General features: G+C 41.3%; 25 protein-coding genes, 2 long non-coding RNA genes, 2 other non-coding genes and 1 pseudogene across 45 annotated transcripts; 15 read left to right on the forward strand and 15 right to left on the reverse strand.

The window, feature by feature from the left end:
- Positions 1 to 8,255: 8,255 nt before the first annotated feature.
- Positions 8,256 to 10,432, forward strand: LOC115664827 (putative zinc finger protein CONSTANS-LIKE 11). Its single transcript, XM_030586711.2, has 3 exons — positions 8,256 to 8,742; positions 9,241 to 9,414; positions 9,859 to 10,432. Exons 1-3 carry the CDS (start codon positions 8,323 to 8,325, stop codon positions 10,042 to 10,044), a joined length of 780 nt encoding a protein of 259 aa, XP_030442571.2. The 5' UTR covers positions 8,256 to 8,322; the 3' UTR covers positions 10,045 to 10,432.
- A 22,534-nt stretch (positions 10,433 to 32,966) lies between these two features.
- Positions 32,967 to 39,284, forward strand: LOC115670464 (probable NOT transcription complex subunit VIP2). Of its 2 annotated transcripts, none has more exons than XM_030591750.2 (14): positions 32,967 to 33,030; positions 34,114 to 34,260; positions 34,607 to 34,715; positions 34,794 to 34,972; positions 35,092 to 35,473; positions 36,117 to 36,329; positions 36,440 to 36,535; positions 37,132 to 37,220; positions 37,322 to 37,516; positions 37,792 to 38,229; positions 38,338 to 38,390; positions 38,475 to 38,516; positions 38,678 to 38,822; positions 38,932 to 39,284. In XM_030591750.2, the coding sequence occupies exons 2-14, from the start codon at positions 34,243 to 34,245 to the stop codon at positions 38,989 to 38,991; spliced, it is 2,019 nt and encodes a 672-aa protein (XP_030447610.1). In that variant the 5' UTR covers positions 32,967 to 33,030; positions 34,114 to 34,242; the 3' UTR covers positions 38,992 to 39,284. The 2 variants fall into 2 exon arrangements, with proteins under 2 accessions (XP_030447610.1, XP_030447609.1); XM_030591749.2 differs by lacking the exon at positions 32,967 to 33,030 and adding an exon at positions 33,074 to 33,229.
- LOC115670576 (small nucleolar RNA snoR35) lies at positions 34,635 to 34,715 on the reverse strand. The gene has a single exon (XR_004004520.1). It is a non-coding gene; the product is annotated as a small nucleolar RNA snoR35 (small nucleolar RNA).
- Positions 39,285 to 40,306: 1,022 nt separating the features above from the next.
- LOC115670463 (E3 UFM1-protein ligase 1 homolog) lies at positions 40,307 to 49,913 on the reverse strand. Of its 2 annotated transcripts, none has more exons than XM_056319988.1 (20): positions 49,541 to 49,913; positions 48,749 to 49,060; positions 48,402 to 48,668; positions 47,642 to 47,689; positions 46,554 to 46,619; positions 46,348 to 46,451; positions 45,448 to 45,541; positions 45,310 to 45,366; positions 44,165 to 44,609; positions 43,917 to 44,071; positions 43,754 to 43,819; positions 43,601 to 43,669; positions 43,419 to 43,511; positions 43,246 to 43,311; positions 42,764 to 42,810; positions 42,611 to 42,674; positions 42,181 to 42,258; positions 42,035 to 42,097; positions 41,264 to 41,356; positions 40,307 to 41,057 (listed from the first exon to the last, which is right to left on the reverse strand). In XM_056319988.1, the coding sequence occupies exons 1-20, from the start codon at positions 49,712 to 49,714 to the stop codon at positions 41,046 to 41,048; spliced, it is 2,373 nt and encodes a 790-aa protein (XP_056175963.1). In that variant the 5' UTR covers positions 49,715 to 49,913; the 3' UTR covers positions 40,307 to 41,045. The 2 variants fall into 2 exon arrangements, with proteins under 2 accessions (XP_056175963.1, XP_030447608.1); XM_030591748.2 differs by having other exon boundaries at positions 40,307 to 41,080.
- Positions 49,914 to 51,272: 1,359 nt separating this feature from the next.
- LOC115670467 (nudix hydrolase 9) lies at positions 51,273 to 55,542 on the reverse strand. 2 transcript variants are annotated; one of them, XM_030591753.2, is made up of 9 exons: positions 55,360 to 55,542; positions 55,142 to 55,216; positions 54,699 to 54,755; positions 54,114 to 54,199; positions 53,353 to 53,411; positions 52,857 to 53,005; positions 52,433 to 52,576; positions 52,077 to 52,235; positions 51,273 to 51,661 (listed from the first exon to the last, which is right to left on the reverse strand). In XM_030591753.2, the coding sequence occupies exons 1-9, from the start codon at positions 55,468 to 55,470 to the stop codon at positions 51,563 to 51,565; spliced, it is 939 nt and encodes a 312-aa protein (XP_030447613.1). In that variant the 5' UTR covers positions 55,471 to 55,542; the 3' UTR covers positions 51,273 to 51,562. The 2 variants fall into 2 exon arrangements, with proteins under 2 accessions (XP_030447613.1, XP_056175827.1); XM_056319852.1 differs by having other exon boundaries at positions 54,114 to 54,207; positions 55,360 to 55,426.
- Positions 55,543 to 57,600: 2,058 nt separating this feature from the next.
- Positions 57,601 to 59,660, reverse strand: LOC115670466 (3-ketoacyl-CoA synthase 12-like). The gene has a single exon (XM_030591752.2). The coding sequence runs from the start codon at positions 59,348 to 59,350 to the stop codon at positions 57,941 to 57,943; it is 1,410 nt and encodes a 469-aa protein (XP_030447612.1). The 5' UTR covers positions 59,351 to 59,660; the 3' UTR covers positions 57,601 to 57,940.
- On the forward strand, positions 58,615 to 135,528 carry LOC115670507 (60S ribosomal protein L23a). Its single transcript, XM_056319909.1, has 4 exons — positions 58,615 to 58,626; positions 133,207 to 133,284; positions 134,051 to 134,414; positions 135,128 to 135,528. Exons 2-4 carry the CDS (start codon positions 133,269 to 133,271, stop codon positions 135,210 to 135,212), a joined length of 465 nt encoding a protein of 154 aa, XP_056175884.1. The 5' UTR covers positions 58,615 to 58,626; positions 133,207 to 133,268; the 3' UTR covers positions 135,213 to 135,528.
- On the reverse strand, positions 72,435 to 81,065 carry LOC115670219 (wall-associated receptor kinase-like 1). The gene is made up of 4 exons (XM_030591434.2): positions 80,932 to 81,065; positions 74,647 to 75,825; positions 74,417 to 74,521; positions 72,435 to 73,806 (listed from the first exon to the last, which is right to left on the reverse strand). The coding sequence occupies exons 2-4, from the start codon at positions 75,569 to 75,571 to the stop codon at positions 72,596 to 72,598; spliced, it is 2,241 nt and encodes a 746-aa protein (XP_030447294.1). The 5' UTR covers positions 75,572 to 75,825; positions 80,932 to 81,065; the 3' UTR covers positions 72,435 to 72,595.
- On the forward strand, positions 87,311 to 89,502 carry LOC115670456 (exocyst complex component EXO70H1-like). The gene has a single exon (XM_030591739.2). It carries the CDS (start codon positions 87,445 to 87,447, stop codon positions 89,416 to 89,418), a length of 1,974 nt encoding a protein of 657 aa, XP_030447599.1. The 5' UTR covers positions 87,311 to 87,444; the 3' UTR covers positions 89,419 to 89,502.
- Positions 94,055 to 96,037, forward strand: LOC115670454 (exocyst complex component EXO70H1-like). Its single transcript, XM_030591738.2, has one exon. It carries the CDS (start codon positions 94,055 to 94,057, stop codon positions 96,035 to 96,037), a length of 1,983 nt encoding a protein of 660 aa, XP_030447598.1.
- On the forward strand, positions 97,006 to 97,079 carry TRNAR-UCG (transfer RNA arginine (anticodon UCG)). The gene has a single exon. It is a non-coding gene; the product is annotated as a tRNA-Arg (tRNA).
- On the reverse strand, positions 97,580 to 98,817 carry LOC115670370 (dirigent protein 25-like; annotated as a pseudogene).
- LOC115670369 (dirigent protein 25-like) lies at positions 100,074 to 101,481 on the reverse strand. Its single transcript, XM_030591620.2, has one exon. The coding sequence runs from the start codon at positions 101,138 to 101,140 to the stop codon at positions 100,226 to 100,228; it is 915 nt and encodes a 304-aa protein (XP_030447480.1). The 5' UTR covers positions 101,141 to 101,481; the 3' UTR covers positions 100,074 to 100,225.
- LOC115670457 (DNA repair protein RAD51 homolog 4) lies at positions 101,610 to 106,100 on the reverse strand. 2 transcript variants are annotated; one of them, XM_056319907.1, is made up of 10 exons: positions 105,856 to 106,100; positions 105,581 to 105,660; positions 105,111 to 105,214; positions 104,935 to 105,016; positions 104,518 to 104,652; positions 103,956 to 104,069; positions 103,781 to 103,862; positions 102,850 to 102,920; positions 102,174 to 102,323; positions 101,610 to 101,939 (listed from the first exon to the last, which is right to left on the reverse strand). In XM_056319907.1, the coding sequence occupies exons 1-10, from the start codon at positions 105,941 to 105,943 to the stop codon at positions 101,901 to 101,903; spliced, it is 945 nt and encodes a 314-aa protein (XP_056175882.1). In that variant the 5' UTR covers positions 105,944 to 106,100; the 3' UTR covers positions 101,610 to 101,900. The 2 variants fall into 2 exon arrangements, with proteins under 2 accessions (XP_056175882.1, XP_030447600.1); XM_030591740.2 differs by having other exon boundaries at positions 105,111 to 105,226; positions 105,856 to 106,098.
- Positions 108,993 to 114,861, forward strand: LOC115670166 (ethylene receptor). Of its 6 annotated transcripts, none has more exons than XM_056319904.1 (7): positions 108,993 to 109,239; positions 111,035 to 111,989; positions 112,242 to 112,610; positions 112,702 to 112,968; positions 113,072 to 113,199; positions 113,376 to 113,573; positions 114,228 to 114,376. In XM_056319904.1, the coding sequence occupies exons 2-7, from the start codon at positions 111,078 to 111,080 to the stop codon at positions 114,304 to 114,306; spliced, it is 1,953 nt and encodes a 650-aa protein (XP_056175879.1). In that variant the 5' UTR covers positions 108,993 to 109,239; positions 111,035 to 111,077; the 3' UTR covers positions 114,307 to 114,376. The 6 variants fall into 6 exon arrangements, with proteins under 6 accessions (XP_056175879.1, XP_056175877.1, XP_056175878.1 ...); XM_056319902.1 differs by lacking the exon at positions 114,228 to 114,376 and adding an exon at positions 113,663 to 114,190; XM_056319903.1 differs by lacking the exon at positions 114,228 to 114,376 and adding an exon at positions 113,677 to 114,190.
- LOC115670167 (glutelin type-D 1-like) lies at positions 115,404 to 117,960 on the reverse strand. Its single transcript, XM_030591373.2, has 3 exons — positions 117,544 to 117,960; positions 116,082 to 116,802; positions 115,404 to 115,781 (listed from the first exon to the last, which is right to left on the reverse strand). The coding sequence occupies exons 1-3, from the start codon at positions 117,737 to 117,739 to the stop codon at positions 115,631 to 115,633; spliced, it is 1,068 nt and encodes a 355-aa protein (XP_030447233.1). The 5' UTR covers positions 117,740 to 117,960; the 3' UTR covers positions 115,404 to 115,630.
- Positions 121,535 to 127,577, reverse strand: LOC115670503 (UDP-galactose/UDP-glucose transporter 5). Of its 2 annotated transcripts, none has more exons than XM_030591805.2 (11): positions 127,109 to 127,577; positions 126,067 to 126,186; positions 125,715 to 125,807; positions 125,484 to 125,549; positions 124,750 to 124,848; positions 123,216 to 123,295; positions 122,880 to 122,992; positions 122,476 to 122,564; positions 122,290 to 122,376; positions 122,149 to 122,217; positions 121,535 to 122,065 (listed from the first exon to the last, which is right to left on the reverse strand). In XM_030591805.2, the coding sequence occupies exons 1-11, from the start codon at positions 127,235 to 127,237 to the stop codon at positions 121,955 to 121,957; spliced, it is 1,056 nt and encodes a 351-aa protein (XP_030447665.1). In that variant the 5' UTR covers positions 127,238 to 127,577; the 3' UTR covers positions 121,535 to 121,954. The 2 variants fall into 2 exon arrangements, with proteins under 2 accessions (XP_030447665.1, XP_056175881.1); XM_056319906.1 differs by having other exon boundaries at positions 126,067 to 126,199; positions 127,109 to 127,246.
- On the forward strand, positions 128,506 to 132,221 carry LOC115670547 (monofunctional riboflavin biosynthesis protein RIBA 3, chloroplastic). The gene is made up of 7 exons (XM_056319905.1): positions 128,506 to 128,701; positions 128,781 to 129,096; positions 129,401 to 129,622; positions 129,753 to 130,078; positions 130,481 to 130,610; positions 130,714 to 131,010; positions 131,607 to 132,221. Exons 1-7 carry the CDS (start codon positions 128,646 to 128,648, stop codon positions 131,859 to 131,861), a joined length of 1,602 nt encoding a protein of 533 aa, XP_056175880.1. The 5' UTR covers positions 128,506 to 128,645; the 3' UTR covers positions 131,862 to 132,221.
- Positions 135,529 to 135,884: 356 nt separating the features above from the next.
- On the reverse strand, positions 135,885 to 138,170 carry LOC115670470 (uncharacterized). Of its 2 annotated transcripts, none has more exons than XM_030591758.2 (2): positions 138,032 to 138,170; positions 135,885 to 136,977 (listed from the first exon to the last, which is right to left on the reverse strand). In XM_030591758.2, the coding sequence occupies exons 1-2, from the start codon at positions 138,065 to 138,067 to the stop codon at positions 136,096 to 136,098; spliced, it is 918 nt and encodes a 305-aa protein (XP_030447618.1). In that variant the 5' UTR covers positions 138,068 to 138,170; the 3' UTR covers positions 135,885 to 136,095. The 2 variants fall into 2 exon arrangements, with proteins under 2 accessions (XP_030447618.1, XP_056175883.1); XM_056319908.1 differs by having other exon boundaries at positions 137,971 to 138,113.
- A 9,444-nt stretch (positions 138,171 to 147,614) lies between these two features.
- On the forward strand, positions 147,615 to 149,152 carry LOC115670165 (aquaporin TIP1-2-like). Its single transcript, XM_030591368.2, has 3 exons — positions 147,615 to 147,843; positions 148,168 to 148,418; positions 148,649 to 149,152. Exons 1-3 carry the CDS (start codon positions 147,711 to 147,713, stop codon positions 149,018 to 149,020), a joined length of 756 nt encoding a protein of 251 aa, XP_030447228.1. The 5' UTR covers positions 147,615 to 147,710; the 3' UTR covers positions 149,021 to 149,152.
- A 9,548-nt stretch (positions 149,153 to 158,700) lies between these two features.
- LOC115670247 (transcription factor MYB59-like) lies at positions 158,701 to 160,018 on the reverse strand. Of its 2 annotated transcripts, none has more exons than XM_030591473.2 (3): positions 159,891 to 160,018; positions 159,667 to 159,796; positions 158,701 to 159,524 (listed from the first exon to the last, which is right to left on the reverse strand). In XM_030591473.2, exons 1-3 carry the CDS (start codon positions 160,003 to 160,005, stop codon positions 159,032 to 159,034), a joined length of 738 nt encoding a protein of 245 aa, XP_030447333.1. In that variant the 5' UTR covers positions 160,006 to 160,018; the 3' UTR covers positions 158,701 to 159,031. The 2 variants fall into 2 exon arrangements, with proteins under 2 accessions (XP_030447333.1, XP_056175810.1); XM_056319835.1 differs by having other exon boundaries at positions 159,667 to 159,786; positions 159,863 to 160,005.
- Positions 160,019 to 160,214: 196 nt separating this feature from the next.
- On the forward strand, positions 160,215 to 162,916 carry LOC130140455 (uncharacterized). Its single transcript, XR_008818440.1, has 2 exons — positions 160,215 to 160,789; positions 162,641 to 162,916. It is a non-coding gene; the product is annotated as an uncharacterized LOC130140455 (long non-coding RNA).
- Positions 162,917 to 178,316: 15,400 nt separating this feature from the next.
- On the forward strand, positions 178,317 to 182,578 carry LOC115670246 (protein ALP1-like). 2 transcript variants are annotated; one of them, XM_030591472.2, is made up of 3 exons: positions 178,317 to 178,644; positions 178,749 to 178,896; positions 181,386 to 182,578. In XM_030591472.2, exons 2-3 carry the CDS (start codon positions 178,752 to 178,754, stop codon positions 182,432 to 182,434), a joined length of 1,194 nt encoding a protein of 397 aa, XP_030447332.1. In that variant the 5' UTR covers positions 178,317 to 178,644; positions 178,749 to 178,751; the 3' UTR covers positions 182,435 to 182,578. The 2 variants fall into 2 exon arrangements, with proteins under 2 accessions (XP_030447332.1, XP_056176171.1); XM_056320196.1 differs by having other exon boundaries at positions 178,318 to 178,604.
- Positions 182,579 to 184,258: 1,680 nt separating this feature from the next.
- On the forward strand, positions 184,259 to 187,895 carry LOC115670245 (uncharacterized). The gene is made up of 6 exons (XM_056320113.1): positions 184,259 to 184,401; positions 184,628 to 184,841; positions 185,537 to 186,574; positions 186,655 to 186,720; positions 186,802 to 187,000; positions 187,449 to 187,895. Exons 2-6 carry the CDS (start codon positions 184,839 to 184,841, stop codon positions 187,511 to 187,513), a joined length of 1,371 nt encoding a protein of 456 aa, XP_056176088.1. The 5' UTR covers positions 184,259 to 184,401; positions 184,628 to 184,838; the 3' UTR covers positions 187,514 to 187,895.
- Positions 187,896 to 188,954: 1,059 nt separating this feature from the next.
- Positions 188,955 to 193,003, reverse strand: LOC115670437 (ras-related protein RABE1c). Its single transcript, XM_056319991.1, has 9 exons — positions 192,907 to 193,003; positions 192,523 to 192,612; positions 191,421 to 191,493; positions 191,242 to 191,342; positions 190,187 to 190,252; positions 189,893 to 189,990; positions 189,537 to 189,599; positions 189,371 to 189,463; positions 188,955 to 189,274 (listed from the first exon to the last, which is right to left on the reverse strand). The coding sequence occupies exons 2-9, from the start codon at positions 192,593 to 192,595 to the stop codon at positions 189,188 to 189,190; spliced, it is 654 nt and encodes a 217-aa protein (XP_056175966.1). The 5' UTR covers positions 192,596 to 192,612; positions 192,907 to 193,003; the 3' UTR covers positions 188,955 to 189,187.
- Positions 193,004 to 197,553: 4,550 nt separating this feature from the next.
- Positions 197,554 to 198,170, forward strand: LOC115670539 (uncharacterized). Its single transcript, XR_004004507.2, has 2 exons — positions 197,554 to 197,916; positions 198,015 to 198,170. It is a non-coding gene; the product is annotated as an uncharacterized LOC115670539 (long non-coding RNA).
- Positions 198,171 to 200,914: 2,744 nt separating this feature from the next.
- Positions 200,915 to 206,468, forward strand: LOC115670239 (histone H2B-like). Its single transcript, XM_030591461.2, has 2 exons — positions 200,915 to 201,437; positions 205,830 to 206,468. The coding sequence occupies exons 1-2, from the start codon at positions 200,998 to 201,000 to the stop codon at positions 206,260 to 206,262; spliced, it is 873 nt and encodes a 290-aa protein (XP_030447321.1). The 5' UTR covers positions 200,915 to 200,997; the 3' UTR covers positions 206,263 to 206,468.
- Positions 206,469 to 207,524: 1,056 nt separating this feature from the next.
- Positions 207,525 to 209,742, forward strand: LOC115670238 (organelle RRM domain-containing protein 6, chloroplastic-like). The gene is made up of 4 exons (XM_030591460.2): positions 207,525 to 207,850; positions 207,955 to 208,023; positions 208,118 to 208,224; positions 209,361 to 209,742. Exons 1-4 carry the CDS (start codon positions 207,814 to 207,816, stop codon positions 209,448 to 209,450), a joined length of 303 nt encoding a protein of 100 aa, XP_030447320.1. The 5' UTR covers positions 207,525 to 207,813; the 3' UTR covers positions 209,451 to 209,742.
- Positions 209,743 to 210,691: 949 nt separating this feature from the next.
- On the reverse strand, positions 210,692 to 213,446 carry LOC115670236 (glycine-rich RNA-binding protein 2, mitochondrial-like). 4 transcript variants are annotated; one of them, XM_056319994.1, is made up of 5 exons: positions 213,199 to 213,350; positions 212,380 to 212,448; positions 212,182 to 212,288; positions 211,999 to 212,078; positions 210,692 to 211,129 (listed from the first exon to the last, which is right to left on the reverse strand). In XM_056319994.1, exons 1-4 carry the CDS (start codon positions 213,296 to 213,298, stop codon positions 212,019 to 212,021), a joined length of 336 nt encoding a protein of 111 aa, XP_056175969.1. In that variant the 5' UTR covers positions 213,299 to 213,350; the 3' UTR covers positions 210,692 to 211,129; positions 211,999 to 212,018. The 4 variants fall into 4 exon arrangements, with proteins under 4 accessions (XP_056175969.1, XP_056175967.1, XP_056175968.1 ...); XM_056319992.1 differs by lacking the exon at positions 210,692 to 211,129 and adding an exon at positions 213,389 to 213,446 and having other exon boundaries at positions 211,687 to 212,078; positions 213,199 to 213,312; XM_056319993.1 differs by lacking the exon at positions 210,692 to 211,129 and adding an exon at positions 211,687 to 211,876.
- A 989-nt stretch (positions 213,447 to 214,435) lies between these two features.
- LOC115663594 (putative pentatricopeptide repeat-containing protein At5g59900) lies at positions 214,436 to 220,261 on the reverse strand. The gene is made up of 3 exons (XM_056319990.1): positions 216,868 to 220,261; positions 216,455 to 216,662; positions 214,436 to 214,944 (listed from the first exon to the last, which is right to left on the reverse strand). The coding sequence occupies exon 1, from the start codon at positions 220,193 to 220,195 to the stop codon at positions 217,472 to 217,474; it is 2,724 nt and encodes a 907-aa protein (XP_056175965.1). The 5' UTR covers positions 220,196 to 220,261; the 3' UTR covers positions 214,436 to 214,944; positions 216,455 to 216,662; positions 216,868 to 217,471.
- Positions 220,262 to 224,082: the final 3,821 nt, after the last annotated feature.

The following is a 224,082-nucleotide window of genomic DNA, read 5'->3' on the forward strand; positions in this document are numbered from 1 at the left end:
CATTCATTGTAAGATTCTCTCTCATATTCTTGATTTAGCCTCGGTCCTGCCTTTTGAGATCATGACTTCTCTTAATTTCTTTATTACCTAATAACCTATCAATAGACTCTGAAATTAAAATACCTAACACGGGTGTTCATTAATCTCATATTTTCCCGGACGAAAAGTTAGATTTGACTTTCTCGTCAAATCTTAACACTTTCGAACTTTACATGGGTAGAAGATTAGTACGATTTTGCAGGTCATATTCGTACATTTTGAAAGAATTCACGTATTCCATGTTGAATATGCAAGAACGACAATAATTAAAAAAATAATTGTTCAAAGTAAATTTTAATCTAAGCTGGTCTTTCATACTTATAGATATGATACATGCACACGTGAATTTTGTTAGAACTCGTTCGACATATTTCACATCAAATTTATACAAATAAGCATGATATTTTCAAATAGCTAGCTTTGATTTCTCGCTAGATAGTAATCAAGTAGTAACAAAATTCAATAGTCGCATATTTGGAATTCGACAAACTAATTTAATTTGCACTATTGTTTTTAATCATTACATAAACTCATTTGTTCACTACAACATCTTTGGGATACATGACGTCATCTTTAAATGTTATGTCTCGTTTTTATGCTGGCTTTTTCCTCAACATTTTTTACAGGAGAGACTATATATCTACCCACTTCTATGGCACACCTCCAATAATATGAATCTCTGATTACATAATGAATAGGGCTATTCTCTTTCTAATCAATCCTCCGCGAGTGATGCCAAATTATTTTTTTTGGCCGGACACATGCTACGCCAATTTAACAATGCATGTATAATTACTAGAGAATTACCAAAAAAAAACCTATTATAATTATACCAATTCAATCTTAAATCATTTTTTTGGTCAATTGAGTCATTAACCTTTCGTGTTTGTGTCAATTTAATTCATTCGACCAATTTTGGACAGGAATCATTGATATAGAAGCCAATTGTCCTACGTGTACATCGAAAAAATATTAAAATATTATTAAAAATGTCAATGTCAGTGTTGGCCATGCCACGTCGGCTGGCGTCCATGTCAATGATTTTAGGCCAAAATTGATCGGATGAACTGAATTGGCATGAAGCAAAAGATTTAGGACTTAATTGGTACAATTGCAATAGGTTTATGACTTTTCTGATAATTTTCCCTATAATTATCAAATTAAAAATCGTTATCTCAATTTAAAAATACTCGCACCAACCGATTGATTATGTTCACAAAAATCATAAATTACGTGGACAATATAATATTTAGGAAAATATGTCTTTTACTTTCTTATAAGTATGGAAAAACAATACGTTAGTCAATCAGCCTTAGCCCCCACCTCCACGTTTCCATATTGGATCCACGTTCCGCACACCACAGAAAAAAACAGGACATCATTACTTAGGTATGTAGGACGACGCATAGGCATGCATTATTCCTCATAGTCTTCGAGAGAAGTTGGATCTCGAAGATTCCTTTCTCATAACCTTTATCCTACAAATCCAGAGTCATATGCATAGTGGCATGAAATGCCAATTTCCTGTTTTTTTTATATAGCATGGGAGTTTTAAAATTCCAAATTAGGGCTAATTTTTTTTCTATCATGCATACAAACTGCATTGCTCACGGATATCTGATAAGGTCGCACGTCATGTGAAGCTACATTTTCCTTCATCTTTGATTGAAGGAAATTTTCTCCAATTATGCTTATGATTAGTGAGTGATGAGTTCTGACATCCCCATATGTGATCCACCAATCAAAATACTTGGTTGGAGGAGGGACGGAGGAATACGGGGCCCAGGGATGTGCTATTTTTTTTTTTTTTGGTAACCCAGGGAACCCCCGCACGGCCGACAGCCGGGGAGTAAACCCTGGGGGCGACACGTGCCACCACACACGTGCCACCGGTTAAGTCACCCTGCGGCGCCCGGGATTCGAACACTCAACCTTTTGCGAGAGGAAGAGTGCGCGCTCCAGCAGCGCCACCCAGGTGGGTGGTGGGATGTGCTATTTGGTTTAGTCTATATGAAAGAATTGGAATGAATGAAGAGGGATCGGATTGAATATTGGGGTTAATTAGAATGGTAGATAAAAGGTTGATTGCCATGTTTGGTAACACCTTGGAATTGGAATATGAGGTTTTCATAATTTGAACATGATTAAAATTTACCATACCAACGACCGGATTAAATTTAAAGAAAAAAAATATTTTAAAAAAAATGAAAACTAAAGCATGCACTGCTAGAGGAAATAGAACTTCACACGGGCGATCCTATCCACAACTCCTTCGATGATTCTGATTATCCATTCTCGTACTAACCATCAAATAAATCGACAAGGCCGCCCAAGGAAAATTGACCAAGACACATTTACAAGAGGAAACAATTCGAAATTATCAATCTAGATATAAAGCTGTGCTTCAATGTATATTTGATGAAAACCGTATTATTTCTCACCAACATACTTGAGGCTGCTTGAGTCTCACTATGCTCCAAGCATAGGTAAACAGTACAGCAACAAGTCTTACTTCTCACTTTCTTTTTGTGCTTTTACTACACGATAATTGCAACGTTAAAGGCTAAAAGCAATGCCTATTGCCTAACAGCAACAAAATCAACATCCTCCAAGTAGACTCTAGTTCATATCATGCGGTCATTCTACTATTTAGACCACCCTTTATACTAAAGCAAAACACATTATCGACCAACACTGTTATAAGGCTTAAATTATTATATTGCATCCTTTTCTCACCGTTTAGAAATTCCGAAATCTAGTGGCATAAAAATCTCTTTTTGAATAACTAAATTTCGCAAAATGCATAACGTTGGAATATATTCTACATTGTAGTTATAGATCACCAAGAGAAAGCTGGAGTCATGAATGAAAACCTATTTAATATATCTAGTTGGACATACCTTTACTTAAACATTTAAGTGCCTATTTGTTTTAGCTTAAGGAAAAGCAAAAGGCACTTTTTTTGCGCTTACCCGTTAAAATTCAGATATTATTCAAATTTCAGAAAATGAGGAAAAAATTATTATGTGAATTTACATTCCAACATTTACATTTTACGAAAGTTTTAAGTCTTCGGATTTAAAAAAAAGGTCAAAATTGTGTCAATCGCAATATTTTGACTAAGCAAAAAATAAAGCGAAAGCAAATCCAAATAAAAAAGTCAATACATTGTGAGCCAACTAGAATATCAGTTGCTCCGAATCACATCAATTCTTCGTTATATAATTTTATCTTACCATTACACATATATCTTGACACTCGACGAAGATTAGTGTGCATTTGCTTGGATTATACAGCTCGTGTTCTCTTCTATTTTGTGAAATCTTTAGTCTATCTCAATAATCCAACGCCTACGCACTCGCTTTTGTTTTTGCTGCCCTTTTTTTTTTTTTTTGGTCAAGATTGTTTTTGCTGCCTTTCACTCGTCATTGAATAACATGTATCGTACCGTATGAGCAGGGTAGTCCAATTATAAAGGGCCACTAAGCAATGTCGTGAATGAACATCTAGCCAGCTTGTCCATTAGGTATCACCTACATCTCAATCGTGCAGAAAGACTTCCTGAATTCTAACATGTGGGCGGTTGCAGCAATGGGCTCGTCCGTGTTGTACTTTTGGGTTGCCGGTATACACTAAGTAATTAGGGTTCAAACACTAAGGCTGCGCATGACAACGATTTGTGCTTAATGATTCTGCTTTCGAAATGATTCTTTTTGATTCTGCGGAATTGATTCCGAGCATTTTAAGGCGTTTGTTAACGGCCCAAAATTCCATCCCCTGGAATAGAAAAAGAATGTAAATGCGTTTGATAACGCCACAAAATTTCTTTTTATTAATAATATTTTTAAATATTTTGATATTTTTTTCTTTTTTTCTTTTCTTTTTTTCTTTTCCTCCTTCTTGGCCATAGCCTGCTCGCTTGACCATGACCGGTAAAATATTTTTTTATTAATAATATTTTTATTAAAAGTATTTTTTTTTTTTTTGGCTATGGCCTAGTCGCGGCCATGACCGTAAAATATTTTTTATTAATAAATATTTTTATTAAAAATATACATTTTTATTTTTTTGGGCCATGGCCTAGTACGGCCATGACCGGTAAAATATTTTTTTATTAATAAATATTTTTATTAAAAATATACATTTTTATTTTGTTTGGCCATGGCCTGGTCGCCGGCCATGGCTGGTAAAATATTTTTTTATTAAAATATATTTTTTTTTTTTTTTGCCATGGTTCGATCGCTGGCCATGGCCGGTAAAATATTTTTTTTTATTAATAATTTTTTTATTAAAATATTTTATTTAAAAATATACATTTTTATTTTTTTTGGCATGGCCTGGTCGCTGGCCATGGCCGGTAAAATATTTTTTTTATTAATAAATTTTTTTATTAAAATTTTTTTATTAAAAATATATATTTTTTCTTTTTTTGCCATGGCCTGGTCACAGGCCATGGCAGTAAAATATTTTTTTATTAATAATTTTTTTATTAAAAATATATATTTTTCTTTTTTTATGGCTATGGCACTTGTGTCCATGGCCGATAAAATATTTTTATTAAAATATTTTATTCTCGACGATCCGGAGAGGTGGTTCGGCCGGACATTAGAAGCTAAATTAAAAACCAATAAAAGGAAGAAGAAAAAAATTGATTCTCAAAATTGTTCCCGAGAATCAAGAAGCTACTTTTTTTATTCTTGATTCTGCTCAAAATCGATTCGGGAACAATTTTTGACAAAATTGTGCCCAGAATCAAAAAATTAAACAAACGCATTTGCTCCCAAACCGGATTCAGGAACAAAAGAACAGAATCAAACACTTTGTTTGGCAGTTGTCATCGCTGCCTCAAATATTCCATATGTAACGGGTTTCATACTCTTTGTGATGAGGCTCAAATCGAGTGGCTTCGCTGATTGTCCGTCCCTACCCTTTTTGTCAATCAAAGATAATTGCATGCACTGTATGGGAGTAAATCCTCTCGAAAGGGCACATCACCAAACAGTGCTCCTGGAGACAAGGGGTACATCAAGTTGGTAAATCGGCACTGTGTAACATCTGCGTCCATGGTTCAAGTCCAAGTACTAAACAGAACGTGAAAACTTAAAAGATGGTGACCCATTGGCTCGCACCCGTCAACGCAAGCCAATGACCAACCGACGACCGAAACGTCTGAGCTTCGTCGAGAGTTCAGTTGCTCTGTGCACATAGTCTTCCTCACCATCGATTGAGTCCCAGTGTGTGGAGAGAGAGAGAAGGAGAGAGAGATTTGTAGTTTATGAAATCGAGAGATCCTCTTCTTTTTGAGTGATGCAGACGATTCTTGGGAGACCCACTTGGGAGGTGTCTTTGCTCTTGGGGTCCCCTCACACTTTACTCCTTCGCTTCTTCATGGGGAGGCTTCATCCTGTAATGGCATCGTGCAACGCATCGATCAAGTCAAGATCATATAAAAAGTAATTCAAGGAGCTCATTATCATGAAAAAGATTGGAGGCGGGCAATTCACTTCGTTATTCCCCTTTAATGCTTGTACTAGCCATGTAGCTAGTCCCTTTCGGATATATAAATCCACCAAAGAGAAATTGTTGAGAGAAGTCAATAATGTTCCGTGTGGAACACTTATGTCATCCCATGTTCGTCATCAAAGGGCTGCCGGCAGTATAGATCGGTCGCGACTCATTAGTTTTCGATAAAAAGCTAGCCAAAAGTCCTAAAAATTATATACATGATGCGGTCGAGTCATAACATTTTCGATTGAAGTGATCCAATCTAAAAAATTTATTTGATAAACGCAATTAAATTTGTGCACATCGATGAACAAATACCAAAATATATATTAAGATGCAATCATGCAATATAATGGGTTACTCCTAACACAAAACGAATATCTCGATCTTTCTCGAGGAGTATAGTTCGTTGGTCTTATCCATTTTTTCAAAAAAATTATTTGAGGGCTTTTCCCGTATCCATCGTGAATTATAATTTTCAAAAGAGGCTATACATTTGCCTATCGTACGTTCCTCTGTAGGGATTAACCAAGTCGCTATAGGATCATGATTAGGGTTACTAATCTTGCTCCTTTTCTACACAAATGATTGGGAAAAACATATGCTCTTCACATGGGCATTGGCATCAAGCAACATACCTTTTAGTCCCTCCCTCCCTCTCTCTCTCTCTCTCTCTCTCTCTCTCTCTCTCTCTCTCTCTCTCACTCTCTAACACACGAATTTGAGTAAGTGGTGGGGCTTTTGTTTTTCATATTGTTGTCGAATGCAAGTTGGGCACGATTCGGTATCTTTGCTGCAATAATTCTTTTCAGCAGAGGAAAAAATTGCAAAAAGAAAAGAGAGAGAGAGAGAGAGAGATTCATAGAAACACGTTGGAAAAGCGCCATGTCTTGTTACTTCAACTTTGACTATTGTGCCTGCTACTGAAACTTGCCCAATTGGTTCGTCAGTGCTCATCAAGACAAGTCTCCTGTTCACGAATATTTTATGGGGCCTTTTATCCCAATGCCGTGAAATCAGAAACAATTCAAGTGAACGTCGTTGTACGAAGAAAAAAAAAAGGAAATGAGATGAAATATGTAAATCAAAACACATTGAGCAAGGAATATGGTCACTTGAATATGGCATCATTCCATAGATTTGTTGTGGAAAAGTATTTCAATGTTTATTTTTCATGTTTTTTCTTATGCCGCTTTATTTAGAAAGCTTCAATTTATTAATGGGTGCTTTTTTTTTCAGCTTGATAATAACAAGAAAAATGTGTTGGTGTTGTGCTCACCAGCTTGGTCTAAACAAAGTGTAAAGTCGAATTTCACCTGCCTCTGCGTTTAGTTTGACGAGCAAAATCAAATCTCCCTATCTTTAAAACCTCTTATTTTCATATTTTTGGATGGACAAACTAGCTGTTAGAATTTTGATTACCTAGCCATTGGTACATTCAGTCACAGTCGAACTAAGTATTGTGAGATTTAATCTGCTAGCTCGCCGGCTCGCCTTTGAATTCTCATAATCTTGTTCATTATTGCAGATACATGAAAATGGTCCACGAAATACTTCCTCCCTCTCTTCTATGTGGGTTTCTTACGATTTCGCAATTCCTATTACGAATAAAAATTGAAGTGTAATTATCTGGAGAATTTGTTGAATTCCGGAGAGTAATCACGCCTTACCTTCTGCGAAATCCGTAGGGTGAAAACCATCTTTGAGTACAACACTTGAACACCCAAGACATTCTGGATTTTGCATTTTGCATTCGATGGTTCTCTCAAAAATTTACCACAAGATTTTAATCATTTGTCATCGTCACCTTCCAATGAGATAAACTAAGTTAGTTTAATCAAGTTCATAGTGTTCTTTAGGCCATATATGACATCTCTATAGGAACCTAGGTAGTGAACTAATCTCTTTGGTGCATTTTCACATGAATATTTATTGGTTGTACCACCACTTTATGGTAATCTACTGGCTTGTTGTAAACCAAAAAAAAAAAAAATCGATTGTTAGAGCACATTGTGTTGCTAAATGCTAAATATATAGTACATTGATTAGTCTTGACACATGATGATGTTCTCGTTCAACATGACCAATCGTTGCCTGCCCATCATTCACCTCAATAGGAAAAAAAACCCTAGCCTCACTCCTCCTCCTTCTCCTAATTGCCTTTCTCCCCCGCCATTTGCCACCACTGGTTGGCGATGCTCTCGCCGCGATCGCGGTCGATTTCCCTCTAGATGTCGTCGCCGTGCCTCCACCTTTGAAGAAATGATGATGCGATGGCGAGGATGATAACTTGAGATGTTATTTTGATAGTAATTATGTGTATATGTTTTCATTACGAACATGTCGCACTCAACTGAAATTATATGAAATGGTGTCGACGGATGGTATCGAATGATGGGAGTACGCCCTCATCTTCTCTAAACGCGACACAACATAACCCGCCACGATACAACACAACAAGACCATAATCATCGAACCTACGCAGCATCCTAGTTATCGTCGTAGGATGTTCGGGGTCGTTCGACATGTGGAGGGCGTCGGAGTGGAGCGGAGGGCCCAACTCACATGGACAGTGGGCCATCCGATCCGCTCCCGAAAAATTAGGTCAACGCTCCTCCCAGCCACGTGACGTCATCACCCACGTCACTCGCTCCAAAGTAACAATGTGCTTATATAAGCAGCCCTCCCTTGCTCTTTCCCATTCAATCCCATCACCTGCTCGCTTCAATCCAACGACAAAATTTACAGGCGAGCGACCGCAAAAAACGACGTCGCGCCATGTACAGCGGCACGTACGCACACGCCGACACTCAATGCCCCTACTCGACGTCCGACGTGGCTGCCAGGTCGTCTTTCCCGTCGCTGCTCCCCCTGCCCCTCTTGACCATCCCCAACCCCGACCCGCTAGCCGCGATCGCCGAGTTCGACTCGGTGAAGCCGCCGTGCCACTACCCAGACGTCTCGCACAGCGGCACCAGCAGCAGCGGGGGCAGCAGCTGTTACAGCTCGCCGAGCTCGTTCCCGAGCGCCGAGACGCGGTCGGGACCGAGCTTGTTCCAGAGGAGCATCAGCAGCGTGTCGCTGCAGAGAAAAGACGGGGGTTACTATCATTACAGTCCGCTCGCCGTGAGTGCTCTCGAGTTGGCCGAGTCAGAAACGAGTCCGGTGAGGCGAGTTTACAGTACCGGCGATTTGCAGGTAAGGCGTTGAGTTTTCAAGCCATTAAGCCCGCGCTGTGTCCTTTTAGTGGGCTCGTCATCAAACGGGTCGACGACTATGTTCCTTTGGACAAATACAGCATAAATATCTGTCTAGGGTTGAATATTTAAATTTGTCCCATCAATTTCTAAATTATTTCTCTTCAACTTGCATCAAAATTTTAACCCATCATGATTGTGTTAACGGGTGCTTCCGAGATATTTGTTAGTCATACTTTATGGGAAAATATTCTCATTTCCAACGCACTGATTTCGCATAACACGAGCAAGACAAAAAATCTATCTTTCATCATGTCTCAATAGGAAGACGACACACAAGATCTTCGTCCATCAATTGACACTATCTTTCGGCGAATCTAGCGATATTGTTTCTTGATTCATGAATGCGGCGCGACAGATCTTGGCTTCTTCCCCTTTTTCTTCTTGTTTCGAGATCTCTGTTTCGTTCATTTATATCTTTTGGGGTTGGTGGCGACAGAGAGTTAATGGGCTGCAACACAAGCAGAGATCAGAGAGCCCATTAATGAGCGAGAGCAACATGATCATTGAAGGGATGAGCAGGGCTTGCCGATACAGCCCCGAGGAGAAGAAAGAGAGGATCGAGAGATACAGGAGCAAGAGGAACCAGAGGAACTTCAACAAGAAGATCAAGGTCTTTGCTTGCTTGCTTTTTTTCTTTGAAGCCCTCGATTTCATTTTGATAATCTTTTGTTCTCTTGACTAAGACATGTGGTGATGAGTTAATGGCAGTGGCGTAGTTATTGCTGCTTAATTGCTGTATTGAATCTTTCTGCGTTGCATCATGTGATGTATATAATAAGGTTTCAAAGTGATAATCGATATCATTTTGAATTATGTACTGAGAAATGAGAGGAAATTTTGATGGAAAGTCTTTGAACTGTTTAACATGCCTGCATGATAGCATTTCTGGGCCTACTAGAAAAGACGGGACGAACCCATGTTTGCTTTATTTTCTTTTTTCTTTGAACGTGATTTGATTAATCTTGTTTAGCATTAGATATCTCGAATACTTAAAACGTAAATGAATCTCAGCATACTAATGATAATTTTAGTTTAACACTCTCTGTGCAATCAGTATGCCTGCAGGAAAACCCTAGCGGACAGCCGGCCGCGTATCCGGGGGCGGTTCGCGAGGAATGATGAGATCGACAAGTGCGATCAGCTCCCGTGGAGCCACGAAGCTGGCGGGGAGGACGAAGAAGAAGATGAGGACGATAATTGGGTCAACTTTCTTGACTCCTTCGCGTCGGGGAATCTATAGCTATCCTGAACATTTAAATAAGATTTTTATTTTTTTAGAAGGCATTTGTTGCAAGGAAAATCAACGATTTGGGAAATGTTTTCCTAAAAATGATTGCTTGTATTGCTTACAGAATTAGATGAACGAAAATTCTTTTTTCGTTGACTGATTCTTTTAAACAATACAAACAATGATCTCGAAAAACAAAAACATTATCCCGGATGGTTGATTTCTCTATAAACAATTGCACAGCATCATCAGTTTCTATCTTTAGCTTGGAGTTTTGGGCTATCCTTGATTTGACTGGTTTTTAAGTCATCTTAGTCCCCTAGTTTGTGCACCTAAAAAGACGGGTGATGTATATTGATAGCGTGATCATAAGGGAATTAAGAGATTTCGTTCCCGCAAAGTTGAGTTTTTCATTCTTTGGCCTAATCAGCTATCGCTGTAGGTCATCACTTGTGCTCTAGTGACCCTATTACATAGCATCGTAAGTGAGCAAAAAAATATACCTTCTTAAAGACAAAAACTTGTATTTGTTCGCATTTCCGGCGAGCCGGATCAATCGGGTTAAAGGGAATAACATGACGATGATTCACTATAATAATTTGCACGCACCGTTCCATGTCCCTTAAAAATTCAATTAAGTACTTCCGATAAAGGGGGATAATCGAGCGATTTTCGTTGCGAAGCCGCCCGCTTATTTTTCGAAGTCAGGTGCGAAGATCTCGAGAGTCTAGATTGAGGCGAATACAAATGAACTCCGATCCTTATGAAGTATCACAAATGGAAAGGATTCAATTTCCACGGTCTTCATGTTGCTGCTACGGGGGGAATCAAGAGCTTGATAAGCCTTTTTGACAGTTGAACTCGATTTGACTGGACTGTACTAGACTTGCTGGTATGAAGGGATGAAGTCCAACTTGTGGTTACTATTGATGATGACTGTTGACTAGTGTAAACTCCATTTTGAGTAGACAAAGAGTACGCTAGAGAAAAGGAAGGAGCATGTATGTATATATACGTATGTATGTATTTATAAACTCTATATGGACCGTTAGAGTCGGTAGGTCTCATGTGGGTCATACGTGGATTTCATAAAATCTAAAGATCGGAATACAACTTGCTACACAAAGCACGCTCGTCAAAAAGTTTCCCAAAAGGAAGAAACCGAGAAACAACACGGGAAGCAACACAAGCGAAATTCAACTCATTAATAATTATAGGAGAGGCCGGCGCTCGTGGCTTCAATATCAGCCTAATCTTAGGATTGTTATAGGCCGATGCTTTCGTTACGCTTGTTAAGTATATTTAATACGAAATATTCCATATTTTAAAGAATTCAATGCATGTACTGCAAAAAGAATAATTATTTAACAAACGTTTTCGAAGATACTCATTAATAAAATACTATTTATTGACTCGGAGAGTGTCCTACAAGAAAAGTATCTCACACTGCGAAGAAAGTTAATCGCATTTAGTTAAAGTAATCTCACATTGCTAAAAGAAAATTAATTTTTTATTGTGAAATATAAAAAAAATCCTCAACACCGAGAGCGTTTTAAAATTTAGAAAATTTACCAGTTGATCATGGAATCTAGCTTTTACAGCAATCATTTGGCCGCTCATGTTACTGAATGATTAGTAGAAGACCAGCCCAACATGATGATCGTTTGAATATGCTTATGAAATATTTATTTATATAGCTTGAATCCGAGTGTTTCTTTCTTTTTAACAGACAAGAGCTTAAGCTATGTTTAAAGAACCAACCCTACAACGTAGTAGGACGGCTGTGTGTTGGTTTTTGTCTGCCGGCGGTGCGTTTCCCACTAAGTGTGGCTTCTGGATGGCTTTCTTCTTTTTTTTGCAAGAGATTTGTGTATAATTTGCGAAAAGAAAGTATTTCGGAGAGTTTATTCGGTAATCAAATAAAGAAATGTTGTAATTTTCAATATGTTAACTGTTTTCAAGATATGCGTAATTAATATTTTGAAAATCGAATAATTTCTTATTTAGTATGTTTAACGAGTACTCTGATGATATTTTTGAAAAAAGCTTATCGGAAAAGTTATAAAAAGAGCAAGTTCATTAGTTGGTGCCCTTGCAGCGACCATTGACTGCAAACCACTTAGGTGCCAGTCATTCTCTATACTTTTCCAATCGACCACATGCAAATTATGTTACCTATTGACCTTAACCATGAAAAAACCCGAACCTCATTAGTATCTTTCTATTCTATTGTCTATCTATTTTTATCACGGCTACCGCCAACAAATTGTATGCACCCATTGTAAGAATGTCATAATGTGGGCTTCATTAATTGAAATTAATTGAATTAGTTTGGTCTAATAAAGGTGAAATATGTGGGTTCTTAATAAGTCTAATATGGGGCTGGCTAGTGTGGGTCGAGTACGGCCCGGCCCGTAATGAGAAGGCCCGTGGTCGAAGACTCTATAAATAGCGCTCAAGTTCCTCCCCTAACCAGATGATGCACAATCTGACTCACATACGGATCTAGAGAGAACTTTCTTCTCGTGAGTGGCAATCTCATTAGGCCAGTGTTCTAACGAAGGGTATAAGGGAGAAGCACTTGAGTTCGTGTTCGAAAATCGTCGCAAATTTTGCGTCAAATTCGATGGATTCCAAATCAGGTACGCAAATCGATAATTTCTCCATTAACGTGTTTCTGTTTCTGATTATGGTGATCCTGGGCGTGCCATTTTCGTGGCCAACATGTGGTATCAGAGCCTGCCATAGATTAGAACTGAAACATGCGGATTATGACTGTTTTCGTTATGTCCGAGAGGTTTTTACCTATTTTAGGAATTTTTTGTCCGATGAATGTAAAATTTTAGGGAAAATTTCAATTAAGGACCCCAAGTGGGGTTAAATTTTCAAAAGAGGGCCCAAAGTGAATATAGTGTCAAATAAGGGTATGAAGTACCCAATCAGTCTCAAATAAGGACCCGGAGTGCCCAAAAAGTCTCAAATAAGGGCCTGGGTCGCCGGCAGACCAAAATACCCACCGGCCGGCGAGAATGTTACTATTCCGTCACCGGAACAATAACTTATTTATTTTTATTATTATTTTTTCCTTTATGTTTTTCCTTTTATGTTTTTTTTTCTTTTCCTTTTCCTTTTCCTTTTCTTTTTTTTCTTCTCTTCCGTGGGTCGGGAAGCGAGTGCCCTCGCCGGCGGCCGGGCGAGGGGCCGCCTCGTCGAGGCCGGGCGAGGTCCGCCTCGCCCGGGAATCGGGCGAGGTCGGCCTCGCCCGGTTGCCGGCGAGGGCTCGGCCCCCGCCGGCAAGGCTCGACCTCAGCCGGCCGCCGGCGAGGCCCCGACCTCTTGCGTCGCGGCGAGGGCGTGTCTCGCACTGACGGCAAGGCCGGCCTCGCCGACAGCCGGCGAGGTCGAGCCTCGCCGAGGACCTGGCGAGGCTCGACCTCGACGGCGGCGTCGCGGCGAGGGCCTGTCCCGTCTGCAACGGCAAGGCCGGCCTCGCCCGACGCCTGCGAGGTCGAGCCCTCGCCAGATCTGGTGAGGCTCGACCTCGCCCAGCAATGGCGAGGTCGAGCCTCGCCCGACTCCGGCGAGGTCGAGCTCTCACCGGCAACCTGGCGAGGGCGACCTCGCCCGTGGGCGAGGGCGGCCTCGCCCGACGCCGGCGAGGCGGCCCTCGCCCGACGCCGGCGAGGCGGCCTCGCCCGACGCCGGCGGGCGGCGGCCGACGCCGCGAGGGCGGCGCCTCGCCGACGCCGGGCGTAGGCGGCCCTCGCCGACGCCGGGCGAGGGCGGCCTCGCCGACGCCGGCGAGGGCGGCCCTCGCCCGGACGCCGGGCGGGGCGGCCTCGCCCGACGCCGGCGTGGCGGCCCTCGCCCGACGCCGGCGAGGGCGGCCCTCGCCCGACGCCGGCGCGAGGGCGGCCCTCGACGCCGGCCGGGCGGCCTCGCCCGACGCCGGCGAGGGCGGCCTCGCCCGACGCCGGCGAGGGCGCGCTCGCCCGGCGCGGCGAGGCGGCCTCGCTCGACGCCGGCGAGGCGGCTCGCCCGACGCGGCGAGGCGGCCTCGCTCGACGCCGGCGAGTGGCGGCCTCGCCCGGACCGGCGACTACTGGCCCGGCTATGGCCGGCGGAGGAAAAGAAGAAAAAAAAAAGAAAAGGAAAAGGAAAAGAAAAAAAACAGAAAAGGAAAAACAGAAAGGAAAAAATAATAAAAAAAATTAAAAAGTTAATGTTCCGATCTTGGAACTGAAAGAACATTCTTGCCGACCGGCAGCATTTTGGCCTACGGCGACCCAGTGCCCTTATTTGAGACTTTTTGGGCACTGCGTGTCCTTATTTGAGACTGATTGGACACTTTAGGCCTTTATTTGACACTATGTTCACTTTGGGCCATCTTTTGAGAATTTGACCCCACTTGGGGTCCTTAATTGAAATTTTCCCAAAATTTTATTACATATTTGGAATCTACTCATATAGATGAGAAGATTGATGGGTGGCACGTCACCGGAGGAGGCCGCATGCGCCCTCACGCGTCAACACGCGCCGTGGGGGCGGCGGCGCGTGACGGCCACACGCGGCCATGCTGAACCGGCGCGTTTTCTGCCGGTAACCGACGGTAACCATCGGTAACCGCTGGATGACGTCAGCGGGGCGGATCCGGCTTGACCCGGATCCTGACCCGACCCGATCGTCGACCAGACCCGATCGGTCAACCAGTCGAATCGGTACGTTGACTGTGGACCGGTTGGACCGGTCAACCGGTCGGACCGGCTATTCAGACTGGTTTGACCGGCTGAACACGTGCGCACGAGCCGCGCTTCCGGCGGCGCGTGAGGGAGCGTCCGACGTCCGTTTGGGACGTTCTTCGTACCGACTCGCTCGTATCGAGATTCTCTATATTGTGGTGTATTTATTTTACATGTTTGAAGCTTTTACAGATGTGAAAATACGTATAGAACCCTATATATGCATATTTTTAGGGTATTGTTGCGTATTTTCTTGTATTTCTCTATGGTTTCAGAAATGCATATGGTAGCTCACATGTATATCACCACATAAGGACTGTGTAGAGTGTAATTCATTGTCTATCATTGAATGGAGCAATATAATTAGCATGACATGTAATTTCAAAGATATACGCCCCTGTGTTTACGTCTGGCATAACATGTATATAGTAAATGTGATACATAAAGCTCATATCCCTGGTATGAGAGATTTTCAAGGATTCAGTTGGGTAGTGACCGCCAAAGCGGCACATTTGACTGGGTTTGAGAAATATCGGTCTCATATTATGGTGGGATGTCTTCTGTTCTATTGCGTGATCATACTCCCAAAGGAGATGATCTTGTATTGGTTCATGGAGGGGTACATGTATAGCATGTACTTGAGAAATGACTGATCTTAGTGGTTCATATACCCAAAGGTGGTGATTTCACGAAAGATTGGAATATGTTCTCATGGCCGCTGTCATGTGGAGAGTGTACAACTGCATGTCATATTTTCTGCCCAAAGGTGATTATGTGATGATGTATGTAACTCTCTGGATAAATATTCACATGATGCTGATTGTATTGTTTGTTTATTTTCCAGTCACCTTTTCTGTAAATGGCAATTCCATTTTCCATTGAGGTCCTTACTGGGTTGAACTTTAAGAAATGGAAAGAGGATTTTCTATTTAGAATGGAGCTGGCGGATGTTCACATTGCTCTTGCAAAGGATAAGCTAGCAGATATCACGGCTACCGATACTGAAGCTGAGAAAACGGACTATGCTGCCTGGGAAAAGAGCAATCGGATTTGCTTATTGACAATGAAGAAATCCATTCAAGAACACTTGAAAAGTGGTTTGCTAGTTGACTGTACTGCTAAGGAAATGATGGCAGCCTTAGAGGCTAGAAACCGCATTTCATCTAATGCTGAGATTGGTACACTTCTTCAAAAGCTCTTCAATATGAAGTATGATAGTACTGCTGGGGTTAGATTATGTCCTTAGGATGGTAGACCTAAAGACGAAGCTTCAAGCTTTTAATGTTTCCATTCCTGATGCTTGCATTGTGCATCAAGCCCTGAACACTCTTCCACCTGATTTTGGGATTATAAAGACAAATTACAATTCCCAAGATGAGACTTGGTCAGTGAATGACTTGATAGCAAGGGTGGTGGCAGAGGAAGAGAAACTTAAGAAGGAAAAAGGGCATCTAGCCTTATATGTTTCTGGTTCCCATAAAAAGAAGGATAAGAAGTCCAGAAATCGTACTCATAAAGGTACTCATGACACTACTGGTCAATCTGACAATATAGGTCCAAAGAAAACATCCTTCAAAAGGGATGGTGACCGCTGCTTTTTTTGTAAGAAGAAAGGTCACATAAAGAAGGACTGTGGAAAATTCAAAGTTTGGTTATCCAAACGTGAGCCTACAGGTAATGATTATTTGACACTTGTTTATGAATCCAACCTATCAGAAGCACCATCTAGTTCTTGGTGGCTCGATAGCGGTGCAACTAATCATGTTGCATTTACCATCCAAGGATTCATAAACCGGAGGAAGCCAAATCAGGATAAGTTAAGACTCACTGTGGGAAACAACGAGAAAGCCGATGTTGTGTTTGTGGGAGATGTTATATTGATTCTAGACTCTGGTTTTAGATTAATGTTGAAAGACACTTTTTATGTACCTTCTTTTAGACGGAACTTAGTTTCCGTATCGTGTTTGGACATGTATGGCTACTCTTTTGAAATCAAGAACAATGTTATTTCTTTGTTTCTTAATTCAAATAAGGTTGGGTGCTGTAATATGTCCAACGGATTGTATAGATTGTGTTTGTCTCCTAATGACATATACGTCGCTTATACGGCTGAAAAGATTGTTTCCAAGAGACCACTACCTAAGGAACAATCTTATGTATTGTGGCATAAACGGCTTGGTCATATCTCTAAGGATAGAATAGAAAGGCTGATAAAGACTAACAACCTGCCTGCTCTTAAAGATGACCTAGAGACATGCGTAGACTGTTGTAGAGGTAAAATGACCAAGATAAGGAAGAAAACTGCAGTCCGAAGTTCTGACCTGTTGGAGGTCATTCACACTGACATAAGTGGACCCTATACGGCAACCTTGTGTAGAAATTTTTATTTCATCACATTTATTGATGATTATTCTCGATATGGCTATCTGTACTTAATTAAAGAAAAGTTTGAGTCTCTTGACAAGTTCAAGATTTTTCGGACTGAAGTCGAGAAACAGTTGGGAAAAGTCATAAAAGTTGTTAGATCTGACCGAGGTGGAGAGTATTATGGCAAGCATGGCGATGTCGGACAGCTTAAGGGGCCATTTGGCAAATACTTAGAGGATTCTGGTATAGTGGCTCAGTTTACTATGCCTGGGAGTCCTGAGCAAAATGGTGTAGCCGAAAGGCGCAATCGCACCCTTATGAAAATGGTGAGGAGTATGATTAGTAGGACAAATTTACCTGGTTTTTTGTGGGGTAAAGCTTTGAAAACAGCTTTGTACATTCTGAATCGTGTACCTACAAAAGCTGTTCCATTGACTCATTTTGAGTTATGGACTGGATGTAAGCCTAGCTTAAACCATCTTAAGGTTTGGGGATGTCCTGCAGAAGTGAAGTTATATAATCCAACATTAAGTAAGTTGGACTCCAGAACCACTCCGTGTTATTTTGTATCTTACCCGGATCATTCGAAGGGATATCGGTTTCTATAATCCCAATAGACGCACAAGAATTGTGGAATCACAGACAGCCAAGTTTCTGGAGTTTGATGTGGCCGAAGAAAGTAGCTGCTCACTGACTATTGAGGATAATACTACGGTGGGTAATGTTGTATCTTTATCTCCTCCCATACAGATAATTGTGGAGACTCCCACACCACAGACTGAACCTGTTGAGGCTTAGGATCGTGTTGTCGAGACAGCTCCTAATGAAGTTCCTCAAGGCTCTCAGGTGCGGGATGAGGCTGTTGCTGCTCCAGTAAGGAGATCCATTAGGGAGAGATGATGAGCTATACCACCGGACTATTTAGTCTATATAGGAGAGCAAGACTATGATATCGGTTCTGTGGCTGATCCAGTGACTTATGCGGAAGCTGTTTCTTGTCCTCAGTCTGAACTGTGGTTGGATGCAATGAGAGATGAAATGCAGTTTATGAAGCATAATGGAGTTTGGGAACTTGTTGAATTACCTGAAGGTCATGGACCCATTGGCTGCAAATGGGTGTATAAGACTAAAAGGGACTCCAAAGGAAAAATTGAGAAGTTTAAAGCCAGACTGGTAGCTAATGGTTTCACTTAAAGAGAAGGAGTAGACTATGAAGCAACTTTTTCTCCAGTCTCTTCTAAAGATTCTTTCAGAGTGATCATGGCATTGATAGCTCATTTCGATATGGAGTTACATTAGATGGATGTTAAAACTGCCTTTCTCAATGGAGACCTTAATGAAGAAGTCTATATGATGCAACCCGAAGGCTTTGCGGCAGATGATTCAGGTACGCTTGTATGTAAACTGAAAAAGTCTATTTATGGTCTCAAGCAAGCTTCTAGACAATGGTACTTGAAGTTTCATAGTGTTGTCGCTTTATTTGGTTTTGTTGAGAACAAAGTATATCAGTGTATATATTGCAAGGTCAGTGGGAGGAAATTCGTTTTCCTTATACTCTATGCGGATGATATTCTGCTTGCGAGCAGTGACCTTGGTTTACTGCATGAGACAAAGCAGATGTTGTCAAAGAACTTTGATATGAAGGACCTTGGTGAGGTGTCTTTTGTCCTTGGCATTGAGATTCATAGGAATCGTTCTCGCCGACTATTAGGTTTATCTCAGAGGGCATATGTTGATCGTATCTTAGAAAGATTCAACATGCAGCAACGCAAGCCAGGAATTGCTCCTGTCATTAAGGGTGATAAGTTGAGTCTGTCACAATGTCCTCATTCAAATTTTGAGAAAGCCCAAATGAAGAATGTATCTTATGCTAGTGCACTTGGGAGTATTATGTATGCTCAAGTATGTACTAGACCAGATATTGTTTTTGCAACAGAAATTCTAGGCAGATATTAGTCAAATCCATGACACGATCATTGGGTTGCTGCCAAGAAGGTTTTGAGGTACTTAAAGAGGACAAAAGATTATATGCTGATTTATAAACATGTTTAGGACCTACAGCTGGTCGGGTATTCGGATTCAGACTTTGCTGGCTATCAGGATGAAAAGAAGTCGACAACGGGTTACATCTTTAAGTTAGCAAGAGGTGCAGTATCATGGAAAAGTGAGAAACAGAAATCAATGACATCCTCTACCATGCAAGCGGAGTTTGTAGCATACTTTTCGGCCGTTACTCAGGCAATTTGGCTCCGAAACCTCATTAAGGAGTTGATCGTATTTGATTTTGTGGATAGGCCCATACAATTGTATTGTGACAATAACTCTGCAGTGTTGTTCGTTAACAACAACAGAGGTCTCAAGGGGTCTAAGCATATAGAGGTCAAGTACCTGACTATAAAGGAAAAAGTTCAGACTGGTGACATTACAGTAGAGCACATTTCAACAGATGATATGATTGCAGATCCGCTAACTAAAGGCCTTCGCCCTTGTGTATTTGATCGACATGTCATGAACATGGGCTTAGGAGTATCATGGGATACTGTTAATTAGTGGGAGCTGTTTAGTTTTATGTTGCTCTTATGAAGTTTTTTTTTTTTGGTAACCAAGCTCTTATGAAGTTTGTATCTGATTTTGTTACATTTTGTAATATTTGAATATGTATCAACTCTTTTGCATTTAATGAGGTATTTGTAAATGTAGATTTATCAAGTTGAGTACACATATTTGATGAAAATCTCGAGGCATTGTGTAAACCTTGAGTACAGGCTATGGGGCATTCTTGGTATTAGCCTTAACGATATGTCTTGTTACACATAAAGTACAGTTAACTATCAAGGTAAGACATATGCAGGTTCGTTGGAACCATGAAGGATATTCTCTGGTGACACACTAAGTTTTGTGACACTTAAGGAAAGAGAATTTGGACCAACAAAATGGACAACACATGAAGTATCACTCATTGTGAGGTATTATCCATTTGACACACTACCATATTGAATCCATATCAGTAAAGTTGAAAGCACTCGTGACCGTGAAAGGCTCTGCGTGAGTACATGCAGTTACCGCCATGATTCAGTGTTCGAGATTTTATGGGATCCGATTGACTATTAAGAATAATTTCTAGACCAACATAAGGGTGCGCACACAGTTCTATTTCAATTAATATCGCTCAAGTGGGAGAATGTAAGAATTTCTTAATGTGGGCTTCATTAATTGAAATTAATTGAATTAGTTTGGTCTAATAAAGGTGAAATATGTGGGTTCTTAATAAGTCTAATATGGAGCTGGCTAGTGTGGGCCGAGTACGGCCCGGCCCGTAATGAAAGGGCCCGTGGTCGAAGACTCTATAAATAGCGCTCAAGTCCCTCCCCTAACCAGAGGATGCACAATCTGACTCACATACGGATCTAGAGAGAACTTTCTTCTCGTGAGTGGCAATCTCATTAGGCCAGTGTTCTAACGAAGGGTATAGGGAATAAGCACTTGAGTTCGTGTTCGAAAACCGTCGCAAATTCCGCGTCAAGTTCAATGGATTCCAAATCAGGTACGCGAATTGATAATTTCTCCATTAACGTGTTTTGGTTTCTGATTATGGTGATCCTGGGCGTGCCATTTTCGTGGCCAACACCCACCGCATTCGTTGTTTCCCGTCATTGCAATCACCGCCACCCATCACCAGCATAGCCACTCCCCTAAGGTCACAAACATCTCCCTCTCTCTCCTCATAAATCAGCTAGTTGTCGTCGTTAATGAGTGAATTTTGTGAGTTTGATATCGACTAGCTCACCAAATGTCGAGCTCGATTGCATAACTGAAAGCTATTGACTTCATTGTCGTTGACGAGATATAGCTCATCAATTGCCACTGCGTAGAGCTCCCGCAGCATCGAACTCTATCAAGGGAGGAGCTTGACGCCAAGTTGAGCTTCATTGCGTGACAAATCAATGAAGTAGCGAGACTGAGAGCAAGGCGAGAAGCACAAGCGAGGCGAGCCGAGTGAGGAAGGAGTTTATGCACACACATAGAGGCCGACAATTCTGGTGATCATAATAGTATTGATGCTAGTGGTGTTGGGGAGGGGCGACAACAAATCACTGAGAACTTAAACCTATTCAGGTGTATCTTCTCCAAAACTCAACTAACCAATATCAAACCAACCTTAGCAGTAAACGGTTACAATAGTCCAGCCATACCAAACCCAAACCAGTTGAAAAACGAAGCAGAAAGATATCTTCCACAAATTTTACGTTGAAAACCCAATACAGGAAAAATCACATGGCCTTCCAAAAACTTCTTCTAATCACCAAGAATAACAGGATACATAATAGTTCATCTCCAGTCACATATTTAGAGACTCAACACATCAACAATAAAGTAATATATATCCTCACTGCAACGTGAATTAACAAAGAAGCAATAAAACTCAAACCACTACCAGAGAAATTAAGAGACAATTTGGTGAAGGATTTCAACAAATAAGACCGAGCAACTTGTGGATCTTAATCTCACGAACAACATACCAAAATCTTAGCCAATTCCGACAGTACTTCACTATCGAATCTGAACTCTCTTCTCCTCTGAACCATCGTCTTTCTCCCTCTTTCTTTTTTGTGGCTTAGCCATCTTTTTCTTTCCCTTTTTTGACTTTTCTTCTTTTAATTTTTAAAAATGGGTTGGGCCTCATGAGGTGAACCTATCCCATCAAATCTCCCCCTCTGCCTCACGAGACAAGCTCACATCCGCTTTACCTCTACAAGAATCAAGTTTCACCCCATCCCCAAAAGAGCTCTTGTGAGGTGAGGGTAACCCCGAAGGTTATATTCAGAGTGGGTTGCCTTCTCCCAAGCGATGTGAGATTCCCTTCTGGAGGGACTTAACGTACACCCGGATTCACCAAACCTGGCTCTGATACCAACTAAGGTTCTCACCCATTGCATCTTCTTTAATTTCTCTCGGATCCAATGATATTTCACATCAATGTGCTACGGTCTTGATTGCAACATTGGATTTTTGCTAAGGTACAAATCACTCATGCTATTACAATACAAAGCAAATTTCTCTTGCATCAAACCCAACTTTTGTAGAAATTTCTTCATCCACAAGAGTTCTTTACCTCTTTCGATAGTAACAGTGTACTCTATTTCGATCGTAAACAAAGTAACACATTTTTGCAATATTAATTGTCACAAAACTGCTCCCCTCGCAAAAGTCATCATGCAACCCGGTAAGGACTTTAGAGAGTTAATGCCATCGGCATAATTTGCGTTTGAGTAGCCACTAAACTCAGACTTCCTGTTTCCATAGCACAAGCGAGATTTGAAAGTGCCTTTGAGATACCTCAATATCCATTTTATAGCAGCTCAAGCTCTTTACCTGGATTTGGGAGAAACCGGTTAACAACACCAACTGTGTGACCAACATTTGATCTTATACAAACCAAGACATATCACAAACTATCTACGACTGATGCATAAGAAATTTTGATCATCTCTTTCTCACTTGTGGAACACTCTTTACTGCTTAACTTGAAGTGGCCAGCAAGTGGAGTATAAACCAGTTTGCATTTGCTCATGTTGAATCTCTCCAGCACCTTTTCAATGTACTTCTCTTAAGACTTTCAAAGTTTCATGTTCTTCCTATCACAAGTAATCTCATGTCGAGGATTTGCTTAGCCGGCCTTAAATCTTTCTTTGCAAAAACTTTACTCAACTCGTTTTTCAAGCTTTTAATTTTCTCGGGATCATGGTCAACTATCAACATGTCATCTGCGTAGAGTTGGAGAATAATAAAATCACTATATGAGAATATTTTCATAAAGGCACAAGGATCATAATTAGTCTTACCATATCCATTAGCTTCAATGAATGATTCAAACTTCTTTGTCTTGGTGCTTGCTTGAGAGCATATAAGCTTTTCCTCAACCTACATACAAGATGCTCCTTACCTTTAGGTTTGCAATCTTGCGACTGCTCCATATATTTATTTTGTTCTAAGTATCTATGAAGAAAAGTGTCTTTATATCAAGTTGTTCAATTTCTTAATCCAAGCTAGCGGTCAAGCCAAGAACAACTCGAATAGAGGGACTGGTGGAAAAATCTCTTCAAAATCAATTCTTTTATTCTATCAAAAGCCGTTCACAACAAGTCTGTCCTTGTATCATGATTGCAAACTATTTTCTTTCGTCTTTACTTGTACACCCATTTGTTTTTTAGTGCTCTTTTGCTCTTATGTAGTTTCACCAGTTCAAATGTGTGGCTCTCGTGCGAGGATTTGAGATCCTCTTGCATGGCTTCATACCACCTATTCTTTTGGTAATATAATATACCCTCTTGACAAGTTTCTGACTCTCCTGCTTATGTGAGTAATACATACTCATGTAGTAAATATCTTTGTGAAGGTTTACTTTCTTTTATTGATCTCACTTGAGGTATGACTGGGTGTTCTTGCTTGATGGGGTGTTCTTGCTCAACTATTTCACCTATCTCACTTGAAGAATCAACATTCTTTATAAACTTAACAACTTAATGATTACTATGAGTTCCTTGCACTTCTCCCCCATGATTTCCACCCAAACGGTAGGAGAATTTAGGTTGAAAGTAATAGAGTACTAAGCTACATTCTTTGACCTCCCTAGCTTGTCGATGTCTTCAATGGTCTGATGCCAAAAACAAACCACATCTTGGCTTCTGATGATTTTGTTTGCAGCTGGATCCCGTAACCTATAACCAAACTCTTCATGTCTATAACCTAAGAAGACACATTGATTAGACTTGTCGTCAAGTTTGGATCTTTCATCTCTTGAAACATGCATGAATGCCCTGCAATTGAACACTTTCAAATGATTGTATGAAACATGTTTCCCACTTCAAACTCATCGTGGAATGTCACCCTTAAGAGAAACTGATGGGGAAAGGTTTATAGAGTCCACTATTATTTTCATCGATTCACCCCATAATGACTTGGGCAACTTCGCATTAAAAAGCATATACCGAATTCAATCATTAATTGTCTGGTTCATTCTCTCTGCTACTCCATTATGTTGTGGTGTTTTTGAAACAATCTTCTCTAGCTTGATACCATGATCTTTGCAATATTGTTCAAGCGAGCATTTACATTTACCGTCGTTGTCAGCTTGAACACATTTTAGCTTCTTCCTAGTTTCTCATTCCACGTTGACATAAAAATGTTTGAAAGCTTCAAGCACATGTTCTTTAGATTTCCAAGCAATAACCAAATTTTTCTAGAGCAATCATCAATAATATCACATAATATAATGTACCACCAAGTGTTCTAGCATCCATGCAATAAGTATCAATGAAACTAAATCACGTATATTTGATTTCTGTGCAGAGAGGAACTATGAAATGAAAATTTATGTTACTTATATGCAAGGCAATGAATACATTATTTCGCATTCCTCTCTTTCAATAGTAGAAGGTTATTTCTAGAAAGAATTTCAAGCTCCTTCTCGCTGAGATGACTAAGTTTCATATGCCTTCATTCAATGGGGGAGTCGTCCACTACATTTACCTCCTCCTTGATCAACTTCGCTTGCAAGGTGTATAGAGTAAAAGTCCCTTAGCTATCCACCGTTGAACCTTTGGTCAATTTCCATTTACTATCGTAAAAGGAATTGCTATAACCATTATCATTTAAGGCACATGTGGAGATAAGATGAAGGCAAATGCCTAGAACATATTTCACATTTTTCAGAAGTGAATTACATCCAACATCGGTTTCCAAAATGAATATCTCTCATGCCAATAATCTTAGAAACACCATTGTTGCCCATTCAAATACAACCAAAATCATCACTGCGATAGGATGTGAAGTAGTCACATCTTGAGGTGAAATAAATTGAGGTTGCGGAATCAACAACCTAACTAGAGTCTCGACATATGAGGTTCACATGAGCATCAACACAGATGAACACAATATCTCTATCAGATGCAACTCCGTTGTATCTTGCAGCTCTTCTTTTTTTCTATCTCCATTTCTATCTAGGGATTTATCTCTCTTTGTGAACCTACATTCTTTGGGATAATCTCCAATCTTGCTGCAATTGTAGCACTTCACGTTCCTCCTCAACCTTAATTTCGATATTCCTCTTGACTTGCCTCTTTAATCATAATTCTGAAAGTTTTTTTTTAATTGATTTCTCCCCCTGTTTTCTATGACAAGAGCCATTGAATGGGAAGCATAATACATACCTTTTCTTCTTGTTTCTTCATTGAACAAACTTTCTTTATCCATACTCAATGAAAGCACACCGTATGAAACAAAGTTGTTTAATTCCACAACCAATATATTCCAACCGTCAGGGAGAGTATCAAGCTATAAACATGCCTGCAACTCATCACCGAGATCAATTTTTAGATTTGTCAACTAATTTACAACATCTTGAAATTGACTCAAGTGCTCAAACATGCTGCTCCCTCCTTTATGTCTCAAATTTAGAAGTCTCTTAACTAAAACTGCTTTATATTGTGAGGGTTTTTCTATCGTAAAGATCTCGTAATTTCTTTCACGGTGTTTCAACATTTGTTTTTTGAGCAATATGATGAAAATAACTATCATCAATCCATTGTCGAGTAAAGCCAATTGTTCCCATTCTTTATCTTCCTCGTCTCCTTTAGCCTCATCCCCATTGATGATATCATGCAAATTTTTACCGTACAATATGTCTCCCATCCGAGACTTGCAAATAGAATAATTTGAGACATTTAACGTAAGCATGGTGCCGCTGGTTTCATCCATTTAATGCTAGTTCTAATGCCACTTTGTAAGGAGAGACGACAACAATTCACTAAGAACTTAAACCTATGAAGGATTAATATTTCTTCAAAACTCAACCAAATAATTCAAATTAACCTTAGCAGCAACCGATTATAATATTCCAGCAATATCAATCCCAAACCAGTAAATATAATGTCAAAAATTAAAGACAAAGCGGAAAAATAACACTCACAAATTTTACATGAAAAACTCAATGCGGAAAAAACCATGATCATTGCAATCTACCAAATATTTCATCTCTAGTCGCCAAGAATAGTAAGATACCAAATAGTTCATCTCTAGTTGCACAGATAGAGGTTCAACACATCAACAATAAAGCAATACTGCAAAGATTAATTGACAAAGGAGCAAGAAAACCCTGACTACCGCCGGAGATATTAAAAAACAATTTGAAGAAGGATTTCGACGAACAAGACGGATCAACTTGTAGATCTTGATCTCACATACAACATGCCAAAATTTTAGTTGATTTTGACAATATTTCACCACCAAATTTGAATTGCGTCTTCTCTTCTGAGCCGCCGTCTCTGTCCCACTTTTCTTTTTGTGCGAACACTCATTTTTCTCTCTTTACTGTCAAGAAAGTTCAGCCCTCTTTTTACTTTTCTTTTTTGACTTTTCTTCTTCTTCTTCTTTTTTCTGGTCGGACTTCCTTTTTAAAGATGCGTTGGGCCCCATGAGGCGGACCCAGCCCATCAGGTGGCTATTGTGTTGGCCCAATCAACGTTCAGATTTTTCCAATTAGAGAGAAAGGGGAGAGGTTTAGATTTCAGATGAGTATTTTATTTTATGGTTAAAACTTATGTGAGTCAACAAAATGTAAATCACCTACTCATCAGGTTGCTAGCAGCCAATGACTGTAATCATTATTTCATAGATTATCCTGTTCAAGAGGTCCACATTTATTTTGCATAGACATCTAGGCAATTAATAAATCTTATGTCTCAAAAAATTCCATCGACGCCAGTCACACAGATTATGTGGGTCCTATGTAGTCTCCACCGAATCTAATGGCCGACATTTATTGAGCTCGTATGAATGAGGAGCATGCAAAGGTGAGGCCATGTATTAAGCCTCCTATAAGTCTTTTGCATCAATGTGAAAATGTCACATAAAAGTACCATTTCCTTGTGAAAAAAGGACCATTCTTCTCACATCAAACCAAAAAAGAAAAAGAGAATCACAGCAGCAAAAGGAACCCCCAAAAGAAAAGAAGAAGAAGAACATAGAGAGGTTTTCAAGGGTTCAAAGAGAGATGATCTCGGTCAGCCGGTGATTCCTGACGATTATGCGCTCCATGTTCCGCTGCTTCCCCTTGACCCGTTCCCATCATCCCAATTGCTCCTCCTCCCTGAGCCACCCTGCCCTCTGCTGCTATATTGTTTGCTATGCCTCCTTGTTTCCCTGCATTTTGTTTTTCATGATCATGCCATCAATTAGTTTTAAAGACCGTGTGGAAAAATAGATATGTTTTCGCCGGCGAAGTTTAGATGGCTAGTGAAGGGGCATGTGCCCGTGGAACAGTTTGCTAACACGGGTTTGATTTCCCGCACCATCAGGTGTGAACAATTCCATGCAAGGTCCATGCAATTGCAATTTGTTCTTGCTCATGTCTCATCTTGGCCTAAGGGATTAAGGGGGTATTTTGCGGGCTCGGGTTTACAGATGGCTTTATTGTTACGCCAAAAACGGAAAAGTCGTTGTGTAAAGAAACGAAAGTCTTTATTGTTAATCCTATAATGAGCTCAACCAAAGTTTTAATTTGATTTGATCACAAACCTGCTCCGGCACCAGCAATGGCTTGTGACTTCTGCCTGTGTTGCATAATGACAATGACTCCCACCACAACCCAAAGCGCACGGAAAGCCGCAGATGCAAATCCCAGTATGATTTTCAACTTGTCATTACTCTTTTTGCTACTTCTCGAAGAGGCTGAGTCGCCTGAGCCGGCATCAGACGAGGGCAAGGTGCTACTCGTTGTGGAACAAGAATTGCTGGAGCTGCAGAGCCTCGGGTTTCCTGACACACTTTAAGATAACAAGTTTGAGCGCGAATCAGCATGTTGTCCATGCCAATGATTAGTTAAAGCATAAAAGGTGATGATGAACATAAAAGTACAAAATAGAAAGCAATTTATTAATGTAAGCATATGCCATATATGCATATGCGAGTAAAATTTGTTTGGCTTACACTAGATTAATTTTGGTGTTGTCCGATATTGATACTGGGACGGTTCTGCTGAAATCGTTGTTGGACAGGTCCCTTGTTGGCAATATAGTTCAACATCAATCGTTGTTGGAGAAAGCAATTTAGTTCAACATCAATAAGATTGCATACAGGTTAACCAGAGAGAAAAATTCGAGAACTTATAGTTCTTTCAAGTTGGGCAATTTGCCAAGGAATTCAGGAATGGACCCATATAAGCTGTTATTGTGCAAATCTCTGGCAATCTCAAAGCCAAAAAGAAAGAGGGGAGAAAAAATAAAGGAGGCCACAGAGTCAGATTGTTACAAGAGAAAGCTACTGCTAAATTCTTTGACTCACTGACATTGTTTCTAGAGCATCCATGCCTCTAAAATCTGGGAGTTTGCCATAGAGTCCATAGCCTCTGATATCTCTGAAATTAAAGAACGCAATTGATCTCAGACAGAAGTTCAAATACGAAGATAGTGGCAACAATAGAATGTTTGCTCTAACTTACAGAGCCGTTATGCGAGGCGGGTCGTCCGAACTGCACTCAACCCAGTCCCATATACAGACATCAACCATGGATTTCCATACCACAGGTTCAGTATGAGAAATATATCAATCAAAGCACTCAAACCCACCTCTGGACAGTGTGATGAAGCCACACGAGAAGAGAAACATGATCACTTTGTGACATTACTTCCAAGCGGATAGTAACATAGGGTGTGATATACTTAGGCTAAGGTATTATTTCTCTAAGAGCAGTCAAGTGTTCACGTTTCCAAGCGAATCGCCAGGCTAATCCATCGCATGACCCGTTCCAGTTTCAATGTGGCACTCCCGGACCAAGAGGGTGTTCAACAAACAGACGGAACTTGAGAACTAAACATAATACAGGACGTATAAACGAAACTCGAAATGTAGGAGGCATCAAGGAGCGAGATGTTAAGGGTGCTAACCGTCGTAGCTATCTACTCCGTAGACAAAGGCTGCGCGCACGAGAACGTTCTCGAGATTGCGAGACAAGGAGAGCAGAAAGACGAGACCCAAAAGAAGGGTGCGATGAACTGATCTTCCCATTCCGGTATACAGAACAGGAAACAGAAGTTCTTTCGCCTATCTCTTGTACGGCATTGGACTTCGATGAAAGACCTGGTTCTTCTTATAAGGATTTCGACAAACTATTGATTATGCAAGTTGCAACTTGCTAATGCTACGACAACACGTCTAGTAACGAATTGTTTTATGCGAGCATTAGTTGTCTGTTATGCCATGTCGTTTCATTCATGCGCAAGTCCCTTGTTTGTTATGCACGATGATCTGAGTCATTGGTGGTAATTGGATTCGGATGAAACGAGGAGTCAATGTCAACGGCTTCAACTCCTTATCAAAGACCTGAACGAATTCATCATCTTATCTGTTCTTGGGAGTTACAGTGACTCTCGTTCTATCAGTTTGTGCATGGTGCATTGCAAAAAGAACGAGTCAGGTCTCTTTTCCCTTATGCTGAATTTGGAAAGGAATAGTTGACTTCTGATTAATTAAGCCAAGTTAACGAGCAGTTTGAGCTGGAATTGGGAAAGTCCTTGGTATTATTTTGGCACGAAGAACTTGGATTTTAATTCTATTTTTATCGTATGCATAAGTAGGTGAAGAATTTGGATGACTTCACATTTGTACGATTGTCTTAATCTACATGAACATCTTCAGTTTAATAGACTTTTATTTCATAAGTGGGTAATAAAGAAATAAAAAAAATTCACGAACAAGGTCAAATAGGGACATCTACATGGTTTTTTTATATTTTAAAATTTTGGATCATGCGCTACTTTTGTTGGTATAGGGACATTTTACTATAAGACTACTAGACACATGCCTTCGCGTTACGTAGGTTTCGTGAAATATATGAAGTGGCAAAAAGATAATCAACCACTTATGACTATATTGTATTAGGAGAAACTAATATGTACATAAATATCGAGGACCATACAAATTATGAACACACATCTTTTGGTAGAAAATATTTGAATATCTTCTGTCTACGTCTAAACTATATTGAGATTCTACTTTTGCTGTTATAGATGTCATTTACTTAAATGAAACTTTTGTAATATTTGCAAAGACCAAAAAGGTAAAAAGGTAATAAACGTATAGCGTATTTTGTTAATTCGGAAAATGCATTGAAATGAAAAGATATTTCAAAATATGGGCGATAGTGTGGTTACGATGATTTGTGAATTGTAACGAATGACTGGTTTGACTTTGTTGGAAAGTTACGGGACTTTATTAAATGGATTAAAAGTGTAGATATTAGATTGGACATTTAAATATAGTTCAAAACCCACATTGAATAGATTAAAATTCCTATGATGACATTGCACATTGGCCAAAGTTTAGAGATAAGTGTTAATTTCTCTCATTTTAACTTTGTGTAGCATTTCTATATACAAAAAAAAAATTCTTAAATGAGAAGGAAAACTATGAGTATTGAATTTCTCTTATTACTTGTTGTTTTTCTGAATAGTTTGCAAAAATAAAGTTATTTCTCTTTTCCATTTGATATATATTTATATTATTTGCGGATGTCTATTTTGATGTAGGTTTAATAGATATGGATTGAAAAAAAACATGTGGGACTCTTGAAAGGTCTTTTTGTGAAGTAAGTCTATCCATTTGGCAAAAAGGGTTAATATATCCACAGAGAACCATTCAAATGTATTTCTTCAGGAGCAAAGTAATGCAAATTAATCTGTGACTCATTAACAAAGCAACCTATTAGCTTAAATTAAATTAAATAACCAAACATTGAGAGAAATTTTTTTTTTAATTTAATAATAGTTCATTGAACTGAATTGATCTATAGGCTGCAGTGTGTATATATCATCGCAAAAATCCAATAGAGGGGTTAAAAGTATATGTGATTATCAAATATTAACATTACAAAGAAGAAATTGAACACTATCATTTGCCATTAAAGCTTTGCCTCAAAATTGGATTCCAGAAGAATATTAGCAACCTTGATGTCAAGACGACTAATCTTGGGATTAACTGAGAAGTGAATACAATAAAGATAAACTGAGAAACATATCAAGGTAATAAGGTTTTAAAGAGCAATCTTACATTCCTCGTGTAGATACGCCAACCCTCTTTTAGAACCTAAAGCAACCTTCATCCTTGTAAGCCAAGCCATAGTTGATTGATCCTTTCTTGCAATGATATTTGCCAGTCATAACAACTATAATGTTCTCAATCAGCCTTTAAGCTCCAAAATAACTATGCATCATATTGTTTTGGGAAAATTTCAAATAAGGACCTGAAGTATTCTCGTTTTTTTAAATAAAGGTCTAGAGTGGACATTATCTCAAACAATGGCCTGAAGTGAATCTTGTATCAAATAAAGGCCCGAAATGGTCATATTAGTCTAAAAAAAGGGCCTCACCTTGCTGGTTGAAGGGCTTTTTGTCCTTTACATTTTTTTGAATTTTTTCCTTTTCCTTTTCTTTTTCATTTCTTTTTTCTTTTCCCTCTTTCCTTCGTCGGCGGCGAAAGTCTCCGGACACCGGCGAGAGCCGCCCTCGCGGGTCACCCTCACTAGCCCAGGTGAGGGCGGCCATTGCTCAATGCCGGCAAGGAACGCCCTCGCCAGATTAGGCCAAGGTCGCCTTCACCTGACGTCATCAAGGGTGGCCCTTGCTTGAAGCTGGAGGAGGTCACTGGCGATGGCCAGGGGAGGGAAGAGGGAAAAAAAAAGAAAAAAAAAAAGAAAAAGAAAATTTTAAAAAATATGCTTACATTTTTTTGACTAAAATACCTCTTCTCCGGTGGTCGGAATAGTCATCGGCCGGCCACATTCCTTATTTGAGACGATTTGATCACTTCATGCCCTTATTTGAGACGATTTCCATTTTAGACCATTATTTGAAAAAATGAGGACACTCCATGCCTTTGTTTTGAATTTTCAGTATTTTTTTAATAGAAGAATTGACACCTAAAGGTTCAAAGATAAGATATGTACTATATGAAAGTATGCGACTTGTTTAGTAATTGCTCAATGAAAATTTGATACAAAGATAAGAATTTTTTAACTAGATAAAAGGTGGAAACCGAATTTGAAAGTTGGCTTTCTATATAGTATAAATTGATAGACAGAAAGGAAGCCATGACATTGCAAACAATTAAAAGGCATAAGCGAAGTCATGCGATAGTAAAAGATTCGAACCATAATCTTGTGCGTAATGAGCAATTATTACGAAAAATTTGAATCATCAAAATATTAAAAAGAAATTATATTTTTTTTACACGAGACAATAAAGATAATTAAAAACCCAAAATTATCTTATCATAAATTTCTTCTTTCCTTTGTTTTATGAACTTCCTAAACATATTTCGAAAACCCTACCTGTCTTATTTTGGATTTACAGATAAAAAAAAACTCAAGATTTCCGAACTTTTGAAAAAGAAAGTCAAATAAATATATTTCTTTACTTCCCAATACACTTTTACATGGTCCAAGCATATATAGATAGATTATTATTATTTAATTCGAGAATCAAATAAGAGTCAAATAAAACAAGGTTTGACCCGTTTTGGGGCATCAAAACGCAGCCTCCTCCCCCGTCCCTTCGTTTCGGTAAAAACGCAGAGACTAAAGGGGAGACGAGAAAAATAAAACATAAAAATAAAAATGACGAAGCCCCGTCTCTGTCTCGCTCACTTCCGCGTCTCCATTTTCCCCTCTCTCTCCTTCCGCTTCGCAATCCGATTTAGGGCGCAGGCAAAAACCACCGCTCGCCTCCGTCGTCCAAACCCCGCCTCCGGCTGCCCTCCTCCTCCGATCGATCGCTCCCTCCTCCTCCTCCTCCGATCGCTCCCTCCTCCTCCTCTCCGCCGCTCCCTCTCGCTCTCGAAGGTATACTCTCTCGGCGCGTCCCAGTCGGCGCGCGCTCTGCTCGCCGCCGGAGGGTTCCCCGGTGCTTGCTTCGGTCGTCCCCGAGTTCAGATTCGCCGCCGTCCGGTCGAATCCGCTCCTCCGCGCTCTGCCGGTCGGGTTTGAGTAGTTTTCCCGGAGAGTGGAGTCGGTTTCGGCGGCGGATTGATCTCTGCGCTTCGTAAGCGGATTTAGTCGAGTCGTTGTTGACTGGTGGGGAAACGATGCGAAATGGAGTCTGTGATTTTTTTCTCCTTTTATTTTTTTTTGGCTGCGGTTGCCAATGTTCACGAGGCACGGCAGTGGTAATGCGGAGGAGCTGATTTGTTTGCGAAATTCAAGACGAGTTTTTGATGGAATTAGGAGCATCGTCGATAGAACTAGTGGTGGAGTTGAATTGAAGAGATTGGACTGAGATGTGTTGTGTTGTTCCGGGTGTAGCCAGGTCCTTTCAGAGTAAATTTAGGGAGTAAAGCTAACGAAGAGTCACGCCCGTGGGATATAGGGCAGTCAAATAGATGTTTACTTCTACTCCGGTGGCTTTGCAGCCAATGAGGTTTTGCTTTTCGCGGAAAGCATGCTGTGCAGTTATAAGCATTTAGGGTTCATTTTGGCAAGCAATTGCCTTTCTGTGTGGGATTTCGAGAAATCTTTTTCTGTTTACTTGTGTAGTATATCTTGTTTTTGGTAGCTTGCCATTTACAATGAATTTTCTGTTCTATCTCTGACCTTATCAGTCTTCGTTCTCTTTTCCGCCTATTGTTCTGGAAGAATTAGAATGTGTGCTGTGAATTAGAAAGAAAAATCATTGAATGCCTCTGCAATTTAAGCTTTTGACATGATACCGTAGTAGTCAAATGTTGGCTTACTTAAACGGAATGGATATGGATGGAGGACAAATAATTAGTAGAGGAGGGTCTCTTCTTAATCATGGACAATAAAAACCTGTATATCTATATCCCAGTTTACACTATGGCTGCTGAGTGAGTATTATGGAATATGTTGTGTATCTGTGTACTTGGTTTGAATTTTGAGTAATTTCTCACTGTTATGTGTCCTTTTCAGGCTATAGATTGAATAAACTGGAGAAAAGCTTGTTAAATCCGTGTAGTTCTCTCTATTGACTGTCAAGAGAAGGAACGGCTGCTTTTCTGCAAGGAATGATTTTTCACTGATACTTTTGACACATATGCAATGTCCGGGTTGATAAATGTACTACACTAACCTTGATCCCTATTTTTTTTAGTTGAGCTTGTAAGTGCCATGATTTTATGAACATAATGAATCAATGGTCTCTAGCTGCTCAGTCAGGAAATTTTGAAAATATTAAAGTATTAAGAGAATTTATGAAGTTATAAAGCATAATCATAAGCTCTGCTATACGAGTTATCCCATGCTGGATTCTTTGTGTGTTTTTTTATTTATTTGGTGAACTTCATTCACATATATGTTGCGTTTCTTATGCCAGATTAAGGACCGGAACTTCCTGCTTATATTAATTTGTATGGTTTAGTGAGTCAATCAGTATTTAAAACAATTACCTCCCTTGTGGTTGCAGTCGTCTCTTAACAACTCAACGTCAAATCTCCCAGACAGCACTGGACGATCTTTTGCAACATCCTTCTCTGGTCAGTCTGGTGCTGTTTCACCCGTTTTTCATCATACCGGTGGGTAAATATGCTTAAACGTTGCTTTCATCAATACTACTTGAACTTCTCATGATCTTGAGGCTAAATGTGTTTCAGGAGCTATTCAAGGGTTGCATAACATGCATGGGGGCTTTAATGTTCCCAATATGTCAGGCACAATTCCATCGAGAAGCTCCACAATTAATAATCTACCATCAGGCGGCGTCCAACAACCAGCCGGAAACCTTTCTGGTGGCCGATTTGCCACAAATAATCTTCCTGTCGCACTTTCTCAGGTACTCTAAGGGTTTGCATGATGTTGAAGTTTGATGTGATGAACAATTGTTGGTTCTGAATTTGACCGCTGTGCGAGCTGTCAACTGCTAAATGATCACTGTCTCAATGCAATTTGCAGCTATCTCATGGAAGTTCTCATGGACATTCAGGAGTCACAAGCAGAGGGGGTCTCAACGTTGTAGGAAATCCCGGATTTAGTAGTAATGCAAATGGAATTGGAGGCTCCATCCCAGGTATCCTGCCCACGTCTGCGACAATTGGAAATCGGAATGCCGTTCCCGGATTGGGGGTGTCCCCAATTTTGGGAAATGCAAGTTCTCGCATTTCAAGCTCTATTGGTAACATGGTTGGAGGTGGCAGTATTGGGAAGAATTTAAATGCTGCTGGAGGAGTATCTGTGTCTGGTCTTGCTTCTCGTCTTAATTTGAGTTCTAATGCTGGATCTGGAAATTTGGGTGTGCAGGGCCAGAATAGATTATTGGGCGGTGTACTTTCCCAGGGTACGTGGTCTTGCTGGTTATTTTGATTTTATTTTTATTTCTAATTAGCTCACCTCAAAGGGATAAGCAGTAAACATGTCTTGAAATCGCCCCTATTAGACTTGATTGCTAATGTTTCTTTCTTTTCCTCTTGAACTAAATCTTTTTTACTATTGATGTTACATGAAGTGGGTTTCCTTTCTCTGAACAATTAATCCTGTTTGCACGGTTTGTCAATTTTGTATCTGTCTGTTGTTATCTAGAATGCTTCATTGCCCCTCTGGATACTGATTGTAGTTGTCCACCAGTGCAATGTGGACACTTTCAGTCGGTTAACACTAGAGGATACTATATTCAGTTTCCAAGTGACCTTTTCTGGTAATGTTGGATCATTCACTTACACAGATGGATTAGCATTATGGTCTGCTCTTGTCAGAAGGGTTTTTTTGTCATGTCAGAAAAAAATAGAATCAAGACCGAGTATTTTTGTTTAACTTGATAGATGTGACCCCTTGCACATCTTATAATTTTCGGACTTTAAGTCTGGCTCTTATTGCCAATCTATAGTGTATGTATTCAATTAGGAATTAAGAAAAGTAATGGGAAGATTGATGTGCTGATGAACTGAACTCTGGGCTGCTTTATGTCACATTTTTGTTTTCAGGATCTCCTCAGGTGTTTTCAATGTTAAGCAATTCTTATCCTTCAGCAGCAAATCCTCTTTCACAAAGTCATGTGCAACAAGTGAATAATCTTAGCTCTATGGGAATGTTGAATGAGTTGAACTCAAGTGACAGTACCCCATTTGACATAAACTTAGATTTTCCTCAGCTGACCAGTCGTCCTAGTTCTGCTGGAGGGCCTCAAGGGCAAATAGGTAAATAGGAACATTTGAATCTTTAGTTGATGATAACTCTTACTTTCTATGTTGTAGTTAATATTTTTTTTTAGAAGATGATAGAATTATGATAAATGCTGAAATTTTAGGTTCTCTTCGGAAACAAAATCTTAGCCCGATTGTTCAACAGAATCAAGAATTCAGCATCCAGAACGAGGATTTTCCAGCCTTACCAGGATTTAAAGGTAAATAATCTCAGCTGTGTAGGTCTTTTTATTATAATTTTTCATTCCCTCCCTAAGAGTGTTTGGTTCATTTCTTCATATGGTTCTTTTGCTCAACATTTTCAGATCTGATTAGTTGAATTCGTGTTCTCTTGCTCATCATTCTCTGTGAATGAGTGTTTTGTCCTTTTAATGCCACTATGCATGGTTGGGTATTAATCAAAGGGATTTGTTAGGGTGGGCTGTTGTTTCAACATGTTTAAATTACAAAATGTTGTGCTTCCTGTGGAATTAAGTCCAACTTATGATATATCTAGCATGTTTTACCAATTCCAATGGATTAATATGCTATATAATTTTAGCTGATGCAGTGCACACATGTTGGATGTGTCTGCTGACGGTGACAGTAATTTTTTCATAACCCTGCAACTTCTCAAAATGATTTTTCGTGATATTTGTTGCTCACCATATCTTTGCAATAAGAAAAAAATCATATCCTCCGAGGCTCTACTTGGTTGATTTTATGATTGTGGAATGTATTATGCATTGCATCCCTGCATCCTGCATGTAATTATGTTCCTCAATTACTACTGATCACACTGTTAGATTTTTTACAGGTGGTAATTCAGATTATTCTATTGATTTGCACCAGAAGGAGCAACTTCATGACAATGCTATGTCAATGATGCAATCCCAGCATTTCTCGGTCAGTCTTAATGTCTTGGGAGAATTTTCTTTCCCTTTTACTAGTTGCTTTAGTTGCACACAAGTCTGCTGTGAGATTGATGACAATACATTCATTTGCAGATGGGAAGGTCTGCTGGATTTAATTTGGGGGGAGCATACTCATCTCATCGGCCTCAGCAGCAGCAGCAACAACAGCAACCTGTTCCCTCAGTCACTGGTGGTGGGGTTTCCTTTTCACCAGGGAACAGTCAGGATCTTCTACACTTGCAAGGATCAGATATATTTCCATCTTCCCATTCAACATATCACTCTCAGGTTTGGTAATTTTGCTATGCGTCAATTTAATTAAAAGATTTGGAAAGATTCTCTTTCATGTTGGATACAGGGGGTAGGGGGTTGGATACAGACTGGCAGATGGGACATCTTTTTCCGTGGAAGAAAAGATTTCAAATTCTTTCTTAATGATTGGAACTGAAATGTATCGCTCGCGTGTTATGGGAGATGCGATCCCTTTTAACATTGTCTTGTTTTTGCTTAGTTAGCTTGTCCTAGCGATTGTTGTCTTTGACAAGGACATTTTGTTTTGATAGGGTTTTCAAACAAGCGGACCTCCTCCTGGTGTTGGGCTTAGACCTCTAAATTCACAAAGTACTATATCTGGAATGGGTTCTTATGACCAGCTTATCCAGCAATATCAGCAGCAGCAGAACCAATCTCAATTTCGCTTGCAGCAGATGTCTGCAGTTAATCAGTCGTTTAGGGAGCAGGGTATGAGACCTATACAAACATCACAATCTACTCCTGATCCCTATGGGTTGCTTGGCTTGCTTAGTGTTATAAGGACAAGTGATCCTGATCTGGCATCTCTCGCCCTTGGCATCGACTTGACTACACTTGGGCTAAATTTAAATTCTTCTGAGGATCTTCACAAGACTTTTGGTTCCCCATGGTCCGATGAGCCAGCAAAGGGTGACCCAGAGTTTAGTGTTCCACAATGTTATTATTCTAAACAGCCACCAACTTTACATGTAAGCCTATCTTCTTTTAGTTCCTCCAATTTTGTTCCCATTTTCAGTGTATCAGCTTTTATGGCTGCACTTATCAATCTGTAAGTAATATGTTATGGTTGGTTGCAGCAAGGTTATTTTGCGAAGTTCTCTGTGGAGACATTATTTTACATATTTTACAGGTGCTCACTGTAGATTCATTTAGTGCTCCTGCAAATTGCGTTACTCATGATTCACTAACACGCAATTTTTTGGGTCTTCTGCAGCATGCCCAAAGATGAAGCCCAATTATATGCTGCAAACGAACTGTATGCTCTTTCACTCGAGGGATGTTTTTTCCTTCTTGCCAAGAAAAGAAACTATGTTTTGTGCTTTTATGTGCACTTGGTCCCTCCATATCTTATCATTGTAAGTTAGAAAGTCTCTTGAGTTTAGGGTTCTAAGAGAATTGGAAACATTTTTTTGGCAGTTACAACAGAGGTTGGGTTTATCACAAAGAGCACCGGGTGTGGTTTTTGAGGGCCCCTAACATGGAACCACTCGTGAAGACACAATTGTATGAGAGAGGATCTTATCACTGTTTCGATCCGAACACATTTGAGATAATTCGCAAGGTTGGGTTGCTCAATACCTCTTTCAAACTTTTCTCTCTTCTATATGATCTGCATTTATCATTGTTCACCTGGGCCACTTCCAAAGCTCAAGATGTAAACTCCTTTGCAGGATAATATGGTGCTTTACTTCGAGATGCTGGAAAAGAGACCGGCCCTACCCCAGCACTAACCAGTCATGAAAACAACTGATGTAAAGCAAGTCCTCAATGTTCTTTTTTTTGTCTGAACATACATTTAGTCCTTGCATTCGCAGTTCTTGTGCAAGAGGCTGGCGATTTTTTTCTCAAATTTGGTAATGGGCAGTGGAAGGTTTTCGCTCTTTTATTCATCTACTGACTGGGTGGATGCGATGAAAGTGATGCCTTGTTTCGAGTATCATGAGCAGCTATTGCACCCTTGCTTTGTTTTTAGAGAGCTTAGTATTGTCATCCCACCGCTTTTATGTGATCACCCGTTTTGTTATTTTTCCTCATTCATATTCGGACATCTTGTGGTGTTTTGCATGGGTCTCGCTTTGTGGAAGGACTTACTTAGGGTTCAGATCTCGCGTCCCTGAAATTCAGTTTTGTTTCTTGTCAAAGAGGCTGAAAATATATTTAGTCTGCATCCTAATCTTAGATTTTCTTTCTTACGTCATGCTTGGGGCCGAGAAAAAAGGCCGATGTACCTCCCTACTAAAACTGATTTTTGATTGGAGGGGTGATCAGTTGACCTGTTTGTTCTGTAGGTAACACGATATGGCATGGAAAACCCTTCAACAAAAGTATGGTGGTTAGGTTCTGACCGAAAAAACTGATTAGAAATCAATCTGAATGTGAAGCAATTTGTTATTGTGAAAATCTTGATTAGTTTGTAATCTTATCTGGTACGCTCGATTAGTCTCGTGCGGGCTGGTCCAGGCCCGTCCAGGCCCGTATCCCGGCCAGTTGTGGCCCGTCCAGTCTGGGTCGTGACGGGCTGGCCCAGCCTACATATCTTCAATTTTTAGAACGAAGGTCCTATTGTAGGTCCAGCACTCTTTGGCCCTTTAAACAGTTTTGGGCTTAAAGATCATTTCTGGCCTTTAGTAGCCCAATCGGAGCCGCTTCCTGGCAGGTCCAGCTCCAATTCCGTGGGCGGTGTCTGGTCGGCCCACCCCATTCGTGTTGGCCTTTGTTTTAATTTTAGATTCCCAAAAGACCATTTGGCCATTTTTGCCTCAATGAATTTTTGGGCCTTTGCGCCCATGAACAGTAGTCCTAAGATAGCCTTTGGGCCACTGATTGCATCTGTCAAATGGGCAGGTCGGGTCGAATCGAAAATGATTCGGTTCAAATTGACCCATTTAACCCGTTTTGACACAATTTTATGTAATACAAATCTGGTAACCCGTACTTGACCCGATTCACATTGCTAGAAAAACTCGTACCCAAATTAAAATAAAAGCACAGGGTGAATAAGCCTAAGACCAAATAAATAAGAGAAAAAAGAGTTATAAATGAGAATTGAATATAAATAAATTATAAATCCATTTAACACCCATAGTAAACTTATTTATGACACATCCCATTTACTTAACATAATTAATTCATATAACAATTTAGCTCATTAAATATGAGTTAAGAACTGAGTTTATGATCCATTTTAACAAATCTATCTGATCCACTTATTAGTAGCCCAACTGGTGTTGCACCGTTCGAAAGGGATAAGGATCGGCCTGTCAACTGATGAGCCGTGAGGCCCAAAGCACGATGCAAGCCCATGCCCAAGCAAGGCCTTATACAGTGGCCAGCCAGATAATCAAATGACACAGTTCGATTCTTGATCATCAATATAGCAAGGGCAGTTCTGCTCCAAAAGGAAGTCGGGCGTTCCATCTTCCGCCCTGATTGATGAAGAAGAAAGAAATCACAGATAATGATCCAAGAATAAATTAAATAGTTTCATATTATTCTAGGACCTCCTTTTGCTCCCCTCAGATCACACATGAATTTCCACATTGGATCTCTCTCTCTCTCTCCCCTGCACAAGATAACTCCCCCATTACCAACGTGGTTGCCTGCGTCGTAAGATCATTTGATTGTCTAAAGAATTGCCGTAACATAAACTCTACAAGTCAATAGACTAAATGAGCTGAGTGTGATATATATCATACGACGGCACAATTCTGGCTATTCTCAAGATTGAGGCTTGCTGAGCACTAGGTTCTTCAGTGCTGGCATTAGGCTCTCCAGAAGCTCCCTCTTACTGGAAATTCTGTCAGATGTGCAATCCTCTTCCTGAGGAAGAGGAGAGAGAGAACAATAAACAACAGATCCATGAAGGTAATCTTTTCAAGGAAATTTTCGAAAAACGCAGCCAAAACGGTAAATGAAAGGTTCAGACCAATTGTGAACAAAGACACAAACTTCAATGATACCATATATGTTATGTATATTATCTAACACGGATTTTTTGCTTACATCACCGGTGGAGGCAGAAATCAGTGACAGGAGGGTGACCGTAGCCGCTTGGTATTCTGTCAAAATCTTGTAAGCTGATTCCTGTAGCTTATCCTGACAAAAAGACATACGAAGGTAACAAAACTAACAGAGCAGAAAATATCAACAAAAAGTGCGAATAGTTGCTAAACGAGGAGAGTTTCTAGACCTATAAGAACAAATCAGTCCACCAGATTTACAAGCATCAACGCTCCACCAATTTAATGAGGCAATTCTCAACATACCAAGCTTATTTTCACTTGAGTTCTGCCAATTTTAGGTGTAAGCAACTGCTAGGATCACAAAAATCGCATTTAGTGCTTAGGTGGCGGAAGTTGGAGCATTTTAAATGGCTAATTTTAACGCAATCAGAACTTGCAACCCCCACACCCACCAAAACCACACGATATCTTTGCATTAAAAAAAAGGTTGGTTTGTCAAATGAACAAAGCCAAGATCACAATGGAGATCACGCTTCATGATATTGGCTACCCATCTCATAAATTCATTGTTCTGAAACATCAGGACATTATTGTCTTAGTAATTTGCTTGGATTTAACAATGAAAAACAGAACTGCAATCTAAATGGTATTACGTTCTCACACTTCCTAGGTTATCCAATGCAATAACAAGACCTACATGCCAACAAAATCTTTTAAAAAAATGATTCTAGTAGCAAGACAACTTTCTTGCTGGACAGATTTACATAAAGGAGTTTTTGGTTTCACAAGCAGTATCCCACAGATACAATACCTTCAATCTGGTAATGGCAATAGAAATGGCCCTCCCAGGAGCTTGAAGAGCCTTACTATGAACCTACACGATGGGGATGTTTTAATTACCAAAACAAACAAAGTGAACCAGACAAAATACAGAGACAAGCAATGGCTACTACTGACCTGAACATACAGCAGCGACACTACTTTTGGCAGCAGAGAGATAGGATCCTCTTCCATCGACACTTGAGAGGTCAAATCCTGCATTGACACTCTGAACTTAATATGCAACTAGAGTATCAAGTGCAAAGGCCAAATAAAATGATTTTCTCTTGGCTTCTTCATTTGCATGTAAGAAAAACAGCAAAACTCAAGACTATTTGTAGACAACAGTGCTCCAATTGCAAGAATGCTTGAGGATTATAGGATGACCATTAGAAGGTTCGAGATTGTAAACTTTACAGTCAATAGCAAAGACCGAATGTGAGATAACAAACCAGTATTATCAAAATATCAGTAGATAAAGATGACAAAAATGTCGTGAACAATAACAATCACTTACAAAATAATGTTCTTATATCTGACATTAAGTAAAGGCATGAAGCAGGCTTACCTTGCGGTAAGAATGGAGAAGTGCCCTTTCCAGTTTCTTGTCAAGCTTTTTCACTACCAATCCACTGAAAAAAGCATTCAGCTAGGAATAGTAAATACAGAGTTTTATGCTAACCCATACTAAAGAAGTACAAATAACAAACATCATAAATACCTCTCCTCTGCAAAATCTGTCAGTGCAGTCATGAAAGTTTCCACCCTCTGTCATTGGTAATTTTTATAGTCATTTAAGCATATACACAAAGTGACAAGAGTTACTATATAACATGCAAATTCCATTGCCCACAATATCACAAAATGAGATCTATCTGTTAAAAAAACCACCGCAACATCCACAAAATTTCTGCAGATCTCAATCTGTTTCTGAATGAAAACTATTCAACTATGATGTCTGTCAACAAAAGGAAAACCGAAACAACTGAGAAAGGATAGCTACAACATTGAAAAATGAAAATAGTCGAAAGGTATATCTGCCAATAAGCAGAACAAAAATTACTGAAAAGTACCTAACCGAGTTCAACGACAAGGACCTGAAATTAGACAATTCACGCACAATATTTATCTGGAGGGAAGTCTCCTTAGTTTATTATCAAACATCAAAACCAAAACATTATTTAACTAAATTCAAACACAGACCTTTCCCTCCAAAGCGTCAACCACTGCAAGAGCCTTCTTTGAAAGGCTTCCAGGGAATGTCTTTGCCTACACCAGAAGAAAGGTGTAGTTAAGACTCAACTGTCAATACCCCATCCAAAAATTATCATTGCTCAGTTTATGAAAAGGTAGATCAAGGGATTTAATTGACATACAAGAGCAGTTCTTTCTACAGAACTAAGCGAGACACATTGTGAGTTCTCAGGATTTTCTGTTTCAGCTCCAGTCTTTAATTTGTTGTAAGCATCCTGCAAATCACGAATCTATCACATACTCCTTCATATAAGTCATATTTCATGCAATAAACAGAATTATGAAGCAGCAAATAAACAGCTACCAGATCAACAAATAGTGTATCTACAATAGAAGCAGCTGTTGTTCTCAAGAGATGCCTGTGCAAAACCACCTGCAAAACACATGAAACTGCCCTTTAATATATTTAATCAGAAACAGCTTCCTATTTTAATTAATAATAGATAAAGAGACATACTGAAGTGGATGAATCATCTTCAAACAAATCTAACGCCTTTTCATATAGCTGTATATTTAACAAAGCCTGCAAATGGAAATATACGAGAAAAGATAACTCATTTAGCCGAATATAGCCATGGTATAGGGCAAACAAGACCAAAGAAGCAAATCATCTTGCTCACTTCATCTATTTTCTTTTGCAAATCATCAAGCAACCGTTTCATTCTCTCTGCATTTTCTGTAAACACTGCCTTTCTTTTTTCCTTCCAAGAATTTATTAGCATAGGTCTCAAGTGGTTGGCTAGAGACGTAATTATACTAGATGGATCATCAACACCTGCCAAAATTAATGACCGGTTACGTCAAAATCAGACCATGTCCATCATGTACTATATTCAGAATTAAAACACTGTATTATAAATCATCCCACCTTGCTCTTCAAAATCAGGAAACAATGTAGTAATCATTTGCACCATCCATTCTTCTGAAGGAATACCCTGGTTTTCTTCTTGGGATTTGGCATCTTTCTTAGTGCTTGATTTCACTTCTGACGTATGCACAGAAGACACATCTTTGCTCTTCTTCTGGTTTTTCTTAGATTTTGCCGGCACAAAATCCTGATTGTCTGGACCACTCTCAGATGCACCAGATTTAGCATTTCCAGCAGATTTTCCCTTCTTTTTCCTCCCCCCTTTATCCACAGCATGTTTAATAAACGTACTCTCACTAGAAGTTTCATTTAACTCGGAGGAAAAGCCAGAATCATGCGCTCCTTTAGCATCCTTGGCTGAATATCGATCATCAGAAAGATTAACACTAGCAGATCCTGAGAGATTAGCTACAATCATCTCTTTCTCCAGGCGATCATATACATCCTACCATAATTATAAAATGTTAGTGAGTAATCACTTGGAACATGACTAGCTCAAACAATTGGGCATGTCCCTAGTACTAAAAGGAACTCAAAACCTATCAAGTAAATTGTATGAACAGAAAGGGAAAAAAGTTCTAAATCCTTCATTTGGCAACTAATTAGCTAAAAATGAGAAACGAAAAAATTTGGAGCTACATGGTAACTGGTAAGCGAGGTAACGTACAAGAATGGAAGACATGTAAATTAAATGTAAAAACCCAGAAGAGAAGTGAAAACAATCATTCAAATTATTAAAGGAAAATAAACCTCAATACAAACTGTCATATACAGTGTCAAAGACAGACTGCATCTTTCTAGTGTGATTTGGAAATATTGGCTTTTGGCCACCCAGACTACCCAAATTGTGGCCGAGAAAGAAAACCCATAGAGAAAACTTAAAGCCATAAAAATGCAAGATACTTTCAGGGAATAGAAACATTGGACATCTAGAACATCCATCAACCTCTATCAAGCAACTCGGTTCATCGTTCCCATGTAAGAGGAGATGACGAGGTATCAAGCGCCGGAAAACACTTTCATAGCTAAGATAGACATATCGAGCACCTATTTTAAAAATAGAACAGAGTGAATAGGCCCTCTGTTTAGATTCCTAAGGAAAATCGTTTGTGATATGAAGGAACACTAATTACAGAAAGACTTACCTTGATAAAGGCATTGCCAAAGACAAAGGACTCCCCAAGGATTAGAGCTTTATTAGACTGCAGAAATCATTTCATTTATAATTATCAAACAACTTATTAAATCTTTAGGTATCATAAACAGATGTGACAAACTGTTACCTTGAGAGCAGACTGAACAGATGGACAATGTGATAAAATCTCGGATGCATCTTGAGAACCAAAGGACGCAGGTAATACAGAGAGTGAGTCAATCCTGCATGAACAAGCAATATCAAACACGGGCAACGGGAAAGTCTTTACAATATCGTGATAAAAATAATCAACTAAATGACCATATAATTCTTGCATTGTAATGTGTACAAATTTCATTAGAACTAGTGCAATGTACAATAAATGAAAATACAGCAATAATGCCTGTTGCAGTGTCTTTGTCCCCAGGAAAACTGATACAGAACTTATGATATCAGAGTTATATATACTAAGGTAAAATCATTCAGAAAACATGAAACTTGATCTCCAGGTGAAGAAGACTAAAAAGAACTAAACAAAAGCATTCAAAAACAGGTGACTATGAGTTTATAACGTTTAAGATGTACTCATTAACACATGAACCCTACTGTACAGACTAAAGGGAGGAGACTAAACGAATTTCAATGTGAACATAACGTCCAAATCAGAAAAACCAATACGCTCTCCCAGTACCCAAAATCATGAGACAAATTTATCACAGATCATCAAAAAATAAAATAAGCTCACATCACATTTGAAGACTCATTCAATATCTAAATAGGAGAAAATATTAACAAAGACACTTGGAGAGCTTTACGAAATTCCTATTGCAAAGATTTCAAAAAAATTCAAAAGTGCAAGTAGCTTATGAAGGTCCGACCAAAAAAAAAAGGTAGCCCGTGAAGGCATTCACCATTATCGTCCAAGAAACAATGTCATGGGATATTCAAATGAGTACACACACAAAAGAATTTAGTCAATAATGCTCCCTACTGATGAGAAACATATACGAGTGCATTATATATATTGAGAATCTTCTGTAGCCATTACCAGCTAGAACGTTCAACAGCATCTTCAATAGCAGCATCCACCATTTCTGTCAAGGAGGGGTGCACAAAAGCATTTGCCAACGGGAATCCATGAGGATACCTGGACTAATTAAAGTAAATGGCCAAAATCTGATTAGAGAACAAACAAATAAGCAAATAGATGCAGAATGAGCTATTTATCAATATTAATTATACAGCCAAAAATACCTGTAAGAATTGAACAGGTTGCGATATCCCTAGTCTGCTAAGCGTTTCATATATGACGAAGGAATTCTGCCACACAGAAACAAACAGTAAACTAAGCACTCCAGGAAACTCGATAAAACAGGAAAATTAAGAGCCAGCACCTCAAAACCCAAAAGGTTAAGTACATACGTCATATGCCAGTTCTACTACCATACTTTTGGGATAAATTCCACCTGTGGTTATTGAAATTTAGTAGATTTTGCAATTACTGTCATTGAACTATGACTTCGATCTCCAAACTAACTAAATTTTCAAATATTTGCAAATTGATTCGCTTTAACCAAAATCTGGCCAATTTCCCCACAAAATGCCGAAGTGCCAGACACGTGGATGCTACCGTCATTGCCACGTGGGCACAGCGTTAGCATCTTGCTACAAGATTGGTCGGATTCCAGTCAAAGTGCACCAATTGCAAATAATTGAAAATAAGTGCAATGAGTGATTCCAACCGAAATTCAGCAACCTGATTGAAAAATCACTAAAGTTTAGTGGCTGTCAATTAAATTTACCCATAGTTTTGTCTAATTTATGGAGATATAGTGCTAATATTGCCCCTACTTTGGCGAAACCTAGTAAGATAAACCATTAACCAGTAAAAATTTCATAATTTTCTGTTAAAGAAACAATTGGTTTTATAATTTATGTTTTAGGCTTTCAGCTTGTAATAGCTGTTCAAAGGTAATTAAATCAAAATTTCTCGCTCTTGCTAGAGAACCACATCTCATCTCAATAAAATAGTCTGCAGGAGGCAGTGAGTGCGTATAGAGCGATTCGGTTCTAAACATCCTGCTTATTCCTACAAATCAGCATGATTTGTACTACACAAACAAAGGTCTTGGAGTGATGCCTTTGAAATCATGCCAATAAATCTTCAATTTGATCCTATAGTTGATTTTATTGACCCTCCTAACTATCCTAAGTAGCATCTTCCTTTTCACCAGGCCAAGAACACTGTACTGCGCGACTAAACCGAGAGAGAGAGAGAGAGAGAGAGAGAGAGAGAGAGAGAGGAGGAGGAGGAGGAGGAGTGGGAGCATAAAACCACAAACCTGCGAGAAAAAAGAATCAACACATTCCTTCTGAGCAATGGCAAAGACCTGTAGCATATTGACATGGTAAGTGAAAGAGACAAAGTGGAGATCATAATAAATAAAAACGATACTTTTTCATTTGGAAAAACATATATTTGCGAGAGCACACAAAATGAACCTGCACCTACACTTTGACTACGTATATCTTGGACAACCACAACATTTTTACCCTCCAGCCATTTCTAACGATATAGCAGAACACAAACAAATATTATCTAAGTACATTCTCATCATGGAACTTGAAGGTAACAATTTTCTCCGTAAGCAATATAGTGCTGCTTAAAACGCAAGTCGTTTGAAGAAAATAGTACGCTACAATGTATAAAAGCACTATTATTGATCCCTTGTGCCTCTTACACTCAAGGTCGACACTACTTGCCAATCAATCTTCCAGTTCCCCTTGCATAAATCAGAAACTAAACATTTTCGCCCCTATAGTGAAAACAGCAGATGCACCCGATTTAATATGAAATTGACAATTCTTGAGGAAAAGAGCAAAAAAAAAAACAGTTGAAGTCCTTAACAAAAAAAAAAAACAGTTGAAGCCCTTACCAAAAAAAAAAAACAGTTGAAGTTATTGACGACAATTCCACTAGGGACAAATTTTGGCAGCCACACACAACGATGCTACTATAATGGATGTTTTAGAATCTCATTAGTCCTATTGGACAATCCTATAGTCTTTCGAAGGAAAGAATGAGTTAGGCAAATCACATACAGTTGGAGTCCAATACACTCCTGCACGGAGTGAACCCAGAATCTCTCCTCCCTTCAATAGCTCGTTGAATAGGGATTGGAAGAATGATGCCTCAACGGACACCCCAGTAGCTCCATCCATTTCCTGCAGGAGTTGCTGTAGAGAACTCCACAATGCAGACAGATTTGTAGGGACAGAAATACCTCTCGCAGCACCACGAACCATAGCACTGACTCTAGCAACATATGCCGGAGTATACAACTGCCCACCTTCAAGCCTTCCTTTCACCTAAAAACAAGGGCAAAGTAATTGTCGATAGGGTACACTCTCGTCATGCTACGTCTGTGAGACTTGGAAAATCATAATACCATGCTCCCAAGTCGAGGCTCCAACACTGATGTCAATAACTCCGAGCCAACATGTAATTGCGTGGCCAGCTCTGCTAAAGCTATCTGACTACATTCTTGAAGCCGCTCATTGATCTCTTCAGCTACGGAGTCCCAGTAATGTTGCGATATGATTTCCCCCTGAATAAACGTCAGGCCTGGATTACCAGCCACCATGACTTGAGCTTGCTTCTCGACATGGTACAAATCAACCCCGGTAGTGTCGGCAAGGTCAATTAGAGAAACACGCCCCGATTTTTGTACCTCCGACAGCATTTCATGCCTCAGTTGATCCTATAAAGATAACATAAAATTCGGAAAATTCTCTAGCATTTAAACAATATTTGAGATGGAAGAACGATCAGAATTAAAAGGACACCACAAAAAATATTTGCACACAGCATAATTTTTACTGGTTTCTCAACTCTACAAGCGCAAGATTGACCATTAGTAAACTCAACCAAGCCAAATTTCCTATTCTACGGGTCCTCGACAAAAACAAGGAAAGAAAAAAACCTGCACTCGAGAAACGCAAAACACGACGCAAGCCCTAATTCGAGTTCGCCCTAACTTGGTGGAAAATTTGGGGGGACACTGCAACAGGCTTGCGCCATTCTTAAAGTACACGAGTTAGCTGCTATGAATTCACGAATCGTCTCCATCACAAATCACCCCAAAAACTGTAGAACGATCGAACGAGGCGTTCCCTTTTCGTCTTCTCTCGAGAGGCAAACCAGACTCGATATCAATTGGGAAAGAGAGAGAGGGGCGTACGGGAGTGATGTATTCCTTGCCGGAAACGGTGTGGAGGAGATCGAAGTCGATGATGTGGAGCTCCTGGAGCTTCTGGACCAACTCGACGACGTTGCGGTCGGAGAGACGGACGCTGGATTTGGCCTGCTGAGCGAACTCGAATTGCCTCTGCAACTCCAGCAGCTCGTCGTCCATGGCTTCTTTTCTGCAGGGGATCGAAGCGCTGTTCCTTCCCGGCGAAGACGACGACGGCGCAGGGTTTCCGATCGCGAAATCCCTCTCCTCGAGACCCCGAAACCACACGCCCTCGTCGGAGCTTCCCGCTCTGCTGCCGTCCCGAGTGCGATCGCGTCAGTTACCAAACCGATGAATCATCGAAGCCTCTGAAGAGAGGATTACGGGCCGTTTGGTTCCGCCTTTCGAATGCTATCACGGAAATATTTTTAGGTGAAAGTCACTTGAAAAAATATAAGTGATATTTGGTAAAAAGAATTTATAAAGTTACTTTGGTCTAAGTAATATTTGATAAATTTTTTTTTGCAAAGAGCTTTGATAATTTTTATTTTTAATATTTCGATTTTGTCCATATTACTTTTTATCTTCTTCACCGTGAAGGTGGCCGGCGAAGGGCCGACGAGAGCGAATCTGGCCGGCGAAGGGCCGGCGAGGTCGCCTGACCCAGGCGATGGCCGCCTGGGGTCGGACGACCGCCCAGGCGCCGTCGCCTGGGTCACTCGACCTCAGACGACGTTGGCCTGGGTTGCAACCCAGGCGACGACACCTAGGCGGTCGCCCAACACCAGGCGATCGTCGCTTGGGTCGGGCGACCTCGCCTGGGTTGAGCGACCTCGCCGGCCCTTCGCCGGCCAGATCCGCCCTCACCGGCCCTTCACCGACCACCCTCGTGGTGAAGAAGATGAACAGTAACAGGGGCAAAATCGGAATATTTAAATTTGAGTAGGGCAATTTGAGAAGGGAAAAATAGTCTTCAGCATTCCAAATACTAGCTTTCGGCTTTCCGGACTCAAAAAACTGAACCAAACGGTTTAGCATTTTGGGAAGAGGCTTTCGAGACAGCTGAACCAAACGGGACTGTCCAATTTTATGCTTTCCAGTAAATTCTTGAATTTGGAATTTCACCACTCCGTTAATATCTTCAACAATCAATTTCTTTTTAGGTCTCTTCTCGATTTCCACATTTAAATTCATCTTGTAATCGTCCCTCACGCATTTTAACGAAATATTGACCGAAATGCTCACAAACAGTAAATTTAGTTTCGGGATACCGGTTTAAATTTATTTTTTAAAATAATAAAATTCATTTGGAATAAGTATGTCGTGATTAAGAAGACAAAAAAAAAATGCTTTTTTTAGTAGCACGCATTCATTATTCAGGACGTTCTACAAAAAACAATCAATGCTCGTATGGTAGGTAATTCTTCCTGGAAACCAATATGCCTCTGTACGGAATCAAATTCAACTGCCTGCCTTTCATGGAAGATGTCCCCCCCAGCTAAATTCCATATAGGGAGCTTTTTCTACTGACCCATTTTTTTACAAGCTAGTACTGTAATAAAAATTACCGGTCAGTGTAAACGACAACAGAAAACTGCATTAAAAAATTTGAGATGGAGGTCCGATGATCATTCGGAAACAGCATTAGGAGATTAACCTTTGTTGACAGGATAATGGAGTCAGAACAGACACAGGCCAAATGATCTATGCAGATTGTTACAGGGAAGGTGACAGAATGTTGAATCAGAACTTTGTGGTTCCTACATATTGAATATTTATCCTCTGTGAGGGTTATAATCGAATTAACAAAGTGACAGTTTTACATTTATGTTTGGCAGATCATGACCCGGCCATTCGATCGCATGGTCACGAAGCCCGTGTGGGTCTCACCATTTCGATGGCATTAAGTACGTATGTGATTCTAGATTTTTAAGCAAAAGAATAACATATCAATCGCAGGAGGGAAGTTATGGGAATTCTCGTTGTCGATGCATCGACGATTTTCCTCCAAGTCCAAGTCCAGAGCTTTCATCTCGCATCCTTCGCAGCTTCCAACATCAATTTATAGAGAGCAAAGCCACCTTGATGGCAGCCAGGCATTTTAGAAGTCAAGTTCTCCAAATCAATCTGACAGCAGAAGAAGAATAGATAACAGATTAGATCGAAGTAGAAGGGCTGAAAAGGCATGCGGATTTTCTAATCATGCTTTCAACACTTGGCTTAGAAGTAACGCGTAAGAACTATAGCTTCTTTTGAAAGTTGATTCTGGACCAACTATCCAACATCATGATTTAAATGTCCAGAGGTTACTTCATAGGTTACATAAGAACCACCAATGTCAATTCCTACGGGCTCCAACACTAAAGATACAACTCCGTTGTATAAGCTGGTCTATACAACATCTATATTTTCTCATGCTTTTTTCCTTGACTGAATAATTTTGCTCATGCTTAAATGTAATTCATGACAAATAGGCGAAATTTGCATGTTACACGTCAAGGATTACTGTGGCAACTCAAATAAAACACTAGTTTGGACTCACCAGTGTCACTGCATAAAGTTGAGTTGATTCAAAGCCATCTTGTGCACTAGAATAGCATTTTTGAATTTCATCCGAGTGAAGAGTGCATGTCATGAAGTAAAAGGCAGCTGGTCTAACATTCATCTCCCGACGAGATATACCAATGAAAAGTGGATTGCCCTGCATGAATGTCAAGTTGTCAACATAAGTAGTGCATCAAGCTAGGTAGGTCTGCCTAGCCTGCAATGCCATTTTTAGTCTACACGGTCTGTGAATAATTTCATAGCGAGTTGACTAAATTGAAGCACAGACCATATGCTCAGGAAGCAAGTAAAACACAGACGATTTGGTTATACTCAAACTTGAAACCAACTCACGAGGGATGAGCCAGGTACTCCAATTTCTTCAATCACTTCTCGGACAATGCTGTCAAACATCTCTTCAGAAACTCTCTTGTTGAGCAGCTCAGACTCCCTCAAACTGTTGCCGGGCTGATGGGACTCTATTCCAATTTCTTGGGGCTGTAATCAAGAAAAAAAGGAGTGAATAACCATAAGGGCCTAGAAAACCCAAATTCCAGCAGAAGCTAAAAGACAAAATACATTACTGCATGTAATTTTTAAATAGATCTGGTCAAGTGACAGTATGGAATGCTGTCATGATGGTGTTGCCAATTTTTCTCTTGCAGCATTAACCATCCAACACACGTTCTACTATTCGAAACAAATAGTACTGTGCTAATTTATTTCCATTTTTGGGTTGGGAAAAGCCAAAAAGCTCTTATAATCTTGTGTTTAGTACCTCTGGATGGCCTCCTGGGAATACAAAGTGACCAGGAAATTCCCCAACATTATTGCTTCTTCGCAGTACCAGTATTTTCTTGTCTAATGTCTCCACAATTGCACCATTGCCTAACGGACTGGAGGTGTGTTGACAGCAAATGGTGTCCTCTGTACAAAGGCAACAAACAGCATAGAGACAGTATGAACATCAATGGGGACTGAAGAAGATGCAAGCAACCCCAAGACATCTGAACCTCTGTAGGCTATGTCTTGTAATGCCTAACCATCTAATTACAGAAAATGAATCATTAAAAACTATTGCATGCTTGTCTCCACTTAATTTTCTTCTCAGAAGCAAAACAACCTAACTACATCTAACATTAGCAGATTAATAATAATAGTACGTTTTCAAGCCGTGAGAGCAGTTCATCCATGTAAGTGCGCATGCGAGAGAGAGAGAGAGAGAGAGAGAGAGAGAGAGCACAGTTCAAGATTTCAACAAGAAGGGAAGATACCTTTTGATGGAACCAGGAACCTTTCCCACAGAGGATTCAAGTTTGTCCCAACAAAAGTCCTGAAACAAAGTATATGGCATCATAACAGCGGCAGACCATAGACATTCATTAATGAGAACATAAGGTCACATTATAACCAAATGCTGTGAAATTAACAACGTTTGCCAATATTGGTGACTAAAATATTGCAAAAAACAAAGTTTCTCCTTAAAGCAAGTTCAGAATAGTAATCTTGACTTGAGTGAATCAGAAGCAGTAAGAAGGTGAGGTAATGCCATTCATAATTTAGAATTAGTACATCAGTTAGACAATAGGGTTCTAAAGCTAGAAAGAATTAGCTTGGTTCCAGGTATCTGCAATCCTTAAAGTATTCCTATTCAAAACAGAGTGCTTGGTGGAATAAGAAATTGGAACGGTAAGTCTTGACTGATCCTTCAAGGGATTTTGAGTTTCACATGCACAACAAGTATAAGGATCCAACTTACTCCTCTAAATAGCTATCACCTGGTTTTATTTTCTCTCTATATTAATGTTTGTCAATGGATTGACATTTCATGTAATGCTCCCATTGGACTACTTATGCTCATGACATGGATCAAATAATAATTATCCATTGGATTTTGTTAGCGAGGGACACTAACTTGCTAAGCAACCAAATAAGGAAAGTTTGCAGTCGTCGTTGCACTGTTTTTCTTGTGTTATGTATAATCTATGCTTTGAAAATCAAAACATTCCTCATTGAGGTAAAGAGAGAGACAGACCTGTAGTCCGTTAGGCCAAGGTGGAGTGATACCCAAGAAATTTTCTCAGATCCACTTCCTTCCTTATGTGTGATGAATCCTGCATACTGTGAATCTATAATTAGCTCAAAACGCAGTTCATCTTAGTATGCATGAGTAAGCATGCGCATCTACAGCCTCGCAAGTTTCACATTGATTCTTCTGATTTTGGCTGTTGAACAATTTGAACTGCGATTTCACCAAGAAATGGGTCAGCAAGAGAGTGGGATCACGCCTCTCATGTCATTAGGTATCGAGGTGCACATGGAAACTAATAATACAAGGATATCGTAGAAAGTCCATTGTATAAGATCAAAAGTGAGTGATGTGATCCCAAATATCCAGAGACACCAGTTCAACGCAAAAGTCCATTTGGCTGTCACGGCCAAAGCCTGTAGCTTATTTGGAACTTCACCACCCTATTCCTTCATTGAGCATTACCACAAGAAACCATAGGCTTTCAAATCATGGTGCTACAATAACAACTGTCACAGTTGATCAAGCACACAGCTAACTGCAAGTTCTTGTATTCAAGGCACCCAGAGAATAAAAGAAGAATCGACATACCCTGAACTTCGTCCCATTGTACAGAGATGCATTTCTCTGAATTCTTTGGTCCCATATCTGAACAAGAGAGACAAAGTGATTAAAAAAAAAAAAACAGCCGATTCACGGAGATTGGAAGGGGCGTCTTAGAACATATCCCACTAATCCAGTCAATAAGCCGCTTCATGCAGCAATCAAAGCTCAGTCACTGCTTTGACCACGGATCACGGAATCAAATGCCAAAGCAATTACCCAAAGTACTGTAATAGAAAGTGAAGTTTGATCGAGTCCAATTTGCCTGTAATTTCTCACGCCAATCTGGCAAGTATGTCAACTCAAAGCAATGGCCAGAAGGCCCAGAACCATGAGACCAAAACTTCAACGCCATCCGAGATCCCAAAGGCAAAGCTATTCGCGACACAGCGAAAGATGATCTAACATCGAAAGCGCAACAAAAATCTCACCTCAGAAATGGAATTCTCCAAGTCGATGTCGGGGTGCGGGACCCTATCGTGCGATCCATCGAACTCGGCAGAAACCTTAAAAAGAGAAACCACGAACCCGGTTACTGTAAACAGACGCGATCGTATGTGACGGTGCATTCGAGCGGCGAATCAGATGGTGGTGCGCCGGTTTCGGCGCGACCGGCGGAAAAGCAGAGAGCGAGGGGGAAAAGGGGCACCTGCGACGGAGAGAGGCCGAGAGGACATGAGAGGAGGAGCTCGTAAGGGGCGGAGGCACCCCCGTCTCCGGCCGCGGAGCGCCCCGCCGCCGCCGTCGCCTGCGGATCCATCGACGCCGGGGGCTCGAGTTCTTGGCGGGATATTCCGATGAGGGGGAAGAGCCTCCTTTTTGATCGCTTGCCATCGTGGACTAACGAGTCCCGCGCGCTAATATTCCACGTGATTGGGTGTGGATCCGGCGGGTTCAGATGGGCCGGGCCTTAATTCGGGCGTAAGTTTCTGCCGAAGCCGGCCCGTCTTACAATTGCTGTGCGCAGATTTTCGGGCCGAGCTTTCGATCTAAAGGTTCTTGCCTAAGCCCGCCCCGAAAATGTCAAGAGCCCTACGGCTCACATCGGGCTTAGGCAGGTCAATCAACGACACTTACCAACACTTATCGACATTTACATGTATGAGGAAAAAATTCTTGTTTCGGTGCGTTTGTCTGGTGAAAAATGAAGGATCTGAAAAATATTTTTTTTGAAAATGATCGGTTGCATCGCTTACAAAAAAGAATGAACAAAAAATATCTGAAATCATTCATAAAAATACTTAGACATAAATCATTATTGATAACGAAAGTATATTTGATCGACTAATTATTTTAATCGTTACGAGTGATCATTTTTAGGAAAATGTATGCTACGTTTGTTTTGCAAAAAAAACGCATGATTTGGAAAACATACTCCCGAACAAAAAATGTCTTTATTGAACACGAAAATATTTAGATATAAATTATTGTCGATAATGAAAATATCTTTTTATGGACTTATTTCAAGCGATATGAGCGATTGGTTTTAGGAAAATATATATTCCAGATTATTTATTTTCCAAGAAAGAAACGCAACCCCTTACAGATAGAGAACAATTGAATTAATATCGGTAGAAAAAGGGTGAACAAGAGAGATGAGTTTTAATTTTTCAAAAATGTCCATATCAACCTCCTTCTCTTCCTCACAAGAATTCTATTTTCCCATTGTCCATCTAACAACTTTCATTTCCCTTTTTCCCATAACTTTCCCAAATACGGCAACGTAGTGGTAGTCGGGATGGACCTTTCGGCCGGGTGACGCTCGAAGTTGGCATTTTGACGTGTGGGCCAAGCAAACTGTGGACCCACGACCAAATTGTGTTTTGGCACTGCAGTCACAAAACGGCAACTCCGAATCGGGTGCGATGCATTTCATTAAATGAGGATCGACCCGAAAAAAGAAAGAAAGAAAGAGAGCTCTGTGCTTTCGCGCTCTCTATACTTTCACCATCAAAGCGATTCGGCCATTCCAGCTCAATCTGAACTGTACTTGGCAATAGGGGGACCATATTTCCATATTAGGATCATTGAACGTGTGTGTATATATATATATGTACTAAATGCAGTATGTAACTGAAAACGGTAGGTCGTCTGCATTGCTTCTTGCATAACAGTTTTTTGGCCATTCTAAGAGTAACGGCATGTTGTGGGCCACAAATTCTTGCAGGAGTGGACTCCGCAACAAATTCTAATTATTTGTTATTTGTTAATCTCATGGTGGATTAAGGATGGTCACGTAAGCATTTTTCTTTCTTTCCTAATTCCTGAGTTTCCATGTATACAAAATGCTCCCTCCGGATTTAGTGTTTTTTGCTAGTGTGCGGATGTCTTTTTCTCTTCCCTTTTCTGGTACGTGCTCTTTGTTAGCCCGTCTTCAAGTGACTCCCATCATGCACTGAAACTGGAACTCTCTTATTCCCACAGATATGTCCCGTACCCCATCCTTAAACCCATGGAAGTACATTCCCAACATGTTCCCAGTGACCTTCTCTGCACGTCTGTGTGTTCTCTGCCCAGCAGCTCAAGTCTTTTGGATATAGTTTCCGATGCGGTACCAAGGTCTCGATTTGATCTCTTTTGGGTTTAGGAGTTCCTAAATAAAATCTAGAGATTGTACCTTCGCGCAGCTTCCTATCCTACACGGGCTCGGATCGTGCACCAAGTTGTTTGAGCGACGTGGTCCACCGAGTCGGGGCCCCCGCGGCCCGCTCATGCGGTTAGGGTTCGAGCTTTGTACGACGCGCGTGTTCACCGCCATCGTCCATCCTGGATGCAACTTCGAGATGAGGGACAGAATTGTTGTCCCCATCACAAAACTGGAAGTAAAAGCATGAAAAGGATATCGTACATGAGACATTTATTCCTTTCGGAAACAACACTAATAAACATGTAACGCAATTACAGCTCTAAGATTGGGCAAATCAAAGTGTACATGCAAACTACAAAAGGAGCGACTAAAGCCCAAATAAAAAGTTGTACATGGAGAAGATGGTTATTTCTCCTCATCATATGGTGAACTAAGCAGTTTAAGCTTATTGGGCAGTGTTATCCACCAATCGGACTGAACAATACTACTGTAAAAAGATACAGAATAAGACTAAGTATGATGGAGGAGCTAATAATCATCTAAAGGACAAAGGTGACACTAAAGAGAGAGAGACTTCATCTTTCGAGAATGCAAAACCAAACTAAGCTTCTTCTTCTTCTTCTTCTTCTTTTTCTTCTTCAATTCAATTATATCTTACTAAGGAGTCTGGGTTGAAGGTGCATGGATCCTCCTGGTTGATCCAACCGTACTTCTCCATGAAAGGGTTGACCATGTTCTTTGAGGGGTAGCTCTCGATGCAGTCCTCCCAAACGTTGCCTTTGCCTTTCTCATTTCCCAAGTCCCTGACCACCTCCCACAAGCAACTGTTGCACTTGAACCCAGCGCCAAAACTGATCATGAACACCCTGTTACCTCTCTTGAGCCTCCTCTTTGCCTCCATGTATGCCAGCACATACCACAGGCTGCTCGCAGATGTGTTCCCGAAGCGGTGCAGCGTCATCCTCGCGGGCTCAAGGTCGTGCTCGCTCAGCTGGAGGTTCGCCCCGATCCCATCGATCACTGCCTTCCCGCCCGTGTGGATGCAGAAGTGGTCCACCCCCGTCCTGAAGTTGATCACGGGCCTCGGCCCGGCTAATTTCGCCGAGCGCTGCCCCATTTTCCGGACTAGAGTCATCACCCCAAAGCGGAGCAGTTCTCTGGCCGGCAAGATCTTGGGGCCTATCTCCTGGAGATTGTCGATGAACGCCCGGGTGGCCGCCTTTGGTAGGCTTTTGCCGAGGTGGAAGCCAAGCAGGCCCTGGTCGTCCTCTTTCTGGAGACAGCACCCATAGGACTCGTCCCGCGCCCCGTGGTGGGTCCGAACCAGGCACTTCAGTTTGAACATGGCGCGCCCCTTCAAGGCCCGGTTGTTGGTCAGCAGCATGGCGCACCCGCCCGACCGGAACAGGCAGTTAGACAGGATCATAGACCGGTCATTGCCCGAGTACCAGTTCGAGCTCAGCGACTCCGATGTCACAAGGAGGGCGTTCGCATTCTTGCAGGACTTGAAGACATTCCTCACGATGTCCATCGATATGAGGCTCGCGCTGCACCCCATGCCAGTGAGATTGAACACCTTCACGTTGTGCCTAAGCTTGTAGTGGTTGATGATCCGGGCCGATAGGGACGGGACGCAAGCGAGCATCGAGACGTTCACAACAAGCACGTCGATCTGCGAAGGAGCAATTCCTGACTTGTCCAGAAGCTTCTGGATGCTGTCGTGGAAGAACTCATCCATTTCGACAAGCCCGTCTTCTAATGCGGGATTGTCTTCGCGGCCGGCGAAGACCATCCTTGGGCCGTAGGTCTGCTCTCCGATGCCAGAGCTGACAATGGCCTTGAGCAGGAACTTGTACTCCAGGAGACCAAGTTTCTTGGTCCTCTTAATTAGTTCTCCACATAACCCAGTGTCAAGCATCCTGTCATCTGTTGGCTTGTAGCACTGGTAGTCCAAGATGTAACAGTGCTTGTCTCTCCTCTCATCAATCTTTTTCCATATGATGAAAATGAGGTACAAGATGGATGAAGCATACATTAACATGAGAAGCTCCATGAGTGTGTGTGTCTGTGTCTGTCTGTGAGAGAGAGCGAAAGAGAGACAGGCCAAAAGAGATGATTCGAGGGAATTTTTCGAATCTGTTAATGAATCGCTTAAGAGTAAGGGGATGGGTGCACAACTAGGCAGAACAAGCTTTTGGAAGATCTCAAATCATCAAATGAAGCACATATATGCAAAGAGGAGCGAATATGATGAGTCGGACATGGGAATATGCTAAAAGACTCTCTCACTTTGCTTTAAGTTCACCCTCACCCAACTTTCACGAGAGATGCTTAGACAAAGCCACCCCTTAAATGCCATTGTGAGAAACAACTCTTTATCTACAAGTCCCATAAACATCGTGCACCTCCCCAGAAAATTATCGCTACCCTTTTTGGCCGAGGGGTCGCTAGCTCTACTGCCCACTGCACGTCCATGAAAAAGTCTTTACTAATCGAAATAATTGATTCCGAACCCCACGAGGCATGAGTTCTTCCAACTTGAGAGAGAGATTCAAAAAGAAAGAATTCTCAGGGCATTAAAATAGAGAGGAGTCATTATAGTTCACAGTTAGGGGCTTATTCGAAGGTGGTTACCAACATTTAAGAACGAAGCGGGTGGTGGATAGAATCGCCTATGCGATCTACGTACGCAGCATATTTACTGGAATGAGAGAAAGTTAACAGTGATGTGTTTGTGTGCATGCATGTCATGGCCGTACCCAATGACAGAAGAGAATTAAAGATGACACGCCAAGTTGCACGTACAACTTCCAAGAGAGAAAATTTACTATTATCCGATACATCTGATGTACATCAGACTGCGACTTGCAATGCATGCATCTGCTGTGCCTCCAAGAAGATACGGTTTGAGTTTCATGTAGGCTCTCACTTCGCGCAAGGATTGTGCGAGCCAGCGTGTGCTGCGATCTCGGCACCAACTTCGATCTTTCCCCGAGACAAAGCGAAAATATTTACTTGTAACTCCGTTTCCCGGTAGGTTTTCATCTAGACTTACATCATAGATATGCAAGACGATTACAAAGACCGATATACAAAAACCCACGCGACAACAGAACATCTATGTCTCTGCATATTGTTCTTCCAAGATTATATATGACTGATCATCCTGCATAAGCTTTTGGTCTACTGAGTCTTTATTGGTGTGTCGTGAGCATTACAACAGGATCACGAAACTGCAAGTCGTTTTTTTGGAAAAGGTTAAAGACATGGGGAAAAGTGCCAAAAAAGTCCTAAACCTTTTGCATTTGTGCCAATTTAGTCTTAAACCTTTTTTTTGTGCCAATTCAGTCTTAAACCTTTTGCATTTGTGCCAATTTAGTCCTAAACATTTTTTCGGTGCCAATTGAGTCCTAAACATTTTGCATTGGTGCCAATTCAGTCCTAAGCCTTTTGTCTTTATGCCAATTCAGTCCTTCCGGTCAATTTTGGCGGGATTTTGCTAACGTGGACAACTTTAATAATATTTTTTTGAATTTTTTCTTTTTTTTTTCTCTCCCCTCCTCCAGCCGGTCGCCGGATCGGCGACCGACCGATGGCCGAAGCCGAGGCCGGCGCCGGCGAGGCTCGCCCACGCCGGCCGCCGGCGAGGCTCGCCCACGCCGGCCGCCGGCGAGGGCGGCCTCTCGGCAGGCGAGGCCCGACCTCGCCGGATCCGACGAGGTCGTGCCTAGCCCGGTCGCCGGCGAGGCTCGCCCGCGGCCGACGGCGAAGGCGAGCCTCGCCATGGCTAGGCGAGGCCCGACCTCGCCAGATCTGGTGAGGTCGTGCCTCGCCTAGCCGCCGGCGAGGTCGGGCCTCGCCCGGCCATGGCGAGGCTCGAGCCCTCGCCCGGCGGCCTCCGGCGAGGTCGAGCCTCGCCCGGTGCCGGCAAGGTCGAGCCCCGCCCGCGCGAGGCCGCCCTTGCCAGTGGCCGGCGAGGGCGAGCCTCGCCAATGGCCGGCGTGGGTGAGCCTCGCCGGTGCCGGCCTCTGGCTTCTGGCCACCGGCCGGTCGCCGGTCCGGCGACCGGGTGGCGGAGGAGAGAAAAAAAAAAGAAAAGAAAAGAATTCAAAAAAATATTAAAATATTGTTAAAGTTGTCCACGTCAGCGCCAGTGACCGGCCGTTGGCCGGTTGGCGTCCACGTCAGCAAAATTCGGCCAAAATTGACCGGAAAGACTGAATTGGCACAAAGACAAAAGGTTTAGGACTGAATTGGCACCAATGCAAAAGGTTTAGGACTCAATTAGCACCAAAAAAAGGTTTAGGACTGAATTGGTACCAAAAAAATGTTGAAGACTAAATTGGCACAAATGCAAAAGGTTTAGGACTTTTTTGGCACTTTTCCCTAAAGACATGAGATTGCAAGGCATTCAAAGGAACTAGCAAGCTGAAGAATACTGCCTCAAAGGTAGGCAAAATTACACATTATGTAACTCTGATCGATCCCTCACGTTTAACGTAGGCTCTACACGTTCGTGGGCTCATATGCAACAATTTGGGAATCTAGCTGGTTTCTCCTTGTGGGGCTAGAACCATATAATCCCTCCATTATTTGTTTGTGCACGAGAAAAAAAATGTATCATATGTGTCTGCATTGTGGGTCTTATTTGATCCCTCATGGAGGAGGAAGTGTTGAGGTGCACGTGTAAGTTATATAAGAAAAAAAGTCCAATGTCGAAGAATCAGTGTGGTGAGGAGTAGTTAATATATCCGAATTAGCCCATAACTCATCAGAGCTCTTGGCGATTCCCCAGGTGAAGGTAATTGAATCTATTTCCCGAAATTTGATCGAGCATGTAGCTGAAAATAAGTGAATTGAAAAATCTTTTTTTCTTGAATTGATTATATCTATGACTAAGAAAAAATGGTCAATGGAAGATATTTTCATTATCAATAACAAATCGTGCCTAAACATTATCATTAATGATGAGAATATTTTTTTGTCCATTCATTTTTCCGAGCAATGCAAGCAATCATTTTCTAGAAAATGTATTCCAAATTGTTGATTTTCTACAAAAAAAAATGCGTCAAATATAAAATAGTTTCATCGCAAAGATGGAGAATGAGAAATTTATCGGTGGGCAAAGTAACCTTTTATAAAGTTTTGAGATCGAACAAACCGGGATTGCTCACTTGTAAGACTAACATGATTAAGGGTGCATTTGTTTTACGGAAAATAAATGGTTTGGAAAACAATTTTACTGAAAAATAATCACTTATATCGCTTACAAAAATGAATGAACGAATAATATTTTCGTTGTCCACGAAAATGTTTAGTCATAAATTGTTGTCAATAATGAAAATGTTTTCAAAAAAAGGTTTTCCAAATTATTCATTTTCCGTTAAACAAACGGAGCCTAAGTTGAACTCGAACACGGCAATCATGTGTTGAAAGTTATATTGTCGTGCCACAATAAATGAACCAATTAGAACGCTACAAAGAGATCATTTGGATGAAATTGGGTAAAACTTCTTTATAAGAATAGCAATTTTATCTCTTTTAGTGTCATCACTTTTTAAAATTTTATTCTATTACACCTTGTTGGGTATTCTTGAACTCAAGTGGGACAAATTTGTGATGTCCAAAATTTGTGTGGGGGTCAAAACTACTAAAAGAATGGGGTCGAGTTTATATTGAAGTGGAAAATATTTATACATAATTGGAATATTTAAAAATGTTAGGTGGGGAAACCCCCGCTTAATTGCTTTACTCGTTGTCCTGTCCTTAACGATTGACATGCTTCCCCAGGTCAACCAACATAATGACACGATCCACATGAGATTAAATAAAGTTGTTATTAGTCAAGACATCTCATATCCCTCATTAGATAAGACATCTCAAACCGGAAATTTCAATTTGCCGGGATATAGTTCTAAATTTATCCATGTCATTTGAACCGTGTATATATGTGTGTATCGGCACGTGAGTAAGGTTAATAATGGCTCTTTGTTTATAGATGTGCGCATTGTACATCCTTCTAATAGCTTAAATCCCGACTCAGATTTTCCAGCACCATATCCTCCCCATGTTTCAATTTTTCCACGTTGCATGTGCTTTTATGACTAATAACTTTCAATAACACACTAAAGGTGCCTAAAAGTTTAGTAGAGTTGTAGGGTATCTTATGCTTCAGGTAATTGAGTCTCCAAGTCTGTTCACAAACTCATGCTTAATTAAGCTTGATCTTTTAGTTCGAGCTGTAGATCGTACATAAAAGCACTCGATAGGCTCAAATACTCAATTCTATCTCCAAAATTATATGATGATATAATCAATATGTGAATAGAAACTAGAGTAGGTTTCAGGACTACATTGGCAAAAATCACCAGCCAAATTAGACACGCTCGAGTTGGCATTTACAAAGTTTACAGCCTCTCGGTTCAATTTCAAATCACTCGACTTGGGTCAAGCTAAACAAAGAATGTACGATTGATGTGTCGAGTTAGCATAACGATAGACAAGTGATTATACGCAGATTAGCTAAAATGGATTGGCAGTTTCCCTTTCAAGTATCAGCACACAGGTCGACATGAGCAAGCAATCCAATCCTAGCATAGCAAGCTCGACGAGACGAACGAGAAAGGACATGAGTTCGAGCCTATCAATTCATCGTTCACAAAACTGTTTGGGACAAAAATAGAAGACAGGTTGTCTTGTCCCTCTTGAGTTCAGTCTAGACAGGAGTCAAGGGGGCTGAGCTGGGAAGAGAAAGAAAGGGCACATGTGATTGGGCAGTCGGGTGCAATTTAATGGAATTTTTTGAGTGACGACTGCATTTAATGAGGAGACGATCCAAGCATTTAAGTTAGCTCGGCAAGAAAAAAATTAAAACATCGAGGACAGATTTGGGTAAGTGAGACCCGGGGGTCAACTGGTGTCCGGTTTCCGCGTTACGGACTCAAATCCTCTCTCTCTCTCTCTCTCTCTCTCTCTCTCTCTCTCTCTCTCTCTCTCTCTCTCTCTCTCTCTCTCTCTCCTTCTTATCATCAATTAGAGAAGAATTCCTCCAAAGCAAGCAATAAAACTGCTTCGTCTGAGATTATGTGTAGATCTGGACATCTCTTGGACGTAAAACACCAAAAAGGTATTCCCACTCTCTGGGGAAGACAAAGATACATGAAGATTTGTGAAAGCAGAGAGTGCAGACACCAGTATGTTAAAATAAAGAACGCAGTTTGATAACTCGCCACTTTTGTGGACAGGTGCAGACGATTCCTATTGATTAGAAACAACTCATGATTTGATGAGATTACAGTGTAACCACCAACCAAGTATCCAAATCCAGTCTCTCTCCCTCTCTAGTTCATTCTTATCACCAATTAGAGAAGAATGATCTGATGCACTTAGATTGGCGAGCTTGGAATGGGCTAAAATTTTGTATCGTTTAGATGGGTTTTCAGGCTTTTGGATTTTAGGCAGTTTTTGTTATTTTAATGTTATTTTAATGGCGTTTTCGTAATTTTCGCGTTTCCAATTGTAATTATGTTTAACACCATATAAAAGGGTGTTTAGGGTTTCGTCATAAGCAGAATTTTGGGAGATTTGAATTTCTTATAATCACACTTGAGAGGACGAATTGTTCCTTTATCAAATATTCATGTTTAGTCAATTTTCTATCGCGATTCGGCATCATGATCGACCAAAAGATTCAATTGCATCAATTCAAGGTTGAAAGGTTCTTACCGTTTTTCCCATTTTTTTATAATTAAAGGTGTGTTTGTTTCACTAAAAATTTCATGATAAAGAAAAATAATTTTTCATGTATATAATTTTCAAGAAAAATGGTTAATTTTTCATTTGATTTGTGGTTTAGGGAAGATGATTTCTTTCTTATCAGAAGGGAAAGTCGTTTTTCCCTGAATCTAAACTTATTATTTTCAGTTTGTAATCGATTAGTTTTCCGTCATCCGAATATCGAAAAGTCGGAAAAAAACTTGGGGTAACAGTTTTCTTTTAAACAAACGGACTCTCAATATGTACAATAAAGCTGTTGTTATGATTCACGCTTAAACTAGAAAGTCACCGATTACAAGACACTTATCCTTCAAAGTCGTAATAATTTGAAATTGAAAGGGCAAACTTACTTCCGTCTTATAACCCCCAGTTGTGATAACATGAAGGTTGAAATGTCTTTGAAAAACATTTTGAAATTCACACTACCTAGAAATCTTTCTATTATTCAAAAGATATCGATCAATTTAACAGGCACGCGGCCAGGTGCGCCCAACTTGGCCTTGGGGTCTCCAGAATAGACATGGCCACGGGCCGATTTTGGCCCGGAACCGGCCCGGGTCAAACCCAGGACCGGCCCGTGGCCTACGGGCCCGGTTCCGATTCCAAAAAAAAAAAAGAAAAAACTACTGCTGCAGGCTGCAGCGATTCCTCCTCTCCAGAATCTTCCCCTCCTCCCCCGCCGCAACCTATGGCCCACGCGCTCCCCCTGCAGACCAGCAACATCGCCAACACCGTCGCCGCATCGGCGGCGACGGCGGCGGCGGCGCGCAAGGGCAGGACCGTGGAGGAGACCTACCAGAAGAAGTCCCAGCTCGAGCACATCCTCCTCCGCCCCGACACCTACATCAGCTCCGTCGATAAGCACACCCAGTCGCTGTGGGTCTACGAGGGCGACGAGGTGGTCGACCGCCCCGTCGCCTACGTCCCCGATCTCTACAAGATCTTCGACGAGATCCTCGTCAACGCCGCCGACAACAAGCAGCGGGAGCCTGCAGCCCCACGTTCCAACCCCACCCACGCCCACCTCCTCCAGTCCTCCTCCAAATCCCTCCTTCTCCCCTCTCCCTTGCGCCTCCTCCGGTCCTCCCCCCTTTTCTCCTCCACCCGCCCCCCGTCTTCCCAGATCTGACCCCCGCCGCCGTCGCCCCCGCCCATGGCCGTAGCCGCCGACGCCGACGCCCCCTCCTCCTCCCCCCTCGCTACCCTGCACCTCCTCCCCCCTCGCTACCCTGCACCTCCTCCCCTTTTCTCCTCCTCCCCCCTCAAACCGGAACCGGCCGGAACCGGAACCGGCCCGGAACCGCCGGTTCATACATGGCCACGAACCGGAACCGCCGATTCCGAACCGTGGCCATGTCTACTCCAGAAGCCTATCCCCCTCTCCCAAGAGCAGCCAAAAACCAAGCACGAGCAGAATAATAACCCCACGACCACCTTTCGACAAGTTGACATTACTTCGATGGCTCAGTTACATCCATACAATTGAACCCTTAAGGAACAAAAACAGTAAAAAAAAAAAAAACGTTGGGCTTATCTATCATGTGTATATTTTATGTATAGCTTGTGCAATTCATTACATGGGCGGCTCTGAAAAAAGCAAAGTCAACCTGGCGATGTTTGGCGAAAATTGATCGAAAGAGCTATGTTTGAATTTTGCGCAAAAGAATTGGGGCTAAATTGATAAAATTAAAAAATTTAGAATTGAGTGGATAATTTCTCCGTACTTATGGGTGGTTTCTGGTTGAGAAGAGACAAGAGGAAACGCATCGTATAGGTCAATTAGGAAGAAGAAGAAGAAGAAGACCATTTATTGCAATTGGTTGACTAAATTAGAGTTCTTCATCTCTATCTTGAAGGCTGTTCTTTTGAGTTAGACTATCGAATTGTGTAAGACATGCATTGAAGGCTGCCAGATCGCGTCAACCGAGATGGAAAGCGTACGCAATTGACCTGAAACAGTTGAAGTATTTATGATATTCTTCGTTGTCATTTCATAATTTTCATACCTTTACGGTATACCTAACTTCATGCCAAGAATTATACCGAGCAGGAATACATATATACAGCGAAGAAAAATAGCGGATTTTATGTATGAGACTTGGATAGCACACTGAAAACTTAGGTCGATTCGAAAATAAAAATTGGACCTACCACTGACAAATATTAATATGGTGGTTCCTTATTGGTTATATATATTGAAATCCCAAAAAATCCCAGTCTTGAATTTGCTAAAGCCCTGGAAGATAGGAGAAAACTCCTCAAAGGAAAAACAGTTTTAATTCCTAAAAATCCCATAATTTTTTATACTCCTTTAATACAGAACTTGAGTGTCAAAGACACTCCCGATCGTGTTGAACCTTCCAATCAGATCAACCTTTTGGATAAATCTGATACTGAATCCGTTCCTGAGGTAAATCGTATTACCTGGAAGGACCCCAAAAAATTATATTATTCCCGTGCCACTCCTCCTGATATTCTCACAGAAGAAACGTTTTCAAAAGTTCAAAATAAATATTCTTCTGATGCTATTTATGAGTGGAATATAGATGGTGTTTCTGAACAAAAATGTTTTTCGATGGATGTAGAAAATATTAAAACATCATCGATGTAGACTATAATGATATCAAAACATGGATTAAAAATGTCATTCATTATCCTTTGGAATTCAGAAGGGACATTTTTTAATCCAAAAGGCATGACATTCCATTCATATTAGCCAAAAGGAACGGTAAAAGCTGTTTTGTACCTATCCTTTTCGCTAATTTGGATTTGCCAGAAGCCTGATTTCATATCAAATTTCGAAAAGATTTTTGCACTATGAAGTCTATTTAACAAATCTTTCTTATTGGGTATCGGATATCTTATCCATTTTAAGGCTGTATTTAAAGGTTTATAATTTATTACCAATCTTGGAACTCCTCTTTCTAGTTCAGCATTTTTGTTGACATAAAAAGCTGAGCAACTCCAAGGGGATTGACTTTTCCTAATAAGCTTCTTCTCAAGAAGTTCTTGTATTTCTTTTTGACAGAAATTTAGAACTTCATGGTTCATTTGAGAAGGTCTAGCTTTAGTAGGAATATCCTTTTCTGAAAATCCTGATTCATAGGGCAAATCTACTATATGGCACTTTCAAGACCAAAAAGCATTAGGAATGTTTGAACATATGGAATCTTTGATTTGATTTTCAAGACTGAAAATCTTCTTCTGAAGACTTGTTTCAGAAAGATTCTTGTCAATGTTCTTGTATTCAAGATCTTCTTTAAGAAATTGAAGGTGAGTTTCTTTATCTTGGATTATACAATTAATCTCAGAAATGGAATGTTCTTGAAGAGTATTCAAATTTCTGGTTTGGAGTTTTGAAATGAAATCAAAGCATATTGTTTTGCCTAGAGTTTTAGTTTCAATTCCTTTTTCGGAAACCTTAAAGGGCTGAAGTAAATTGATAAAAGGTGATCCCAAAATAACATTTTGTTTGATATTTTTGACAAGAAGAAAAGGGGTTTTATAAGAAATTTGGTCTTTCACAACTTCGGCTTCGGGGATCTTAAAGCTTATATTTAGCTTATTCCCTGATGCTGATTTGAGGGACTGAGAAGTTTTTTCAAAATATTTGGTTGGAATAAGACCTTCTTTTATGCAATTGAGGTCTGCACCGGTATAAAAAAGGGCTGTTGTTTCTAAGATAAAGTCATTCTGGATTATTATAGAATTGTTTCTAAGATAAAGTCATTCTGGATTATTATAGAAATATTGATAATCCATTTTCGGGTGGTTATCTCAGAAAGCATTAAAAGGAAGCTTGTATCAGAAGAAGAAGGAGGTTGAGGAATATCATTTTCTTCAAAATCTTCTTCTTTTGTTTTCCTTTTAAATTTTTCATTTTAATATCTAAAATGTCATTTTGCATAATAATCTAGGCAACTTTGAGATCCTGTATTTCTTGCTTTTGTTTATTGATTTCGTGAGTAAGATCACTTATAGAAATGGGTTTAAAATTCGCTTTCCTAGCCTTGCTGAGGATGGTAGAAATATTATAAGGATTATCGGATTGAATAACTGGCTTAGGTTTTTGGAAATTATTCAAATATTTTATTTTTATTTCAGGATCAGTGATTTGATCAATTGTTTGCAAAAGAATTTCTTCTTCTTTTGTCAAAACGTTTATTTCAAAACTGGTTGCTTCTTCATCTTCACTTTCTGAAGCAGAAGATGAAGAGGTTTCTAAATCACAAATCTGTAAACCTTTTTCAAAACTAGATTCATCAGAAGAACTACTATCAGTCTCAGCCATCAATTGGTTGAGTTGATTAATAGTTTCTTCATTCAAATCTAACTCATTAATTTTTTTGCTGATCTTGCAAAATCGAGTAGTGTGGCCTTTTTACCACAATTATAGCAAGTAATGTTTTTAAAATTTTTCCTTGGTTTCTTGGTTTTATCAAAATCGCCATTTTCTTTCTTTTTTGAAAACTTTTTATTAAAATTTTTCTTATAAGGTTTATTATAAGATTTCTTTTGATCTTTTTGTTTAGAAAGACATTTTCCTGAACACTTGGATTTTTCGAGAGATTCAAAAGATGGATCATATTGGGCACAAAAATCTCCCAATCCTTTTTTGGAAAGTTTTTGTTCTTTTTTGATCTGTTTTTGAAGGCGTATATTGGTACACATTTGTGTTCCTATTTTATAAACATAAGAGGTTAATTCGCCGTAAGAAAGATGGTCTTATGGTATTTGATTTCAATATTCTTCTCTTATCTTATTGCGAACTTGCTCTCCTATGAGTTTTGGTAAACCAGCAAGAAATTTTTCTTTCCAAAAGGGTTGGTTACAATCCGTTCTTTGGAAAACTCTTTGTAAAAATATTTCTTTGTATTCTCTAAATTCTCCTAGAGATCTACATTTCATATTTGATAAAAGGTCCTGATTTTTATCAAGAATATGAGAAGAGTCTCCTAGAAAATGTTGGGATATAGAGAATATTAAAGTATTAATAGCATCTTGGATGGGCCGGTCGTCTTCATCAAGAATATTTTGGCCAAAAGGGTCAAGTTTATAAGCATTTAAAATTTGAGACCTTTGCTCTTCATTCAGGTAGTTATCCCACCATCCTTTGAGCTGGCCTGTAAATCCGGCTATTAAAAGATATGCAACAGAATGATCTGAAGTATCAGGAATGGTTTTATAAGTATTAGCAAGTATGACCATTTGAGTCAAAATGTTTATGAGGTTTTATATATAGTTTAAGTTAGTTAGAGTTTGATGACATCCGTATTCATGCAGCACCCAAATACCGTTCATCATTTAGTGAATTCATCGGTGTTCATCATCTAACTAACGCTTGGTTCCGAGTCCTTGTGGCCCGAACTTCGGGACACCGACACCCATACCTAACTCCTTTGCAGCCGGGATGAGACCTAAAACTGGACTCGGGTCCCAAGGGCTATACCCATTTTGTTTTTCCCCTTTTCTCAAAAGTGTGCTCTACAGTTTTTTTTGTAGCGAATGTTAGAGAACGGCTTTTATCTTATTTGAAATAGGCAACGGAATACAGGAAATCAAATCATTTTTCCATACGTGAAATTTCATGGGATCTCAATCACTTGTTCTAAGGGTGTAAATTATTAGGTGAATGCGCGGTTTAATATGTAAAAATCCTAACACTCTCCTTCAAACTTAGGTTGAATTTTAGCCTAAAATCAAAGCATGGAATCAATAGAAGGAAATAGAGGCTCAGAAAAATTTAAACTCAAGAGCTCTTACTCAGTATAAAAATCTTGAAGTCCAGTCTCTTACTCATTTGGGTACACTTTCAGTTAAGCCTTAACAGTACTTGTTGCAAAATGATGCTCCCGACCTTGAATATCTTAAGTAGATCCAAATTATTTGGAGTGACTTTTATTTTTATTATTTTCTATAATTTTTTCCGCTCGTATATCTCGACTTTTTCTAGCACGAAAAATCCAAAATGTATTCCGATGTAAATATATTAACGTGTAAAATTGTATGTTTTTTTCATCATTTTTCAAGACACGACGTAATTTTTCTCTTTCCACGGTTAGATTTGGGACCATTTTAAAGTCTAAATTGAACATGCTTTAGTATTTTTGTAAAAGCTCTTCCCATGTAGTAGAGAAAGGTGTGCAATCTGCGATAATTTCGACCATTACGACTATTAGGCCCAATGGCCCAAATGGTTTGGGCTTTGAACATATTGAGCCATTAATCAATCAATTGGATGAAAACCAATCCATGTCGCCGCTCCCGATCGCTGCCGTTGTCGCCACCACCGTCCCGAGTCGCCATTTGCTGACTGCCGCCGACTGTGAGAAGTATTGTTTTTTGTAAGGCCAAAATTCTTACAATCCAAACAATTGAAAAAGGATTCCCACGATTTTTGTTTGATAAAGAATTTGGATGACATAATGAAATTTCTTGTTATATTATCAATTCGGACATTCATTTTCAAAATTGCTTTGAAATTTTAGAATTCTGAATGTATTTATCCATGAATTAGAAAGTTACAAATTTTCTTGCTCTCACTTTTTTCTCTACACTTGGAAAAAAAAACAAAAAAGAAATTAAATAATATTTCACTACATATCATGAGTCTCGCTGAGGTCCGCAGCCTCTGTTGGGGCACCACTGTCGAGTCACTTGTCGCCTGGATCTACATTTTGTCAGGCCAAATCGAGCCAAGGCTACGGAACTTAGGAATTTGCCCAAGTAGATTTTAACTTACAACGACCCGATAATATTTCACCGCGTATCATAACTTCTTAGGAAAAGTCACAAAAGAATCCTAATATATGCTTATCGTAACGCAATTATTCTGAACTTTTTTTGTGACATCAAAAACCCCAAATTATGCATGCCGTGACACATTTACCCTAAACTAAACCCCAAACTTGTATCTATATGACACATTTACTCTCCCTCGTCAGCTGATTTTTCAGTCAAAATAACGTTTTTAATTCACTTAAGCAAAGTGGGCGTCATGTCAACACTAGATTTTTAACAGTACTTACTGACGGGACCTTGACGAAGGGTAAATGTGTCATACAGGTACAACTTTAGGATTTTTGGTGTTACAGAAAAAAGTTTAAGGTAAATGTATTTCAGTGGGTATAGGTTAGGATTTTTGGTGGATTTTGCTTTTAACTTTTATGGACTTTAAATGGTCAAATCTACTTGTGAAGCGTTTGAATGCACCTGATGAGTATAACATAACGCGAAATTAAAAAGATTAAAAATCCAAAAAGTTACTTTCCGTCCTTGATATGTGCAACAAAAAACATGCACTTGGGTAAAACTTCTGATATATCTACGACACTAAACCCTAGTGAAAAGCTAAATTAGACTAACAAGAAATCAAAAAGAGATAATATAGTCTTCAACAACATCATATATACAAAGAGTATATCAAAATGGTGCATGCATTTAGTATGTCATTTCTGTGCACCTCCTAGTATAATCAACATCACTCCATAACAAAATTGGACACAAACAACGAAACGCATCTTTATCTCGGCAAATCATATAAGAGGGATTGATCCTCCTCCCACCAAGTCAGCTCTACATCTCCTTTCGATAGCATCAATGTGGAGACCGCACCCGAAGCACGGATAGATCCATTTCTAATGCGATCGATCTCTTTGTCTTTCTGCTGAACGACCACGGGATTCTGTAGTGATCGCACTCGCTCCAATTCCATCGCCACTTCCTTCATCGTAGGCCGGTACCTTCCGTGAAGGTTTAAACATCTTTTCGCCAAGTTGGACACTGCAATGATTTCTCCTTTCTCGCTGTGGTCTAATACTTCTTTATCAAGAACATCGAATAAGCGGTTCTCCTCCATCGAAATGACGAAGTACATGGCTAGATTTCTACCCTCTTCCGCCCTCCCTTGAGAAATTGGCTTTTCTCCGGTTAGTAACTCAACAAGGACAACCCCAAAGCTATAGACATCACTCTTGTCTGAAAATTGACTTGTTTGGTAGTACTCCGGGTCCAAGTATCCAAAGGTTCCTCTCACCATTGTGGTCAAGTGAGTTTGGTTGATGGTAATTGATCTGGAAGCTCCAAAATCTGCGACTTTGGCTCCATATTTTTCGTCCAAAAGTATATTCGATGACTTGATATCACGATGATAAACCGGTATGGCAGCAGCAAAGTGCAAATATGAAAGAGCCCCGGCAACTTCATTGGCAATTCGTAACCGCATCTCCCACGAGATGGGAAATTCTTGGTTTGGATCATGAAGACATTGGTAGAGAGTTCCATTAGGGACAAATTCATATACCAGTAGAGGGGCTTCGTTTTCTAGACAAAATCCTAATAACTTAACAACATTTCTGTGATTGATTTCAGAGAGAATTACGACCTCATTGACAAACTGTTGGACTTGTCTTGCATCGACAACTCTGGATTTCTTGACCGCAATGATCGTTCCGTCTATCAACATTCCCTTGTAAACAGTTCCTTGACCACCCTTACCCAGTATTCGGTTCTCGTTAAAATGGTCTGTGGCTGCGTCTAACTCCGTTGAGGTGAATAGCTTGCCTTTCTCCGTGTGATTGTCTTCGATAGAAGAGAGGCGTTGTTGCAACACAAGTCCTCCATTACGTTTGAAGAATTTTTGCCTGAGCTTTGCCTCGCGCCTTCTTTTGATGAATTTGTACAACCACAAAAAAAGAAAAAATAATAGTATGTCTCCAACACCCGTGCCCATACCTGTGTGAGAAAAAGTCGACAGAGATTGCTTTAGAAACCAACTCCTAGACTTAAGTACTCTGCAAAATAGTTCGTGTGAGATTTTGTGAGACCACTGCCAACTATTCTAAAAATTTAAACTGTTAGATGAAGACGTGATTTATTATTTAAACAGTCTAATACTTCCTCTCATGCTTAGTCTGGTCTTTATACCTAGTACTAAGCGTGGACATATTTAATTGGGGAGACAAATTGGCCTGAAAAATTCAAACTCAAAATCTCCAACTTTGATATCATGTGAGATTTTGTGGAACCACTGCCAGTTGTTCTAAAAACTTAAGCTGTTAAATGAAGGCGTAGTTTGTTATTTAAAAATTCTAATATTTCGAAAGATCCTCGAAAAATATGCATAAGTTATAGATGAGAAATGAAAATACAAGCAAATTGTTACATGCATAGACTAGGAACACACAATTAAGTTAAAAGCATTGTTGAATCCACGGATTATGAGAGCACAAGCAAATTTAGCAGATGTGGCAATATTTTTCGCCCTCCTGCAAATGAAATTGGGTGTATATAGAAACAATCACATTCCGCGACCAGGAAAAAAAGGGAGCAAGGAGTGACGTACCTATCATGGCCATGATCTTGTTGTCGACGCAGTTGTATGACCCTGGTCGATTCACACACCTCCCTCGGCAGTTGAGGTCAGGTTTTTCTTTGCACTCATCGATGTCTGATGGACGGGACCAAAGAAAGAAGCAAAAAGATACAATATGTTAGGTTAGCATAACGTCCTACATGACTTTGGATATAGATAAAGGCTACGATACAAAATATAAGTGAACCATCCAATCTCACCTTGGCATCCCTGGGGAAGAAAATAATTCCCTCTGTAGCCTTGGTTGCATGAACAATATGTTAGGCTAGGAACCCCGGGCGTCGAGTACGTACGGCAGGAGGCGGAGTTGTCATTGCCGTGCTTATTTTCTTGGTTGCTCAGCAGCTCATCCTCATAGTTAGTGATTGCCCATTCGAGGACCACTGGAACGTCTAGCGGTAAATTGTTCAAATTGGCTTTATACCACCAAGTTCTCTCTACCAAAAAGGCATACCTGCATTCTGCATCCCCTGGCCCTATGGCTTGGCCATCAAGAGTTTTGAATTCCATGCTGTATTCGCTGATTTCATCGGGGATCGAAGTCATACAGCAACCGATACCACTAGAGCACTGGTCAAATCCGAGAGTCTCATTTCTGCCGCATGATGACTTGCATCCTACAACTGCCCATGGGGTATTGGCGCCAGCCATCAAGGCCAAGCTGTCACAACCTCCGGCAACAAGATAGTTTTGACTCTGGGAGTACTTGAAAACGCTATTACTGGCCCTTAAGTCCACCGGGGCGTCGTTTTGTAGTTTGGTCGTGCAATTGAGATGCGAGTACGATATTGGCTGGCTGACCTTAATGAGGCCTGGGGATTCTGAACTACTCGGTAACGAAATATCTAACACCGCCACGCTCAAATTCTTAAGTACCGGACTACGGGTTTGCTGGCAATCGATCTCGTACCTGGGATCCAAGAAGCAGCCGGGTCCAATTCCAAAAGGATACGGAATGTTTGTCAGATTGCCACATGTGTCCGAACAGCCAGGCCAAGCCAGACTTTGAAGAGGTGATTCTTCTGCACTGGCTAACCAATTCGCTGTGAAGAGAAGCACAAGAATAACGAAGGCCATCTCAAATGTCAATTTCAGTATCGCCGGGATCATCTTCTCCCGATTCATCCTCCGCAGCCTGTTGCTAGAAAAGAAGTAGATGAATCAGATTTGATGCACACCACTGCTATTGAATTGTCAAGCACCTCTTCATGAAACCAATAAACTAATGCAAAGTGTCACACCCCGAAACCTACCAGGACGAGGGATGACACGGCCGTCCTTCCACCTGAAGGACGCAATCTGAAACCACAATCAAAGAACAAACTCCAAAAGATCCCCGTTGATAATGCTCTCGCTCTAATGGCTACTAACCAAAAAACCTGAAAAGATTGGAGAAAGAGAGGGGTGAGCAACCACAGCTCAGTAAGTAGTGCGTATCTCTTCTAAGGAGATCGAGCAACCATTATGCATATAGTTGTAAGACCAAACCAAAGCTTATTAACCCAACTCCAGCATATAATAAACGTAAAGTCAAAATACATTATATACTACTTTAACATAACATTTTCACAATAGAAATGCTCATTTTAAATCAATAATATCAAAGCAGACACCAATGGTCCATTTCGTTGGCCAATCTCGTCAAAAACACACGTCAATGGTCCATTCTATTGACCAATCTCATCGAAAAACACATGCCAATAGTCCATTCCATTGGCCAATCTCATGCTCAGAAATCTAACTATGATCACGGATAACGCCCCGTAAAAGGGCGACCAAGATTTCCTCCTTGACAAGGTCTCCAACTAGTATAAGCCAATGGTTCGCTCGGCCCACAAGGACATCCTAGACTAGTATGTGCATACCCATAACCCATCATTGGGTTTACAAAGATATTGAGCATCAAATACTTATCCACGACAATATCATCCACAACCCACAAAGCCAAATCTAGAAATCATTTCATAAACCATTTCATAAATCACAATATGGTTTTAAAACCATTTCATAATCAATTTCATAAATCACAATACGTTTCCCAAACTAATCACGTGATCTTTCGTAACTCAGTTCATCCAATAGAAATACTTTTTCTTAAAGAGTTTCTTATATCATTTCATAAACATAATTCACAAATCGATATGTATAATCTTTAATAACATCTTCCATAAAACGTTTCTCAAATATTTTTTTTTGGTAAGGATTGTTTCTAAAATATTAAAATGTAGTAATTGCCTGATTCAGGATTTTATGCAACAAGCATGCTTTAGTAACTCGTACGATACTCAAATCCTTATTACTTTCAAAACATGAGTTTATAAATTCAAAAAAAAGATTAACTTGAAAATGCCTACGATCAAACTGTCACGCCCCGAACCCGGCGACCACGTGAACATCCCACGACGGTCGTTAAGAGTGCGATGTCCCAGGACGCATCGCCGACCCGATCGATTGTCTAGCGATCATACGCATGCGGAAGCGAACTATAACACCCTATCAACATCACATATAACTTGAGGCAGCCAAGGAGACAGCAGGAATACACATCAACAAAACAACTTTCATAAACACACTGTTAACCCAAGTTCGGTACAATTTATAAGGCCAACCTGAGGGCGACTTGCCACCAACCGCACATACAGACGTCTATTTGTCACCCCAAACCTGAAAATGTTTAACCACGGGGGGTGAGATAACTCAGCAAGTAAGCTCCCTAAACCTCGTTTAGGAGAATACGTTGCCTCCAGATCGTCCTAAACATACAAGTCTACTGAAATAAACGTGCCATAATACAATCACAGGCATTCTTACCTGGCTTAGACACACATATATGCCACAATGATGCATTAACCATATCACATAACCAAAGCATGTAATAAGAATTCACATGCATCAATGCATCACAGTCGCGCATGCATGTAATAAGAATTCACATGCATCAATGCATCACAGTCGCTCGTGCCTCGATTATAAGGCAAAACCTACTTGGGCACATTCCATACCATGCCTAGCAGTTTTTACCCCATAATCAAGCACTATGCATCACACGTACCCAGATTATTCATGACTCGCGTAAACACGCCTCAGGTCCAACAACACTTCTTCAGCCCGCGTCAAAACGCCTCAGGCTCAATGTCTCTAGCTTGAGTAAACGAATACGCCTCAGGCGCAACACCATCTCCCTTTTTACAACACAATTCGCGTAACACGCATCAGGTTGAACAACACTTCTATAGCCCACGTCAAAACAACTCAGGCTCAGTGTCTCTAGCCCGCGTAAACGAACACGCCTCAGGCGCAACACCATCTCCTTTTTACGGCACAACCCGCGTAAAACGCATCGGGTTGGCGGTCTTCCGGTAAAACCGAGCATCGTCTCGCGTAACACGCCTCAGGACGGGTTCAATTCCCCGCGTAAAACGCATTAGGGATTAGGTGATCACACGAGCACACCATCACACCACTTTTTATCTTTACCCCTCAGGGCTTTTAGTGATCACTCATGTCATGCAATGCATTCACTTCGCGTGTTAGTCACATCACATGCTCACATAATGCATGTCAACTCAATCACAACACATAATCACCACCAAATCATCCTCGATCTCAACAACATCAATCAACATGGACACCGAGTATTCAATATCAAGTCACACGTGCATAAGCACCATTTAAGTCGTCAATCAAGCACCATCCAGCCACGAAACTGATCAATCCACACGCACATGCCGAATAAGCCACTTCCTCTCAATTAAATCCACAAGCCCTTCCACGCACACGGTCACAATTAGGTAATCACCAACCACCCTCAAATCAACGCATACAACACACGTTAAGCATCAATTCCAGTCACGAGGGCAGCAACTATTCAACCTCGACACCCCCACCATTCCGCTCATAAAAATAAATATCCATAGAATCGGGGTAAATCTAGGCAGTTTACACAGTGACCGAAATCCCATCAAAATAAATAGTAAATGAACTCCAAAAATTCTAAATTTTGGATATATCATAAAAAAAACATCTTGATAAACATTTCTTATGAAGAACACGAAATCCGGTTCAATCTGCAACCATGCCTTTTCGTCCCTCGAAACCAGACCAGAATCAGTTCGCTCTAACAGACTGTTTTGTCCTCAAAATACATTTCTTTCAACACCCAAATCACCTTGAAAAGATTTGAAATTTTTATATGTCATAGAAAGGAAAGTCGCCAACAACTTTTGCGAGGAAGTTTATTGAAAATAGATCTGGAAAATATTATAAAAATTCGGAAAGACAAGAAGGTCAGGATGAACAGTGTTCCGGGCAATTTTAAGACGGTCTGAAAATGGGTTTTCGTGCAACTCAAATGGCCTCCAAAAATTTCAAATTTAAAATATGTTATACCTCAGGATGTGAGGAAAAACTTTCGTGGAGGACACCACCCCTGATTCGGCCTCCAAAAATCTCCACAAAAATAGTAAACTGGGAGGGTACAGAAAACACAATTTCGAGATTCAACCCAAACTTCAAGGATCCGAGTCCTAGTTGATAACCACCGAACTTCAACCCTCAAAATTCATTCCACAAGGTTCAAACTACCATGCCACAGCCATTTGAACATCCAAGAACACAATGAAAGATCAAGCTCTCCTCTAATCTACCTATAATCACCTCAATCAACCCCTAAACCAATCCATCGACAACCCATCACCCTAATCAAAGTTTAGAGAGAAACTTGCCTTAAACCTAAGCAAAAAAAGCCCAACAAGCAGCAGCAAAGGCTTCGGCAAGGCAACAACTCCGGTGAGCGGCGGCGGCGGCAACGCACGACGGCTGAACGGCGGCAATGGCGGGCTTGGCCGGATGGCCACGGTCATGAGAGGAGGGGGAGGGGGAATCAGCCGAGAGAGGTAGAGAGGAAGAGAGGTGAGGCGTGAGAATGGAGGGGAGAGAGAAAGAAAGAGAGAGAAAAGAAAGACTAAATCAAGTCAATAATTGGTGTCTACCCCCAAGCAAAATTACCATTCTACCCTCCTCTCAACTTTCCATCCGACGGCCACGATTCAACCTTATCTTAAAATCGACGGCCAAGATCAACTCTCACAAAAAATATCCAAGGGTAAAACGAGAATTAAACAAAAAGGGTAGGGGCAAAATTGTCCAAAAATTGTGGCTTCTAAAGTGAGGGTGAAATGTCCAATATGCCCTTCCACTTTTATACTTAGCCTTCACAAAGTCCCAGGGGCAAAATGGTAATTTTCCACTCCCAGTCCAATTTCAATCTTTCCCGACAAATCCAACAAATTCTAAGATTAACTACGCTAATGACGACGTCGTCCAATTAATTGTCATGACATTCGAGGAATCTGAAACCCAAACTTGGATTCTAATTATGGCTAAATCCAAACAAACGCGACTTGAGCGTATCTCAAACTAACGGGCGGCTTTCGGGAAAAATTCGTATATTCGACCCGTGGTCGATACTCAATCGAGTCACGTTTAAGTTGACTTGAACCAGGGCGACCTCGATTGTCATGTAATTGCGAGGATCAATCACTAGTTCCTAAGAACGCGATCGTTCGGAATAAGTTTAGGATCGTTCACTAATATCATATTATGGCGAGACGGAATCACCCGCGTTCCAATTATATGATATTAGTAAATCGATCCGTGACCATCCTTGGATCGATCTATACTGGTCCAAAATATCACCTCGACAATCCTTATGGTCGAAAGTCAGTCCATGATCAAGTACTTTGGTCGCGCGAATCTAATTCCCTAATTAGCCTTTCCCTAATGATTAGTATCCCAAGAATGATCAGTTCTGGGCGAGATTTACTACAAGTGCATTAATGAAATCATGCATTTCACAGATCCCAAGTGGGTCGAAATTCGGAATGTCACACAAACGACAAAGATTACTCGATCTGTCGAACTCGCAATCCTAACAAATAAGAGAGAAATAACGTTAAAATCGAGTAAAACAATACCTCAACTACGACTCAGCTAAACTAGGCTTAGACGCTAACATAACGACTAAAAGGTGCCCACAAATCGCTCACCCAAAGCGATTACTCAAATCCGTCCGCAACGAGGAACTTGAACGCGAAACTTGGTTGTGCCATAACTTTCTCCACCAAACTCCGTTTCAAGCGAGCTTATAGTCAAAAGAAAGCTCATTCGGAGTAATAGAAGAACCCCAGCTTGGCTGACCCAAAAGCGGGCCAAAGGCGACAAAAATAGGCATGGAAAGATGCTGTCGCGCACTGTTCACCCCTCACGGCCAACTTAGAAAATTCATATCGAGCAAACCGGAAGTTCAAATCTAATTCCGTAAAATCCCACGGCCCCACAATACCCTAAGCTACCAATTTTATATATATACGCCACTCAATAACTAAAAAATCAGACTACATGACTTGAATTTCACCAAACTTCGAAATTTGAGCCCTAACCCAAAAAATACTCCAATTGGATGAACGAGAGGCACGACTACTTACCAAGCATTGTGATACGAAGTCGAATCGGCTTAGTGAGGCGTCCATGGCATCATCGCGCAAGGCCCTCTCTCTCTTCCTTCTTCTTCTTTTTTCCCTTTTTTCCTTTTCTTCTATCCTCTCTTTTCTTTTCTTCCTATGCGTGCTCTCGGCTTTTTATAACAGAAGGCGTCCACTTTTTGCTCGTTATTCTCCTTTTCCTTTTTTTTGTTGTGGGTCCCACCATTTATATTTTGACTTGGTCAAAAATCTCAGAGGGCAGAAAAAACCCATTAGACTGTGACTATGTTGGACTTATCAGAAGCCAAACTTTCCTTTTTCAACATTGGCAACGCGAAGATTGAGTTCAAGATTGGCGGCTCTGCAGATGTTGCCGAATCTGGAGATGTCTATTGTCTAGGTACTTAAAATTATAAAATTTTTGCCTCATGCATTTTAAGTCTTTAATCGACTTAATATATAAATTTCATGAGCCAACATCATGAACTATTAATTATGTGAACTTTGTTTTAAGATACAAATAATAAATGATCCGACTACACTTGCTTTACTTGATCTATAAACCATATGATAATCCTTGATATTCGCCTACCCAGCTCTACGTGGTACTTCCATGTCACCCATTAAAGATTGCGCCGCTTAATTTTACCATAGTCCTTACCACACCCAACCAAATAAGAATATGCAGAAGAGGATTTAATTTTTTTTTTTTTGTATTACAAGATGGCTATCTAAGGTAACAAGATATTAGAATATGAATTACAATCAATTACGATGAGTCGAAAATTATGCACAGTCAGTAGAGATATGTGCACAATCATGAAAGACAAGAAGAATCAAAAGAAAAATGAAAGAATTCCTATTTATAAATACGTCAGGCATGATCATAGCCTATTTTACAAGTAATTCGAGATGGGTTTACGCCAACACTCGGATTTAGAGATTATAATGTGGATGAAGTCATGGAAATTTCCCAATAACTTCATGGACCCCCACAATAATTGTGCCAAGATGTTCCTAGAAAGTCATCCTCCCGCAGAATGCCAAAGCTCTTGTATTATTGTATTTGTACAAGTGATTTGACATATGGTTGAATCGCTACATATATAGTTCCCTGATTATTACTTGTTCTTCACGAATTCACTAAATGTCATTTTGCCCCGACTCAACTTTTATTACTCCTCTAAAGAATTGCCTCTAATTGCTGATTTTAAAATATTTCATGGATGTGACAAAATCACCCCACTACCTCTAGCATTAATGTACAAAAAAATTCAAAAAAAAGAGGGAAAAAATTACCCCTCAGCTCTTGCTATAGCGTATTTAACATATGGTTTTCCAACATTAATATCCAATTTTATTATCATTTTTTAGGTGAAAAATCTCTCTCTCTCTCTCTCTCTCTCTCTCTCTCTCTCTCTCTCTCTCTCTCTCTCTCTCTCTAAAAGGTCAAAACATTCCTCGTTTCGTGGAAATGTTTGGTCTGGCCAAACCAATCAAGAAGAGGCAAGGCCCCCAGTGAGAAATCTCAGTCTATTGAGAGGTCCACCAACATATTTGATTTGGACCCACTAATGGGAAACATAGACAAACCTAGAGAGGGACAACGGAGAGTGATTTATGACGTCATCCATGAGTCAGCTCTTGATGTTCACATGAATAATTACGCGGAAATTTCTCTGCCTTTCTTCACCTGCGGCGCTTTGCTCTTTCTCCACATTAGAAAAGCATGTTGCATAGATGCATCCTATCCGGAGCATGGAGTTCAGACTTTACATGCTTTTCAAAAGGAGGTTTATTTAGGGCCAAAGTCCCCTTTTTTTGGCCCGCGCTTTTTATCCGGTTGTTTAAAAAGACTCGATGGTGAACGGTAAAGAAAAGTCGATTCTTACTTTTGAATTCTAAAGTATTTCCACTCTAATCGACTTAAAAGAGTTTGAGAGAGTCTCAAAATTCTTGAGACATTAGGTGGCCATGATTGGTTTTAGAAAGAAAATTATGAATATAACGATTGATTTGTGAAATCAATTTATAAAGGCGCCTAAATATAGCAAATTCTTATGTATATGATCCATTTATATAAATACTTGTTGGGAAAAATGTTCACGTGAAACGGAACGGGAAGAAAATGGAATCAGACTTTGAGGCGTGATAACACTCTCTTTAAGGAATTATTTACCTCACAACGTTGCTAATGGTTACTAGGAAAAATCCTCCAGGATACAACAAAGTCTCGAATGAAAATACCATACAGCAATTATGGTATTTCTCAAGGGTTTCTCAAGGGAAACAATTGGAACAGATAGCTGTATTGTTTTGAGAAAGTAGTATCAAAAGTAAGTAAAAATAGACTGAAAAATATGAATATAGATTGCAGTCTTTTTGAACTGAATGCGATCTTTGAACAAATACAACCTTTCAAAGATGAAGGAGTTATATCCGAAAAGATAAAATCTTCCAAAGGTGAAGTAGTTATGTCCGAAGGAACACAATTCTTCCAAATGTTGTTAGAATGCCTAATTCGCGCACCCGCACGTGGGTATTATGTGATCTAGCCGCAGCCCATCGTCTTCAATTGAACAAGTTAGAAGACATCCACACTAATATAGTGGCCCACACGGTCAAAACTTTCCTATATTGGACAAGGAAAAGCACTATTTTGTTTGTTTTACAAACAAACAACCAAGAATACTCGCTTATAATATGACACATTAGTTTATATACGAATTCTTAAGTCGATATTATCTCCCTAATCTTATGCTTTATTTGAATAGAGACAGGCACCTCACAATCGCGTCGTACGAATGACATAAGTTAAGTAAAATTATGGGAAACTTTACTGAACAAAATGGTGAACTTTTGCTACGCTATGTACATATGAAAGTTTGATTTTTAAGAGAGCAATTTTGCTGGAAAGGATATTCAGCCAGCAGAAGTCAAAAGAGTGTGCACTCTCGCTCAAGTCATAACTTAGATACTGTTGATTTAGTATGATCCATTGCTGATTTGAAGGAAAGCAATGTAGAAGGGTGAGATGGTGCATTTTACATATGTCCAACACTTAGGATTTTGTCTCTGATGTGACAATAACTGTAAATTCTTCGTATATATGCCTGAAAAATATGACTCTCATAGTTCATATCCATGTAAATAAAGATCATATTTTCATGATTTTTCATATGAATCGATAAACAAACTTCGATAATAAGATACGATCTTTCTATAAAACCTCGTAATTCAAATAGCCCTTTTCACAATTTATAAATTTTTCTTATCTATAATGTGGTCGATAATCAATATGAAGTTGTGGTCACATCATTTTAGTCCTTCTATGATATGGTAACGCCGAACTTCTTCCACGTGCATTACTCATCCGTATCTCATCCGTATATTACTCGTATGTATCTCAAACCGTATAATTTCCGTCCCGGACATTACTCGCAAAGGTCCAAACCTTTTCAAGCCCTTTGACTTCTCTCTCCATAAAAAGGTTCCACAGAAATTTTACAAATGAGTATTGGTTTAACTTTCTCTTACGCGGACTTTGTTGTCTTCATTCAAAAAATTACTTAGTCGACATCATACCCGTCATCACGAGTCTTCATCAGCGAAGTCAACTAATCAACAAACAGGTTTCTCACTTGAGAACAAAAGCACGAATCTTTCTGGGTACATTAAGCCCGCGGGTCGTGAAGAGTCGGTCCCAGCTACAGAGAAACTAAGGAAAAGATCAGGAGACTATTAGCTGTAGATTCCGCAAGTCGGGCTTTCACCTTGTATTGCTCCGACCCATAACGATGTATATATATGTGCAATACTCATGGAGATCAAATCCTGGACCCGGTACTCTTCGACCCTAACCCCAATCCCTTTATCAGCAAAGCGGCATGCCTGTTAGCTGCGGACTCTTTGTCGACGACCACTTGTCCCTTTCCTCTCGGTTTTAATGCTTAATGGACTTTCTTAATTTCAACAGAGATGGGCACCTCGCAACGATGTCGAATGAATTGCATGAGTTCAATTAAATTACAGGAAACTCGTTGGAGTGTACGGGAAGCACTTAAAAGATAATGGTGTTTGTAACAAAATTTAACTTTTTGCTACGTTATATATATATATATATATATATATATATATATATATATATATATATATATATATATAAATATATATATACACATCTACATTTACATATATATATAGACAAATACATATGTATGCATGTAAATTTGAATTTTAAGAGTGCACTTTTCATGGTAAGAATATTCAGCTAGCAGGATTCAATCTAATCTGCACTCCGCAGGAGTCAATAATTCAGATAATGTTGACTTAGTGTGATCCATTCCTGATTTCAAGGAACGCAAAAAAAAGAATATGTCCAACAATAGGATGTTGTCTCCGACGTGACAAATACAAATAATTTCTTGTTTTGAGCCACTTCCCTGTGTTATGACCTGCTTTTCACCTAATCTATGAAGGTTAAAAGAGTATTTGTTGAGTGTTGAACCATCTAAATTGCAAACCACGTCTTCGTGTACCAACTTAAACTTTTATAACAGTTAGCAGTGACTGCATAAATTTTTCACATGGTATCAATTATCATAATAGGGGTTCTTGAGTTCAATTCTCCGTTAGTAGACTATTTCACAAACGTCAATGATTTAAATAAAAAAACTTCCGTCTCCCACACGTTTTCTGAATATACGGAAAAAATTCACGTACTTTTGGAGCGAGGTAAATACACACTTTTTTTCATATCTTTTCTTTAATCAATTAACGATGTAAGATGTGAAGAATCGTATGCATGCCTAAAAACATCACCGTTGTGTTTCATATACTCATAAATGTAGTTAATACCGTTATGATTTTTCATTGAATAGTAGGAATTAGGAATTAGCGTCGAAATTCGTTTTACAATAGGTAAGCTTTTCTTGTTTATTTTACAATCGATATAAAGATCAGAACCACATCATTTCCCGATTCTATTATACCAAAGCCGCACTTTTAAGGAAAACGACGGTATGTACCGATCCATATTCCGGACCCTATAATTTCCTTCTCGTATATTATTAACAGAAATTGAAAATTTTCCAAGTCCCTTAATTTGTCTCTTAATAAGAATGGTCCCACAAATTTACTTTCGTTTATGCGGCCTTTGTCGTCACGCAAAAAGTACATACATCAAGAGGGCTTGATCGTGCTTCCAGCTTCCAGCCACAGTCGTCATCATGACCGTCATCACGGGCCTTTTATTAATTAAGAGTGTATTTAGTAACTTGTCAAATAATCACTGATTTTATTATTTTGTTCTCGAAAATAAAATAAAAAATAGAAATTCGTTTGATAAATTTTTTGTTCCCGGGCACAAATATGTTCCTAGAATCAATTTTGGCATAAAATCAAGAATCGATGGAACAAGAATCAGAAATAGAAGAGATTTTCTTTTTCTTTTTCTTCTTTCATGTTCTTCTTCTTTCCTAGCCGGTGGCCAGCGACCGACGACCTCGTTGGCCACAGGCGAGGGTCCCCGACGACCAGGCCATTAGCGACGAGTGCGGCCCTCGCCCAGGCTACCAGCGGCTAGGATCCAGCCCTCGCCCGATCCCGCGAGGGTCACATGCCTCGACGACGGCCCTCGTCGGCTTGGGCGAGGGCTGGAAAAGGCCGGCGAGGACCACCGTCGTCAGCATGGCCAAGAAGGAGAAGAAGAAGAAGAAAAATAGAAAAATAGAAAAAAAGAAATATTAAAATATTTAAAAATATTAATAAAAAGAAATTTTATACTGTTATCAAATTTATTTCTATTTTTTTTCTATTTTAAGAATGAAAATTTTGGATCATTATTAAATACTTTAAAATATTTATAAATTATTTTCGAAAACAGAACGATTACAAAAGGCATCCCAAGTCTACTGGAAACTTCACAGCTACAGAGAAAATGGAAGGAAAAAGAAGAGAGGAGATCGTTAACAGTAAGATTACTCGGGTCGTCCTTTCCGTGTCACCTCGTGTTGCTCCTCCGCAGAGTCTTCGTCGACCCCACTCGTCCTCTTTCCCCACTTGGTTTGACTGCAGATCGCGCGCTGTTGTAAAAATTTCAAGGGCAAACAGTCGTGTGGCGTTGCTTCCATGGCGGGTCCTTTCGGTGGGCGCCGCGTAAGTCCATGTGAAAGCAAGACACAGTTACGTAGCCGTTAAACCGCGTTCCAGCCCTCTTCTCCACACGATCCCCACACACACAGACGACACATCCCTCAAGTCACGAGATTCACTCGATAATGCCTCCAATTTCCTCCCACAGTGTCTCCGCCTTCCTCACCCGTACACAATCCTCCCTTTCTGTCTCCCTTCCCCTCTCTCTATATATCCCCCTTCCAAGCCCTCTTCACCATTCAAATCAACCCTCACAGCAACACAACTCTCTTCCTCTCTCTCCCTCCCTCTCTGAAATCTGCAGAGTTCAGAGAAGCTGATACGAAGACGCAGATTTTCACACATTGAAAGAAAACACCAGACATGCCGAGAAAAGGAATGAGGACCATCTTCTTCAAGCCATCTCCCTCCGACTCTGCCGTGAGACCCGCTACATCGATGCGCGGCGGCGACCCTTTCGCCGACACGTTAATGGCGGAGCGAATTGCGAGCGCGGAGTCCTTGATTGAAAAGTGGGCGGTCGACTCCGAGCCCTCACCATCCTCGTCCACCTCCAGATACGCCGGTGCAGCTTATCTCTTCCGTGAGGGCCGCCACGAAGCCGAGCTCTACCTCAGCAGTGTCAAGGACCTGCATTCCGCGATGCTCCACTGCATCGGTGAAGACTCGAACTCGGGCGTGATCACGCGGGCTCATGAACTGCTGCAGATTGCAGTGAGACGGCTCTCCAAAGAATTCCACCAGATCCTGTCGTCGCATCTCCCATATCCTGACCACGCCGAATCGGTCTCAAGCCGGTCTTCGCAAACCTCTAACCTTTCTAGCGTCTCGGATTTTGAATCTGAGTCGGAGGACGAGTTACCTACGAAGCAGTCCGCTGCTGAGCCAGTAATGCAGGAAGAGGAGAGAGTTCCTAATGCAGTGGTTTCCGATCTAAAGGCCATTGCGGACTGCATGATCGATTGTGGGTATGGAAAAGAGTGCATCGAAGTCTACAAAATCGTGCGAAAATCAGTCGTTGACGAGGAACTGTATCATCTAGGGTTTGAGAGGCCAATTGACCCATGGAAAATGCAGAAGATGGATTGGGAGGTTTTGAAAGTGAAGGTCACGAGCTGGCTGAGCGCTGCGAAGCCAGCGGTCCAGACGCTCTTCTATGGTGAGAAAATACTCTGCGACCAGGTGTTCATTGCTGCTTCCGCCTCGTTCAGGGAGTCCGTCTTCTCCCACGTTGCCCATGATGCCGCGCTTGCGCTGTTTGGGTTTGCAGAGGGGGCCGCGAAGGCTATCAAGAGGTCTCCTGAGAGAATATTCCACCTGCTCGACCTCTACCAGGCCGTCGCAAACCTCTGGCCAGACATCAATTCCATCTTCTCCTCCACTGTGACGTCCGCCGTCCGATCGCATGCAATCAATTCACTGATCAAGCTTGGTGAGGCGGTCCGCGTGACGCTCGGCAACTTTGAGTCGGCCATGCAGAAAGACTCCTCCAAGCAGTCAGCAGTCCCCAGTGGTGGCATCCACCCGCTGACGCGCTACGTCATGAGCTACCTTGCCTTGCTCGCCGACTATGGTGGTGTCCTCACAGACATACTCGCCGACTGGCCCGTCGGTGGCAGCCCCAAGCACCGGGGGTTCCCAGGCTCCTACTTTGCCGGCTGCGACTCCGCCGCCTCCGTCACTGCCGGAGACAGCAATGCGTCAGCGATATTCGCGTGGCTCGTTCTCGTCCTGCTGTGTAAGCTCGACGTGAAGGCCGAGAGGTACAAGGACGTGGCACTCTCTTACCTCTTCCTCGCCAACAACCTCCAGTACGTTGTCGACAAGGTGGCTCGGTCCAACTTGAGGCACCTCCTCGGCGAGCACTGGGTGGAGAAGCACGAGTCGAAGGTGAAGCTCTATGCGAGCAACTACGAGCGGATGGGATGGAGCAAGGTCTTCTCATTATTGGCCGATCTCACCGTCAAGATATCTTCCGGCCAGGCGAAGGAATCGCTGAGGAAGTTCAACGCGGCGCTGGAGGAGGTTCAGGCCAAGCAGGCGGGATGGACCATGCCCGACCAGAAGCTGAGGGACGAGATCGCGTCTTCGCTGGCGGAGAAGCTCGTGCCCGCTTATCGGCGACTCTACGACAGCTGTCCGAGGGGAGATTCGGTGGTCAAATTCGCCCCTGATGATTTGGATAATTACTTGGCCGGCATGTTGCGTGCGGCCGGTGCCGGTGGTGGCTCTGCGAGCGTGTGGACCGCGGCGTCTAGGTCGTCCAGTCACTGGCCGTCCCCGGTTGGGCAGGGCAAAGGGGGGTCGTTGAGAAAAGCAAGAGCCGGCCGTGTGTAATTTTTGCTAGAACAATATATAAAATAAAATAAAAAGACCACAATTTTTCTGTGGAGAATATAAATAATTCGCAACATTATTTGAGATTTTTTCTTTCTTTTTCTTAAACGGAATAAAACATTCTTTAATTTAAAGGAAATAAACTACGGTACACTTGTATGCTTTGGAGATTCAAAGATGTTTGCAAAGATTCCGTGTTGCTTTCGGATTTTTGCGGTAGATCACTCTATTCACTGATCGACACGTGGCAAGGTGGGTCTCCCTCGTCAAGAGTGTGAACATCCTCGTTTCGTGGAAATGTTTGGTCCAACCAAACCAATCAAGAAGAGCCAAGGCCCCAGTGAGATTTCTCGGTCTATTGAGAGGTCCACCAACATTAGATTTGGACCCACTAATGGGAAACATGGAGGAACTCGAGAGGAAAAACGAGAGTAATTTATGACGTCATCCATGAGTTCAGTTCTTTGATGTTCACATGAATAATTGCGTGGAAAATTCTCTGCCTTTCTTCACATGCGGTGCTCTGCCCTTCCTCCGTTGAAGAACATCGACATCAAGCTTTTGCCAGATATCTTTAGTCTGTTTATAGGCGGCGCGACTTTCAGACCTTTTTGACAACAGTTATTAACGAGAATGTCACAGTCAATGTTGACCGAAATGGGAAGGAATTTCTACGTCTAACCTTTTTGAAGCATTTGTTTATCATTTTGTTTTACCAAACGATTAGGAAAGTATATTGCGTAGGCGCTTTCTGTTTAGGGTAGAGAATCTGCAATCTTTCAAAACGAGGTTTATTTAGAGCCAAGTCTCAATTTAAAAGATATATATATATATATAATTTATCCAATCTATTAAAAAGACTCAATAAGTTGTTACAAAGGTCGATTTTTACTTAAAAGAGTCCGACAAAGTCTCAAAATCCTAGAGATATAAAGGGCATTGGTTTTTTTAAAGAATAGCATATGATGGTTTTATTTGAGAAATCAACATGGCAAGCTCTTATAAATATGATTTGTTGATGTAAATGCTCGCTTAAAAACCCGTTGCATCCCTTTTATGTGAATTTGGTAAGTCGATTCTGTCTCCCTAATCTTACTCTCAATTGCAACAGAGATGGGCGCCCTCACAATCACGTCGAATGAATAACATCAGTCGAATCAACTCGTCTAAGTGCACGGCAATCGCTTAAATTTGATTTTAAAAGAGAACATATTTCTTGGCAAGAATATTGAGCTAGCAGAAGTTCATATAGCCGGCACTCCAACATAAGTCAACGATTTAGATAATCTTGACCTACTAGTACGACCCATTGCCGATCCAAAGGAAAGCAAAAACAGAAGAGTGCGATGGGACATATGTCCAACAATGGGATGTTGTCTCCGACGTGATAATAAAGGTTAACTCCTCGTTGCCTTTTAGGGCTTCTGCTGTCAACTGCTGAAAGAGGGGGGGATGATCTTTTCTTTTCCCAATTTGGTGGATGACGACGATACTGCATGCGCTAGCAAAATACTAAAACAAAATGATCATCGTGTGCTCCAACTGCTGCATCATTGGCCACCGTTGGTGGTCAAGGAGCAGACGTCTTTATATTTATATATGCCCAAAGGGTATGGCCCGTTGTATTTCATATTCTCATTGGATAGTACGAATTAATAGTGAAATTCGGTTACAAGATACGATTTTTCTATGAATTCTTGTAATTCTAAATAGTCCTGACGGAGGTTCAAACCTTTCCAAACCTTCCAAACCCCCCAATTTGTCTCTCCATAGAAAGATGCCCAGTGAGCTCTCATTTACTTCGTGTCTACGCGGGACTTTGTCGTCACAAAACAAACTGCCTATAACAATAAGGCTTTGGTTGTCCTGATAGTAATTATACCAAATTCATAAATGTCTAACATGCACGCATCTTGACTGTTCGTGTTTCTATGTTTAGTTTAATGTTTTGTAAATTCCCAATAATCTATCTCTATGTAATGCTAGATGTATTTACAAGTCATATAATAGTAAGAGTCACGCAACAAGTCTATAGAAAGGCAAGTCTTGTGATCATTCCTGATAAGATCTAATAAGGTGATATAAAAAAAAAAAGAAGCTTATTTGTCTCCTTCTCTTCATTGAATTGCGAGAGTTGCGAGTGTTTTCACCTTCAAATTGTCCTATCGCGTCCTCCCGACATGGTTGTCATCACAACCGTCATCACGGGTCATCATCATCAACTAGCTCAGCCAATCTACAAACGGGTTGCTCACTCGAGAACAAACAAAGCACGGGGCTTCCTCGTACGCTAAGGGCCTATTTGGTAACCAGCCAAACAATTACCGATTCTATTCTTTTGTTCCATAGAACAAAAAAAGAACAGAAATCCGTTTAGTAAATTTTTTGTTCACGGGCACAAATTTGTTCTCAGAATCAGTTTTGGAACAAAATCAAGAATATAAAAAAAAAAGTTGATTCTTGATTCTAGGAACAAGAATCAGAAATAGAAGAGAATTTTTTTTTTCTTTTTCTTCTTTCTTGGCCTGTGGCCGGTGGCCGGCAAGGGCGAGGGTTGGACCCTCTCCGGCCTCTTCCAGCATTCACCCGAGCCGGCGGGGGCCACCCTCACGGCTCGCAGCTTGGGCGAGGGCGGCGGCATTGGTCCAGCCCTCGCTAGATTCTGCGAGGGCGGCCCTCGCCCGGGCCGTAAGGGTCCAGCCCTCGCCTGTGGCAGGCGAGTGCCACGACACCCTCGCCAGCCCAAGCCTGTGGCCGGTCGCCGGCCATGGGCCAAGGAAGGAGAAGAAGAAAAAAAGAAAAGGAAAAAAAAGAAAGAAATATTAAAAAATTCAAAATATTATTAATAAAAAAAATTGTGCAATTACCAAACGCATTTCTGTTCTTTTTCTATTCCAGGAATAGAAATTTTGGGCCGTTACCAAACGCCTTCAAATGCTCAGAAATTATTTCCGGGAACAGAATAAAAAAAAATCATTTCTGAGCAGAAATTATTTTCGGGAACAGAATGATTACCAAATGCACCCTAAACCCCGCGAGAGGTCGTGGAGAGTTGGCTACAGCTACGAAGAAGAAACGGAAGGAAAAGATGAGGACATCATTAGCTGTAAGATTTACGCGGGCCGGGCTCTCGTGTTTGCTTGTGTTCGTCATTTTTACGTCTCTCGTGTCTTGGCTTCTGTTCTTGTCACCTCGTATTGCTCCGACCCGCAACGATGCCTGTCCGCGGAGTCTTTTTGTTGACCCGCTCGTCCCTTTCCTCTTGGTCTGACTGCCGGACAAGAAGCTGCCCGGCGGCTGACTTTGGGTTGTTCAAAGGAAGTCGGTATTTACTTGGCCGCCGGTCGCTCGAAAAACCAAAAGAGGATGTTTCCAAGCACGTCCTTAGAACGGAATGTTTACGAAATATCTCTCCTGCATGAGACAAGAGAAAATATTGAATTTTTTCTTTTACAGCGTTTATAGTGTGAATTAGGTTTTGGAGACTCGCCTCCCTTGCCTTGCACGCAAAGACGATATTTTGTATTAAGAAGACCCAATACCAAGAAAACTGATTTAGACGCCATACTTTCATTTCAAAGGAAAAAGGTTCTTCAAAGCATATTAATACATGCATGGTTCGTCATTCACAAAGAAGACCCAATACCAAGAAAACAGATTTTAACTACAGTGACTTGTATATGACCGCCGTACTTCTCCGTCCCTAATTCGGGGTAATTCTCTCCCATCATAGTTCTAATTAGTGGGTTATAAACATGGACATCTTGCATTTTTAGTGAGATGTCAATTTTTACGCGTGGGCGATTTGCGCAACATGTAACCAACCAATAAGAGGTATAGTTGACAAGAACGGAGTAAAATACGGCTCTCTGTTGATTTCAGTACTGTCCAAGATTTATTTGGTCTTGAAGAGTCTTATAAAGTTACTTCTTCGTCCCACTCACAGTAACAAAAGAAGTGCGAGACTTACTAATATGGGTTTATCAAGTGATGTGTCGGATCGTTATTAACTGCATGCCGAGAGAAAGAATTTCAAGCACAACATATTTATCGTCACGATTGACATGCATAATTGATCGATTTTTCAAACTATAGCTATCGAATTAACCGCGATAAAAATGGGTTGTGTGAAAAATAAAAATGCACAAACCTTGTACTATAAAGAACTCCTGAAAATGAAGGTGGTGGTTCGCTTTCTTTAGGGGATCACCTCTCTCTCGCCACCTGGTGAAATTATTCAAGGGCAAACTGTCATCGATCTTTCTTACGTAGCTTTCATGGCGGGGCCTTTTGGGTGGCGTAACCCCATGCGACAGCAAACATAGTTACGTAGCCGCTTACCGCGTTCCGGCCCCCCGCACGATCCCCACCCACACATTTCACAAGTCAAACTTCACTCGCTAATGCCTCCAATTTCCTCCCACAATCACTCCGCCTACCTAACCTGCACGCAATCCTCCCTTTCTGTCTCCCTTCCCCTCTCTATATATCCCCCTTCCAAGCCTTCTTCAACATTCAAATCAACCCTCGCGGCAACATAACTCTCTCTCTCTATCTATCATCTCTCAAATCTGCAGAGTTCAGGGAAGCTGATACAGAGACACAGATTTACACACTTTGAAAGCAAACGCAAGCCATGCCGAGAAAAGGAATGAGGACCATCTTCTTCAAGCCATCGCCCTCCGGCTCTCCCGCGAGACCCGGTGCCCCAACACGCGGCGGCGACCCTTTCGCCGACACGTTAATGGCGGAGCGAATCGCGAGGGCGGAGCCTTTGATCAAAAAGTGGGCCGTCGACTCCTCCAACCCCGAGTCTTCACCATCCTCTTCCACTACCTCGGGATATGCCGGTGCCGTTCGTCTCTTCCGTGAGGGCCGCCATGAAGCCAAGCTCTACCTCAGCAAGGTCAAGGACCTGCACTCCGCGATGCTGCACTGCATCGGTGGAGACTCGAACTCGGGCGCGATCGTGCGGGCTCATGAGCTGTTGCAGACCGCAGTGAGGCGGCTGTCCCAGGAGTTCCACCAGATCCTGTCGTCGCAACTCCCGTATCCCGATCACCCAGAATCAGTCTCGAGCCGGTCTTCGCGAGCCTCTACCCGGTCGAGCTTCTCGGATTTTGAATATGAGTCGGAGGACGAGTTATCAGCGAAGCAGTTTGCTGCTGAGCCAGTGATGCAGGAAGACGAGCGAGTTCCTAATGCAGCGGTTTCCGATCTAAAGGCCATCGCAGACTGCATGATCGCTTGCGGGTGCGGTAAAGAGTGCATGGACATCTACAAAATCGTGCGAAGATCAGTCGTCGATGAGGAACTGTATCATCTAGGGTTCGAGAGGCTGATTGGACCTTCGCAGATGCAAAAGATGGATTGGGAGGTTCTGGAAGTGAAGGTCAAGAGCTGGCTGAGTGCCGTGAAGCCGGCGGTCCAGAGGCTTTTCTCTGGAGAGAGGATCCTTTGCGACAAGGTCTTCACCGCGGCGTCGGTCAGGGATTCCATCTTCTCCAACATTGCACAGGACGCCGCGGTTGCACTGTTTGGGTTCGCAGAGGGGGTAGCGAAGTCTATCAAGAGGTCTCCAGAGAGAATCTTCCGCCTACTCGACCTCTACCAGGCCATTGCCAACCTCTGGCCGGACATTGAGTCCACCTTCTCCTCCACCGCAACAACCGCTGTCCGATCCCAAGCAATCAATTCACTGATCAAGCTCGGAGAGGCGGTCCGTGCGACGCTTGGCAACTTCGAGGCAGCCATCCAGAAGGATTCTGCCAAGCAGTCCGCTATCCCCAACGGCGGCATCCACCCGCTGACGCGCTTCGTCGTGAACTACCTCGCCTTCCTCGCCGACTATGACAGTGTCCTTGCCGACATACTCGCCGACTGGCCGGTCAACAGTAGCCCTGAGCACCCGCAGTTCCCGGATTCCTACTTTGCCGGCTGCGAGTCCGCCGCATCCGTCGCCGCCGGAGACGGCGATGCGTCAGCGATGTTCACGTGGTTTTCGTGGCTCGTTCTTGTCCTGCTGTGCAAGCTCGACGTGAAGGCCGAGCAGTACAAGGGCGTGGCTCTCTCTTACCTCTTCCTCGCCAACAACCTCCGGTACGTCATCGACAAGGTGGCTCGGTCCAACTTGAGGCACCTCCTCGGCGAGCACTGGGTGGAGAAGCACGAGTCGAAGGTGAAACTCTATGCGAGCAACTACGAGCGGACGGGATGGAGCAAGGTCTTCTCATCATTGCCCGATCTCACCGTCAAGATATCTTCCGGCCAGGCGAAGGAATCGCTGAGGAAGTTCAACGCGGCACTGGAGGAGGTTCGGGCCAAACAGGCGGGATGGGCCGTGCCCGACTCGAAGCTGAGGGACGAGATCGCGCGGTCGCTGGCGGAGAAGCTCGTGCCGGCTTATCGGCGGCTCCACGACAGCTGTCCGAGGGGAGATTCGGCGGTCAAATACTCCCCTGATGATTTGGATAATTACTTGGCCGGCATGTTGCGTGCCACCGGTGGTGACTCTGAGAGCTTGTCGACGGCGTCGCCGCGGTCGTCCAGTCACTGGCCGTCCCCGTTTCGTCTGTTCAGAGGGCGTCGTGGAGAAAAGTCGAGAGCCGGCGATGTGTAATTTTTTTGTTAGAACAATAAATAAATAAAAAAGACAGAAATATTTGTGGACAATATTATTTGATTCTTTCTTCCTTTTTCTTAAATGGAAAAGAGCATCCTTCGATATTTTAAGGAAACGCATATACTACAGAACAGTTACATGCTTTGGAGATCGAAGATGTTTCCAAACATTCCGTGTTCCTTTTTAGATTTTTGCGGCTGGATACTTGGACACCTATTGCTGCCACGATCCCTTCGAAACACTCAATTTGATATTAAGGTTAACGGTCGTATACGATGTTCGAGCATTCGAGATGCTACGCAGGGTAAGCTAAACACCGCGTGACGAGCTCCTGCTTCATTCGAGATGCTACATAGGACCCACGGCGCTTACCGTCGGCGAACGGAGCTCGTTTTAGGGGCGGAGGAATGCGTTGTGAGAGAGGCAGCGATGGCTTCCGGGGACGAGAGGGGGCATTGGCAGCTGGAAATTAGTTAAAATTGAGGGTCTCCAAATTAGATTAAGTGGAAAGAATAGTAACATTAGACTAATCATCGCAAGAAGGGCTAGCTCAGCAATGTGAAAATTACACATTCACATGGACTCGTGTCGCGGTATAAACACGCTCCGCAGCGAGAACTCGGAAGGATTGCAATACGAACACATGAGGGGAAAAAAGGGATACGAACGCACCCCAATTGGCTAAAGCCACACCCTCACCAACCCCTCATGTCGTTTTTTTAATCTTTCCTTCTTCTTTTTCGGACTTTTTCCCATGGGAAAACCCTACAGAAGGGAGAGAAGCCTGGGAGATATGACCACGAAGCAGCATCATGGCTATTTGGAATGTCAAAATGCGAAACACGCTTCTATTTAATCTAGCGACACAGCTTTAATTTTGGAAGTAGTCGATTGCCTGTTGGACCCAGAAATGAAGGATCAAAAAATATTATATTATAAATTTCTGTGCGAACGAGTGATACGAAGACCGCATAGCGCAGTGGATTAGCGCGTTTGACTTCGGATCAAAAGGTCGTGGGTTCGACTCCCACTGTGGTCGGTTCTACTTTTTTTCTCTCTCTCCTTTTCGCTTTTGAATTTCTTTTTCTTACTAAACTTTTTTTTATTCTGCTTATTGGCCCAAAACATAGTGACGATTTGTCCCCCCCGTGCATTTGTTATAACCATCGAATGCATTATCCTAATTTATGTGGATTAATATGCAGCCCCATTAGCCATTACTTAACTCGATAATAACACATGGTATTAGTAAGCTATTAGTATATGAATGATCCCGTGTAATTGCCCGTGATGATAATCTTTTCATGGCATGCCCATTTGCAAATGCATCTATGTATGTGGATTCAGAGAGATTGCTGTTTCTCTGCCTTAAGATATGCAGAGTTCTTCACAGCAAAAAGACTAATAGAGAAGGACAATGAAAACATCACCAGACGATCTTCAATTGAAAATTTGTTCAGATTGAAGTTGCTGCAATCACAACAAGCACAAGAACACCTCCAGCAGGAGGAAAGAGTTTCTTTACTCGGAGAGAAGTGTTCAGCAAAGGTATACAGTGAACTCGAGCACAGTCTCCATTCCATCGGTGATTTGCTGGTTCGGAGGAACTGGGAATGTCTTCAGCGTGGCGTACCCTCGGGAGTTCACGTACTTCCCGGTCCCTTCCATGATGGCAAGCTGCGACTCCGACACGGCAGTCCGATGCACCCCGAAGAAGCTGAGGCTGTCAACGTAGCCCCCGCCCTCGAACATGGCGGTCAGGGCGATGGTTTGGCTGTTCCCGTCCTCGGAGCTCGCTATGTAGAACCCCTGTGCCTTGCCGACCAGGCCGGAACTGAGTTCATGGCCCTCGGTCAGTTCGTCATTGAAGACAGTGAGCGTCCCAAACATCAGCTTCTGAAGGGTCATTCCCTGGGGGAGCTAGCCTCCGTTCAGTACCGGGAACCCGACCCCACCATTGATCAGGTTGACTCCGTTGTTTTGAATGACGTTACCTGGAACACGAATCGCTTTTTAACACTGAGCTAAACGAAGCGCAATCATGTTTTAGTCGGAAGACATTTGAGCAGATGGGAGGTCCTACAATATGCATAGAGCACGTCTTTGTCTGGTGAAGAAACGCTAACACAATATGCTATTTTTATCTTTGTATGGATTTTTATAACCATGATTTGTTCAGGTTGTAACTTGATCAAATTGATCCAAATGCATAGAAGTCCCTAATTTGGAATAAATGTTACCAAATGCGGATTGCTTGGAACATAAGTTTCCCGGTGAATGTTATGATTCTAAATCACGTTACCTGTATTTCCGCTCAATCCAGTCAGGAACGGAACTTTGTTGTTGTTGATGAGTCCGTTATTAGCGCTGTTCTGTGGAATTCCATTATTGATAGGGAGGTTTGCGCCATTAGGCTTGGCAAAGGGGACTTGCGCGCTGAGGGCTGGATTGGCCACAATGCCAGTCACAGCCCGAGCTGATGGATTTGAGCCGCCGAGTATGTCGTGCATGTAGAAGGTCAGCGGATGAAGCTCGGTGCCGCCCACCGTGGTGCTCATGGTGGGGGTTGTAGTCGCAGGCGGTGCCACAGGAGCAGCGGGATTGAGCGGCGCCGTCTGAGCTGGATTTGCTAATGATGGCACGGCATTATTGGGAGCGGACAAAGTTGCATCCTCGGTGAGAGATCTAGAACACGTTGCGCATTGGATGGCGAGAGCCAACAGAAGGAAAGAAGCTGTGGATTTTAGTTGAGCGGGCGCAGACTTGCGAGTAGTCATTGAGCAAAATCAAGAGGGATTAAGCGAAATGGCTCTTGAGAAGTTTTCTTCTTCTTTCCTTTGTGAGGGAGATATTGGCGAATTGATGATGATTGTGAAGATGATGATAGTAGGAAGAAATAGTTGGGTTTATATAATGATGTCCATCTCATATGCCTAAATGGAGTGGCTGAGTTGGGTTTGGTGCTGGCAATGCATTAATCTTTCCTTTGTGTTTCTGCTGGTGCTTTCGTTTCAAAAATAATTGCTAAGAAGACCACCTAATCCTCACACCAGACCATTATTAATTCCCTGACTGGTCTGGAGCTAGCTTCTCCTTTCCTCCATTTAGCCATTCTCTGTGTCTTGGGTACGTCCCCAGTGAAGTTTCTCCGAACAAGAACGGATCAGAAAAAAGTTACTAACTGCAGTTCGGTAAGACAGAAATGGTATTTGATGTATCATCCTAACATGGATAATCTGCCAACCTAATCAGCTCTGTCGACTACCAGGAATACTTGGTCGATAGAACTATGCTTCCGTGTACTTTGTGTTCATACACACGTATGCCGATAGATCCATTCGATTTTGTTCATCATGTACAGCCCTTTGAACTAGTTCGGACATTCCGAAGCCAGTTTATTTGTTGATTATGTTCTGCAAGATTTGCATAGGGAAGGCATGCACTGCAGTCCCATCGCAATTTGGAAAGAGATCAACCATTTGACAAGCTATGGTAAAAAATTTGACATCTTGAACCAAAAGACTCTCTTCAGAGCGATCTGAGAACGAATTTAGACAAGCTTTCAATTAGTTAGGTCTTCTTCAAACCTTTCAGGATTTCATCCCTGTCAATCAATACAAGTGTGAAGTATGCTTTTTGCTTGTAGTCATGCCAACCATTTCTCATAGTTCCTCCTCGTGGCATATTCAGCCAGATTTACAGATTTAACCTTTGGTTTCTTCTTGTGCCTGGATTGATTGATCTCAAACAAACTGCCTTGAACAATATTGATGTTGGGTGAAATTAGAAGTTTATCTATACGAGAAACATTGAAGGAATTGGAATGTTGATTTCCTCCTCATCTTAAACAACCAGCATCCATCTATTTTAAGAAAATTTCTCCTAGCAGTAAATGTCCGCAGATACCATTGACGATTTGAAAGAAGCATTATGACAATTCATTAGCAAATATGCAAGTGAATCAGAGAATTCTACTATATATGATGCGGTTAGTCGAAATGATATTGTCCAGAACCGATACCATTTTCTTTTTTAACAATCGACCAACTTCATGAATAAAGATGCTAATACAAGGTTAAACCCATTTCTTTGAACGGCCTTTTCAATCGAATTGCCGAATTAGAACCACGACGACTCAAGCAAACACACAGAATTTCAAATACAATCCACTCTCTCAGACAGATATTAGTATGCCAGATATACAGTGAACTCGATAATAGTCTCCATCCCATCGGTGTTATGCTGGTTCGAGGCCGGGAAGGTCTTGATTGTGGTGTATCCCCGAGCATTCACATACTTCCCAGTGCCTCCCATAATCGCGAGCTGCGATTCTGAAACGGCGGTCCGGTGGACACCGAAGAAGCTGAGGCTGTCGATGTAGCCGCCGCTCTCGAACATGGCGGTGAATACGATGGTTTGGCTATTCCCGTCCTCGGAGCTCGCTACATAGAACCCTTGTGCCTTGCCAACCAATCCGGAACCGAGCTCGTGTCCTTCGGTCAGCTCATCATCGAAAACAGTGAGTGTCCCGAACATCATCTTCTGGAGGGTCATTCCCTGAGGAAGCTGACCGCCATTCAGGATCGGGAACCCGGCTCCACCGTTGATCAAGTTTACTCCATTGTTCTGAATCACATTGCCTGTGTTTCCGCTCAGTCCAGTTAGGAACGGGACATTGTTGTTGTTGATGAGTCCGTTGTTGGCAGTGTTTTGCGGAACCCCGCTGTTAATGGGGAGGTTAGCTCCATTCGGCTTAGCGAATGGGACTTGTGCACTCAGTGCTGGGTTTGCTACGATGCCAGTCACTGCTCGAGCCGAGGGGTTCGAGCCGCCAAGTATGTCATGCATGTAGAAGACCATCGGATGAAGGTCGGCGTTGCCTCCTGTGGAAGCGGCAACTGTGGCCGATGATGCAGCCACCGGAACTGACGGGTTGGTCAGTGTTTGAGCCGGATTGGGTAATGGCTGTGCAAATGCAGGGACGGAGGTTGAGTCCTCACCAAGAGCCCGAGAACAAGTTACGCACTGAATGGCGAGAACCCAGAGAAGCAAGAATGCCACGCATTTATGTTGGACGAACACAATCTTCCACGACGCCATCGCTTCGATGGTCTGTAAGAGAAATTTGCTAGCACAAACAGCTGCCAGATGGTTTTCGTCTGCTTGGGATTGAGGTTATGTGGAGGACTAGAAGGTTTATATAGCATGAAGAGACGAGTGAGGACTGAAAGAATTGTGGAGTTGATGAATTGGAGGAGTAGTTGCTCGTGTTGGAATCTCTCAGTGTTTCGGTTCAGAAACAAAAAGGAAACCTGAACCACCTCTTGTTTTTTAATTCCTCTATTCTGATGAAAGCTTAGCTCATCAAATTAGCTAAGCATACGTCCCAAAACTTATCTAGTCCGCATAATTTCTCAACGTCCCAAAACTTAACTTCGGCTGCAATGTGCATAAGAATATCAAAATCGATAGACTTGGGTGAATTCCTTTCAGTTATTTTTCAGCTACAAGCACATCTGAACCGATACTGAACAACCATGCATGCAGTTGGTTTATTTAATCTAGCCGAGCAACAAAAGCACCGAGTGCATCTTGAATACAAATTGGCGATCAGTTGAAGTTCACTTCTTCAAAGGCTGGCACCCAGAAGTACACTCTCAATGAACACAAACATGAATAGCTTCTACACAAACTGCATTGGCGTCACTGAATAAATTTACAAGATTGGTCTATTTTAAGGGGTTTGATCATTACACATTCTTCCGAATGGTCAATAAATCATATAACAAGAAGATACATTTCATGAAATGCATCTCCACAACTCACACTTCTTTGCTCCTCCGTAAATTTGAACGGGTGTTTAGTCGTTGATGATAAACTTTGCTGCCTCGCCAGAAGACTGAAAGAGAGTGCAACGCCTTAGACTTCATGAGGATCATGCCCAAAATACAGAGGAAAGCAATCTATTTCTATCAATTGATGGGGCCAGAACAAAATCACTCTACTCTGGTCGAGGGCTATCTTTGCCACAGATCACAGTAATTCTTGATTACTAAATGAATGAGATGCAAATAGAGGGGAGGATGCATAGACATATATCTAGGCTTTTAATTGATGGCACAGATGAACTTACAATGGATGGATGTTTGAGTAGAGACACGTGATATGTATCGCTCCCACAATCACGGGAAAGCAGAAGCCTCACGTGAGGGAGGGTTTTCCAGCTCTCCCCAAGAGCCGGTTTAGGAATACCTCCATCTCCTCCAACAGTGTGGTTTATTACCTGAAAAGAATGCTTCCAATTTCAGCCAATATGATGATAAAACCTACGAATTCAATCTTCCATTATTATCACAAGCAAATTTCTAAATTTCATTCATCTTTATGCAACATTACTTTATTGGAAAAAGTGAAATTAAGACAGAGAGTTGGATTCAGGACGAGAGACAAGATGGGGAAAATAAAATCAAGGATGCATCATTAAATGAGAACTTCTATGAATAAGCAACCGTCAAAATTAATCACCATGAAAATGAGTCAAAATAGTGCATCATTCATCATCCTCCCTCTTTTCATGCTTCCTAATGCTTAGTGGTTCTATGCAAAAATATCCAGGCCAGCTGCAGCCATTTTAAGTAACAGAAACATAAGCTACCGAACCCTGCGAAGATATGGAAAATAAAATATCATGCAATTCGCAGTTAGACATTAATGCGCTTTATTCTTGACTTTTCCTCTTCCAAAATTATAACATTGGGGGATGAGTATTTTGAAAAATGAACATGCAATGATTTACTGGAAAAACTCACCAGAACTGCAAGATTGTATTCATGGGCCAACTTCTTCAGAAGAGACATAGCAGACACCATCAAAGCACGTCCTGGAGTCGTCCTATATATCAATATAAACAAGTACAAACGGATAATGCGAAAAGCAAAACCCAACTGCCAACAGAGATTATTTAGACCAGAAAATGGGTGATCAAACAACAGAAGTAGGCTCAAAAACTGGGAACCAGTTTGAATAGCCGCCTAATAACCCATTCAGTGTCAAACAATATATAGTAGTAGTTACTCTTTCCAAAAGTATCAACGCAGATGGGCAGGCAATGGAATCCTCCACTAGTCAGTTTACTGATCAACTAAAAGTGATCTGATTCAGATTAGCAGACTATCTTTCTTCTGCATGAGATTTTTTCTGAGCTTCCTTTGCGAAGCATGCACAGTGAACATAATAGTGAAATACAATTGGAACATATTCTTAAAGCTAAACAGCATACAGATACAGTTCCATACAAGTTCTTCCATTCTCAACTGTTCTAAACGTAATTAAAAAAATAATCCTAAACAAATAGCAATTATTTGCTCTTGTCAAGCAAAGAAGTTGATTCTATATGAAGCACACAGAGCCAACCAATAAACATTCAACATCATTATTCTTTCTGAAAATAATGGAAGAAAAAAGATGAAAATTTGCCTAATTATACTAAGGGAGCATAAGCCAGCCCAAAAAATGGCATTTTATTCATCTAATGGATTTTGCTTCCTAAAAACTTGCCTAATCTTAAAATTAGAAGGTTCAATTGACATTATTATCTTCTGGTTGACAAATTAGAAGAACATAGATGAGTAATAGTCAAATATCTCAGAGCATATATTTTAGAGCATAGCAATACATAAAACATATCAATCCAGTGCTTTAGGAGACATGGAAACTGCGCATATATACAAGAGTGTGTACCCTGTGAACCACTGCTGCCAAGAATTGGCGTGATCAGGGATGAAATTGAGTCAATGATTATTAATCTTTCATCATGTCTCCTCTGCACATCTGCAGCAGATTAACTTTACAATTTACATAAACTAAAGTGTTCTACCATTGTCAAGCAATTAAACTGCTTCATTTTCACAACAACCTGAGACTTCAGTTTGGACTCCAAACAGTGTAGCACATCAAACATCGAAAATATGTCAAATACAGAGTGGCACAATATGCTGTTCATTACTTGCTGAAGAACTCTTGGTTGCATCTGCAAACAGAAATAACCAAAATATTAAAGGACAGAAAATTTTCAATGAACAGGTAGATGGAAATGCAGCACTCTGTTAAAAAAAGTTGGCTATTATTGGCTTCTAAGACAGACCAAAGCTCTATTTTCCCTGTGATCAATGTTAATGAAATATCATTTACTTGCATAATTTGAGTTAATCTGTGCTAACAAGTGCTGGCTTATGAATAAAACATGATGATACTTAATCCAAAACTGAAAAGGTGGATGCTCTAAGTTGTGAAACAGACTAAGAGAAAGGCATCGCTGTGCTCAAAATATCATATGGGCACAACTGATGTCACGAACAGCACTTCCATTCTGGATATAGAACCCTAAAATCCCGACAGGTGACCTCAAATGAAAACATTTAGGGAAGAAAGAAAGCACGAAAAAGCATGGGGCTTTGCGACAGCACATTGATATGCACCTCCTCAGAAGCAGGACCAGAAATCTGATTCAGAAAGCGTGCAATGCGCTTTGCAGAGAAAGAATTTCCTGTATCTATATATATAACACCACCCATATGCTTGTAGGCAACAGTTGATGCGGCCAGTAGACAAAACTGACAAAAAAGAGTAAAAACGTGTCAGCACGTTGAAAACAGTGGTTAATGGTAACATAAGGTTGATACAGCAAATCAAACCAATGTTTTGTGATTAACATTTCTACATCATACATGGTTGAAATGGACTCATGATGGTTGCGATAGGTGGTTAAGAAGTAAGTCCTCAAGCATTTTGATAAGAGTCAACAGCAAAATGCCAATTAGATAGAAAGCAACAAGATTCAAGGGCATTCGGTATAGTCTTCGTCCTGATAGTGTCCTACAAGAGTTAATCCATACCTGTGTTTTACCAGAAGAAGATGGCCCTGCTAGCTCGGTCACTAGCCCCTCGTGAAGTCCACCTCTAAGTAGAAAGTCCATCCTGATTCAAACAGCCAAAAAGGATGAGTAAGTTCATAAATAGCATCCCTCCCAAAATTTGAAGGAACTGAAAGGTATTCTTTGCCGGCGATCACCCTTCGCATCCAGTCGACAATACATGCTTATTCTTTTGAGCATCTTCCATTAGCTCCACTCCATTCGACCAAGGCTGGTGCAGGCCATCTATGACATAGAGGACCTGGTTTATTGCCTTCCTAGGCAAAAAAAGCTATTTAAGTGAATAGACAAGAAGACCCAGATAATCTTTTTCTCATAACAAAGACGAATCCCATCTCGAAACTCGGCCTACAAAATTCCCCATTCTCTTAGAGACCATGTAAAACCTGAGTAAAAACCCGGGAACGCCTGAGCATGGAACTATTTGCTCGACCGGAGAATCCAAACCGTGCTATACCCTTAACACATACAAGTCCACTCCTTAACCACTAATCCAACACGGGCAATTAAAAGACCTCACTAATATCAATCCGGAGATAACAACAAACAGTTCCCGGCATCCCATTGCAAAACAACTAGGAAAGGAAGAATCTCCGAGAAAGCTGACCTCCATAAATCTCTCCGATGAGGGTTGTTGCTCCGCGTCCGCCGCTAAAGACTGGAGGTCGTGAATGAGAAAATCTTGTACTGAGGCAACAAAAAAATGAAAGAACAAACAAACACCACAGAAAGGAAGTCAAAATTCGCTCTTCCACTCTCACCACTTCCATTTCCAGCAAAACCAACACCCCTCCTGAGATTCTCCCGATCTTGGGGCGTTTTCTTTCTTGCTCTTCCTCTGCAGCCAAACGAGAAAGGACAGAGGGAGGGGGGTCGACGAACCAGTGAAGATGCCGCGAAGGGCGCAGAAGCTCCGGAAATCCTGGTCCAGGATGGGGAATTCCGTCTCCAGTCGCTTCAAGGACGCCATCTTCTTGCACGGTCGTCGCCTTCCCGGAGCTGATGGCGAGCAGAAGCAGAGCAGCAGAAGCGCGATCGTTTGCGACTGTGAGCTCGTCGCTCGCTTTCCTTTCGATTGGCTCTTGCGGTAAAGCGGGCGCGTCTCCGATTTCGCTCCATGCTTTTGAATCGCCACATTTATTTTATTATTATTGCTTTTTTTTAATAATCCCAAGCCGTATATTGTGTAACTCAGGGCGTGCGTTTGTTTGAAGGAGACATTTTTGGGGAATCCATTTTTCAGACTTTCGCCCGTTTGATTTCGTCGAAAATGATATGTCAACTGAAAATGCTTTTCAGTCAAAGAAAATATTCATATATAAAATTAGGAAAGTGAATTCCTTATTCTAAGAAGGTGAAAACACTTTTCGAAATTTCTCGTCTTTAATTTATTAATGTTTTTTCTTTTCTTTTTTGAATTTCTCGTTTTGAATTTGTTAATTATCTTTTCGGTTCTAAATGGACGTTAATATAAAAAAAAACATCGCGTAAATCCTTTAGTCTAGTGAAATTTGATGGGGCCAATAGAAAGACTCAATAAGTTTTGAGATTAAAATACACGAATTGGATGTTTAAAAATTCAAGTGTACTGTTGTGACGAGTTGTGACGATTATCAGTGTCACTTTTCCAATAAAAATGCAGTAAGTAAATGAGGATCTTCTCCCGACCCAAAAAAAAAAATGAGGATCTTCTGACAAAAGCTTTCCGTTTGTTTCACGAAAAATAACTTCTGGATTTTCTGGATTTTCAGAAATTTGGTTCACAGAAAATGAACTAATCGAGGAAAACATTTTCGATTAATTGGAAAAACACATTCAAAAGTGGAAATCATTTTCCCTCTCTATATTTTCGCTCGACCTAACACAGCTTTGCATGTGAGAAGAAGAGCTGCAGCTTCCACTTCCACTGGCGAGTTCCATCTTTCTCGTCTTGTCCACGCTTGGACAACTGAGCCTCTATACGATTGTGCAAAGTGCGAATTTCCCCAAAAGCCACCCGTTAGTCTGAGATACGCTCAAGTTACGTTATTTAGAACTTAATCATTAAATTGAGATCAAGTTGGGCATTGAAAATTTAGAAAGTTACGATAGATCATTTGGACAACGTTGCCATTAGCCTGATCAACCTTAGAATTGTCCGAATCCTTCAGAAAAATCTTTTCAGATATTTGGTTCACAGAAAATGAACTAATCGAGGAAAACATTTTCGATTAATTGGAAAAACACATTCAAAGTGGAAAATCATTTTCCCTCTCTATATTTTCGCTCGACCTAACACGTTCTCCTTCGTGTCTACTCATTCACCTTTATCTTTTTGCCTGTGCTCTCCTCATCTCTCTAGAGATTTCGAACCCTCGCTCACGCTCAACGAAGGTCGCCTTACCCTTGACGGTATTTGGGCGAGGCGGGGCAGTCGCGACCAGCCTCGAACTACCCCTTCAACGTTTTTCTAATTCTAATATATTGTTTTATATTTGCAGGAAAATGATACAAATAGTCCTTAAACTTTTGCTCACTGTGCAATGCCATCTCTATACTTTTAATCTGCTGAACGTGATTTCCGAACTATTAATAAATATTCAATGTAGTCCCTCTACTTTGCTTGAACAACAAATTTGCCGTTTTCTATGACATGGATTACTATATATATGCCGAGTGAATTTTAAAAAATGATGAATTAACATGACAATCTTTTTATTCATCTACTTTATAAAAGGAAAGATGTAGGGTATTAATATGTCCATAGTCATTTGATGACGTCGATTATTATATCCCGATTTGGTGTGAGTATCTTAGTTGGATGATCCATGCGTAAATTTTGTGTTGTCATTCGCCGTTCAAACTTAATGGGTTGGTTCCGACTGAAAAAAAAAAATTTAATGGATTGAAAATCATATCAACAAATTCCGTGAACTTGAATCAACGAAAGGACAACCTTAAACATCTTCATACAATTTATGGATTACATTGGACATTTACCAATAGTTTAAGGATCGCATTGAACAAATCATGAAAGAGTCTATGTTCAGAACAAGAATTTAGCAAATACAGATATTCAGTCCCGTCACGGTGCTTGTCCTAGGCCTTATCCTGTCGGGACCGACTTTTAACATCCAGCTAAATCCTTATCCTAAACATAAGGGCTTATCGCCCCAGTTTCCGACGCACAGGATCCTTACAAAGGCGAGTGCAGAGCATACTATTAGGATAAGATGCTCTCTTACCATTCTAAAATCTCTAATACCAATAAATTCCGTGAACTCAAATCAACGGGAGGACAATATTAGATATTTTCATATAATTTATGGACTACACTGAACAAAAGTCCTGATACGCCATTGCACGTTATACCTGAGTGCATAAGCCATCTAAGTCCTTTCTCTTTACTTGCTGATTTGAAGTCACGGGTCAAAATTTTGGGCGCATCTACAAAAGCAATCGAATAGAACAATATCATCCAGCGCACCAACAAACATATCTCGCAATAAAATGTAAATTTATCTCTTGAAAAAATGGAAATATTGGGTATCAAAATACAGTGCAGGCGGCTAACCCCCAGCATCACGCATCATATGCTCGATCAAAGTCCAATTTGGGGTTTCTCCGAGAGCGCGTTTGGCAACTTGTCAAGCTCTAAGGGCACGTTTCGCCGCCGCCCTCGTCAGATCTGGCCAGGGCAGCTTGCGGCCTGGGCGAGAATCCAGCCCTCGCCGGAGCCGGTTAGGGCTGTGACGCCCTCGCCGGCGACCGGTCATGACCAAGGAAGGAGAAAGGGAAAGAAAAAAAAATTAAAAAATTCAAAATATAATTAAAATATTATTAATAAAAAAAAATTTGTGTCGTTATCAAATACACTTCTGTTTTTTTATTTATTTCAAGAATCAAAATTTTCAGGCACGAAATTAAAATAAATTATTTTTAAACGGAATCAGGTTCCGAGAATAGAATGGTCTGGCAAACGCGTCCTGATAATCCAAAAATTGCCTGTCACGTCCAGTTGGCCAAAAGAGTAAAGTAAAAAGCAGAGAAGAGCAGTAGTGGGATTCGAGGGTTTCTATGCTTGGACTTTTTGACAGAGGCCGAGATGGAGGAGGAGGAAGAAGAGATGCATGGACGAACGAAATGAAATGATGCGAATCCAGAGTCGAAGCAGCAGCAGCAGCAGCGGCGGCGGCGGTGCAGGCCTCGATGGCTTGTTGACTTCTTCTCGGTCCGCCTCCGTCGCTCTTCTTCCCTTCGGGCCCGGGCTCGGCGGGCTTGATTCAGGTGCTTTCTCTTGCTGCTTCAGTTGCTGCCTCCTCTTCGGCAGTCGGTGTGCGCAGATCTTGATTCCGTGCTGCTTGTTTCGTAAATTTATGGGATTCCGACCTCATGGGCTGCTTGTTCGACGCGTTTCGGATTGCACTAGATTTCTGTCTCTGGGTCTGGGCCTAGGTCACGCTGCTCTGCTCTTGCTGTTTTTCTGCAGTATTTCCGTTTCCTTCTCTCCACGCTGCACTGGTCTTGTTAAAATATTCCGTTTCCGCTGGAAGCTGCTCTGTGGGTTTTTTTTTTCTTTTTATGTTGTTTTGTTTGAATTTTCGCTTTGTCGATTCGGTTCATTGTGTCTGGGTGGATGGCTTCACTTGGGTCAGACTGGGCAGTGGCTTATCTCTCCGCTTCGGTTTATTTTGATGAGGTAGGTAGATATGGGTTTTGCCTTTGTCTTGTTCTGTTCCATGTCGGGATTTTTCATCAGATTTTACATGATGGGTATGTATGTATTTGTCAAACTTAAAGGGAAAGAGAGCTCGCGAGAACGGCCTTGTGGATTGTGGCGGGGATAAATAGTGGGAATGGAGTGTGATCCCCGCCGGCATGATTAGAACCCATGGGGCTCGGAGCTGGGATGGGGGATGTGCATAGATTGCGGAGTGGGGAAGTTTTAGGTTGTTTCCTTCGGAGTGTAACATGTGAGTTGTAAGAACTCCAAGGTTACTCTGTTTTACAGAATTCCCAGTTTCCAGAAGCTATTTTTTTATTTGAGTTTCTGAAGGCGGCAATTTGTGCTCATCATATTTGCTAGGTCCAGCAACGGATGGCTTTGATTGATTAGGGTAGAATAAGAGATGGGATCTTAGTAATGGTTATCAGTAGGAGGAAGAATTACAAAGCATCCTCTCTTCTTTTAGGCTTTTTTTTTTGGAGTGAATGGAGGGGAAGAAAGTTAAAGGCGGGGGGTGATAATTTGGAAGAATTTGAATTTTTCGTGAGAAGGATTTTTGAAGGGAAATTTCTCCCGAATTAAGGCTTAGAGAGCTTTTTGTCAGGTGCAATATGCATCAGAAGACTGACATTCTTAAGTACTTTATCATAACGTTGGAGAAGCTTAGCCTAAGAGACTTATATTTTTTGATTGCTTAGAGACTTCTTTGTCTTTGTTTATACATAGTATTCTGAGATTGATGAGCTGGAAACTTCTCTTTGGGGGAGGGGGTAAATTCAATGCTTTGTAGTTACTGTTGGTATGACCGTCTTTTGTTGAAAGGAGGCATGCATGCAAACACGTCTGTAAAGTATGCGTAACTAAAGATGAGCTTGTCACGAAGAATCAAGCAAAGCTTTTGTACTTTACATTTTTGGTTCATCCCTAACAATAGAGACCGCAATGTGCAAGTAAATTGTGTTTCCAAATTCCTTTGTCAATTTTGATGCTTTTGGCTGTCTCCAGCAACTTCACAAATCTATCACGTAGTCCTAGATAGACTAGCTTTTCAGAGTGTATGATTTATGACGCTATAAGGATACTGCACATTCCCTATATTTGGTTATGCCTTCATTTTATCTTTTATCTATAGCTGATGATTGAGTTGTAATACTTGCCGGGTGTAATGTATGGATTTTTTGCTAGAGATTGCAAGTTTACTTCTGATCTTCATTACACCTTTTCTCTGTGCGTCGTCCATCGATCACTGAATGGTTATTGTTCGCCAATTCCTTTCCTTGTATAAAGTGATTAATCGTGATACGGATGTTCTTCAGGAAATCATGGCACTTAGAAGGTGAAACTTTTTGGTTGCAGGCATGTGAAAAAGAATCTTTGACTGCTCCAGTTGCTCAACCATATGATGGAATCCTGCAACTGCATTGAGCCACAGTGGCCAGCTGATGAGCTTTTGATGAAATACCAGTACATCTCAGATTTCTTTATTGCTCTGGCTTACTTTTCCATCCCTCTAGAACTCATCTACTTTGTGAAGAAATCTTCTGTATTTCCCTATAGATGGGTTCTTGTTCAGTTTGGTGCTTTCATAGTTCTGTGTGGAGCAACCCACCTGATCAACTTATGGACATTTACCATGCACACAAGAACTGTAGCAGTGGTCATGACCACTGCAAAGGTTTTAACTGCTGCGGTATCATGTGCTACGGCTCTCATGCTTGTACATATCATCCCCGATCTACTTAGTGTGAAAACCAGGGAACTATTTCTGAAAAACAAAGCTGCAGAACTTGACAGGGAAATGGGCTTAATTCGTACTCAGGAGGAAACTGGCAGACATGTCAGGATGCTAACACATGAAATCAGAAGCACTCTTGATAGACATACTATTTTGAAAACTACTCTGGTTGAACTGGGCAGAACTTTGGCGTTGGAAGAGTGTGCTCTATGGATGCCAACACGAAGTGGCTTGGAGCTTCAGCTATCCTACACTCTCCGTCAGCAGCAGAATCCAGTTGGATACACTGTACCCATTCATCTTCCTGTGATCAATCAAGTGTTTAGTAGCAATTGTGCGGTGAAGATTTCACCAAATTCACCCGTCGCAAGAATTCGTCCACTTGCCGGGAAATACATTCCCGGTGAGGTTGTCGCTGTGCGGGTTCCTCTGCTGCATCTCTCTAATTTCCAGATCAATGACTGGCCTGAGCTTTCAACGAAACGTTATGCTTTGATGGTGTTGATGCTTCCATCAGACAGTGCTAGACAGTGGCATGTCCATGAGCTGGAGCTTGTTGAAGTGGTAGCTGATCAGGCATGATACTTGATCTTCTCCTGATGTTGTCAGTTATTACTCAGTCCAATGTATTTGCAAGAAATGTTGCCTCTCTTCAGACGCATTGATATCCAACTTAGGACATATGCATTAGCCAGTAAAGTACTTGTGGAAACTTTTGGAATTTGGCCGGTAGCAAATTATTATTTGCATATTGTCTCGGAAAAATTCACTTCGCTTCTTTATGTGGATACACATGTAGAGTATTTACCAAATTTATTGTGAATCCAGGTTGCAGTTGCTCTCTCCCATGCTGCAATACTGGAAGAGTCTATGCGGGCAAGGGATCTTCTCATGGAGCAAAATGTTGCACTTGATCTGGCCAGAAGAGAAGCGGAAACAGCTATTCGTGCTCGCAATGATTTTTTGGCTGTCATGAACCATGAAATGAGAACTCCCATGCATGCAATTATTGCCCTTTCTTCCTTACTGCAGGAAACCGAACTGACCCCTGAGCAGCGTCTAATGGTTGAAACGATAATGAAGAGCAGTAATCTTTTGGCTACACTGATAAATGATGTATTAGATCTTTCAAGGCTTGAAGATGGAAGCTTTCAACTTAACATCGTCACTTTTAATCTTCATGCTGTGTTTAGAGAGGTATGATTTGCATTTATTGGGAATTGAGTTTGATTGCTTATGACTGCTTCGTGATCTTTGTGAACTTGCACACTTTTCCTCCCTTCTGCAGGTCCTTAATTTGATTAAACCAGTGGCATCTGTGAAGAAACTGCTCATCACATTAAATTTAGCCCCAGATTTGCCTGAGTATGCTGTTGGGGATGAAAAACGCCTCATGCAAGTCATCTTAAATGTTGTTGGTAATGCAGTTAAATTTTCTAAAGAGGGTGGCATTTCTATAACTGCTTTTGTGGCTAAAGCAGAGTATCTAAGAGATGTCAGGACTCCCGAATTTTTTCCAGTGCCAAGTGATACTCACTTCTATTTACGTGTACAGGTGTAGTTTTCTTCTACGCTTGCTTGAAATGCTCATGCTTTCCTATGCCCGATCGTTTGCTGTTAGGTATTCTCTACTATACAATGGTTTCTTCCTTGTGCAGGTGAAAGATTCAGGATCAGGTATTAACCATCAAGATATTCCCAAGTTATTCACCAAATTTGCACATAACCAATCATTAGCAACCAGAAATTCTGGTGGGAGCGGACTAGGTCTTGCCATTTGTAAAAGGTACTCTTGGTCGTTAGTTATCCACCTCTTCAGGTCTCATCACAAGTTCAGCATGTTTTTGTACTTGTTCTATACAATTGCTTGCATATTCCGATACAGAGTCAGATGGACTCGAGAGTTGTTAATAAAACCCTGGGGGACTGTACTAAGATCTACTTTTATGGATGGGTGTTCAGGTTTGTAGCTCTCATGGATGGACACATTTGGATTGAAAGTGAAGGCCTTGGAAAAGGGTGTACTGCCACTTTTATTGTAAAGCTGGGAATCCCAGAGAAGTTAAATGAATCTAAGTTCCCTGCATTACCCAAAGTGCCAGCAAATCATATCCAGGCCAATTTTTCTGGGCTCAAAGTGCTTGTTATGGATGACAACGGGTCAGTCACATTTCCATTTATTTTTTGCATGCATACATGAGTACTTGATGTTAAGGCTAAGTTCTATATTAGCATGTTATTGTGACCAGTGGCTGCTATACAGCGTTTACTTGCTTGGAAATCGTCAATATAGAGAGCTCACAATCCAATGTACCGTCCAATGGAGAATTGAAGTTTTCTCTTCCATATGAATTGGTAAAAATCTGACTAGTGATAACATTGCAAGGATGCTGAATGATTCTGGAATATGTGAGATCACATTTTTCCTCGGTATTCTAGCATGCTTTGAAAGCAACACAAAATCTTCCGTGTTCCTTGTACGTGTTAATTATTTTGATAGTAGTTAATGATCGATCGCGGACATAGGTTATAAAAAGGTGAATATTTATTTAATGAGGATATTGATGTAGAGGCAGTCACTTAGTTAGGTCGAGTGAGCAAATAATTTCAAAATGCAATTTTTAGAGCTGAACTATCTAGTCTCAAGTTCTAGGGGATAGTGTAATTACGGAGTTAAAGTTCTGCGTAAAAACTACAGGCGAGATTACTCAATTTGTTTTTTCACCTGGATATATAGTGATGTTTTGCTGTTTGATGATAACAACTCGTCCTTGCCATTTGACTCGCTCAATCTCTTTCTTCATATCCATGCAGTTGGATGGTTTATCCAGTGATGTTGTGGCATAAAACACACTTATTCATGTCATGCTTACTGTTGTCGACTTTTTTATGATGCTCCAGTGTTAGCAGGGCAGTGACCAAGGGACTTCTCGTACATCTGGGATGTGATGTGACAACCGTAAGCTCGGGGGACGAGTTGTTGCGTGTTGTCTCTCAGGAACACAAGGTAGTCCTCATGGATGTTTGCACGCCTGATATAGACAGTTACGAAGTTGCCGTCCAGATACACAGGCTGTGTTCGAAACATCATGAGAGGCCACTCTTGGTGGCACTTACTGGAAGCACTGACAAGTTAACCAAAGAGAATTGCATGAGGGTTGGGATGGATGGTGTTATCCAGAAACCTGTGTCACTTGATAAAATGAGAAATGTACTGTCTGAGCTACTGGAACGCTGACTTTAAATGTCTAGTTTGGCCCCGTCTTTGAGAAGAATGGAGGAAAATAAGACTGTACGATAAAAGCTTCTTGCAGCAAATGATGTGTAAATACCGCGTGCAGTGGAACAATGGAGGGATATCGAGCAATGCTACAGATACCCCCATGTGAAACGAGACTCGTACCAATTTTTATCCAAGAATGGACATGGTCATCAAATGACTCAACAACCCGGAGCACAATAGTGAAGCTGCTAGCAACTTAACGGGATGATGGCAAGTCTTACGTGTCTTCGACAAAGTTGTGATGTCCTTGCAAAGTTGTGATGTCGTTGCAATCGTAAGATACTATGGTCCCATCAATGACATCTCTTTGTCTGAATCAACTACTTTTTGGGTTGGCAGCTCCTGTAGGCTTTTATAGGCAACGTAGTTTGTACCCACTGTAAGTTTTTATACTGTGTAGGGTGTTGGGGCACGGATGTGGGACTTAGCCTGTGCATTGGACACGCCAGTTTTCGTTCATTAAGGCAAATAACTAATGGTTATCTCAAGAAGCATACCCATTTAGGAGCAATTTGGTTGAATGCAAATGCGGGAGACATGAAGATAATCCTTAGTTCAAAGAATCCTAGGTAATAATTGGCCCGTTCATACCATACAATGTAGTGGGCAGTAGTGTCGACGAATTAAGATTTTGCCTGCTGTCGTTTTCTTACACTCGATTTTGGGAAGTGAAATTCACCATCGAGCGCGTCAAAGAGTCCCGAGAATGAAACATCGAAAACGTGGTGATATATTGAAAACAGAGAGCAATTAGCACTTAGCATGTCCCAGTATTTACCTCATAAAGACCTTACAAAAGACACCCCAACCCCCCAATCTTACTGACTTCGACGGGGAAAAAACACGACACGAAAGAGAGACATCCTCGAACCGTGGGGGGTGGGTTTTATTATTAGACCCTTAAAACCAAAACAAAAGAGTATGTTCACTTGGCTCAGTTGGGAGGGAAAAAGATCTCGGAATCCATCCTTTTGGAGCTGAAAGCCTCCTCCACGTCCTGGGGAACGTTGAAAGATGCTCGGAGCACTTCAGGCGATAAGGCCTTCCAAACCGAAGTTCTCCCAGCAAGATGAGTGAATATAGGACTGCAATACCACCACATACAAAGTATTATGAGTTTGATATTTATGTATGTCAATCAGGTATATATATATATATATATCTTGTGATTTTTCTAGGCTTCAAGCGCACACTAATCCTGTCTCGCAGGATAAACCTTTTCTGGCGACGGTCCAATTTAGGTTATTCAACATGAGGATTAGCAACCTTTCCTTAAGAGAGTCCTGTGTAACTTTAATATTAATATCCAGTAGCAAAAGAGAATATGAGGGCGAAAACACTGACAGTATACAGAGGTGACAACATTTGTTGAGACAGACACTTACTTGGGAGTTGTAATAATAGAGAACCAGGCCATCCCATCCGGATCCGCAATCTTCGAGACAACAAAGAACCTGGGCACGATGAACAAGTTCCCAGCCTTCACAGTGGTCTCCAGGACCCTCTTGCCATCGACACCAACAACCTGGGCGCGGCCACTGCCCCTAACAATGTAGGTCACCTGCAGTGCCGAATCACAAGAAAAGCCCGGAGAGCACATTGCACTTCCATCCAGCTTAACAAGATCGGCCCCAAGACCAACCTGACTAACCAAAGGCAGGTTGTTGGTGTTCAAAACAACAACTCGTCCGCCATTCTTAATGTCGACATCCAATGGAGCCTCCTCGCAGTTCAAAACCATGCCATTCCGGTGCCCCTCCTTCGGTTCTGGCATCTTGAAACCAGCATCAAGCTTCACGATGCCACTGCCTGGTTGACTACCGACGAGCGACTTGACGATGCCTTCTTCCAAGTCCCACGCTCGGCTCACGAACTCAGTGGTGAAGCCAGTGAAGATGCCACTAGCACCGGTTAGGAAGAAATCGGTGAATTGCCCAGCTTTGTGAGCCTTTGATGTATCGCCCAGAAAGAGAACGACCAAATCCGTGTCGTCCCTGTTGTACCACCAGGTAACGACGCCGAAAGGGAGGGCGATAGCATCGCCCTTCTTGATTGCTATGACCTTCTCCTCAGATTCAGGGAGGACAATTCCAGCAACTCCACACCCTAAGGGATCACACCACAAAAATAAAAATGCCATTTTTTCACCACGGGGTTAAATCACGATGACAAAAGCGACTGTCAACAGTGAACCACGATATCAACCATGATAATCATCAGGTATTTATATCCGAAAATTGCTTGTTAGAAACAGATTGTAATATAAGAAGACTACAGCTAAAGGATCCAACATCTTAACACGGGGCACGCAAAACAGAACAATGCGACCGTCCACTGAGAAAACGATTATCAGAGAAAACAGCACATCTGAAGAACAGTGACTACGAAGAAAAGGAGCAACTTAAGAGTGTTACATTAAAATTTCCACTTTAAAAAAAAAAAAAAGGAGGAAGAGGAGGATCGCCACTAAAGAGAGTCCGGTTCCAATTACTGTTAGAACCACAGCACAGCACAGCGAGCGAGAGCGAGCGATCCATCTATGCACAGAGTATGATCAACCTCGCGTGAAAAGCAGGCGACGAGAATACGACAAGCAGGATAAAAGCACTGGAAAAAGTAAAAAAAGATAATTAAAGTTGCGAATCATCATCCAGAAACCGTCTTCTTCGACGATCGGACGGGGCAGAGAGGAGCTCGACCGTGATCGGTCCAAGAAACACGAACCGAACCGAGCGATCCGCATCCACGCACAGTAAAAGAAAGGAAACGGAATCAACCTCGCGTGCAGAAAGCGGGCAAACGGAATAGCGAGAGGGAAGGGGGGGCGATGGATGGATGGAAGGCGACCTTGGAGGACGTAAGCGACCTTGGCGGAGTCGGAGTAGCGGGGGAGGGCGAGGCCGTGCTTCTCGAGGGCGAGCTTGGCGGCGCCGATGTTGCCCTCGCGGAGCATGGGGAGGTCGGAGGGGCACCAGGCGTGGTAGGACCCGCCGTCGCCGCCGTAGACCTTCTTCGCGAGCTTCGGGGAGAGGTCGAGATCCATGGGTGCGAGCTGACGGAGCGCGGCAACGAAGGAGGAGGAGGAGGAGCAGCAGCAGCAGCAGAGGAGGAAAATGGGAAGCGAGCGAAGTGAGCGAAGCGAGGGTGGGCGGGGGGGAAGGGAGTGAATATATAGTGAGGAGTGGGAGGAGGATAGCGATGGATCTTTTCTGTTACCGGAATTGTAGCGGATGACGACGACAACGGCGACGAAGAAGAAGAAGAAGATATTTGACAGAGAGTGGAAGGACGCAACTCAGCTTCCAGCTTTTTAACTAGAAAGAGGAGAGAGAGAGATGGACGAACGAACGAACGGCATCTTCTGCATGAGGGACACGTCAGCGTTCGTTCGTGCGTGGGGCCAAGGCTACAGGTCAGCATGCGTGGGGCCCGGCGGCCACCGAGAACAATCAATTTGATCATTTCATTACTGATCCTTAAAAGCCGAGCCGTCTCGTTACTGATCCGGCTTAAAATCTAAAAATTTACCGCGGATTTTTTCGCCTTTGAAAGGTAGTCTCAATCAGATAAATATATCCAGAGCGGTATAAGGAAGGAAGGGAGGAAGGGTCTCGATCTCCCGAGTTTCGAATCCGGAACTTGCCTTCTACTATATTTGCCCCCCTTTTAAATTTTTAAGCCTATCTTGTTTTGGCGTTCTCGGGAAAGGATTTTAAGCTTTTGGCGCGAACGGTTGTTACTAAAGAATGTCGATAGGTACACGTTCAAAAGGGGTAAAAAGTTGGGAAAATGACACAAATTGTCCCTTAACTTTGACCTAACGTGCAATTTGGTCCCTGAACTTTTAATTTGTTCAATGTAGTCCCTGAACTTTAACCTAATGTTCAATTTGGTCCCTGAACTTTTGATTTGTTCAATGTGGTCCCTGAACTTTTAATATGTGTTCAATTTAGTCCCTGAACTATTTGAAAATGTTCAATATAGTCCTTCAGTTAATTCAAGTGCAGGGACTATATTGAACATTTTCATGTAGTTCAGGGACTAAATTGAACACATATTAAAAGTTCAGGGACCACATTGAACAAATCAAAAGTTCAGGGACCAAATTATACATTAAGTCAAAGTTCAGGGACTATTTGTGTCATTATCCCTAAAAAGTTTGCAAATTTTCTCGAGTAGATACATATTTTTTTTTTTTTGCGAAAATATCGATGTAATTTCATAAAAAAAGAACAGGCATGGACCTTTTTTTTTTTGGGTAGAGAAATTGAGAGAGAGAAGAGGTGATTTTTGAGCGTCGGGAGACAGACGAGGAATACTAGATAAACTACCTAACGATTTACTCGTCCTTTGGCTGGAAAAGATCTTAAACCTACGGAAATTAAGGGATAAAGTAGATAATGAAAAAGCAATGAAGTGTCTATATGGGGAAGATTACACTTAAATCCTCTCTGATTACGTAAATCTTTTAAACTGAATTCTTAAACTTCATTTTTTTGGTGGCGCTATTTCCACCGCCATTTTTGTTGAGACGCTCTTTTTTTAACTTTTTTTTTTTGGAGTTAAGTGGCCGAACTACCATTCTCTCTCTCTTCAATTTATTGTTTCTTTTTTCTTTTGTCGGGCTAACGAACAAAACCGTTTATTTCTATCATCTCTCGTATCGATTTTACAATATAAATGCCCCATTACACCTAATAAGATATCTTCTTATCCTGAATCATATTATCACTTTGCCTTAAAAAAGGTTGTTAATTTTAATTTACGCTCTCAATTTTCTTTTTAAGAAGCTATCTAAAAGATTAAAATTTTATATTTATGACGGCTTGTGAATACATAGTTAACAGTTTATTTTTTATTCAAATAGTTTGAGTGAATCTATAATCGAAGTTGAAAATTAAATTTCAATCAAATTATCTAACCGATCTTGACCTTGTAGATATTTTCTTTAAATAAATTTTTAGGTTTCTAAAGTTGTTTTTATCGCAAAAAAAAAAAACTTTAGGTTGCTAAAGTTAAACATAGCTTATTTTGTACTATCTTTAAAACTTTTCACATGTTTATCTGAATTGCAAGATGAAGTTGAAAATCTAGTTACGTTTTTTTCACTTTCAAACTCACAACAGAAGATTACGGAGAAGAGTATTAAACTTATTTTCAAGTTTTGATAGGCCTGTAACGAGACTGAATCTAACATCGATATTAATTATTTTCGGAATAGCAACAAGATCCCGTGATCGTCCTTCCACTCTCCTCTTTAGAATTTTAAACCTAGTTCTAAAGAGAAGGCTCTACCTCACCTACAAAGGACCACCATGGATTGGCGGAGGAGCCCGTCCGTTAGCTTTTCGATGGCATAGTCCAAACTAACTATAGCCCCGTTTGGTTCAGCTTTATAAATAGATATTGGAGAAATGTAAATGCCTTTAACTCAAAGCCTCTTGGAAAAATGCAAAATGACGTTTATTGGCAAAGGGTTCGGGCCACCGGCAAGCCAGATCTGGTGTCAACGGCCATCGCCCGAGGTCATGTGACCCTCGTCAAAGATTGCGTGACAAAGGTGGCTGTTACCGGAGTCACGCGACCCTAGGCGACCGTAACTTGGGCGGTCGCGCAACCTCATGCGGCCCTCGTCGGGAGTCGCGCGACCTTGCCGGCCATTCACCGACGCGATCTGGCCTCGTCAGTCCTCGCTGGCCGCCCTTGCGCAAAAAAGATGAACAATAACAACGAGGGGCAAAATCGAAAAATTAAAAAATTAGTGAGGGTAATTTGAAAAAAAAAAATTAGTTTGGCAAATGCTGAAAGCCCTACTAGCTTTGGGCTTTCACTTGAAAGCCTCTTGAGAAGGTTTGCCAAACACCTTAGCATTTTGCCAAGGGGCTTTGAAAGCCGAAAAGCTTAAACAAACAGGGCCTATGGCTGGTTTCAATGAGGGAGTTGGAAGATATCCAAATAGTGCTGGATCTCTTTTCATATTATTACCTAAGTCTAATTTTTTAGAGGTGAGTCCTAGCTTAAACTAAGCTAATTATCACCATTTTTTTTATCTTTTTTTTCTAATGATGTCTAATCCATTGAATTGAATCATTGTCTTGGTGATATTAAGCTACTTGTATCCCTAGAGTTTATTCGACTAAAGAGTAAGCCTATGATGAAACCTAATCTAAAATTCAAAGTCTAAAACTAGGGGTGTCAAAAACACCCGAACCCACCTGACATGAGCCGAAATTTTCAGGTCGGGTCTTTTTTCAGTTCGGGTAGTAGATATATCAACAGGCCTCGAAGCTATTCGGTTCGAGGTTCGCTTACCTGAACCGAACCAAACCGAAACAACATAAAACCCTTCATCTTCTCCTTCTCCACCTCATTCATCAAGCTAGACACTGAACATGATTGCGAAGTTAGTAAACAAGAGACGACTTCACAATTGAATCGCAAAATTTTTTAAGGAGAAAACCCAATTTGAACATGATCTCACGCAGCCACGAATTCTCTTGGGAAATGATAAAAAAATTATGAAAAACGAGGGCACTTTGTCTTTCAAATAAACTTCTCAGGCCCATTTTATCCTCCAACGCGTGCACGGCGTGCCGATGAATTTCGCATTAGTTATGTCAGGAAACTTCATAGCAACGAATATTCGTTTATGATGGTCAATACGAGTGCCTCAGGCCCCGTTCAGACCCTGCATATATCGGTCAGGATATGGTAGCTTCTAGGACAACAGCGCAATTACTCAAAACGGCTTTCCAGGCGACCGATGCTATTATGCTTTTCAAGGAAAGTGGTCCAGTGCAACATAACTTCATCTGGTGGCTAGAACAAAAGAAAACTGTGTGACAATGCATATAAATTGAATTGATACTAACAGGCAATGGAGGCAATACCCAAAAGTGATACGCTTGCCATCCATTGAGATGAAGCCAAGCTCAAGGAGATAAAGATTTGGCTCTAAAATGACTTTTTATAAAACGAAGAAGTATTTGATGCCCGAGTGATACAAAATTCCAGACAAGCATATGCGCTCAAAACCAAAAATTGGTTCGGAAAATCAGAAAAATGAGAAAACATATCTACTTGCTTTGGTTAATGTGTTACTCATTGTCCTGTAAATGTATCCCTTTTAGCTTCTCGAAGTGTTGATTGTGCAGACTAAACTCGAACGGAATTAGACTAGCAGCAGCTCTAGACTAACAGCTGCTGCTCTGTACCTCGTTAACCGAAGACTAATCCCTGATAGCAGTGACCGATATTCTCATGACTTCGCAGGACCAGAAGCTCCATTTGGCATTTGCTCGGGGAGTGATGCCTTTTGAGGTACTTTTCGCAGGAAGGTTTTCGTATAAAGGGAGCCAAAGACAATAACCTGTTCAACATAACAGAAGTGTGAGTTAGCTGGGTCAGAAGCAATTCAATAAAATGCTTGAAAAGAATCAGGTTGACGCTTACCGCACCAATCCACTGTTCCCAGCTAAGAGGATGGGCAAACCACACACATGACAGCAAAATGCTGACCAACTACAACAGAAAAAACTGAAGTCAGAAGAATCCTTTATGAGCCTACGGCTTCAGGGGTCAGAGATATATTACCTGTCTTGTGGTCATTATAGTCGCAAATGTAAGAGCTCCAAAGGTCCGAATAGTGTAGGAAATAAAAAATTGACTGGTTGTTGCTACCTGATAAGTAAAAGCAGGATTTTGCACAAAGTATAATACAAAAGGAAAACACTAAAGTTAACTAGACAAGATACAGGAGGAGTGGAAAAAATCACTTACAGTAGAAAGCAAGGCAATGTCAAAGAAACAATCGTTATGCCGATAAACAAAATCCACGGCTGGAAGAAGGTGTCCTTGTAATATAATACCTAATCGAATAAGAAAAAATCAATGAATGCATGCCATCAATAGATATTAAGAGTAGAGAATTTGCAGTTTGTCATGACACATCATTGCTAAGACCATCTCTTCCAAAAAAGTTTGGAAGACCTAGATTACAACCATCAATGAACTTTTTTTCAGTATGAGATCATATGATTTTAATACTCATGCTCAAACATCAATAATCATTAATCAATGTCGCAGAAAGCACATAACAAGTCGAATAAACATCAATACTGGAGATGCAGAATGCAAAACACCACCAGAAGAAGTTGTTGAACTCAATAAAAATTGGGACTTGCCTGTCAAACTGAGAATACAGGAACATATCGTCGTATAGAAAATTTGATTGTGTATCTCCATATTGTAGCCCTTAAATAACTTGTCCTGGAATGTGCTAGTAAAGCCATCAAACCTAGTAAACGACAGATAATTGTCCAAGTCACAAACACAAAAAAAATCGAGAAGAAAGAAAGAGCAGCTTCTCCAAGCTAGTATGGCCCAATAAGCATAAAATCTCACGCAGGCGCGAACGAAATATGATACAGACCTTTCAAAAGAAAGCAAATGAGGAAAGAAAACCACAAATGAAATTGATAAATTTATGTAAGACATGCTGAAAGGGAATGGTTAAATACCCAAGATAACCAACCATGAGGGAAACACCCCAAACAGTATTTTCCCTTCCTCTGCTGTATGGGCTAATGTCAGGACCTGCCTACGATGAGAAGGAAAAAACAATGGAATCAGAAGACATCTGAGTAAACAATATATTCAAACAAGGCACCAAGGGGGTATTCAGCACTTTGCCAAACCATTCTCTCAATCAACTGAAAAACTACATAAATATTTATGAAAATCTCATCCAGTATTTTCTAGAAATTGAGAGTTTGGAGCTATCTATCCTCTACGAAATAGAAATCTAATCTAAATTTGGAATTCTTCTATTCCTCCTCCACACCAACCAAAGAATGTCCAGAACGATCCATTTTAGCACTTCACCTTCTATCTGCCTCTTCCTTTCTAAGTCTGGAGGTAATAGTACATCTAGTTTACTCTGGGCAAAAAAAGTAAGCCGATAATCTCACACTTCAGGGAGAAATGAGACTTGGAAAATTTGCACGGTCAAACCACAAGATAGACAAACAAGAATGCTGCTTACTATCTTTCAATGCGGCACCGTATCAGTGACTAGCAAAACGGACAGCCATCAGCCAAAGTAGAGAAATAGTTCTTTTAAGTTATCCCATTACAAGCACCATGGATTCAAGTTCTTAAGCTTGACATTCATAGGTTTATATCACTCACTCTCAGATGTTTTGAGCTTTCAGATGCCAAAGAACAAGTAAGTCCCATTGTACCGAGCAAGAATTTCAAAAGGTGAGTAAAAAGGAGAATTTGAGGGGTTATTACAATGGTCACAGAATCGTAGAATAATAGACCTGCTAAACCTAATCTGGAAAATCATTATTAGAATGCTTTGCTAAATCGAGGTGGATGCTGGTGTCCTATAGAGCAACACCTTAGAAAATGAGCTTAGATAGGATGAGAACACGGCAACATGTCAAAGAACTGACTAAAAAATACTAAGGAAATAGGAATTAATAACAACTTGACAAAATTCATTTTCTTTTGCTAGGCAAGTGATAACAATAGTCATTTAAGCCCAAGGTACTTTTTGTATTTTAGTGAACTTTTTACAGCTAAGACAATTAACACATTGCACAAAAATGAGTACCAATAGAAGGAGAAAAGATGATATGTCTGATGCGATAACAAATATGCATAGAAACTAATCTCACATTTAACTAATGTATTCAGAAGTTCAATAGGGTAAAGTAGATGCTACCTATTAAATCTACTAGAACACGTAAGCAACTATAAGTGGGTTGGTAAAGAAGCTAAAAAGTACAAATCTAAAGCTCAAATCAAATCAATTACTGCAGAGAATACCGCTTTTCTTTTCAATAAGGATGCTTCTAAACTATGCTGCAATAATTAGTGTAGATGGGAAGAAAACTCCCACCAAATTTGTTATATCTTAAGTCAAAATAGCAAGCTCACATCTTTCATAGATTTAAATTGTACAGCAACTCAAAGGAACATAGAGGTAGTGTAGTCAAAACACAACTGAGAGAGGTCAAAAAAATAGGTTGGGACCACGATACATACTGGATATAAAATAAATATCGAGCACCCCAGTGTCACCAGAAAAGCTATCAAATAGTCAGGTCCCTTGTATCTCTTTTGCATGATTACTGTTCCCCAAACCTGCAGAAAATCGAAGGAAAAGCGTAGTTTGCAAATTACCACTCAAGATAAAGCATTGATCCTGCATATATAACACTAAAGTTTCTAGCGGTAGCAAGAACTTGGACAAAGCTTGTAATAAATCAATAATCAAGTAAGAATATTAATATTTTCCACCCCAAAACAACTTGGTGATTATTAACTTTAGTGGACCTACCAGATTAACTGGAAAGAGCATGGGAAAATAGCATATGTTTCATCTGGTGATGAAAAAATACAGCTCATATTGATCATTAATGATCGAGGTCATGGACAATCTGCAAACATGACTAATTCTTGATCGTATCTTTTTCAAAGACAAAGCTTTGTGTCTTTTAAATGTGGCAAACAACTGTCCAATTAGCAAAGTTTCAAAAACCTCCATTCAGCTAAGTAAAAATAGGTGGATTCACTTAACAGCAGCATGCACCTAGGCATATCTATACAATTGAAGTCATTAGGACATTGTACATCAAAACTTTATTAATTGGACAAATTTTGTCTCTCGCCAATTAGATACATGATTTACAGAGATGTAAACTTTTCCAGCACAGGCTTATCATGAAAAGAAAAAGATATAACCAATTTTCTTAAGGTGTTGGTATTATTAAGCTCACCATGACAGGTATCATCTTTGCGCACTTTGCCAGAGTTTGAACAGGAAAACTGACGTACTTCAGTGCCTACAGAAAGAATGTGCTGTCAGAAATGTCCATGTGTATGTACATCTATTTATGTGCGTGATCTAATTCATGCCTCTTCACTAGAAAATTTGCGATAAAACTAACATGTTAATTTGTTAACAGTTATAGTATCTTAATATAATTAAGCAAAACGGCACATCTTACCTCATACTGACACGTTGTTGTCAGGATATTTGATATTGATATGAGGCCATATTTATAAATTGGAGCAACAGGGTCCAAGGCCTTCTTACTTGCCTAAGAAAAAACGAAAGATATGACCATAACTGGCAGGAATAATGAAAAATTGATCCAATATAATTTGTTATATGCCTAACAGAACATATTTTGCCCCACCAGCCTAAGATACCCAGCAGCTTACTCTTGTACCATCATGGTATAAGTAACATCCATCTATTGAAAAAAGTTTATGCACCAACTACTGTCCTTTCAACAGGCATCTATTCCCCATAGACAGATTACATAAGGTAGCAGCATGCAGATAATCTCAACTTACAAGCAAAACACCCGCAGAAACAGCAGATGTAGCGATACGGTTGCAGAACACGAGAAACAGAGAATACTTAAAGTATTCCTGATTTGCCCCAGCACCATAAGGCACTCTCATGATCTTTTCCTGCATGAAAGGACTTTAAACAAATTAAAAGACAATAAGCAACTGCAGATGACAATGCAAAAGGATAAAGGGGTACAGAGAGCACAGAGATAAGAATAATAAAACAGAGAAAATAGATTCATTTTGAAAGGTCCGGAAAGGAAGACAGCCTTTCAAGTCCAAAAGGTACAGATTTCAACATAATCACTTGCAGATTGTATTTATATCAGTGAGCTAGATAACTATAGCCATAAAAAGAACAGATTGAACAAAATAATCTGAAGCAAACTCTGCTAGTTCTGGAATATGTAAAAAAGCCAGTTAATCAAGTATCATCATTGTACAATTGGTTAGATGTATATACATTCTACAGGCTTTCAACTACTCTCAGAGCTCTCTGAGCAGAATCCTTGTATAGAATTGCTCTCCATAAGCAGTTTAAACAAATTTATTGGAGCTGAATGATGCCATATCATGGCCATTGGCCATCGAAGGCGCACAGGCAAACCCATATTAGCTCTCAAACTAATGAACTTGAATGAGAGAGCCCAAAACCAGTTCAAAGCGGTCAGCTCGAAGATCCAATAAAATAATTCCAACAATTGCAATAAACTGTCAGAAACTCAGCATCTCCTAACACAATTAGGTCAGCGTACTGAGTATCGACGCGATCCACATAGCAAGTCTTCAACTTTCGAGCCAGCGTTTCTCCAACTCCACTTCTAATCTAAAAACGCTAGCCAACTAGTTAAAGTTTTATTGATAAAATCACACGAACCGCCAAAAGAATTTCGTTGACACGAGAAATGCAAAAATCTTTTCTCCCTATCGACGCCAAAATCCAGCTCCACCGTAGGACAATTTCACACATCACCAAAGAGGAAAAACGCAGCCAACGTGTCAAGATGCATTCATTCTATTTAGAAGACGCGACATTAGAAACCTGCAGAACTCCGTAGATGACGAGAGTCGTCATGATTCCGGTGACGGCGAAAACGCCCTTCCATAGCTTGCTCTTGCTCTTGCCCTCGTCCTCTCTCCCCACCGCCGGCGCCGTCGTTTCTTCGGCCATAAACCATCCACGAAATCTCTCCCCGGAGAATCGACAGCTCTCAATGCCGCGTCGGCCTGCGACGGAAGAGCTCGAGCTCCGGAACCCGCTTCGCGAGGGAGGAAGCCGACGCGCTTCGCGACTGCTCGGCGGCCTAAAAATCGGAAGCCTCGACGACCGGACCGACCGACCGATCGATCTCTGCTAGGGCAACGGCGCGGCGGAGGGAGAGGAGCTCGAGCGAAGTCCGATTCGATTGGAGGGGAGTGCTTGGGCGACGCGACGACGATGATCGTCTTCTTCGCTGCCTCGTCTCCACTGCTGTTATTTCTCTTGCGTTCAGTTGCATTTTCTAACTCCTTTTTTCTCATTTTATTTTATTTTCCGGTTCTCGGAAACAAATTCAAGGAGGGGTATATGCTTGCCACGTCAGCAGGAGGAGGTGGGGTCGGGGCGATTTTGTAAAGTTTCTGTTTTGTTTTCCATTTTTAGGGTGATTTGTTTCCCGAAAAATATATCATTCCTGAAAAATATATTTTTTTCGATATTTAATTGAAACCTGAAAAAAAAACCTGAAAAGTATTTTCCCTTATTTATTAAGAAAAATCTGATGGAGAGAAATATAAAAAAAATTGATATTTTTTAATTATTTTTTTCTTTTCGCTTTTTTCTTAACCAGACGCCAACGATAGGCGAGCTCGCCCGATCTAGCAAGGCTTTAGTTAAGTGATTTTGTTCGATGTGAAATAAATAGTTTATGAACTTTAGTCTAATGTGCAATGCGGTACCAATCTCTAAATTTTTAATTTGTTCAATATAATCCTTAAACTTTAGTAAAACATTTAACGTGGTCCTTGAACTTTTATTTGTTTAATGTGGTCCATGAACTTTCAATAAATGTTTAATGCAGTTCCTGAACTTATGAAAATGTTCAATATTATCTTTTCATTAATTCAAGATAAGAGACAATATTGAACATTTTCATATAGTTCAGGAACTAAATTGGACATGCACAAAAAGTTTAAGGACCATATTACACATCAGGTTAAAGTTTGTGAATCACGTTGAACAAATTAAAAATTAAAGATCACTGTATATCGAGTCAAAATTCAAAAACTATTTGTATCATGTTTTTTTTAGAAAAAAACACGAAGCATCAGGAAAAAAGAAGAAGTATAACTTGTGAAGCTAGTTAACCTTCGACTACAATGGTGATTCCTGGGCACGTGGTTAGAACGTCTCCGTACAATTTCAGTTAAAACTTCCGGATAACGGTCTCGGCGACGTCCACGAGCATATATCCAGAACCAAAGGCCGTACTTTCTGCTTTATATGCACGCAAAATCATGAAGGCAAGTTCGTCAAGAAACCAGACAGAACAACAAGATACAATCTTGAAAGCACGTCTCTTGAACTGCTGTTGCGGTTCATGGAATGCATTCTGTTCCCTCGTCCTCTTTCCCCTCGCGTAGCCGTCAAGTCGAGGTTGAATTCGCTGGAACAAGGCTTGTTTCGCTTACCCTTTTGTGATGATAATGTTGGGGTTCTTGTTCTGTTGTTGCAGTGTTCGTGTGTTTCTCGCAGCTCATCAAAGCGCGAGGATTGGAGTGTACAGGAAGCGGGGTTTGAGCTCTGCTTGTTGGGCTGTAGGAAGCGAGGCGGGAGACCTGTTGGGCGAGAGTTTGCTGAAGGGAAGTGAAAATGGTTCTTTGTTGAGCGCTCTTGAGGATTCGGCTTCGGTGCCATTTGGGACTGTGGATGCCGAGATCACACAGGAGACTATCGATTTCTTCGTCAGCGATGCCGAGGGCGATCCCGATTGCCCATCGGAAGGGTATTCTTCGATTGAGCAGGCGCTTAATTCTCTGCGCGAAGGAAAGGTCAGAGAAAGCACTAGTTGGTTCGCATTTCTTCCACAGATTTCGTTTCACTACCATTCAAGAGTTTATGCAGAAGAAATTTGGCTATACCTGTCCGTGAGCCCGAAACTGGTGTTGGTTGTCAATGAAGAAGACGGTTATTAGATGAACAATATTAGTACACCCTAGCAAGATTTTGTAACGGATTCCACAATTATGCAGAGATATCTGTTAAATTCCGAACTCAATGAACCTTTTCTTTTTCCTTTTTGTACTTAGCCTGAGCACGATGAACATACTGTTAACCATCATTGCCCGTTCTTAGATTGTGATTGTGGTAGACGATGAAAGTGGGAATACTGAAGGAAACCTTGTCATGGCAGCCCCTCTTACAACTCCTCGCGATGTGGCCTTCATGGTGAAGCATGGTTCTGGAATAATTTCTGTTGGCATGAAAGAGGAGGATCTTCAGAGACTGAAGCTTCCTCTGATGTCACCCGAAACCGAGGAAGAGGACTCGTCTGCTCCCACCTTCACGATCACCGTGGTATAGCCTTTAAGCATGCAGCTTTCTCGAGTTTTTATGCATGCGTTGACTATATCTGCCACTTTAGAAAGCTGTTGAAAGTAGTTAACGGTGATAAAGATAACGCCAGTTACGTCTTGTGCCTGCATAGGATGCAAAATCGGGCACGTCAACAGGGGTTTCTGCTTTTGATAGGGCGAGGACGGTTCTCGCTCTTTCATCTCCTGAGTTCAAGCCAGAAGACTTCAGAAGGCCGGGCCATGTGTTTCCCCTCAAGTACCGAAATGGGGGTGTCCTAAGAAGGGCTGGTCATACTGAGGCTTCGGTGGACTTAGTTATGCTTGCTGGCCTGCGACCAGTTTCTCTTCTTACGGCTGTAATGGATGCAGAAGATGGTTCCATGGCTTCTCTTCCCAACTTGAGAAAGCTGGCATTGCAGTACAGCCTTCCAGTTGTTTCAATAACAGATTTGATTAGGTGACGCATCATTTGTTACTCTTCAATTACTCAAAGATCTCTTTTCTACTACATCCGCAAATTTCCTTTGCTGAGACAAAATCACCTGAAAGAGATTGAACGGAGGAATTCGCCAAATAGAAAGGTTAACATTTTAGACCAAAAGATTGACTCAGCCTGAAAATTTATATATAGGAGCTCATCTTACTTAGAGAATGATGCTCGGAACTATCTCTTGTAATCAATTTCTTCACGCTCTATGTTCTGGGGTTAGTCGGTACCATTCAAACTGTTAAAACTTCATAACATTAACCTACTACTTAAGTAGCAATATGGTGACAATGTAATTTTGATCTGTTTTATGGTAATGAGACATCGTCCTTTTTGTTATACTCATGATGGGTGGTGGGGTTCTTCTCTCAGGTACCGAAGAAAGAGGGAAAAACTGGTTGAAAGAACTGCCATATCACGTTTGCCTACTAAGTGGGGATTATTCCAAGCTTACTGCTACCGCTCCAAGCTTGACGGGACAGAACACATAGCTATTGTAAAGGTCCCGTGCGAGTTATAAGTTCACTCCTTATGTTTTCCCGACTATGTCGACTGTTTAATCCTTTTACGTGATACTCTCGATTACCTGTATGAATGATAATCAGGGGAACATTGGTAATGGGGAAGACGTCCTAGTGAGGGTTCATTCCGAGTGTTTAACAGGGGATATATTTGGGTCAGCTCGGTGTGATTGCGGGAACCAGTTGGACTTGGCAATGCAATTAATAGAGAAAGCTGGTAGGGGAGCTGTAATCTATCTCCGAGGTCACGAAGGAAGAGGGATTGGCCTGGGTCACAAGCTGCAGGCATATAATTTGCAAGACCAGGGTCATGATACAGTTCAGGCCAATCTAGAACTAGGGTTAGCAGTCGATGCCCGAGAATATGGCATTGGTGCCCAGGTCTGTGCATTTCACCTTCTTCTCTTAGTTCAGTTATATCAATAGCAAGGTTAGACTAATGCATGTGATATCAAATGATAGAGCGGGTTGGAAGGACGAGTGAACATATAATACGAGGAGGACTGTGTGAGTCCTACTCAAATTACCCAAAAAGGAAGATGATAATCTAGACTGAACCATCAGCGACGAGATCTGTAAGGTGCTGTTAAGATGGTTCATGTGTTGGTATGTAACAAATGTAAGTCAAGAAGAAACACTGCTGAAGTTTTTGATGCTCAGAAGTTGGGGAACTGACAATTTTACATTTAAGCAATAGACCATTGAATGGTATCAGTAATTTCTGCTAATCTTCTAACTAAGAACCATACTGCGAAAGATAATTTCATTAAATCGGCGAGTAGCGCGAAACCAATGTTTCTACAGATCATGTACAGAAAGGAACAGCCTTTAATTTATAGGTTAAGATTGGAACAGTTGCTTGCTACTGCATATAGTAGTTTTTTGGTTTCTGCAGTCAATTGGTGATGCTTTTGCCATGCCATATTGTCTGTTCACCAGACTTCTCTCTAAGTTCTGCAATATCGAAAATGGATCAGATTCTGAGAGATGTTGGAGTTCGAACCATGCGGCTGATGACCAACAACCCGGCCAAGTTCGCTGGCCTGAAGGGCTACGGATTAGCCGTTATAGGCCGGGTTCCTGTGCTGACACCCATTACAGAGGAAAACAAGAGGTACCTGGAGACAAAGCGAATGAAAATGGGTCATATCTACGGCTCCGACATTCGAGGACCGCTTTCCGGATTCGTCGATCCAAGAACGGGCGAGGACGGTTCGACGGGGGCTTCGTGAATTGTCCACAGCCTCGATATAATGCGGACAGGTGCTCATTCGTACCACAAAGAGTTGGGACTTTTGAGTCGTTCTATATGGCGACGCACCTCATCGGACCGCTTGTTCCCGCTTCGACATTCGATCAAACTACAGATGATGGAGGATGGATGAATGGATGGGGGTGATCGGATAAAGCACAACTTTTTTTTTTTCGGTCAAAAAGTAAAGCACACTTTGATGCATGAGCACGGAGACGCAATTTTCTGCGGTCATGTACATACCTGTGATTGTACTCGTTCATTTATCAAAATCCCGGTTTTCATATCCTTCTCTTTTGTATTTCATGGTTATTTCATTATTTGATATGAATTTCCCGTCGAGATCTCACTTGAAGACATTACGAAGCTGTAGATCTCCAATGCCAATGCTCATCTAAATTCACTCAAACTTTTTGTGATGCGATTCCCGAATCTTTCGATTCAAATCATGAAGCTTTAGAGTTTAGAGTGCCTTTGATTACAAGAAAATTCGTGTTTGTAGTGATCTTAGTGAATAAATAGGATTAGTTAGGAAAAAAAAAAATGTCCGGCAGCTTTCCTATTTTTTTCAAATCATATGAGAGCTGGACTTGTTTACGTTACATAAATTATTCGGAGGCGTTAATCAATTTTTTATTTTGCTTTTTTTACTGTTGTTGTATAACTATATTTTTATCGTGGAATTAATTGCATATTAGGATAATGACACAAATAGTCGCAGAACTTTGACCTAATGTATAATGTAGCCCCTGAACTTTTAATTTGTTCAATGTAGTTTCTAAACTTTAGTCCAATATGCAATGTTGTCTCCGAACTTTTGATTTGTTCAATGTGGTCTCTAAACTTTTAATACATGTTCAAGTTAGTTTCTTGACCATATAGAAATATTCAACAATATTATTCCATTAATTCAAGTTCATGGACCACATTGAATAAATTACAAGTTTAGGAACAACATTACACATTGAGCTAAATTTTAGAGACTATATTGAACAAATTAAAAAGTCGAAGATCAGATTACACATTGAACCAAAGTTCCAAAATCATTTGTATCATTTTCCCTTTCATATTTTTCTAACCGGTGAAGAAGCACGAATCTCTATCGCGCGCAAACCAAACATCCCAATATGTGGGCCGAATCGAATGGGCCGACGAAGCTCCAACGGCCCAATATGTGGGCGCATATAAACCCATCTTCTTCTCCCACCGGAAAAAACCCTAGACGACGTCTCCAAAGCAGTCCACCGGCGGCAGGTCTCTCTCTCTCTCTCTCTCTCGCTATGTCTTTGATGCCGATGGAAGTTGTACTGATGGAATCTTGTCTTGCATTTGTCGTTAGGGTTTTCGAAGGATCCCGGAGGTTTCAGAAACACCTTCTCCAGCCGCCATGGCCCCTGCTAAAGGTACTTCAGGATTTTTGCCCGCTTGTATTCCTGTCTCTCTCTGCGTGCGTGTGTGGCCGCCGTCGCTCGAGATTTGGTGAATGAGCTTCGTTACTGTCGATGGCGGCGATGGTTTAGCGGGCATGGATCGACATTTGCCTCGTGTTGCGTTTTAGCTCAGCTCTGTAGTAGTGCAATTTAGCTTGGCAGAGCCAGCTAAATTGCTTGTTTTGGTTTGTTCCGAACAAAAATGTTTGCCAAAGGGCGTTGGTTTTGGGAATGTCACCGGTGTCACAGCATAGAAATACTGCCAGGATGGTTTGTAGTTTCTTTGTTGCCGCGGCCAATCGCAAGATGCCGTCGCCCAGTGTCTGTGAAGTTCACCTGACCTGGTCGCTTTAGCTTGCGGTCATGCTTGTTTTGGCTTTTGGCTTTTACCATCATTGTGGGTTTCTCAGTGTCTGTCGTTGGGTAGATATTGGCGTTTCTTGATATTTGAAATTACTGAGTAGATTCATTCGTATATGTGGCCAATGTGGAAGCTATAATTTATGCTGTTCTTGAGGCTAGAAGTTCCCCTCTGCAACCTGTGACTGTGTATCATTGCTATTTGCTACATGAACTAAAAGTGTTTCGACCCAAAAAAAAACTAAAATTGACCATGTCCGTCATGTAATTTTGTGTGGGGATAGTTGGTTTGCTGTTGGAGGGGTTCACCAGCAAACATGGGGTTTCTGATTGTGATTTCAGCCTTAGAAACTCATCGTATGTGTCTTGTCGCCTGCAGCTGACAATGCAAAGAAGTCTGATCCAAAGGCTCAGGCCTTGAAGGCTGCGAAGGCAGTCAAATCAGGACCGACCTTCAAGAAGAAGGCTAAGAAGATCCGGACTTCAGTCACCTTTCACAGGCCGAGGACCCTGAAGAAGGACAGAAACCCCAAATATCCTCGCATCAGTGCCCCACCAAGGAACAAGCTTGACCATTATCAGATCCTCAAGTATCCCCTCACTACGGAGTCTGCAATGAAGAAGATTGAAGATAACAATACTTTGGTATTCATTGTTGACATCCGAGCTGATAAGAAGAAGATCAAGGATGCGGTCAAGAAAATGTATGATATTCAGGCCAAGAAAGTCAACACCTTGATCAGGTAATCCCTCCGTAGTTGCTGACTACGTAGTTGTGTGTAGGACTGTTTAAGCGCTGATCCCTACGTAGTATTGTCAAGTTTACCTAGATAATTGATAGGTGTATAAATCGGATTGTTACAGAGCTAGATAGGTTGATATTAGTTTGTTGCCGATGAATAAAAACATTCCTCCTGGGGTAGTTGTTAACATGAATAAGAGCTGGCTGCATGGGTTCACATAAACACATGCTCAATTTATTTATCTCTTTGTTAATTTTAACTTCTTGTTATATGGTTTTGTCTGAACTTAAATGTGGCATGGTTGTTTTGATTGTTAATATTTCGGTTAATGTAGATTTTATCATTGAATGTCTTTGAATCTTATAGAATGTGGACATGCATTTCACTGAAGGGGATAAGAAGAGCCAGTAGACTAGCAGTAGACCATTTTGGCTCGCCTATGGATATTGTGTGCTAGTTTCAAAGCCTTTTGTTTTATGTCTGTCTTTGGTGTGTTGAACTGTGTTCATATGCCATTCTATGAGTGTTTGTTTTGCCTTGAGGCAATTTTCTTGTATGAACTGCTCTAACCCATCAAAGTAAGAATCTGTTTACCTGTTCTATCTTCTAATCCGGTTTTTGGTTGTCTTTCGATTTGCTTTTTCGAAGTGCAACTTGTTCTCTGTCTAATTTTGAAAATAACGGGACCTATGTGAATCTTTATTGTGATGCAGGCCCGATGGTACGAAGAAGGCATATGTTAGGCTGACTCCAGACTTTGATGCTCTGGATGTGGCAAACAAAATCGGCATTATTTAAGTTGGAATCGCTTTTTCAGTTTGATCATCATTCTTCTCTTAGTGTTAAGACAATTTTGTCGAGGAGTTGAGAATGGAGACTCATTTGTAATGTGATGCTACACACTTAGTTAAATATTTTTTTGCGGTCTGAAAGTTCAGATTTCAAGTGGTGGAGTGATTAGACTTGCATCGAAGCAAAAACCAGAATTCATGAGTGCAGATGTTTCCTCGACATCAACTCTACTCAAATGCTGTATTCTGATGGTGTCCACCCATCCTTCCTCCTGTTGAATGTTTAGTGTTGACTGCTTTGAAGTGAACGGATTCATTTTATCTTTTGCCTGGGTAACAATTTTAAGCATTAAAATCTCAACCCAGCTATAGTTAAGCAAAAACTACTTTCAGACAAAAGCTGTTCCATCGCTAGCCAAGGGGTATGCTGTGCTTCAAGTTGGCCCCTTCGGAGAAAGCTAAGTCATTTTATCATTCCGTTAATGTGACTAGGCCTTCTGGTTTGTGTTTCAGGATCCTGTTCCTGCTATTAGGCTGTATAGATTCCTGATTTGCTATTACAAATTTGGGGAATTGACATCGGGTTTGAAACAAAAGAAAGAAAACATCCGGTGCGAAACATATGTCATATTGTTTAGTGCTGTCTATGAAGAGGATGGGATATATTTGGAAGAACACATCAAGGAAAGTCGAAGTTCATAGCTTTTGTATGAAAGCAGGAAGCACAAACGAATCCAGCACTATCTTTAAAACTGGCTATAACAATTGACTAGTGCATTTACAGTTACATAAACCTCAAGGCTCAATGGGGGACCTTTTCTGGTTCAGCTAACGAAAAATAACTACCAAATTTCGGCAATATTTCCTATCAAGAAAAAAGTTCAGCGACTTCATTGAAGTTTTCGACGTTTATAGCTACTGTGTATTTGGCTGTTGGTGGTAATGCTAACACCTGCTGGCAAAATCCGGCTGTTCCCTGGGGACGAACCAGAATAACTAGCAATAAAGTTAAGCATGGACCCCGAGCATGTCCCAGGAGACACTTCTGGTGCTTCAAGATTTGGCGATGGGCTTGTGAATCTCTGAATTGCGTGAGTAGAGTCCGAAATGTGAGCCTGCACGCTCGGAAAAGGGTCATAACCGGTGATGTTAACTGGTGGAATGCTGAAGAGTTTCAGTGGGGGAGGATTTCTCCACCTAGGAAGAGTCCCTGACCAAAGAAGTGTCTGCAGGAGTGGACCTGCTTCCATCACGGCCTGCAAGAATTTGCCTCTCTCAGGAAGTGCTTTTCCCATAACAAGATCATCAATCACATCCGAAGCTCGATCGACAGTATCGACTTCTCCTGAATTTAAAAAACCCGGAGTGCAAGAGACACTGCACGGATCATTACTTGAACCGGCCACGGAAGCATTCAGGAAATTTGACGGAGGAGTTGCCCCGAGCGGAGAATGAGAGGCGGAAGAGAGGTGTAGTGGATAGTAGTCAATTGATTTGGGGGTGTGATGGGTTTGGTTTGTCACTGGGTTCGCTCGTAGTGGTACTAGGAAGCTCCAGTGGAGTCCTGAAGGGCAAGGACTAGGAGTGATGTTTCTGAGGAGTTTCTGCAGCTGATTTCTTGCTTCATCTCTTTCCTGGTACGCTGTTTTCAGGAGACGAAGCAGATGCTTCAAATTCTCCTTGTTCTTTCTCGTTTCGTCGAAAGCTTTTGTTTTCACGGACTCGAGTTCAGTGGTGTTATACAAGATCATCTGCTTCAGTTCATCCATGCTCTGTCAAATCAGAAAATACAAAAAACGGAAGCAATGTGTTAGCTTCTGTAAGTAATTGAATAAAGGAGGGTTCCTAAGAAGATCATAAAAGATAGACATGCAGAGAATCTGCATCCTGATTTTCTCTATTCGTCGCATTATCGGAAACAGGATTTTGACAAACAAAGAATAATAAAAGACAGACATGCAGAGAAATAGAAAGAAAAACCTGCGTAAGTATTGCAACCAAAAAAGAAAATCAAACTTAAAGTCAATGCTTTCAACCAAAGAAAGAAAAAAACATGCAGATGAGATAGGGACACCAACCAACCTCTTTGAAATGCTTAAGATTCTGCTACTGAGGATCGAAAGTTCCATAAAAATCAAGTCCAATGACAACAATTTCAAACTCGGATCGAGTAGTATGTTGCAACGGCCAATGGATTCATTCAGATCCTCACTTTTGTGGTCAATTGAGATTACATTTCATAGAAACTGGTCAACTCAACAGGCAGATCGAATCGCGATGAGCAGACTACATTGCATTTGGCAATTTTCTTTCAAACTTAAAGTGGGTTTCAGTACAGACTCGACTGTCTAAATCCAACTCACTTACGGTTAATTTTGCAGTGGTTGCTCACCTCAATAAACGGAGATTAGAATGAACACATCCTACCTTGCCAACTGATGCCACAAAAAAAAAAAAAAAACTGGTACCGCAGAACAACGTCGCCATAAGAAAACTGAGATGTGCATGAGAAATTATATGTATGAGATGCTCCAGACGAAGCTAGAAGAAGCAAATGCACCCTAAATGTCGACTCTGCCACATCCTCTTCCTCTTCCATTTTGTTGAAATCCTAGTCCCAAGTAACTACTGTCAAAAGTTCTACTCCTTTTTTCCTCAACATTCGAATTTTCAACAAAACAAGGTGCAACATCCTATTATTCGGCGGAAAACAGAAGGGGGTGTATGAGAGCCAAACAGTTTTAGCAGAATTTAATGGTACTCACACAGTAAAAGACACATCGAAGCAAGGAAGATTGGTGACAATGAGGATGCAGTGCGACTTACATGTGGGTGACTCCAAAGAGAGCCCAGCTCCTCCATGTGCGAGAGAAATGACAATGAAACTATGAATAGGAGAGTGTTTGTGAAAAGGTAAGCGCTTGACTCATTTATAGAAGATGAGGCAAAACCAAAGACAACAGAGCGTTGATGGCTTTAGACCCCACGATAAGGTCCATATCTAAAATGGGAAGTCCACGTCAAGGGAAACAAAAAATTCAATCTTTCAAGACATTCCAGTTACAGAAATTTTCGAGATATTCCATATTCTACTCTGCTTATTACCATCCAAAGGAATATGTGGGGCTGTGCTTGTGACAAGTTTTTGTTCATCCTCATGGTTCTAGTCTGATTTTACCTTGTACATGCCAAATCTAGGTGATTGTAGGTATGGAAAATAGCAACTATTACAGGTCAGAGAATCTAGCCGTTATCTTCACAGCCTTTCACACCCATTACCTCTTTCTTTTGGATTCCATTTCAATAGCTCGTCGTAAGATTTGGTGGGGGAGAGATGATAATCTTGGGATCATTATGATTTCTCGGGGAAAAAAAAAACTGATTATACTCTTACCGAAAGAAATTTGAAAATTCGAGTATATTGGTCGACTCAACTCGACTTGCTATGAACTAAAGACCTTTTCTATGCTCGCAAAGAATATACAATTTTCGGTCATTAGATTTTTTTGATGACATTATAAATTCCATGTGATGTAGGGCTTGGATGTTTTACAACTCATGGCTTTTCTCATCGTTATTTTCACTGCAACATATCTTTGTTATCCATAGCAGAAAAGGGAGGAAAGGACCTAAGGATCGAAGCTTTGTTTGCCCACAAGTCGAATGTGATGCAAAAGCAGAAGGCAAAGATGAAGATCCATTGGATTCTCTTCGGCCACAATAAAGGGTAACAGACAGTTGACAAAGCTTCCATCCCGACGAGCTTTCTCTCCCTCTCTTCTGTGTTTAGTTTTGACTGGTTCAAAGGAAAGAGAAGCTTTTTCCTCTGCTTTTGGGTCTATTCGGAAACAGTTAACCTAAAGTTTGAACAAAGTTTTGGTGATATCCATCTCCTTCCGCTTTCAAGATTACTGCCGACTGTGACTGTGATCCCCCCACAGAACAGAAGAGAGAGAGAGAGAATCTAGTCAAGGGCAAAAGGTCAAAGATCGAGTTCCTTTCAACGACATGATTGCCATTAGGCCCATTACCATGATAAGTGCAGGTGCCTAACCTTGATGATGATGATGGCGCTTGTAGGAGAGTGTCGCTGCTAGGCGGACCAGCAAGGGTCTGAGCATCTTGGGGGACCAATAGGAATTGGCTAATAAGCTGAATTAAGGAACTAATTGAATTTGGTATTTAAGAATTTATAAAGTGGAATTTGGTTTTCCTTTTCGTTGCACAAATCTTAGTTTAAGTCTTTTTTTTTAAGATCAATACATTAACATGAGTCCATCAGTTGGAACTGGAATTACCCCTCACGATCATGAGGACGTCCATGTTGTATTGCACAACTCGAGGCCACCATGTCATGAAAATTATATAGTGATTAGATTAAGACCAATATTAGGGATATTAAAACTTGTACACCAAATTAATTCGAATAGTTTATAAGTGATTATTTAAGTTGCTGGACTTCATTGAAGCATCTGAATCTGCCACCTTATTTATTAAATAAATAGGCCTAATACTCTAAAAAACCTCAAACTTTAACTTTTGTCACAAATTTACCTTTTGTCTTATAAAAAACCTCCAATTTTATGTCATATCCCATTACTATCATAAACTTTTTTTGTGTTCCATAAAAAATCATCAACTTTAAGTCATGATTCAATTCTACCCTAAACTTTTTTTGTCCTATGAAAAGCCCCAAACTTTAGGTTTTGTCCCAATTTTACCATATAGTCTCCATTTTACCCAAACATTTTTACAGTATCATAAAAAACCACAAAATTTACTCAAGTCACAAATCTACCCCCATTAACCCTCCGTCCAAAATTTCTGATCGACAATCGAGAGATGGAAATTTCCTAAGCACAAGCTGTTCGAGCGTCCCGAGCGCAAGCTCTCCGACTGCAAGAATTGGAACATTCCTAAGCATGAGAGATTGAAGACCGAGCATAAAATCACTAAGGGCGATTTTGACGGACGGTTAATGGAAGGCAGATTTGGGACTTGAGTAAAAATTAGTGATCTCTTATGAGACAAAAAAAATTAGAGTAAAATTGAAACTAGACCTAAAGCTGGGATTTTTTATAAGACAAAAAAAGTTTTATGGTAGAATTGGTATTGAACCGAAAGTTTAGGGTTTTTATGAAACAAAAAAAGTTTAAGGTAGAATTGGAACTGAACCTAAAATTCAGGTTTTTTTTATGAGACAAAAAAAAATTTATGGCAACATTGGGACATGACCTAAAGTTGGAGGATTTTTATGAGATAAAAGGTAAAATTAGGACAAGAGTTAAAGTTTGAGGTTTTTTAGAGTATTGGGTTTAGATAGATATGGACTTAATGGAACTTTTCGAGAGGAGCAATAGTTAAGCTAGGCCTGCCCCATGTAATTCTTCAACATTTAGGTCCTAACAAGCCCAATGGGCCAAATTTACTTGGCCCTCGGATTTTACTTGGCTCGGGCTCGTCATTTAGGTGTGGTTCCAATAAATTTATGTTTCATTAGATTGGATTGGATCGGATCCAAACCTCACTTGATGATCGATATAATAGAAGTATTCGGCTGGTAGGTATGTTTCGTGAAAATGATATGTAGACCTAACTATAGAAATCAGAATGTGCATTCTTATCGCATGCGCATTATCAGATACCGAATGCTCCCTTGACCGCAGGCCGAGATTTCATAATTTGAGGGTGGCCGACTCCTTTAGTCCTTATTCCGATGCGGGACGCTCACTCAGGTGTTTGATCCGCTTCCCATTTCGTCACCTACGTTTACATATATTCGCTATTCAGAAGCCGAGAATTTACAAACTTTATGGAACATCTCGTGCTGATCTAAGGCCGCCGGGTGTAATCAAAACTCACCCACCCATCACAATTTGTGCGCCTAGCAAGTGCATATGGTAAACAAATTAACATCGCATCTCCTTACTCTTGACTCGAGATTGTAAATCGAGCACGATTGTCCTCTCCTCAAAAAGAATTGCTATGCTCCCTTGTTAGGAAAATAAAGATTTGGGGATACATCTACTTCCTAACGCGTTGAATTTGCGGCATCGTGTGAAGCAGGATAGAAGGTTGAAAAAATTCCGACTTAAATGACGGGATAGAAATGCAAAAAAAAAAAAAAAAAATTATCCACAAATTCCAATCTAAAAAATTAATACGACGGGCTCTTGTCGAATATACGGATATAGCCCGTTATCTATAGCTTACTGTGCTACTTATCGAAATCATTTGTAAGTTAAGTAATGCATCCATATCATTACCCTTTTGACTTAAGCTAATTTAAAGTTAATAACATGCTCCCAAAAATTTAGCTCGTCGGTCCAAAACTTTAAGCTGGTGTCGTTGATGTCGGCAACCCCGGATGCCTTGTTTTTTCGACAAAAAAGTTAAAGGGGGGAAAAGGGATGAAAATGACATGATAGTTTCGTAGTGGAGTGGGGGCAAAATCGAAGAATAAAAAATCTCCTTTTGACCCCCCCAAAATCGAAGAATAAACAATCTCTTTTTGACCCCCCGAAGAAGCACTGACAGCTGCTTGATCTAAGGGAATTTATGGACTCGCGAACAAAAAGATGAAGTCGAATTGTCAATGAGTAAAAAAAAAATTTTAACCTTATGTTTTATGACGGGCTTTATGGCGAACGATTGGTCGGTTTCAGCAACGCCGTCCATTCACACGAATGTAGTTTTGTGCCAAATACGTTGTCTACTTACAATGATACCTCTAGAGAGCGAATGGCAACCGTTTTGCTTCAAAAATCAAATTCTTGCCAAAAATTGATTTTCGGAATTCTTGCCAGAAATTGATTTTTGGAGGAGAAATCTATTTGATAAAACATGACTAATTCTACTCCAGAAATCTTTTTTTATTTTTTTTGGCACCTCAAAAAAAATAAATTTCACTCAAAGTGGGTGCCCAAAGGTATTCTAAGCCATTTTATGAAGTTTTGAAATTTTTGATTTTTTTGGGTACCTCAAAAAAATTAAATTTCACTCAAAGTGGGTGCCCAAAGGTATTCTAAGCCATTTTTTGAAGTTTTGAAATTTTTGATTTTTTGATTTTTTTAGGCACCTCAAAAAAATTAAATTTCACTCAAAGTGGGTGTCCAAAGGTATTTTAAGCCGTTTTGTGAAGTTTTGAAATTTTTGATTTTTTGATTTTTTTGGGCACCTCAAAAAAATTAAATTTCACTCAAAATGGGTGCCAAAATGTATTTTAAGCCATTTTGTGAAGTTTTGAAATTTTTGATTTTTTGATTTTTTTGGGCACCTCAAAAAAATTAAATTTCACTCAAAGTGGGTGCCCAAAGATATTCAAAGCCATTTTGTGAAGTTTTGAAATTTTTAATTTTTTATTTTTTTGGGCACCTCAAAAAAATTAAATTTCACTCAAAGTGGGTGCCCAAAGGTATTCTAAGCCATTTTGTGAAGTTTTGAAATTTTTGATTTTTTGATTTTTTTGGGCACCTCAAAAAAATTAAATTTCATTCAAAGTAGGTGCCCAAAGGTATTCTAAGCCATTCTGTGAAGTTTTGAAATTTTTGATTTTTATATTTTTTGAAAAAAATTCACCAAATTTCCTATTTTCCCGAAATCTAACTTTTTTTTATTTTCTGGAAATTTTTATGAATTTTTCTGGAATTTTTCAATTTTTATGCATTTTCTGAAAAAAAAAATTAGTGAGATCTCAAAATGTGTTGTAAAGGCCACGAAAAAGAGAGAAAATAGGGAGAATGCATTCTGGAAGAGAGAAGCTACAAAAAGTAGCTTATCTTTTTCTTGCCCAAAACTCATTCTGGAATCAAGTATTTTTAACAAACGCATTTTTATTCCAGAATGCAAAAATTGCTCCAGAATGCATTCCGGAAATTTTTTAACAAACGCATTTCTGTTCCGAAATGCATTCTGGAGCAGAATTTCTACTCCAGAATGGATTCCATGCGCGCCCCTAATGGCCGACAAAACTCCCCAGCCATCGTGGAAAAAAAAAAGAAAAGAAAAAAGGATGAGGAAAAAGAAAATTATAATTAATCAATTCAAATAAATAAAAATATTATTAAAAATTGTCCATATTAGCGATGGCCGGATAGACTGAATTGGCTCAAATACAAAATGTTTATGACTTAATTGGCAAAAAAAAAATTAGGACTGAATCAACAAAATTACAATAAGTTTAAGACTTTTTTTGTTATTTACCCTGTATCCAACAATCTTTTGGCAATGATTATTTGCTGGGATAATATCAAAAACATACCTCGCATTCTCAATGACTACCAACATACCTCTACTCTCGAAAATATCAAACACCTACTCAAGTTGTAGTTGATATCACTTTGTACCTTCATATCGATTATCCTTGTCTCCTGTTTACGGAAATACCATTTTCTTTCAAAAAACTGCACATCCCAAACCCTAAATTCTTATAGTTACTCAAAATGTTCAAAAACAAACCACCCGAATCCTAAGCAAAATAACAATGAGTTTGTAAGGAGGGTGAGCAATTTGATCTTTTTCGAAGTAAGTTTTTCTTAGAAGTATGTGAATGGTATTTGAAAAATTCGATGTACTAAAATGGTCACTAGGCGAAAAGTGAATAATATTTTTTGTAGCTTCCTTATTTGGTCTTACAACAAGATCCAATCGAATATTTAATATATCTTGACTGTGCTTTCGAAATTTTGAATACGACTATCATCCGAGCTGATATCACATAACACAAATCTATTGTCCCTCATTTTCATTACGCTTGTTATTTTCCATGATTATGCTTATTTTGTGTCCTCTTATTATATTCGTCCAATCACACATGCGGCCATATCTTATTCACGCGAGTGAAAACGGTTTCTTTCACCAGAGGTGGGTAGAATACATAAATTGAAACACGAAATGAAAGTAACGTTGCTCTTAATTATCTATAGACCCTAATCCACATGGACCGGGTTCAGCAGAACCGTCGACTAGTGAACCGGGTCCATACTAAGCATTCTCCAAAAAAAAAAAAATGCCTTTTCCTTGCTGGTAACTAGATCGCATAGCCCTTAACATATATATTAAGCCGAGAAAGGTATATTATCTTGGCATCATTATCGGATCCGTCGTACATACGATGTGCGAAAAGGTGCTATTATTGTAAGACCTTAAAGAACATCATTAACTATGAATGACACAGGAAGCGGATAGGCATCCCCAAATTTTTTTTATTTGATTCCATCGATTTTTGCCAGAAAACCACCGAGCCGTCCATGATAAACAAATGCAAACACAAGATAAGCTAGAAAAATTGGCTACAAAAGGTGGCGCTTGCTCGTTCAATATTCCTAGACAAGACGAATACAAAATGATGATCAGTGTTCAATTCACAAGCACAGCCCTCAGATCAGACTTACGTTGTCATATGCTTTATATGTACTTCTGGCCATCATGTTGCGTTATATGTCCTTTTCTTCTTCTTTTTTTGGGCCTTGAGCATTATGTTATATACAAGTATAGCGGGCTCCACGAATGCGTTCTTTAGTTTAACGTGCCGGTGATTGCACGTTCCCCAATTCTCTCCGTATCTGTCTTTCCCAGCCGAAGAGCGGGAATACCCTCTGAAAGTTTTATATCTCGGTGATCCCGAGGTCCGGACGATGACCGAGACGAAACCCTTGAAGGTGTTTGCTTAGGACCCGCGTTCTGTCGTATGCTCGATTGCCGGGGAAAAATTACTAAGTGTTTTTTCTGGTCGGTGAGATGCCCATGTAAGCGAGATTATTCAATTTCGAAACCCAACCAGAAGTCCACCATGGCGTGCCCCTCCCTAATCACACCTACTCCCTCAGTCCTCAGCTCTCAATCCGCACAGCACACAGCTTCCCTTCACGTTGCTTTTCTGGCGCCACGAGATTTTGGTTAATTAAACACGGGATTAGCGACCACTAAACACCGAACATGTCATGTGGCTGAGCCTCGTTAATCATCAAAACCCTCGTTTGTCTAATTTCCCTTTGTATAGGAGTAGCTAGCCACTCTTTCTCAGTAGAGTCCTAGCATAATTTTGGCGTCATGATTGATTTCTTATTGCTTTGGAGTTTCGCTTTATATGGGGGCGGGGCGTGATGAGGAAAAAGTGGGGGTGTCGTTCACCTGATCCCCTCTCTTTGAATGATTGGATCTGAATTCGGTTCTCTAAGTATTATATAGTCATTTGCATCGGCCGGTGATATGGGTCATGGGAATGTGACAGTGAAGAGAGTGACGTTCACGGAGCTGAATTTCCTTTTAACTCAATCTCGTAATCAATCGAAAAGTCGATTAGTATCGAACGGGCCTAATCGACGCGGCGAAACGCTTCGAAACGAAACTTCCGGCTCGTACTTTCCCGGGTTTTCCGGGCGGAACGTACTTCGGTTCAAAGTAATTATGATGCTCGTACCCGAGATCCGTGGCCGGGAAGGAAGGAAAAACAAGAAGAATGGAAAAATATACCCGGTATTGTATAAGATGTGGTTAACCTGCATGCATGCAGATTGCAAAGGAATGAGCAGATCTTGCCTTAATTAGATTATCACAGGGAGGGATAAAGATAATATGAGTGCTATAACTTTTGTACGATGCTCACTTGAGTGTCATAACTTTCGTACTACGCTCACTTGAGTGTCATAATTTTTTTTTTCGCTTACTTAAGTGCCACATCGAAGTAAAATAGATCATTTGAGTGTCACTTCCAGAAAAGCGTCCTACGTGGCTTTTTTAATTAATTTTCCATCCGACGTGAATTTTTAAATATTTTTTTTAAATTTTTTTGAATTTTATTTATTTATTTTGATTTTGATTTTTAGTTTTTCTTTTTCTTTTCCTTTTTTAATTTTCTTTTTTTTTAGAGTTGGCGAGGGTCATCGGTGACCCTCGCCGGCTGCGAAGCTCTCGGCCCACCGGCATTAAAAAAAAAAAGCTAAAAAAAGGAAAAGAAAAATTCAAAGTTCAAAAAAATATTTAAAAATTATCCACGTCAGCGTCGGCAAAGCCACGTCGGACGACTGGCGTCCACATCGAATTTTCCGGTGAGGCAAATCGCCGATGGCACTTAAGTGATCGTTTTTTCAAATTTGTGACATTCAAATGAGCAAAAAAAAAAGTTATGCCATTCAAGTAAGCGCCGTACGAAAGTTATGACACTCCTAGTGTTTTTATCTCTCACAAGGAATTTGATGATCTTGCATGTTGCTCCGGAGAGGTACGGACGCTCCGTAGAACATGCGGATGGATATCAAAGTAAGGCAAGATTATTAATTAAAGAAGAAAGTGCATGTGCATTGGATCCCAGTTGAGCCCAAAATGCACATGCCCAACAGTGCCGCTGGTTAGAAAAGATAGTGCAGCGTGCTGCTAAGTCAAAAAGCCTAAATCTCGCCCTACAGAATTGGAGCTGTGCACTTGGCCTAATTCCCTTTTGAGATCCCACCACTAATTGCACATGGACATCCATTTTCAATTTAAGCTGCAAAATTAAACTTCTAGCTTTGCAATAAGACCGCCGTCGGGTGCTCTCGTCTTTAGCTTCGAAACGGATAATTCGAGAGTTCGTCAAGTGGGGCAGGAATTCCCACACGGGTCACTGCGGGAAAGGCTTCACATCGACAGAAAAAAAAACGCGTCGTGCCGAGTCTATTTCAATACCATCCTCCTCCAGCTCACGAGACTAACGCGATCGAAGCTCGACCGCATGAGTCCATTCCACAATGAATATCGCAAGAAAATCCCCCAATTTGCGAACGCGAACGGCATTTGGTTGCGCTCCAAAACGACCTTTTCCGGGGGCAAGATTTCACGTATCTCCACACACAAATCACGGGTCGAGATCTCGAACCACGTCCCCCCCCCACGTCCTTTGCATAATAATCCACGACCCTCTCATGATCTCCATTAACGACTAAACAAAGGCCCCAAAAAATTTTAGCAAAAAACAGAGCTTGATTTTTTATTTTTTTTGGGCATAATCGACTTAATTAACGAAGGATTACGAGAGACCAACCCAAAGCTAACCACCCCCCGCTGCGGTCCACGTCAGCCCCGGCATAAACAAATCCCGTGGTCGGTCAAGGTTAAAAAAAAAAACAAGGTACCATCATTGGACGGGGGACCCACCACCCCACCGCAAAACCTTTGTCATTGGGCGGTGACGCTTGCCTACTAGTCGGTCAGCGTCACATCAGGCCGTCCACGTGTCGCGACGGGAGCGATCTGGAGGCCCCGCCGCTCGGGCCGTCTCCAGACCGCGACAGGTGGCTGCCCAAAAAAAAAAAGGAACAGCCACCCGGTTCCAACGTGCTTGAAAAATCGGTTTTGACCGGATGGAGACCGGCTATTCCGGTTTCAACAGGCGGTGTTTTTGGCTCGCTATATATGGGGAAAGGCTTGGCTCGCTTTTGGTGCAAGAAGCGAGCGAGCGAGCGAGCAGATTTGGTTTTCCCTAAGCACTCTAGCAAAAGCGCGAAGAAAAAACCGGATCTTCCCGAGAATGCCGATTTCTAGGATCGCCGTCGGGTCCCCGGCCGAGGTTGGCCAGGTCGATGCTCTCAAGGCGGCTCTGGCCGAGTTCATATCGATGCTCATTTTCGTCTTCGCCGGCGAAGGCGCGGGCATGGCCTTCAGTAAGTCTCCCGTCCCTTTAACATTGTCGTCCCGATAGACTTACTCATGTTAGCATCTCTTGCCATCGTGCTAGCTATAAATCCAAGACTTTCTCTCGATCAATTTTGATGAAACGAGTTCTAAAAATGTGCGTTAGCTTCAAACACATTTTTCCCATCTAATCTTAGTTTAATCATGATTCTTAGAGATTACCAAATGTTGGTCGACTATTTTCTAGTATAGTAAGGAGTCATTCAATTAATAGATAAGCATGCCAAAAGAGTGGCCATGTACTTTCACAAGTATGTCCTCGAGAACCTAACGTACGACTGATCTTTGTGCAGACAAGCTGACTGATGACGGGTCGACGACGCCCGCCGGCCTCGTGCAAGCGTCGCTGGCCCACGCCTTTGCGCTGTTCGTGGCCGTTTCGGTGGGCGCGAACATCTCCGGCGGCCACGTGAACCCGGCCGTCACCTTCGGGGCCTTCGTGGGCGGTCACATAACCTTGGCCAGGAGCGTGCTCTACTGGATAGCCCAATGCGCCGGATCGGTGGTCGCTTGCCTGCTCCTCAAGTTCGCCACCGGCGGAATGGTAAGATGATTTGCCATTTGAATGGTCCTAAAACCAATCAAAATATCGACAAAGCGCAAAACGAAATATCATCACCTCAAATTGCCAAAGAAAATAGTGAAGTTCGAGGAAGAATCGAACGACATAAATCGGTCTATATCAGGAAAAGTCAACTGCCAACTTTTCAATATCGATGCTTTAAAAAAAGAAAAGCAAATTAACAATTTTGCATACATGTAAATTTGTTACAGACGACCTCGGCATTCTCTCTGTCGTCCGACGTGACCGTGTGGAACGCGCTGGTGTTCGAGATAGTGATGACCTTCGGCCTGGTCTACACCGTGTACGCGACCGCCGTCGACCCGAAGAAGGGCAACATCGGGATCATCGCCCCCATCGCGATCGGCTTCATCGTCGGCGCCAACATCCTGGCCGGCGGGGCCTTCGACGGCGCGTCCATGAACCCGGCCGTCTCCTTCGGCCCCGCCGTCGTGAGCTGGTCGTGGAGCAGCCACTGGGTGTACTGGCTCGGCCCGTTCATCGGGGCGGGCATCGCCGCCGTCGTGTACGAGCTGTTCTTCATCAACCAGACCCACGAGCAGCTCCCCACCACCGAGTTCTAGGGCCGTGAGCCGATCGATGTGGAAGTTGTGTTTCTGGTTTCAAATTGGGTCGGGTCAGTCGTGAGTGTTGTTTCTCTTTGTATCTGGCTGTTTTTGTCAATTCTCGTCGCAAGTGAATCATTTTTTTTTTTTGGCTTTCTCGTGGGAAATTCTTGGATCTTTGATCTTGATCACCAATTTGTCAAATTTCAAGAATAAGAGCAAAGAGCCTGTCTACAAGAAACTGAAAATGAAAAGAAGTAGGTGAGTTTGTAATAAGAAAGGGAGCAATGTCTAACCTTTTTAAAATAATATGGAGCTGAATGAATTGTAGCTTAGATCAAATGAGAAGAAAAATAAATCTCACCCCTCTATTTCTTCGCGTGCAAATTGAGTTACCCAGATCGAGTTACCCGGGATAATTGTCCAAAAAGTCGTAAACCAATTCTACGGCAGCCAAATTAATCTTGAACTTTTTAATTTGCCAATTTAGTCATAAACATTTTGAAAAAATTTGCAAATTTAGTCCTAATGAGACCTCCGGCTACCTAATGTAAGCAGTTGAACCAGCCAAACTCGGTTTGAACGAGAAAAAATCCGAAAAAAAAATTCGCGCTAACTAGAAAAATGTACATACTTTTAGGGGGATTGCTCTTACTGGATATTCGATTGTGATGTACATATTATGGTACGTCGACGGAGATACCGGAAGCGCATCAAAATTGATGATAAAAATATCGAGACGTCGAGAGGGGAAACGAATTCAAACTTCACGTTCGAACGGGAGCTCTGGATTTTGGGCACATTTCCTTGTGAATCTAATCAATGTCTCTTTCACCTTAAATTCTCAACAAAAGAAAAAAGACGGAACATGATAATTGTTTTCAAGTCAACGTTGATCAATAACTAATGGCGAGAAAATGACGCCGAGCCCGCATATTTTCTTTGAGAAATTGAATCGCATTTACGATTTGTCAGATGCAAATGAGTCGAGTCGTCGTCATCTTTAGGGGTGAGCATGATTTCAGGTTATACCCTAGAACTTGAGAACCTTACTAATGAGAACCTATAGATTCTAGGTTCTAAGGTATGCAGAGTAAGTTTTAGGTTCCAAAAATTCGACGTATAGGATTCGGGTTCTAGGTAGGTAGAACCTGAAATCTGTCTTCTCGTGATCCTGCGGTGTTTCATGAAATTAGATGATGAGTATATAATCTGGAACCACTAGTCTGAGCTTTCATTTTATGATTTGTTAATGTTTTATATTCTTTATGCATCTAAATATAAATTGTGGTTAGTGGATCATAACAGTAAGTGGTAGTTATTAAAGGTGATGATTCACTGTAATTATTTAATTAATAATACAGATGGAACCTGAGTAAATTATGGAACTGACCCTCGAACCTGTAATAGGATAGGTTCCAAGTTCCAAAAAATGAGGAACCTATTATCAATGGTGGAATTTATACAGAACAAGGAACTGCTCACCCCTAGTATTGATTCACGCGATGACTTCTCATTTTAGTTATATTTATTTGAACCGTAATTCCAGGAAAACTAATCTTTTGTATTCTCTTTAATGAATTACAATCTTGTTTAGTATTGTTGTATTCATTTTTGTTTTGTTTAACTAAAAATGCAATAAATAAAAAGAACCTATTAGACCCTCGAATCTGTGACAGAGTAGGTTCCTGGTTCCGACGGGTAGGTTCCATGTTCCAAAAAATGGGGAACCGATACCTGAGGGTAGATTTCAGGTTCTATGTAAAATCTGTAAAGAACCTGAAACCGCTCATCCCTAATCATCTCCAACTAACTAGCGACCGTCACGCATTCGCCACAGTCTCCTCTTGCCGTCTTTATGGACATTACTCCACGACCAACGCTTATCGCGACGTAACTACGGCGTGCAAGATACTTATGTTCTTAGGAACGGGCGTGTTGGGCTCTGCATGGTATGTAGGCGGGGGTAGATCCGAATATCCCTTCTTCCCGCCCACCCAATAAGAGACTGTTCCGGTCGGGTCGGGTCCGATTTCGACCGTTTGCGATTGGATTCGGGCCGAGCGCGAACGGTCCGAACCGATCTCGGAATGCCCGCCAAAAAGGGAACGACGAAAGCCCAACCGCCGTCGACTGCTTCGATAGCTCGACGGCCAAAACACCACACCGCCGCTCGGAGCGTTCCGCCGCCGCCGTCCCCACCCTTCCGATCACCAGAGTCGCCAGCAGCGAGCGCGGCTCCGGCGAAGGTGGCGTCGTCTCGTCTGTGGTTCCCTCGGGGTCCCCCTCCCGGGGCCTAGGGCTCTCGATTTTGGACACCGTATTGGAAAGGCAGCTGTGATCTGCTTTTATTTAGGCCGTTTATTTAGGCCGTTTACTTAGGAAGTTTTGTGTGCACATCTTTTATTCCTTTTTATTGTGTGATCCTTGTATTTTTAGTAGTTTAGCCTAATTAGGAGTTTGTTTGATAGCTGTATCTTCTAGTATATATGTTACGTTTCTGTGGCAATGAAGAACAGAATTCTCATTCCAAAATTCCTCAGTTCTTTTACATGGTATCAGAGCCATGGCTGATGGAAAAAAAGATGAGGAGAGTTCTGGAGCGGACAAGAAAACCTTTAGTCCTTACACACTGAATTCGAATGACAACCCGGGTAACCTGATTACCCAAGTTCAGTTGAAGGGCGAGAATTATGAAGAATGGGCGCGAGCTATGCGGACTGCATTACGAGCCAAGAAGAAATATGGTTTTATTGATGGATCTGTCAAGCAACCAGCAGATGATTCACTGGAACTTGAAGATTGGTGGACGGTTAATTCCATGTTGGTTTCTTGGGTGTTTAATACCATTGTACCGACACTTCGCTCGACTATCTCTCACATGGAGAATGTGAAAGATCTGTGGGAGGATATCAAGCAGAGATTTTCGATTGGGAATGGTCCACGGATGCAGCAACTAAGATCGGATTTGGCCAATTGTAGGCAGGATGGTCAACCCATCGTGTCCTATTTCGGTAAACTCAAAACCTTGTGGGATGAAATAAATAACTATGATCAGATACCAGTGTGTGTTTGTACAGGTTGCAGATGCGATCTTACCATTGTATTGGAAAGAAAGCGTGAAGAAGAGAGAGTTCATCAGTTTTTAATGGGCTTAGATGAAGAAGGATACGGAACAGTGCGCGCTAATATTTTGAGCACTGAACCTTTGCCTAATCTGAATCGTGTCTATGCTATGGTTGTTCAGCAAGAGCGAGTACGAACTATGACACGAACCAAGGATGAAAGAGGAAATCCCATGAGTTTTGCAATCCGGGCAGGTGGTCAAAATTCAAGGGGGAATAAAGATAAAATCCCGTTTTGTTCTAATTGCAACCGAGAGGGACATGATGCTGAAAGTTGTTTCCAGCTGATAGGATATCCAGAATGGTGGGGCAATAGACCACGTGGAACCTTTGCTGGACAAGGTAGTGGTCAAAAGCGTGGTAATAGAGGTGGACGAAACAAGGGAGGAGGTGCTCGTGCCAACGTCTCACAGGCAACTGGAGTTGATGGTGGGCGAGGAGTTGTGACGGATTCAGATCGAAAGGGTCTTAGTGGATTGAATGATGAGCAGTGGGCGACTTTGCTAGGAATGTTAAGTTCTCATCAGAATGGTGCCCATGAGAGGTTGATAGGTAAGCAGAGTATTTTTCCTTGGATTATTGACACAGGAGCTTCCCACCATATGACAGGAACGTTGGCATTTTTGAGAGAATTGCGTGACATTATGCCATGCTCAGTCGAATTACCTGATGGAGAAAAGACCATGGCAGTGAAAGAAGGAACTGTGTTGCTTGGAGGAGACTTGAAATTGCGACGAGTTCTTTTTGTGCCCAATTTGAAATGCAATCTGATTTCTGTATCACAACTTCTTAATGATTCAAATTTGGTTATCCAACTCACTAACAAAATATGTGCTATACAGGACCTAAATTCGAGGAACCTGATTGGAGCGGGTGAGCAACGCGAGGGGCTTTACTTTCTCAAGGGAGTGACTTCGGTACATGCTTGCAAGGTGGATGATATGGAATCCTTTGAACTTTGGCATAAAAGAATGGGTCATCCTTCTTCTAAGGTGGTGGAGTTAATTCCAGAAGCTGGCAAAATGGTTAGGAAAACCAATAAAACTTGTGAGGTTTGTTTTAGAGCAAAACAAACAAGAGAGATCTTCTTTTCTAGTGACAATAAAGCTAAAGATTGTTTTGAATTGATGCATTGTGATTTGTGGGGACCTTATAGAGTCCCAGCTTCATGTGGAGCAATTTATTTCTTGACAATTGTTGATGATTACTCTCGTGCTGTGTGGATATATTTGCTGAATGGAAAAAATGAAGTGGCTTATGTTCTTAGGAAATTTGTTGCGATGGTTAAATGCCAATTTGAGAAAAATGTGAAAATCGTTAGAAGTGATAACGGAAGTGAATTTTTGTGTTTGAAAGAATATTTTGATGAACATGGGATATTGCATCAAACTTCTTGTGTTGGAACACCTCAACAAAATGGCCGAGTGGAAAGAAAGCATCGCCATATCCTTAATGTTGCAAGAGCTTTGCGTTTCCAAGCAAATTTACCCATAGAATTTTGGGGAGAATGTGTACTCGCAGCTGGGTATTTGATTAACAGGACTCCATCTATATTATTGAATGGTAAAACCCCATATGAGATTATCTTTGGCCAACCTCCTTCTTACAAATATATTCGGATTTTTGGTTGTTTGTGCTATGCGCATAATCAGAATCGGGATAAAGATAAATTTGCTAGTAGAAGTCGTCGGTGTATTTTTGTTGGTTATCCGTTGGGAAAGAAAGGGTGGAGATTGTATGATTTAGAAGCTGAATACTTTGTATCAAGAGATGTAGTGTTTGCTGAAACGGAATTTCCATATGCTGATGAGAAAACAGTAAGTGATGAACTCATTAAAAATAGAGTTATGGAGTTGGGTGATGAAGTTGATGATTTAAAAAGTGACTTGAGGGAGGAATTGATCCACACAAACAATGAGGACGTGGAAAGAAGTGAAGTCGTCGCCGAAAGTGTAGATAGAGAAAATGAAGTGAATCAAGAAATGGAGGAATTGATCCACACAAACAATGAGGACGTGGAAAGAAGTGAAGTCGTCGAAGAGCAGCTAGGCAGGGGACAAAGGGTCAAGCAACCTTCTGTTCGTTTGAAAGATTATGTGACAAACGCCATCAGAATAAGCCCCTCGACATGCTCATCTACCCAATCTGATTCCTCAGGTACGCCTTATTCTATAGCACGTTATGTGAGTTATGAAAAATTTTCTGCGCAACACCGGTGTTTCTTGGCAGCAATTACTGCAGGACATGAACCAAACTCTTATGCGGAAGCGATTAAAGATGAACGGTGGAGAGAGGCCATGAGTAAAGAAATACAGGCTTTAGAAGATAATGGCACATGGACAGTCGAAAATTTGCCGCCTGGAAAGAAAGCAATTGGGAGCAAGTGGGTGTATAAAATTAAGTACAATTCTGATGGAAGTGTTGAACGATACAAGGCGCGATTGGTGATACTGGGAAATAATCAAGTTGAAGGCATAGATTATCAGGAGACTTTTGCTCCTACGGCAAAAATGTGCACCGTACGCACCTTTCTTGCCGTTGCGGCTGCAAAGAATTGGGAACTTCATCAGATGGACGTTCAAAATGCTTTCTTACATGGCGATTTAGAGGAAGAGGTTTACATGAAGATGCCACCTGGCTTTGCCTCTCAATCATCAGGGAAGGTATGCAGACTCCGGAAATCTCTATATGGTTTGCGGCAAGCACCTAGATGTTGGTTTGCGAAATTGGCTGCATCTTTGAAAGCTTATGGATTTCAACAATCATATTCAGATTACTCCTTGTTCACTTTTCGAGTTGGGACTGTTCAATTGAATGTGCTTATTTATGTTGATGATCTCATTATCTCCGGTAATGATATTTCCGTTGTGCAAACGTTCAAGAACTATTTGAGTCGTTGTTTTCATATGAAAGACTTGGGGAAGCTGAAATTTTTCTTGGGGATTGAAGTGGCGAGAAACTCGGATGGTATTTTCTTGTGTCAACGTAAGTATGCGTTGGATGTGATTTCTGAGGTCGGATTACTGGGTTCTAAGCCGGCTAAAACTCCTCTTGAACAAAATCACAAGCTAGCCCTTACTGAGAGCGATGATGTAGACAACCCTGCTCAGTATAGGCGCCTAGTGGGTCGGCTTATTTATCTAACAATAACTCGACCTGAATTGTCTTACTGTGTGCATATTCTTGCACAGTTCATGCAGCGGCCAAAGAAAGCTCATTGGGAGGCAGCTGTGAGAGTTCTGCGTTATCTGAAAGGAAATCCAGGTCAGGGTATTATGTTGCGTGCCAATTGTGACCTGAAATTGTCTGCTTACTGCGATTCTGACTGGGCTAGTTGTCCTTTGACGAGACGATCTTTGACCGGTTACTTTGTTCTTTTGGGAGAATCTCCTATCTCGTGGAAGACTAAGAAGCAACAGACAGTGTCTCGCTCATCCGCTGAAGCGGAATACAGGTCTATGACTACTACAGTTTGTGAACTTAAGTGGTTGAAAGGATTATTGGATTCTCTTGGTGTGGCACATTCTCAACCTATGCACTTGTATTGCGACAATCAGGAAGCTTTACATATAGCCGCCAATCCTGTCTATCATGAGCGTACCAAGCATATTGAAGTGGACTGTCATTTTATTCGTAATGAGATACTTAATGGTAACATTCAAACAGATTACGTACGTAGTTCAATGCAGCCAGCTGATATATTCACGAAGGCGTTGGGAAAGGATCAATTTAACTTTATTCTTCGCAAGTTGGGCATTCGAGATCCCCATGCTCCAACTTGAGGGGGGTATTGGAAAGGCAGCTGTGATCTGCTTTTATTTAGGCCGTTTATTTAGGCCGTTTACTTAGGAAGTTTTGTGTGCACATCTTTTATTCTTTTTTATTGTGTGATCCTTGTATTTTTAGTAGTTTAGCCTAATTAGGAGTTTGTTTGATAGCTGTATCTTCTAGTATATATGTTACGTTTCTGTGGCAACAGAATTCTCATTCCAAAATTCCTCAGTTCTTTTACACACCGCGCGAAGGTAAATCTCTCTTCGAATCTCTTGCCTTTTCTCGTTCGGTCATGGCTCCGGCTGTTGCTACGGCGGTCGCTCGCTGCGCGCGTTTGCTCCTACCGGCTCGTTTCTTGAACGGGCGTGTGCATGGCGATCGCCGGATTTGTCGCCGTCTCGGTTCGATTTCTGCTGTTCTCCGTCGGCCCTGGCCTCGTCGGGAACCGCGGTCTATTTTCGACCTAAGTGACCGTGCTCGTGGATGCATGTCCCATGTTCATCGATTCCATGTCGTGTATGAACTCGATTGAGTTAACTCGTTTTCATGGCGCGCGCTCGCGTTAGGACACGATCCGTATGGGGTAAGTAGGTGTTCGGTGGTATTTAGTACAGATTGTGTGGAGGGGTCGGTTGTTGACAGCAGAGATCTTATGCCGAATAGGGGTCGAAGGAGGAAGGGCCTTTTTCCTGAGTAAGCTCTCTGTGAGCAGTAAGCTTCTTTTGGAGTGACTAGTGACCGCGTGTTTCGATTATCGTCTTGCTAGCTCGATTGTTCTGAATCCGAATCAGCTTTCTAGAGGATAAAGTTCTTTCTAGGGTGCCATTTTGCGTGGATGTGTATCTGACCGATTCTTGGCCAAAGGAAGTGTCCAGAGGTCAGATATTGATACTGTGGAGAGGATCCTGCCCAATTGGGTGGTGGAGGAAAAATGGTACTCCCGATCTGACGAATGATGAAGTTCTAACAACTGAGGTTTTAGCGCAGAAATTTCGTGCTGGCAATGGAGAAGACAGGATGGAGTCTTAAAGCATGCAGATTCATGTTATACTGTGAATTTTGATTTTACTGTGCACGAGACTGTCTGGGGTTCTTGCTAAAAATCCATTAGGCTAAGGTGAGATAAAAGTATGGTTTGGGATGAGCATTCAGTTGACGAGATGGTCGGGCAAAATAAAGTAATAACATTGTTGTATTTCTAGTCTGGCTGTCCCTATATACATGTGAAAGTACGTGATCGCTAGCAGAAGAATTATCTCACTAATTTGGTAGCGAAGATTCCTCAAATGAGCGGATCATTGAAATAGATCTCTAATTTTTGTGCTCCATAAGATGAAACTGAAGTCAAATGAGATGATCACAGTGAAATTCCAATCGGAAATTGAGGTTTTTGCAAAGAATGATTAGGTGAATTGACGAGTGGTGTAATGAAGTAATGAATTAAGAATATTAATCTCTTAGTGGGTATTATCATCCTGCTTCCCTGGTAATATGTGGATTTTCATGGACAATAAAACTGCTTTTACACAGGAGTGAGTTGATTCAAGAGGAAGTCCAGATCCAAATAGGGGAATATGTATTATGAAGGAGTCTAACTTGTCCTATGAGACATGCCTAATGTTTCTTCTTATAATTCACGTTGTTGTTATTAGGTAATTTTGGATTAGTGTTGACAGTTGAGTTGTGTCCCTTGGTAAAGTGCCATGTGTCCTTTCAGAAAGCAATAATTGGTTGCAAGACCAGATTCTTCATTCTATACATCAAGGGTGAGATAGTTCTTGGTCCACCACCACTTAAGAATGGCAATGCAAGATTTTAAACACGGTTAGCGTTATACCATTATATGAGACCGGCATAATCCATTTCTCGATGAATTTTAAGTGGCATATTCGCCTGAAAATAAATTTCACCTCTTCTAGATTTAAACATGTCTTGGTTCTACATGGGAAAAACTTGAATAGGTTTTAATGATCCTAAAAGACAGGTTTCACTTTTACTCTCTTTGATGATATGAAAGGTCATGATATGGTTTATTATCTGTTTTCTGCAGTGTTTTCCCGTTTCAGATACCCACTCTCTCTTTTTTTTTTTTCCTTTTTGTGGTTAAATGGCTACTGGTGTAGATCATAGAGATACTAAATAGTGTCAAGGTGGGTTACTGAATGTAGCAAATGTCTTTCCCCTTTATATTTGGCTTTTCTCTTCCCGAATTTCTCTTTTCTTATTTTGTCCCATTGAGTGGTAATTGTTGTCTTCACATAGCCTGTCATAGACCAGGCTGGGTAAAAGGGGAGATTTTTCCTTAGGATCTTCACAAGTGATGATGTTTTATTGAGTTGATTACACACTTTAAAGTTAGTTTTGGTTTCTTCCTAAGTGACATGCCAGTGAAACGTACAAAATCCACTAATAAATGGTTACTATTGGTGGGATGCTGGATTTGAGTGATTTTACACTTTACTTCAGAAACACCAAATAAAGTATGCCTGTTAGCGGATGTGCCTGCTAAATTAAAGGATCTTGAGATATCTTGTTGAGTCAGGTATTTCTTTATTCGTGGCTGGATATTCTACTTTATCCCGCCTTATTTATTTTGCTCTAGCTTCTTTAGTTGGGATTTCCTAGTGGTTTTTACCTTTCAGCTATTGCCAGCATTATATGGACCATTGATTTGGTTATAGTGGTAAATTGGTAATGATGCTTGAGCTACTAGCATTGGAAAATCAATTAGATGTGATTATTGCCGGCATAATTGACAGAATTTGTTCGTGTTAAAGCATGTCAATATTTTGTTGAGCATTGGCTACAATACGAAGGTTACCATTCACTTAAGAAACACAAGAGGAGTTTCAAATCTATATTACAAGAAATCCATCAATAGGATTACCACCTCATTAGAGATCGATGAGGTTATTTTTCCTGCTTTATAACATAACATTACCTATGGATGAAGGACTCCAGTATGCATGAAATGACACTCATTTCTGTGGACGGACTACTATCTTCACACCTTAGACTAAACCATGCTATATGGGTTAGCGCTTACTCATAGGGATACTACTTAACTGGAGAACTATTAATTAATGAAATTCTGATCAACCAACAAGGGCCCCTCTCTTGACTCCTGTATTTACCAGGAAGAGTAATGATTGCTCATAGGGAGAAGCATCTCACTCTCTTCTTCATCCATTTTCCAGAGTGAGTCAGAGTAGAATTCCCAGACTGGTGAAGCCATTTGAGGACAGGTGTAACTGTAACTCTCATCACTAAAGCAGTTATAAGGCTGCGTTATATCATTATTCCCCTCTGAAACAGCAATATCTTTCCATATATCATCCATGGAGTCCCCCTTTTCTCGGTCTTCTTTTTCTTCACTCTCCTTTCTTGTTGGAGCTGATGCATCAGGACCACCTGTATCATAGTAGCTTACTTCTCCAGTCTCTTGGAAGGGTAACGAATCAGCTGGAGGATTGTTTGATGTGGGTGAATAGCAATTAGAAGATGATGATGATGGGGAAACGGAATGCTTCCTCTCCTGAGCTTTTTTCCTCATATAAGTTCTCCAGTAGTTCTTGATTTCGTTATCTGTGCGTCCCGGTAATTTGCGAGCAATTCTGGACCATCTGCATCACATAAGTGCTGTACATTAGAAGAAGAATTAGACAAGCAACATTTTGAATTTGTTCAATGCATTAAGAACTGTAGAGCGGTATAATATACTGACTGATAAATTGAAGCTAAGAAAAGATAACCAAGTCTTAGGACCTATTTCCCCATTTGGCATGAAGTTCGACCACGAGTTTCTCTTCTTGAGGGGTCATCTTCCCTCGCTTGAGACCTGGGTGGAGGTAGTTAACCCAACGTAACCTGCAACTCTTCCCTGTTCTATTCAAACCTACATCAAAACCATTCAATCAGTGGTAGCCCCTTCCAAGAACCTCCATCTCCAAGATAAGCCTACCTATTATCTTCTCCCGCCACCTTCAAACCTGAAACCTTGGCTATAAAATCCCAACGCCGATCTCCAAACAAGCCCACAAAGCAGACCAGCTTGAAGTCTTCCTGTTCTGTCCATGGACCCTTTCGGATTTCTTCTTGCGCCATCTTCTCTTGTATCTCTTGTCTCTTTCACTTATGTCTGATAAGGGAACCTGCTCCAGGTATTCTTCTATATGCAGATGTCTTGGTATCCTCTAGCTATATATATAAGCAAGTTCCAGTGTTGAATCTCTATGTGATGGCAATATTTCCATCTTTACCGTACACTTGGTGCAAGCACTTTATTTTCTGATAGGCACCTTATGCATGTGACGTCAGCATTATGCTTATATAACCAGGGCTAACGATTGATACGTAGATGTAGCTTTCATAGTGGAATCCTCAGGTTCAGTGAGGATTTATTTTTGCATTTCTAGCTGACAATACAGGTAGCTACTTTTTTTAGTCTGATTACAGTTGTTTGAGCCAAAGATGCCTTTGAGATAAATATTGGCATTTGTTTGAGCCAAAGATGCCTTTGAGATGAATATTGGCATTTTATAAGCACCCACTGAGAAGATGTGATGTTCTGTAATGAAGCTATCTTTCTAAATCTGCGGTTCTTGAGCGGAAGATTAGACAGAGGACATGTTACAATTCAGATGAACAGACTCTGAATTAAAACGAGTGTTTATCATGACCTGAGAACTAGCGGCCAATATTCTAAATGAAAGGGACTGGGTCTTCTTTGCCTTCCATACAAAATGGGAAAATGATTGTCGTCCCTTGACTTCTGTGCAGGGCACTAATTAGCAGCCAAGTGAAGTAAATGATGAATGACAAGGTAGAAGACGACAAATTTTGCAAAGCAAGGTTTCACTGCTTAGGTGTTTCTTAGGTGACTGTTCATGTAAGAAGAATGCATCATTTTTTGGACTCCATCATCCTCATACGATAAGTGTACTTCCTACTTGAGAGATCCACGGACCCAGAAATTTTTTATGCCTTTTGCTGCTTTCTAGAGACACTTAGGGTGTATTTGTTTCGATGAAATTATTTTTTGGAAAAGTATTTTTCGCACTTTCATCCGTTTGGTTATCTGAAAATAATTTAGTTAATCGAAAACACTTTCCGATTAAGGAAACCATTCAAGTATAAATTTAAGAAAGTGAATTTCCTACTTTAAGAAGGTGAAAACACTTTTCGGAATTAATTATCTTAAATTTGTTAATATTTTTATTTTTATTTTTCTTTTATTGTCGTTTTCTTTTCTTTTCGTTTTTTCTTTTCTTTTACCTTCTTCCTCCCTCCGCTGGTGGCCAGCCTTGGCGACAGCTGGCAATTGGCCACAAGCGCGGGCCAGCGACAGCCAGCCTTAGGCGAGGCCGAGAGTCTCACCGGCCTCAGCGTGGTGAGGTCAAGCCTCGTCGGGATCTGGCGAGCTCGAGCTCGCCGGCGTCGTACGAGGCTCGACCTTGTCGCCTCGCCTCCTCCACCTCGCCTCGACCTCGCCCGAGGCCGGCAAGCTTGAGGCTTGGCAGATCCAGGCAAGCTAGGGCTCAGTCGAGGCCGGCGAGCTCGGGCTCGCGGCTTGCCCTAGGCCGGCAAGCTCAAGCTCGCCTGGGTCGTCGCCGGCCAGTCGCGGCGGAGGAAGGAGGAGAAAGAAAAGGAAAGAAAAGAAAAAAGAAAAGAAAAGAGAAGAAAAAAGAAAAAGAAAAGAAAAGAAAAATTAAAAATTCGAATTTTAATATAAAATAATCAAAATACAAATAATTAAAAATTCAATTTTTTTTGTCTGAGATAAAGTCATGAGATTGAATTCATTTTCCAATAAAATCCAAACGTCAAAAAACGATTTCGATTACATATTACCAAACGAAGGAAACTAACCGTTTTCTTGAAAAATGCTTTCCGGAAAATCATTTTCCTTTATTATTGAGTTTTTCGCGAAACAAACACACTTTTAATATGAAATAATTAAAGCTGCACAGAGCTAGTAAAATATGCTATTTGAAGGACTAAATTATTTAGAGTTTAATTGATACTTTGCTACCGAGGCAATCAGTCAGTCAAAGATGATTTAAAGCCCTGAAAGCTGCAATTAATTTATTTTAATTGCAGGGTAATCTAATTGCGGTGTATATCCTAGAAGATTCACTGAAAAAGGTGGATCTGATTGCCCCAGTGGGACTCATTTGCGTTGTACTACTATCAGTAGTGGTATTAATTAAAATTCCCTTTTAGTATGTAAAATTTGCGCAAAAAATGCCTCCGTAATCTCTACCTCCACTTAGAAAAATAAAAAAGCAAATAGTGATGTACTTCCATTTATGTTAACTTGCAACAGAAAAGATAATTATATGCTTATTGTGGATAGTTGGCTTTTTTGTATGTCCTTTCTTCAATCTTGATCGTTGCATTACATTTGGATTTCAAGACCAATCTGATTTATCGTACAGAAACATATGAGACATACTTTATCTAATGTCAGCATCTTCTTGAGGCAAGAGGTGCTCATGGACTTTTCTTACTTAAATAAAACATTGAATTAAATAAATATTTCTAGTTTATACTGTCTGAAGTTTTAGAAAGGTTATGATTTCAAGCATTAGTTGAACTTTAAAGTCACTATGGACTTGGTAGACTGAAGGTATGCATGTGCTGTAAATTCAATTGTAGTTGTAGATGTTTAGAGTAGAATTTACAAAATAACGTTTCTAATCTACTTTGAGTAAAGTATGTTTTGTTTTTTAACGATCAGGTGGTGTCAGGGCCAGCTTTCATGCACCTCGACCGGTCCATTTCCCCGGGTGATCTTATGGGTGCACTCCTCCACATCAGCCTGGTACATTAAGATTTTACTGTTAAAGTGCTCTCAACTTGAAGCTAAAATCACAAGGAAACGAGCAAACTCCCTCGCTGTCTAAGTCAATGCCTCGTTGGTGAGGGAAGTATTTTTTTTTAACTCAATGATGAGATAGACATGCTTATAAAGCCTGAAAATTCGTTTTAATAAGACTTTTGCCTTTCGTGATTAGTGTCTAGTCTTACTTCAACAGACATATGTTGTGCTCTCTCAATATCCATAAAGTACTTTCGACTTGTGCAGTCATGAAATATAGCTCCGGAAGAGTAGAAAGAACTTAAGCGAAACTTGCTTTGCTCATATTACAAATTTTTTTGGTGCCCTGTTCCTTCAGCAACCATAGCAGTTGTCTCCGTTCATACTTTTGGAATTGTCCTTGAAATGACGTGACAGCAAGTACTGGGTTTTAGATTCATTTAAAGGTGCACAACTGCGTCATTTTATCGCAATACTGTGGTAATGAAATTATAGTTCCACGTGTCCATTCAGTGTTCTCCTTTTTCTTTGTCGGCTTTTATTTCTTAATCGACGATGTGCATTGGAAGCAGGAGATAGGGAGAGCTTTGTATATTATATGGCAATGGAAAATGAAAAGTGAAATATGCCACCATATGCCTCTCTTATACTAACGACAATATATGTGTGGTGGATATGTTAGCACTGTATCCCAACATTGGACAATGAGCGATGGAAAAGAAAAGGTTTTGGGAAAGGAAAAGAAAGGGGGATGGTGGTTGCTCGCTTCAGGGCTCTTCTTTAAGTGGATTGGAGGCTTTGAAAGAATTGCCAAAAGGGGAACCAGCATGACGTGGATTCCACTAGTTTATTGGCCACTCCACTTATTTTTATCCCTGCTTAATATATGTGAGTGTTGAAATAGATGCGGAAAAAACAAATACAGAACACGGGGATTTACGTGGTTCGATCACAACGTGATCTACATCCACGGGCGAGGCAAAACAAGATTCAACTATAATCAAAGAGAGTACAATTTTCAGAAGTCGAAACAACGACAAAAAGCTCACGGCTCACAAAACTCTCCTGAAACAAAATTCTCTCTGTACATCAAAGAGAAAACCTAGTCGCGGTATAAATAGTGCTCCCCAAGAAAACTCTCCAGGTTGGGCCTATCGGCCCAACCCTCCGCGTCACGAACCAAATCTCAATTTTCTCTCCACTTTCGAGTCGCACAAAAAATATGTCGGGTCGGGTCATCAACCGGACCGAGTACATAAAATTCAAGACATATTTAACAGTGAGCCTCTCTCTCTCTCTCTCTCTCTCTCTCTCTCTCTCTCTCTCTCTCTCTCTCTCTCTCTCTCTCTCTCTCTCTCTCTCTCTCTCTCTCTCTCTCTCTCTCTCTCTCTCTCTCTGTTGGTTGTGTGAAATCAAATTGCCCAAACAGGATAGATCAAATGCAAATGACGAGTGAACTTATGAAAAATTGTCACGTAGGGTCAAGAACCAAATACCAATGGTAGATGTATATATATATATATATATATATATATATATATATATATATATGTGTATGCGTTATGCGTTTTGTATGCACACCTGTGTGTGGGAAACTCTGCCGTAAACTCTGCCGGTAGAACATTCACAAGCACGTAGGATCTCACTACTGTTGAGTCAGTGATCACGTGGCGTTGAGGATCAAGCAGATATGTTCATATCACATTTGACAACGATGCAGAATCTATGCATATGCATACCTTTACACTTGTGCCCTACGTATTGATGCTGGTAATCAGTGTGTTATGGTCTTTAAAGTATGGAAGTATCAATACATTACTTTATCATAAAGTAGTGAAGAAAAGGAAAGGGCGGCCCAAAATTCTGTACCGGTGTCCTTGCGAGACAGTCAGAGGCATGCTTTTAGGATTGAAGAAATATTCTTATTCTTTTGGCTTGGAATGACTCGTGCGGTTTGTGGGCCGGTGGGTAAAGTGAGGCATCAAACATTGATTTTTACTAGGTCTACTAGTGAATAGTCATGGTGGAACTCTTGCATGCTCAACTGTTCAGCTATCCTAACTCAATTTTTTTTTTTTTGATATAGTAAAGATCACCGATGTTAGTGAAAAACCTTTGCCCAATAACGGTCATTTACTGTCATAAATCCGTAAAAGAATGGGATATGTTACTTCATCTTTCCTTTCTCTCTTTTTCTTTTTCCCAATGTTCATGGGTATGCTCATGTTTCCATCTAGGGTCGTCCATACTGCACTTGGTTCAAGATAAACCAATTTTCATCGGCTTTTACTTTCTTTTTCGGGCTAATGCAGAGCTAGTTTCACTTATCAATCGAGAACTGTTACTCTTGTCGTGTTCTTCTTTTCTTCTTCTTCTTCAATGGAGGAAGCGTGGATGATTGTACTTTTGAATTTTTCCATTAGAAGTTGAAGTTCAACGAAACACAAAGGGTATTCTGGCAAACTGTCAGAGGACTACACTCGTGGGGAAAGCGTTTTTCATGGAGGAGCAATTGCCCAATAGTTTACACCCATCTTATCATATCTTATCGCATGCTCCACTAAGCTCCATTACTTTATAATATAGTCGTGGTAGTGTTTTTGTCCCCTTGTTCTAAAAGTTGGAGTTAGTGGTCATGAGGAATGGACTTGGTAAGTCACGATCATCATCTTATGCGAATTCCTCTGATAAGTGCTTAAAAAAACGAATAGCGGTTTGGATGTGATGCTGCGAGGACTTCTTTTTCGGGGGGCTGAAGTAAGTGGAAGGAATCCCGAGTGCTTTGCTAACGTATGGCTTGTCGAGGGCCAAGACGAAGCTTCCGCGAACTATCTGATAATAATATACAATTGGCCGTCGGAAAAGGACGTATCGATTTGATGAGCGGATCGATAGCCTGTTGCATGGTCCACGCTGCGGTGTATTGGCTAGACTATTGCCGAGGACGTCATTGAGATGAAACGCACATTAGCTTATGCAAATCTGGTGACACGCCCTCTAGTCTCTTTTTTGAACGAAGAGAATGGTGAAAAGACCATTGAGGTTTGAGGTGAGTTTTCATTCGAGTTCTCAGAATCTTGAAATGGTATGGAACCGCCTCTGCCTCTGCCTCCGTGATCTACTCTGTGTTACAAACTTGTCTCTTCGTTTTCGGCATAACCCTCGAATTGCATTGCATGTTGGAAGAAGCACTGAAATTCAAGAGCACTTGACTGATCGGTCACGGCAAACGGGGAAGCTCGAGTGAAGAAATCAAAGTGCAAGTAGCGACTCACAAACTATGATGTGAAGTTATGAAAAGTCTTGAGCGATTAAGCTTCGATGCTGAATTGTGTTGGAGGCGGATTGGTCGTGAGTTTGAGGTTCGACGATAGAAATCCTGCCGGGGTGGTCCTAAAATTCTCTTCTCTAGAAACTTAGTGTTATGGTGCGAGGAGATATTGTCATACCTTGATGAGATGATGTCGTAACACAAAATTTAAATGTCCGAGCTACCTTAATAAAATGAGATTGCGTCTTAAAAGGAATTGGGTTTCCTATCTTCAAGCTACTAAAAAATCTAGTCTATGAACTTGTTTCGCGCACTAGTTCTGAGAAAATATTTCAGGAGAGAACTCAAATTAATAGAGGGAAGCTGGGGGATTTCCAGCTCAAGAATTCCTGAGCTTGAACTTCATGAATTGCACGCAAATCGCTTTGTGTTAAAGCCAAACCACACAGGCTGAATGTCCGAGTTTATATGATTCATGGGCTCATAAGGTATTCATAGATTTTCAAGTAGTCGAGTCTCTGCACCGACGCTCATGGAGCAAAAAAAACGAAAAAAACAAAAAGAAAATCACTACGGGGGCTAAAATTGAACTCGAAGATTTCTTTTCTAATGTTTGAAAATCAAGAATCCAAATTGAATATTGGTTCCAAAAATCAAGATCCCAGATGCATGTTCTGCCCTTTCTAAAGATTGATTCCGTCTTCCTAATTCGATTAAAAATTCAGGCTATATCTTATTTCAGGAGTCGAAAGAATTTGCGGGGACATGGCGCTCTCTCAATGATAAGATCCTTGAAAGGAATGTCTGACGAAAAATTGCAGAGATTTTTGACCTTTTTCCAGGAACCCCTTAGTGGATCGACATTATCTAGAGGCCTACGTAAGCTTATCCATGCACTAAAGATGGTGCGCGAGAGTGGGGGTGACCTTATCTCCCGTCGGTCAATTCACGGCAATCTTTCGTAAATGCCTCTTCCCCTTTGCCCTATTATTGTTTAATCCCCCTCCTTAATGCCCATTTTTGCAGTTAATGCCCTATCATTTTTTCAACTTTTGCTTCTGGCCAATTTTCGTCGGAAATTGCTAACTTTGCGATTGTGCCACGTCGGACGGCCGGCGATGGCTGAACCGCTACGTCGGTGATTTCCGGCGAAAATTAGCATAATTTAAAATTTTAGAACTGAATTGGCATCCGTTCAATAGGTTGGAACTATTGGGATGATTTTCTGTGGTTGTTATCATGCACATCAAGACATCTTAAGCATATTTCACAGGGGAAAGTTACCCAAAAAGTCATAAACCTATTTCAATTGTGTCAATTCAGCCTTAAACTTTTTTTTGCCAATTGAGTCATAAATCTTTTGTATTTGTGCCGATTCAATCCATCCGGCCAGTTGGCTTTGACATGGACACTAGCATCCAACTTGATGTGGACGTAGGCATGAACAATTTTTAATAATATTTTTTCATTTTTCATTTTTTTTAATCTTCATTCTATTTTTTTCTTTCCTTCTTCCTCTAGCCAATCGCCGGACCGGCCAGAGGCGAGATCGGTGAGGTCCTCGCCAGCCTCTGGCAAAGTTTGCCCCCGCTAGCCACTGGCCTTGCTCACCCCTGGAGAGGTCGACCTCGCCATGGCTAGGCAAAGCTCAAATGCCAAGGGCGAGGGCATGGCAACCGTGAGATCGAAAGATTAAAAGAGATTCTAAGGTTTCTGGAAGGTGATTCGAGTCAGCATTAGAGGCATTGACGAGCTCCCATTGAGCAGAAATGGCTTCATCAACTTCCGACTCGACGTGGAACAAACCAAAGTCAAGTTCTTCTTCAACGAACAAGAGCAATTCCATCTTCATCTCCATGATCAAACCGATTCTAATTCCTCTCTCTCTCTCTCTCTCTCTCTCTCTCTCTCTCTCTCTCTCTCTCTCTCTCTCTCTCTCTCTCTCTAGATGTGTTCCGCAAAGGGTGAGGTCGAAGAAAAGAAAAAAAGAAAATAAATAAATTTGAAAAAATATTAAAACATTATTAAAAATTATCCACGTCAACGTTGATCACGCCTGGCAAGTAGGATGGCCGGCGTCCATGTTAGCGCCGACCAGATGGACTGAACTAGCAAAAATACAAAAGGCTTAAAACTCAATTGACAAAAAAAAAAGTTCAAGATAATAAGTTTATGACTTTTTTAGTAATTTTCTCTGTTTAACAGGGAACGTTTCGAAATTCAAAGTGTCGATCATGCAAACACGAGAAAGGCGGTATATTGGAGAAATGCGGACTATCTTCATATGCATCGAGTAGTCAAGTAGAAATTGCCAAACAGTTCTTCTTCTTCTTTTTTCTGTTTCTTTACCAAAGCACCGATTTTTCTTTGATCTTATCTGGCATTAATAAGATCTTCCTGACGGAGGGGGTGTCGAATATCTAATTCGATCCTATCAACGATGCAAGAAAAGTAATGAAAATTCGCACAACACAAGAATTTACGTGGTTCAGTAGGGGAGATCTTCCGCCTACCTACGTCCACGGGGAGATGAGATCTATTTCACTAATAACGTAGAAAAGTGTACAGCCGCTCTTTCTCACTCCCTCCTTCTCTCCCTTTTAGAGACCTGTTTCGCTCTAAACATATATAGCGAAACCCTACACGGCACAAATTACAAAATTGCCCACATAGCCTAAAATATTTAGCTTTTCCATATAACAGAATACAAGACATCAACTTCAACAATCTCCACCTTGGCTTGGATTATGTAAAGCCACTTGTGAAAGAATATGAAATATAGATGTCTTCATCCCCGTACCTCCATAAGAGGTACACTCCCGCACTCATTGAGTGCGTCCCTCACCTTCAACAACGAGTTATATTAATTGAGCCCAAACAGGACCCAAACTTCTCAATAGTGACTGGCTTGGTAAAACAATCTGCAGAATTACTATTCGTGTGAATCTTCCTCAAGTGAATGCTGTCATCTGACACAAGCTCCCTGATTTTGTGAAACTTCACATCTATATGCTTTGTTCTTGCATGAAACACTTGATTCTTGGCGAGATGTATGGCACTCTGACTGTCACAATGTAACATCGCACCTCCTTGCTCTAAACCCAACTCACGAACCAACCCAGTCAACCAGAGCCCTTCCTTAGCAGCTTCTATAACTGCCATGTACTCTGCCTCTGTAGTAGACAATGCAATTGTGGACTGAAGCATTGCCCTCCATGAGATAGGTCCGCCAGCTAATGTAAAGACATATCCTGTAGTAGACCTCCTCCTGTCTAGGTCACCAGCAAAGTCTGAATCAACATATCCAGCTAGCTCCTTCAAACCTCCGTCGCGACTGAACATAATACCCAAGTCTGCAGTCCCGCTCAGATATCTAAAGATCCACTTGACTGCATTCCAATGCTCCTTCCCTGGATTACTCATGTATCTGCTAACAACACTGACTGCATGAGATAAATCTGGCCTGCTACACACCATAGCATACATGAGACTCCCAACTGCGCTAGCATAGGGAACTCGAGTCATCTCCTCAATCTCCTCATTCTTTGTGGGGCATTGTTGTTCAGATAACCTGAAGTGGCTAGCTAATGGTGTCCTCACTGATTTAGCCTTATTCATGTTGAAACGCTCAAGCATCTTTTCAACATACCTCTTTTGAGATACCCAGAGTTTACCTGTACTTCTATCTCTATGAATTTCCATACCAAGGATCCTCTTAGCAGCACCAAGATCCTTCATCTCAAACTCATTATTCAACAAGGACTTTAAAGAGACAATATTATGCATATCCTTAGCAGCAATGAGCATGTCATCAACATAAAGCATCAAAAGAATAATCGAATTATCATCTGACACTTTAAAATAAACACAGCAATCATACTCACTTCTCGAATAACCAATTTGCACCATAAAAGAGTCAAAACGCTTGTACCACTGTCTTGGAGATTGCTTAAGGCCATAAAGTGATTTCTTAAGCAGACAAACGTGATCTTCCTTTCCTGGCACTTTGAACCCGTCAGGTTGCTCCATGAAAATCTGTTCCTCCAAGTCTCCATGAAGAAACGCCGTCTTCACATCAAGTTGCTCCAGCTTAAAATCAAACATGGCTACCAAGGCAAGTAGAACCCAAATGGAAGTGTGCTTTACTACTGGAGAGAATATTTCATTATAATCCACCCCTTCCTTCTGTGCATACCCTTTAGCTACAAATCTAACCTTGTACCTTACCTGCTCATTCTCAGACACTGCCTCTTTCTTGCGAAAGATCCATTTACTCCCAATGATCTTTCGCCCTTTAGGTTTCTCCACAATCTTCCAAGTCCTGTTTTTCTGTAAGGATTCCATTTCTTCCATCATAGCTGACATCCATTTATCACTATCAGCATCAGATATCGCATCATGATAGGAAGATGGATCGCCTGTACCTACTGTGAGGGCATAAGCAACCATATCCTCAAACCCGTATCTCACAGGTGCTTTGTGAGTACGTTTTCCTCTTCCTTTTGCGATGGTGTAGGTATCTTCTACTGTCTCCTGTGATTCTGGTGAGTTACTGGATGATTCCCTTCCTCCCGCTATTTCTGGTTCACCTGACTCCACCTGCACAGTAGATCCTTCTTCACTCCTGCCATCTGCATGTGAACTGTTATTTGCCTTCACCATGTCAGATTCATTAAAGACAACGTCTCTGCTAACCACGGTCTTCGTTGCATTAGGATCCCATAGCTTGAATCCTTTCACACTTTTCTCATAGCCAAGAAAGATACACTGCTTAGACTTTGAGTCTAACTTGGAACGATGTCCACTTTGTACATGAACATAGGCTGGACAACCAAATACTCTCAAACCAGAATAGTCAATCGGATTACCTGTCCATACCTCCTCGGGAACTCTGCATTCAATGGCTGTAGATGGAGACCTGTTAATGAGATAGCATGCCATATTAACTGCTTCTGCCCAGAAACTTTTACTCAGCCCTGCATTCAGCCTCATACTCCGAGCCCTTTCCAAAAGTGTCATGTTCATCCTTTCAGCTACACCGTTTGGTTGTGGTGTATCTGATGTTGTGAAGTGACGTGTGATCCCTTCAGCTTTACATAGTTCCAGGAATGGTGTGTACCTGTATTCCCCTCCATTGTCTGTTCTCAAGCACTTTAGCTTCTTTCCTGTCTGCCTTTCTACTTCAGCCTTCTACTCTTTGAATTTGGAGAAGACTTCGTTTTTCTGCTTCATGAAGTAAACCCAGACTTTCCTTGAGTAATCATCAATGAAGGTCACAAAATATTCGGCTCCACCTTTTGATTTGATCGGTGCAGGACCCCATACATCGCTGTGTACATAATCAAGTACATCCTTGCTCGTATGCTTTGCAGTTCTGAAACTAACCCTGCTCTGTTTCCCAAAAACGCAGTATTTGCAGAAGTTCAATTTGCAGCTTTTGACACCTTTTAACAGCTTTCTTTTATGAAGCTCCATCATACCCCTTTCACCCATATGCCCTAACCGCATATGCCACAGATGAGTGTCATCTGTATCGGACTCTGCAGTTGTAGTCACAGATGCTCCACCTGTTACTGTACTCCCTATGAGCCTGTATAAACTTCCAGTCAACTCTCCTTTCATGACAACCATAGCTCCCTTGATGACTTTGAGAACTCCACCTGCTGCTGCGTACTTGCACCCATTCACATCAAGCGCACCCAAAGATATCAAATTTTTCTTTAGATCTGGAACATGCCTTACATCCACTAAAGTTCTGACTATACCATCAAACATTCTGATTTTAATAGTCCCTATTCCAATGGTTTTGCAAACCGCATCATTCCCCATTAGAACAGATCCACCACTGTATGACCGGTATGAATCAAACCAATCCCTATTCGGGCACATGTGATAAGAGCATCCAGAGTCTAAAATCCATGAATCAGCGAACTGATTCTTACCTGATGATATAGAGAGAATATCTCCATCATCACCGTCTGAGCTATCAGCCACACTTGCTTGATTAGAAGTTTTCTCGCGCTTTTTCAAGTCTTCCTTTCTCTTATAATAGTCTCTTTTCAGATGGCCTTCCTTCTTGCAATAATAACAAGAGAGTTTTGTTTTACCCCCTCTTGATTTCGATCGACCGTTATTCCCGGATCCCCGCTGGATTGTTCTTCCCCGTTCCTGCTCCTTGACTTTTCCGATGAGACCCTCACCCTGTGCCGTAGCACTGTTAACCCTCTTTCTTGTATCATTAAATAATAGGGCAGCAGTGACCTCATCTGTCTCAAGCGTCTCCTTTCCATACAAGAGTGTCGTCACCAGATGATCATAAGATGCTGGTAACGACGATAGCAGTAATAGGGCTTTGTCTTCATCTTCCATTGAAACCTCCAGACTTGCAAGTTTACTCAGAATATGATTGAACGTGTTGATGTGTTCTAACAGATCTGAGCCTTCCTCCATCTGTAGAGAGTATAACTGTTTTTTCAAAAACAGTTTGTTCGTTGGGGACTTGGTCATATAGATTCTCTCAAGTTTCGACCACACCTGCGGAGTCGACTTAAGATCCACCACATACTGCAGAACCTCATCAGATAGGTTCAATCGAATGGCGCTTACCGCCCTTTCCTCCATCTCCCCCCAATCTTCATCACTCGTTTCTGGTTTCTTCCCTTTCCCCAGCAGCACTTTCGACAGGCCCTGCTGAATCAGAAGATCCATCATTCTTCGTCGCCAGAGAGTGAAGTTGTTCTTTCCATTAAACCTCTCGATGTCATACTTGACACTCGAACCCTTTCCTGCCATCTTGATAGCTTGCCGAACCAAGCTCTGATACCAATTGTCGAATATCTAATTCGATCCTATCAACGATGCAAGAAAAGTAATGGAAATTCGCACAACACAAAAATTTACGTGGTTCAGTAGGGGAGATCTTCCGCCTACCTACGTCCACGGGGAGATGAGATCTGTTTCACTAATAACGTAGAAAAGTGTGCAGCCGCTCTTTCTCACTCCCTCCTTCTCTCCCTTTTAGAGACCTGTTTCGCCATAAACATATATAGCGAAACCCTACACGGCACAAATTACAAAATTGCCCACATAGCCTAAAATATTTAGCTTTTCCATATAACAGAATACAAGACATCAACCTCAACAGGGGGTTTCAGGGTCAGGACGGTGATGGTGAAATCCATAAGCGACGATCGTCTCTTTGTGATCCTAGCAAGGAAGGGTAAAAAAGCAGGATGAGAAAGTAAGGGTGAAAAGGGCAGAATCAACGGTCTAATTTGTCATTATGCTTCTGGCTAGGTCAAGTTTTGTTTCTTTCGCGCCGCCGAGATAAAAAGATCAGGTAAGATTTTGATGGACGAAATTGAACTCGAACCTTTAGGAGAGCCCTTTGCTTGGGATGGAGGATGCATGGCACAAAAGAGAAAACTGGTTCACTGATTTTGAACTTCGGCTTTATCTATAAGATCGCGTGGGATTTTGTTATCAACATCTTGCCAAGCAAGTGAAAAGCCGCCTCTACGACTTTGTTTTTATATAAATTTAAGGAAATGGGCACGGAAGTCTAGTTGCCTCGAGGCCTATGGAACGCTGTGTAAGCCCCGTGTTCGTTGTGTCTTTGGCCAATGCAAGTGGGGCATTGCTCCAAAGCAACTTGCGGATTCGAACATGTGACCCGCATTTCTTGAGCTTGAACTCCTCTGATGCCCCAGTCAACTGTGCCAACCTTGGAGTTTATTGGGTGATCTTGAGCCTCTCTCGCACCAAAAAGTTAGCTTAAAGCGTGAGGCTTTTTCTTACGCTAGTAAACTAATCATATGCCACTTCTACAACTGATGTGGAATAATCCCAACATAGTTTACCATACGTAGTTCGAGAAGGCGCTAGTTTGAGACACCGACTTCCAAATCCATACTAGCATTTGGGTAAAACAATCGTGGCAAATCAGCCTTACAATTATGTATGTATTTTCTTAGGGAGAACCACAGACCGTTTTGTGTTTATAGCTCCGGGATTGGTGTAATTGGTTAGGACGTTCAAAGATTTTCAGCTCAAAAACCGGAGATCATTCGTTCGAATTATACAAATTGCATCCAAATTGCTATGGGTTAGACCGACCTGTACAAGCTAAAAGCTTGAGATCAACCGGTTCATGGGTTTACAGGATATTTCATGAGCCTTTAGGTAGCTGGATCTATTGAAAAGGTCACGCTAGCGAATTAAAAGAATCCGGGGACAGGACAATAACAGTGAAATCAATGAGTGATGAACCTTTTTTTGTGCTCCTGGCAAAGACGGATCAAAAAGCAGGATGAGAAAGTAGGGTGAAAAGCAGAATCAACGGTCTAATTTCTCATTATGCTTTTGGCTGAGTCAAATTTGTTTCTTGTACGCCACGAAAGAAGATCAGGACGATTGGTGTGCGCGCAAAGGGAAGAGCGCTTTACTGATTTCATAAGCCGGTAAAAAAGTTCATTCCGATCGGGAGGGACGAAACTTGAAGTTGAGCTTCGGCTTATCCAGATATAATTCAGGGAAATGGGCATAGAGATCGAGCTGTTTAGAGACTCGTGGAACACGATGCAAGCTTCATGAATTGGTTAAGTCCGGATCTTTGGCCTGTGCAGGTGGCTTGATTGATCCGGAGTAGTTTGTGCACGGCTTGTGGGATTCGAACATTGCTTACTCCATCACTCGAGCTGGAATATCGTTCGACACCCAACCAACTGTGCCGACCTTAGGGTTCCTACACAATAATTTACTATTTGTAATTCGAGCTTGCGCTGCGAGAAACTTAGAGAAGTAGGAGTCGTGCACCAGATATTCATTTTATGCTTGTTAGGACCGAACCGAACCGAACCGAACCTAACCACCGGTCCATAGATCAAAGAAGAACCTCTTCACGTTGCAAATTGTCGGGGCCAGTTATCCTCACAGCGCAGTAATTACAGACGGGCCTACATCATGGGAATAATGTAATCATTGGTTTTGTGATTAATCCAGTCCACTAAACTCAAGTTTAGGCGAAAAAAAAATGTTCCAAATTGCGAGAGGCTTGGTAGTGTATCTTTTATATATCTGAATGGAGTATAAATTTTGAGGTCCTCCGAGATGGAGGAGAAAGTGTCGAGGTCCCCCCCCCCCCCCCCACCTTTTAACTCCCCGTCTGGACAATAATTTGGCATTCAAATATTTTATCCGTACTTGGGAGTGTTTGATATTCATACATCAACCTCTTCCTAGGCCCTACATACCAATCGCGCGATTGGCCGAGGGCATCGAGAGACTTCCAGATCACGGAGCCGAGAGATCGATTGGTCGAAATTCCGCCAATTGCGTTGTGAATTACTTCGGGCCGAAGCCTATAAGCGCGGACCAAAATCGCCGAGCGTAACTGGTTCGTCGGATTCACGGGACATTTCACGAGCCTTCGGGTAGTCGGGTCATCGTGCCGATGTCCCCGGGCTACGAAAAGGAGAGATGCTTAGCGTTTGCTTATATCCCCATATTATAATAGTCCCACTCGGTACTATAATGCACTAGCTGTGATTACTCGGCCCATGGACCAACTTCATTGATCGTTTGATAATTAAGCTACTTCAAAACTCTCAAAGTTAACCCAAAAAAAAACACACACACACACGCACACACAAATTGGAAAAATAATAATTAATTGTTATTTAATGAGTCTCCACACATAAATATATTTTTTTACCAAATATTATAATCCGGAAATATGATCTTTCTTGTAATTCGCATCTTCCATTCTTAAAATGTCGCGTTGCAGTAAAATGTAAACTTCTACCTTTCGAACCGGCGCCCGAAGCAGTTCTTAATAGAGCTGATTTTAAACCGGGCAGACCACCCTTCGGCTCTTGCCCAAGCCCGCTCGTCCGGAAGGCCAAACGACGGGCGGCGGGGTCGAGATTCTTACGTTGAAGCTCAGCAGCTCATTCTTGACACAAGCCCAGCCCAGTCAACGAACTTCATGATGGTACTTTCATTTTCTTTTTATTTTCTTCCGTCGCCAAATCGCGCGTTTTGCGTTTGTCTTCGTCACGAGCTCGATCCGGAAAGTGTACAATGCATACGAGTCGATGAAGCCGTAACGATATGATCAAGCCAGACTCGCCCGTGCAACTGAGCCTTCCACGATTCAAGCGGCGACTTCCCAGCAACGAATGCCTCGTCGGATGTTGTTTCGGATAGTAATTGAAGACGGGTATTCCCCGACTAGCCATCTTGAGTCCGGCTGTGCGACAAGGCACGAAATTTTCTTGTCCTTGTGGTGATCTCTTATCCCGAGCGCGAAACGAATCCGTCGAGATCCGCACGAGTTGGCGAGCACGGCACCTAACCATGCAGCCCGAAAAGGAAAAAGGAGAGAGAGAGAGGGAGGGAGGACGACTTCTTTCCATTTTGCCTAAAGACGGCACGAGCCCATCATCGAGGCGACCGGCGAACAACGACTTCGATTCAACCTTCCGATACGTCAACTTCGTCTCCGAACATTCGGTAAAATCCTTGCTCGTCCCGAACCGATCCACATGAGCCGAGTCCATCATCGATCCATGACGCGTTTCGCTCTGTTTACCTATCGTGCTTCGAGATCCAATGGCATATCGGGACCTAGTAATGGCCTTGACGGGTCTGCCCAAGCCCAAATCCGTTCCCATATTGGACCTAAAGCTGGAGTTTGCATGAAAGAGAAGGCTTGAGAGTGTACGGGCTCGTTTCCTGGTCATTTACACGAGTGCTCGGTTCAACAGAAAGAACTAAAAACCGGTCTTCGTTACCAAATGCTGCTTTTGTTGACCACTTTGACAACTTTTATTGGCCTGGAGTGAAAGGTTACGACCAGATTCATGAATATTAGAATGTGCATTGCAGTAAGCAAGCCCCGATGCCCGTTATTTCAAAGATTCAACATGAATCGTCGTCTGAAAGCCGCTGCCTTGACGGAATTATCCCGAAAACACGTCTGGAAAGAACAATCGAACCGAATGTCTCGTGCGATTCGGTTTTTCCCGTTTATGAAAATAAGAAAAGGCGATAGTTTTCGATTACGGTACAGATGTAGTCAAGAAATCCGAAAAATCAAAAGGATCTAATCAAATATACTACGTAATCCAGCTTAAAAAGGAACTTTGGAGTTGACATGTCCGTTAATGACAAACAACAATCCGGGGTTATAATTAATGCCTTGAAAGACATTTTCAAGTCGCACACGCAATCTCAAATATAAGTAGCCTATTTCCCAAACACAAAGTCATCAGATATTAAGAATCGAGACACGAGGTGTTCTTATTAACATTGCATTACTTTCTGGGTATAGCTTCTTTTGCTCTTCTGGTATCGAAGACCCTCGGGATCTCATCATCTACTCAAAGGTAAATCCCAATTTCTTCATCACATTTTATTCAGGAAATTCGCCCATCTTAACCATTTAATCTGAAAACATACCTTATTTTTCACCCAATGATCGATTGCATATCCCTACTGTTGAAAACACTAATTTCACACCAGAGTTTTACCTTTGAAGAGCAATTTGCACTTTCACATAAATTATTCTTGTGTCCCCGTTTACGAAAGCACCATTTTTCTTTTCGAAATTGTCAATTCTCGTATCTTTAACGCCCACGCCAATTCAAAACACTAAAAATCAACCGGAAACCTAATCGCCCAAACCCTAAAGAGGGGCAATTCGGTCTTTTCAGTCAGGTTTTCTTGTTTTAAGAGGCATACCGTATATGAACGGTATTCGCAAAAAAGAATTTGTCAGGGAGTGCATAGGAGCACTTGATAAACAACCAAACGAAGAAAATGTTGCAACTTCCAATGCACCAACTGCTCTCGTAATATACACAATTAACATTTCAAAATTTTGATAATTCCTCGTTAGCTAAGCTTAACCAATGCCCTAGAGGCACTCCTTAACAAACGATCATTTGCCAAAAAAAAAACAAATTAAAGATACGTAAGTAGTCAATCAAGTACGCTTTTGATTCTGACCAAAAAAAAAAAAAGGGTTATGCTTTTGATATTTTTTCCATTAATTAACTCAAGGAAGCTAAAAAAAAATAAAAAGAATAAAAAACTACTCAAGGAAGCTTAGAATTCGCTTTTCTCGGATTTGTCCGCTCGAGTATTTTCACTTTCTTTTTTCCCCCCCTTACATCCGCGGTAGAGAAAAAGCTTATGGTAACGCAAAGCGATTCTTTTTTTTAAAGTCACCGTTAAAGACTAGTTTTTTTTTAAATTTTTTTCTCAAGAAAGAAGTCTTTCCACATTGTCTTAAACAAATGCGAACCAACTTGTGTGTGTGTGTCTTCTGCTTAGATTGCTCGCAGTTGCCCCGATATATAAGAAAGCTCTCTCTCTCTCTTTCTCTCTCTCTCTCTCTCCATCTGATTCTTTGTTTCCTTTTCGCTCTCTTCGTTTCTGTTTTTTTGTTGTTTTTTTCCTTTGTGTTGCCTCCCTCCCTCTATTCTTGCATGCTTCGAACACACAGCACGAAGCACTCGCGCCCCCATTGATTACCATGAAGAGCTCTGTCCTGCATGATGTGCCTCGCTGTTAGTGCCCTCGTCGTCTCATGAAGTTTGTGCATTGAAGGTAATGGATTCCGAGTCCCACCTGGTTTCGTGAATGATGGGTATTTGTCGTACTTTGGCATAGGCTCTCTTGTTTCGTCAATGATTATGATTTATCACGAAGTCATTAAATTTTGAGTTTTGGGCTGAATTGGGTGTTTGTCAGATCATGGGTCCTGGGAGAAGCCTGAGGAAAAAGAGAAAGAGAGAGAATATGAAGAAGAAGAAGAGTGAAGCGGATGCTTCTGCTTCTGGGTCTTCTCAGAGAGAGGAGTCTGGAGATTGGTTTGATGAGTTTTGCAAAAGAAGCAATGGTATTCTCTATTTACTGTTATTGCTCTACCGCATGTATTTCTTGGGTGTTTCTTTTTTCTGATTTTTTTCATTACTGTTGCTAGGATGATACCTTCTGCGGGTTTAGTTTTCTTTGTTACGTTCGCTGTAGATGACGATATCTTCGTTCTGCTCTCGCTGAGATTTTGCAATGGGATTGACACGCTCCTTATGTGGAAATCTAATTAACGAATTGACAGTCATTGTATTCAACTCGGTCAATGCTACATTTCTTGGTCTTGAAAAATGAAAGAAAAATAAAAAAAACCCTTTTTCTTCGGCAGTCCGGTTTGTAGAAATGTGAGAGCTCTGAGTTCGTAAATCCAGCGGTTCATTTAAGCACAGTGATGTCCTATTACTGTCTTGGTATCATAATCAGGTGAACTCTGGAGGAGCGTAAGTTAAATGAATAAGGGTACGATGCAAACAGAAATTCTGCATTTTTTTGATAAAATCATTGGATTTTGTTGTGTTCGCGTGTCAACCGCAAGTCAAATAGTCGCTCAAGAAGAAAATCTCAGCTGTTATTTCATACCTCTTGCTTAGAACTCCTTTTTCTTTTCCTGTTATCAATAAAGTAACTCTGTCCACTTCACAGAGTTGATCATGTGCTCTACGAGGGTCTTTAATGATACCTCCGATAGAGAATAATCTAGTAGGAAAATTTTCTGTTTTGGTCAATAATTTTCTGAACTCTTGTTCGCTGTCAAATGAATAAAAAGCCTTCGATCAAAAAACAAAAAGAAACGGTGCACAGACTTTCCTATAGTTCTCGCCAATTGATGAATGTTGCACTCTCTGAGACATGCTGCTTCTTACTCTTTGTAGGATATCTGCTTTTAGATCCCTATGTTTGATGCACAAATATATGAATTGAATTAGACTGCAGGGCCCTTCATCATCGTGATTATTGCTATAAAAACTGTCTTTTTTGCATCCCATCTTAGTTCTCAAAATTGAATATAAGTGGCCACTGGCCGTTCAAGCAGAAATATCATCCATCTGTTTGTCTTTGATAACCGAGACTTGCGTAAGCTAGTTTTGCCATTGATCTGGAAAAAGAGCTGACCAAACTCTCCAAGTTTTGTTTAAGTATGCATCAAAATATCCTGGAGATTGTATAGTTGCCTAAAGTTGTCAGAATGATTAGTGGATTTGAGTTTTGGATGCTTAGCTTCAGCTCCACTTTCTGATATCTATATATTGAGAATGGTGTTGCATATGTAGCCATCCTTGCATATGATGTAGATATTTTGGAACTTTTGGGTAATCAAGATGCTACTGTATCTTTTCCCAAATCATGATTCTGCATCGCTCCATTGTGCTTGGTTCAGTAGTCAATTATTAGCTCGTCAATTTAATATGCTGTGTACTATTTCTTAGCTCAAGTCTTGGTCTATACACTTGATATTTCCTGAGATTGCTCCCTGTTCATTTGTAAAGTCATTATTGATTAGGGAGTAATTCAGCAGGATGTCATTCTTTACTTATTTGAATCACCTTATTCCTACTACAGTTAGGCTTACAGTTGTGCTACTTTCTGTTGTATAATATGCTTAAAGCTTTCTTGGCAGAAAAAGAAGAAATAAGAAGCTTGAAGGTTAGCAAACATTTTATATTCTTTGGAAATTGATTGGGGAAAGGTTAAAGATAACTAAGGTTATATATGAACTCCGATCATGAAAAAAGAAATGATGCCAGTTGTTCTTAAAAGATGTTGGCAGCAGCTCATGTCTTATATTGGGGTAAACCATTCAGAAAGACACGATGATTCTTTCAGTCAAACATGTCGACATGTAGCTCTGGAAGTCTAAATAGTAGCATGGACAGAAAATCAAAGTTCCAACAATTAAGAGTTCATCAAAATCTCTATAGGAATAGCACCTGCTCTATCCCATAAAGTAAGTAAGTCGGGGGATGATAAAACAAGGGTTGTCATCGTTGTAATGACATATGTGACCCTGTCTGATGTGTAAAGTATACAGAGTGGCATCATCAGGTTGAGGTGGTAATTCATAAACTAATGTCGGCAAATAAGGTTCATCAGAAATGTTGATACTGTTATTTTCTCAGATCAAATCAATTAGAGCTTCTGGGGTGATACAGATGCGTCAAAACCACCCTCTGGAGTTCCATGAGATTGATAGTCAATGAAAGTATTTTGTAGTTTCTGTTGGCATGTTTTGTACCAAACAAAAGTATTCTGCTTGATCTCTGAATTTGGTGGACGTATGTCTTGATTTGGTCTCATCTTCCTGGCAGGAAATAAGGACCTCCTATTTCCTTTTTTCGAGATAATCTTTTTCCATTGTATATGTAAAAAAAATTTTCCTCTCGCTTCACGATCTTTAATCCCTTTATCCTTGTATTTTGCTGCTGCAGAAGTTATACTACTGCTATTAGCAGAATAAAAGCTTGAATGTGCTTTGACAGTTTCAACTTCCATCTTTTTTCACCCAATTCTTCGCAGGTCATCTTCCTTCAAAGAATGGACTGAACGAGTTCCAATCCGTTTTCGGAATTTCCAAGAGAACCTTCGATTACATATGTTCACTTGTAAAGGAGGATATTATGGTCAAGCCAGCGAACTTGGTGTTCAAAAATGGCAGCCCTTTATCTTTACATGACCAAGTAGCTGTAGCTTTGAGAAGGCTGGGCTCTGGAGACTCGCTCATAACTGTAGGAGATTCATTTGGCCTGAACCACTCAACTGTGTCCCAAGCTACTTGGCGTTTTATTGAAGCCATGGAAGAGAGGGCAAGTCATCACCTACGCTGGCCCTCCACTACAATTGAAATGGCAAACATGAAATCCAAGTTCGAGAAGATGTGTGGCTTGCCTAATTGCTGCGGTGCCATTGCTTTTACTCGCATCTTGATGAACTTGTCCACATCGGACCCCAATAGTACCTTGTGGCTCGACCACGAGAAGCGTTACAGTATGGTCTTGCAAGCAATAGTGGACCCGGATATGAGATTTCAAGACATAGTCACTGGATGGCCAGGGGGTAAAATGAACAGATGGTCGGTCTTTCAGAATTCAGGCTTCTATCAACTGTGCAACCAGGGAGAGAGATTGAATGGGAACACATTAGAGCTTTTGGATGGATCAATGGTGAGGGAATATGTGGTTGGGGATTCAGGCTATCAGTTACTTCCTTATCTCATCACACCATATGAAGGGAAAGAATTTTCCGAACCAAGATCCGAGTTCAACAGGCGGCTCATGGCAGCTGCAGGGGTGGCAGAGAGGGCACTCACAAGGTTGAAGGACTCGTGGAGGATCATCCGTGGAGTCATGTGGAGACCCGATAGACACAGGTTGCCGAGGATTATTCTGGTTTGTTGCCTTCTTCACAATATCGTCATTGACATGGAAGATGAAGTCCAGGACAAGACGACAGTATCTCCCCATCGTGAGTCGCGATGGCCCCAGCAAGCATGTGGAGTAGGCGACATGAAAGGTGCGTCTCTGAGAGATAGACTGTGTCTTCACCTTTCTGGAAGCCCTCCACCATAAATCTCTTCGCTCAATCCATGAGGCCGAGTCCCCCTAGTTCCAAATTGCTGGTTACAGGTTTTGATATTATAAGTTCAAGGATAGAGGCAGGATGACTTGTAAACTGAGATTATAGAGCTAAAATCAGATTTGTGCTTGATTGTCTGCTGCTTCGTCTCTGGGAATGATTTTGTTTTTGTCGGTCCTATAACTCGTACTGAAGTAACCCAGTCGAACTACCGTACATTGTGCAAGAGAGGCGACTAGCTCACTGAGCACAAAGGGAGCATCCAGGGCCAAAAAGGTGTCCTTCAAAGCAAAACAAAGGGAAGAATGTTGCTGCATGCATATTCATTTCCAGCTTCCCAAATGTGCTTTGAGAGCGCCGGTTGTTACTCCGGCAACCAATGTCATCCTGAGAGCTAGCTCTTGCTGACAATTCTTTCTTCAATGCTGTTCGCTCTCTCGATTAGGATGGCAATTATATACTGTTCACGAAGTAAGACGGCTACACATACTTCGATAGTACATGTGAATGTGAAGAAAACGATGGTATTTGGAATTTGCCTCGGTGAATTTCTATAGCATGACGTTTGACCATATCAAGATGACCTGCAATGCACGGAAATAACTTTCGACCACTTGCAACGCGTTTGAATAAGCAAAACTTCCAAAGAAATTGTCTTGCACCTTCATTTTCAGACCAACCACCCTTATATTACAAAAAGGTTAAACTTCATACAAGTTTCTGAATATACTCGCATCATCAAATGGACATGTTTCAGTTCTCTTCTTTCTTTCCTCTCGAACTCTTTTAAGAACGAGCATCTTAGCCTGCTATTTCTGCTGCTAACGTCCCGAGTCCCGACAGGCATGACCAAGCCGTCCAAAGACTCGGGCCTCGGTTCGTCGGCGAAGAAAATTAATGAGTATCCCATTCACTGGAATCACATACACAAGCATCAGAAACAAGTACATCACATCTGAATAACCTCATCACTGGTTGTCACACTACTATCCAAACCTAAAACTCCCATTTTAAGCCGACGAATGACTGCTTGCACATACATTCAAAAGCGACTACCCATTTGAAGCCTGTCTTGAAAGCTTGCCAGAGAGTTAATCTCGATCAAAGGCGGAACTCGAGGCATTACGAAACCTGGCAACACTATATGCCGATCCCCGGGGAAGGTCGAAGGAAGCACAAGGCACGTCGCATCATCACTATAAGATCTTGCAGATTCAGTATCCACACAATGTAGTACCTGACTTGATTATGATACTATTTATTAGGGATGCAACTCACGTTGCGAAATGAATATGGCCATAACAATTATAACACGGCACAACACATGTTATAAATGATACCAAACGGACTTGATCTTGATGTAGGTATCTTATTGTCATTTGTGCCTCAAGGCATTAATAGAGGATGTCAAGGCAATACCATGCAATGATGAAATTTAATTTTTATTCGGTGTTAAATCTCTCGACTCTTCCAAAATACATCAGCATCCATGTTAAGGTTTTTAAGCCATGGGAATTTGTTCAGTAATTTGGTAAAAGTAAAATAATTTTTAAATAATTTATGGAACTTTTATAAAGAGTTGGAAGGAAGGGAAAGGTGTGAGAAAAAGCACAATGTAAAACCAAAAATGGAAACTACATAAATACATGGTATTTGAAGCGGACGGCTTGATTTCATTTCCGGAGCTAGACACGACACGTGTACAGCAGAGATGCGCGTCGCCTGCCACCGTGGCCATGCGGGCGCACCCTTCTTACGATGCTCCACCGCGCGAGCTATAATCCTGTGTGACTCATGCACTCCACCAGCAACTGCCTCTCTCTCTCTCTCTCTCTCCGACGCAGCGCCATTTTTTTTGTCCTCCGAACACGCGCTGGCCATCCCGTCACCGGCGACGAGCGACTCGATTCCGTGACCGGCGATCGCGTCTCCGGTCGTTCCATTTCGCCCGGCGATCACCGTAAGCCACGACGGCTCTCGTCGATTTTCGTTTTCCTGCGGTTCCCACGTGTCTGTAGGCTTAGGGCATTGTCGGCTTGGCTTCCCGTTCTTAGAAAGCCTCGAGGAATGACTTTGAGAATGCATTGCGTCTTCTCGAGGTGTTATTGGCCGCGAATGAGGTGGCTGCGTCGGATTTTTTCGCTGTTTCGCGCTTGTTCAGAAGTGGGTTCATTGCTAGTTTGCAGGTCAATGCGTGTAGGTTGTTGGTTGTGTTTATTGTGCGCTGAAAGAGCTTCCTTTTGGTCCGTTGCAGAGGTTTTGATGTGTATGGGGTTGTCGCTGGTTCGCACACATACTCGTGGATAGAAGGAAGGAAGGAAGGTTTCGCAGCAGCGGGTACGAAAGCTGGAGTGGTATCGCATGATGCTGTTTCGTCGATAGACTTGGAGAAGCAAAATGGTAATGTTTGCCGGGTTCTCATTTCTTTCTGGGGCTCTTGTGGGGATGGGTTGTATGCTGTTTAGCGTTGAATATTAACCGGTAATAAAATAGTTAGGTGCTAATGTTTCTTTAAGATCAAGGAAGCTCTCAAGGATTGTGTACAGAATTGAACTATGGCCATTTAACTAGAAACACGGGAGCTTCGTACTCTTGGAAATACTGGTAACAATTAAGATGTTGGATATTAGAAAGAAGCAAAGCATAAGCAATCTTTTGAGTTTTTTCAAGCCATGGTGAGTGGATTGTGGACATGATAAGTGATAACCAATGCATGAGAGTTTCTACGTGAAAAGCCCTTTTTTCCCTTTTTTTTTTCTTTTTGTGTGTGTGGGGGAGTGTTGATTGGGGAGGGATGGGCTGTCCTAGTGTTTATATACTTTCTTTTCAGTGTCATTTATATTAAAGAGGGAGCTAGCACATGATTGTATTTCCTGTTAGAGCCTATAGGCGTCAGTTGGTATGACCTATTAGAAATTGTGCCATCTTTAGCTTTTGGATTCGTGCCATGTGCCTATGTGTGCACCAGTCAACTGAAGATTGCCATCCTTTCTCTTGTCTCTCACCACCCATACTTGCAAGGGAATGTGAAGGCGTATTAAAACTTTAACATCGAACCATCATTGATGATTGTGTTGTTTGGCTGGTCATTTCAGGATAAGAGTTTTTGGATGGCCAAAGGTGCTGAAATAGATCCGACTTTTGATAACCCCTCCAGAATTGTAATAAAACGGACTCATCGATGGTTAGCAGATTCTGGTGAGGCGGAGTTTTTCTCTAGCAAGAAACCTGCATTACAATCTCCAAGTGCCCAGTCAATTTCCAGAATTTCACATTCCAACATTCCTGAATGGGAGAGTGTAGCCATCTTTCAGCCGACATCCAACCAATTTGTTGACAGGTTTTTTGGATCCGAAACTATAAGGCCTGTCGACTTTGCTGAAAGGAGTATTTCTCTTGTAGAAGCAGGTGGGGCAAATTTGAGTGAAAAGGATTCAGAGGAGCAGTTCGAGAATGACATATCTGTAGGTTTGTCCATATCTCAATCCACGGAGGACCCAGAGTTGTGTCTCAGCTACAATGGAATTAGAAAAGTTAAGGTCAATCAGGTTAAGGATTCTGAAACTGGAATCTACGGCCTGAAGATGAATAGCTTTGACAGGGAAAATCATATTGATATGCATAGTGCTCTGGCTTATGACAGGCAAAATGAGATGGCCATTATACCAATGGGACAGGCCTACGGTAAGGACATCGAGAATGTCAATTTAATGAGGCTCACAGAGGAAGGTGCTCAAATCAGATCAAGGGACTCTACATATAATAAGGAAGATCCTACTGTTATCTCTGTAGCTGATGTATATAAGGAGGAAGGCAACATTATCTCCTTTGATTGTTTTAACTATGAACGGGACATCGTCCCTGTAGGAAGATCAGTTGGTGACTTAGATGAGTCTGACAGTCGGTCTTCACTTCAAATATCAAAAGCAGATGGTAGGAAGCAGGTGGCTGCTTCAAATGTCAATGTCACAAGGGTGGTCAAGTCTAGAAGTGATTTTGTTTCCAAGAATAAGCCAGAGTCAAAACCATCTAGAAAAGAAGCCCCTAATAGCTTCCCTTCAAATGTCAGAAGCCTGATATCTACTGGCATGCTTGACGCTGTTCCAGTAAAGTACGTTTCTGTGTCACGTGAGGTAACCTGCCTTAGATTGTTTCCATTCATTCATTTCCGTTCATTGCTGCTGAGTGACTTATAGTCATAATACTCCATAAGGAGCTTCGGGGAATCATAAAGGGTTCTGGCTATCTTTGTGGCTGTCAATCATGCAATTATTCAAAGGTAAGACATTTACTACTGCATAAGGAGATGATAGAGTCATACTCTATAGAGAGCTTATACTTTGTCAATTTTTGCTGTAAGGTGCTTAATGCTTATGAATTCGAGCGACATGCCAGTTGCAAGACAAAGCATCCGAACAATCATATATATTTTGAGAATGGGAAGACCATCTATCAAATAGTTCAAGAACTACGGAGCACTCCTGAGAGCATCCTGTTTGATACAATTCAGACTGTGTTTGGTGCACCAATTAATCAGAAATCTTTTCGCATTTGGAAAGGTAAAATAGATATCTTTCTCAGAATTATATCCAGTTTATGTCCCTCCCTCCCTCCACCTTCAAGAAATCCTTTGATCTTTTGTAATTACTGCAGAAGGTCCTTTAACCCTGCAGATTAAATGTGAGGATTAGCTACTGTGGGTAAACCGATGAATTTTATAGATTAACGTTTAACCTTTTACCAGGATACGCATGAGTATCCCTCCTCGCCTGTATAAAATTCTCCTGATCTTTCCTGACAATCTCAGGATGGAGGCACTCTATTCACTAACTGCAAGTTTGCTTTTCCTTAACTTTTTGGAAAATTGGGGAGTTTTCGCATAAAGTTACCATGGAAACTTCTCATTAAGACACCGCAAGTTTTCTTGTCAAAGTTTAAGAATTTTTGTTGTTTCAGCGAATTGTACCTTCTTTGCGAGTCCGACAAGTTCATTTTCCTGTTTTCCAGAATCTTACCAAGCAGCAACTCGTGAGCTTCAACGAATTTATGGGAAGGAGGAGTCAAAACTGTGAAAGGAGTCTCCACTGTGAGTCTCGAGGAAGTCAACTTGTAATGTAGTGCAATCTGAATGCGGCTATTGTGCATAAAGCATGTCAATCTTCAGTAGTTCTGTGCCTTTTTGGTTATTTTCCTCCATCAGTTTCCCCTTTTCTTTTCAATTTGTAGATTGTATAAACATTAGCTTCTTCTGTGGACAAGTAGCTACAATTGAAAAAGAGGCAGTGCGTGTATGTTTTGGATGAATCACATGATAGCCCTCCTAGTGGTTCTCGGTTGAAGCTACTTGCAAGTGAAGGTTTGTAAATTGCCCTGATAACGAAAACCTCTGGACGAGTCTTTATGGTGTAACCTTTCATTTCTGCAAATTAATGGAGACATCAGCTTGTGTGGCAACTGGCAAGCAGTGCTACATTCCCTTCTTGATGGGTCTGCCCTATTTGAATGAGAGTTGTCGGCTGGGGCTTGTCGCGCTACCAGCGATCCATTAAATAATTTTGATCGTCCAACATTTGAAAGGTCCACAAGGCATCTGTCAAGATGGTACTGTGAATAATGGTTGATCGCAGAATTTGCTTTACTTGTTTCTGTCAATCTTATTACATGCTGCTGCATTTTTTTGCGGTACAAGAATCTCGGGAGCTAGAATGGTCTTGTCAAAATCCTGACTAAAGGGAAAGGCAGGAAAATCTACGAACGTGTTCTACAGATATCGTGGAATATATTTGGTGGTATCGTTGATTTCTGAAAAAGTGCACCATCCTTCATTGTCGAGCTGTAAGGGTCGGTGCTTGGCACGGTACGGGCTTAAGCTGAAAGCGGCTAGAGAGGTTCTCATTAGATCTATGATTTGCTAACAGCAATTTTATCGCACTTTGTTCTTTGCTTGAACCCCTCTTGTGGACTTGTCGAATCAATGGGCAGTTTGGTTTAGGCTTTCACCGATTCCCAAAACGACCAAATACGGACGAGATATATGTTTTGGTGACCCGACCCGAGACCTGAACCGGGAAGAAACCGAACCGAAATGACAGTTCAGGTTGGGTTGGTTTATCGATTTTGTGTGCTGTGTGTTTTTTTTCCCTCCTCCCCTTTCTTCTTCACATTTCTCTGTACATACAACGTGCTCTGTACACATCACCATGGATCATCTCCAGATCGAGAAGCAAGCTCATGATCGAGAGACAATCTTCACCAGCAAGCTCACTCTCCTTTATTCTAGGGCAATCACAAGCCATCGGCTCGTTGTTAGATACTTCAGTGCCCTCCGAAGCGACAATAGGCGACATCAGATACCATCTGTCGATGGTTTGTTCAACACGGGAGGGTCATGAGAAAACCCTGAGAAACTCAATCACATTTTGTATGAGCATCAATCTCATATTTCATTCTTGACACGCACAAGAAACCCCTTTCCAATTCCGCAACAGGACCAAAGCAGAGAGAGCAAAAAGAAGAGGGAACGTCGGCCATATAGAATAAACACATTCGTCTGCCGCCACAAGGTAAAAATGTTTTAGAATTCGAGAACCTACTTTCCACACACTATAAGTCCATCTGGAAAGAATCACAATTAGGAAATTACAAACACCGCGTGATCTTGTCATCACAATTAGTTTTTCCCCTTTGCCATTTCTCCCTTTTCAAGCCAGTGTCAAAGCCATCACAAGCTCCCACTCCTTGCATCTTTACGAGCCACAGCAAGCAGATCTCGGTGCAGCCTGACCAGCTCCAGATGCTTGGTCCGGTTGGTTAATCTTGATTGTTGAAGGATGCTGGAATTACAGAACCAAAGGAAGGAAATTAAAAAACATAGACGCCGGGTTTAGTTCGGAATAAGGTTCCTGAGTAGAGTAAGAGAATGAAGATACCTCAGCCTTAGAATCTGTGTCTGAAAGCCTCTGCTTTATATCCCTCGCTATCGAAAAGAACACTTGTTCCACATTAAGATTTGTTTTAGCACTCTGCAGGAAAATGCGTTTCAGCGTACAACTAGGACTTGCAATTAGATAAAGCCATCAACAAGCTTCTACTTACAGTCTCGAAGAACTTAATTCCATACTCATCAGCAAGTGCTTGGCCCTTGGCGGTTGGCACAGCCTAAACATGATCAGAAATATCACGAGGACAATGAGCAAGTAGGTAGATTAAAAAGATTCATATCCTTCTTTCCCTATTTCTTTCCTTTTTCTGAAGAAATATCAGAAAGCTTATATTATTAGCCAAGCATGATAGCCAGACATGGATGACAGATTCATCAGAAGAGCATCGCCAGAGTGAAGGCAATTGTGTTTTCTATTGAACTTGCGGCGAAAGCACTCTTATCTCTGTGCTAGGATGCATAATATAACCAAAGAGATTTTGAAAGATAATAAGCGTAAGATGCAACATACCCTTTTGCTTTCGTCCATGTCAGCTTTGTTCCCAACCAGTATCTTATTAACATTGTCAGACGCATGCTGTTCAATATTGCGAATCCAGTTCCTTATGTCTGAAAAATGATATAATGCCATGTCTATTATGAGATGCAAATTCCGAAAAACTTCAAATGCTACAGAAAGTTTAAAACCAACATGCACCAAATTAATACACATTGGATCAAAGCAGTAAACACGGAAAGAAAGATGCAAACAGACTTATCACCTACATACAAAGTTTGTTACAACAAGGGAGGGAAAGAAAGTTACTGTTGAAAGATGATTCGTCAGTCACATCGTAAACCAGCAAAATACCCATGGCTCCTCGATAGTAAGCTGGAAGGTAGTGGAAACAAATGTAGCTTATATGAGCGTAAATTTTGGTAATGATTTATGTAGTATAATAGAATAGAGAAACTTAGATAGTGAAGCAGCAATCCAAAGCGAGGCTCAAATATGAGTAATAAATCGAATAGCTGAAAAATTAGCATGAACAAGGATCTAGCACCACCACGTCCACAACTTAATGCCAGTGATGCAGCTTATAGCAAATCAAATTATAAAATATGGAAAATCATCGCTACCTGATTAGGACACATTCTGCAAGGAGCAACCACAGGACTGTAGTGCCATGTGTCCAATGTCCTAATACCCAACATCCAATATAGAGACTAAGACACATTTACCAATAGGCAAGTAACTCTAATTACATCTCAAAGGCCGGTAAAAAGGCAACTATCGGTGAAACTGAAAACCTTGACTAATACATCAATGAGCCATGTGTTGGTCGTTTAGCTCGGCCAGAAAACCCTGGCCCCTATACTCAAAGAGAACCGCAAAAGCTCAAACAAAGCAATATATCAACCTGAGAGCAATACACCCCATTATCAAATTACAGACAAGCTGGCAGCCAACAAGGTATATTTTTCTTTAATTATATCTTAGCTGCAGTTATGCTGGAATTGTGCCTTCTGTGTTTTAACCGTAACAGGATGTCTCCCAAAGATTTACTAAGTTTCCATGAAATTAAGTTTAAAATGTCCACACTTCAATAGGACATTCTTTCCAACAAAATCCACAATACAATAAGCCAAACTTTGCATTGAAGTGTCTATTTTTTTTCTTGGCATAATTTACCTGGAAGTTAAGGCCGATCGATTTTTTGTCTACTATTTTTCAGGAGAATTATCTTGACATCATAATCTGTATAATTGCCAGATTGATTCCAGTATTCCACACAAATAGTGTTTTGGCTTTGGCCAGCCTTTAGAGCTATATTAATCTTCTGTAGTGGAGTCCATTTTCCAATATTTGCAAAACCTTACCAGTGGTGATTGTACGAAACCGCTCCTGACCAGCAGTATCCCATATTTGAAGCTTGATTCTTTTTCCATCAAGCTCTATAGTCCTTATCTTAAAATCTATGCTGCATTAGGTACAAATGGCATGCAAAGATCAGTGAAAAGCTAATGGGAAAAAGAAACTGAGTTCAAGGAATACACACCCAATTGTGGTGATAAAACTCGTTGTGAACGAACCATCTGAGAATCGCAAAAGGAGGCAACTCTTTCCCACACCTGGCCAAGGTACATAGTACCAGGTGAGGATTTCAAGCATTTGGAGCAAAAAAATCATAATCAGTATCCCACGTTAAAGCAAAATGATTACAGATCTCAAAGATGAGGTTGTACTCGTACGATTTCTAACCACCGAGCTATAGAAGCACTAAGGATCAAGCTAGCAACAGCAAGCTCCAAATTCATAGTCAAACAGCATTGAAAATCAAACTATCAAAATGGAGGTCAATCTTGGTAGAGTCACGACTCATTCCAATTTCCAATCCCTCACCATAGCAATGACAACACGCCATACTCAACATACCAGCTGTAAATTTCGTAGCAAGTTCAGCCCAACTGCAGAAATTCTCTCCCGACCCCTAAACCCCCACTCCCATCCTCCCAAACACCATGAAGGCCAGCTCCCACCGCACGAGGCAATGGAAGCCCCTCTCAAACGGCATATAGCGCGAACAATACCGCCTTCCCACCGGACCACGACCAAAATTTTCTCGGAATGGCAACGGGCGGGGGCGGAATCCAACAACACAACCAGCAACCCAAGCACGGTGGCAGAAGACAAATGCCCGGGCTCCCTCTACCGCACACAACTAGAGGCACGATGCATCCCACCGAACGAACAGTGTGAATTGATGAATGATCATCCGCGTGTAAACTAGGGTCGAGTTCATCACATGCCCATTCCGAAAACAAGACTTCATCAGCAATTTCCATTTCAATGTCGCCATTTCCCCGTGTCGAATCCCCAACATCAACAGATCCGTACCGAAGCGCAGAGTCGCACGCCCCCCTTCCTTATTCATCTCACCCCCAAAAGAAATAAATAAAAAAAATGAAAAAACAAAGACGGACCGAGCTAAGACCTGTCTTCACGCGATCAAGCCGCGCGAACACTTGCACATCTAAAGATCAAAAATCAGGTTAGCGCGGACGGAGATCTGCGACTCACATCCTCCAAAACTTCGGCCCCTAGAGAGAGAAAGAGAGACAGAGAGAGAGAGAGAGAAGAAGAAGAGGAAGGAGGAGTACCGCTATCGCCGATCAAGAGGAGCTTGATGAGGTAATCGTAATCGGCCCGTGCCCTCGCCGGTGGAGCCGCCATTCCAATCCCCAGGTAACCTGCGCGGAGGAAAATCCCGGCGCCGCGCGCGTCAACACAAGAAGGTCACGGCGAATCGGTGGAAGAACACAGCACAAATCGAAATCGCGGAAGAGAGAGAGAAGAGAGAGAGAGAGAGACCGACCCGATCGGAGACGAAGAGATTCTAGAGAGAGAGAGAGAAGGAGAGAGAGAGAGAGAGAGAGGGAGAGCGAAGGTCTCCAAAGTGTCAGAAATGGAGGTCCATGCAGATTTAGAGAGAGAGAGAGAGAGAGAGGGGGGGAGGGTGGGGGCCGAAATAGGGGAGGAACAACCTTGATCGGTTCACCACCCGCAAGGCGCAAGCGAAGCTGCTCCGACAATGGTGGGTTTGCTAAAATGCGCACCCTCTCTCTTCTGCGCCTTTGCGCCTTTGTTTTCCCTCGTTTTTTTCCTTTCTTTTTTTCCTCTTTTTTCTTGGTTTTGCCTCTCCCTCCTGATTATAGTCGATTTTCTCCCTTTATCTGGAAAAAGGGGAAAAAAAAAATGAACAATTCCTTCATTCTTTTTTCTCGCCCTCTTTTTTTCTTACATAATTCGCCGGGGGTGCGTCACCCACTGGCGCACTCTAGCAACTCGGGCCACCCACCAATCGGGAAGACTTCTCTCCTCTCTCTCTCTCTCCAACCCATTATCACCAAATTGACGCCATTGCCACCAAAACAAATGTTCATGGGAGAGAAAGGCCTGTCCAACTCCGACGGGTGATCCGTATCGGGTTTGAACCGGGTCGAAAATGATCCTAATTAAAATGACCCATTTAACCCGTTTTCATGCAATATAAATATAGTGAGTCGTACCAGACCCGACTCATACTCAACTCATACCCGACTCATATCCAAACTGAAGTGAGAGCGCATGAGATCGAGTGAAGGCGAGAGAGTCATAAAGGTAGATTGGATGTAAATTGTGAATCCATTTAATACTCATATTATTTTGGATTTTACCATTATAAACTCATTTATAACCCATTTATTATGTATAACTAACCCATATAATAACTTGGGTCATCAAATATGAGTAAACAAATGGGCCTATGATCCATTTTAACAGATATAATCAACGGTATAAAAGTCACAGTAGCGACAAATTTTTATACTGTGCATTATTTTGTATTACGCATTAATTAGATCCTTCGACGGTTAATATTGTCCGCGAATCTTTTCATTCGATTTAATCTCTGAACTATTTAAAATCGATTCAATGTCGCGTCTTTCATCCTGTGCGGTCCTGATCACACGACTCTTTCCAACCCATTGGATACCCACTATCTGGCGATGCAAAATCCCCGCGTCCTAACTCGATTGACCAAACCCTCGAGATTTTTGGATTTATTTATTTTTTTCTTTTATCACCGTGACAACCGGAGCAACCTGGAAGTGATCGAAATCAATCGTATTCTATGGACGGCATGTATTCGAAACAATCTTATTTTAGCTCGAACTCAAGATTGAATATCGAGCAATTGAAATGGTCTCGAAGCGCGTGCTGTGGCAAAGTCCCCAAACATTGCAAATCAAACCCACCCCCCCAACTGTATGTTGGGCCTGGGCTTATTTTTTTTTTTAACTCTTTTGCCTTTTCCTTAGGTCAAGGGCCTGTGAGCCTCTCTGTTCGCGACAGTCGTGTCGCTTTACCGTTTCCCGCGATAGTGGGGAACCAAGTCAACTTTGACCGGACCAGACCGCACGTGCCTTCTCGGACCGCGACGCCGTCTCCTCATTGATGCCGGTCGTCGACCGGCGACATAACGGTGCCGTTAGCGTGGTGGTGTTCTTCATTTTTATTCAATATTCCTGTATTTTTTTTTTTTCTGATGTCAACTATGTCTTTTTTTCCCTTTTCGACTTAGGGGATTCCAGTACCGATGCATACGGGAACGGTCGTGGATCGCAATGTAAGCGCCATGTCAATGCTGACTGAGTTAACTTGTTATGGATTTTTTAGAGCGACAGAAAACAAACGTTAAACGTGAAGCGGCGGCTTTGCCCAAGCATCGATGAGGACCGCCGAGCGCTTGCTAGACTCTAGCCGACCACGGCTAGGCCGTCACTGCCTCCGATCAAATCACGCGCGGAAATAGGGACAAGAGGAGAGACAAAGGTGGGGAGAGAAGTGATGGTGGCTCCGACCACCAACATGGCCGCTTGAAGCGAGGTCGAGCAAACCCTAGTCGGCCTCTGCCTGGGGTTGTCGAGACCCCGACAACCACTAGACTGTGACCACTGGCCCCGCACGTGGTGCTGGTGCTTGTCAGGGTTGGTGGTTTCTCTCTCTTTTCGATTCCAAATTATACGCTTAACCTCTCGATCGATTTATTATGAATTGCATTGTATCGAGTTTTCATGCAAAGCAATCTCATGCATCTCTGGTTAATTTTCATCTACCAAAACTTCTTGTATGCTCGAACATTGCATCTTTCCATTGATTCTCTTCTCATTTCGCTTTTCGTTAATCGTTGCAGTAGTTGACACTCGACTCCCTCCGGCAGGCACGAGGCATGATGGCAAAACCAAACACAAGGGTGACACAGAGGACTACGCCTTTCGATCCAATTATAAAGAGAGGCAAGTAGCTTTGCTATTTCTTTATTTAGGAGAAATAATATGATATGGGTGAATAAAAAAATTCATGTTCCATGTGAAATGATTGGGTTATGCAGAGCGATTTGGGATTGCCTGTCCAAATGCAGAGTGATCTTCTGGTCAGAAACATGATTGGTGTATTTTCTTTGCATAAAGCATGCCAATTGGCTTATTATTGCATGCTTTTTCTCAAACCCTTCCATAAATCAAAGGCTCTATTAATAGTTCCAACCAATCACACCATAGCGATAATCCAAACGAAGACGACTGCTATGGAATCAACTCATCAGATGATAAAGAATGATAAAACCACCCGGAGCATATGGTCTGTCAAGATTGCAGCAGCAACACGATATTATAACAAAACAAGGCAAACAAAATACCGTTCAATCACTGTACACCATAATAGCACGTGCACTCGCTATTCACCAATGCCGTAGCACTTTTCTTATAACTACATGAATATCACCGTACATTTACGCGCATCTGTCTTATAAATGGGCATATGCCTTCACTCGCTTACTTGAGAACCCTTTTTTCAGAGTAGAACTTTTACATCGTAACTCTTGTAATTGTAGAAGAGTTCTCTTTGAACATATCATTTACCATTTCTTTCGTAACTTTCTTATCAATTTAATATCAATAACACCATCTATGTTGATGGTTTTATCTTCTATCTTACAACATCTATTATTTTATTTCCCACAGTTATTGATCACTCATTGTAACTACACGAATATCATTGTACAATCAAACGTATTTGTAGTTTAAATAGGCATATGCCTTCACTCACTCACCTCGGGACCCTTTTTTCATAGTAGAACGTTTACATTGTAACTCTTACAACTGTAGAAGAGAAACCCTCCCGGCCTTCCCCTCTACACTTGTATCTTGAAGTTCTTTGTAAGTTCTAAATTGACAAATCATTTACCATTTCTTTTGTAACTTTCTTAAAGGACAAATGGCTGTGATTGAACAGTGATATCCGTGTAGTTACAGTAAAAGTGCTACAATAAAAGACAGTGAGTGATCGGCAACTGCAGAAAATAAAACAGTAAACGCTGTAAGATAGAAGGTAAAAACCAACCACGTAGATGGTGATGCTGATATTAAATTGGTAAGAGAGTTTCAAACGAAATGATAAGTGATTTGTTCGAAGAGAACTTACAAAGAACTTTGGTGCATTTTAGAGTTTCTCTTTTATAATTGTAAGAGTTACAATGTAAAAGTTCTACTCTAAAAAGAGGGTTCCGAGATGAGTGAGTGAAGGCTGATGCCTATTTATAGGACAAATGCGCATGATTGTACAGTGATATCTGCTTAGTGCTAGTGTAAAAGTGAATAGTACAGCCAGTGTTGTTATAGTATTAAGTGATTTCGCTATAATGATTGAGCAGTGTTTGTCCGTCGTATATAAAATATATATGTATGTATAAAGGTCTACACATGCTAATGATTTCCCAACTGATGATACGGAACACCCATTTGCTTGCACTTAACCATGTAACTATTTAATCTAAATTTTGCGGCTGACACAATTACATTTTTTCGCAATACTTAGATATTGATATGCAGATCTACATATAACTTTTTGTGACTTTCTTATTGTGAATAATATTACAAATTTTGACCGGCTTTTTATTTTTATATGAGTAAAAAAATGCCATTTTTCGAATAAATAAATAATTGCTCGCTCGAGTTTCGCACAATCGTCTATTCTTTTACTCCACCTGCCTATCGAAAATGTTTGCGTGGATGAAAAACTGAGTCTTCCGTGATGGTCAACGCGCGTTAAAAAAGTACGCAAAATTTGTGTTTGACCGTTTATAATTAAGTAGATGTGCATATTTATAAAAGAAAAAATTCCACTTAAATTGTGAATTTCACAAACACTATATACACCAAGAAAAAAGGCAGTTTCGATTCATAAATACAGTAAAAAGACTATTTTTTGACGAACTTGCTTCGCCCGCTTGCTCTCTATAACTTTTGGTCGAATCTCTTTCCCCTAGAATCATGGATGGCTGGCTTGCGACTCGAGCCTAGTCACCTGAAGGTCTTCCGATGCACGTTATCTCTTTCGGTGTCGGGTTAAAGTAGACAAAGAATAATGCATCTGGCCGAAAGAACGACACTCGGAAAAAGAACAAGAGCATGATGATCGGTTCAAAATAAATCCCAAAAGAGGTGATGAAATTAACCCGACGTGCACAGGTAGTGGCAAAGAGGGTTGCCACAAGTTTTGGGGGAGCCCCACCTTTTTCCAAGTCAATCGTAATCAAGAGCTCAACAAAAGAGAAAATTGACAAAACGAAAAGGGTAATTGGAAGACAAAGATGGGTCAGCAAAGCAATCAGATTGGTAATGCTTCAAGCATATGCTTGGGAAGATCCCCCTCTCTCTCTTTCTTTTCCCATTCTCTCTTCCCCTTTTAAAAGCTCAGGAACTTCATCGTTTGTCACTCTCTCCGAGCCCCGGGAATCCCTTTCCCGGCGGCTTCCATTCCCACCCAAAGTCCCCTGCTCTCTCTGCCGGCATCTCTGGCGAAGGGCGGTCGTGGCGCCGAGATCCGCCACGGCGGCGGCGGCGATGACGGATGCTATTTTTTGAAAGAATACTAGCTCTGTTGTAGGCGTTCGTGATTTTGGGCAACTAAAGGACCCTTTGGCATTTCGTTAGTGCATCAGCAGTTACTTTCAGGTTGGTTCGGCCAATGTTCTTTCTTTGTTTCTTCTCTTTCGACTCTAATTTCTAGGTTGGTTTTGATTTTCATGGTTGATTTTGATCATTACAAGCAGTTAATCAGCCCATGGCAGAGGAGGTGAGACATACAAAGGCCAATCACGTTCGAGTTTGTTGTTCCTCGGACCCGGGTGTAATATCATCACAGGTCGATCGTAATGTTATTAGCTGAATCTTCTTGAATCGTGTTTAAATTTCTTCATGATGTCAAAGCTACGAGCCTCTTTGATGAGTTTTACTTTTTATTTTTTGTCAAGATCCAACCCGAGAGAAACATAAAAAATACTTCCAAGCAAAACAAATCCCAAACAGATGCAAAACGAAACAAGGCCCAGGAAACAAAAGAGTACGGCCTGCAGTTATGAGCACACTCTTATCTCAAAAGATCGGATCTATTAAGGTATCAAAAAACAATCGGCGATCAGTGATGAAGACACGTCGAGATCTTCTCCTTCCAGAAACTAGGGCTTGCAGTGTACACCTAGATTCGATGCCCTCAACACAAAGACGGCAACAGCATCTTGAACCACCATAGATCAAACCCTTAAAAGATCTAGATTTAGATCGGGAGAAAAGAAACGGATTTAGATAATCTAAATCTGGAGATGAGAGCTTTTGTCGAATTTTGAAGAAGTCTTACAACCACGTCCCGGGCATCCTACTGGGTAGACTGGTGATGACATTCTCTCGAAGTTTTTAACTGCAAGCAGGTTTATTTGCCACGACGAGCAACAACAATGAGCGAAGAAGATGCCAAACAGAGTGAGAAAAGACTCCCAAATTAGATCATAAGAGAAAAAAAGGGAAATCAAAGCCTAAGAAAAGAAAAACAAAGCAAAGCATGATGAATGATGTGTATGTGGGCCTCATTAGGGCGAAATTGGACGTCCTTCGGCACTTCTAACGTGATAAAACTTTGTGCACTATTCCAAGGAAATGGGGACTTAGATTAGTCTACCGTTAGTCGTAACAGTAGGATTCGATTCTAGTGGGCCGACGAGGCTCGACAGGGCAAAGCATGTAGAGTTTAAAAGGAGGTGGAAGGAAATGAAAGAGCATATGCCCTTATCTGTACTTGTGATGGGGCCTCTGTGCCAGCTCGCACTATGAATTACAACTGGGTGATCAATGTATCAAATTTGTGTATATGCACGGTCGGTTGGCATTAGAAGGGAATAATGATATGCCAAAAATGCATAATCCAGGCCCATCTAAAAGTGGCCTTTGGTCCAATTTGGCCCTCGATGGCCTTGGCAGACCCGTGATGGTCAGCCTCATGATCGGGTCTAGTGATTGCACATGTCCAAACTATTGCGGATCCCATCTCGAGAGGAAAAGGCGAAAAATAGCCAATGGATCAATTGGGACGCACACAAGCCCAAAGACAACGGAAAATAATTCTCCTCCATTGTTCTTCGTCGTGCATTGTATCGACGAATATTATGGATAGATTGTATGTAAACGCAGCGATACATATATATCATAATCCATGTGTTTTGCGGAAAATGACTGATGTGGAAAATATTTTTCAAAAAATGATCGGTTGTATCACTCGAAATAATTAGTCAATGACAAATATTTTATATTATCGATAATAATTCATGTATAAACATTTTTATGAATGATGAAAATATTTTTCGTTCTTCATTTTTGTAAACGATACAGGTAATTATTTTAGGAGAATAATTTCTAAACTAATTATTTTTCTGGAAACAAACGAAGTTTAAGACTCAGTTACAATGCCAATAGTCAACATATACCGATAGTACGAGCCAAAAGCATGACCCTAACAGGCAGAAATTGCCGAGATAAAATACCTTTTTAATTTATTTTTGTATAACACCAAAAATGTTTTCCAAACTATTCATTTTCAATAAAACAACTGGAGCTCGAGTTGCTCACACGTTACTCGATGTCACGGACAGGCTAATATGCACAATGAGAGGGACGAAACGACATCATTTTCTCTTTGGTCAGATCGAAGGGTTTGGACCGATTGAATTATGGCTTCACAAATGAGATGCAAATTATGAAAGAATCGGAAAATTAATTTTTTTTCTCGCACTTTGCAAATCTTAAATATTCAAGATTGCATTCACAATGAGATTGATTGAATGCAATATTAAGGCCCACGAGCCGTCTTATAGCACCATCGATTTATATTTTCGAGTCATGTGTCGAGATCGAAACCTTAATCGAGCTCCACCATTAGCCATAAGAGCTTCGATCCTATACCTCGAATGTTCTTATTTCAATGTCCATTTCATCTCTCTTCTCTAATTTGGGACCAACTAGAACATATGTTAATCTCAAGCCAGTTTAAATGATCGAAAACAACGCCATTTCCGTGCTTTTGAGGAAAAATGACATCATTTAATGATTTACTCGCTATGCACATCAATATTGTTTGCCACGTCTTTTGAGCGGACTGTTTTTTTTTTTAATTAGATGAGTGGACTTTAAGAATGGCTATTTTTATCTCGAGTAAGAGTACATATCTTGTTTGGCACGCTTGAAAATCGAAGCCGAATTTGTTGCAGGAGTACAATGATAATTAACCATAAAAGGTATAAGTCATACACATACTCATATCAACAATATGCCATGATAAAAATATTATTCAGTGAAAAATAGTTTAATTTTTTTATATATAAGGCCGGCGACATGTGAAATTTTATAACATTTATTGAAATTTAAGATTTTTATAAATTCATTTAAAAAAAACCCCAAATATTTTGCTTTTGGTCCGCCTCATCCTATGACAAGTCAACAATCCTCGTCCCATTTATATACGTAAATTTAATCCTAGCCCTCGATACAAGAACCCCCTCAGTCTCAATCGGACGCTCTTAAAGCCGCCAAGTCAGAGATCCGCGAGCTCCCCTTCCATCCAATCAGATCCGATCTCTCACCCCTATATAATCTCTCGACGAACCCTCATTCTTTCTTCATCTCATTCATTCTCAAGATCGCGGCACGCATACGCTTCGATCCACTTCCCTACCATCTCCTTCCTCCAATTTCTCATCCGAATTCCTGATGGCCCCGAAGGCGGAGAAGAAGCCCGCGGAGAAGAAGCCGGCGGAGGAGAAGAAGTCGGCGGCGGCGGCGGCCGAGAAGGGCCCGGCGGAGAAGAAGCCCAAGGCCGGGAAGAAGCTCCCCAAGGAGGGCGGCGCCGCCGACAAGAAGAAGAAGCGGGCGAAGAAGAGCGTGGAGACGTACAAGATCTACATCTTCAAGGTGCTGAAGCAGGTCCACCCGGACATCGGGATCTCCAGCAAGGCCATGGGCATCATGAACAGCTTCATCAACGACATCTTCGAGAAGCTCGCCCAGGAGTCCTCCCGCCTTGCCAGGTACAACAAGAAGCCCACCATCACCTCCCGGGAGATCCAGACCGCCGTCCGCCTCGTCCTCCCCGGCGAGCTCGCCAAGCACGCCGTCTCCGAGGGCACCAAGGCCGTGACCAAGTTCACCAGCTCTTGAGGTGGTGGATCATCTGTGGATTGTGGTGGCGTTTGGTAGATAGGCTTAATTTTTAGCTGATTAGGGTTTAGAACGCAATTCGGCTGTTTCTTTTTCTTTCTTTTTTTTGCGTTTTCCGTTTTTTATAAAGCGTCGTATGAAGTTCGGATCCAGTTGTGAATCACATATGAACGATTGGTCAATGATAGATCTCTCATGACTTTGTTAATTGCTCTTCGACTCCACTTTCCTTGCATCCTCAAGTTCTTTTAACTCTTTTCGAAGTGTGAAATGATCAATCGAAGTTGCATTTCTCTTCTTCTTAATGAAGGTTGTCATGAGAATGGGTATGAATTTCTCAGTCTTTTAAGGTGGTAGTTGTGGGATTGGAAGGTTGGTGGTTTGATTGGAGTATTTTGTGAAACAGCTCTTGTAGGCATCCTTTTAAATGATAATCACCGCCCTTATTCTTAAACTGTAACTCCAATTCATGTATGCCATCCTTTTTACTGGATTGCATAATGTGGAAGTTCAAGTAAAGAAGTTATAGAGGTGCTTGCTGATTCATTATTCAACTAATGGGTCTCTCGGGAATTTGGTTGGATGATTTCTTGCATTTGCTAGGCCCAAGTTCTGTGAAAGACATGTCATCTAAGGTTGATACTGTGATGCAGTGGATTTGCTGTTGCTGCAAAGTTGAGGGCAGCATATGTTCTTCTCTTTGAACAAAAGGGGCGTCTCTTATTTGGTCCTTGATGCCTTTTGTTGAATCATTTTGAAATGACTAATGGCTATCTGAGGCGCTTTCATGATGGGGAATTTTATGGAATGCTTAGAGGGATAATCAGCTATAAAGAAAGGATATTTTGCTAAAGCCCTCCCCAAGCCAAACCAAAAGAAAGGGGTTTTAAGGAAGGTGATTTATGTTGCTATTGCTTACTTGTTTAGGGGGAAATCTGATTTTGGGATGGATTTTAGAATAACCTGTCTGTTGCTGTAAAAACATTTGTGCGGAGTATGATCTACATTTTGGGCTTAAACCCTAAATGTGCGATGTACTTGAGGAAAGTAAGTATGATTTCTTCTCTTCTGAAGACATAAGAAACCTCAAAAGTAAAGTGATGACTCGCAGTATGGACTCAGTCAAGCTCCATTTTCTTTGGCCGGACCTTGTCATTTTTGAACAAGTAAGCATCGTCCCCCAGTTCAGGAACTGAGTTTATAATAACAGTCGGAAAACTATGGCCCCTATTCTTTTAAGTGGTCTGAACTGCTTGCTTCCGAAGATCATCATCATCACACATGGCCAGTCGATCCTGCTGCGAGCTATTTGTCAGTAGTAAAACTCCCTCCCTCTCTCTCTGTCTCCAAGTCATTTATCCTGAGTTAGTCACCCTTTAGTCTCGTGCATATCTAGCTCTGCTTTACTTTTTTCTTTCCAGTATTGTTCCTTTCAAATTATTTAGGATTGTCATGCTACACCTTGGAGAAAGGACTGAGAAGATTACTTTCACCATTCGGCTTAGAACGTCTGGCTTGATCCTTATCAGAGATCAACTTTGAGGTTTTATTGACCTTGATATTTGGTCTTTGTAGCCAGGCTGATCAAAGTACTCAAGTACTGGGAGGCCGAAAGGTTTCGGTTTTGCTGCTTATGAATCAGAGGTCGCAGCGGACAGAGTACTGAAGGCCTCAAACTGAAGGGTATTCTACTTGCTTTCAGGTGCCATTGGACGTGATTGTTTTCTATGAAAATCTTGGTTCCTATCAATTGAATTTGGGTTTACCAATGTTTTCGTAGTTTGTGCAGGAGTAATTTATCTGACAGAAAAATAACATCTGCAGAAATTCTTTTGGGTATAATAAATTTGTGGAGTTCCCAGGTCTCTGTAATACTCAATTCATGTCGAAACTATCTTAGTAAGCCTTTCTTACGCAACTATGGATGACCTGTTGGAGCACGACAATGGGATGTAGCCGGGTGTGATATTTCATGATTTTGAGTCTTGGGCAACAGCTTGTATCTGCAAATGGTTTCTCAATAGAGGGGTGATTACACTATTTTTTTGGTGATTGGTTTGTTGGGAAGCGGTATCAGCCTCATTATCTATTTCTATATCACCCCTTTATATTATTTCAGCGGGTACGTATTCAAATTTGTCCTCTAGCAAGGTAGAGTTTATGATCCATAAGCTGCGTTGCATTAGGTAAAGAAAGAAATCGAAACTCTAGTTAAAGTCTTACTTTGTATTAGAGGTTGGGTAATTGCTGAGTTGTGTCAAGTTTGAAGGACTGAGGAGAAATTGCCTCCTTCGTTGAGAATGCATTTTTCTGTTATTTTGCATATGCAATAAGCTACAGGGAGGGTGTCGAAACTGCTTATGGGTGCCCTAATCTCATTTCCATGATTCAACAATTGTCCTCGTAGTCATACTGCTTATTATGGTAGTGCTCAAATTATTTAGGATGTGATTTGGGGTGGTTCTATTGTATGTGAGGTTGCTTTGCTTAACCATTCACAGGACCGATAATATCAGTATACTTCTGTTGTTCAGTTTGCTTTTCTGCTTCTACTCCGATCTCTCTAGTCCTATGAGCTTAGAGATATGTTCTTTGAGAATTTTTTCTTGAAAAGAAGCTGATCCTGTTCGGCAATCAAGATTCTGTTAATACTCTCTCCTCCTTTTCGAGTAAGCAGCTGTGAGAACTTTTAGTTTGTATGCAGATTGTTCTTTTCAGGTAAGCAGTTGTGAGAACTTTTAGTTTGTATGCAGATTGTTGATGGAAGGCTGATCCTGGTGGAATTGACATGAGCTAGAGTACCTACCCACTCATGCGAAAATGCTTGCCGCTAATTTCGCTTGAAGAGTATTCTTTCCAAGCCGCCAAAATCAAAACGGAAGCAGTGATCCATTTTGCATATATCTCCAGTGGGGTTTGGTCTAGTGTTAATATAACAAGAGCAATGGTCTGCAGACTCTGATGCAGTAATTTGTTTCGGGGTTTAGGTTCTTAAAGTTCAAGGAGAAACTTTGTTGCAATGTGCACCTCTTCTATGGGAACGAGTTTCGGTGTTTGTTGTGCAACTCAAGTGGTGTTTAAGCTTTGTAGTATATGCTGCAATATGTCGAGCAGCATGAACTCGAAACAGTCCCTATTATTAATTCTAGTACTGAATGGACAGTTCATTGCTTCGGTATCCTCTTTTTGGACTATGTCTTGCTCGTGGCCGTGCATCTTCTTGCTCCTTCACATTTATGAAAGAGGTCTCCAAAAAGAAGAATCCTTCTGCTTCAAACTCGATCGACTGGTGGATAATGATCGAGAAGTTCTGGGGAAGAATGTGTTCCTATTGTTCAAATGTTGGACGGTATGATTGAATGGAGTGCTTCCTATTTATATAAGTGTCCTTCTAAATACAACTGTTAATCTTATCTCGCATCTAACGATCGAGATTTATTCTCACAAGCTAATCTCATGTACCAATCTAACATAGGGAAGAATTCGACGGAATATGTTGACATCAACTCACTTTCAGTAATTTAAGAATAGCATAACTGACTTACAAAATCGGTATAACTTAAATTATCTGAGAAATTTATAAAAATTAATGGTCACGTTCAACATCCAATTAGAGTTTATCACATCAGTTAGTTTGCTAATTTTGTAAACTAATAAACCCGTTCGATTCCTTATTTACTCTTTCCCAAGATATGAAAACCCAAAAAATATTTAAATCTTTTATAAAATAAAAAAAATAATTCTGTAAGTGCATTTTCATCGCGGTGTTTATATGTATACTTTTCAAATCTTGCAAGTCTTCAATGTCGAATAAAAGACAAATTGCGAATGTCACAAAAACTTTTAACACCAATTAATTTGCAAAACTCGCCACTAATGTTCCTACAAGTACAATACACTTATATTGACATTTGAAATTATATATATCAATTTTATAATCTTCTGGAATTTTTAAAATGAGTTTCTGAAATTTCGGAAAGGCATGTGGGCCCCCCCTCCCAAAAAATTTTGCGCCGACGCCGGCCCCTAGGAAATTTTCAGTTCCCGCCTCGCGGACGAAACGACACATCCGCAACCCGAGCGGCGGAGCCCCTCGCTTGTATGTAGACGAAATCTGAGCCCTCCACACAAAAGTCCAGTCCGCCTCAGATCCGACGCTCCAGACGCCGCCAGGTCACCCATCCGCATGCTCCCCCTCCGATCCAATCACGTCTCATCTCTTCCTCCTATATAACCTCTTCGCAGCGCCTGGTCATACCTTCATCTCAAGGTTATCCCCTCGGAACTCCGACCGCTTCCGTCGTCTCCCTCCTCCGCGGAAAAGAATCGTTTCTCTCCTCGTCCCCGATTCCATTTCCTCGCCGATCCCTGATGGCCCCGAAGGCGGAGAAGAAGCCCGCGGAGAAGAAGCCGGCGGAGGAGAAGAAGTCGGCGGTGGCGGAGAAGGCCCCGGCGGAGAAGAAGCCCAAGGCCGGGAAGAAACTCCCCAAGGAGGGCGGCGCCGGCGCGGCGGACAAGAAGAAGAAGCGGGTGAAGAAGAGCGTGGAGACGTACAAGATCTACATATTCAAGGTGCTGAAGCAGGTGCACCCGGACATCGGGATCTCCAGCAAGGCCATGGGCATCATGAACAGCTTCATCAACGACATCTTCGAGAAGCTCGCCCAGGAGGCCTCCAGGCTGGCGAGGTACAACAAGAAGCCCACCATCACCTCCCGGGAGATCCAGACCGCCGTCCGGCTAGTGCTCCCCGGGGAGCTCGCCAAGCACGCCGTCTCCGAGGGGACGAAGGCGGTGACCAAGTTCACGAGCTCGTGAGCGTGGGGGTAGGGTTTCCCGTGTTCGATGGATCTGTGGATTGGGGGTGGTGTTTGGTAGATAGGCTTAACTTTTTAGCTTGCTAGGGTTTGGATTCTTCTTGGATGTATTTTGCGTGTTTATGAAGCACTATGTGAAGTTCCGGTTCCTGTTTTTAGATTCTGCCCTGGATGGCGAATGAATGAATGATGATAGATCCATTACAACCCCCTCTTTACCTTATCGTTTGCTCTCGACTCTCGATTTTTGCGGTTGCTTCATGTTCTCTAACTGTTTGAAGTGCGAATGTGGGAAATTAAAGTTGCAATTTTTCATCTTTTCGTTGAATGTTGTCATTCAAATTGGTGTGAATTTCGGTCCACTTCAAGATGGTCGCTGTGGGATTTGAAGGGTTGGTGCGTTCATAGGAGTAATTTGTGAAACAACTGTTTTAGGCTCTGTCTTGAAACCATCATAGCTCGTCCTGATCCTTGGACCGCGCCACGGGGTGCAATTTGTCCAATTCATGAAACACAGCTTTAGTACTTGAGAGCTTGTTCGAAACAAGTCTTAACTGATCGGTTCTTGTGTATTAAGCAAATGACTTGTACAAATGTTTGGTAGGCATCGAGTTTATGTCAAGCCTTAGGAGTTGCATGAGGTGGATAAATCAGGTATAGAATTTGGGGAGTTGCTTATTCGTTCGACTGATGGGGTTTCTCTTGGGAGTGTTCTTTAGATGATTTCTTCCATTTTATAAGGCCTGTGTTGGATGAAAGACATGTCTTTTAAGACTGACACTATGATGTAGTGTGGCTCTGCTGTCGCTTCGAAGTTGAGAGCGGCAACCAGTGTGAAGTTACTCCTCCAGTTCTTTTGGGAGAGAATTGAAGGAAAAAAGGGTTATTTGTTATGATGTATTCGATGCCCATTTGTTGCGCTTTTCGAAGAGACTAATGTTTGATGTGCCTGAGGCGCGCCTTCATGTTGGAAGGAAGTAAATATAACTTCATATATAATCGGGGCTTGAACATTATTATATGCTTGAAGAAAGTAAATATAACTTCATGTCAAACTTCTATCTCTAAACAAGGGAGCACATCAACTAACGGTGACATTTTGAGCAACTTGAGGGCAACGATTCTAGCAATCCAAACGGCATCGTTTTGCTCTTGGACACGGTGTAGTCAAGACCTGTTTCAGATTAGATGCGAGCGATTCGTACGGACAAACTGAAGGAAAATTTATGATTGCGAATTCCATATATAATCGGGGCCTGAACACTATCATATGCATGAAGAAAGTAAATATAACTTCTTGTCAAACTTCTATCTCAAAACAAGGGAGCACATCCCCTAATTTAGGAGCTTAGACATAGTACAATTGGAAAACCTTGAGGCCTATACTTTCCATTCATCGAGCTAGTCAAAGCATAGCTTTAGCTTCAGGACATTTTCCTCACGTTGTCAAACACTCCCAACGCTTCCTGCTCTTCTTGCAACCTCTGTCTGTCTCTGTCTCTGTCTGTGTCTGTGTCTGGCTCGAGGAGACCATCATAACCATCATCCGCACATGGCAAAGCGACTCTGCTCCGAGCTATTCGTCAGCAGTAGGAACTCCTCATCACCCCGAGTTATAGTCGCCATTTACTTCCGTTCTGTTCTGACTCTTTCTGATACGTTTCTTTCTTTCCCCTCTTCCAATAAATTCTAGGATTGTCGTTCTACACCACGGAGGAAGGGCTGAGACGATTGTTTTCGCCATTCGGTTCAATTAAGGAAGGTAAGCCCGGCTCGATCCCTTATCAGAGAGAGCACAACTTTGTTCGACTCACCCACCCTTGAGGTTTGATCGACACATTGGCTGGTGTTTGCAGTCAGGTTGATTAAAGACCCGAGTACTCGAAGGTCCAAAGGTTTCGGCTTCGTTGCTTACGAGTCCGAGGTCGAAGCGGATAGGGCATTGAAGGCCTTGAACGGAAGGGTATTCTTCTTCGTCTCCTCCCCTTTCCTATGCCATTGGACATGATTAAATTTACGGTCACCACGTGCTTGATGGTTTGTCTAGAAGTGATTTATCTCACAAAAACTGAGGTTGGTGAAATTTTCCGGGTATAATGAACTCGTGAAGTTTCCTTGTCTCTGGAATACTCGGGCACGTCGGAACATATTAGGAAGCCTTTCTTTGTTATGGATGAACAGTTGGAGCTTGAGCCTGGAATGATTTTGATCATGGCCAGATGAATATGTCATGACTTGGAGTCTCGGACTAGCTTGATAGCTTCGTGCCCTCAAATGGTTCATTGATATGAGGGGTGGTTGCATTGTCATCTCCATGATCATTTTTTGTTAGAAAGCTAAAATGCCCTTATTCTATATTATGGGTTTGGATTAGTTCAGGTAGTTATGTATTTCTAATGTGTTCTCTAGTAAGATGAGTTGTCACAAGCGTTTAGATACTGGGGGCCATAACTTTTCCTTTTCCACGGAGTTTCTGATCGATAAGCGCTGCGGTTCTATGAAACTCTTCTTTCCCAATACGGCAACGTTAGGCAAAATGAAATAGGAACTCTGGTCAAATTCTTACTAGGTATTTAAGTCATACAGTCACTGAATTGTTTCAAGAATGAAGGAATGGGAATAAATTGCCTCCTAGATTGAGGAGGCATTCTTCTGTCATATCGAATTGTGCTACATACACAATGTGAAGTGTGTCGTGACGGCTTATTATGCCCTGCTCTCGTATCCAACATTGAGCAAGTGTTCTCATAGCCATGACGTCTTATATTGAAATTATGCAGAGTGCTCCAATTATTATGGCTGCTGTAATTTAGGGTGGCTCTATTATATATTATGGATGAAGTTGCTTTCTTCCATCTTTTACGAAATCTAATGTACTCTTATTTAGTTCTGCTTCTACTTTGATTTCTTACTCATTCTCCGTACTTTGAGAGAAATGTTCCTTGCAACTGTTTTTTCTTGAAAAGAAGCTGAAACATCGACATCCTTCTGTTGGGCAATAAAAAATCCAGTGATTCTCTCGCTTCTCCAAGTTGGGCTGGACTGAGTATGCACTTGTGAGAACTCAAGCTTAACGATTCGTGTTGATATTGTATGCAGATTGTTGATGGAAGGCTGATATTCGTGGAATTTGCACAAGCTAGAGGGCCTGAAAAGGCTGCCGACTCTCGTGAAGATGCATCAGGCTAGTATTGATTGAAGAGTTCCTTCCGAGGCACCAAAAGGATAATGGAGTCGCAGATCCTTTTCGCATAAATCTCCAGTAAAGTTTCCTGACGTGCTAATAAGAGCAAAAAAGATTAGGATCTGATGCTGATAGTTACATGTAAAAGATTAGGATCTGATGCTGATGGTTACATGTAAAAGATTAGGATCTGATGCTGGTGGTTATATCGACCTTCAATGGGACTCATTCACTGCAGTCAGGTTCTCAGGTTTTCGAGACAAAACTTGATTGCAATGTGCATTATTTCTTCGAGAATGATTTTTCTTTCCTCCTTTCAATAGAATGAAACTTCCATTACTTAAGAAACAAGAATATGCCAAAGCAATGTTGACGCACCAACAAAAACAATCAGTGAATTTTCCTATGGATCATCTGAATGGCATATTCGCTTTGCGCTTCAGCAGGACGTGTTCCGCGCTTGACTCAGCAACTTGTGCAGTACTCTGCCCCTATTTACTGAGAGTTTTTTTAGGCACAATGCGTAGGGTGCACCCAATACATCCTCCGTCCTTGGATTTGGTGGACATAAGTCCTTCGATGCAACTAATGTTCTCTCCCATTTCGTGCAATGTAGTTTCGTTTGTGCTGGAAATTCTAAAATTTAGAGTATCTATTCCAGGCCATTTGAATTGATAACTGAGGATTGCGGACCTAATTAGCCTTCAATTTCCGGAGAAACTCCTATTCGCCTCTCGCAAAGGGTTAGCGTGCTGCCTGCAACGGCAATTCTTTACCCAAAAGCTTATATCAGTTTTTATGGAAGATCGAGGAACAAGTTCATCGCTGTTTCTCAGACATCATATGGATTTCCTCAATCAGATCCAGCACTCTCGCCTTGCAGCATCTTCACAAAGAGAATCTCTAAACAAGGGCAACTCCGTCTTGTCTTCCACTGCAAAATAGATATGTAACACATCTGCGTGGGGTTTAACCCCAGGGGCAAAGTTGCACACCCATTCCTCCATGAGAACATGATTATGTCTAATTTGCAATCTCTCTGGTGTTAGAACTTTTAGAATGTCATATTTCGTCCAAGGAGTATGAACTCAAAAGCAATAATACCATTCATCTTACTAAACAAACTGTTCTTTGTTTGGGAATCCCTTTTTGGACCACGTCTTGATTTTGTTTATCATTTCAAAACATGCTGATCTTCTTGTTTGCCGACAATTATGAGAGGTCTTCAAAGAGAAGATTTTCAAAGTTCTTCCTCGAAACTTGACTGATAAGTAGAAAGGTAGTTCAGTTATTCATTCAAAAACACAGAGATCCTCACAAACCCTCCCAAATAACCAAAATGACATTGCTCTTGTTCATAGACATTGCTCCAAAACTACAATGTCTAGTATGGGAGTATAATTTTTCCTTTAACAAGAAGCAAGAGTTGCACCACCAAATAATCTAGAATGCATATTAAGACCTTGCTCGCTGCCTGGGACAGTGAATACACACAGTCACTGCATTCTTCAAATTTAGAGACATAGAAAAGATACTTCATTGAGCCTACGATGAACGCTTCCTGAATGTAATGATTGAATTGATACTCGGAGACTAGATTGCTGTGCTTCTCCCTCACAAGAAGCTCCCACATTCACGTGTCCTTGCATCTATGAAGCACTTCCTTAAAATTGACCACAATGTGCTTACAAAGAAAGAAAGATGCAGTCAGACTCAGAATCTGCATCTTTCCAACTTTACTGCAATGTTTGTTTTCTGGTCCCCATCATGAATGAGGAATATATGAAACTGGAAAACATCAATGCCTCTAGTATTTACTCTATCACTTGATTGAATCAGTCATCAAATCCACGAAATAACTAGATAAATCTCCAAAGCCTTTTCCTTAAGAACCGCAGTCGATGATGGTCTTAAAAGCCTCACCACCTAATGCATATTTTACCCAGCTACAGTTGAGACCTCCAGAGTAAAACAATGCAATACTGCTCTCATTTGATAAACCTAGCAGTTTTATCATAAAGATAGGTAAATTAATTGTAGTGCACAGCGAATGAAAACCGATTCCTTGTGTTGTAGCATGGGAGGGATCAGCTCCTCAAATAATAATGCATTTGAAAGTGCTTTCATGAAATCGACATGCAATCCCAGCATCCCTTTACTTTAAATCGACACAAATATCATTAATCTAGGACGAGAATATAAAGTAAAATTTCAAAGAATGTTAGTAACCTGCTAATGCTATAGACATGAGGAAGCAGCCATTTGCTAATTTGAAGTATCAGGCCCAGATTCACTGTTCATACGTTTATTGAGAAAGAGGAATGGGAGAGAGAGAGAGAGAGACCTTTATTACTCGCTTGATCGAAAGAAAAAATCGATACAGGTAAATTGTACTGACACATGAGAAAATAGAAGAGGCCACCTTCAATTCCTGTACCACCATCCAATTTGCTTTCACAGGTTTCATGAAGTGTGGCCGTATGGAACATTCAGTCCAGTACAAACAAAAGATCATCAGCTAAATAGCAGTCCATGCAAGTGAAAGAAACTTACTTATATCAATACTAAGATCATCATAGTCCGCCATTTCTCTTCTGCGCATAGTGTACACGAATGTCCCTTCCGTCTAATGACTGCCATGAGAGAATCTAATCAGTACCAGTTTTGTACATTGAAAATGGACTTAACACACTGACAACTGTTAACAGTAATATAAGTAAGTCGGAAATAACTTGCCTTTCCATCCATTTCATTCAGAGCTGTGCTGGCCGCAGCTTCAGATTGGAACTGCACAAACCCATACCCTTTGGATTTTCCACTCACGTGATCACATATCACCTTAACTGCCAAAACCATCAATTTAGTTACCTCAACAAAAGTTCAAGCCACCATGAGAAGAGAACAAATGGAGTTCAAATCTCTCTCCTGACATACCTTCAATTATATCACCAAATTGGCGAAAAGCATCCTTTAGAACAGGTTCGTTAGTATCATAAGAAAGTCCTGCAGCTCGAACAACACTGACTTTAAGAGAGCAAACAACAACAAAGCTCAAAGACTGTCCGTAGAATAGTTTGGCATGCACACACACTTAATTCATCTACCAGTAAAGGATTCCAACAACTTGGCTGAGCCTTGGCATACACATGCTTCACAGATCGTCCAGACATAACCGGCATTCGAAAGAAGAAGAATAAAGCATTCGCTGATTCGTGAACAAAAGAAGGAACATGTTCAAAAGCAATTGTTTCGAAAAGCCATACAGTTCAAAGAAGAGGCACGTGACATATCTTCAGATGTCCGGGTTCCGCGGCCTTATGCGAGCCCAACACTTGTTTAGCTCATACACGGCGAAAACAGATCGAGTTCGACGTGACATTCATGAACATTGGAAGATACACAAATGTTCAAGCATAGGTATATTCAGCCCACCTTATGCCTACTAACTTGCTTCGATGTTCACGCTCAACAGAGCACATTTCACAATAAACCCAGTAACCCACAGCCCGGTCTGAACTTTGAAACGTAGCGTTCTCTCTATCATCAGCAGTAAGGTCAAGCACAAACACGGCCAAATTCGGCATAGCATGGCATAGTTCTCAAATGGGACATCAACTTTCAATCGCAATTAAAAACAGAGTAAACAGAGGGAACGTAAAGATCAGAACGGAATCGATTCGAAACGGACGTGGAAGAGCAAAAATTTAAAAGAAAACCCGGGCAGGGATCAAGAAAAGGATAAGAGGGTGAAACCTCCGACGAACAATTTGGTGCAAGAACCGCGAGACAATATCCCTCCGGCGAGCGGAGAGGCACGTGAGCGACGAGCAATGCGAGCACCTAAACCCTGCATCGTACCCTCAGAGCCTATCAAAGCGACTCCTTGAGATTTGCAGTATAACTGAAACAACTGAAACAAGTTTTGTTTTTTTTTTTTACTTACCCGTTGAAGAAATTACCGCGTTCGTTTGTTTTGCTAATTTCCGCCATTAAAGCATCTGAAAAATTAAACCAATTCTCCTAAACAATCTAGTCTTATCTGTCTTTCGTGAAATAATCAGAACCTTAATAAGAAAAGGAGATATCGTACTATGATGTTTTCGAAGATTTCATCAAACTTTCCGTTATACTTCGTTAACCTCGAAACTTTCGACTATTTCAATCATTGAACATTTTGTTAAAGTTTTACCAACTTCTCCCTAATTAATATATCGATTGTTTTTTGTTTGAAATCAATTTTTTCCACAAGTTAAACAAAAGAAATGAAAATTAGAGTATGAAAAAATGAGAAAAAAAATGGATTTGTACAATCTCATTTTGGTAATGTCACAATGTTAAATTTTAGAAGAATTGAAGATGTGAATATACCAATAAGAATTGGCAGTAGGGCTGGTTTGCCCTCCCTTAAACATCCTAATGACATTCATTTTGCATGTGGAACTCCAAACTACAGATTGGCAGTGGCGGAGCATGGTGCAATACAGAATGAGATGTTTGGTGAATGGAAAGAATTCCGAGACGATGATGATTCATGTGCTAAAAGAAGTTTCGGGATAATTTAGTTGATGCAAACTATGTTTTTTTCACTTCCCACTTATCTGCTGGGATTGCTAGTTGGGTTATTGGGTGTTTGTAGAGACATTATTGAGGGATTAATCCCAAACTGTCAAAGGCTACTACATGAATGTAACACATAACCCCGTTGTTTTTTTAATATCCTCCTAAAGGCACTGATTTATCAATCAGTGCCTTTACCTCCCACCGTGGATTTCCTGGTGCAGAACATGACAAACCTGTTATCTGAACATCAGTGTTCTGCAAATAGGAAAGTCTTTTACATGTTCCTTCGTTGCATTTCCTGTGTCATAAAAGTACTCTTGTTCTTAACACAGGTAATCCGAGTGTCGATACCGAAACTGATAAAAATATACCGTCCTGCGTTGAATGAAATTCATCCTCAACCTCAATCTTTGAGATCAAAGCGGTCCCATCCATATAACTTTCTGAAATTGCAATGAAGCTGTTCTCTTGAACATGGAGAACAAAACCACAGTAAGAATCGTGGTTTGTACAAATTCTTCACAGAAACTACAGTGTTTTTAACTTCCGCAAGGTCATCGACAGAAACACTAAAACCTCATGACCGCACCCTCACGACCGCAACATCTCACGGTTGCGTTTAAGGATATACTATACCAAACTTTAGGATGTTGCGGCTTTAAAATATGAGTCAGTGAACCACATGGACTACGGCATCATAGGCCAGCTACACCACATCACGACCATAGAGATGCTCAAACAATCACTAAGCAACTTCTGTCACCGCATCCTAATCTAAATCTGTGTGAAACAGATTCCTACGCATTCCAATTTGATGCCATGCCTTCTAGAGAACAATCATCAAGTGCAGCGGGCATTTTACGCCCTCTGACTCCGCAGATTCCACAACAATATCAGCTTCCCTCCACAATCTGCTTGGAGGATCAACGCTTATGCTCCCTGCATGAAGTAAAAGATGCTGCATGACAATCCATCTTGCCAGAACCCTCTTCGTAGAATAACCGAGATAAACAGTGTAGATTATAGTAGATCATAAAGCAATTTCAGCTTCCCGAGGAAAAAATCACGGATATGATGACAAGATCACCTCTTGTATAGCAAACATTGTGTTTTTGCACCTATTCCATGGAAGGAACTATTAGTCCACATACAAGCCCAACCAGTCATTCTAAAAAAACGTTCATTCATCACAGGCCTAAGACATTTAGGCCCGTTTGGCAACATGCCAAATAGTGAAAATTTCTGTTCTTTTGTTTCCAGAATCAGTTTGGGAACAGAAATTCGTTTGTTAAAATTTTTGTGCCCGGGCACAATTTTGTAAAAAATTGATCTCAGAATCAGTTTTGGAACATAATCAAGAAGCAAAAAAAAGTAGCTTCTTGATTCTGGAACAATTTTTCCGGAATTGATTCTTCTTGGTTTTCTTCTTTCTTTTTTATTTGTTCTTCATCTTCTTCCCGGCCCACTGCCAGCGACCGGCCACCGGCGACCGTCCACCGGCGACTGGCCAGGGCCAGCAAGGGTGGCCCTTGTCGCCCCCGGTGACGGCGAGGTCGGCCTTGCCCAGATCTGGCGAGGTCGAGTCTTGCCCGGCCTCGCCGTCGCGAGGAGTGGCGACAGCGAGGTCGGCCTCGCCTTGGCCTGGCGAGGTTCGACCTCACCGTGATCTGGTGAGGCCGACCTCGCCGTCGTCGGGGATGGCGACGGTGAGGTCGGCCTCACCAGATCTGGGCAAGGTCGAGCCTCGCCCGACCATCGCGAGGCCGACCTCGCCGTCTCAAGGGGTGGCGACGGCGAGGTCAGCCTCGCCTTGGCCTGGCGAGGCTCGACCTCGCCGTGGGAAAAAAAAAGAAAAAAAAAAGAAAGAAATATTAAAAAATTCAAAATATTATAAATAAAAAGAAATTTTGTGTAGTTACCAAACGCATTTCTGTTCTTTTTCTATTCTAAGAATAGAAATTTTGGGCAGTTACCAAACGCCTTCAAATGCTTAGAAATTGTTCCCAGGCACAGAATCAAAATGAATCATTTCTGACCAGAATCTGTTCCCGGGCACAGAATGGTTGCCATGTGCACTCTTAATATATTCGACCAAAAAAAAAAAGACATTTAATATAATGTTTTGATATTCTAGAGACATGGAAACTTCATATCCAGAAAACGCGGTACTTGCATTCATCTTTGTGAGATAAATCACTCCAAGAGGAACTATCCAACACTTGGTGCCCACAAACAAAAGATCTCTCAACTGAAAACAGACATATCATCCAATAGCATTGAAAAGGAAGAAGAGAAGAATTCTCGGCTATTCACGGTTTTAAACATCATGTGGCTGACCTTCGACTTGTACGCAGCAAGTCCCAAAAAAAGACCAAGCTACGAATGATAACTAGTCAAACTTACTTAAAAAATAGCTGAATTATTCTAAATTAACAGGATCTGGACATACCTTTAGTTCCCGACCCATGTCTCGGTTCCATGCTTGGAAATCCACATATCATTCCACTATGATCATGCAAATGACATTTTAACCAATCTCGCATCATTACGAGAAAATGAATTCGAAATTGGAAAAGCTTGCTTTTCTTTATGCCCCAATCCCTCAAATTTCATAGCTGTTTCGTGCCAACTCTTTTTTGGTGCTTAGCCGCATTCCTCTGACAAATAAATATACAGCAGTGAGGACTATAATGTCTAAAATGATTGATGAGAGGTGGACATATGCTTTGAAACTCTAAATGCTACTTATAAGGAAACAAATCCAGAAGAAACTCAACATCCATGCAATCTGTAAGTCTTGACCTTCACTGGTCCAAACCAGCCAGGGCAAAAAGAAAAGAAACGGGAAATGCAAAACCTCACCTGTACATCTGGACAGAGAGATGTAAAGATTTCACCGTAGCAGTGAATGCCCTCGTGTTGAGCCATTTGCTCAGTCCTGAGATTACAGGTAAGTGACTACATGTACGATCACATGTGAAAAATAAGAGAAACATGCAGGTGATCGAGCACTCACAAATGTGATGGCCCAGAGAACCACAAAATGCTGTTATATGCATAATGAATGTTTGAGGTTCACAATTGAAGGTACCAGCTAAATAATTAATTCAGGCAGGGAAAGTTGGCACACATTTCACGCGGGAACGTGTACCATCATATAAGATAGTTTTAATCACCATAGCCTAAGGATGAACATCATCCTTGAATTCTAGAATTCATCTTTTTCTTGCCTGTTAGTATACAGGATTAGTCAATCCTAAAAAGAAGGAAGGGGAAAGTAGAAAAGGAGTTACTTGATCGCAGACTTGATTGGAATGCTAAAACCAAGAAAGAGCAGCGCTTACCTGGACCCTTAGGTTCTGATCCAAGTACAGTAGATTGCCGCACATGATAACTTCGCAGCCATAGCTCACAAAGGACCCCATCTTGGGTTCATTTAACATTGAATAGTTCAATCTACTGCATCTTATGGTAAAATGTTAAAAGAAGCTCCATGGCTGAGATTACTATACGTGACCCGATTTGGTGTCACACCCCTTCTTATCATATCATCCCGCAATTCAAAAGCTTTCTTAAGGTTTCCAGTCACGCAACAACCATAAATTAAGAAATTATATGCTATTGTATCTGGCTTCAGACCCTTACTCAGCATATTTTCCCATAATTTGATTGCTTCCTGTAAATGACCCCTTTTACAATAGTTGTAAATCAAGGTTGAATAAGATATACAATCTGGAAAGATGCCATTTGCAGTCATCTCAACTAGAAGTTCAGAAGCTTCTCGAATTTTAGCCAATCTGCAGAAACCACGGATCAGCATATTGTAAGTGGTGGAGTTTGCCAAAGACCCTTTAAGCATTGCTTCGTGCAGCTTTGCAGCATTTTCCATATCACCTGTTATTGTCAAGTGGTCGAGAAAGCAACCATATGTTACATGGTTCGGGAGGGAATTAGAAGCTAGCATTTCCTTTAGAAGGAGCTCAGCTTTATCTATGAATCCCGCCTTACATAAGCAATCTATTAGGACAGTGTATGTCACCACATTCGGGCTACACCCTTCTCCAATCATCACATCCCAAAAACCGAATGCCTCCTTCAAGTTCCCTGCTTTGCCATAAGCATCAATCATGCTGGTATATATTACGCTATCAGGCCTTAAACCAAGATCGTGCATCTCCTTTAGGACACACAGTAACCTCCTTACCTCATGCTTTTTGAGAATTCCGTATATAAGTACAGCATAACACACAAGATCCACATTTATACCTCTTTCAACCATCTCAGAAACAATTGTCATTGCCTCCTCTAATCTTCCTTCTTTGCAAAATCCATGTAAAAGTGTACCATAGCACATCTCATTTAACCTAATATGCTGGTGGCATAGGTTATCCAAAAAGTTTTTGGCCTCAGTTACTCTACCAATCACACAAAGGCCACCGATTAAGGACCTATACGTGTATGTGTCAGGCACAAGGCCCCTTTTTTGCATTTCATTAAACAATTCAAAGGCTCTAACGACATTGCCTACCTTGCAGTACCCATCAATCATAACATTGTATGTTACCTCATTTGGGAGAACATTCTTTCCCACCATTTCATCAAATAATTTACAAGCTTCATCAACCCTATTTACACGACACAGACCAGAAATGAGTGCAGTAAAGGTGTATATATTAGGTCCTATACCCTTCCCAGTCATTTCCTGGTAGAGTCTGAATGCCTCATGCATTTGTCCTTCTTTGCAGTATCCGTCAACCAATAACGAGTAAGTTATTACAGTTGGTATATGTCTCTTCTCAGTCATCTCATGAAAGATAGACTTGGCAGCAGACAAATTTCCTAGCTTGCAGTGTCCGCCTATTAAAGAATTGTAGGTATAAACAGTAGCTCTTATTCCTGCCTTGCCCATATTATCAAGAAAATGGAGAGCGGTTTCCAACTCTCCTTTCTTGCTGAAAAAATCAATAAAAATGGTGTATGTAACATCATTCGGAGATGGACCGTCCTTCCTCATCTTATCAAGAAGCGACTTAGCTTGATCCAACTTGCTGATTTTGCACAGACAACTTATTAAACCATTACATACAAACAAGTTAGGCAACACTCCAAGCTTCCCCACTCTATCAACCAAATAATAAGCATCCATGATCTTACCCTTCCTCCTCAGCCCCTCAGTAAGGCCAGAAAGAGCCGCTTCAGTTGGACAAAGTCCCAACTCAAACATTTCATTCATATACTCCAATGCAACCCCATAATCCTGTGCTTTGCAAAGCCCGAGCACTAATGTGCAGTATGTTACAGCATCCGCTTGGAGTCCACCTCTTCTGAGAGAATTCTTGATCACGATGGCATCCCCAATCCTCTGATCCTTGCAAAGCCCATTAATCAACACATTGTAAGGTACTACATTCAACTGACACCCAGAGTGCTCCATCAAACAGATTACTTCTTTGGCTCTCATGAAATCCTTTGTCTCGCACATGCTCCTGATTATCATCGTATACATGTAAACATCTGGCGAGACACCTAAGCTCAGAATAAAATCGAACAATTCCACAACCAGCGGAAACTGCCTGACTTTCACAAGCCCGCTCAAAAGGGCACTCAAAGTCCTCGTTTCTGGCAGCAACTTGTGCTCCGCCGTGAGCTCGAAAACCGCACAGGCATCGAAGACCCTTCCTTTCTGCACATAGCTCTGAATCAACAGATCAAAACCCAGGCTCGAAGCGAACCCGCATTCCTCGTAACACTTGAAGAACTCCCCGAAAACCTCCCTCGGGCTCAGCTCGCGTAGCAGCAGCGTCTGCAACAGCGACGAAGCGGGCCAGAAGAGGTTGCCCTGGACGAGGGCGTGAACCAAGATGCAGAACGACGCGGTCGAGTGGACGAAGCCCCTGTGGAGACCCAGGAAATTGAAGAACCGAAGAGCCAACCGGCAGTCGTCCAAGGTTCCGACCAGCACCCTCTCGACGTGACGGGGCGCCAAGGAGCTCGCGATGAACGGGTTGTCGAGCGCGTCCCGCCAGCTATTCCTCCCCCGGACGATGCTTGCGAGGGTGGCCACGAACCGCGAGTCCCCGTCGTCGTCGCCGTCGCCGGACCCTGCGGAGGCTGCGCTGCAAAAGGGTCTCGACGGGGCCCGAAAGCAGAGGCCGAAGATGGGTTTTCGCGAGCGAGCGAGGTTCTTCATTTTGGCGCACTGATGGGACGAAGAGCGTCAGCCATTGATGGGGGTTGCGGCGCTTGCGACGGAGCTGCACGATTCGCTCGTGTTTGCGCAGGCGTAGGAGAAGATCGATCGATCGATCGTCCATTCGCCGAAGGCGTAGCTGAAGCGAAGCGAAATCGTGGGCTTTGAAATGGCCCAAATAGGAGAAAAAAAGGCCCCCAAAAAATAAATTTTATCAATTTCTCTATTTTTTATTTGTCTCTCTATATATAAAATCAAACTCGATATATATTTCACTTTTATTTTTTAAGTTCTAAGATAACGATGTGTCTTTAAGATGTATAATCCCATATGTCTTTCGCAAATCAAAATCGAATTCGAAATCCGATCCTCTCCCCTTTCTTTTTTGTTCAGTCGGAGGAACATAGAAAGTTTACAAGTAAAGCAAATCTCAAAAGAGCTGCGAAACAAAACAGAACTCGGAAAGAAGACACGAGAGTATAGCTTGTAGGTATGAGAATGCTCTAATCCCAAAAGACCATATCTACGCGGCATACATAAAAAAAAAAAAACTAATCGGCAACCGATCGCCAGAATAGTCAGTGATGGGCACACGCCAAGATCTTTCCCTCCAGAAACTACGGCTTGCAGTGCGTACTTAGATTCGACATCCTCAGCTTGCCATACAAAGAAATTGTAGAAACACGTTATGGGCATCCTTCTAGTTGGACTAGTGATGACGTTCTCACGAAATTTTCAATTGCGAGTAGATTTATTTACCACGACGAGTAAAGAAAAGCAACCACAACGAGTGAAAGAAGACGCTAAATGAGACGAAAAAAAACTCCTAGATTAATTTCTTATATTTCGTTTTCGCTGCTTATTTGAAAGTTTTTTTTTTCATTTTCTGTCGTTCGTACACGAGTGTGTCCGCTTTTTTGTTAGATTATGTACAAAACAAACTTCAATTTATGAATCAAGTATCAAAACGGAGGTCGAGATTTGAGGAAGTACCTAAAATTAGCATCTTGTGTCCCGCGCCATGTGTATATTGAGTAAGGACTACAACAAAATATGAAAGTTTGAGGGAGATTCATAGCTCATGACAAAGATACCGTATTTAAACCTTAAATCGAATTGAAGAGTAAATTACGAATTGAGAATCAACAACTTCCATTGACCTTGCCACCGAATTTTCCAATTACCCAATCATTTTCCATTATAGCAATACCAAAATAAATAAATAAAAAAAGGCATGCGTTGAGGCTAGAGATGCATCCGTCCATCCTCCTGGAATCATTGCACTTACGTATTTAAGGAGATGAAAGATTCGAACTTATAATTTCCCGCTCTAATACTAATGCGAGATTTTGCAGTATCACTGCTAACTATTATAAAAGCTTAAATCGTTGAATGACATGCTGTTTGGTATTTGCAATAGGCTCGCGCTATTTTAATTTGTGAATTTGGGAAGAGAGAAAATCCCCAAACTCGTACACCTATGACGATGTCATCTTCGCTCTCCAAATGTTTCCAAATGTAAGGCAGATGAAAGGTAACATTTGAAAAGTTGGCATCTGCCTTTTGAATTATATGAAAAAGGGTTTTTCGTCCCGCCAACTCTTCTTTCCCCAATGCTCGCGAGGGTGGCCACGAACCGCGAGTCCTCGTCGTCGGCCCCTGTGGAGGCGTCGCTGCAAACGGGTCTCCATTGTGCCCGAAAGTAGAGGCCGAAGATGGGTTTTCACGAGCGAGCGAGATTCTTCATTTTGGCGCACTGATGGGATGAAGAGCGTGAGCCATTGATGGGGGGTTGCGGCGCCGACGACGGAGCTGCACAATCGAGCGCTTGGGATTCGCTCGTGTTTGCGCAGGCGCAGGAGAAGAAGATCAATCGCCGATTCGCCGAAGCAAAATCATGGGCTTTGAAACTGAGCCCAATTTCCTAGTGCGAGGTTCGTAATGGCCCAAATAGGAGAAAAAAGGCCCCCAAAAAATAAATTTTATCGATTTCTCTATTTTTTTATTTGTCTCTCTATATATAAAATCAAACTCAACGTATATTTCACTTTTATTTTTTAAGTTCTAAGATAATGATGTGTTTTTAAGATGTATAAGCCCATGTGTCTTTCGCTTATCAAAATCGAATTTAATTCATTTGTCATAATCAAGGAGGAACATTGAAAGTTTCCAAGTAAAACAAATCCCAAAACAGCAGCGAAATAAAACGAAACTCGGAAAGAAAACACAAGAGTATAGCTTGTAGGTATGAGCATGCTCTAATCCCAAAAGACCATATCTATCGCAGCATACATAAAAAAAAACAAAAAACTAATCGGCAACCGATCGCCAGGATAGTTAGTGATGGCATACGTCGAGATCTTCCCCTCCAGAAACTACGGCTTGCAGTGCGTACTTAGATTCGACATCCTCAGCTTGCCTTACAAAGAAATCGTAGAAACACGTTATAGACATCCTTCTGGTTGGACTAGTGATAACGTTCTCACGAAATTTTCAATTGCGAGCAGATTTATTCACCACGACGAGTAAAGAAAAGCAACCACAACGAGCGAAAGAAGATGCTAAATGAGACGAAAAAAAAACTCCTAGATTAATTTCTTATATTTCGCTTTCACTGCTTATTTGAAAGCCTTTTTTTTTTCATTTTCTGTTGCTCGTACACGAGTGTGTCCACTTTTTTGTTAGATTATGTACAAAACAAACTTCTATTTATGAATCAAGTATCAAAACGGATGTTGAGATTTGAGGAAGTACGTAAAATTAGCATCTTGTGTCCCACGCCATGTGTATATTGAGTAAGGACTACAACAAAATATGAAAGTTTTGGGGAGATTCATGACCCATGACAAAGATACCGTAATCACGTTATGATTTCTATGCATAAAACGATATCATTACTCATTGCTTTTATCGACATAAACATCTAATTAAATACAAATCACAAATATTTAGTAAGTAAACATTATAAAAAAAATAATAATCGTGTGATGAGTTATATATATCAAGTCGTAGATTCACTTATAATTTAGGATAGTACTGATATCAACCCATATATACACGTGGTTTAAACCTTAAATCGAATTGAAGCGTAAATTACGAATTGAGAATCAACGACTTCCATTAACTTTGCCACCAAATTTTCCAATTACCCAATCATTTTCTATTATAGCAATACCAAAATAAAAAAAAGGCATGCATTAAGGCTAAAGATGCATCCGTCCGTCCTCTTGGAATCATTGCGCTTGCGTATTTAAGGAGCTGAAAGGTTCGAACTTATAATTTCTCGCTCTAATATCATGCGAGATTTTGCAGGATCACTGCTAACTATTATAAAAGCTTAAATCGTTGAATGACATGCCGTTTGGTATTTGTAATAGGCTTGCGCTATTTTCACCCTCTTATTGACTCCTGACACCCCAAATCACATTGAACTGACTACATTATATCTTGCATGTCTCGCTCTTGGTTTAAGATTATTTATTACATTTTCTTCTTCTTTTTTTCAATTTTATTTAAAGACAAAACTAGGCACATCTATTTCAAATAGCTTTTTTTTCACCCTAGCCACTTCTTCCACACTCATTACATTTCAACGTTTCCTTCATATTTGTCTTCTTTTGAACTTATTATCCATTATTATAATCCGAGCATGCACTAATCATATATCGGAGTAAAGAAATGTTAGTGTTATCCGTAAATTATTCACTTTATTTCCCTAAATTATCTTCAGCATTGTGAATTTTTCGACTTCGATTTTTTGTACAAATTTAAGAGAATTTACTCAAGATTGAATATCGTGGTTGATGTATGCATTATCCATAATTTACTCGTTCTTTATTGTATTGTTTTTTGTAGTGGAGTCACTCTGGAAGACAATATTATTTTCT

This window comes from Syzygium oleosum, unplaced genomic scaffold, assembly GCF_021117445.2.
Source record: "Syzygium oleosum isolate NSW1041296 unplaced genomic scaffold, Sole_v2.1 Sole_v2.19, whole genome shotgun sequence".
Lineage (NCBI taxonomy): Eukaryota > Viridiplantae > Streptophyta > Magnoliopsida > Myrtales > Myrtaceae > Syzygium > Syzygium oleosum.

Excerpts from the sequence above, each read along its gene's own strand:
- LOC115670507 (XM_056319909.1), top strand. Across the intron at positions 134,415-135,127 it reads AAAGTCAACACCTTGATCAG|GCCCGATGGTACGAAGAAGG; the intron begins GTAATCCCTCCG and ends ATTGTGATGCAG.
- LOC115670463 (XM_030591748.2), bottom strand. The coding sequence starts at position 49,714 with ATGGACGACGAGCTGCTGGAGTTGCAGAGGCAATTCGAGTTCGCTCAG. Across the intron at positions 48,669-48,748 it reads AGCCTCGACTTGGGAGCATG|GTGAAAGGAAGGCTTGAAGG; the intron begins GTATTATGATTT and ends CCTTGTTTTTAG. Across the intron at positions 43,820-43,916 it reads TGCAAAAGAAAATAGATGAA|GCTTTGTTAAATATACAGCT; the intron begins GTGAGCAAGATG and ends TTCCATTTGCAG.
- LOC115670456 (XM_030591739.2), top strand. The coding sequence starts at position 87,445 with ATGCCGAGAAAAGGAATGAGGACCATCTTCTTCAAGCCATCTCCCTCC.
- LOC115670466 (XM_030591752.2), bottom strand. The coding sequence starts at position 59,350 with ATGGAGCTTCTCATGTTAATGTATGCTTCATCCATCTTGTACCTCATT.
- LOC115670236 (XM_056319994.1), bottom strand. The coding sequence starts at position 213,298 with ATGCAGGGTTTAGGTGCTCGCATTGCTCGTCGCTCACGTGCCTCTCCG. Across the intron at positions 212,449-213,198 it reads CACCAAATTGTTCGTCGGAG|GACTTTCTTATGATACTAAC; the intron begins GTTTCACCCTCT and ends TTCGAGCTGCAG. Across the intron at positions 212,289-212,379 it reads ATTTGGTGATATAATTGAAG|TTAAGGTGATATGTGATCAC; the intron begins GTATGTCAGGAG and ends TGGTTTTGGCAG.
- LOC115670457 (XM_030591740.2), bottom strand. The coding sequence starts at position 105,943 with ATGGCGTCCTTGAAGCGACTGGAGACGGAATTCCCCATCCTGGACCAG. Across the intron at positions 103,863-103,955 it reads AGTCCAAACTGAAGTCTCAG|AGGAGACATGATGAAAGATT; the intron begins GTTGTTGTGAAA and ends GCAGATGTGCAG. Across the intron at positions 102,324-102,849 it reads AATACAATCTTGCAGTTCTG|GTAATAAACCACACTGTTGG; the intron begins GTGAGTTTTTCC and ends CATTCTTTTCAG.
- LOC115670454 (XM_030591738.2), top strand. The coding sequence starts at position 94,055 with ATGCCGAGAAAAGGAATGAGGACCATCTTCTTCAAGCCATCGCCCTCC.
- LOC115670239 (XM_030591461.2), top strand. The coding sequence starts at position 200,998 with ATGGCCCCGAAGGCGGAGAAGAAGCCCGCGGAGAAGAAGCCGGCGGAG. Across the intron at positions 201,438-205,829 it reads GCCGTGACCAAGTTCACCAG|GGAGAAGAAGCCCGCGGAGA; the intron begins CTCTTGAGGTGG and ends GGCCCCGAAGGC.
- LOC115670547 (XM_056319905.1), top strand. The coding sequence starts at position 128,646 with ATGGAATGCATTCTGTTCCCTCGTCCTCTTTCCCCTCGCGTAGCCGTC. Across the intron at positions 129,097-129,400 it reads ATTCTCTGCGCGAAGGAAAG|ATTGTGATTGTGGTAGACGA; the intron begins GTCAGAGAAAGC and ends GCCCGTTCTTAG. Across the intron at positions 130,611-130,713 it reads AACACATAGCTATTGTAAAG|GGGAACATTGGTAATGGGGA; the intron begins GTCCCGTGCGAG and ends AATGATAATCAG.
- LOC115670369 (XM_030591620.2), bottom strand. The coding sequence starts at position 101,140 with ATGGCGTCGTGGAAGATTGTGTTCGTCCAACATAAATGCGTGGCATTC.
- LOC115663594 (XM_056319990.1), bottom strand. The coding sequence starts at position 220,195 with ATGAAGAACCTCGCTCGCTCGCGAAAACCCATCTTCGGCCTCTGCTTT.
- LOC115670464 (XM_030591750.2), top strand. Across the intron at positions 35,474-36,116 it reads GGGCGGTGTACTTTCCCAGG|GATCTCCTCAGGTGTTTTCA; the intron begins GTACGTGGTCTT and ends TTTTGTTTTCAG. Across the intron at positions 38,391-38,474 it reads TTATTTTACATATTTTACAG|CATGCCCAAAGATGAAGCCC; the intron begins GTGCTCACTGTA and ends GGTCTTCTGCAG.
- LOC115670246 (XM_030591472.2), top strand. The coding sequence starts at position 178,752 with ATGGGTCCTGGGAGAAGCCTGAGGAAAAAGAGAAAGAGAGAGAATATG. Across the intron at positions 178,897-181,385 it reads GTTTTGCAAAAGAAGCAATG|GTCATCTTCCTTCAAAGAAT; the intron begins GTATTCTCTATT and ends AATTCTTCGCAG.
- LOC115670167 (XM_030591373.2), bottom strand. The coding sequence starts at position 117,739 with ATGGATCTCGACCTCTCCCCGAAGCTCGCGAAGAAGGTCTACGGCGGC. Across the intron at positions 116,803-117,543 it reads GGTCGCTTACGTCCTCCAAG|GGTGTGGAGTTGCTGGAATT; the intron begins GTCGCCTTCCAT and ends GTGATCCCTTAG. Across the intron at positions 115,782-116,081 it reads TCTATTATTACAACTCCCAA|TCCTATATTCACTCATCTTG; the intron begins GTAAGTGTCTGT and ends GTGGTATTGCAG.
- LOC115664827 (XM_030586711.2), top strand. The coding sequence starts at position 8,323 with ATGTACAGCGGCACGTACGCACACGCCGACACTCAATGCCCCTACTCG. Across the intron at positions 8,743-9,240 it reads ACAGTACCGGCGATTTGCAG|AGAGTTAATGGGCTGCAACA; the intron begins GTAAGGCGTTGA and ends TGGTGGCGACAG. Across the intron at positions 9,415-9,858 it reads ACTTCAACAAGAAGATCAAG|TATGCCTGCAGGAAAACCCT; the intron begins GTCTTTGCTTGC and ends CTGTGCAATCAG.
- LOC115670467 (XM_030591753.2), bottom strand. The coding sequence starts at position 55,470 with ATGGATCCGCAGGCGACGGCGGCGGCGGGGCGCTCCGCGGCCGGAGAC. Across the intron at positions 53,006-53,352 it reads GTTCCTGGTTCCATCAAAAG|AGGACACCATTTGCTGTCAA; the intron begins GTATCTTCCCTT and ends GCCTTTGTACAG. Across the intron at positions 52,236-52,432 it reads GAGTACCTGGCTCATCCCTC|GGCAATCCACTTTTCATTGG; the intron begins GTGAGTTGGTTT and ends ACATTCATGCAG.
- LOC115670470 (XM_030591758.2), bottom strand. The coding sequence starts at position 138,067 with ATGGAGGAGCTGGGCTCTCTTTGGAGTCACCCACAT. Across the intron at positions 136,978-138,031 it reads CTCTTTGGAGTCACCCACAT|AGCATGGATGAACTGAAGCA; the intron begins GTAAGTCGCACT and ends CTGATTTGACAG.
- LOC115670238 (XM_030591460.2), top strand. The coding sequence starts at position 207,814 with ATGGCAAAGCGACTCTGCTCCGAGCTATTCGTCAGCA. Across the intron at positions 207,851-207,954 it reads CTCCGAGCTATTCGTCAGCA|GATTGTCGTTCTACACCACG; the intron begins GTAGGAACTCCT and ends AATAAATTCTAG. Across the intron at positions 208,024-208,117 it reads ATTCGGTTCAATTAAGGAAG|TCAGGTTGATTAAAGACCCG; the intron begins GTAAGCCCGGCT and ends TGGTGTTTGCAG.
- LOC115670247 (XM_056319835.1), bottom strand. The coding sequence starts at position 160,005 with ATGGCGCAAGAAGAAATCCGAAAGGGTCCATGGACAGAACAGGAAGAC. Across the intron at positions 159,787-159,862 it reads GTGGCGGGAGAAGATAATAG|AACAGGGAAGAGTTGCAGGT; the intron begins GTAGGCTTATCT and ends AGGTTTGAATAG. Across the intron at positions 159,525-159,666 it reads CATGCCAAATGGGGAAATAG|ATGGTCCAGAATTGCTCGCA; the intron begins GTCCTAAGACTT and ends TATGTGATGCAG.
- LOC115670166 (XM_030591370.2), top strand. The coding sequence starts at position 111,078 with ATGATGGAATCCTGCAACTGCATTGAGCCACAGTGGCCAGCTGATGAG. Across the intron at positions 112,969-113,071 it reads ACTTCTATTTACGTGTACAG|GTGAAAGATTCAGGATCAGG; the intron begins GTGTAGTTTTCT and ends TTCCTTGTGCAG. Across the intron at positions 113,574-114,314 it reads CTTGTTATGGATGACAACGG|TGTTAGCAGGGCAGTGACCA; the intron begins GTCAGTCACATT and ends ATGATGCTCCAG.
- LOC115670245 (XM_056320113.1), top strand. Across the intron at positions 186,721-186,801 it reads AATCATGCAATTATTCAAAG|GTGCTTAATGCTTATGAATT; the intron begins GTAAGACATTTA and ends TTTTGCTGTAAG. Across the intron at positions 187,001-187,448 it reads ATCTTTTCGCATTTGGAAAG|AATCTTACCAAGCAGCAACT; the intron begins GTAAAATAGATA and ends CCTGTTTTCCAG.
- LOC115670219 (XM_030591434.2), bottom strand. The coding sequence starts at position 75,571 with ATGAATCGGGAGAAGATGATCCCGGCGATACTGAAATTGACATTTGAG. Across the intron at positions 74,522-74,646 it reads TCTTCCCCAGGGATGCCAAG|ACATCGATGAGTGCAAAGAA; the intron begins GTGAGATTGGAT and ends CCCGTCCATCAG. Across the intron at positions 73,807-74,416 it reads CAAGATCATGGCCATGATAG|GTATGGGCACGGGTGTTGGA; the intron begins GTACGTCACTCC and ends TTTCTCACACAG.
- LOC115670165 (XM_030591368.2), top strand. The coding sequence starts at position 147,711 with ATGCCGATTTCTAGGATCGCCGTCGGGTCCCCGGCCGAGGTTGGCCAG. Across the intron at positions 147,844-148,167 it reads AGGCGCGGGCATGGCCTTCA|ACAAGCTGACTGATGACGGG; the intron begins GTAAGTCTCCCG and ends ATCTTTGTGCAG. Across the intron at positions 148,419-148,648 it reads AGTTCGCCACCGGCGGAATG|ACGACCTCGGCATTCTCTCT; the intron begins GTAAGATGATTT and ends AATTTGTTACAG.
- LOC115670437 (XM_056319991.1), bottom strand. The coding sequence starts at position 192,595 with ATGGCGGCTCCACCGGCGAGGGCACGGGCCGATTACGATTACCTCATC. Across the intron at positions 189,991-190,186 it reads TGACGAATCATCTTTCAACA|ACATAAGGAACTGGATTCGC; the intron begins GTAACTTTCTTT and ends ATCATTTTTCAG. Across the intron at positions 189,464-189,536 it reads GAATTAAGTTCTTCGAGACT|AGTGCTAAAACAAATCTTAA; the intron begins GTAAGTAGAAGC and ends ATTTTCCTGCAG.
- LOC115670503 (XM_030591805.2), bottom strand. The coding sequence starts at position 127,237 with ATGGCCGAAGAAACGACGGCGCCGGCGGTGGGGAGAGAGGACGAGGGC. Across the intron at positions 126,187-127,108 it reads TCATCTACGGAGTTCTGCAG|GAAAAGATCATGAGAGTGCC; the intron begins GTTTCTAATGTC and ends CCTTTCATGCAG. Across the intron at positions 125,808-126,066 it reads TTTCTGCGGGTGTTTTGCTT|GCAAGTAAGAAGGCCTTGGA; the intron begins GTAAGTTGAGAT and ends GTTTTTTCTTAG.